The sequence below is a fragment of the Notechis scutatus genome, chromosome 1 (assembly GCF_049901735.1).
Source record: "Notechis scutatus isolate UNSWTSFEM ecotype Mainland chromosome 1, rNotScu1.2, whole genome shotgun sequence".
Lineage (NCBI taxonomy): Eukaryota > Metazoa > Chordata > Lepidosauria > Squamata > Elapidae > Notechis > Notechis scutatus.
Genome location: NC_142009.1, coordinates 194,488,159 through 194,776,516, shown reverse-complemented (window position 1 = coordinate 194,776,516; position 288,358 = coordinate 194,488,159). Strand labels below are relative to the sequence as shown.

The 288,358-nt window shown below is 39.0% G+C and overlaps 1 protein-coding gene and 1 pseudogene across 3 annotated transcripts; both read right to left on the bottom strand.

Annotated features, from left to right (window-relative positions):
• Positions 1-104,673: 104,673 nt before the first annotated feature.
• On the bottom strand, positions 104,674-241,787 carry FIGN (fidgetin, microtubule severing factor). 3 transcript variants are annotated; one of them, XM_087949829.1, is made up of 4 exons: positions 241,565-241,787; positions 240,417-240,616; positions 186,339-186,392; positions 104,674-113,873 (listed from the first exon to the last, which is right to left on the bottom strand). In XM_087949829.1, the coding sequence occupies exons 2-4, from the start codon at positions 240,439-240,441 to the stop codon at positions 111,625-111,627; spliced, it is 2,328 nt and encodes a 775-aa protein (XP_087805955.1). In that variant the 5' UTR covers positions 240,442-240,616; positions 241,565-241,787; the 3' UTR covers positions 104,674-111,624. The 3 variants fall into 3 exon arrangements, with proteins under 3 accessions (XP_087805955.1, XP_087805956.1, XP_087805957.1); XM_087949830.1 differs by lacking the exon at positions 186,339-186,392; XM_087949831.1 differs by lacking the exons at positions 186,339-186,392; positions 240,417-240,616; positions 241,565-241,787 and adding an exon at positions 121,102-121,162.
• On the bottom strand, positions 146,766-146,830 carry LOC113416526 (U6 spliceosomal RNA; annotated as a pseudogene).
• Positions 241,788-288,358: the final 46,571 nt, after the last annotated feature.

Genomic DNA, 288,358 nt, shown 5'->3' with positions numbered 1-288,358 from the left:
TACTGTTAAAACTTAATTAAATCTCAAAGGACATTGGTCTTCAACCCATATATGTTCTGTTTTTTTTTCTTTTTCTAAAAGAAGCTGTTGATATGTTCAGAATCCATTTAATTGTTATGTACACAAAAACATTCTGGTTTCTTCAATAATCCATTAGTTGAAAACTGAGAAAAAGAGAACAAAAATAATTCTCACAATATAAAACCAGAAAAAGAAAAGAAGAGACATCCCCTTTTGGGAGATAACTATTTATAGTTTTATGCTAATCTTTGGTGTAGCATTTGTGTTTCTTAGGCAATGTTCAACGGCATGTTAGTAAACATGGAAAGAATAGGGAAAGAATTCTGAGCACTTAAAAAAGAAAAACCTTAGAGTAATAGAATAATTTAAGACATACAATCTAATGGGATGATCTGCCTAACATTCCCAAAGATTACATCTATTAAAATGAATGAAATTTAAAAGTATTCAAGTTGAACTGGATTGTGACGAACCTCCTGCATTAATGTGATTCATCTTTTTCTTTCTTGATGTCTGTTACTCTAATAATTTCCCTTTGGAAGAGAAAAAAGAATGCCTTATGTTGTGAAAACCGATCTAATATTATATGAATGGTTTACATTCAATAAAACAGAGGTGAAGTTGTTTGTGGAACCAAAAAGATATTTTCATGCTGTTTGGCCAATGTGAGTTTCTCATTGCATTTATTGTATATGCCTTGCTCTAAATGCATCAGAATATAAGTTTAAAAAAAACCCATGAGGCATTTTTAGAGCAATGTATTATAAGAATTGTAATAATGATGGCTAATTGAAAAAATGATTCTCCTTTGCAATTCATTGATCGTGGTCAACCTTAACAAAATCAAACGCTTCTCTTCTTTCTTGCCAAAGGCAAACATAAAAAGCCTTCTTTGGAAATGCCTTTCTACATATTCACTTCTCATCTTCCTTTAATTAAATTGAAGGGTAGGTGATCACATATGATTATCTGTATAACTTTATTTATAGCACTTATCAATAGCACTCAGACTTATATACCGCTTTCATAGTGTTTTACAGACCTTTCTAAGCAGTTTACAGAGTCAGCATATTGCCCCCAGCAATCTGGGTCCTCGCTTTACTGACCTTGGAAGGATGGAAGGCTGAGTCAACTTTGAGCTGGTTCAAGATGAACTGCTGGCAGTCACAGAGTCAGCCTGCAATACCGCATTCTAACCATTGTGCCACCATGGTTTATGAATTGTGTTTCTTCAGATCTTTCCTAATGTAGATTATTTTTGCCTAATGGTACATCTAGCAAATGCAAAATGACCACCCTATTTCTCCCTCTTCCTCCCAAATCATTGAAGTGAACATGGGTATGTGTCTCTCTGTGTGTATCCAGAACGAGCAGAGAATGCAGCTAAGATAAACAGAATAATTTATCTGAAATAGATATGTTTCCTGATGACACCAAATGAACTGAAATTCCCATAGAAATGAAACTGTCTCAGAGCAGTCCGTGTTTGATATAACCTTACCCTGAGTTTATTACTGATCACATGCAAGTGTTACACATGAAACCAGAGTATCCTTGCAGTGACTTTGCAAGACGCTTGTAATTAATGGTGAGGGAGGATGAGTTGTGACCTGGTGGAATCTCTTCCCCCAGGTCTGAATCTATGATCTGGAGTTGTTTACTAGATGACTATTTTTGCAGGGCCCTGGGAAAAAAATCAGTCCAATCCAAGACCCTGCTAATTCTAGGAATCTTGGGATATGAGATGTCTACCATTTACCTTTCATTGTGGTGATCCTTGAGATTTGGAAAGGTTTCGAACACGGAAGCACCTAAAGTCTCTCTCATTCATTAACATCCCTGATTCTCTTGGCTGGGAATACCCAGTGAATAATAATGAAGCAGGAACAGACAGCTTATACCATCAGTTTTGAACATGTATGGCAACGGTGGGATTGAAAATTTTTTACTACTGGTTCTGTGGTTGTGGCTTGTGGGTATGGCATGGCTTGGTGGGCGTGGCAGGGGAAGGATACTGTAAAATCTCCAGTCCCTCCCCACCCCACTAACCTGTTTTCCAGCTCCATTCTCCTGTACAGAGCAACAAAAGAAGACCCAGGCGATCAGCTGGGACTCGGGAAGCAGAGAATAGATGGGGGCTGGGCCAGTCAGAGGTGGTATTTGTCAGTTTTCCAAACCACTCAAAATTTCTGCTACTGGTTCTCCAGAACTGGTCAGAACCTGCTGAATACCATCTCTGATGTGTGGTGTGGATTTCTGTAAATTTTCTGAGAAGGGAAAAAAACCATTTCATTGGTACTGATTGGATGAGGAGGCGGAATCATCTTGTATTTATTAACTGTTATATATTGTGAGATGCCTGCATTACCATGGAAAAGTTTGACTCTGTATGTGCCATACATTGTGTCACCCAAAATGCTGGCCAGCTTTCACGTCTGCAATTCAATATAATCAAAACAGCATCTTTTGATTTATGTCTATCATTAACACTTGCAACGAACACTTCACGTTGCCTTGTCCCCCCAGATGTCATTTTCTGCACTTCTATAATTTGCACAGTCTTTGTATCTCCCCCCCACCCCCCGGCTCCTCAGGTAACCACCCACGTGGCACAGCTGCATGCGGTCTTGAATAAAAGGTCTAATTTTATTTGGCCATCTTTCATTAACCATTTAAGTCAAGTCCTTTATGAAATAGGAAATGTGGAGCTGGGGCACATAAACACGACTTGCGAGCCGTTTTTTTTATATCTGAAGCAGTAGAATTTTCACTACTGATGAAAATACCAATAGACAAATGGAGGAAGAAGTAGCCCGTCAAAGATAAAACCATAGGATGACATTTATTAGTATTTGTCTGTCTAAGGATTTGGGGATCCCAGATGAATGTCATCTATGTCTTTATGACTTAAATGCATTTCTTTGCAATGAACAAACAAAAACTATTCAATTTTCTTTTGTTTGTTTTCATCTGTTTCCCTCTTTATATAAGAGTTATGACCTGGTTTATGACTGTCCCAATTTATGACCATAATTGGCAGGTTGAATTATGGTTATAAGATGAGGACTACTTGTAGGCTTTTTCAGAACAATGTCCATGGGATGAGGGCTGGGAGAGGAGCACAAATTGGTGTTTCTCTTCGTTTGGCTGCTCTTTTAAGTCTGTTCTAGTTCTTTTTCTTTAGTGAACCATTTAGTGTTCCATTTTTTTTTCTCCTGTGGAATTTCTACCAGCTCCGAAATGATTAAATTTACAGAGGCCTGTTTATAAAAAAAAGAACAAGGAAAAAAAAAGAGGGGCAACCCTTTGCCGCTGCCACTGCTTTGGATTATGGTTTCATAATGTGAATAGTTTATGTTAAAAGACCCGTGGCTCCATGTGAGCCTCTCCAGCTAAAGAGTCCTTTTGTGGAATTAACAGCTGGAAACGGAGCACCAAACTGAGTTAAAAGAAGTCTTAGCTTTTATTTTGCTTTTGTCCTTTTGAGGGCGAAGCACTCCATCGCAGGCCCAGTCTGAATTGTTATTAAGTTTATGAAATGAAGAGGGGGGGGAAATGGAATCTTCCAGGGCCGTCAAAGGCTAAGCAATCATATCTCCCCAAATTCTGGAGGGCACCTCTTGCAAGTAGATGGAGCAAGAAAGCGCAGTGGGTAGTTTAAGATCAAGTAAATTTCCTCTTTTGTGAATAATTGAGATCTGGAGTCTCTAGGCCTGGAATGGGCAGGAATAGGCAGGGTGGTGTCCTGCAGATTGGTTGGATAGCAACATATGATAATATCTCACAGGATGGTTGTGGCTTATGTGATATGTAGCACGGCACATCTGGAAAGCACAAAATTGTGTTTGCATGTGATAATTTAGCATATTAAACCTTGCAAAGCAATACTAAACAGTAAAGCCTTCATTTAATGGAGAAATGGGGGGAAAGAGATGTCCATTAAAATTAAATATCCATAAAATGTTGCATGGGATTTTTGTTGTTGTTGTTGTAGACCCTGCCCAGAATATATTTTGAATATTTGCTTTTGGGGGCTGGAATTGCACCGAAGCCACAGTGTTGAAATAAGGAGGATAAACCCAGCGGTGCAATTCAACCAGTGTAACAACCGGTTCGGTGAGCACATGCTTCACGCGGGCACTTCACGCACACATGCTCTACATTTGAAAAAGCAGGCATGATATTCCCCTCTGAAAAAAAAATCGGGGCCGGCCAAAAGAGACCCCCCACCGCCCGCCGCTCGCGCCGCCCGCCCGGGCTCTGCCCGGGCGATTCCCCCAAAAATCGGAATCCGATTTTAATCGGAATAATATCATGTCTGAAAAGCCCATTTTCAACTGAATTACTTACCTTCTGCTGCAGCCCCGGTGACTGAAACAGCTTAGGCATGGCAAACGGCTCTGCCACACGAATCAGCTGTGCTAAAAAACCAGGAAATAAAGCACAGGAAAGAGCAGGGGCAGGTGAGTGGGGCCAAACACTCACCAACTACCGGTTCGCCCGAACTGGTCCAAAACAGTAGAATCCCATCCCTGGATTAACCTTTCCCCACATCACAACTTAAGCTTTAAAGCCCCACATCACAACTTAAGCTTTAAATGTGTAATTTATGGCTGAGGGTCCCCAAAAACATTATCTTCTAGCATCCTTTCAGAAATTATTCTTTGTACATGTGTGAATGTCCAAAAAAATAACAAAATCAAGACAGTGGCCACAACCTCATGAATCCCTGCAGGGATTCCCTTAACAAGAGTTGCAAGGAAAGTCATAAAATGGGGAGGGGGGAATTCACTTAACCGATGTCTCACTTAGCAACAAAAGTTTGAGTTGGTCACAAGTCAAGGGCTACCTGCAAAGGCATGCATAGATGTAGTATAAACCAAGACATGCTTCCACAGGCAAAGCTATTCGCAAGTCTATATTTCCAGCTTCTTAGAAATACTTGCATCGGTTTGCTGTTCCTCTCTCTTTCTGTTTTTTAAAAAAGGAGATTCCTTATGATCGAGGTGCAGCTGTTAATAGGCTCTACCTCTCCAGTGACACGAGACTGAATTGTCCAGTGCCTCTTTATATGAACGGGGCTGATCGGTTTTGGCCTCCTTTTCATTACGTGTCTCATTCCCCTTCCACCACAATGCCACTTTCCTAGGATTTTCCTAGCATTTCCATCATTATCTAACTGCCAGCTGTCTTCAGCGCTTCGGAGGCTTTAAGCTCATTATTTTCTCTCTCTCTAGTCAACGGAAGAGGGATCCTTCAGCAACATACAGTAAGTCAACGTGAAGGGTTTGTGTGTGCGTGCGTGTGTGTTTCTCCACCTGCCTTCTCCGGCAAGCAATGTTCCTGCCCCCGCTGCAGTCGCTAACGAGCAGCAAATATGCACGTATCTAAAAACAACAAGTTTTATTCAAGTTAAAATAATAAAGTAACTCCTCACATGAATGTGTGCCTCGTGCCTCCGGTATTTTTCCGTGAAGGTAGCTGGGGCCGGCCTTTGATTGCAGAGCGAAGGCTAAACACAAAAGGCTGGTTTGGGATGAATCATTTCTTTTGTCTTCCCATTTCTTTTCTTTTTTTTCCCCATGTGCAGCTTAATCAACAGTGAAATGGGACTGAGGAAAGGAGAGTTCAAGAGACTGACTCGTGCAGTCTCTCTTTTTTTTTTTTATTTCCGGTCTGTTGATTGAACTTCAGCATGTTGGGACAAGCCTCCCAGTTGTGAAAAATGGCAGATACTGTGGATTTACAGGGAGGGGGAAAATCTGTTTGGCTGGAAGGCATATGCTGTTTGGCAATGGCTGATTTTATTATTTATTTTATTAAATAATACATTTGTATCCCGCCTTTATTGTTTCTGCAAATACCTCAAGGTTATTCAACACAATTTCCTCCTTCTATTTTCCCCACAACAACAATCCTGTGAGGTGGGTTGAGCTGGGCTGAGAAAGAATGATTAGCCCAAAGTCATTCTGCTAGCTTTCATGGCTAACGTGGGGCTTAAAACTCATAACCTCCTGCTTTCTAGCCTGGTGCCCTAACTGCTAGATAAAACTGACTCTCCTAATATGGATGGTTTTGCCTGTTCTAATTTGCTGTGTACTAATAGGAGCTGGACCAGTCTTCTTGGCCTGGATGTCGGCAAAATGATACAACAAACAGAGGCATCATTTCTCATTTCAGGAAAAAGCAAGGAAATGAATTTTTTGTCAATAGGGCATCATTCTTAGGAAGATTTAAATAGTTGCCTATGACAACTATAGACCTACTGTACTGTACTGGAGACTGTATTCCAGAAGGATGAAAAGAAATGTGCTCCAACTCAGGTGACTGAGTTACTTTTTAGTACGTTATATTATTTTAATGCCAGGCAAATTTAGTTACTGGCAAATATGAAACAGCCTTTTTTTCCACCGAAGCCATTTTTACTTTTCCAATACATGCATATAATTGTTTATCATGAAGGCCACTCTTGCCCTGTTCAAAAAGCATGCTGATTCTTCACCAAACTTGGTTGTTGGTTCCAGCAAACTAGGTTATTGAAGAGTCACCTGCAGAGTTTGAGAAGAGACTTCTTAGTCAGGCATATTATACTTTCCTTGGGTTAAACAAAGAAACACACCTTCCTCCAGGGGGAGGCTGCTGGGGGTTCGCAGGGGTTTGGGAGAGCCTCTAGCTAAGATTCTGCAGTTTGGAGAACCCCGAAATCCCATTCCTGGCTGGCCCCGCCCACCCCACCCCTTCCAGGAGTCCCACATGGCTCGTTTTGGATGTAGGTAAGTGCAGGGTGCGTGCGGAGGCTCAGAGAGGGTGGAAAACAGGCCTCCCAGAAGTTTGGGAAGGCCAGAAACAGGCCCGTTTCTGGCTTCCAGAGAGTCTTCGGAGCCCGAGGAGCCCGTTTTTGCCCTCCCAGAGGCTCAATGAAAGCCTCCGGAGCCCTGGGAGGGCAAAAATGCCCCCCCCCCCCCACTGTAGTGCAGGAGGCTGACTAGGCCATGCCCACCATGGCCACGCCCAGCCAACAACTGGGCAGAGAATCCATTGCTAAAAAATTTGAAGCCCATTCCTGCCTTCCTCCTCCTATTTTCCCCATAACAACCACCCTATCAGGTGAGGTTGGGTTAAGAGAGAGTCACTGGCCGAAAGTCACTCAGCTGGCTTTCATGGCTAAGGTGGGGCTTGAACTCAGTCTCCTGCTTTCTAGGTGGATATCTTAACTACTAGACCAAACTGGCTCTCCTAATATGAAAAGGAGCTATAACTCTCAAAATAGGATGAGACTTTAGGGCTTGAAATCTGATGAAATGTTGTATGTACATTTGAGTATGTACATTCGAGAATCACCCCTGAATAACCTCAATACCCAAACTCCATTTTGTCTGGCAGTATATAATAAATATGTCCTTAAAGAGCTTTGCTTTGCTTTCAACAGTCCTACTAACAGAATGGTGGGTGATGACAGGGCTATCTCAATTGCTTTTTGTCAGCTTTTGTGATGGCATGTAGTGAGGAGGTGAGTCCCCAGGAGGGAGAGGGTAAATTCCAGAGGAATAAGAGGCAACTCAGCCTAGATATCATGTGTGAGAGAAAGAGAATGAAGACAGCTCCTCCCTCAGACAATAGTTCCCAGAGTAAATTGTAGATGTGAATAGTAGACACCCCAGGCTAGCCAGATTTTTGTCTATGGTTATGGAATAATAAAGAACTCAGCTTGGAAGAATTGTCACATGTCATTCTTTGTTTTGTGCCTGACAGTTTTAAAGGTGCAAAGTTAAAGCTAGAAGAGATAGGATAGCAGTTGGAAGAATGGCTCCTAGGCCTGGCAAGACAGGTGCTTGTTCTGGAAAATGCTTTCAGTCAGACTAATCGACACTGGTTGTTCTCAAGCAAGAGAAGAGGATTTAGAGCACTCTTGTGAGTGCGTAAGGTGGCTAAGGCTGACACTGATTGGAAAGAATGGGGCCTTTTCAAAGCTGATGGCGGTTGGGATTTCATGTGTTGTGACTGTGTCAGTGAAACCAAATTAAGAAGACCAGCCTCCATCTTGAATGTTGGACCACTTTGGTGACACGTGTATTCAGAGGAATTCTTTCCTTCAGGAGAAATTTTGGCGAAGCAGTTTCATGAAGGGATTTCAGATCCAGGCGTGCAGTGGACTTCCCTGGAGAAAATGGGCTTTAGTAAAAACCTATGTCCAATTAAAGAAAGCCCTAGAAAAGCTACTTTGCATTAGCTGAAACACCTTAGGGTAGAAAAATATGGAACCTTTGTCAAGTTTGATAACGTACACCACCCAAGTCCCTCTATAAGATGGGTGGCTTAAAAATGTAATAATAAATAAATAAAAATATCTCTTCACCACGTAGTCCCTGACAGAGTTTCCTGATGTGAACTGCCCTCCCTACTACTTCCTTAGCTCTAGTCTTCACTGCTGTTGTAATGATGTTGTAGAACCAGAAACCTCTTATTTAACTCCATAGCAATAAAAATCCTACTTACTGAAATAGAGCTGAAGGAGACCCATGGCTCCCTCCCTCCCTCCCATCCCATGGCCTTGCTACCTCAGCAGGCCGTGTGACTGAAGATAAACATAGAAGTTTCACAGCTTGCTCCAGCACTTTGCCCAGAATAAAGAAACATCCTGTCATCTTGAGCAAGTTTCCTGTCCTGTCAGTGTAAATGTAATTGAAGCAACGACAGCATTTTTCGACTTTCCCCTTAATAGATAACAGCTCGGGCTTTTAATAAATGTGAACAAATGCTCTTTGGTTATTAAAGGCAGGGAAATGATTGAACTTATGACAACTAGTTAAGCTTGATGATTAAAGAAGGTGAACAAAAGACAAAAAGTTTACATCCCATAAGTTGTACAACCCCAGAGCTTCAGAGGGCATGAAATTGTTCCCTGTGGAAATTGAGAAGTAACATCTCCCCTTGGGGTTAAATGCTGCAAGTCTAGCCAGAAACATTTATGAATGATTTCCACTTATCTCCAATACATCAAGAATAAAGATAGTTGCTATATGGAAGATGGGTTGGTTGCCTATTCGCTTACGTTAGCACATCTTCTTCCCCCTTCCCCTGCCCCCATTATCTTTCAGGAAAGGGGTAAAGGCCAGTTATTTCATTCAAAGGTAATGCTTAAAAAGATGCATCAGGCGCCTTTTAACATATGCTCTGATCTTCAACTCACACTCATTACTGGGGAGTTGGAAGAAAAGCACTACCGTAAGTCTTTTGAGAGAATGATTCGCCTGCATTTCAGCCCACAGAAAATAACACCAGAGATAGAGATAATAAAAAAAAGGAAGGCACATATTAGGGTAATCATTAGTCAGAAATGAAAGAATTAAGGGCCTAAAATAGAAGAGATTCCATTTACACACATGATAGAATGCTCCCTTAGAGCTAATGGATGTTATGCCTTTAAAAAAAAAAACCCGAAACAACTGGTTTCTTTTTTTTTTTAAAGGCTGTCTTTTGGAACAACATAAATTCCAATACTACTCATTTTACTGAAAGATTGTTAAAATTGTGCTCTGTCAGTTACTCTTCTACTCTGTGAGTAGGAATAAGCCAATGAATAGGAATAATTTTTTCAGCTCTGGCATCTTTCATGAGAGTGTGTCAAATTAAATTAATAAGTATATCAACTTCACATATGACTGCACTTTTATGACCCAAAACTTTAGCAGGAGGCGAGAAGTTGCTTAAACCAAGACTGTTGATTAACCAGCCACCATCTTGGCCAGGCCCCTCATTTCCATCTAACCTGTCTGAACAATGGACCTACACACCAGCAGATTCTGACCAGCCTCTCATCAAACATCCCACATTGTATAGATGCATTCCTCTATCTATTTTGTGCTTCAAACAGCCCTCACTGTGAGTCTGACTGTTGATTAACAAGCCACCATCTTGGCCAGGTCCCTCTGAAAGCAGATAGTCTTCAGGAAGTGTTGGATAAGGCTTCAGGAAGTGATCAGTGTCCCAAATAATCCCTCTTTTCTCCGGCAGCTTGGAAAAAGGGAAAGAAAATGAAAAATAATAAACAACTTGATTATAAATCTCCACGGGCCTGAGTAATTTGACCAATCAGTAAAGAATGGGACTTCTTAATTATCCCTTAATGCCATTTTAACATGCTTCAAAGTATTCACATAGATAATAGCAGAATTTCAGACAGCTATACTTTCAACAGGTCCATTCTACACAAGACTTAGACTGGGGATCTAAATCTATCATCAGTGCCACTTCCCCGCAACCCCAGTCCCAAATTTAATTTAAAAGGTTGTATCCCAGAAATCCTGCTAAATTGAGATGTCTGCAAAAGGAAATGGAGATGAGAAGTGAAGGAAAAAAGCATGATATTTCCATAGAGTTTTCTTTCCCAAAAGCTTCCTGAATCTTTAAATCAGTCACAAATCTATCATCAGAGTGTGGTAGAACCTCCAGAGGGATTATTACAGAAAACCTGTAAATTTATTTTTTTTATTTATTTGATTTGCCAATTGTTTACAAGATAATAAGTATAAGTGTATACATAGTTGTGAATACATGAAATGGGTACATATAAGAAAAATAAAAGAAGAATAAGAGAAACAATAGGACAGGGACGGTAGCCACGTTGGTGCGCTTATGCACGCCCCCTACAGACCTCTTAGGAAAGGGGTGAGGTCAATAGTAGACAGTCTAAGGTTAAAGTTTTTGGGGTTTGGGAAGAAACTACAGAGTCGGGTAGAGTATTCCAGACATTGACCACTCTATTGCTGAAGTCGTATTTCCTGCAATCAAGTTTGGTGCGGTTAACTTTGAGTTTGTATCTATTGTGTGCTCTTGTGTTGTTATGGTTGAAGCTGAAGTATTCATTGACAGGTAGGACATTGCAATGTATGATTTTATATACCATGCTTAAATCAGACCGAAGGCGGCGTAATTCAAGGTTTTCTAGTTCTAGAATTTCAAGTCTGGTGGCATAAGGTATTCTACAACGAGTAGAGGAGTGGAGAACTCTTCTTGTGAAATATTTCTGGACTTTCTCAATTGTGCTAATATCAGATATGTAATGTGGGTTCCAGACTGATGAACTGTATTCGAGTATTGGTCTAGCAAATGTTTTGTATGCTCTGGTTAGTAGTGTGATATTACCAGAGAAAAACTACGTAGGATTAGGTTAACAACTCTTAATGCCTTTTTGGCTATGTAGTTGCAGTGGGCTCTAGCACTTAGATCATTAGAGGTGAGTATTCCAAGGTCCTTTACAGAGCTTGGGTCATCAACAAGATCTTGACTATTCAGCTTGTATTTTATTTTCTGATTTTTTTGCCAATATGTAAGACAGAGCATTTATTTGTTGAGATTTGAAGTTGCCATATGTTTGACCATTCTGATACATAGTCAAGATCTTTTTGTAGGGTAGCAGTATTGTCTGTGGTATTGAACAGCTTTACATCATCAGCGAAAAGAACGCATAATTGCTCTTAATATGATCACAGAGGTCATTTATGTAGAGTATGAAGAGAGTTGGTCCTAGAACACTGCCTTGGGGGACACCACTATTGACAGGTACAGAATTTGATAGGACGCTCCCAATTTTGACCATTTGTTGTCTGTTTGCCAGGAATGCTTCTATCCAGTTATTCAGTTGTCCAGAGATACCATAGGATTTTATTTTTAGGAGTAGTTTGTCGTGTACCACTGAATCAAAGGCTTTACAGAAGTCTATGTAGATTGCGTCTATTGCTTTGCCCTGGTCGAGTTGTGTCGTCCATATGTTTTTGCAGTGTAAGAGTTGCAGATTACAGGATAGTTTTTTTCTGAAACCAAATTGTTTATTGGAGAGTAGGTTGTTTGTCTCTAAGTGGAGGATGATGGATTGGTAAATAATTGATTCAGAGGGAACCTCAGCATTGTCCTGTTAGCATTTGTTATTTTCCATTATAGAAGTAGGCAAGTAGCTTCTGTCAGACTCACAGCAAGAGCTGTCTGGGGCATAAAATGCATAGATGTTTGTTGAAAGACTGGTCAGAGCCTGTTGATGTGTAGGTCCACTGTAAGGACAAGTAGATGGAAATAAGAGGCCTGACCAAGATGGTGGCTTTTGATCTTGTGGTCTTGGTGATACACAGAGTAATACAGCTGGACATCATTGATAAAGCTTCTGGTTCTGGACTCCTGACAATTTATAGAGGGGACATAGTTACCCTGTAGTTACCCTGTAGGGTCATAGTTACTGGGTCTAGGACAACTTGCTATAGTCAACTTGCCATGGCCAACTCACTATAAGATAACTCACCATGGCCAACTTGCCAAGAGTTACAGTAATGTCAAAGAAATGGTGGAACAGATTAATTAAAGAAAGGATGCCAAAGGGAGAGACAAAATCAAATGTGAATGACAAAAGTTAAAATATTTTTAAATTTATTTTAAATAATTAAATTGAATTGTTGAACAGTCCCATGGCAAGTTAGCCATGGTGACTTATCCCATGGCAAATTGGCCATAGCGAGTTAGCTGCATTAAGTGGTCCCATTCCAGTTTTACCTATAAGTTTGCATCGTTTGGTGGTCAGTGGGAATGATGCAATGTCAATCTTCTCAGATGCAAAGCACTGCTGTGACTTGGAAGAAGTCAACCCAAAGACTTGCCTTGTCTTTCAAAGTGGATGAGCAACCTGGAGTTTGGAAATGTCCACACCAGAGCAGAGAAACAATTGTGAGCAGGCATTCCATAGCACATGCAGGTGGGGAGAAGAAGAATATAGACCTAAAAGTGGGGGGGGGCAGATAGTGTTCTATATTTGAAACCTACTACAGAGGGAGTCATCAACCCCAATGTCCATAGTGTTTCAGAGCATCTCAGTCACTTGTTTTTGATAGTCAGCCCAATAGAGAAGTGGGAGATTGACTTGGTTGTTTCCGAGGTGTCCACATTGGATATGGGGAGGGTTTGCAAAAGACACAGAAGTTAAAACTTGCAGAAGAAACTAAAACGGCAGAAGATGCAGAAGACACTAAAACTTGTGTTTCAACGTCTTGTTTCATAGACAACGAAGTTCGGAACTTGCTCTTCAAGATATCAGGGAAAGAATTTTAAAGGCAAGCAAACAAGAACTGAAATCTCCTGGATACAAGGTCATGAGAGAATCTGAGCTGGAGAAGGCTTCAGTACAAGATGTTGAGAAGGCTAAAGAGTATTCAAAATGCCTCCTGCATTGAATGAGCAGAAAAAAAACTGATGATGTATTAACTGAGGATGTGATTATTGATGGATCTGAACCCTATAAATACGTATTTCCTGATTTAACATATGACATCCCACATCCTGAACAATCCATCGTAGTTCGAGAAACAAATATTAAACCCAGTGTAAAAAAGTGAACAATAAAAGAAAATCCTCTCCACTGAAGGAGAAATGCAAAAGAATGGGGGAAGTGAAAAGGTAAATAAAACGACACCATTCGCCCCTCTCCATAATCTTCACAAAAAGAACACCTCCAGAGATTTTTTTTTAAAGGCTCCTTTAATGAATAATAGCAGCAGCTCAATAGTAACATTACATGCTTTCATTTAATTTGTTTCTTTGTGTTATGTAAAGTGAAGCTCTTTTACATAACACAAGATGCTTTTACTTTTGTAAAGTGAAGTTCTCTGTCTTGATGTTTATTTCCTTGATGTTTATTTCCTCCTCTGTCGATGGAGAGACAATATTGTGTGGTGGCTTTGGATTTGTTTTTATTGTTAGATTACTGGCTGGTGGGATTTGTCCAGGATTTTGCTGTACTTAGGCCTTAATAGACTGGGATTCGGTTTATTGCTATATTACTTTATTAGTTATTAGTCAACGGGGCTGAGAGGACATTTGTGATTTGTCTCAATACACCATCACAAAGAGCCATTGCAGCAAGAAAACCAGCAGGGATCTTTTTTGTCAAAACAGTGTCACAAGAGACCTGTCTATTCCTTCTTGATATTTTAGCCCATTTCCCAGCTAATCATGTTCCCCCAAAGAAAACTTAACCAATCTATAAAACACATCAATACATAATAAAGTTTAAAGCCACAAGATGCAACAGGGGCATCTGCCACAGAAAGTTATAAGGACTACAAAACCATTAAAGCAGTTAAGAATAGTGGTTTCTTACATCCTCCCTCTGGAGATTCAGAGGCTGCATTCATGTGAAATCACTTCAAACAGGAAACACCCATTTCAAAAGCCATCCCTGTTAGGAAGACGAATTTCTGTGCACCTTAATGAATATATCATCCCCAGTGTTTCTCAGCCTTAGAAACTTTATGATATTTGGACTTCATCTCCCAGAATTCCCATGCTGGCTGGAGAATTCTGGGAGTTGAAGTCCAGGCATCCAGACATGAAGCTTGAGAAACAGTAATCACCCCCATCCACTAAATTGCTTCCTTTACAATGCAGAATAAAGGAGTGATCATTTGATATCCTACTTTCTATCTCTATTCTGCTGTTCTTATGTATATTAAAGTGTTAATGCTAGAACAACCCTCCTTTTGGAATTCTCCTTGCTAATTACTCAGAGTATTGGTTCCATTGAATCTGGACATTTTTCTGCCTTTTGGTAAATACAGATAGATAAAGAGATAATGTAAATTCTCCCCTGTTCATATCTCACTCCCTGCTTTTTGACTGTCTTTGTCCCATTTTTGCCAGTTAAGTGTATTTGATGTTTGCTGATGTTCATAAATAAATAACCATCTAAGTATATATTATTTTATCAGCTGATCTGAGTGACCTGTGTGTTTGCTTTGATCTGAATATAAGGACTGACTGAGAGTAAACTAAATTTGAAGTCACCCATAGTCAAGAAAATTGAAGGGTCTTGTCTGAGTAGTCTCTAGGAGTCAACACTGACTAGAAGGCATTAAAAAACAAACAAATCTGTAGATAACTATGAAAAAACATGATAATGCAGACAAATCTGCATTTGATTGCCAGGCGGATGTCCTTGCTTTTCCATACTCAATTCACACTCATCATTTCTATGCGATTTGATGCTTTATTTCTGGACTGCATTCATGCTTTGATCAATCTGCAATCCTAGGAGAGTGAATTCTGGCACGCGTTCAATCTTTTCACCATCAATTGTTATTTTGAAATTTCCATTCTTTGCAGTGGTCATGAACTTTGTCTTTTTTTGATGTTCAGGAAGAGGCCAAATTTCTTGCATTCTTCTTTAAACCCTTTGATCAGATGTTTCAGGCCTTCTTTGGGTTCTGACGGGAGAGTTGTGTCGTCAACATATTGAAGGTTGTCGATGTTCCTTCCTCCAATTTTTACTTTACCCCGATTTTTGATTCTTCATGTTCCTGATTCACTTCGGCATCCATGTGCTTCATGATTTATGTACAGTGATTGCACCAGCCTGACCAGATGTGTTGGCACCTGGAGGTCCTCTAGGGCTGTCTACAGCTTGTTATCATCAACATAATCGAAGGCTTTTTGAGTGGGTTTTTGAGGTAATTAATTCTTCCTTTCCTGGCCAGAACCATCCTCTTCAGTAGCACCTGCTTTAATTGCTGAGAATATTCCCCTCCCTTCGTTTTCTCTGCTCAATATGCATTTTGCAAAAATGATAAAGCAACATATAGATTTAACACCATAAATATTTTTTAGGTATATTGCCTGAACAATATGACAAAGGGGTCATATAATTAATATTACATGTGCTGACAGCAGCAAGAATTGTATTTGCGCAATATTGGAAAAATGAGGGATTTCCGACTGATGAAAGTAAAATTAAAAAAATATTAGACTGTGCGGAAATGGATAGGATATGGATATTAAAGATAAAGGAGAAAGAAGACACAGAATATTTTTTTAACATGGGGTTTGTTTTACAAATGGTTAGACAACAAAGGTAGAAATTAGAAGTTGGAAGAATGCTATTATTTACCAGTAAATATTGTTATTAGAACTGATATTATGTATAAGTAACTTGACTCAGATAATACACTATATATTAAGCATTCATGTGATAAAGGAAAAAAGGTATGAACATATTTTACAAAATGCATTTTGCAACCTCAATAGCTTAGTTGTAGTTGCACTCTTATGCGGCCTGATGGAATTGCTTTGAAAACTTAAAGACGGCTGCTCAAAAACCTAACTGCCTTTTTCTATCTTTTAACCGTCACCACTGAGAAGGGCGACACCCACCCACCCCCACCTGTGTCGTTTCTAGCCCATTTATTGGTTTACAGCTCAGAAGTCCTAACAAGGAGTGTCACAAATCCCCATGGTGTCATTGAATGCCTTTTGCATTAGGATCTCCAATTTAGCTGAAAAGATACATAAAAATCACATTCAGCCAGACGGCTCCCTACTGGCGATACATCTGAGAAGGCTCGGGAGCAGAAGGTCGGCACACAGCAACTTATGTTCACAAAAGGAGCTGGAGAACCACCTGTTTCAGATGTCAGAATGCAAAAGATTTTCCAAGACTTGGAGCTCTTGCCCTCCACACATCACTCTGAGGGGATCCGTTCTCCCCCCTGCCCAGTACCCTTCTTTTTCAAACGACAGGCACACATTCTGCTCAGAGGGAAGATTTCTCCACACAAACAGACAGAGGGAGGTTTGGAGAGGCACAGTATTGCTTCGACGGCCGTTATTCAAACCCCTTATTTATCCCAGGAGCCCTGCAGGACTTTGCAAGGAAATCCTATGCAATAAAAAAAAAAAAAGCAGCAAAGTAACAGCAGAATGCACATTTAAGTTCCCAATTATTAAGTGCCATCACATCCAGGTGCACAACAACTGTTTTGGGGATGAGGCATTTCCCTTGGCCTTTCCTTGGCATGCTGGAAGCTAGGCACCCAAAAGGACAAAACCTACATTTGATTTAATTTAATTTAAAATGACACGTTATTAACCAAATTCAGCGGATTTGATTACTTCCCATGCATATAATTATTTCCCTTCCCTGCGAAGCACTGAGAGGAGCTTCATGGCTTTCGAAAACCTAGGCAGAATCAGGCTTTGGAAGTTTATGAGGAAATGGCAGGACTCTAAGATAAGAATAAGACTGGGAAGTTGGAATACAGACCTAGAAGAAGGCAGTGAGCATCTAACTCCACGTATTGCTGCCAAGAAAATAAAATAAACCTATTTGTGAAATCAGCAGGAAGGATGCTTTGATGTCAATTGGTTGTGGGAAGGAAACCTGGAGATTTCAGGAACTTCCTATCCTCCTGGTGTCTCAGGATGGGCATCTTTGCATCACACCATTAAATAATAACCCAGTTCTACCATACCTTTTCCATTTCATTCACCTCCATTAGGTGAAAAAAACTGAGATTTGCAATTATCTAAAATGATTTAAATCAGTGTTCTTGACTTTTTTTTAAAGTGCTTCCAAAAGTCTGAGATGAAAGAAGACAATGATACCATGTCACAGGGCTTTATAATGTAAAGGGACAGGGTCTCAGTAGGGATTATTAAAGATGGCAGTGACCCGAGAGAATTAAGAAAACAAAATCACAAAAATACATCTCCTTCCCCCTTTGCTCTCTCTGTTGTTGTTTTTTCCACTATTGAAATAATTCAAACTTTGAGGAAGATAGAAATAACAGGCGTTATATTTCCCTCTTTCAATAAAATTGAAACCACGTTTTAAAACAATATTGATTAACTGCTAGGCCAAAATTCAAAGGTAGTAACTGAAGTCTAGCGGGTGGCCCTGAAACTGAAGGTTGCTCCATTATTTTAAATGGTAAGTTATTCTGAGAACCATTTCTGGGCTGAAATAATTTGTTAGATGAATTAATAAACAAGACACTTGCTTGGGCCTCCTCTGTCAAGGATGGGGTGACAAGACAGAGAGAGGGAAGGAGGGAGGGAGGGAGGGAGAGAGAGAGAGAGAGAGAGAGAGAGAGAGAGACTGATGACCTTTGGATGACTAAGCAATAATACAGCGGCAGATGAGATCTGAGCGCAAAGTGACAACTGCAGAGATTTGAAAGATATAATTTAATCAAAATAAACTCCATCACATTCGAAGGGGCACATGGCCATCCTAGAAATTCTGGGTTCATACACGTATGAGGGCCAATTGGACAGCAGATGGTCAGGAGAGAGATAATAAAAACATCAAACTACGTCTGTCTATCCCAGGTCCTAAATAAATCCAGTCTAAATATCTGTCTGACTGTGCAACTAGCAGCAGCAGCAACAACAACAACAACAACAACAACAACAACAACAGAATGAAAGACAACACCAGCTAAAGAATTGGAAGTTGTGATTCTATGTTGCTATGTATATAATAATAATAATAATAATAATAATAATAATAATAATAATAATAATAATATAAATTTATATTCCGTTCAACTCTCAGTGATTCCAGATCTTGAGGTGACAGAAGAAATTTACTAAAAGCAGCAATTCCCAGCATAATTCAGCAATGCTTAAGCCGGGCTCAGTTAAAGGAATTTTAGAAGTTGAAAATACAACAGGAAGCATCCTGTAGTGAAAATTGTTACAATCACATTGAGAAAGACATACAACTGCTTTGTCACAGGAAGTCACTTTTCTCCAGTTGTGTCAAGAGTTCTCCTGCTAAGGTAGTTAACTGTCTGAATGATTATTTATCAAAAAATATTATTTAAATATCAATGTTTATATAGTCCCAAATACCACCAAACAGCCCAAATTAGAAGAATCAGCAGATTGGGTTAAGAATTTTTTAGAGGTACAAAGGTTATATTAAATGGATAGGGGAAAGCTTGAAGCAGAAGTCAATACCATATCTATCACCACACACCAATAAAATTCTTGGAAAATTTATTTTATTTATCTTAAACAAAATACAAAGAAATTAAAAACATGTGAACGTGAAAACATGAAAAGAAGAACTTAATACAGTCTGAGTCTGGATCTTGTCTGTTTAGCATAAGGGGTTGCCAATGAGAACCAAAGATTACAATATTCAGATTTTAAAAGAAAATACCTTTGTTTGGTTCAGCATCATTACATAGGATTCAAAAAAGATTGTTTCAACAGATATCCTCCGAGGAGCTAAATTGTGGAGAACTGTTGGGGAGAAGCTTCCATTATGTTCGAATCCCCCTTTATATCTGAGAGCAGCCTTCACTTTTCCTGGTGTGCTAGTTGCTGGCTAGTTTTAAACAAGGTTTAGTACCCTTTCAGAAGACTAAGAAGGGAGAGGGATCAGGGATTATCAATCTCTGCTTTAAAATATCTTGACAGGTTCATGAAGGACCTGTGCCAGATGGTGGTAAGGAACCATAGCTTGCTGATCTTCCATTGGCAGCCCTATTTATGGTGATGCAATATCCATAACCAAACTCCCACGGTCAGGAGAAAGTTAGAGATTCCAACTCTATGGTAGCCCGTGAAAAGCTGCCTGACTGTGAGTAGGAAGGGAGTATGGAGCAGACTGAAACTTCAGTTGATAAATTCTATTGAAACTTCAATTGATAAGCTGCAATATTCGAGGGCACGCTAATTATTCTCAGAACAAAATGAAGCAGGAACTGGGGAGCAAAAGATGATCGTCTCATAGAAGATTGGCTGGTAGGAGATCCCTAAGGCAATGCAGTGTTCGAGGCACATAGAAATTTCCCCCTGAGAATTCCTCCCAAATATTGTATTCCTCAGATACTTCATCTTATTCGCAGAGCAGTATCAAAAGTTTAGCAATATGATTGCTATATGATTTCTGACTTGATTCAGAAAGTGATGCAATCATTCTTCAAATCACAGCATGCCTTCTCTCTCTCTCTCTCTCTCTGTCTGTCTCTGTCTGTCTGTCTGTCTGTCTGTCTGTCTGTCTGTCTCTCTCTCTCTCTCTCTCTCTCTCTCTCTCTCACACACACACCCACACACCCACACAAGCTTGTGGATCAAAAGTCCACTTATGAGGCATACCCAGGTGAATGTGGACATATAAAAAGATAAGTGTCTGTAACTGGATGGCCACTGGACCATTTCAAATTAGTTTTCAAAAGTGATCCCAAAAAGTCCAGTTGACTCTTGAAAAAGCACCTTTGGGACAACCATGACCTGGATGACTGAGAATCTCCATAGACGTTCAGAAATGATCCAACCAAAAGCAAAATGCAGTGGACTACAGCCAGAGGTCCCCAATTCTTTTTGCTTCTGGGTTGTTATTGTTTTATGTGGACTTGCAAAAGGGGCTTCTCTAGCTATAGGGAACCTTGCCAGCAGCATTCAACTCACAGGCTGAATATAAGCTTATGAGAAGATATAGGCATGCATAGAAGTCCTACATTCTTTAATTATGAAGATCTTTATGTATCCCAAAATCTCTTTTTCCTTGGCCATGATGATTGCATTATGGCAGGTTACTCTTGTGAATGAAGACTGCATTTACTTTTGCACATTGTCAGCCTTGAATTGTCACAACGTTTCATTACATTGCCATCTAAATCCCTCCCTTGCCATTTTTTCTTTCTATGTATTCACTGATAATAGATATAAATATCACTGACTGTACTGTTTAAATATCCATCTGTCTATCAATTAAAGATGCATGTAACTGTCAACTGAGACTATGTAATGATGTCATGGACTCCAATCTAGGCAAACATATTTGTGCATCGGCTAAAAAGCCTAAAATAACACTAATGGCTAATTATATATAATTAGATATTATCCAGATAGATAAGAACTAGAGCCCATATGCTTAAATGAGATCGTAACATAAAAGAGAATTATTTTATGTATCCAACAAGTCTGGATACTTTAGTTAGCTTGATTTGTTTTGCAAATTTAGATGCCACCCATTTGGAACAGCTCTGGGCCCAGTATGGTCTATACAGGAAGCAGAATGATGAAACATTGTACATTTGCCATGATATTACATGTGCGTGCATAGGGGGCGGAGCTTGCCATATGAGCACTGCAACATTGCTTTCCTCATTCCAAAGAAAGCCACAAGCCCCTGAGGACACCTATGTCTTGGTGATGTATGTACAAATACATACAGGTAATCCTCGAACCTCAACCATTTGTTTAGTAGACTGTTCAAAGTTACAGCAGCACTGAGCAGATTGACATTTGAAATTAGAGAACAGGATGATAAACAATTTTATAAAGTTTGGGATCTATTCTATCAATGGTTAGACAATAAAGTATAGTAACGAAATATGTAGACTTTTAGAAAATACTAAATATATAAAGACGTATTCTTTTCTTATTATATCTACAAAATGATTTTAGGATAGATTTGGGATGATAATATGAATTGTCACAAAACAAATTAAGTAAAATATGATTATTTCTTAAAGCATGAATGAATAAAAGTATAGTCAAATGATTGATTAATAATGATACCAATGTATTTAATATTGGATTGAAAATACGAGATCATATACAATGTAATTGTAATGGAAGAATACGAAATGGAAGAACAAAACAATTTGTAAACCAACTGGCACACTGTATGTATATATATGGAAGATGGCCTGATGTTTTTATGTTTTGTTTGTTTATGACCATGTGGTTCACTTAACAACTGCAGTGATTCGCTTAACAAGTATGGCCAAAAAGATCATAAAATCAGGCACCACTCCCTTAACAACAGCAGAGCAGCGGAGAGAACCAGTTTGGTCTCTGCTGCTCATCGCTTCTACTGGCTCGCTAGAACCGGCCGAACCGATCAAATACCACCACTGCCACCCATGATCTAGGACTTGCCACAAAAAAGGCAGCATTAAGTGTGTGTGTCTTTCTGTCTCTTTTGTGTCAGTGTGCATCCATGTATTTATATATATATATATATATATATATATATATATATATATATATATATATATATATATATATATATATATATATATATATTCTTAAGTTTTGCATGGTACTTACATGTATGGTGTTCGGCTTGGTTGGGTATTTTCCCATGTCATTGTAGTTCTTTTAAAGTTGTAGCAACGTTTCAGCAGAATCTCATCTGCCATCATCAGGCTTCTGTATTGTGTCCGTCTGTGGGTCTGACCATACATGTAAGTACCGCGAAAACTAACGTTGCTACAACTTTAAAAGAACTACAATGACGTGAAAATACCCAACCAAGCCGAACACCATATATATATATATATATATATATGGATCTTTGGTTATTCGGGTTTTCTCCCGCGTAAGATTGGAAGTATCTGAGCAACGTTTCGATGAAGTCTCATTCATCATCTTCAGGCTTCTGTCTTCAGCTCTGTGCTTCTCAGAGTGATCATCAGCCTGAAGATGATGAATGAGACTTCATCGAAACGTTGCCTAGATACTTCCAATCTACGCCGGGAGAAACCCGAATAACCAAAGATCCACATATAAACCTACTGCGAGAACCTCAGAAAACATATATATATATATATTTGTTTTCTTAAGTTTTCGCGGGTACTTACATGTATGGCATTCAGCTTTGTTCGGGTATTTTCCCACGTCATTGTAGTTGTTCTTTTAAAGTTGTAGCAACGTTTCAGCAGAATCTGATGATGGCAGAAACGTGGGAAAATACCCGAACAAAGCCGAATGCCATACATACATACATACATACATACATACATACATACATACATACATATTTATTTATTTATTTATTTGATTTGCCAATTGTTTACAAGATAATAAGTATAAGTGTATACATAGTTGTGAATACATGAAATGGGTACATATAAGAAAAATAAAAGAAGAATAAGAGAAACAATAGGACAGGGACGGTAGGCACGTTGGTGCGCTTTATGCACGCCCCCTACAGACCTCTTAGGAAAGGGGTGAGGTCAATAGTAGACAGTCTAAGGTTAAAGTTTTTGGGGTTTGGGGAGTAGTAGACAGTCTAAGGTTAAAGTTTTTGGGGTTTGGGGAAGAAACTACAGAGTCGGGTAGAGTATTCCAGACATTGACCACTCTATTGCTGAAGTCGTATTTCCTGCAATCAAGTTTGGTGCGGTTAACTGAGTTTGTATCTATTGTGTGCTCTTGTGTTGTTATGGTTGAAGCTGAAGTATTCATTGACAGGTAGGACATTGCAATGTATGATTTTATATACCATGCTTAAATCAGACCGAAGACGGCGTAATTCAAGGTTTTCTAGTTCTAGAATTTCAAGTCTGGTGGCATAAGGTATTCTACAACGAGTAGAGGAGTGGTGAACTCTTCTTGTGAAATATTTCTGGACTTTCTCAATTGTGCTAATATCAGATACGTAATGTGGGTTCCAGACTGATGAACTGTATTCGAGTATTGGTCTAGCAAATGTTTTGTATGCTCTGGTTAGTAGTGTGATATTACCAGAGAAAAAGCTACGTAGGATTAGGTTAACAACTCTTAATGCCTTTTTGGCTATGTAGTTGCAGTGGGCTCTAGCACTTAGATCATTAGAGGTGAGTATTCCAAGGTCCTTTACAGAGCTTGGGTCATCAACAAGATCTTGACTATTCAGCTTGTATTTTATTTTCTGATTTTTTTGCCAATATGTAAGACAGAGCATTTATTTGTTGAGATTTGAAGTTGCCATTTGTTTGACCATTCTGATACATAGTCAAGATCTTTTTGTAGGGTAGCAGTATTGTCTGTGGTATTGAACAGCTTTACATCATCAGCGAAAAGAAGCAATTGCTCTTGATATGATCACAGAGGTCATTTATGTAGAGTATGAAGAGAGTTGGTCCTAGAACACTGCCTTGGGGGACACCACTATTGACAGGTACAGAATTTGATAGGACGCTCCCAATTTTGACCATTTGTTGTCTGTTTGCCAGGAATGCTTCTATCCAGTTATTCAGTTGTCCAGAGATACCATAGGATTTTATTTTTTAGGAGTAGTTTGTCATGTACCACTGAATCAAAGGCTTTACAGAAGTCTATGTAGATTGCGTCTATTGCTTTGCCCTGGTCGAGTTGTGTCGTCCATATATATATATATATATATATATATATATATATATATAAAATGCTTTAGGTGCTTTTTAAAACACTTTGTCTAATTAGAGAAATACAGACTGTGACACTAAAGATTAAAAAAGAACGTCACCCTTTGCATGATATTAAAGTATTTTTATATATGAATAGTAAATATTTTGCACTCAAATTTACACCAACGTCTTTCCCAGGCATTGGCTCAGTAAAATAATACATTTTTATTTATTTTATTTTATTTTTAAAAAAACAAACTTTATTAATTTTACAGTTAAAATAAACAAACAACACATACACAAATGTAGAAAAGAAGAAAAGAAACAGAGATGAGAAGTAAAAGAGGAAAGACAGAAAAAGAAAAAAGAAGAGTAGGGAAAAAAACGAAAAGTGATTAAAAACAATTTCATCTTTGACAGTTTGTGGGTCATTATTTCTATCCTTATTTTATGCCATTAGAGAAATGCATAATGTAACACTAAAGGTTACAAAAAGGTCACCCTTTGCATGATATTAAAGTATTTTTATATATAAATAGTAAATATTTTGTTCTCAAATTTATGCCAACGTCTTTCCCAGGCATTGGCCCAGTAAAATAATATATATATGTATTTTTAAATAAAGGCTCTCTTCCTTTCCCCATTAATGTGGTGTGTATATAAATAAGCCAGGTTATCTTCTCCTTGTGCAAAATGCTTTATCTAACAGCTGCTCCCTGGTAGTTCACTACTCCACTTCTCTAAATTAGGACACTTTATCTTAAGGCTTCATAATCTTACGAGACTATAATTGGAAAGTTTATAAAAAAAAAGAAAAAGAAAAAAAGAGGGGGGAGGACAAGGGGAGGGGGCAGAAAAGCCCACCCTGCTTTTTAAATCTTGGCAGTTGAGATAGGAAGTGGGGGAATGAGAAAAGCTCCGGCAGAATTACCCCCAGTGCTGTGAGCCTGACTCGGCTTTGACAGCGCCGTTTAATATTTTGACAAGACAAAATATAAAGCAGCCTTTTATTCTGTAGAGACTACACTAGACACAAGCATGGAAGTGCTTGTGATCAATAAAGTTTGCGGTGGAGAATGATTTATTTACAGCAGGGTATTATGTAGAGAAAGAAGTGTGATATTTCCACCCGCTTTGACGGCATAATGGCCCCCTCTTCCAATCCTTTACATGGAAGGGTTAGATTGTCATGGCTGCTCAGGCAGTATTCAAAACGTTATCTGATCAGCCTTAAAGACTTCAGAACGAGACAGATGATTAGTTACCCTAAACGATCCTCATCATGCAGAAATTGATGATTTAATATAGTCAATGACAGACGATTCCATTTGTACTAGATAAAGTGTCTGCAGTTTGTATCAATCATAATAGAGTTATTATTGAGCATAAAAAGGAAAGCATGTTTAATATCATTAATTCCAGATATGTCGCTTTGCACATCTGGCATTCATCCACAGAGCAGAAGCACTCCAGGCGATTATTCCTGCTGGTGCGTTAGTGACTCCAGTGTTTTTCTGTAATTTCAAAATGTTTTTCAGCACCTCCAGCTAGGTGCAATAACAGTTTACAGATTACCTATGTCATCACATTTTGACAAACTTCTCAATCTGGGGTGACCTTCATCTTTAGCCATCTGCTTGCCTTTGTTTCTGCATCATCATCTTCTCTCTCTCCCTCTCTGTTTCTCCCTCCCTCCCTCCCTCCCTCCATTTGCTTTTTAAACTAAACCACCACCGTTTAAAGGTGTAGAAATTTATTCTGTTTTCTTCTGGGTCAGCCTTTCCAAACTGATATTCACTCTCCAGGTACAAGTGAAACTCGAAACATTAGAATATCGTGCAAAAGTTCATTTATTTCAGTAATGCAACTTAAAAGGTGAAACTAATGCAACTTAAAAGGTGAAACTAATATATGAGATAGACTCATTACATGCAAAGCAAGATAGTTCAAGCCATGATTTGTCATAATTGTGATGATTATGGCTTACAACTCATGAAAACCCCAAATCCACAATCTCAGAAAATTAGAATATTGTGAACAGGTTCAATATTCTAGGCTCAAAGTGTCCCACTCTAATCAGCTAATGAAGCCATAACACCTGCAAAGGGTTCCTGAGCCTTTAAATGGTCTCTCAGTCTGGTTCAGTAGGAATCACAATCATGGGAAAGACTGCTGACCTGACAGTTGTGCACAAAACCATCATTGACACCCTCCACAAGGAGGGAAAGCCTCAAAAGGTAATTGCAAAAAAAGCTGGATGTTCCCAAAGTGCTGAATCAAAGCACATTAATAGAAAGTTATGTGGAAGGGAAAAGTGTGGAAGAAAAAGGTGCACAAGCAGCAGGGATGACCGCAGCCTGGAGAGGATTGTCAGGAAAAGGCCATTCAAAAGTGTTGGGGACTTTCACAAGGAGTGGACTGAGGCTGGAGTTAGTGCATCAAGAGCCACCACACATAGACGGATCCTGGACATGGGCTTCAAATGTCATATTGCTCTTGTCAAGCCACTCCTGAACAACAAACAATGTCAGAAGCGTCTTACCTGGGCTAAACAAAAACAGAACTGGCCTGTTGCTCAGTGGTCCAAAGTCCTCTTTTCTGATGAGAGCAACTTTTGCATCTCATTTGGAAACCAAGGACCCAGAGTCTGGAGGAAGAATGAAGAGGCACACACTGCAAGATGCTTGAAGTCCAGTGTGAAGTTTCCACAGTCTGTGTTGATTTGGGGAGCCATGTCATCTGCTGGTGTTGGTCCACTGTCCTTCATTAAGTCCAAGGTCAACGCAGCCGTCTACCAGGAGATTTTGGAGCACTTCATGCTTCCTTCTGCAGACAAGCTTTATGGGGATGCTGACTTCATTTTCCAGCAGGACTTGGCACCTGCCCACACTGCCAAAAGCACCAAAACCTGGTTCAATGACCGTGGGATTACTGTGCTTGATTGGCCAGCAAACTCACCTGACCTGAACCCCATAGAGAATCTATGGGGCATTGCCAAGAGAAAGACGAGAGACATGAGACTGAAGAATGCAGAAGAGCTGAAGGCCGCTATTGAAGCATTGTCATCTTCCATAACTCCTCAGCAGTGCCACAGGCTGATAGCTTCCATGCCACGCTGCATTGAGGCAGTAATTGCTGCAAAAGGGGCCCAAACCAAGTACTGAGTGCATGCTTATACTTTTCAGAGGTCCGATATTGTTCTATGTACAATCCTTGTTTTATTGATTGCATGTAATATTCTAATTTTCTGAGATTGTGGATTTGGGGTTTTCATGAGCTGTAAGCCTTCATCACCACAATTATGACAAATCACGGCTTGAACTATCTTGCTTTGCATGTAATGAGTCTATCTCATATATTAGTTTCACCTTTTAAGTTACATTACTGAAATAAATGAACTTTTGCACAATATTCTAATTTTTTGAGTTTCACCTGTATGTCAGGATAGCAGCTTCCCAATTTTCCTGCCAAAGAGTAGCTTGGAATTCTGAAGATTTGTAGTCTCCACACATCTGGAGAACATCTGATTGATCAAGCTACAGTTTGGAACTAAGACTAACACTTCCTAAATCAATTTGGTTTTCCAGAGACTAAGCTGCAATTAAAATGCAGGAGCCTGGCTGATGTTCCAACATGATTGGTACATGTTGTCCTCTTGCCTACATGATTTTCAGCCCTCTTGTCAAATATGCCCTAACTGGGGCTTGAAAATGGTTGTTGGTGACCATAGATTGACTTCTTCTGAAAATGAACTTCTTTTTGATGGTTGACTTACACAGCTCACCAAACATCTGGGGCTTCTGGTAAACAAATAAGGACTTGGACAGTGCAAGGATGCTGGGGGGAAAAGCAATCAAGTTTTAAGCTAGCCTTAATGATTTTGAAATCAATTAATTTCACTCTAGAATCTGCTATCCTCCTCAAGAAAACGCAGACCTGAAAATCAAATGACAGTGTTAAGAACCTCAATCAAACCATCAATAAAAATCCATATAGATTTATGATTGGTGAAAGGCAGGCCAATTTTGTTCACTTCGTATGGCATCAAAGTCCTCCTTAAATAAAAAGGGTTCATTCAGTTTGGTTGCAACTATCTAGCAGTACACTGCTTTGAATTTAACTCGTTTGGTTTCCTTTATGTATTATCAGAATAAAGCAATATTCTAGGATATGGATAACTTCCTAGGAGTTAGATGGTACTGAGAGTAGTAGAAGCAGATGTCACCAGCAGATGTGACATCTATTGTTATCTCAGTGCCCAACCAAGTAGAAGGAAGGGAGAACCGTCCTGCTCACTGTCATTTCCTCTCTAACGGAAATCTTCCACTGAAACCAATGGATAGACATTTATCTGGATCACAGACCACTTAGTAGCATTGTAATGTTGGAAAATCAGGAACAAGCTGGACTCAAGGCTTGATTATTTATTTAATTATTTATTATGTTTGTCAGTCAGTCAGTTGGTCAATCTTTGGGGTCGTGGAACTTTTAGCATTGGAGAAAACCAAGAGCTTGGAAAGCAGCTCTAAGGGGAGACGTTTTTGAAAGCAGTTCTGATGTGAGATTTTTCTCTTCAGGGTCAGAGTGTTATTTTTATTCATTTATTATCCAATTTCAAGGCCACACAAATCCTTAACAACTCTGTGAAGCTAACAAATAAAAGGAAAATAGTAAACATAAAAAGAAATCATAGCTGACCGGAAATGTAATACCTCCAACCATAAAACCAAATTTAACTAGAGGGAACTCCACTATCACCCTGTCTTAAATCCCGGCAGAAGCTTCTTCTCTAATATTAGAATTCCAAATAAAAAAATAAAATAAAATAAGACAAACAACCCAATGTTCCCAGAGAAGCTTGTGATTTCAACCTAAGAGAAAGATTGTAGGTGACTGTTATCTCCACTAGACTAGAAACAGTCTACTTTTACTTTTCTTGTTCAATAAATCAATATGGTGTAGACCGGGGCATCAAATTCAAGGCCCACGGGCCAGATCTAGCCCTCAGGGTATTTAGATCTGGCCCATGAGGCCACCCTGGAAACAGTGAAGGACTGGCCCACGGTGCCTCTGCCAGTGAAAACGGCACTCATGAGGGCTACATATGGCCCTCCTGAGCTATGTTTTCACTGGCAGAGGGTTGCAGGAGGCTGTTGCAGCCGAAAACAGAGCTTGGGGGCTTATTTTGGCTGGCAGAGCTCTCGGGCCACTACAGGTACCCCCTGACATGAATGACATGAAGCCTACCCTGGCCACGCCCACCCCAGCCCCCCTGAGGTCAAACACAACCCTGATATGGCCCTCAATGAAATCAAGTTTGACACCCCTGGTGTAGAGATTAAGTTGTTCAAGTAGAACTGGGGAGCTTCAGGTTCAAGTGCCATGGATTTGGGGCCAGTTGTTATTTGTCAGCCAACCAATACCATAGGATTGCTATTGTAGGGGGAAATGATTGCAAGATCTATGTGATTCTATGAAGTTCCTTGACAGATTCTACTTCCACTTACCAACAACTATTTAAAAATCTCTTGGTTTTTTTGTGCACTTGTGGCTGAGGACCTAACTTTATTTACAATGACTTTAATGTGCTCATTTGTATATATTACAAGCCCTCACAATTGGAAATGTCCTGATCTCTTCAACACAGTCTCTGTGTTGCCACAGTTCTGTGAAATTAGTACACACAGCGAGCCCCTAGATCAGTACTGAGACTAACTCAGACGGGGTCAGAAAAGGGCAACAAGGATGACTACATCCTATCCTAGGAGAAGAGGTGGAAGGAAATGGGAAACCTGAGGGAGATATAATAATGCCGATCAAACAGCTGAACTTGTCTTTTGTCATCCCACAAGGAGACATGGAAGATGCTTCCAAAGGCAGATTCTGTCTACATATTAAGGAAGGTCTTCTAACCGTAAGACCTCTTTAAAGGATGCATTCAAGCAGAGGATGGCTAGCCATCTGGCAGTGATGGTGTAATTTAAATTCTGCATTGAGGAAAAGGCCTGGATAGTCCCTTCCAAACCTATGATTTTATGTGTCTTGTCCAATGAGTCGTAGAAAAACAACATCCAATGTATACATTTTAAAGCTGATCTTGCTCACCATGGCAATCACCTTGACCTATTATTTGCTTGTTCATTGATACAAGACTGATATTATCCAAGCACTTCTGAAGTCTCCATCACCATATTGATCAAAACCTAGTTTCAGCATTTCCTTTGATCATACAATACTGAGCGACAATACCTCAATGCTTTTATGTGAATCGTCTCACTTCGGTGCCCAGTTTCCAACATTTGCAGCAGGTTTATGATGTGCTTGGTATTTCTATTTAAAGAGAAAAATTGCATATTGTAAGCCTAGAGTACACAGTGCTCATGTTAGCACAGTCTGTGCATAAAACCTGAAATAAAGGCTACCTTCTGTGCACAGCACACAAAAGACAAGTAAGCATATAACTCAGCTCTAATACCATTTAACACACCGTGTGTAGCACAGTGATCAATCATTCCAATAACCCAAGTCCTCCAGGCAGCTGAAACTGCCAAAGCAAAGAAGCAGGTGACTGCTTCGTAGGTATCATTAAACTTTTTTTTAAAAAAACAAAGTTTTATTTGGGTTTTCACACACAAAATACAAGTAAAACATCTTTTTTGAAAATAGCATGGTCCCGGGTTATCACTTCTTCATACAGACACAAAACTCAATTTCATGCTCCTTTTTGTATTCTATTCCATATCTTATACTATTTTACATTTTCTATATAGTTTTTCCCCTCTTTTAATTTTCTCAGTTTTATTTTGATTATCTCATCTCAATTCAAATCATTATATTTATACTTTTGTCTGTTCTGTTTCAATTTCATATTATCTTTTCTCATTAAACAAATTTTCTCCTGTAGTTACTAATTGGAGTATGACACCTTTATATCTTTTAATTACATCCATTCAACTCTTATTTAAACTTCAATATATACCTTAAGTTTATGACCTTCAATATAATACATAATACATAACTTTCAATCGAATTCTGCTTGGCACATTCTTATAATACACACTACATTCTTTTTTTTAAAAAAAAGAAAGATTGTAAATATATGTAATTATAAACCCTCATTCCATTCCAGTTCAGTTCTATCATTAATAATCATTAAAACCATAACATCTTTAACACTTCTTTTCAATTAAATATCATACTTCCTTAAAAACACATATAATCTCCATAATTAATTTTTCCCTTATTTCTCTTCACATATGTTTTATAAATCATTAAATATACCTTTTGTTACATTTATTTATTGACAAGCATTCCACTGAATTACGATAGCTATTTTATCAGACATTTTAATCATATATTGTTTCATATTTTCTAAAATTATTTCTGCTTCTAATATAACCATACTATCTTATGTACCTTTGCGGAATCCCTTTTTCCATTAAGTTTTCACCCATTATCTCTAAGTAGACCCTGTTTCTCTATATTTTGCTTCTGTCCTTTATAACTTCTTTTCCTTTCTTCCTTCCCTCTCATCTTCTCCCTCCCCTTTTTACCCACTTGTCTCTCTCGTTCTAATTCTCTCTTCTGCATTTCCCTCTTCTGTTGCTTTCTGATTTTATACTTATTTTTCACTCTATTTTTTTTTTTTTTGGAGTTGTTTTTCCCAATCTTAAACTTTCCATTCTCTTTCTCCCCTTTCCTTTTTTCCCCCCATCTAAGATTACTTGTTCATTAAAGATGGCTTCTTCTTTGTCGCAATCTTCTTGTTCTGCAGGCATTTCTTGTTGTTTCTCATAATTCCAAATCTCCATTTCTAAAAACTGAAATACGAAGCCAAAAGAACCTCTCCCTTCTTGTGCATCTTCTTTGTACTTTTTAAGTTTTATTTTCAGTTCTTCTAAAAGTGGAGCCATTTTTAAAAGTTTTAAACAACCACCCGATTGATTTTAGTCATTCAAAACAATAACCAAGAATCCAGAAATCATCAAGTAATTGAGATAGTCCCGAGTTATATCTTCTTATTTCTTTTTCGACTTTCTCTTCCTGGGGTTTTTGTTGCGATATTTCAGTTAGAATGTATCTTTTGGAAGTCTTGTTGAGATTTTGCTGTAAGTTCTTTTTTAATTCCAGGCAGTCTCCTCCCTTCCAGATCCTGCACTTTTATTCTTCCTCTCTCCTTTCCTGTTTTCAAAAGCCTTTAATTATCCAGAAATCTTTATTATCCCTTTGACTTTTTATTTTCAGCATTAAATGCCTATTGATGTCAAAGTGGATTTTTTTTCCAATTTCTTGCTTAAGTCTCTTAGCTGTCAGTATAGGAAAAGGAGAAAACCAAATCTTTTCCCTTTTCTCTCTCCTTCGCAGCTTAAAAATCTTCTTAGGGAATAATGTTATTGTTTTTTAACAGTTTCAATTCCAGGGTACCTTATTTGTTGCTTTTGCTGTTTGACCCGGTCAACCAAAACTTTCTCTTCTTATCTTCCTCCTGCACATTCTTTTCTGGTTGAGTTCTTTGTGGTGGCCATTTCTGACCACCGCTGCAACCGCCTTCGGGAAAGGGAGTAATGGCCAGCTGGGGAGGAGAGATGCGGCTCTCCTCAACCCTGCTGGCAGTCTCCCCCCTCTTCGCCATCTCTATGGGGTGGCTTAGCCCTGAAACCAGCCGGCTCGGGGCGCTCCAGCGGCGAGCACGGATCGAAGCCTCGCAGAGACAACATTTTGGTCTGTCGCTGAAGAAGCTCAAACCGGAAGTCCAGGTATCATTAAACTTTTTAAGACAGATCATTTCTTTCTCTATATATGTGTATATATGTGTCCTCTATGTGTGTGTTTGAGTGTAATACTCCCCATCCCTACCCCACAAACAATAAACAATACCAAGGAAATTAACAATTCAAACATAGCAAGCATTTCTATCCATTTTAGACAACTTTAAGAGCCAATTAAATCAAATAAGCACAGTTTTAAATAGTGATTGCCTCTTTTGATATTCCTCCATATTCTCAGCTTGGAGGGGTGTCTGATTCTAGCATAAAAACATGGTTTTGAACCACACTGGCCAAGCATTTTTGAGAGTACAGTTCTTCACTACTGCCATCGTATAGATCTCATGGTTAATGCTGATCTATCTGTAGAGATGTCCTAAGCACTGCCTGGTCAAGTGTTGTTGGATGTGTCACGATTTGTGAGGCATGAAGACATGTGTATGCTCTCATTTGATCTCTGCCTAACTTGACTGACTGCATTAAGTAGGAAGATGATTGCTGGTTGGTACGGGGAAATATCTCTTAAAAGATATTTAAAAGGGGAAGTGGGTTCAAACTCTGAATAAGTACGGTCAGTGACAGACATTGCTTTGATAGGCAATGTACTTGAATTGATGATCAATCAAAGCCAGGCAATCTTGTATTATTCAGATCTGATTTTGTTCCTGGAACTGCTTGGAGTTCTCTGTGGAAATTTTGTCAGAAGAGATACAGAGTACCAACCCTATTGGTACTTCTTGATTTTTTAATCATCATAATGCCCTCCTTCTGAATAGATTTCAGTATGAACATTACAGCACTGCAATGTTTCTGCTCAAATATAGGAGGAGTTAGATACAAGTATTTTAAATAAAGGAATAAAGTAGGACATGGATGTTCTAACTCCTGAGTTAAAAATGGATTTTTTGTGTGACTTTGTAGTTAGCATTTTTGTTTCCTTTTAACCATAAAGTGACAATTGTCAGATATTTTACTACTGGGAATGCCTTGCTGCCAAACCCATATGCGGACTGTGGCATAAACTGGTTTTCCCTCCTGATTGTTTCATACCTAACAAATCAAAAATAACTGGTGAACAGTGAATCAAATGCAACCGCAGAGGCTCTTCTAAAGTAGACTGCAAAATCAAAAAGTGCAATTAAACCCATCATTTTAAAATTCACTTTCAGCAGGATTGAAAAACATATTGGTTTAACTTCTTTTCAACTTGATGAGAAAAGTTAATTAGACTAAATGCCTATGCACAAATGTCAGGTTCCTGTAAGAGTTTTTGCTGTTCATAATAACTGGTTCACTATTTGTTAGTGCCTGGTCTGTAAAGTTGGGATGATATCATCGAAATTAGTCATCATGCCAGAGTGGAAGATTCTGGTCAAAGTCCAGCCTTTGTCACAGAAGTTCATGGACTGACTGGACCAATTGGAGAGAGAGAGAGAGAGAGAGAGAGAGAGGAGGGAGGGAGGGAGGGAGGGAGGGAGGGAGGGAGAGAGAGAGAGAGAGAGAGAGGTCAAGCAGGGAGGAAGTAACAATGGACTTGCCTGAATCATGTCCTTCTTTTATTTTCAAATCTTGGCAGAGGCACCTGCTGTTTTTTTAATGCTTTTGTTGATCTGACTTTTCTTCTACTTGCTTTAAAATTCCCAGGTTGATTCCCCTCTCCCTCAGTTTGTATGTTGAATTAGAAGAGAATGGTGATACGTTATTATTTTTAAGTGCATTCTGCATTCTTGATAAAAAAATACATTGAAAAGGCTAGGCAAAGTGGCTGGAAAACCATTTCGCTGCATCCTGAGACCTTGATCCCTTAGGCAAAAAAGTTAAGTCTATGACTTCCTGGGCTTCATCCCAACTCCTTCATAATAGTTGGGAAATGTTTGAGGGTAAGAACAAGATGACGAGGCTGAGATGGGATGCTCATTTCTGGATTTAAGGCAAGGACATCATTTCATGATGTCACTGATGAAAGAGATGACTTCTGGGAACTCCAGAGAGGAGAATGTCTATGAAGATTCTCAGTCATCCAGATCATGGTTGTCCCAAATATGTTTTTTTTCCAAGACGATTCTGGTTTTTCTTTGAAGACATTTCGCTTCTTATCCATGAAGTTTCTTCAGCTCTGACTGGACTTCCCCACCACCCAGTCAGAGCTGAAGAAGTGGATGAGAAGCAAAATGTCTTCAAAGTCCAGTTGTGTTGTGAATCAATAAAAGTTATTAGCATAAATGCAAATCAGGGTTTGGAAACCTGCATACCTGATTGGCCCTTATACAACAACTAGGGATTGGTCCATAAGTAGTCCCTGATTGGCCACTATTTTGACACTTCTCATTGGTTATAAGTTTGAACTTATTGTACATGTCATTGGTTAATAAGGTAGCAGATAACCCTATAAAAGGGTTGCTGTTGCCCATAGCCTTGCTCTGTTCTGTTCTATTTACGATTATTAAAGAGTTGAAGTCACTGGTCAGATGTCTGGTCTCCATTATTTCCCAAACTTAACACTGGCGACGAAGGTGGGATGCGGAGACCGAAGAGCTGACTGAGTTACAGAGCAACCAACAGAGCACGTGGTCGAACACGCACCATCAACGGCAACATGGCCAGCGGTGCCGTACCACCCGCTCCATTCAACCCAGAAACCGAAGACTGGGAGGCATACATGGACCGGTTCCAGATGTTTCTGGAGACCAACAATTTGAAAGATGCAACAACCGGCAAAAAAAGAGCTATCTTTCTAACTCACTGCGGGCCTACTGTGTTTAAAATGGCAAAATCACTTGCCAAGCCAGCAGAGGTAAAAGAGATGGACTGGGACGTCCTCGAGCCTTTACTACGGGCTCACTACGCGCCCACCGTGCCAACCTTAGTCAGAAGACACGAATATTACCAGAGGGACCAACGGAAGGGTGAAAGCCTTGCCAATTACATCGCGGACCTCTGCAACCTTGGAGGCCTCTGCGGATTCGCCGACTTAGAAGAAGCCCTCCGGGACCGCCTGGTTCTGGGCCTAGAAGACGGCACGATCCAGAGCAAAATTATGGCTAAGGGGGACATCAGCCTCAACGATGCCCTTAAAGAAGCCTCGGCAGCGGAGGCGACCAAGAAGTCGGCAGCCCAAATGCGCCGCACCAACGCCCCGCTACGTAAACTCGCCAAGGATACCTCGCCTCGCTCAGAGAGACACCCGGTATCGACTCACCACGAAGACCTAGAATCCCCATCAGAAAGCGATGAGGAAGAGGTCAACCGACTCCGAACGGAACGAGACCAGTTCACACAACCCTCATTCCGACCATGTGCAGGATGTGGGGCGAATCACCATCCAGCTGCAAATTCCTCGACGCACTCTGCCGAAATTGCGGGAGACGAGGTCACATCGCAAAGGTTTGCAGAAGCAAACAAAACTCCAAACCCCAACAGGCCGAATGCCAATCTTCAGGATTCTTCAGCACACACCGAGAAAAACTGAACCACCAATGGGGAAACCACTCCTACAGAAACAAGCCGTCCACCACTTCCACCAGGCGTGAAGAAACCAGGCGGGAAGAGACCCACCAAACAATCACCATTGGCCACGCTACATCCCTTGATGCCGGGAAAATCCGAGTAAAGGTCGCCATCGAAAACAAACCTTGCGTGATGGAGGTAGACTCGGGATCTTCCCTCTCGATGGTGTCGTGGAAAACGCTCCAACAGCTCATTCCAACGATTCGCCGCCAAGACCTTAACCCTCAAAGGGTTATACTCAAAGACTATCAGGGCAACCGAGTTCCCGTCGTCGGGTCCCGCAGATTCCAGATCTCTTTCAAGGACCGTACCATCGCTCTGCCACTGACTGTCGTGGACCGCGACAAGCCTAGTCTTTTAGGCCTTCAATGGTTCAGGCCGCTTGGAATTACTGTAGCCGGAGTCCACCGAGCCGAGAGCAACGATTGGGAGGAGGCACTCGTGCAAGAATTCCAAGATGTTTTCGCGAACGGACTAGGCAAGTACAAGGGGACCCCGATCTCGTTTAACTTGAACCCTGAGATAGCACCCATCCGCCTTAAGCCACGTCGGGTGCCATTCGCCTTGAAGCCTAAAATCGACGAACAACTCAATAAGCTAATAGTGCAGGGCGTGCTGGAACCCACTGACCACGCCCGCTGGGAAACCCCTATAGTGACGCCTATCAAGCCTGATGGGTCACTGAGAATTTGCGGAGACTACCGGGCCACCTTAAACCACGCACTACAGCAAAGTGCATATCCAGTGCTGGTAGTGCAACACTTGCTCCATTCCCTGGGTGGCGGGAAAGTTTTTGCTAAACTAGATCTAGCCCAGGCGTATCAGCAATTGCCTGTAGATCCTACCACGGCAGAAGCGCAAACTATCGTAACGCATAGGGGCGCATTTAAATGCAACTGCTCCAGTTCGGGGTAAGCGTTGCCCCGGAATCTTTCAGAGTTTAATGGAAAGGTTGTTACAAGGGATCAGAGGGTCGTACCATATTTCGGACGATGTACTCATCGCCGCCCTAACAAAGACATCCTAGAAAAATGACTCAGAGAGGTTTTACGAAGATTCCAAAACGCAGGCCTCAGAGTTAAAAAAGATAAATGCCAGTTAGGTACCGAAAAAGTAGAATTTTTGGGATACCTCCTGGACAGCCAAGGAATCCATCCCAATCGAAGACAAATTAAGGGCGATTAAAAAGGCCCCTACTCCAAGGAACAAGGCAGACCTACAGGCGTTCCTTGGACTTATCAATTTCTATAATGTCTTTTTACCCCACAAAGCAACGGTAGCAGAACCATTGCATAGACTATTAGAAAAAAAGCAACGTGGGTTTGGGGACAACGGGAACAATGTGCTTTCCAACAAGTAAAGAAATTGCTAACTTCTTGATTCTGTACTTATGCAGTACAACGAGACTCTTCCGCTCACTATCACGTGTGACGCATCACCTTTTGGGGTTGGGGCAATTCTGGCCCACGTATTACCAAATGGAGCGGAAGCCCCCATCGTGTTTTTTTCGCGAACCCTAGCTAAAGCTGAAAGAAATTATAGTCAGCTGGACAAAGAAGCTTTAGCTATTGTGGCTGCAGTTAAAAGATTTCATGAATATGTTTATGGCCGTGCGTTTACGATAATTAAAAACTGTTTTGGCGGTATTGCATGAGGGACATCCGGGTATCGTGCGGATGAAAGCACTCGCATGCAGCTACGCTTGGTGGCCGGGAATCGACAAAAGAATCGAGGCCTGGGTCGCTACGTGTCAACGTTGCCAGGACGTCAGCAACGCCCCGCCTAAAGCAAGCCCAACCGAATGAGAAACTCCGAGGGGACCTTGGTCCCGTATTCATATTGACTTTGCGGGGCCTACCAAAGGACACACTTTCCTTATTACTGTCGACGCCTATTCAAACTGGCTCGAGATTCATCGAATGAATACAACTACAACGGACTCAGTCATCAATAAATTAAACAGACTATTTGCCACACACGGGTTTCCGGACGTGTTGGTCTCGGACAACGGCCCACAGTTTACTGCATTACCCTTTGAACAATATCTTGCTGATCGGGGCATCCGCCATGCGTTAACCTCGCCCGCGCACCCTGCGGCGAATGGACGTGCAGAAGCGATGGTACAATTTGTAAAAAAGACCCTTCACAAAATGGAATTTGGCAACATCGATGAGAAAATCAATTGAATTCTCTTGTTGCAGCACATCACGCCCCACAGCGTGACCAACAAAATGCCTGCTGAACTTCTTATGGGGCGGAAACTACGATCGCACCTTGACCGCTCCACCCGCATTCGCACCGGAAAAGCCCTTCGGCTCCAGCAGCAAATGCCGGGAATTTAAGGTAGGCGATTTAATCTTTGCCAAAAAATTTCCGGCGACCCGTTATGGATACCCGCAACCGTTACCCACCTTACCGGGCCTAGATCTTACCGCCTGCTAACGGACGATGGGAGGGTGTGGAAACGCCACATAGACCAACTCCGATCGAGATTACCACCCAGCACGCATGACTCCCGGGTTCACCAACTCAAGGGGAGGAAATATCGAGAAACTGACTTTGATATGACAAATAGCAGGCCAACGGAAACCCTACGGCCCAGCGAAACACCGGAACTTGAAGCAGGGAGGGAGTTGAATTTTTCAGGGAACTTTAATACGGGGGAAACCGACTGCAAACCCCCGAAGAAACACGGAGTAGCAGAGACAACCACAGTGGAAGCAGCACGGAATCACCGTGCAGCGAAACTGTAGTTAATAAAGATCATCCAAATGCTCCACCGGAACCAGACCTTAGACCAAACCAGGTGGAACCACGAAAATCATCCAGACAGACCAAATGGCCTGTCTATCTTGAGGATTTTATTACAGCCCCCCTCAAACGGAACCCAAGGGGGAGGGGTGTTGTGAATCAATAAAAGTTACTAGCATAAATGCAAATCAGGGTTTGGAAACCTGCATACCTGATTGGCCCTTATACAACAACTAGGGATTGGTCCATAAGTAGTCCCTGATTGGCCACTATTTTGACACTTCTCATTGGTTATAAGTTTGAACTTATTGCACATGTCATTGGTTAATAAGGTAGCAGATAACCCTATAAAAGGGTTGCTGTTGCCCATAGCCTTGCTCTGTTCTGTTTTATTTACGATTATTAAAGAGTTGAAGTCACTGGTCAGATGTCTGGTCTCCATTATTTCCCAAACTTAACAAGTTGCTTCTTAAAAAAGCATCTTTGGGACATCCAGACAGAAGAATCCATGTTGCACAGTCTTCTTTGTCAACATACCCACTCTATCCTTAGCCTCTTGCAGGGTAACAAAACAATGTGTCATTTTTGACTGTCAAGAGCTCCTCTTGAGATAAGCCAGGACATCCTCTTATCCATCCCCAGAGGATTTTATGCCTCTGTGTTTTTCTTCCTTATTCACTCTTCCATGTTTTGTTTGCCTCGTGTTTAATTCCTTTATTTTTTTTATGAACCTTGGGAGAATTAGAGGAACAAATTAGCCAACAGTATTCAACTGGCAAGAGAGAGAGCACTATATATCTTCAAGGTGAAACTCGAAAAATTAGAATATCGTGCAAAAGTTCATTTATTTCAGTAATGCAACTTAAAAGATGAAACTAATATATGAGATAGACTCATTACATGCAAAGCAAAATAGTTCAAGCCGTGATTTGTCATAATTGTGATGATTATGGCTTACAGCTCATGAAAACCCCAAATCCACAATCTCAGAAAATTAGAATATTGTGAACAGGTTCAATATTCTAGGCTCAAAGTGTCCCACTCTAATCAGCTAATGAAGCCATAACACCTGCAAAGGGTTCCTGAGCCTTTAAATGGTCTCTCAGTCTGGTTCAGTAGGAATCACAATCATGGGAAAGACTGCTGACCTGACAGTTGTGCAGAAAACTATCATTGACACCCTCCATAAGGAGGGAAAGCCTCAAAAGGTTATTGCAAAGGAAGTTGGATGTTCCCAAAGTGCTGAATCAAAGCACATTAATAGAAAGTTATGTGGAAGGGAAAAGTGTGGAAGAATAAGGTGCACAAGCAGCAGGGATGACCGCAGCCTGGAGTGGATTGTCAGGAAAAGGCCATTCAAAAGTGTTGGGGACTTTCACAAGGAGTGGACTGAGGCTGGAGTCAGTGCATCAAGAGCCACCACACACAGACAGATCCTGGACATGGGCTTCAAATGTCGTATTCCTCTTGTCAAGCCACTCTTGAACAACAAAAAACATCAGAAGCATCTTACCTGGGCTAAAGAAAACAGAATTGGTCTGTTGCTCAGTGGTCTAAAGTCCTCTTTTCTGATGAGAGCAACTTTTGCATCTCATTTGGAAACCAAGGACCCAGAGTCTGGAGGAAGAATGGAGAGGCACACACTGCAAGATGCTTGAACTCCAGTGTGAAATTTCCACAGTCTGTGTTGAGCCATGTCATGTGCTGGTGTTGGTCCACTGTCCTTCATTAAGTCCATGGTCAATGCAGCCGTCTACCAGGAGATTTTGGAGCACTTCATGCTTCCTTTGCAGTCGAGCTTTATGGGGATGCTGACTTCATTTTCCAGCAGGACTTGGCATCTGCCCACACTGCCAAAAGCACCAAAACCTGGTTCAATGACCGTGGGATTACTGTGCTTGATTGGCCAGCAAACTCACCTAAGCTGAACCCCATAAAGAATCTATGGGGCATTGCCAAGAGAAAGATGAGAGACATGAGACTGAAGAATGCAGAAGAGCTGAAGGCCGCTATTGAAACATTGTCATCTTCCATAACTCCTCAGCAATGCCACAGTCTGATAGCTCCCATGCCACGCCGCATTGAGGCAGTAATTGCTGCAAAAGGGGCCCAAACCAAGTACTGAGTGCATATGCATGCTTATACTTTTCAGAGGTCTGATATTGTTTTATGTACAATCCTTGTTTTATTGATTGCATGTAATATTCTAATTTTCTGAGATTGTGGATTTGGGGTTTTCATGAGCTGTAAGCCATAATCATTGCAATTATGACAAATCACGGCTTGCACTATCTTGCTTTGCATGTAATGAGTCTGTCTCATATATTAGGTTCACCTTTTAAGTTGCATTGCTGAAATAAATGAACTTTTGCACAATATTCTATTTTTTTGAGTTTCACCTGTATAGGGTTGGTGTTGTAGGGACCATAACATAAGCATGCTAAATGACCTTGAGCTTCTGAAATAGAGGTGAGATATAAATCTAACAAACAAAATCCACAAGGTTGTATTTATAGGATACCGTCTTGAGCAAAGAATTGCAGCAGAGTCAGCCTAAGAACAGAAAAGAACATTCGTAGTTTAGGATTGAGCTTCGGAGTCCTTAGTGCTGTCCAAACTTGGTTGTTGTCTTGCAGACATTTCATTACCACAGTAGGTAATGCCATCAGGCTAGAGCACTTCATGAAATATCTGCAAGAAAACAAGAAAACATCTGCAAGAAAACAAAATTCAGAGATCAGTCTAATAATGCACCTTCACTTTCTCAGGGAAAACAACAGTAGATCTGGCTGCAGCTTCATTGTCTGGGCCGCTTCTAGAATCTATTGATTGATTGATTGATTGATTGATTTTGATTTGATTTGATTTGATTTGTCAATCGCTTACAAGATAATAGATATAAGTATAAACATAGTTATGAATACATGAAATGGATACATATAAGAAAAATAAAAAGAAACAATAGGACAGGAAGGGTAGGCACATTGATGCACTTATGGATGCCCCCTACAGACCTCTTGGGAAAGGGGTGAGGTCAATAGTAGAAAGTCTAAGGTTAAAGTTTTTGGGGTTTGGGGAAGAAACCACAGAGTCAGGGAGAGTATTCCAGACATTGACCACTCTGTTGCTGAAGTCGTATTTCCTGCAATCAAGTTTGGTGTGGTTAACCTTGAGTTTGTATCTATTGTGTGCTCTTGTATTGTTATGGTTGAAGCTGACAGATAGGACATTGCAATGTATGATTTTATATACTATACTTAGATTGGACCGAAGGCAGCATAGTTCTAGATTTTCTAGGTCTAGAATTTCAAGTCTGATAGCATAAGGTATCTACTCTTTATTTCCCTTCTATTCTTATTTTGCTTGCTCTTCGTTTAGTGAATATTGGCAAGCTAAAAGCAGCTCCAGATGGAATTGGATGGCGTGCATGTGACTGGGGCTTAAACCTGTGAGAGAAAGTTCCCATTTGCCTGCATTCCCAACCTCATAAAAATACCCTTTGTTGAATCAGGGGTGCAATAAAATTAAGGAAACTAGAAGACATTTCCCTGAGCAGCTGCAGAGCATGACCCTCCAAGAGAGGATGTCTTAGTGATGCATCTTCATGCTGTGAAGAAAGCATATCAAATGTGTGAATCAACTGAAAGTAAAAGCTAAGTGCTGATACTTGCAAGTGCTATCATCTTTTACTTCAACGGTGAAGACAATTAGTTTATTAGGAATATAATATGATTCTTGATTTATTTTTTACCCAGTATAAAAATGACAATATAATGCAGATGTCACATTTCTAGAAATTTTGACATTGTAATCAATGGGTTTTTTTTTTTTTGTCTTTGATAATATATGTATGTGCTGAGTATGTGTTAGTACAATGCATAGGGTGAGACAAGGAACAAAATTTTTGCTTGCAAGGTAATCTGTAGCTTAGAAGAGGCTCTAGCTTGCATAAAATAACATATGCATGTTTCATACAGGGTAAAAATGGCAACGCTGACTAGTGTTTTCCATAGTTTAACAGTCATAGTAATAAGGTACAAATAAAGCTGAATATTCCTACCAATATCTCTTGTGTGTAATTTAAAAGTACATGAAACGTGTTCTATGAAAATCATGATAGGCAGCAGAGGTCATTATCTAAGGGCTCCCCTGGGGACAACCTTGGTATATAGTAGATTCCAATGTGGAATGTAAGAAGAATAAAAGAACGATGAAAGAAAGGAATGAAAGAATAGGCATTTGTATTTCGGTGATGCTAAGCAAAAGGGAGTCTTGACAGATTTAAATGAAGATGGTAGACTTACGTATACATTAGACTTAAGTCTTATGAAGTGGACTTCATGTATATATGTAGGGAAATAAAGTGAATGTTTAATTGTGAATAGAAAGGCTATGAATTCTTAAAACATAGATAGTTATGGGTGTGTATCAAACTAAAAATCAAAAGGTTGATGATAGTTGCCTATTAGCAGGGGTGGGCTTCAAAATTTTTAGCAAAGGGTTGTCTGTCCAGTTGACACTGGGTGGGCGTGGCCATGGTGGGTGTGGCCTAGTCAGCCTCCTGCACCACGGGCGGGGGGCGTTTTTGCCCTCCCTGGGCTCTGGAGGCTTTTCTCAAGCCTCTGGGAGGGTGAAAGCGGCCTCCCTGGGCTCCGGAGATTCCCTGGAAGCCAGAACAGGCCCATTTCCGGCCTTCTGGAACTTCTGGGAGGCCAGTTTTTCGCCCTCCCTGAGGCTCTGCATGCACCCTGCACTTATATGCATCCAAAACAGACCATGTGGGGACACCTGGGAGGGGCAGTGTGGGGTGGGCGGGGCCAGCCAGGCGTGGGATTTGGGGGTTCTCCGAACTGCACAGGATCTTAGCTAAGGGCTCTCCTGAACCCCTCCGAATCCCCAGCAGCCCACCCCTGCCTATTAGATTCTAGAGTACTGGGAAAGTGGAAGGACCAAGGATGGGTTTGGGGAAACATGAATACAACGATCTAGGGGAGAAAACAAATCTGCTGGCAATATAACTGAATGACCTGGATCAAGACAAGAGATATCTAGGAACAGTGATGATTGGGGAAGTATCTGCCTAAAAAGCAAACAAACAAGTAAACCCCTTTGTTTCAAAGATGTGATTTAGGCATCGGTCTATTCATGTGTACACAGAGCAAGGAATTAATGCAAATTGAAAATAATGACTGAGCTGATTGTTTATGATGAAGTGCTGAGAATTAATGAAGGATGCAAGGATGATGAGAGCTTATTGGCAGTATGAAGACTGCATTTTAGGGGGAAAAAACAGAAATGGACAAAAGAAGCAAGACTAAATGTGGCATCAAGAGGCAAGCATTAAGTATTGGATGGAGGAGTAATCTCACAAGATGTTATGGCATAAATAAAGAGAATGGAGGATCTGGTTGGAACATAGTGAGCACATAATGAACACACACAATACAGAGAGCAGCAGAATTATTTCTTATTTATGATAACAGGTAATATAATCAAAATGAGGAAATAAAGAAAGCTATCAATTAGAGGAAAGATACAAGTAAGAGAATGATTAGTGAAAGAAAATAATGAAAGAAAGAAAATGTTTGTTTATAATATAATACATAAATTGAGAGACAGATAGTGGCCAAGTACATAGTAAAAGAGATAATAAAAGAGGCAAATGCAGAACAATTTTAATGACAATAAAAATTGTTCTCAAAATGCAAAAAAGCCTCTGATGTAGTGAATGGAATTAAAAAGAAAAATGATGAAATTATTTGAGATGAAAGTAAACTGAGGGAACAATGGCTACAGTATGTTAGAAGTTTGCATTGGAAGGACTGTGATATACAAAAGAGTGGAACACAAATGCTATAAATGTTAGTATGCAAGAAAAATGATGAAAAAGAAGTCATAAATACTGTGAATATTGAAAAATGATATGGCTGACAGGAATAGAGAGGACACCTGGGAAAAATGTAAAATATGAAATTAGTTTGCTACATGACTTGATGTGTGAATTGTTTGGAAGAATACAATTATACAAGTATTCTTGTCTGTGCCAATGTTTCTCAACCTTGCCAACTTTTAAGATGTATGGACTTCAATTCCCAGAATTTCCCAGCTACTGTCCATGCATGAAGTTGCCAAGGTTGAGAAATACTGATATGGAGAAAGAACAATTGTATTCTTACAGCCAATGAGAAACACTACTCTATACAAAGAAGAAAGTAATCAGGGTAGATGAAAAAAACTACAAAAAGACTAGTTAAAGTGTGCCAGGGAAGATATTTTGCTGGCTTCTGATTTAAAAAGTGACAATGAGCAGATTCATGGCAGGCAGGGAATATGGAGACCACATGCTTACTCTCTGGCAGCTCCAGGTGTATCAATATGAGAAACAATTTTATCAAACATATGATAAAACAAACAAGTTTCAATTATGGAATTTTTTTTTTAAAAAAAACAGTGAAGTAGGACAAACAGAAAAAGAAAAAAAAATCAGTGTTAGTGCAATAAAAGTGATTAAAACAAATGTAACAGTTAAGAGAAAGAAACATAGCTTGAAATAATATTAATATAAAATTCATTCAAACTTATTATTAAATGTAGACTACATGAAAACTTAGACATTATTGTTGGAATAGAGTTGAACATTGATTAATGAATAATTTAAAAGTGGTATATGATGGATACAATACTTATCTAAGAATATATGAAATGCTGAGCATTGAGCAGAGAGTTAGGCAAGGATGCATGGGGACACTTTGAATGTTTAATTTATATGCATTTACATGTTTAAAAGTATAAGGATTTTATGGAGCTATATCGAGACAATGCCATATTGCTGGCTCAGAACCTGACTGATTTCTGGCAAATGTTGTATAATATGCAACAAGAACTGAAGTCTATCAAAGTTCAAGGTAGTTATATTTAACACAGAAAAGAAAGTTTGGCAAGTTGTACAAACATAATAAAAAATCTAGGGAACATATATATATATTCTTTACCCTCTTCTGTATGGAACTGGGTGAGAGAAATAGGCAAGTAAGTTGAATTCAGTGGGAATGGAAGGCTTAAGGAGTGTAGGTGGTCAAATAAGAAGGTCAAGAATGAGTCCGAACTGAAAATATCTGGACTGAATACAAAAGTGAATGACCAATAAGAAAGAAATATTTTGAGATACTACACTAGCACTAGACTTTTATATTATATTGGAAGATAGGGGATCTTTCTCATCTTCAGTTGTTCAAGCAGATGCATCCCTCTTTTTGGTATCATTAAGGAATAGTTTGGTAACTTTTGGATTGAACATTTGAACATAACGATGCAATTGTTATCAGGTGGCCCTTAAAGATGAATGTAGCATTTCCCCCTCCCCCCACTGATGACTGCTTTGGAGGCCCATTGCCTGGCTGCCTAGTCTGCTACCCCTTTGTTGTGGCCCACCATGGCTAGCGGAGCTGGCATCAGAGTTGGACATTGTGGAGGTTGAGGGGGAACATCAGTCAGTCCTGGAGGCTGAGGAAGGCTCAGATGAGGGCTCTTCATCAGAGGCAGAGATGGGGCCAGGAAGTGGTGGGTTTCAAAGTGGCTTAGCACCAGTTTGGTGGGCATGGCTTTGTAGGTGTGCTTTGCATGTGCACACACACTTTGCATGCATGCACACACCAAACACACACTTTGTGCACACACAGAGGCTTTCCTACTCACCTCCTGCACTCCTGTGTCTTCACTCTCCCTGTGTCTTCAACAGCTGACTCATGGCAATCTGCTGTGTCACGCAAAGCAGCTGCACTTCAAAAGCAGGAAATAAAGGTCAGTTAAGGGAGCCAGGGCAAGCGGGTGGGTCCAACAGTAGCTCGTCTGAGAGAATTAGTTTGGTCTCAGCTGATCTTTGGAGCTACTGGCTCAGCAGAACTGGGCCGAACTGGTAGCATCCCACCTCTGGGGCCAGGGCAGTCTGGCAGTTGTCAGCTGGAGCCGGTTCCCAGCCTGTGCATGTGCAGAGCTGCCAAAAGAAAAGAACAATTATGAACTAAGGGTCGATGTGGGAGTAAAGCCACAGGTGGATGGTGAATGGCCCTTCCCATAGGGATTAAAAGAGGAGCAAAGGGGGAGGGGGCATTTGCAGGAAACAATTCATTCATTGCAGCGGTGTGAAGATCTGTCTGTGCATCTCAGAGACTCTGTGCCGAGTCCTTCCTTGTCAGCACTGTGTTTGAAAATATTTACTTGGCAGCTCTCCAAGCTAGATTAGGTCTGTGCTCCTAATTACACCCTGGAAAGACTGTTTGCCAGGCCTTTGGGTGAAAGTAATGCAAGAAATTCACCATCATTTAATAAAGGGGTTTTTGCCAGGACAAAGTCTGCTTAGTGCTTTTTGGGGGAGCCTAGGTCAGAATTCCCTTCCCCATACCAAGAGTGCATAGTAGCAAATCTTCATTTAATCCTGAGAGTAAACCTTGGCATAGTTTACACCAGGGGTGTCAAACTCATGTTGTTACGGCAGCATCACGTGATGTATTGGGACTTTCCTCCCTTGACTAAACCAGGCATAGGCGTGGCCAGCACGTGACACACCATGGGCTGGGAGTTTGACAGCCCTGTCTTACACTACGGAACAAAATGTTATTAAAGTTAAGAGGAAGTCTCTCCTTGTTATAGTTTAAAGGGGGAGGGCTAAAAACCTTTTATTTTAGTTGGATGTGTTTTGTGATAATGAATCTAACTGTTACACTATTGAATATTAGATAGTGTAGAAACAGAAAATGGAGGCTGTAGCTTGTCAAGCTTTTAAAAATAAAATAAACAACGTGGGGGAATTCTTTGCTTGTAGTTTGTTTTTAGTTTTTGAGGTTTGTTAGTTTGGCAAAGTTATGAAACCAAACTGTCCTGCCATAGCAAGGGTCTCCCCAATATGTGGGATGCTGCAAGCAAACACAGTTGGTGGCACCGCAGCTACTACATTTTTGGCGCTTTAAAATATCTATTTTTATTTTCTCCCTTTTAATCTGGATGAAACGCAGCTGAAGCTGCTGCTATTTTTGATGTTATCTTGTTGTTTTATTTATTTATCCATTCCAGTTTTATATTGTAAGCTGTTCTGGGAATCTATTTACACTGAAGGCTGGGATGTTAACAGCTCAAATTAAATTACATTAAATTACACGAAATTGAAAGATACAGGCTGTCATCTGGGCAAACTAAAATTGGCCTGAAAGTGTTCCATGTTTGGGCTTAATGCTGAAGAAGAAGTGTTATTGATATTAATTGGAATTTGATCTCATTCAAATGTAAGATTTGATTTCTTTGAGTATTTCCCTTATGGATGATCAGTATTAACTGAGCTCTACAATTATTACAATGTAATTGCCCATTAAGGCTGCTTGAATGCCCTACACACTCTGAGCCTCGGGTGCCGTTGCTGGCTGAATTCATACTCTGCCACAACAGGGTTTGTTTTACCTAAGTGAAGCTGTTACAGTTTTTCAGTCATGGTTTTATGAACCAAGGCACGTTGGCTTGTCCAACAAGCCATGACTGAAGTAAATCAGTGCAAATTCAACACACAAGATCCTTGATGAAAAGCTATGCGATTTTGAGAAACCTGTAGGCCTCCAGATGTTTCTGCATCACAGTTCCCAGATGCCTTGGCCAGATTGGTCCATGGTCAGGAATACCAGCAATTGCAGCTAATCTACATCTGGAGGTCTTCTAGTTCTTTAGCATTTTCCTTCTAAGGTATTTTTTTTTTACATAAACCTAGAACCAACAACGTAATGAATGGACACAAATCCAAGGCCACATGTTTGTATTGGCAGTTTTAACCTTTTCCAAGATTAGCATTCAAAAAGCTGCTCACCCCTCTTTCTGGTACTGTTATAGACTGAATGAATGTTCATCTGAGGTCAAGCCCACATTTTATCCCGCTTATTTTACTTAGAGACTGCAGCTTGGAAACCTTGTGGCAGGTACAACAGCTTTCATCCTATTTATTTAATATTCTTGAAGTGTGAAATTTAAACACAAAAATAAATATTATGCTTCTGGAAACGTGTGCCATCCTTAGCTCTGTACAACATGAAGCGTACAGCTGGGTGTTTATTTTCATAGCAGCATACTGAGAGTTTCACAGAGGGTCTGCTTATTAATTCCCAGAGGTTGTAGATATCCACTTTGCAATTTCTTTCTTTCAAGGTGCTCCCTCTCTGTCTGTCTCTGTCTCTGTCTCTCTCTCTCTCTCTCTCTCTCTCACACACACACACACACACACACACACAAACACACAAACAATTTCTTTCTTTATAAAATGCTCAGTTGAAATTAATTTAGAATGAAGCTTTTTTCTTGTCTCCATCTAGGTAGTAACTGTTCTATATTAGCATTCTCCAAATACTGAATTCTGATTGGTCCACACGGACCGTAATCTGATTGGACAACTGAACGGCCATGATTGGCACGCTAAGAATCAATCGCGATTGGCCGAGCCGATCGCGGGAGATTCAAAGTGCTGTCATTGGCCGCCGAGCCACGAGCAATCCCTATATGAAGGGCTGCCGCGGCTCCAAGATCTTGTACTGGTCTTAACACTGAAATAAAGAGCTGAATGTACACTTGGTCTCGCGTCTCTGTGGGAACCGATCTACCCGATCTTACAGTAACTGCTAGGTAGCTCAAGAGTCTCTTGGTTGAAATTGAATGAATGAACGAACAAACAAACAAACGAACAAATAAACTCCCACAAAATGTCAAATCCAGGTAATGACTTTGAGCCAGTCACTCTCTCTCTCTCTTTCAATTATCACATCTTGTAGGATTGTTGCACTGGGGAAAACAGGAGATGGAAGGACTGCTAGGGATGTTCCCTACTTTGTGTCATTTATAAAAACAAATAGATAAAAATCTATGGATAAAAATCTAATAAATAAATACATTATGCAGGAGAGGTTGGAGATTAATGCAATTAACATCATCCTTCTATGAGATCTGAAGGGATTTGGTTGTAGACTGAAAAGCAGTGATCAAAAAATGTAGGGTCCAAGGATGGCATCTTGAGGAGGGAGTTGAACCCCTGCCTCTTTCAAGGCCAGCAAAACTATCCTCTCCTGCAAAGAAGCTTTAATCATTACTAGGACCCAATCACATGCCATCTTCCAAAAAGCCTTCACCAACTGGGGGAGCATGTGTCCAGATTACAAGTGGCAGAGTTCACTGCTGCAAAGACTCTGTCCACTTCCTCGGAATTCTGGATCTCTGGACATAAAGAGTTTTGCAGTTTATTTTCTGAGAAAGTCTTGTGTGAAATATGTGGGGGGAGGCATTTAAGTGTTGGTCATCATCTGTAAAGCCATGCATGTCATGGGTCCAGGCTATCTGAGAAATTGGCTCACCCTGATGGGATTACCCTGTCCCACCTATGCGGGCAGAAGGGGCATGGTGTGGACTCCCTCAGCCTGGGAATTTCAGCTGTCGGGGTCATATATTTTGAGTAAAGTGTTGGAACAATACTATGGAAATTCTCAATCATCCAGGTCATAGTTGTCCCAAAGGTGCTTTTTCAAGAGACAATGGGACTTGAACTGAAGAAGCTTCTTGAATGAGAAGCAAAAGGTCTTCAAGGAAAAACAAAGCCCAGTTGCCTCTTGAAAAAATAATACTATTTGCAGAATCTAATTACATTCTCCCCATAGAGTTTATTTGCATTATAAGTCAATAGATATGGGGAAATTTGCCTGATTTCAAGGACACATAAAGGTTAGAGGGGTACATACAAATATTTAATCCACAGACCTGTTATATAAAAAAAATGCAGTACATTTATGGCAACATTGGTTGAATAGGTTGTAAAAGGAAAAGAGGAAGCGTAGATTTGTGGCAAAAATTTAGTTTTGTACAAATACAACTATATTTTGGATCTATGCAGATTAAATAGAAAAAAGAATAGAGGCAACTTAAATCCATATATGTCAGATCTTTACAAAGAAAAAAAAAGGTTGCTTAAATTCTTTCTGCCTTAAGTTAGTCTTACTTCCTTTGATTTCCACAGATCTTTAAGAGGTGCGACAAAGTGTCTACTGCATTACCAGCAATCTGTATTCAAGGGTATCAAATTGGTGTAAATTTCATAGCACTGCACTGTGCTCCATTTAACCTGTGAAAAATTCAAGTGCAAATGAGGCAATTCATGAACAGAACCCTTGATGCAGAGACCGAGCTTTTGGGGGGGGGGGGTGAATTTAGCAGTTGGCCAAAGGTACAACACTGATGACCCTGGAATTGAAGGATTTGGATAATGGAATGAGCTCTTCATGCTCTCATGTAAAGCGATGGCCATGCATGTCAATTCAAACAGCGAAGGTGGCATCAAGTATATCTTAAAGTAGAGAGGGATAACTTTGGATAGACAAGAATCACCTTTAACACTGGAGAGAAGGCCCAAGTCTTGAAAACACATGTCTGTGGGAGTTTTGAGGATTTCCCTGCTTCACTTCTTATACTACAGAATTCATTTGCTTTCTACTGATTTCAGTAGAAAGTTTTCAGAAATCACTGTCTTCCAATCCAAGAGATTTATGTGGCTGGTCCTGGATCAATAGCAACAAGTTATCTACCCATGGCAGAGCCATCAAAAATGGCACAGGGCGAGCTTCCGGTTTGTCGGCCGCGAGCGGCAGGGATTTGCGGCTGCGCGATCCTGCTGCGCTAGCCGTTTTGGGGCTCCGACCCAGCCGGAGTGCGGAGCTAGGCTGCCCTGCAGGGGCAGCTGAAGGTAGGGGATCCGGAGAAGGGTTTGGGGTGCTGCAGACCCCTCCCTGGCCGGCAGAACCCCCTTTCCCAGGACGGTGCAGCGGCGGTCCGTAATGGCCGCCACAAAGAAGCTGGCAGCCGGGTAAGAATGCGCAGGAGGAAGTGGAGAAAGTGATTGAGAGGAGAAAGTTTTCTTGGCTCCTAGGACTCTAAGACATATTTAATAAAATTCCTGAATAGTATGACTTTCTGAATAATACCTGCCAGAAGAGGAAAAAAGCGGCTGCTGGAAGGTGCTGAAAGGATAGCTTTCCCTCTTTTCCTACGGAATAAATAACTGGATATTAAGAAACCTATTTTTTTAGGTGGAAATTGGATTTAAGCGATGAGTGGGAAGAGAGAGGATTAAAAAGAAAATATTTGTATGCTAAGATTTGTTGGAGCAGATGCCTTAAGGATTTGAAGACTAGAATATATTGTAACAAGACTTTAAACAGATTTGGACTTTCTTTCTCTTTGATTGATATCACCCCAGAAGGAGAAAGTGAGAACTCTGCCTTGGTTTGGACTGATTGATAACTTTGGGACTGTTTTATCTTTTTTATTTTCTTTTGAATATTCTGGTTGTTGTAAGAAGAAAGAAGGAGAAAAGAAAAGAAAAGATTTATAATGGCTCTTTCTGTTGAGGAACTGAGAAATGGTGTGGAAGAAGCTTTTCTTTTCTTAGAAATGGCGCTTACTAATTATCAACAAAAATTACAACAGATGAAGACAGCAGAGGAACAAGAAAGAAAGGAAGGAGCCATCTTTAATGAATCTCAGAATTTGATCCAGAAAAAGGAAGAGAGAAAGAAAAGAAAAGAAGAGAAAAGAAGAAAACTAAAGGATTTAAGGACTTAAGATCTAAAAAACATTTAAGAAAGGGAAAAATAAAGTGCAAAACCAATATGATGAGTGTAAACAAAGGGGAAAAGAAATACGACAGAGAAGGGAAGCCGGTAAGGCAGAGGCTAGAAGAAGGGGGTAGAAAGGTTTGTTGGGAAAAGAAAGAAAGGGAAAAGGTGGAGAAAAGCTACAACGTTTTGAAATTGAATGGAAAAAGGAATTTTTATGGATAATGGATAAAGTATAATTTTTTTAAAAAAAGATTTTGCAAGGTACATAAGATGAGATGGTAGTATTGCAATGGTTTAAGAGTTGATAAGAGATTAAAATGTTAAAATGTTTAAAAATGATTGGTATTAAAACTTAATAATAGGAGAGGTTTAGAATATTGTTTTAATTAAAGAGTTTAATAAAATTATGGTATTGATGTTATTATAAAATTTTTATTATAGTATTTCTTTTTAATATTTGGATTTATTCTCTAATTATGCATTTAATTGTGTTGGATGTATTAGTTAGATAGAATGTACCAAGCAAAATCTGATTGGGTATTAGATATTATTTTAAAGATTAATTTGATTAACTTAGGGGGAGATAGAAAGGCATCATACTCTGATTAATGATTTCAGGAGAAACTGATTTTCTTTTTTTTTTCATAAGGGATGAGACAAAGGGATGATAAAAATGGACAAAAGATACAAATATAATGATTTAAACTAAGATGATTAATTAAGGTAGAATTAAGAAGTGTGAAATATGTGGAGAAGTTAATATAGAAGGCTTAGAATGGTAAATAAAATAAGTAATGACATGTAAGATGAGCATGAATATAATTGAAGTCCATGAAGAGAGAGACACCTGGGTCCAAGTTACTTTCAAAAAGATATTTTTTTATGTTTTGTGTGTTGTGTGTATATGTCTTTTTGGGGGAGAATTGGTAAAAACTTGTAGAAATATAGAATGAGAATAATGGTAACTAAGTCAGAAAGAAACAGATGAAATAATAATAATGATATTGAATAAGAGTAAAGAGAAGTAAAGAAAAATGGCAGAGGGCATAGAAATATTTTATGCAACCCTATAGGAGTGGAAGTCAATAGTTCTGGCTAATGTAGGGTAACAGGATTGAACCCAGGGGTGGGATTCAAATTTTTTAACAGCCAGTTCTGTGGGCGTGGCTTAGTTGGTGGGCATGGCTTGGGGGTCATGTTATTGGCTGGGCGTGGCCAACTCAATATCACTCACATCGAGTCACGCATCTTCTCACCTGGGCTCTCATGACTGTGGGGATGCTGCAACAGTTGTAAGTGTGAAAAATGGTCATAAGTCACTTTTTTCAGTGCCATTGAATGGTCACTCCACACAAGCAAAGTACCAGCAAAGGAGGGGGGAAAAAACTCCAGAGACATTCCTGAGACAGGAAGTCTAGTCCTGCCAAGAATGTAATAAGGGTTAACGGAGAGGCAGTTTCTGTAAGCAACACCTGAATGTTTCCTTCCTGCCTTCCTTACAGGATTAGGCCAGTAATTTCTTCTAACAACCAGTTCTCCAAACTGCTTAGAATGTTAACAACCGGTTCTAGCGAATAGGTGCGAATTGGTAGAATCCCAACCCTGATTGAACCCCAGTTTGTTTTGAAATTTCTCTTTGGATCATGAGGCAAAACTAGAGATAAGTATAGACAGAACATGTCACACACACTGGATCCAGTTTGGAACTAATGGGGACACATTGTTCCCCAAATTATTCTAAGTGATAGACCTCCACATGGGAGACAAAGGGGCCAATGTATGAAATGCAAGTCATGATACAGACACTGTAACTTAGGTACACGTGTTCAGAGCTAAAACACCCAAGGCCAAGATGAGGTTTACATTGTGATATCTCTGTAGGTGTTATTTGTTGTTATGATGGGTGCTTGTGGGTTCGGATGTTGATGTTCGATGGAAGAGGGTTCTATGTGCATATCCAGTATCTCCGTGTATGCAATTCCCAAGAAATGTATTGCTTTCTGATTTGAAATGGGAATTTGTTTGATTAATATAACCTCTTGTAAACAACAAGAGACTTCAGTTACTAAACCAACAGACAGATTAACAAACAATGGAACCTGCAACCAACTGTGTAAAATAAGTCCATTGAAGGTTTCTAATCGTTGAGTCAGACATACCCTTTTTCATCCATCAACATCGTCACATAGATGTAGACATTGTTAGTTGTGAAGTCGTGTCCGACCCATCGTGACCCCATGGACAATGTTCCTCCAGGCCTTCCTGTCCTCTAACCATCCTCCAGAGTCAATTTAAGCTCACTCTGACTGCTTTAGTGACTCCATTCAGCCACCTCATTCTCTGCCCTCAATCGCAGAAGGAAATGACAACCCATTCCAGTATCTTTGCCACAAAAACCCCATGGACAGTACCAAAAGACATACTATACAGTTTCCCAAACACCATTCTATGGTTACATAACATGCTTTGTTCTCATTTGGCTATTTTTGGACTTTTCTTTTCTCTCCAGTTTATTACTGTTTTTTTTTTTTTTTGGCTTTTGCAAGAATTGCTATTGAACAAGAACTACGTTCATTTTTAATCTATAAAACAAAGACCAGTGACATAATTTGCCGTATATATTGTGTGTGTGTGTGTGTGCATGTGTGTGTGAGAGAAATTAAATATCAGCAGAGATTTAAAAGCATTTGTGATTTTAGCATTTCCAGCCAAGATCTTGTGATGTCACTGAAATCACACAAGATTGGACCTGGTTAGGAGATTTAGAATGACTGTGTACAGAAAAGAGTGGTACATGCTGGGTGACAATGGAAAAGGTGTCCTAGGTTGAAGATTATAGGTTGAGGATTATAGGATCAATAGGAGTAATGGAACTAAGACAGATACTAGTAAGAGGTGTTCTGTTTTTATTGCAGGAACCTTAGTGGTTACCCTAATGCCTCTTGGTACAGGTAGTCCTTGACTTACAACAGTTCATTTAGTGACTGAAGTTACAACGGCACTGAAAAAAGTGACTTATGACCGTTTTTCACACTTATCACACCCATCGCAGCATCCCCACAGTCACATGATCAAACTTCAACACTCGGCAAGTGGCTCATATTTATGATGGTTGCAGTGTCACGGGGTCACGGGGTCGCCTTTCAGCAACATAAATGTTGGGTTCCGTTGTGGTCGTAACTCGAGGAGTACTGTAATGTCAGATTGGATTGTACTTTTGCCACTATGTCGAACTTCCCCTTCTCAGTGATCACAGCCTTATGCATCTGGATCATTTTAGCTTTATATATATATATATATATATATATATATATATATATATATATATATATATATATATATATATATATATATATATATATATATATATATATATATGGTGTTCGGCTTGGTTCGGGTATTTTCCCACGTCATTGTAGTTCTTTTAAAGTTGTAGCAACGTTTCAGCAGAATCTCATCTGCCATCATCAGGCTTCTGTATTGTGTCCGTCTGTGAGTCAGACTTTTACAGTAGTTTCAGTTTTGAATTTGGGGCAGCCTATTGCTGTGTCAGAATGGTTTTTTCTTCATCCTGATTGGTTGGGAGTCTTGGTCTGTGTTTATTGGTGTCGGAGTTTGCTGTGTTCTGCTTGATTGGTGTCTCTAATATCTTCTGTCTGTTTTTTGGCTCTTTTGTATCTTGATTGGCTGGCAGCATTGTGTTGCTTTAATGGAGGCCTTTAGTGCAGCTTGGCTTCGGGTAAATGGACGGCTATCATTAGTTAGGAAGCTGGGTTTCATCTGGGTGCCTGGTTGGGGTGTGTTTGAGCTGGAGGTATCAGGGGGATCTGTTTGTGCCCAGGTGTTTGCCTGGCTTGTGGTGTGGAGATTTTTTTGTTTGTGAGTGCAGGCTTCCAAATGATTGACAGCCTGGTGGAATCATCTCTTCTGTTCATGCTTTCTGGTCTTTTTCAATCTCTATGGCTTCTCTGATGATTCTGTGATTAGGGTTTTCTATAGTGGCCAGGGTTTTGGTGCCATTGAAGTTGATGCTATGACCTGTGGCTTCCATGTGTTGGACTAGTGAGGAAGTGTGTTCCAGATTTTTGACTGCATTTTTGTGTTCATCCAGGCGGGTGCTTATTCTTCTATTGGTCTGTCCAATGTATGTGGCCGGGCATGATGCACAGGGGACTTCGTATATGCCTTGGTTTTCCAGGTCAATTTTATCTTTGGGGTTGCTAAGGATGGCTGCTATTTTTCTGTCTGTTTTGAAGGCAGTCCTGATGTGATGTCTGTGTAGTACCTTACTAATTTTGTCTGTAGTACCTCTTATGTAGGGCAGGACAGCTGTTCCACAGGTCTGTTCATCTTCTGGGTCTCTATTATGTTTCAGTGTGTTTTTGTGGATCAAGCTGGTGATTTTGCTTTTGTGGAAGCCGTTGGCTGTCAGTACTTTAGTCAGGTACTTTAGAATCATCAGAGAAGCCATAGAGATTGAAAAAAGACCAGAAAGCATGAACAGAAGAGATGATTCCACCAGGCTGTCAATCATTTGGAAGCCTGCACTCACAAACAAAAAATCTCCACACCACAAGCCAGGCAAACACCTGGGCACAAACAGATCCCCTGATACCTCCAGCTCAAACACACCCCAACCAGGCACCCAGATGAAACCCAGCTTCCTAACTAATGATAGCCGTCCATTTACCCGGGCCAAGCTGCACTAAAGGCCTCCATTAAAGCAACACAATGCTGCCAGCCAATCAAGATACAAAAAGAGCCAAAAACAGACAGAAGATATTAGAGACACCAATCAAGCAGAACACAGCAAACTCCGACACCAATAAACACAGACCAAGACTCCCAACCAATCAGGATGAAGAAAAACCATTCTGACACAGCAATAGGCTGCCCCAAATTCAAAACTGAAACTACTGTAAAAGTCTGACTCACAGACGGACACAATACAGAAGCCTGATGATGGCAGATGAGATTCTGCTGAAACGTTGCTACAACTTTAAAAGAACTACAATGACGTGGGAAAATACCCGAACCAAGCCGAACACCATACATGTAAGTACCCGAAACTTAGAAAACATATATATATATATATATATATATATATATATATATATATATATATATATATGGATCTTTGTTATTCGGGTTTTCTCCCCGTAGATTGGAAGTATCTAGGCAGCGTTTGATGAGTCTCATTCATCATCTTCAGGCTTCTGTCTTCAGCTCTGTGCTTCTCAGAGTGATCACTCTGAGAAGCACAGAGCTGAAGACAAGCCTGAAGATGATGAATGAGACTTCATCACGTTGCCTAGATACTTTCAATCTTGCGGGAGAAACCAAAACAAAGATCCACATACAAATACCCGAGAACCTCAGAAAACAATATATATATATATATATATATATATATATATATATATATATATATATATATATATATATATATATATATATATATAAAAGAGAGAGAGAGAGAGAGAGAGAGAGAGAGAGAGAGAGAGAGAGAGAGAGAGAGAGAGAGAGAGAGAGAATTTATGGTTACTCTCTTTTTAAAAAAATATACATAGATGAAATCTTCATTCCTTTCCCTTTGGGATCGGAATACATTGCTTTATAACTGTTTCTGGAAAGAGAAAGGGAACGAGTTAACAGAAAGAGAAAGAGAGAGAGAGAAAGAGAGAGAGAGAGAGAGAAGGATCATTTATGCTTACTCTCTTTTTAAAAATATATACATAGACGAAATCTTCATTCCTCTCTTTTTGGGATCGTAACACATTGCTTTATAACTGTTTCTGGAAAGAGAGAAGGAAAGAGTTAACAGAGAGAGAGAGAGAGAGAGAGGGTTAAGGGAGGCGGTTCAATATCAGTTGCCAGCTGCAAGAGCCAACTCAGGCTGCCTCCAGTCTGCAGCTCAAGACGGGCTGTTCTGCAGCATGTGCCATTTCCAAGCTGTGAAATAATCCTTGCCTTGCGTTTCATCCTTCCCTTTGGGTACCTGCTCCAGTGAATGACCCCCCATCTTGCTTTGTGCATCTGAGATTTAAAACTGGCTGCTAACTACGGTGCTTGCATTTCTGACCCTGACTGGTGGGAATTGAACCAAAGTCTCTCAAGTGCAGTAGGATCTAATTAAAATGCATCTTATTCTAAGAAAGACTCATTACCTTTTTTTTATATATTTATATAAGGAATGTCTGCCATAATGGTTAGTAACTAGGAATAAAAGTTTCCTTTTAGGAAGAAGAAAAAAAAAAATCCAATGGAGCTCATATTTAGATACAGATTTTTAGCCTTATAAAAATGTGCAACTGATGATTATATTGGGGAGCTTCTTCTAGCTCATGCAATTTGTTTCTTTTGTGGGTAGTCCTCCACTTACAAACACAACTGAGCCCCAAATTTCTATTGCTAAACGACACAGTTGCTAAGTGAGCTGTGCCCCACATTTTACAATCTTTCTTACCACAGTTGTTAAGTGAATCGCTGAAGCTGTTAAGTTAGTAACGGGGTTGTTAAGTGAATCTGGATTCCCCCCTTGACTTTGCTTGTCAGAAGGTGATCGCATGACCCTGGGATGCTGCAACTGTCATAAATATGGGTCAGTTGCCAAGCCTCCCAATTTGGATCATGTGACCGTGGGTGTCAACGATAAAACATTTTGTATACACGTTTTATAGTTGACAACAGAAAGAAGGGGGGGAGTTTCAAAGAGCAAGTGGCAGTGTGGAATCGAAAGTACATTCCATTCATATTTTCTTCAAAGACTGATTAGATGACTGAAGCTTCTGCCAAGAAAAATCTAATTGGAGAGCATGATTGATGACTTTTGGCTATGGACGTTTTTCATTGGATGATACACCCAGACGGGTGGGGGGAAAAGCAGGATCAAGGGTGACAGTGAATTACGTATCACAGAGTTGGCTACGCCCAGGTAAATGCCAGACGTAGAATGTTACCTTCAAATAAATCTTTTTTAGTTTTGGGAGTGTGGCTCGAGGCTCATGATTTAATTGGAGTAACTGCCAGAATCCTGATACAATGCTACAATGGGAGCAACAGGATGCTACAATGGTTGTGTGAAAAACAGTCATCAGTCACTCTTTTCAGTGGTGTAGTAACTTGGAACAGTCTAAATGAACTGTTGGGACCCTAGTGAAGAGCTGCAGTGACAAAGAACAGTAGATTTAATTAATGTTAATTATGTTAATTAATGAATATTTCTCTTCAGACCGACAAATCACTCTTAAGGATCTACAGAACCAAACCTTGGGGTCCGGATGGTTGGTTGATCTGAGATAAACTTGATCAAAGGGCCTCCATAGCAAATGTTTAAGATAGACTGGGAAATAAATAAATAAGAAATAAATAAATAAATAACTACAAGCTCTATTTGATCCAGTGTTCAGAGCTAGAATAGGCTGTTGAAGGTAAGCTTTGGAATAAATAGTTAATAAGGGGAAGAGGAAATATAATCGTCCTTGAACCAGTGGTGGGATTCAATTTTTTTTTACTACAGGTTCTGTGGGCATGGCTTGGTGGGAGTGGCAGGGGAAGGATGCTGTAAAATCTCCAGTCAGAAGTGGTATTTGCCGGTTCTCCGAACTACTCAAAATTTCTGCTACCGATTCTCCAGAACTAGTCAGAATCTGCTGAATGCTACCTCTGCCTTGAACCTAGCATCACTATAACCCACATTACGTATCTGATATTAACACAGTTGAGAAAGTCCAGAAATATTTCACAAGAAGAGTTATCCACTCCTCTACTCGTTGCAGAATACCTTATGCCACCAGACTTGAAATTCTAGACCTAGAAAACCTAGAACTACGCCGCCTTCGGTCCAATCTAAGTATAGTATATAAAATCATACATTGCAATGTCCTACCTGTCAATGAATACTTCAGCTTCAACCATAACAGTACAAGAGCACACAATAGATACAAACTCAAGGTAAACCGCACCAAACTTGATTGTAGGAAATATGACTTCAGCAACAGAGTGGCCAATGTCTGGAATATTCTACCTGACTCTGTGGTTTCTTCCCCAAACCCCAAAAACTTTAACCTTAGACTGTCAACTATTGACCTCACCCCTTTCTGTAGGGGGCGTGCATAAGTGCACAAACGTGCCTACCATCCCTGTCCTATTGTTTTTTGTTTTTTTTCTTATATGTATCCATTTCATGTATTCATAATTATGTTTATACTTATACCTATTATCTTGTAAGCGATTGACAAATCAAATAAATAAATAAAAATAAAATGTTCTCCTTGTCCTTCAGGAGAAGCCACAATGCAAAGAGGGCAAAATTGTATTAGTATACAATTCACATCATTTGCCATCCTATGCACACCATGTACCTTTTGGATATTTTCTGTACTTTTGGGATGCAAAGAGTTTTCCATAGTTACGAATGGAAAGTACCCACAAGACAAATTTCTGTGCTTCCAAGCAGGACACTCATCCTACTTCTCATATTCTTTTCCACAAGATGTAGTACAATGCACAATTCATTGGCTTCCTTGGCCAGTTAATATAGGAATGAGAGACCTGTATAAAGGTACAGTGTTATAAAATGTTGTTTTACAACTAACTTCCATTAAGTGAGTCATTTTTAAAAGTAAGGGTTCTCAGACATTGCTTGCATTGTGCATATGTCCAAATAAAAGATAACTTCATCTTAAATGTATCTACCTTTCAATGAAAACAAAAGACCAGCCTCTCCATAATTTATCAATTATTGATTAGAGTTGTAGTCTCAGGTGTAGAGCCACAAAGAGGATTTCCAATGTCTGGCAGATAAACATGTCAATTGTGACATTTCTAAAGTTCTGTTTATACATCTATAGATTAGGAAAAAATATTTTTGAACATGCTTTCTCTAGTTTTCTACCTGTACCTTTCAAAATATTGTTGCTATGGGTTACAGAATTGTCCAATTCAATAATAAAGGCTACGGCCACTTTGATAGAAAGGACTTACATGGTTCCTTTCAATGTAATTGTTCCTCCTTTCTTTTCCAATTCCGTATTTTGCTATCACTCAAGAAAGGAGCACATGCCTGAAGTAACATTGTTGAAAGAAAGGAGAATTGAGAGGACAAATACCTAAACCAGATACTTGAAAGCAAAGCAAAGCAAGGTTAAACTAGATTTGAGAAGATGGTTTATTTGTATTTATTTATTTATTTAGTCAAATGTTTACAATATAAAACAAATAAGAATAAACATAAGTATAAATACATGAAATAGGAACTAATAAACGGGGACAATAGGACAGGGACGGTAGGCATGATTTTGCGCTTATGCACGCCCCTTATAGACCTCTTAGGAATGGGGTGAGGTCAATAGAGGTTAGTTTGAGGGTAAAGGAGTGGGGGTTTGAGCAGGTGACAACAGAATCAGGTAATGAGTTCCAGACATTGACCACGCTGTTGCTGAAATCATACTCCTGCAGTAAAGTTTGGAGTGATTAACATTCAGTTTATATCTGTGGTGTGCTCTTGTGTTGTTGTAGTTAAAGCTGAAATATTCATTAACTGGTAAAACATTGTAACATATGATTTTATGTACTATGCTTAATCCAATCTTAGCTGGTGTATTAGTTGAATTAGACAATGTTTTTGAGGACCTTCTGGGTCAATCAGTCACCAATAACCAGCATGTTTACTGATTAGCAGGTGTGTACACATATTTTTCATTGGCTAATCGTCTCTGCTTAAAAATAAATTGTAAGACAGAACTTAGTTTAGCATTGGTCCATAATTCATGTTCATCATAGACAGAGACCCACATTTATACTTGTTAAAGTGTTAGCAATATATAGGTTATGTATTCTGCATGACTTTCCTTAGAAATCATTGTATACTGGAGAGACTATGCTTTCAGTCTGACTGAAATGCAAGGCTCAAGTCAAGACCAAATTCATAGAAAGAAACATACATATTATTAGATGCTGTATTGCTCCTCGGTTGTGACTGGGTCTTATGTTTAGATTTGTAAGGGAAAGCAATATATTGTTTTATATAATCCTTATATTATATATAAGAAGCCTCTGTGGCGCAGTGGTTAGAGTGAAGTACTGCAAGCTACTTCTGCTGATGGTCAGCTGCCTACAATTTGGCAGTTCAAATCCCACTGGGCTCAAGGGTTGACTCAGCCTTCCATCCTCTGAGGTTGGTAAAATGAGGACCCAGATTGTTGGGGGCAATAGGCTGACTTTGTAAACTGCTTAGAGAGGGCTGTAAAGCACTGTGAAGCGGTATACAAGTCTCAGTGCTATTGCTATATTGTACTCAAGCAAAGGAGGAATACTAACACCAGTTAGGGCTGTGCAATGCTTTGGATTCAATCCTGAAAAGATACTTTCATGCATTAGGTATGAATGTAATACTGTGTCTTTTCCAGGAATAAAGTAGCATTTGCAAAAGCGTATGAGAAGTTTTGCAAATTAGGAAAGACAAAGCAAATCAATGTTGTTGTTGTTTTGAGCCTGGAGGCAGAGTGAGGATGGAATTGCCACCAAAAATAATACAACCCATCTACAAGCTCTGTTTAGCCATAGTTTGGCGCATCAAACTCTACTTTGGTTACAAATAAATGTAGGCAGAGCCAGATATAAGCCAGTTCAGCTTTTCAAGTGGGCCAGTGTGATGTACTCTGATTGGTCCACAGTCAGCCTCACACTGACTTGAAGTAATCACATGAAGGTGTCCTTAGAACTTGTCAGCACATTGCCTGCTTCTGCAGGCATTTGTATACATATTGTATTTCATCAGCCCATTCATCCTCTCTGACCCATGCATGTCTAAGAGAAGATCTGTAGCAGTAAAATGATTGGAATCATTCCATCTCTGGTCCATGTTTCAAAATGCCATCAGAGAAGACAGAATTGCTTGCAAATTAACTGCCTGGCTTGCGATTAACGTAACTTTCAAACTACATTATTTTGAAGGTCAGCAGCATCCAAATGGTAACCCCATAAGTAGAGTAGGGAACGAAAAGTAAATTTAAAAAAAAAAAATGTTTAAAAAAGTGTAAGCAAAGAGAAGTGGGAAATTCCACCAGGAATTTCTTCCCAAATAGGTTCCTAAAAGGACTAAAGGAGGAAAGTGTTCCATTTGCTCTGCTGATGGAGGTGCCTTCCATTTCTGCAAATATAATTGCATTTTTAAAGAACTGTTTACTAAACTTAAAAACATGTTTAACCTCCTAGGTAAATAGGTAAATAAGAAAAGAACTTGCATGGCGCCAACTATCTCTTTAAGTAAATTACTCAGTTTGTCAAAAAGAACAGGAAAATGAAGCAATGACAGAACTGCAGGAAGTCCTTACTTAATGAGCACCCTGTTTGGTGATCCTATGAAGTTACAATGGCACTGAAAAGGGAGCTTTATACCTCATCTTTGTACTTCCCAGCTGCCTTCCAACAACCAGAATCAATGGAGAAGTCAACAGTAAATCACACGTCACAGGGTTACATGATATCTCATTTAATGATTCTATAGCTTAGTGATGGAGTTGCCAGTTCCAATTAAGGTCATTAAGTGAGGATTTCCTGTAACAGCATTTAAACTCTTGTGTCTGAATGAATCCCTTGCATATGGCCTTTAAATATAGGACAGAAGCTATATGACATTAGATGGAGCGCCAATGTAGTTCTTCTACTAGTTGGTATAAACCCATTTTTAAAAAGCCCATGGAGTTCTGCTAGACGTTTCTAAACCAATGACAAGGTTGTGTCGTTTGGTAGTGAAACCCAAAGGTGCTTTTTTCAAGAGGCAACTGGACTTTCTGTTTTTTCTTTGAAGGAGTATCAAGCAGTGGTGGTATGCTACTGGTTCAGACCAGTTCAGCTGAACCGGTAGTAAAAAAAAAAAAAAAAAAGGCTCCCACATCAGCTGAGAGGAGGGAAAAAAGCCTCACCTGAGAGGAGGAGAAGAGAAAAGCGCAGGATCGGCCCTCCCACTTGCCCTCTCCTTTATCCTCTCAGCTAATTGGCGCTGCAGGCCTCAGCTGGTGTAAGGAAAGCTGCATGCACCTTAGATGCACACGCACCCACATGTAATCGCCATACTGGTAGTGGAACAGATAGGATTCCACTACTGCTATCAAGAAGTATAAATCTTCCATTCCCCACCTCCAGCCAGAGCTGAAGAAGCTTCTTGGATAAGAAGAGAAACATCTGTAAACAAAAACAAAAACAAAAAAAAAACCCCAGAAAGTCCAGTTCCCTCTTGAAAAAAAAAGCACCTTTGGGTCATCCATGACCTGGATGACTGAGAATCTCCATAGACATTTGGTAGTGAAAGTGTTGAACACAGATCTAGGGTGAAATGCAAGTCCAATGTTAACCCTGGTTAGCTCAGAAGTTACTTTTAGCACTAGTGCCAGCACTAGCACTTAGACTTATATACCACTTCACAATGCTTTACAGCCCTCTCTAAGTGGTTTACAGAGTCAGCAAATTGCTCCCAACAATCTGGGTGCTCATTTTACCCACCTCGGAAGGATGGAAGGCTGAGTCAACCTTGAGTTGGTGAGACTCGAACTGCTGAACTCCTGGCAGCCGGCAGTAGGCAGAGGTAGCCTGCAGTACTGCATTCTAACCACTGAGCCACCACAACTTTTAGGTGATCGATACATCTTGGTCCAGCCTCACCTCATACTGCTGTTGAAGGAAGGTATGAATCTAGATTGTTGCTGATATTATTATTGATATTCTTATTTTGAAGGAGGATATATGCATATGTTTGTACAAATGAGACATACATGGTCCTGTGAGCCATATATCTGTATTAGTGAGTTTGTGTCAAAAGCTTTCATCTTAATACATTAAGCTGAGAACCCAGGGAAATCTGCTTGGATGTAGCTCAAACTATATAATTTTAGGATTCTGCTTACATATCTCAAGTTTCCAGTACTGGTTTTGGCTCAGTGAAAACAGCTGCTGACAAAAAAAAAAATATGCCTTAAAATATTTGTTGTGAGAGAAAATAAAGCAATTCTTCGTGCAACCCCAGTTTCAACACCCAAATAAAACACGCAGGTTTATATTTCTTAATTAAATCCAAGTTGGTACATTATTCCTTGGAAACGGGGAACTGTGGCTCAACAATTGTGCTAACTGACAATGTCAACTCCGTAGGAGATCAGATTATCCGTTAGCGAAGTAAAAGGGAAAGTTTCCTTGGAAAAAGGCCAGCTTCAGATGGGGGGGGGGAGTGTGTATGTGTGTGTGTTTAAAGCCTTGGAAGTTACTGTAGCAATAGAAAAGATTAATAATTTGCACATGTGAGATTCTTGGCAAGCAGGATGCAGCTGTAAAGAATTAGCCCCTCTTGAGAGATGTAAAAACACGGAGCAGCTGAGGAAAAAAAAAAAAGAGGATAGGTTAGTAGAAAGTGAGGCTGGGCTAGTACAGATGTCCTAGCAGAGAAAATATGTAAAGTGGGTTTGGGGATTAGAATGCAACTGAAGCATGAACTCAGCCTCAGTAATATCTCGGATGTGGATAAAAAGAACAACCAAGAGATGAAATAAACTGGCTGTGATTCAGCCTTCAGAACTGTAATGGTAAACATGTTCTATCTCAGCATTTCCTTAAAAAAGAAGGGCTCGGGCAGTGTGGCCTCCACTTAATATTAAACAGCAAAAGCTTTACTTTGGAGAGGCTACAAAATGGGCCCCTGCCCTTCTTGAATACTTACAGGGCACATCAAGTCATTCTGAACTTACAACCACAATTAGGATTAGAATTTTTGTTGCTAGACAAGATGGTTGTTAAGTGAGTTGTGCCTGATTTTATGACCTTTTGGGCATGATTATTAAATGAATCACTGCAGTTGTTCAGTAAATCTACCTTCCCCCGATGACTTTGCTTGGCAGAAGCAAATGGTGATCACATGACCCCAGGACATTCCAATTGTCATGAATACATGCCGGTTGTCTGAATTTTGATCATGTGACTGTGGAGAATGCTGTGGGGATTCTAAGTCTGAGGGCCCTGTTATACGTCACTTTTTTCGGTATCATTGTAATTTTGAACGGTCACTGAATGAAAAGTCAAGAACTACCTGTATTCACAGTTTGCTTTTATTGAACTCTTCACTCAGAGGGAAAAGTCCTCTGGTATATTTATGATTTATCATATGACTTGTCATATTTATGATTCAAGTTCCTGGCCATGATTAAAGAGCCAGTCTTGCCACAGCAGAATCTGTGGCATTTTGCTAAGCTAAATCCTGTGCATGTCGATGTAAAACTAAGCCCATTGCAAGAATAAGCTTTCTCAACAGGTTGACTGCTTTGTTTTTGTGTGTGTGTGTGTGTGTGTGTGTGAAGGGGGAGGAGAACTTATTGCTTTTTTTTCTTTCAGCACCCAGTGAGGGTGGATCCCACATGTTAAATTTAATTGACCCCTTTTTCCTCTTCTTTTGTACACTATTTTTCTTTCTTTCTTTGTTGTTGTTGTTGTTAGGTTCAATGTATACTTTTGTTTTTCTTCATTTTGTTTGTTTTACTGTTTTGTATTTTATTTTTTTACGATAAAACTATTCTTTTTTTTTTTAAGGGAGTGACCTTTGCATCTTGGGTTGACTTTTCTTCTTGAGGTAGAGATAGCCCTGTTCTCAAACAGATCCCAAATCCTTGTTCTCTCCTTGTAACACGCTATAAGAATTACAAGGAGGAACTCAGAAGAGTTCCTGATCTGGATTGTGCAAAAAAAAAATCAGCTCTCACTCACACACGGCAAGCTCTTTGCAGATCTCAAAGTTTAGGAATAAGAGAAGTCCTATCTAATATACTTGTGTGCGTTGTCATCATGCAAAAATTGAAGAGTAGTGTTTGAATACCAACATCAAACATACTGACATTATTATAACTCGGGATGGACACTTATGAGAAAAAGGTGTCCTCTTACCTTATTCAAGATTATTGCCTGACTAGAATTTAGCCTGAATTCTCATTGTACTGCCTGGGACTCCTGGCTACAGGACATACTTTTGCTCTGCATCCTCCCTACACCGGTCATTGCAATCAGGATAGCCTCTCAAATTTCCAAACATGTCCATTAGTTAAAAGTTTGGGAGATCCTAATTTATCTTCAAGAGCCAATTGAATGAAAGATTGAAACACACACATACACACATAACACACGGGCCTTGAAAATGTGTATATCAGAGAAGATGTCTTAAAAATGCCTCTCTAGGCATGTATACTTTCCTCTATTTGACATGACCCTGAAAGTCCTCTCTGATTCCATTGTGGCTCCAGAAGGGCCTAACAGAGGTGTAATAGATTTTCCTTTAATTAGAAATGAAAGGAATTTAGACACATTGTTGAGGAGTCAGCATATCCAATTAAAGTGGAAGGAAACATTTGGTGTTCCCTTGAGATGAAGTGCAGGGAAGATCATTTGTGATTATGTCAGTTTCCTCATCTGATTAAAAACTGTTGGCAAACATATTCCAGAAGAAGTCTTTCAGAAACATGTATAACTACAGCCCTAGAGAGCAAATTGTCTCTTGAAGACGTATAAGATTAAAAGTCTCATTTGAGTCAAATTTGATTTCTGGTGACTTCATCAACATGTCTATTTCAGGATTTGTTTGAGGACTTTTTTTTTTTTTTAAATCAACAATACAGCAGTGGCCGACTATTGCCTTATTCTAGGAACTCAGACTTATTATTCTAGGATTTCTCGCTAATCTTCCACCTACGCACTAGTCAGGTCTGACCCACTTTAGATTTTGAGGCCTGCTTGGTACTGCCAACTACCTGGGGAATCGAGAGAGAGAGAGATTAATCAGTTGAAAAGTCAGAGGCATTTCCAAAGACATTCTTTGCCAATATTTTATCTTTCTCCCATTCTGAGTGTGACATCGGCCTTTTTGTCCCCAATAGATCCTGCACTTTGCATTATTTCTTTGGAATGGCTTAACTGTCCTTGAATAAGCCTCCTTTGTGCCATTTTAGCCAAGTCATAATTGACCTGGAATCTTTTGCTGTACTTCCCCAGAGACAAGAGAGAGAGAGAAAACAAAAACCACCGTAGAGTATATTTGCTATATAATAATGGCGAGGCCTGCAACTTGTCTACTGCTGGAGGCATCTCTGAGAAGTTGTTATCGGTGCCTCCAATCTGATGGTGGCATGATGCAAATTGGCAAAAACAACTGGTTGGGTTATAGCTGTTGGAAATAGCCTACCTTCCACCTTCTTCATTCGTGATATTGTAGCAGTTTCGCAGAAACGTAAGACCACTCTAATATCTCCCCCACCTTCCTTTTCCTCCTTGTAGATTGAAGATATCCAGCTCCTACTGACCCAGCTCATACTTTTCGTTATAGAGCTTAGTTTCCAGACCCTGCTTGTCATTTTGATAGCCCTTTTCTGAACTACTCCAATTTGTCATGGTCCTTTTGCACTCTGGGACAGAGAGTTGGATGAGATAAATGAACACTAACCAAGGCAGAACATCACTTCCTGTGATACTCATATATTAATGCATCCAAAGATAGCATTTCCTGTTAAGCTGCTATATCTCTCCTTTGACTTGTAATAAACAATGATACTTTTGCACACAGTTTACTGCCAAATACAACTTCCCTAGACTTGTGCCTTACATTTTCCTGTACAGATGCAGATCTTTCTAATTTTCTATTAAATTCCATCCTAAGCATTTTAGTCCAATGCTCAAGTCTGTCTAGATCTTTGTGAATCTTCTCTCTTTCATCTAAAATATTAACTTTCTCTCCTAGTGTTGTATCACTTGGAAACTGTGATACAACTCTCTCATTTAAGTCATTGATAAAAATGTTGATACACAAATAGTGTTCAGGAGAAGACCACTACGCACACTCTTGATAATTCCTTCCAAGCTGAAGTGGAACCATTAAGGAACGTATTTGAGGAGTGATCAGTCAACCAAATGAGAATTAATCTAGCTCATATTTTAATCAATTTATGGAAGAGAATATCACATAGGTGTCCCCAACTTACAGCCAGTTGCTTAATGGCTGCTTGAAATTACAACAGGCCTGGAAAGATTGTTTTACAGTCTGCAAAGCACTTCTATTGTTTTTAAAATCTCCTGCTACCCCTCATTGTCATTTTGAGTACTTGGCAACCAGCTCACCTTTATTATTGGTTGCACCATCCCATGGTCATGTCACCATGATTTTCCAGCCATTTGGAAGAATGGATTTACATTCACAACCGCAGCATTTGCTTAATGACCTTGGATTCAATTAACAACTGCAGCAAAAAAATGTCATAAATTCGGGTCTGTCATGTGGGTGCCTTGACTTGTGACCATAATGATTTATGCCTGGAAATCTGGTCACAACTGTGATCGTAAGTTAAGACTACCTGTAAGCTACTCTGACAAAGATCAGATCAAGGTATCCTATATCTTTGGACTTCTCACAATCTACTAAGGTAGAAAGTCTATCATAGAAGGCAGTAAGAATAGCCTGGCACAAAGTCTTTGTGACAAACCCATGCTGATTCCTCTTAATACTAACATGCCTAAGTAGTCATGAACTGCTGAATAATAAACTATGTAAAGATTTTGCTCAGTATAGACAATACACTGGCAGGTCTGTAGATTCCTGAATTCTCCTTTTTCCCTTCTTTGAAGGTGGATATGATATATGCTCTTCTTCAGATCTCAACAGTCTTCTGGGTGTTCTCAACAATGATCAAGGAATGTCTCTACTATCACCTCTGCTACTTCTTTTAGTACCCCAGATTATAACCCATCTGTATTGGAGACTTGAATTAATTTAAGGTAACTTAGGTAAATTCTTGCTTCTCCTTGGCTATCCAAAATTGCTCTTCCCTCATTCCTTTCATGGCCTAGTTTAAATCAGCTAGGGTTCCATTTTACTTCTACGGGAGGAGAGACACAAAATAGGAGTTAAGAAGCTCTCCCTTCTCGTTATCCCCTTTTACTGGATCACCAATTTCTCCTCGCCATGGTTCAATAATTTCTTTGGCTTTGCTTTTATTTCTAACATACCAAAAGAGCTCTCCCTTTTATTATTTTTGATATCTCTCACAAGCCTCAGCTTATTCTGAGCTTCAGCTTTTCAGACCCAATTCCTCCGATTACGAAGACTATCTTCCATTCTTCTTTGGCTGAGCATTCTCTCCTTTTCCCATTTTCTGAACATCTAATTTTCTTTTCGGCCTTTTAGAAAACTCTACATGTGTCCATGCTGCTCTTTTTTAGATTTCTCCCATTTCCCCACCTTCTTGTAGGGATTGTTAATGACTGCACCTTCAGTAACTCATTTTATAGACATTCCCATTCTTCCTGGACACTTCACATAGTGGTTTTATAAGACACCACTATGCTATTCTATAGGATTATTTCCGAATGCATTGTAGCTATTGTTGTAGAATTCTACAAAACTCTCGTTGCCTGAATTTTTGGCAGCATGCCTAATATTACGGTCTCAGTCCTTGTTCTCATCTTATATTAACTCATGTCCTTGTGTCATCAATCCGACTAGTATTGCATCATGCTCCTGGTGAAAGCTCCAAAGAATCTTTCAAATGCTAGCCCTATGAAGAGAGTGATGAGCTGCAGACGATATTCCTCAGGGCTAAGTCACCTAGCCAAGTATTCCATTTGCTTTCTTTTCAATGAATGAATGGCAGCGGGCATCAGCAGAATGTGGGAATTTATTCGCTGAGTAGAATGGTGTTTAGGGTCATAGTCTTGTCTATGACGTGCAATTAGGATGTGTCTTTTGACACCGCCGTGATGAATATTCAAATGTGAACCAGTAACCACTGTGGAACAGATGGGCAAATTCCTCCTTATTCCACTGGTACAGTATAAAAAAACAGTTGTGTCTCCTTTGCATAGCTGAGCAAGAAACAAAAAAAGAATAATGTTGGCAACGCTTGCATGCAGTTAAACTCAGTATTTCTGCTTCAAAATATCCATTCGATGGCATTCAGAATGAAGGGTTCCTAGTTTTGTAATCATGAGTTGTTTCCTTAAGGGGGAAAATGAAGGGGGCTGGAGTAGATTGGAAGTGCTGTCAGTTTGATTGGCAGTTTTTTTAAAGGAGCAGATATTTGTAAATGGTATGCAAACATAAAATGCCCAACACTTTCAATCAAAGCAACATGAAAAGCATTGATGTTGTCTTAAAAAACAATGCCCCAGTTCAAAACAAGGACTTCCCTCCCCCATAGAAGACATTGGCCTTAAATGAGAAGTATTTAATGGGCTTGTATATTAGATTAGACAGATAAATAAACAGTTTTACGTGGTGCTTATAAGATTTGGATATTGAGATTACTTGTTGGAACCGTGCAGTACCTATTTTATTTTCTCCCTCCTGCTCAGTTGCTCTTCTTAAGACCCAAGAGAGGAAGATAGTTTTGTAAAAGCTCTCTCATATCCTTTCAGCTCTTGAGACAGATAATCATCATAAAGTCACTTTCTTCAGCAGACAAAAAAAAAAACCTGTCACAAAACTGACTCAGTCACTTGCATCTTTAAATGTATCATATTTATTTATAAAGAAGAGGGTTGGAGAGAGAGAAAAATACCTCTTACCAGGTAAGAAAGAAAAAAGGAAAGTACAAGAGGGATCAATTCATTCAAACTCTTGAATATTCCCCAAAGTTTTCTTATAAACTATAAAAATATACTTATATAGTTTAGAAAGCTATAATCAAGCTAACACAACACATTCAGTTCTTAAAATGTCACTCTGTACCATCCATAGCGCCTGATGCGGAATCTTGAAGATGGAGATTTCATTGTTTACTTATGTTCTACTTTTGTTATATACTTCTTCTTCTTTATTTGCTGGTATTTCCATGGAGGATTATTGCAAGGAATACAACCACTTAGCAACAGTAATGGGAACTCCATTGCTAAGTGATGTGGTTGTCAGGTCTGATGTCACACAATTGCTCTGACTTACAATGGAAGTTCCGGAAGTCCCAATTGGCCTTATTAGGCAAATCCTGCCTGATTGCCACATCTTGCAATCACGATTGTCTTTTGTGACTTCTTGCAAGGGCTTCCAAGAAGCTGTCCATGAAGGTTGCAAATGGTAATCATATGATCAATGGGATGCTGTAGTGTTGTAATTTCAAAGTAGTTGCCAAGCACCTCACTTGTGATTACATGATGGTTGAGAAGCTGTGATGGCCATAACTAAGAAGACGACCAGTTGTATGTCCCCTTTGTTCATTGCCATTGTAATTTCAAATGATCTCTGAATGAATGGATATTAAACAAAGACTACTTGTAGTTGCTACTTATTATAAAATAATACTACTATCATTCTTTTGCTTCCCAATATAGAATAATAAGAGTTGGAAGGGACCTTGGAGGTCTTCTAGTCCAACCTTTACTCAAATAGGAAACCCTATACTATTTCAGACAAATGACATAGGTATATACAGTTGTATAGGTAATATACACTGGTAATAATATATGCAGATAATGTTTACTCTCACCCTCTTTCCATCATGATTCTTTTTTTTTTAATTCTAACTACTTCTGCCAGAAGGAAGGAGAGAAATGTGTGTATTTCGGTGTGGGACAGAATGGATTGAAGAATTAATCTTGCAAAAGAAGTACTCAACTTTACTAAAGCCAATAATTTTATTTGGGTCCATAGAAATCAAAGAACTGAAGCAACAGCCACATGTACCTCTTTAGCAAAATTGCTTGTCATTTAGAAATACATTATTTCTAAGTTAATTCTGCCATTTATTTCCAAATCTTGTCACAAATGTGTAAATATTTCCTTCTCCTTGACATATATTTTGAAATGGAATCGGAAAACATTCATACCATGCAAAGGCACCTGATATCCAACTACAGAACTAGAAGGAAAGATGGAAAGGAGGAAAAAAATTGCAAAATAAGTATTTTTTTTAAAAAAAGAACCTGTCAATGAAAAATGCTAGACTTGCAAAAGTTTCCAGAGTGACATTTTAATTTCATTAAGTTGTGACTAAAATGAGTCTGGATTTGCAGCAAATACATTATGTAAATATTAACCACTTAAGCAGAAATTATCCAAATTTTGTGATCACACTAATGACTTCTTCCATGTAAGGGTCTTTTAAATATGTTTCTAAAATGCTAAGCAGAAAAAAGGTAACAAAATTAAGCCATTACAGCATGAGTGGAACTGAGCATAGGAAACAACTGAACCTAAAGTAGAGAAAGAACTTGGATGCAGAAATGTTCCTTCGTAAAAACAATATAACCAGCTATGATCTGACAGATAGAAGAACAACCTTTCCTCCTGCCAAGAGCCTCTGAGGTTTGCAAGAAGAGATGTGTAGCAGCCACAAGGATATTTGTACATGTGATAGAGTGAAAATGGATTTAGTGAGCTCAAAACTGTCTTGCTTTCAAAAGGACCTTGAGATAGTACTGTATCTGGAGCAGCCATTGGTATTTTTATCAAGCCCTTAATTCAAAGTACCTTTGTTTAAAAACATAGCTCAAGAAAAATAGGGGAGAGAGGGATAAAACCATCCCCCTTCACACCCATTATGGTTGCTGTAAGTTGGCAAACAAAAAAGTAATAGCATCACCTGTGGATTTCCCACCGATGTACAGAAAGGGCTTGCTCGTTTGACTCCCATGTGCACACTTCCTCAAAGCAAGTCCTATTTTATTCCTACATTAAGGTAAATTGAGAGGAGGTTGAGGGTTCGTGGACAAAAAGGCAAGTATTGTGGCCCTCCAATGGCTGGTGGAGCTGGCAACAGAATTGGACAATAGTGAGGAGGGTGGGGAGGAACCCGGGCCAGTCCTGGAGGCTGAGGAAGGCTCGGATAAGGGCTCTGCATCAGAGGCAGAGATGGGGCCAGGGCAGGCTGGCAGTCATCAGCTGCCTTTGGGCTCAGACAGCAGTGAGGCGGGGGAGCTTCTGGAACCGGTTCCCAGCCTGTGCATGTGCAGAGCTGCCAAAAGGAAGGCACAATTAAGAACTCAGGGTCGATGTGGGAGTAAGGCCACAGGTGGATGATGAATACCCCCTCCCATCAGAATTAAAAGAGGGAGGGGCTTTTGCAGGAAACAACTTGCTCATTCGTTCATTCCAGCCTCACGAAGATTTGTCTGTATAACCCAGCCCTTCCCTGTCAGCAATGAGTGTGGAATTTTACTGGGCAGTGTTCCAGGATTGATAAAGGTCTGAGCTAATTAGTATATCTTTGCAAGACTGTTTGCCAAGCTGTTGGCTGATTGTGAATGAAATAAATTCACATTAATGTAATAAAAGAAGTTTTGCTGGGACTCAGAATTGACTTCATGCTTTTGGGGGAAGCCTAAGACAGAACAGCAGGCCTCTTGGACTGTGGAACATTTTAGAAGGTCATATGGCATTTCAGGCAGCCATTTTTCTTCCATGTTTCCACCGAGGTGATTGTTTTATAGTATGTGTTTAATAGGGGTAGTTTGTCTTATTATGGCTTTCTCTTTTCTCCTGTATTTGTATTGTTTCTACTTTTTTTGTATGCTGCCTAGACTCTAGAGCAGGGGTAACCAACCTTTTGGACCACAGGGACCACCAAACTCATAATTTTAAATCCCACGGACCAGAGACCCTGGGAAAATCCACTGCTGACCACTGCTCTAGAGATCGGGATGGGTTCGGTTACAAAAATTGAGAACTTGGTTATAGAGTGGTTCACAAGCTATATAAGAAATAATAAATGAATGCATAAATGTATCTGGGCTTATTGTTCAGAATGCAAATGTTAGATGAGTCCACTTGAACTGACTTAAGTGGTACATGAGAATATGATGAGTTGGCCTTCTCTGGTTTAAGCTCCCTGCATCAAAAAGAAAGGAATGCATTAAACATTTGGACTCACTAAATGCCACACAAAGTATTTTTTCTATGTATTTCACAGATATCTGCTTTTGTATCAACTCAGACATCGAGGCAAACAAACAAACAATGAACTTTCAACTTGGAAAGCTAGAGTTCAGAAACAAAGCAGAGACTTATGCATAGCATAAACATAGCAGCAGTCTTATGCATCTACTTCAGACAAGGGATTTTTGCTAAAAAAAAGAGGCCATTTGGTTCATTAAGGGCGCAGTCTTACAAAAACTGGGGCTCCTAACCCACAATCAGAACTGGAACAGTTCATATGAGAACAGCATTATGAACTGAAACTAATTGTAACTCATATTACAGTTGGAGTAAAGGAGAACAAGATTCAAAGGCTTGCAAAGATCTGTACATTCATTTGAGAGAAGGAGATTTGAGCTATGTATTTATTGGCATACTTAATATCCTGAATATATGTGCGCAAGTAGAGGCAGTCCTCATTTAGTGACCACAGTTGGCCCCAGCAGTTCAGTATTAACTGAAACAGTCATTAAGCAAAACCATGTTTGTGCTTATGATCTTATGTCAGCTTTGCTTTGCTTTACAGCCCTGCAAAGGTTGTAAATGGAGGCATTGGTTGCAAAGTTACTTTTTCGTCAATGATTGCTAAACAAGGTGGTCACTAAACAAGGACTACCTGTAACAGCTGCAACCGAATGTAGTGCTTAGAAATCTAATCTATTTTATGCTAAATTATGAAGTGAGCAAGTAATCTTCCATAATCACACCAGGAAGCATCCTGGATCTGGCAGAACAATATGACTAATTGATTCCCTTGGTTATTTCAAACTTCTATATCAAGAGCCAGACAAAATGTGTGTGTCTATACCCACATATTTGAAAAACACTGAAGCATTATTCTTACAGATTTATAGCTTTCGTTCGAGCCACATAGCAAAGTAGAGCACTAGGCAGGGTTCCACTTTTTATTTTCAGCTAGAATAGATGTGTTAAATCAGGGGTCCCCAACCACCGGTCCGTGGAACAAGTCCTACCGGGCCGCTGGTTTGCTGGGCGCCGCCATCTTGTTTTGATGAAAAAGTGCTTCCGGTGAGCTTTTCCGGGTAGAAAGCTCACCGGAAGCACTTTTTCATCAAAACAAGATGGCAGCGCCCAGCTGATGCCGGTACCGGGCCGCGCCATAAAAAAGGTTGGGGATACCGGGCCGCGGCATAAAAAAGGTTGGGGATCACTGTGTTAAATTATCCATTCAGAGAGGCTGTCTGGTACTATATTGGCATTATTTAACTTTTTGTGCACGGGAATCCAAATTTGGAATTTCATATTACATAGTCAAAGCTGTGGCTTGCCAACCTTATGTAATCAGTGTCTATGGAGAGTCTCAGTCATCCAGGTCGGGGTTGTCCCCAAAGGTGCTTTTTCAAGAGTCAACTGGACTTTTTGTTTTTTCCTTGAAGATCTTTCACTTCTCATCCAAGAAGCTTCTTCAGTTCAGAACTGAAGGAGTTTCTTGGATGAGAAGCAAAACATCTTCAAGGAAAAACAAAGAAAGTCCAGTTGACTCTTGAAAAAGCACCTTTGGGGCTAACGTAGTCAGTGGCCTTTCTTAAGTTTATAAACAGGTTTTTATAGAGTTTCATATATTCTTTTGGCTCCTCCAGTCTTGTCTTCAACCTCACTTTCTATCCGTCCTTTAATCCCCCTTCTCTTCTGCTTATGGCTGTGTTGCCCAAGCTTAGTGAATCACAGAAGCATAGATATAAATAAGCAAGTGGGATTCCACATGATTTCTGATTTGAGTTCTGAAACCAAAGTGTTTGAACATGTGACCAAGATTCAAATAAAACATTGCTAATGCCACATTTTTCACTTGTAGCATGTTAATTATTCATGGTATTGAACTTGCAACCAAATCACTATAGCTTCCCTCTCTCCTCTTCTTCTTCTTGTGCCATATCCATCATCGGACATTGGCAATCATGTTGGTCTGTCCATAGATGTTAAAACACCTTGTTTAAAAAAAAAACAAATCTCAAAATATTTGGTCTCTTCCCTTTGTCCAGATTTGAAGATTTCTATGGCCTGTTGTGAAGTGCAGTGTAGTGGCAAGCAAACATTTCAATCCATTATTCTCCATCCAATATTTGTAATTCTGTTACCTTTCTAAAATCTGATTGAATTTTATGTGGTTCACAAAGGTACTTTTTCAGAAAGCAGCCAGATTTTCTTTGTTTTTTCTTGAAGACATTTAGCTTCTCATCCAAATTTAGAACTAAAGAAGCTTCTTGGATGAGAAGCAAAATATCTTTAAGGAAAAACAAAGGAAGTCCAATTGCCATTTGAAAAAGTATGTTTAGGGAAACGGTGACTTGGATAATTGAGAATCTCCATAGACATGCGGTCCATAACTTAATTTTTAGTACATCTCTATTTCCAAACTGAATAAGTTCTATGTAAGGAAACCTATTGCTTGGATGCAGCAGCATTTAATAGAACACATTCATTCAAAAGCATTGCTTCTGCAAGCCATGACAGGAAATCATTATACAACATGAATTACATTAAAATGAATCTTTCTTTAGTAGGACAATTTGCTTGCTTAATATGTTGATTTCCATGGATGAACACAAATGGATGGATTTTCTCATTTCCTAATAGCTGTTCCCTCCATAAACTATTGCCAGGGATATTTTTTTAAGGAAATGTATTCTTCTTTTATGGCTTTTACCCTATACATTTTTGCTGTTTCTTGGAGGTTTTAAATGAGGAGGGTGAAATACATTTATTTGCATTTAACCAAACCAATATCTTTAGTATCGTTTCTCCATTGTTATATTTTGCCCAGAGATATTCTTTTTAATACATCTTAACGGACTATAAACCTCAGGGGTATCTATCTCCTGCAATGTAATTAATTTTTATTGTATTGCAAACACTTCAGATTTGCTAACTTCTGTTTTCTGAAAAAGAGAGAAATGGAGAAAACATAATGCGCCTAATAATTAAGCAACTAAAATGGGAAAATAGTTCAAAATGTTTTAGAGTTGGAAGGAATGTACCTATTTTCCCTTTCATCAGATCAGCTTTAATAAATTAAAGTTTTTCCCTTTAAAAAAAGGGAAGGGGAAAAGCAACATTTAAAATGGTGAATGTTTAAAGATAGCTTGAAATACAAACTTGTATTCACTGTTAAATGCTTTTATATGTCTGAGAGAAGCAGACCAAATTCCACATTGTAACAGAAAAGTAGGTCCTTTCTGTGATCACAATGTCTTTTTAATATTCAGCCCAAAGGATTCAGAAAAAGATTACATTTACCATAATTAACATATATGTAAATGGAGATCATGGCTATGAATGATAAATTTTCATAGCAATTTAAACCTTGTTCAAATTAATCAACCATACAGACACTTGATTAATGAAAGGCAGCATCACTTTAAAATGCAACATGTTAATATATATTTCTGTTATCACTGATCAAAGAATCTTTAAACATAAACCAATTAAGCCCAGGGTTCAATCTACATTTTTACTGGTTTAATTCCTACATAATTATAACAGAATCTGGGAGTGGAGGGAGCATTTTACTCTATTTCATATTTATTCACTAAATTGACTTGTAAAGCAGAGACATGCAATGCCTTAATAAAATTTATTCTAAAAGTGTAGAATTGATACTGCCACCAAACTAACAGCTGAGAATTAAAGCAGCCTGCAGTTTTTGTGGCTTTCTTTTTTGCATTTTCAACTAAACTTTTTTTAGGGAAGGGGGGGCTACAGTTACCACACATTTGTTTACTATTTCTGAACCTTTAACAAGAACCCTGGATGAATAAATTAAGCAGAAGATCTTTCTGCATGCATAAGGTTATAAGGATTTATTTACTGCAGGGGCAGCAGAAAATAAAAATGTAGAATAAATACAGATTTAGGCTATCATATCTAGTAAATCAACAAAATGGAATGCCACTGTGATAAAAAAAAAGGGTGGGTGGGTGGGTGGGTTTGGAGAGAATGAACAAGAATTCCCTGTCTGCCAATACTGGTAGTAAGCAAAAAAGACAGTTTTGCACTAAGAATTCATTCCCTAAGGGATTCTCACAGGAATCTAGGAAAGTTCTTTTGTTCTTCTAAGAGTCAATAGAGTGGAAGGGATATTATGTTATGTCTTTCTTAAAGTTACTGGTAGATTCTCATCTTTTTATAGGGTAGGGAAAAAAACCACACCTGAGAGACAGGCTTCCCAAGAGTCAAGAATACACAACTTGTAGGCACAATTCCATGCATTTAGTGTAGTCCCCGTTCTAAAAAGAACACTATTGTTACCTAAGAGCTGAGAAGTGCTCCTTCTATTAAACCTATTGGATTCTGAAATGAGAATTCTATTCAGATGACATTCCTGCTGATAGGACTAGTTAAAAAGGGAATCAGCAGAAATTGCCCCATGTTTTCCATTCAATAGGAGCATCTATTAGATGAAGCATCTACACTGAGTAGAAGGATAAGTCCAAATTGTTGTACCGAATCACTTGGTTTTGGCCTCCGTACAATAATTATATAAATGTCCCTTAAACAATAATATAATGTTTTACATCTATTATTGCTGTTAAAACTTTGAATTAATATCAAAATGTCTTCAGTTTGAACTGGATATATTCATTAAAAAAAAACAAATGGAGGTAAGATTTATATAGCAGCCAATAAACAAAAGTTTATATATATGGATCTTCAAGTTAACAAGAAATACCTACCAGCGCATTAGGAGAACACGTGAAATAAAAAATATTTCTGTAGCCATATTGATTCTATTATTTCTTCTACATATGATCTCCACATATATTATATTATACACTAGTATAGGAAGGAAGTAAGTGTGCTGGAGTGTCATATATTACCATGCTGACGTGGGACCAATACAAGGTGAAGCTATTTTTCAACTTTGATTGAGCTATATTAGCAAAATATTAGCAAAAACATAAATGGCACTGAAGAATGTGAATTGGGAGGAACAGATGAGCAGATTGCATCCAGGTAGTTTTACATGAAATCCAACAACTTGTACTGATAGATGGTTGTTTTACTACCATATCAAGGTAAATATGTTCAAAGCTGTACAACTTTTATCAGTTAGCCAATATGATTACCCACCAGTCGTGAATATTTTTCTTCCTTTAGTCATAACTACAGAAAATCAAGCTCTGGTAACAACACATTTGGAGGCCGATGGAATATACCCCAACCTTTAGAACACAATTTCCTGATCCGGGTTATCTAGAGTCTAAACTGAACACTATTGATTAGCAAAAGGCAAAGGGTGGGTTAAGAGTCCAACAGAGTCTCTTTTAATGTTATTTCTGTCTTTTCCAATCCTAGTGTAGAAACCATAAGAGGCTCTTTCAGGGCTCCCCACATTTATGAAATCTTGTAGCCCATACCCTTACACGAACCAAATTCTTAGAGATGCAAATGTGCAGCTTCTGGCCTTCAGAAGGCAACTTTTTAGATGTTTCTGCTGAGGTTCAACTAGAGTAGAAAGATTCTAAATTTACCTCTTGGAGCAAATAGGAGCAAATCAGGAGTTGTCAATGTTCATAGTTTTCACTTGATTAAAATATAAGCCCCAAATAATATTTTTATTGTTGAACTCCTTGGCGATTGTCTTAACACCATTTATTCAGCTTTATGTCATCAGTTTAACTTTAAAGCTGCCAGAAGGCAAAAACAGTTAAGACAAAAGGGGCAACTCAGGAGTAAGGCTTAGAGGTGATTGGCCCTCCCATAATACATAAAGGAGGAGCAAAGAGACATGAACCTTTGCAGGAAGCAACTTTGTTCGTACTGGTCGGTTTGAAACCTGAAGCTCCATGTTGAATTCGTGCTCTGTTTGGCCTTGTACAACTAATTGGCAATTTAGTCATTGGCAGCATTTCAAGAAAGATAAAGGTGCATGCTTATCAGACTTATCCCGAAGGACTTTGTTAGACTTCTGTGGGACTATTTACAAACTGTTTGAGACTCATTACAGGCTGTGAATGACTATAATTCACAGCCGTTGAAATAAAATAAAAGGTTTTTGGGACTAACATATGTTTGTTAATGTCTCAGGTCAGAAGCTTCTTCCAGGGACATGAAAGTAGCCTCCAATTGGGCCTATCCCAGGTGATGATGATTTCACTGACTAATTCTTTCAACCTGTGTGATGTGTGATGTGATATGTTTTAACACTAGACAAAATATTTAATCATTGCAATATCATAACTTAAAAAGGTAAGTATCACATATTCTCCATATCTTAATGTGCTTAAAAAATAAACAATTATAGTTTCACATCCCTTTCCAAATATTTGCAAGTCTATTATTACTTGCCAGTTAAGGGACCAACTTTAAATAGAAAACTTGTTGAATCCATTATTATGAATGATTCCTACATGTACCTCATCTTCCTTCCTATCGCTCAAGATAAATAATCTAAAATTCCTTTCTTCAGTTTACCCACACCAAAAACCCTATGTAGAAAATTTGGCAGAAAAACAGTGACTGGCCTCAAATCAACCACTTCCATGGCTAAGAGTAGACTTGAAGCTGGATCTCCCTAGATCTGGTCCAATAAATTAACCACTATGTCATAATATACTCTCTATTAATACTTATAAATGTATCCCATAATTTGCAACTCTTATTAAGTATATACAGTAGATAGACCTCACTTATCTAGTGCCTTGAGCAGCAAGTATTTGAAATTATGATAGCAACAAAAAAGTAACTTTGTGACCAATACCCATATTTATGACTTTTACAGCATGTATTCACCTTTTCAGTCAGTTAACATGCATTGTCCTATGCCTCACCTCATTTCCCCCCCTCACAGAGGAGAGTTTGCCTAAGTAAGCTACCTCTTCTTGAGTTGCTTTTCTCCACCACACAATGCATCCCTAAAAACTGCAAGTGAACAAATTCAGTTCTAGCTGCTGCCTCTAACTGACAAGACTTTAATCTTTTTCACACCTTTGGATTTTGTTTGTCTCCTCAGTGGCTCTCAGCTGCAAGCATACTAGGCACAACTGGTGCTAGGCAGAGCTGGCACAATAGGGAATACACATCACTGCTTTCAATGTATATTCCCCATTGTGTGCTGGCTTATTCTCTTCTAATCCCTTTCTCTCCAATGAATGTAAATACAAATATTCATTCCCTTATCTCAGTGGAAAAGGAAAACTGAAGTAAAATCATAAGCAAAGTCACAATCATATTAACCAACCTACTACAAGACCCCACATACAAACCCCTAAAGACAGACCCCACCACCTACCTAGAAAAAATCACCAGATCCAAAATAAAAGCCTCCCCCATCAGTGAAGAAATCCAGCAAAGAATCATACCCAGAGAGAAATCATCCAGATGCCCTAAGCTTTATGGTCTCCCCAAGATACACAAAGAAGGAACCCCACTTAGACCAATAGTCAGTTCCATAGGCTCACCTCTACAAAACCTAGCCAAATTTCTCGCCAAACAACTACAGCCCTATGCAGAATCCATCAACTCACATGTCAGAAACTCATTCCAGTTCATCAAGATCATAAAGAAACAAAACTTACAACCCAGCGACCTACTAGTGAGCTTCAATGTCATATCCCTCTTCACCCAAGTGCCAATAAAAGAAGCCTTGACAGCCATCCAAAACAAATGCAACCCCACCAAGCACATCCTAGATCTGACCAACCACTGCCTATCCAATACATACTTCACCTACAACGGACAAAAATACAAACAAATAGAAGGAGCACCCATGGGATCACCCCTCTCACCTGTCATCGCAAACCTCTACATGGAACACTTTGAAACACAAGCTCTAGAAAAATATGATCACAAACCCAAACTCTGGCTCAGATACGTAGATGACACCTTCATAATCTGGCCACACGGGAAAGAAAAACTGAACAACTTCCTCACACACCTCAACAGCCTACACCCCAAAATACAATTCACCATGGAAACAGAAGCTAACAATCAACTTCCCTTCCTAGATGTCTTGGTATACAAAAATCCAATGGCTCCCTAGGACACACCATCTACCAGAAGAAAACACATACAAACCGCTATCTACACGCACTCTCACACCACCACCCAGCACAGATCAATTCCGTAGCTGAGACACTCATCTCCAGAACAAAATGCTTAGCCGACGAACAACACCTAAAAACCGAACTACACACTCTCACCAACGTACTAACAGCCAATGGATTCCAAAGAAAGAAGATTACCCACCTAATCCAAAAAGAAACCCCAACCAAAATCCAAGACAGAGAACAAGAGAATGGCAAAGCCCTCCTCCCATATATAAAAGGCACTACAGACAAAATCAGCAAGATCCTCCAAAAACACAACATTAAAACAGCATTCTGCACAAACAGAAAAATATCCACCATCCTAAGAAACCCTAAAGACAAAATCGAGTTAGAAAACCAAGGAGTATACGAAATCCCGTGCACCGCCTGCCCCACCACATACATTGGACAAACTAACAGAAGAATAAGTGCACGCATTGAAGAACATAAGAACTCAATCAAAAAGAAGAACCGACCTCTCTTCCCTGGTCCAACACCTCAAAGCCACAGGACATGAGATTGACTTTAAAAATACCAGAACTATCGCCAAAACCGAACACTTCAACAACAGAATAATCAGAGAAGCCATAGAGATAGAAAAACGCCCACACAGCATGAATAAAAGAGATGACACCTCCCGCCTACCAGCCATTTGGAAACCCGCCCTCATGAACAGACGAGTACCTAACATGAAGAATGACACCAGACCCACACCCACCAGGGCCACACGAGATGCCACCACCACACTTCCACGTAAAAAGCAGACTCACACCCACACAGAAGATGAGACACAACCATGGACCAGAAGCCGCACTGCAGCTGCATCACTACCCACTTCAAACCCCTCCGAGCCATACATGAAGCGAACTGACCCCCACCATGAAGATGCGGCACGACCACGAACTCGAAGCCAAACAGCAAGATCACAGCTCACCAGCTCAAATCCCCCAGCAACTAAGACTAACCTGAGCACAACCAAGCCCCCACCTGAACAGAACACACCTCCAGCCAATCAGAACACGGCCAACCCCAACCAATCAGAACACAGCCAAACCCCAACCAATGAGAACACACCCCCACCCAATCAGAACACAGCCAAGCCCCCACCCAATCAAGTCACACCCCACTAGCAGTTAAAAGGAAGAAGCAGCTGCAAGCTCACATCACTCTGAGAAGCACAGAGCGGAAGACACAAGCCTGAAGATGATGAATGAGACTTCATCGAAACGTTGCCTAGATACTTCCAATCTTATGGGAGAAAACCCGAATAACCAAAGATCCACATACAAATACCCACGAGAACCTCAGAAAATACACACACACACACACACACACACACACACATCATATCTTTCTCCTCTTATTTTCCCCCATAACAACCATGAAAGGTGGGTTGGGTTACCTGTGGGCCACTTGTACAGGCCAAAGGTGTACATACTAATAAATATGATGCTTAGGATTGGTGCTTTGCCTTTCAGCATCTAATTTTATTGAAAATCAGAACCATATATTTTCTTTACAAAAATAATTCAAACAGCAGATTCAGCAAAGAACCCGGCCGTGCCAAGATCAGTGTCCATGGAAGCACAAATGAAGTAAAATTCATACTGGGAATCACAGCATGAATTGCTATGTTATACCAATTTGCCATGCATAAAAGTAATCATTCTCATTTATTTTTTTTATGAAGGTTAAAATTGTGATGAAGAGGCAGCAACTCCTAAACCAATTGTAAAACAGAATATAAAAAGAAACACCAAACAAAATGCCAAACAGTGGCAAAAATTTGACAAACTGAATTTTCCTCCTAAAGAAAAAGCTGTAATATGTTACAGCTTCACAATCCATTTTAACTGTGTCTAATAAGGAACTACAGCTTTTAAGATCCATGGCTACTGTGAAACATCTTTTCTATTTGTAAGCAATTTAGATTTCTTTTAGGGGCTATATTTGATTCTTGATTGCCTGCCGGACAGGATTGTATTTAGCAGAAAGTTCTAGTATCCCTTGTAGAATCTGCAACTAAATGTATTTGTAATGAAACTTTTGAAACAGAAATATTGACAACTGCTTATACATGACCAATCTAGACAATGATTCTTATGGCATTGACAACTTGGCTTGACACACCCCAATGAAAACATACATGGTAATGATTCTCTCTGTATAAAAGAGAGATTCCCAAAATTATTTTTGACAAAATTGGGGATATATATCAATTTCTACGGTTTACACCTTAGTAAACACAAGCAGGAAAGGTGACTTAAGTTTATTTTCATGAGATGACTTGAAAAAATCTGCTAGGTTGCAATGTTTGGCAAGATGTCAGAAATGGTTTGTTCTTGCCTTTTTTCTTGGGACTGAGAGAGAGTGGCTGACCCAAGGTCACCCAGCTGCCTTCATGCCTAATGTGGGACTAGATTTCACTGACTCCTGATTTCTAGCCTGGTGGCTCAATCACTACCCCAAACTGATTCATTCTTATTGTGGTTATTGGACAGTCTAAAAATATATGAAATAAACACATTCTGCTTTTATCCAAGCAGCCCTGAAAAAGTTTGTTCTCTCCTAGCTCTATGATTGACTTGAAAAAGCATTGGAGAGTATCCAGTGATTTTCAAGTCCAATATAGTTCTTTGCCCTGTTTTGACTGCTCGCTGAAACAGAGGAATGTCATTTTGGGAAAGCAGCAAAAAAGAAGGGGGAAAAAATGGGCTGTAAATGTCCTGTGTGACTGACCTTGCTATAATCAGCATGGCTTTAAAAACCAAACATAACACATGCTTTTCAAAGTCCTGACATTTTTTGGGGAAGGGCGGTACTGTGATTTAATCTTGACTATCTCGAAGAACGGCTTTTGAACCTTTTGCAAATTTTACCACCTTTGTCCCCTGAAATTATCTTTCCTTTCAAAAAAAAAAAAAAAAGTACACTTGCTGACATGTTATCACATTGTTAGCAATTTACTCCAAACTGGTAAACTTTTAGCTATCTTATATTTCTGACTTTAGTCCTTAACTTTATTAAGCCAAGATTGGGAGTACATGTTTTAAAGTTTTCCTATACATTTACTACAAAGTTCTCTTTCAATAAAGCATGGGGATGCCATGTATGAATCTGTCCACAGAAGCAGAATAAATTTGAAGAAGAAGAAGAAGAAGAAGAAGAAGAAGAAGAAGAAGAAGAAGAAGAAGAAGAAGAAGAAGAAGAAGAAGAAGAAGAAGAAGAAGAAGAAGAAGAAGAAGAAGAAGAAGAAGAAGAAGAAGAGGAGGAGGAGGAGGAGGAGGAGGAGGAGGAGGAGGAGGAGGAGGAGGAGGAGGAGGAGGAGGAGGAGGAGGAGGAGGAGGAGGAGGGAGGAGGAGGAGGAGGAAAGTTTGGGCAATTTACTCTGGTCTTCTTTGATGAGTAAGAATGACTAATAATTCTTGAAAATAATGTGCTGACTCTCTTGATAGCAATCCAGTTGCTTGGCCATCAACTCTTCTTCGTTATGGGCTTTAGGGAGTCTATTCTAATATTTTTTTGCACACAGTTAACTTCATACATGAGAGGGAACCCAGAACCATGTCCATTGGTTTTATAACATTGGTCGGTCTGACAGACCAATGCTAGATTAAGACCAATGCTTAGATTAAGCAGAAATTGAAAGAACTTTGGACATTTTCATTGATTTCTTATTCAGATATGATGAACTCAGTCACTCTTACATTTGGAATACAGTGGTATCTTGGTACTCGGTATTAATTCATCTTGGGAGGTGTGATGGGTACTAAAAAGGACAAGTCCCAAACAAATCACATGACTTAGCATGTAACCCTTTGTATCAAACTTTCTGTCTGTCCCTTTTCCTGTCACCGACCATCCCAACACAACTGGCTTCCTGTCCACCCTCTGTAACTGCTTTTGCAATGACCTTCCCAGCATGGCTGACTTCCTGTCCATTCCCCACAGCCGTCTTCCTCTTCCTATAGCAATGCATTGAGTACTGAACAAAGGCTGGGTACTCGGATAACATTTTCACATCAAAAATGCATCACGTATCAAATTTGTCAAGTTTTGAAGCAGTCAACTATTGAGGTACCATTGAGGTAGTACTTCTGCTGACTGTGCCTCATCAAAAGGTCAGCTAAAATTACTATGGCTAAGGCCAGGGATTCCTAATCTTTTTGTCATCATATCTCTCTTTACCTCCCAAAATCCAAACACTCAAATGAACACAAATGAATGATGAAAACAAAATGAAATGTTGGGAAATGTGGGTGTATTGTAACTTTGTACATCTAAAAGGTTCTTCACACCTCCCCTGGTCTCTGTCTGCACCAAGGGAGAGGCGCCTCACAATTTGGGGCATCTTGCTGTGGGTGGAAGCCAACTTATAATCTACTGAGTCAAGCAGCTCTCAGGTATTCAAAACTTACGTTTGCAGGACCAGATTCACAGGATATGGCCACACTGAAGAAACTGGAGTCTCTGGATACACGAACAAAAGCTAGCCGTGTGAAGAAACCACCATCAATCTTCCTCAAGTGGAGAACACAGCACTGATAAGGCTGGGCCAGTGAAAGAAGCTGGGAAAGAATGTCTTGATTGGGAAAAAAATGATGAGGAAAATATCTGCAGAGCAGCCCCATTCACAACAAACTACAGGAATGCCAGAGGAGGACTTGGGACATCAACCAAATTTATGCTGTGGGCTTTGATACAACCTTGAAGCAGCACTAAGCTCTGTTCAACTCAGTCAACACAACTCAGCTAGAAGTGAGGGACCCCAAGCAACCAATTATGGAGGTGTTTTGATTTATTTGTTTTTATCCCACCTTATTATTTTTTACAAATAACTCAAGGAGGCAAACATCCCTCATGTTCCTTCCTTCTCCCATTTCCCCCATAACATCAATCCTGTTAGGTTGGTTGGGCTGAGAGAGAGACCCACTGACTTAAAGTCATCCCCACAAGTTTCATTCCTAGGGCAAGATTAGAACTCACAGTTTCTAGCCTGACACCTTAACAACTAGAACCAAACTCTCTTGCTCACTGTTCAAATTGTCTTGCCAGGGGCATCAGCCACTTCTTGTTCTCTGTGTGCCGGTTGATCTACCTTCGGCACTCAGTGAGCAGAAGTCACATGTCCTTCCTTGTCCCTAGCCCTTGGTAGGGAAGGAAGCTCATGCTCTGAAGAATCACCCTGGGTCAGAGTAAGAGCACTTGGCATCAGCAAGTCGATCAGGAGAGCAGATGCTGGCAAGCTGAGAAGCCTAAGTAGACAACATCAATAGGAGGTTGCAATTTTCATTGCCTTGCTGAACCCAAACTTTGCGGCCACGTGTAACGTGGATCAGGGAAAGAATCCGCCCACTGTGGCTAGACCATGCGTGTTTTCCCACTTCCATTTGATTAGCGTGTTCTTTTTTCTTTTCTTCAAATGCTAGGGGTGTTTTGCGCACTAACGGAACTCCAGTCCCCAGCAGTCTTGAATATAAAAGGCAAGTCTTCCCACTAATGAACAGTTTGTCTAGTGTTCTTAACCTTATCAGCGGCTCCTGAAGTGATAAAGGCTTAACTATTATGCACTGAAAGGTGTTGTTAATTCTCAATCTTCATGCAGGGAAAAGAGAGAAGGGGGGGGCGCTTTTTTTTTTTTGTCACATTGTACTCTACTGTTAAACTTTGCTGTCTGCTTACAGATTATCTTGCCTGTGCCATGGAGCAGACAGTGGAACCCGCTGGTGGATAAGCAGCAGGTGAAGCTTTCTCTAAGTCAGGACAAAAAGATGCCGATCGCTTCATAGAAAAAGGAGCATTTGAAAATTAATGAGACAGAACCGTCGCAGGACATTGGGTGGTTCAAGTGTGGGTGATGACGAAGCAGAGGGTTGGAAGATGTGGGGGGAGAATTAGAAGAATTCAGAAATGCTATACAAATTAAACAGGGAAGAAGAAGAAGAAGAAGAAAAGAAGAAAAAAAACCACACACCACAAGATAACATGACACAGTGAAGGGCTTCGTCTCCCTCACCCTGTTTGCCTCCCAAAGTGCTGAGTTTAGGCTGAGTCTTTGTCAGTCCTTTTGAATGAAGAATGTGGAGCTTGGCAGAGCTGTAAGAGAGACAATAAAAAGCTTGATCAGCTAATGCTTAAATATGGCTGAATGTTTGATGAGATGAAGATGTAATTTTGTCTTGCATTCCCCAAGGATCTGGATTAAATATGTCTACAGGGCCTAATCAAATAGCGAGCCACTGAACAACAGCCCCAACTGCATTTTTCATTCCGTGCATGCCGTTTGCCTTCTCCCTTCACTGCCCCCCCTCCCAACTTCTGTCCATTACTTATTCACTGGTTTGTCAGCACTGTGCATTATTAGCGCTTGAGAGATAAAACTTTAAGTGTTGCTCCCAATTAGCACAACAGTGACCATGCACCATGCTCTGTGCTTAATGCCTGCTCTCAGAGAGGAGCTGGTTGGAAGGTCTGAGGTGGAGGAGGAAAAAAAAAATGAAACAGCTTAAGCATTCATTTTGAGTGGAGAGACAGCTCCTATTAACATTTAACAGCATTTGTGCAACTTGGTGCGGAGGTTATGATGCAAATGAGGAGGAATTAAAAGTGGCCAGGGGTTTGTCATTGATGGATTGCAGTCTGGCGGTGTTCACACTTCTGCCGTGTCCATCAGAAGCGATTACTGTGTAATTAAACCTTATTTCTCGACTCTTCAGTGCATAATTACTTTGTGAATGTAACCATCATCGGGAAAAAAAAAAAAGAAGCTACCAGACCGCTTTAGCATTTAGTCTAGCAGTCATTTCCCCTTGCTTGTGTCAGATATAACCATCAGACAGTGCAAAAAGAACTGTCACTTTTAATAAGAGGCAAAAAATTAAATGAAACAGTATGCTTATTACAGGAAAATTAGGCGTTCAAGTGGTAGAGTCCTTTTCCTGTTATTTGCATAATTTATTCTCTTTTTGTCCCTCGCACCAGAAGCTTCAGGCAATTTTCCCTCCCATTTAAATAGATCGCACATTTAAGGCTACTTAAGGAAAATTATCACTTTGCATATTTTAATTGTTGTGAAGAAAGTGAATAGAAGAGGTCTGCAGCTTGGACTCCGGAGTGGGTCAGATGCTCAACCGTCTGATCCTGCAGCTCACCACTGTTCCACTAGAGATAACCCGACAGGTTCACAGCCATCCACTCGCATTTCATCAGCATGCAAATGGAGCTCCGAGCACTGTAAGAAGTGGGTCTTTGATATTTACAAACTAGCCGCTAATAACCAAAATGTAATTTGTTTGACATAACTTTAGATTCCCTTATCTGCCTGGCTTTAAAAAAGAGAGAGAGAGAGAGAGAGGAAACCTTGATAAGTCCTTTAGCATTACAAAATCTGAAGATATCATCCATTCAAACCGCAGTTTGCCCTATTAGGTCTGGCAGCATTGTGCTTAGGAAAATTGTATCGGCTACTGTTTTCCCTTTCCTTGCAGCAAGCCATCCCTTCCCTTCCATTTCAAATTCTTTTGTTTAATTTTCCCCTCCCACTTCCCCTCTTTAATCAAATGAAATGAAATTCAAATACGATTAAAGCGAGAAACTCTTTCCATTTACCTGTAGAAACATATCTCCCAGTTTGACGGCACCCACACCCACACACAAATCTGGGATATTTCAGGCATTAAAGAAGGATATAATACTGCAATTTGTTCCGTCATGTTTCTAGAAAATAATTGGGGGGGGGGAGGGCTGCAGGGAGGGAGAGATAGTCTTATATTATAGAACATTACGGAGCCGTAAACGGTCCAAGAATGGCACACATTTGGTTAATTATCAAGACAATGAAAAATTTAAAAGGAGATCCGATGAAAAACGCGATCATATGTTACACAAATTGCTATTACGTTTAATTAGATAGTATGGGGGAAAATGTTCCCCAAGGTCTCAATTTTTGTTATGCGTGATTTTTAAATTTCACCAAACCTTGTTATACACGATTTTAAAATTTTACCAAACCAGAACAACAACCACAGGCCAACAAAACCTGACCAACAAACTACTTTGCATTGCGATGCCTTGAAGCACGTCAAGAGGAGAATTTGAATAGCTCAGCATCACTTGGCTAAATTACAAATAATTATGTGCTGCCTTTTGCTGGTTTACCTTTGTCTGCAGTTTCTAAACACTAGACTGATTGGGCTCTTGATGTGCAGTACTCATGATGTGAGAAACTCAGGGCAACAGTTACGTCTTTACCGACTAAAATGCATCATCCATCAGCAAACTGAAAAGTCACAAAAGAATTATTTTAGTACCTGCAGAGCTACATTCCTTTCTTTATCTAATATATTTAAATCTATTTGTCATAGCTGTCTTTAGCAGCAGATAATAGCAATAGCACTTAGACTTATATACCGCTTTATAGTGCTTTACAGCCCTCTCAAAGCAGTTTACAGAGTCAGCATACTGACCCCAACAATCTGGGACCTCATTTGACCAAACTTGGAAGGATGGAAGGCTGAGTCAACCTTGAGCTGGTCAGGATCGAACTTCTGGCAGTGAGCAGTGAGTTAACCTGCAATGCTGCCTTCTAACCACTGCACCACCACAGCTGTAATCCTTGGCTTACAAACATTCCTATCATGAGTTCTGTCAGCTTCTTCTACCAATTGCATATTTCATTCTCTCTGCTACTTGTGTCATTTGGCCTTTAAGTTCACCAGATAGACTGAGAGCTAGAGACTTGTTCGAGGTCCCAAACTGAGATTCATAGAAAGAAGGCAGGGGTAGGATTCAATTTTTTTAACAACCGGTTCTGTGGGCGTGGCTTAGTTGGTAGGCATGGCTTGGTGGTCATGTGACTGGCTGGGTGTGGCCAACGCAATATCACTCACATCGAGGCATGCATCTCCTCGCCTGGCCTCTCATGACTGTGGGGATGCTGCAACAATTGTAAGTGTGAAAAATGGTCATAAGTCACTTTTTTCGGTGCCATTGTAACTTTGAATGGTCACTCCACACAAGCAAAGTACCAGCAAAAGAAGGAAAGAAAACTCCAGAAAAGTTCCAGAGACAGAAAGTCTAGTCCTGCCAAGAATGTAATAAGGGTTAACGGAGAGGCAGTTTCTGTAAGCAACACCAGAATGTTTCCTTCCTGCCTTCCTTACAGGATTAGGCCAGTAATTTCTTCTAACAACTGGTTCTCCAAACTGGTTAGAATGTTAACAACCGGTTCTAGCGAATAGGTGCATACCTGTAGAATCCCACCCCTGAAAGCAGCCATTGAGATTGAAGTTTCTCATGGCTTGATTCAGATAACAGTTGGCTTGAGGGAGCTGCATGCAGCTTCCCAAAGTTTGGATGCAGTTCCCAGAGACCTACCACTGCTGTGATCAAAATGTAATACTTAATAAGGCGGGAGAAAATTATTCAGTTTGACCCTGGAGAGTCATACATTATTTACACTGTTAGTTAAACTTAATTTGCTTTTAGCCAAAGAGCTTTGCAATGGAGTAAAAGCATTACCTATATTTAATTTTAATTAAATTAAATCAAATTTTAGGTTCCATTCTAGCCCTACCTTCTGCTTTTTCAACTGCGGTTCCTGGCACACCAGCCAAAAGCCAAGGATGGCCCCTCAGCCCAGAAAAAGGCATGCATCCCTGGTGCATTCACACTACTTTGAAGCTCCATGTTTCTCTTCCACTTAACCTGACATTGGTAGAGATTCCAGTTTTCATGAGTCACTTGAGACGAGACTGGAAATGGGCAGAGAATCATGACCTTATATTATAGGGCTGTTATGGCGAACCTATGGCATGCGTGCCAGAAGTGGCATGCAGAACCATTTCTGTTGGCATGCGAGAGGTTGCCCAAAAGAGGTCGCCCACTGCGCATGTGCGCATCCCTCCACCTGCCAGCTGATTGTCAGGTATCTGCCGGGCATGTGTAGGTGGGAGACACGTGGGCGGGAGACACACACACATACACAGGGGGCGGGGCATGCAGGGGGTCATGCGCTCATGTGCAGAGGTGTGAGGTATGTGGGGGGAGTTGCGTGTATGTGCAGAGGGGCAGGGCAATCATGTGCACATGCGCAGAGGCACGTGCTGCGCACACAGGTGTGTGCATGTGCAGGGGTGGGGGGTCACGCATGCGTTGCATCGTGGGTGCAGGTACATGCGCACATTTTCGGCACGCGATGTGGAAAAGGTTAGCCATCACTTTTATAGGGCCTCCTCAACCTTTCGGGCACCAAGGACCGATACCATACAGAGACGTTTTTCCATGGAGCGGAGGTGGCGTGGTTTTGTGTGTTGCCTACAATTCACAGATGAGATTTTGCTTGTTTGGGTGGACCGGTTTCTGGCATGTCATGGCCTTGTGTGGGTCCATGGACAGGGGGTTGGGGACCCTTTTTATATTAATTCCGATTCATTATTTCAAACTTGCATTTCTGACAATGGCAAGGGCTGAAACTCAGGCAGAAAGGGTGATTCAGAAGTTGTGATCAGGGGTGGGATTCTACAGGTTCGCACCTATTCACTAGAACCGGTTGTTAACATTCTAAGCAGTTTGGAGAACCGGTTGTTAGAAGAAATTACTGGCCTAATCCTGTAAGAAAGGCAGGAAGGAAACATTCTGGTGTTGCTTACAGAAACTGCCTTTCCGTTAACCCTTATTACATTCTTGGCAGGACTAGACTTTCTGTCTCTGGAACTTCTTTGGAGTTTTTTCCCCTCCTTTGCTGGTACTTTGCTTTTGTGGAGTGACCATTCAAAGTTACAAGGCACTGAAAAAAGTGACTTATGATCATTTTTCACACTTACGACTGTTGCAGCATCCCCACAGTCATGAGGCCAGGCGAGGAGATGCATGCCTCGATGTGAGTGATATTGAGTTGGCCACACCCAGCCAATAACATGACCACCAAGCCATGTCCACCCAGTCACATGACCACCAAGCAACGTCCACCACCTAAGCCACGCCCACAGAACCGGTTGTTAAAAATTTGAATCCCACCCCGATTGTGATCCTTTTGATCTGTGAATGATGGACCCCATCAACATGCACAGGCTGCAGCCTGAACACACACACATATACACACCCATCATGTTGCCCACTTAGGGATTTCTCTTCAGACTTCAGCTACCACTCTTTCTATTTCTCTGGCCTGGGGTTTCCTGTTGTTATGATCTGAGTCCATAATTTCTATTCTAGATTGCTTTCTGCTGTCTTTGGAATCCTTCTCAATTCTCCACCTGTGGGGAATGTGATAGTCCTCAACTTACAGCAATTCATTTAGTGATATGTCCATTTTTTTTCACACTTAGGACCATTGCAGCATCCCCCATGGTCACATGATCGAAATTCAGATGCTTGGCAACTGACTCGTATTTAGATTAGATTAGATTCAACTTTATTGTCATTGCCACAGGCAACGAAATGCAGTTAGCATCTAACCAGAAGTGCAAAACAACAATGAAGTATAAATATATATAAGCAGGTATACAAAAAAATGTAACTATATATGGATATACAGAATATCTATGAATATACAGAATATATGTCTATGGAAGGAATATATATGACTGTACAGAGTGTTTATAAACATACTGAATATAAGTATAATGCACAGAAAGTTTATACAAGATATGTTATATATTATCAGGGAAAGTATCAATGTGTGTGGGGGGATAGACAAGTTGAGGAGTTCAATAAGGAGACCGCTGTGTGGTAGAAGCTGTTCCTTAGCCTGCTGGTCTTAGCCTGCAGGCACCTGAACCTCTTCCCAGATGGAAGAAGGGTAAACAGTTTATGGGCTGGATGGGAGAATTCCTTAACGATTTATGATGGTGGCAGTCCCCTGGGGTCATGTGATCAGCTTCTGCGGCCTTCGGACAAGCAACGCCAACAGGGGAATCCAGATTCACTTAACAACTGCAGTGATTCGCTTAACAACAGTGGCAAGAAGGGTTGCAAAATGAGGCAAAATTCACTTCACAAACGTTCCACTTAGCAACCGAAATGTTGGTTCCAATTGTGGTCGCAAGTCGAGGACTACCTGTATGTTTTTCTGTTCCCAGCAGAGCAGAGAGCAGGAGCGGATGAGGAGGGGTTGCACAGTCTGAAGCTGGCAGAGAGCAGTGCGCAAAGGAAGCGGGGTGCCCTTATCTGACCTCCTCCTTAGCCTATAGCATGGACAATCAAACAGCAGAACAGGACCTAGGGCATCAATTTATCTTCTACAGACCGCTTACAGATTGCAAGATTTAAAGGAGATGCATGGGAAGAAAAACGGGTCTGGGATTGTATCACCATTGCTACCACAACTGTCCACATTTTCATGAAATTTAATTGCTTGCCACTGGCCTCTCGCCAGTACAGATATTCAGAGATACAGGAGTTGATCCAACATAAATATGGCTCCAAGACATTATAGCTGTGTTTATATATGCATAAAAAGAATCTAAAGAAACACAGCATCGATGCTAGCTTTTCCATTAAGGAACATTTCGCAATCTACTGTCCAAATATTTTGTAAGTGCTACCGCTTCCCATGACAGATAAACAGTGGATTGTGAAAATCCATAGACTTATAAAAAGATTTCAGGTAAATGGATCCCAATTCAAAATCAGAAACCTAGGTATTTATTTTTTAAAAAACATTTTTCCGAATAAATATAGTAATTGCCTTACTTGCACACGTCAATGGCCTCCTGCAACTCTCTGCCAGCGAAACCCGAGCTCCATTTTCGCTGGCAGAGGCACCCTTGGGCCAGGCCCTGGCTGTTTCCGGGGTGGCCCCGCGGGCCAGATCTAAGCACCCCATGGGCCAGATCTGGCTCGCAGGCCTTGAGTTTGACACCCCTGTGATAAAGCATGGCTGATGGAAGATGAAAACAAACTGGGAGAATGCGCTCGTCACCTTCCTGAATTTGTCTTGTGCCAATTCTATTAACAGCGGCATCCAGGTGCAAGACTCAGCATTCAGGATAGAGACATTTATTTTGGCATCCTTTTCTGATGACTCAAGGATTGATGGAATGCATATTGATATAACTGTGAGGACAAGTATATGAATAATTTAAAGGGTACAAAAGCAAATTTCTTCTGATTTTTAAAAATGACAAATGGTATCGGGCACACTTTGCTCAGTTCTGGTATATCCTCTTTTGTCAAATATTTGCATTTTTAATGAAATACACCGTTTTATTCCTTATTTCATAGTTCTTAATATCATATGGAATTTCTAATATTCATGTTGGTCGCTCTGTTATCAATTTCAGATCCCTCAGGGTAACCCCCACTTTGCTGTCAAATTCAGTATAATTTGTAAATATTGTAAGTAATATTTACACCCCCATTTATATCACACTTACCCATGAGCTCTAAGGGGGACACCATGCCCCTCCTCCTTTCTCTAGAATTTTTCTTGTATAATAGCTTGCCTTCTTTTATAGTTTACTACTGCTTGTATGTACACTAAGAATATCACAGTACATCTTTCATAGCAGTGGACGTAACAGTGTATTACAGATCAGAGCCGTGGTAAGATGGGGTGGCAAAATAAATCCCTGAGGAATTGTCACCTGTGACTTGTTTTCTCTCTAAAATTGGAGGAGTCAGTTCTAAAGTAGACAAGTTTATCCTATGATGATTCATCTCTTTATTAAGTGAGGCCAAGGATGTGAGATTTTCCAGACATCTCTAGTCAGAGATTTTGAATCTGCATAGACAATGCTTCTTTGACTGTGGTGAACCATCTAGCTTGCCACCTTCGAATCCAGACAGTGCCCCAATTGCACTTACCAGCGTATTATATCAAGCAGAAATTTAATCAGTGCTCCATCCCTGGGCTTGCCTTTCACATTCTCCTGCCTTGCAATCTTGTCCAGTTTTCACTGATGGTAACTGCAAATGGTTTCATTACTGGAGATGAAAAAATAACGGCAGAACTATAGAATCGAGTACAAACTCTCCTAGCTAGTTCTATAGAAGAAGAAGAAAAACACCAAGAGAAACAAGTGAGAATAATGAAGCAGTGCCAACCTCATTGGAAAACAATAGGAATGAATTTGCATGTTTTATGAAGACAAATATTAATTTTGATTGCCTCATTCTTCTCTGATCTAAATTAGGCTTCAGAATGCCAGGCAGTATATAGCTGCTGCCTCCCCCCTCTTATATTGGTCTTTGATTGTCATAAAGGTTTGATTTGAAATAACCACCATGCTTGTCGTAGTTCCTTTCTGTCCTCTATTGATGATGGGTCCACATCTGTGGCAAAGACGTGACATGATGTGTTTGCTGAATAAAGTTGCTGCTTTGAAGCAACCCTCAATGGAATTCGAGCTGCAATGGGATTTTCATCTCTTCTTGTGCATCCTCACAGGTTCCTCATATCTACCCCGACAGAGGTTGTGGGGCTGAGGAAGAAAAACACATTCTACCAGCAAATAACACTTTTAATAGCAGACTGATAAACATGCGCACAATCTTCTGTCTGGATCACCTAATTTCATCAGGTAAATGAAATAATTACATATAAAATTGGTGTGATGGTATGTCCCGCATATAGTTCCTTCACTAAAATTGACAAAATGGCTGTTTTAAAAGCTTAAAGGGTCAAATATTTTATTTCGGATAGGGAGGCAGATTTTGTATTTTGTTTTGTTTTTATATTTCCCTTACTACCTTTGTTTTTATAGGATTAAAGGGGAAAATTCCCAAAAAACTAGTACAGGTTTAAAAGAATATAAAAGTTAATACCTTTAAAAAAAAAAAAAAGCCCACACAAATTCAGTAAAATATGGGCAGATAAATCTAAAATATCATGACTAAAATTTTCCAGTATGTCATTAAGAATTTGCAATCAGACACTGTATACCCATTTTTTAAAAAAATAAAACATGTTTCTACTAAACTTCAAAGGTATATGATGAAATTATTAAAGAAAAAAAGAAGAGACAATAGCGATGATAAACTCTTATTACTATTGACTTACCTGCCACTTTTTAACATATTTCACCAACATACCACGCAAATATATCATGCAAAGTTTTTTATTATCCATAGAGCACATTCTAATCTCCTCTAAGCATTCTTAGCACATTCACGTCAAAGGTTGAGATGGTGTACGCATCAAAATTAGATCATATAGAGAAATAGTAATCTAGTTCTAATGTTAAAATGACTATGGGGTTCTCAGTCATCAGTGAAGAAGGAATTCACATTAGTTGAATTTCTAATGTTACTTCCATGGCAGTTGGAAATATAGGATGCTGAATGTACTTCCTATGACAGTTCTCAGAAAAGTTTATGATTGTATAAGCATCTTCCATGTAATCTTTCAGCCTGACTGAAGAACAGAAGAAGAAATATATTATCACTTTTAAATATAATATGGAAGAAGCTCTACGTTAGATGATCCATAAACAGAAACAGAGATGTGCCAAGGGCAGAGTGCTTTCAGCCATGCCCCCTTACTTCTCCCTTGTCTTTTGGACAAAGCTGGCAGACTTTTAACTCTCTGAACAAGTACCAGAAAGCTGTATTGATTTATCTTATTTATCTTGTCCGCTGAACTCAAGGTGGAAAATATACTCACAGGATTCCAACCAGTCTCCTATCCATGCATTGATCAAACTGAAAGTGACTTAGCTTCATCAAAGTTGCTATTGTCCCTTCAAACAATTGCTAAACAACATAGTTTCTCAGTAAGGATGGCAGTTTCTTCTTACCTGTCTTGTTTTTAAATTATTGCTTCTGGCAGATGCAAGGAAAAATAAAGTTGCAGCTATTTTGCACCTTTTCCCCCAGGGTGTGAATGACCCCTAATGAATAAAGAGTTTATCGGTTGCCATTCTTCTCATTACAATTAATTACAGAGCAATTGTAGAGGGTAATATTTCAGCCAAATTTCTCCTTCCAGAAATTTTACAATTCACAGCAAAAGTCTAGTAGTCTTCCATCTGTCCAATTCACATAAAGAAACAATAGATTGGCCTCCTTCCCTTGAAAACTATATTTATGGAATCTCAAAATAACTTTAACAAAAAGATCTTGATAAATAGTTGTTCTATCAGAGAAAAAGAAGAAATACTGGCAATAATGTTTAAGTTTCTCTGGAAGCATAGTAGAGAATACAGAAAAATTTACAGGATACAACAAAGCCAGTTTTTAAAGGTATATAGGACAGTTCTTATGAATGATACTTCACATACCTTTACACAAATATATTCAGTAATATGAACCAAGATGGCAAGCATGGGCAATACATAAAAATACATTTTTCCTTGTTTAAATGTATACTATTGTCATTTGTACCATGGACAATATAAAGAAAAATGCTTTATATAATAACACAAACGAGTCACTCCTTGAAGCAGTATTTCTAGATACCATCCTTCTGTTTCGTTCCAAAACCTAAGTGGAGAAGGAATTCACATTAGTTGTATTGACTCATTCTAGCTAAGTATAACATTGTTGAGGATATATACATGACAACTCTTGACTCTTAGTAGGAAAGTTATCACTTGTAATAGGATCAATGGTCACCACTGGGCTACTGTCCGTACTGCACCCAGTGTGGTGGTATATAATGAAGCGATGGTGGTAATAATGCAGAAAGTACCTTGTTATTCATACCGCAGGCCTTAATTTACATTGTCTTTATGCACCATTCTGTAGTTTAGGAATAGTGTAATTAACAGGGCAGTAAGTAACTAAGTTGCAGAAGCTGCGGGCAACAGCATCAGTTATAGCTTTGGAACTGACCTAGAATGGTCCCATTTTGCTTAGAATAACCTAGGGTTAATTTCCCTTGAAGAAACAAACCAATACAGTTCCTTATTACCTGAATAGAAAACAACCTTTCCTTCCATCCTGTTGGAACCTGAGGTGGTATTCAGCAGGTTCTGACCAGTGGTGGAATTCAATTTTTTTTACTACTGGTTCTGTAAGCGTGGCAGGGGAAGGATATTGTAAAATCTCTAGTTAGAGGTGATATTTGCCTGTTTTCCCAACTACTCAAAATTTCCACTACCGGTTCTCCAGAACTGGTCAGAACCAGAGGTGGTATTCAGCAGGTTCTGACCAGTTTGGAGAACTGGTAGCGGAAATTTTGAGTATTTCAGAGAACAGGCAAACACCACCCCTGACTGTGATTTTACAGTATCCTTCCCCTGACACGCCCACCAAGCCACGCTCACAGAACCGGTAGTAAAAAATTTTTTGAATCCCACTAGTTGGAACAGCAAGTTGAACATGAGATTCAAAGTCCTTGGAATTTCTTGAATGTCAGTTATCTCCTCTAGAACCAATAAAGATTTCTGGGATATCTCCTTATAAGCCCTTGCCCATTAATGACAAAGTAAAATGGCTTTGTGGAAGCAAAATCTGGGCACCTTTAAAATAACAATTGAATGAATAAAATTTCACTCACACACTCATTCAACATTGCAGATAGGCTCTGCCTCAGGATGAAATTGTCTTGGAAAATGGTAACTATTGCCACATTTAAACTTTTAGATGGCATCATATTTGACACCAGGTTTTTTTCAAGAAGGAAGACTAAAACTGATATGGTTGTCAGAGAAGAAACTGGCAATCTGGGGCCAAACTGTTAAGTCCTGGGCTAAAGGGAAAGTTGGCAAGGGATTCTGAACATTCTTTTAACAGTAAACTTGATATTGGGGAGTGCTGCATTACTTTAAATAGCTACATATTCTGCAGGACCGTAAATACCTCAAGTTTAAAACTATAACACGAACAAAACTATTTTGAAAGCATTTTAATTTGGTTTTCAAGTTTGGTTTAAATTTACTTCCTGAGATATTGAAAGAAGAAATAGATTCTCCTTTGTGAGTTAAAATTGCAATTTGGCACTAGCAAATTGGATCAGCAATTCTGAGTTAAACTAGCCAGAATTTTCCAGAATAAGGCCAGAAATGATTCAGCAGTCTTGAGATTTGCTTCCTGAAGAATTTGCTACTCTGCCCTTCTCAGAAATCAATCCATGGGTTTTCATTTATCTTCTAAAGTTCGACACCAAGATGTACTGAGATAGGAATTATTTGGATTTGCCTTAGATTTGGTTCCTTTTGATTAACTTTACAAGAAATACCACGTATTTTGAACCCGAATCCAGTTTCTCAGCAAGATTTTTTAGCACTGGTGGTTACAAGTGGAAGGAACTTCAAAATGTATTTCAGAATATGAGGTGGAGGGTGGCTTTTGATTTTGTTGAAAGATATGCAACCCACTGACTGCAGTTTTCAAATGCTCACCCACAAATACCAAAGCTAAGACAACGTATTAAGAAACAGCCAATGCTCCAAGTTCTTTCCTATGTAAACATTTCAGAGCAATATTTCTTTGCCACTAATTTTAAGTGCCTGCCTGCCCCAGAACATATACAAAAGGCTCTTGCTTCTTCAATGCAGGTGCATTCTTCAGCACAAACAAGCAAAACACCTGGTCTGTGGGTTCTACAAATTCTAAGCAGAGGCAATTTCTGGGAGCTAAATTCATTCCTGGATACAAAAGAAAGAACAGAGAGTTTCAATAATAGAACTTGTTTCTTTTTTTCCTCCTGTGGCAAAAGCGTAAGGGCTTTGCGTTGTCCTATTTTTATTGGGCTTACAAGAATAAGATTCTGCCTTCCAATATAATGGCAAATTAAGCTTTAGTTATTAGTAATTTATGTACTTGCACTAATGTATTTGCTGCCTTGTATCTGTGTTTACAAACTCTCCAACAAGAGAGCAACCCTCTCTCACCAAAGAGACGGGGGGGGGGGGGAGGTCCTTCCCAATCACAAAATACGGATTGCTAGTGGGTGGTGGTAGAGAAAACTTGCTCACTGATAGGTGCTACAGTCTGCAAAGTTCTCGTGTCGGCACGGTAACTGTGACTCTTACTGTCAGACAAGTGAAAAGAAAACCGCAGTCAGCAGCTATTCAGCAGCAAATCATTAATTAATTACATTTTAATGAACCTTAAGCCGCAACTGCAGGAGCCTTCAAAAGTTTATCAAAAATGAAGAATTGCCTTGTGTAAATCTGAAGTTGACTGGGAAAAAAAAACCCACACCTAAAGGTATGGGCCAATCTAGTGTAATTTCTAGGCATCCCCTACAACCTGGAATTTCAGCAATGCTGTTATTTGTTTTTGCTGCAAAACCTATGAAGATGGGAGCTTTTAACATCTGTTTGATTTTTTTTTTCCTTGGGAAAGCCAATATTTTTCCTCTGCTAATCTGCTAAGTATGTAGATGAAAAGCACGTGGAGGTGTGAGGAACGACTCCAGATGTTAAATGGCCTCTAAGCAGTGTAATTATTTACACTATAAAAACCTCATCCGAGAAGTTAGTGTAGAGTTTTTCCCTATAAAAACATGTTTTCCCTCTGTGTGTGTATATATGTGTGTGTACATGTGTATGTGAGAGAGAGACAGAGAGAGAGAGAGGGAGACAGAGAGGGACAGGGAAAGAGAGAGGAAAAAGACCCAAATAGATCCAATTCACAACTGGTTTGAATCCAGTGAACATAATCAGGCAATATATGGAGTATTTTTTTTCCTTGAACCCTCATAATGTAGGACTGGGAGTCTCTTTAGGTTTCCCATATACTCAGCACATCTTGTGTTGAATTACACAAGCTCTACATGACAGCAGTTGTAGAAGCTGAACTGAAAAAAAGCTTTCCTGAATCCTCTGAAGATTCCTTTGTGTGTCTTTGCAGAGAGAAAGATCATAAGTTTAACCCTAAGGAATAAGGATCAGGATGTTTATTATCTTTTCTGTGCCATTCACAATATTTGGGTTTGCAAAACACTTAACAATACTGGGGGGGTGGGGGGAATCTTTTGAATAGTTGCACTGAGGTGGATTTAAAATGTAGGCTGATTCAAAAGATAGCTTGGAAAATAAAAGATAAGGAAGGTAAATACAAAGAAAACCCTTAACTCTGCATGTTTTTTTTAACTCAGAATTCTTTTATTTGAGGTATGCTTGTTCTTTTTCGTATTCCATGATAGTAGCATAGCCATATACAACAAATTTTACAATAGAGAAAACTTTTCATAAAAAATATCTGCCTTGAACCACAACTTTTATTTTAATTCTTCAATGATTACTACTGAAACTAGTTATTCTATATGAAAACTTAATTTCCCTGTGGTAGCAAGTATTTATGAAAAGGAATATTCAGTAGGGACAGTTAGTTACAATACTGAGCACTGATTTTTTTTTTTTTAATATTACAGTGCTAACACCCAAGAAAATGAGATGCATGGATTACAATTGAAACTGTAACAATGAGGACAAAAAAGCATTTTCAGATCTCCAGGTTAATTGTACAGCAGCTTCCTACACACATATGATCAACCATATAATGATCCCATCAAAATAATAAAAAAAATTCCAAGCAGAAATGTCTCATTTACATTAATAATGTTCACAAATTATATGAATTCAGTTTGCAAGTGATGGATAATTTAAGCTTTCATCATCTAAAGCTTGTCATTTTCTCCCCAAGAGAAATGGATCATTTCACTTTTTTTTTAATGAGTGCAGTAATATCACATTTAGTTTCAAAAGATGCAAAATAATGCACAACAAAAACGATTTCAAATTTGATGAATGGAGAAACAAAAACAGTACAAGAAGAATTCAAAGAAACATATACTATAGAAGTCTTTCGTTGTGAGAGGTCAAAATCTGGTCAAACCCAACACATTGTTTCAATTTAAGCAAATAAAATCAATATGGCCAGGAAAGCAAAGTGCACCAAAATTTTAATTTAGTTGGGCTTTAACTGAAAGGGGAGGGGGACTGTCCCAGACAAGGAGTATTATTTGATGAGAAATATGGCATCCCACGCAGAAAACCAACAGAAATAATTCCCCCTACCTCTTAATCATTCCACCAGGCAATGGTACTTCTTCAAGGAACTGCAAAATAAAAGATCTGAGGCTACTTTATTTAATGGAACTTAAAGAACAGATTGTCAGGCATACCAAAAAAATAAAATAAAAAAAAATCAAATGCATTTCTGCATTAACATCTGTGAATGTTGTGGATTGTCATAGTTCATTTGCTTTTTGTAAAAAAAATCCACAATTTGCTGACAAGCAACTAAAAAAGTCCATGCATTGATTTGGGATATTTTACCCATTCAGTATTTTCTTACAAAAGGAAAAGCAAAACAAAAATGATAGAGAGAGAGAGAAATGTATTCTTCTCCTACAGTATTGTAATGCAAAGTTAGTGGAGACAAAGGGGAGGGGGAAATGATGCAAAAATAAATAATAAAATATAAAATACTTCATACAAAGTACTTCAAATGTGCCATCTGTGTACAATTACTTCCAAAAAACAAACATGTTTATAAAGCAGAATCAACAATAAAACTATTTGATTACAGAACACATGAGCACCTTCACTCTATGGATCCAGTCTTGTGCACATGGTTGCGCATGTCAGTAAATGGTAATGATCTTCAGACATGCCCAATTGTGTGCAGGATTGAAGCCCATATTTAAAAGTCCTTTGGGAAGTGCCTCTTTTTTTTATTTTTTTATTTTTGGTTTATGTTTAAACCTTGCACAGACTCTTACAAAATGCATTGTGTTTCATTTTAGTACACAGGAAGTGAGAAACTTACAGTCTTAACAGCGTGTGACACATTTCTTTTTACATCGCCGAAGATAAAAAATAATCCTTAAGTACTATCATTTGTTTTGAGTTTTAAGAGCCAAGTTGGACCGCATGTCAATTAACAGTAATAGATTGTAGCCAGATTGCCAATGCAAATAATAATAATAATTCTTGAGTCTAACTATGTTTTCTTTCTCCCAAATTAGGGTACATCCTACTAAAGAGGGATATTTCTAGAGCAAGCCCCAAAGTGGGACACTGATCAAGATTTGCACAGTGCATGATTTCCTTTAAGTTCCCTTAAGCAATCTTGTGTTACAAGAGTACAATTAAAAGTCCATCAGTATGCCAAGTCCCCTTGTATTATCTGCCCTGCCACACTCTGCTAATGCATCTTATCGTCCTGGTGAGTTAATACTATTCAGTGTAGTGACAGTCTTTCTGAGGTAGACTGTTCAAGTTCAAGGACACGTCTTTCTTACAAAATGCATGACATTCAAAAAAAGACAACAAATAAATACTACATGTACAATATGTAGTAATGAGGTAGAAATGGTTTCAAAGAACAATGTCTGAACACACACCCAAATGTGGTGGTGGGAATCTATGAAGACAAAACTACTTGGGACTGCATGTAAACCACAAGAACCATTTGGGGTGAGGAAAGATGTATACAAGCAAAGTTTTGGTTGGGAAATAATATCTCCTCCTCTTTGTGTGTCGTGAGACAATAAGGAATGACTACATTCCTAACCTTAGTGGAGAACAGAACCATTTTATAAATATTTAACATTCTATAGGACTGATTCATATACTCTCACAAAATTCAGCTGCAAGGCTGACCCACACTGCCGACATTTTATGTATCATTGAGACAGGGAGGTGAAATTTTTCTGCTTTCAGTCTAATTGTCTTTGACAATGGCGGTGCCTGGTGCTACACTTCTTGTGTTGCCTTTAAAAATAGGGGGAAGAATAGAAGCTTGTTCATTAAAGATGCAGTATCCCTGGTTCACAAAAAAACGTATCTGGCAAGTTCAAAATCGAATGTCAACCAAAGATCTTTGCAAAGGGGAAGGGTCAGTTCATGGACTGACTAGTCCCCAGGGCAGCAGCTTCTTTGGGTCTAGGAATATTACTAGCTCTCCATGTTTACCAATGTGCTTTGAGTATAAATCTGCAAATGATTTAAGGAAAAGAAAGCTCTCATCTTTTCCTTGAAAGAGAGAACGAAAATGGCTTCATATTATGTGTGTATGTCCACATAAAGATTATACAAAAACATGCATAACAAGATGAAAGGGTGTTGTTGATCTTTATGGCCATCTATCCCCCGTTATATCCTTGGAATTTTGGGTGAAATGAATGGGAGATGCACAAGAGACTCTTAGTCTCAGAGGTGCTTTTGCAAAGGGCAACTGGACTTTGTTTTTCCTGGAAGACGTTTCGCTTCTCATCCAAGAAGCTTCATCAGTTCTGGCAGGATGGTGACAGGAGAGGAATGGAGGGATCCTTCCATCCCCCTCACTATCCTGCCAGAACTGAGGAAGCTTCTTGGATGAGAAGTGAAACGCCTTCAAGGAAAAACAAAGACAGTCCAGTTGCCTTTTGAAAAAGAACCTTTGAGATAACCATGATCTGGTTGACTGAGAATCTCCATAGACAAGGGACTCTTAGGCAATCATATCAATAGAACTTGTGCGCATGATCTGCCTAAGGAAGAAAGCTTAAACCTTTAAGAGGTTAGGTATACAGGGATAGTTCCACCGAAACAAAATAGTCTTGCACAGATCTGTTTCTGCAAAATTTGCTCAATTCTTGCATGTATTTCTGAGGTTTCACTTTCTAAATGATGATTTATATTTTTAAATTAGAATGAAACATATTATGGAACTTATAACTGTTCCTCTACTCAAACATTTTCAGGCAGTAGAAACCTTTATTTGCAGCTTTTGACATGTAAACACATTACCATCTACCAACATCTGTTGGAATTAATTGGGGTTTTTACACTAGATTATCTCCTTTTGAAAATTGCCTAGCAAAGTATTATGCTAACCCATATAAAATGACCTTGTACTATTTTGCAGAGCATAGCCCCTGGACAGATGAGCTAGCTTTCCCAGATGGTGCTTTGCCTATGTGTTTTACTGGGAGGTTTTATTTCCTCCTTGATGGGTTTGAAATGCACAAGGAAAACCATTTTGCCCATCTATCTACATTTGAATAGAATACAAATTGACTAATACAGAAATATTTTGTAAAAAAAAAAAAAGTAAATAGCCCCAAACTGCCTTCACATTCCATTGATTAGCTCAGTCAGCAAACTTTTCACTACTATCCTTAATGGCCTCAATATTTTGGAGAAAAGCATGCTAGAAGTGAGGATTTCTTTATAAATATATAGAAAAAGTTATCGTGCCATTATTTCAGTTGGCAGTGATATAATTTGGTTGACAGAAACTAATCCCCTGCTTTTTCTTCTGTTATTACAATTGTTCTTGTCACCAGAGAAGAAAACTGGGAGAAGTGGGGAGGAGAGTGACAGAGAGACAATGAAGTCTCACCTAATGAAAAAAATTTCTCAAGTAGAAAAGGAAGCATCTGATACATGTTTATCTTCAATTATTCCTAGAATTTTCCAACAAATGATGAAGCCAAGTTGTATGCCTTGAATGATTACGTTTTGCAGTGAAAGGAGAATTGAGCTGATGGAATTTTAGCTATCATAAAGATGTAGGAGATCTGCCTCGTGTGGAATCTGGCCATGCAACCTCATTGTCTTATGCCCTGCTCAGGCAGAATCCTAAGTCCCAATCAAATGAAAACACGGCAGAACCGTTTTACATCTCCAGAATGCTAGTATATTTTGGCCATATCAAACTCCCTATCAAAAGCTAGTCTTCTCATGTATGGAACACCCACATAAAAGAAAGGAAATTCTTAGAAGGCGTTTTGATTGCAATGAAATGTGAATGGTCGCAATTCCATACAGGCCTAAATGTAGCAGCAGAAGAAACAAACGGCCTTATTTGCCTAAAAAGTGCAAAAAAAAAAATGGCTAAAAAAAAGGATAGTATTTGTAACTATGGGTTGAAGTAATGGGTTCTGAATAAACCAGACAAAATCTGACTGTTCTATTTAACAGGGAATCTCCATTGGCAGAGAGCCGAGAGTGGGATATAGCTTGCCTCAATTTTGTATGAGGGCAGTACAGTAAACCAAACTATTATTTTCATGTCAGGTAAAACATTACACCTCACTAGTTGTAGCTAATTACCATTTGGGAGAAAATGGCCTGATATTTTCAGCAGTGAATCCACAATATAAGATTCAAAGGATTTGGAAGAGGATGAACTCTTTGAAGTTTCTTAACCTCACAATTAAGTCTTTTATTTATGAAGCTCATTGGAAGAATAATTTGCTTTTTCCTCACATACACAGTGTAAAATGTGAGCTAAACTGAGCACCTCCCGATCCCAAAGCCAACTTAAACTGAAGTGCTACTGGGATTATTCTGTTGCTATATACCTGAACTGAATGTATTTGGCGTCACCTTAAAATTAGATCACGTTAGCGTTAAAGGAGGTATAAGACAGAGGTGATGCAATTGTAAATTTAGTTTTTCAAAGCATGTTTGAATATTTCAAATGGATGGCAACACAACAGCATAATGTGATATCTAAAAGTCAGAAGATTGGTCAGCAATATGTATCAGAAAGCCATCTGCAAGATCAATATGAATCTGGCGAAGGAGATTGTGGTTCTTCCCAAATGGAAAAGATACAATGGAAGAAATAGACGGGAGAGGAAAAAAAACAGAAAAAGAAAGACCTTTGCTAATTGAAAATGCAAAGCATTTATTAAGACTTATTTTACTATATCCTTAGTGAAAGGCACTGTTTTAACTTTTTAATGAACTCCTCTGCCTTTTAGAAGCAACCCAGAAGTTTAGAATGAACAAAAGGACTTCTAGAATGTGCATTTTGGTTTATTTGCTCAGTTTTTAGCAATGAAAATTAACATTTTAGCTGAAGAAACACCAAGTGTAATAATTGGGCAGTAGCTTTAAAGACAAAATAAGTAGGTGACTAATTGGTCTTTTTCTCATTAGAGCTCTTCAGTGCATTTATTTCATGGATTTGAAGGTACATTATTTAAAAGTAACATTAAATGCCAATAACTTCTAATTGTTCTGCTGCCGTTTCTTTAAAGTAAACAAAAGATTACATGGGGGGAAAAACAGAGAGAGGGAAAGAGAAAGGGAGGGAGGGGAGAGAGAGGGAGGGAGAGAGGTTGCTCTCTGCTTGCGTGGCTGCGAAGGTTTGAATTGCTCTACTGTTCGGCGACATTACAGCATCAGTCAGCTGTCATGAAAAGAATTGCTCATAAAAGCATTAAAGAATAAAAAAAGGGAGACAATGTGGAGCAGGGGCACAAATAGAATAAAATGCCACACATCCTATCTACCTTCTCTTTCCTGAAGGAAAACAGTCACCATTTGCCCTGGTCGGGTAAAGGGAGAAGAGGCAGAAGGATTCCCTTCCCAATCCTCTTTTCTTTTTCAAAGAAAGAAAAACTGCAATTCCACACACACACACTTACTTGGGAGAAAACCTCTCACCATACACAAAACTAGTTCTTTCCAAAGAAGCCTGTTTAGGATTATGTGTTAATAGGACCTTCAACAGCTCTGCACGCTAGTGATAATCTGGCTTGTCCTGTTTTTTATGTGCCTCTCTAAGAGAAATAAAACAAAATCTGAGGTAGAAATAAAATGTGTGGGCATTTTCCAGCCGGGCAAATTTCTAATGACCATGGAATGATCACATTAAAAACAAAACAAATGCATCAAGAAAACAGAAAGAGGCAACAACAGCACACATAAAACAAAGGGATAACTTTTCATTTGGTGGTGAAAATGCAAAGCAAAGAGGAAGAGAGATGCCATTTGAGGGTTCAATTTTGTCTTGTTTCTGTTTTGTTTTGTTTGATCGCTCTCTGCTGCATTGCTGTAAACAGCTCTGCAGCCCCTAAGCTCTCTGTGACCTACAAGGATTCTGTGCTAGTGATGCACTTGGACAATCAAGATGCCTATAACCCTAACTAAGATATAAAAGTTGTATCTTGTGGTGTAAGGTAATTTGCCTCTCAGAATCCTAATCAGATTTCGTCTCTGACTGTCCTAGATGATTCAAAAGGTGTGTGTGTGTGGGGGGGGGGGGTTTCTTTTATTGTCTGTGCGCTCTCTACTGACTTGTCACAAAATTGTCAAGGACTAAGGACTTCCACACATGACTGCCATGAAAATCACCTTGCTCCAATTTGATCCCCAATATTGGTTAAAAAGAAAGAAAGAAATGTTTCTTAAACACTGGGATACTCCTGTTGTATTTTCAAAATTTTAAAGATTATCGTTTTAGCATGCTTCAGCTTGCTCCTTAATACATTCAAAATATTTCTCGTTTTTTTTTCCCGACCGTTGAGGTAAACATACATATTTAAGATAAAGTAACATTGAAGCCTAGCCTATTAAATCTCAGCAGTACATAGTGCTTTCAACACATTCCTTTGAGGTACTGTACAAATCACAATCACTTTCCTGAGTTTTTTTTCTTTTTTTTTCCTTTTTTTGCAGACAGAACAATAAACAAAACAAACCGTGGAAATTAAAGTCCAGATTACCGTTACCCTGTTTTACCTGTTCTTAGTTTAATACTGCAGAACAGACAGGATTGAGGAATACTGTTGCTTTTAGACTAGCTATAATAGCGGGGAAGCAAAACTAAACCAATATCACACCTGGTTCTCTGTCACAACACAACTGTTCATGTCTTTAGTCCCATAACATTTTGAAGTTAAAGCTCTTTATATTAGCACATGCCACCAATGTAATTGTGAGGCAAACAAAAAGAAAGGAAAAAAAGGGGAAAAAATAAAGCACCACTTTAGGCACTTGAAAGCAACTAAATCTCAAAAACAGCAGAATGATTCAATACACAGGGTTCATGTCCTTCTAAAAAAAAAAAAAAAAATCAACCCCTCCATGATGAGAGTGTGTTGTCTAGTCTGAACGGAATGGAAGGGAACATCAACATCGTATCATCATCATCTGTGGCTTCGCAGATCGACAGCTCTCCTCGGATGCACTATTTCTTCAAGCCTAAACCTGGCTATTTTAGATGCAACGTGATCCTTTCCCCACCCCCAACCCCTGTACCCTTCCACAATTTCAACACGACTGAAAAAGGGGTTGCGTGCCCTAGGTAACAGGTTTGTGTGTACATATGTGTGTGCGCGCACCAACATTCATTACATTTTTTTGTTTTTTTTTTGTTTTGTTTCACTATTATTATTATTATTATTATTATTATTATTTTAAAAAAGAGAGAGACGGCTTGTCACTGACTGCAACCAAACATTTTGTTCCATTCGACGTATGTATCGAGCTCCTTTGGAGAGATGCTAGGCTGTATTTTGCAAAAAGCCTTGTCGAAGTCTTGATACGTAACAGGCCTCAACTGACTGGGCATAAGGGCCGAAAGGTCTGTGGCTGGCATGGCATGGAGAGGGCCCACAACAGCTTCCTGACACAAATGACCCACGTCGAGTCCAGAAAAGCCTTCTGTACGCTGGACTAGCAGTGCAACCTCCTTATCGCTGAGGCAGTAATTGTGCTGTGAAAGCAGCTGTACTATTATCTGGTGCCTGGCTGTGCTGTCAGGAAGTGGGATTAAAAGTCGTTTCATGAAGTACCTTCGAAGAGATTCGTCTATTTCTTCCGGTTTACTGGTAGCGCAGATGACTACTATTTGGTCCTCAGCGGAAGTGAGCACGGTGTCCAGCTGCATAAGGAACTCGGTTCTCATCCGACAAACTGGACTGTGCTCTTCACTCACTTGGGATGAAAGGAGCATATCAATGTCACTAACAAAAATCACCGAGGGCTGTCGGCACCTTGCCACCAGGAAGGAAGCGTGCACAATTTTTTCTCCTTCCCCCAACCACTTTGTGGCAAGAACAGAACCTGTGAGTTTGAAAAATGTGGCACCTAGTTGGGTAGCTATACATCTCCCCAGTAATGTTTTGCCTGTGCCCCGAGGTCCAAATAAGAGGATGCTCCGAGGTAGAGCAGTCAGCCCGTTAAATGCATCTGACCTCAATACTGGCCATAAAACCTCCTCTTTAATGACAGCCTTCACCAAATCTAGTCCAGCAATGTCATTCCAGTCCACTGGTGGTCCTTGGCTGATAATCTCATTGGTCACAAGGTCCATGAGGTGTGCATCAGTGTTCTTAAGTTGCTCGTCCACAGAGTGATTGGATGAGGTAGCTGCACGAAGTCCCGGGCCTTGCATTGGATGGGGAAGAAGCTGCCTGTGTTCTTCGCTGTGTTCGTTCATGACAGGAGAGCTATACTTCCCAAAGGGCTCGCTTGCTCTGGAACCAAGGGAATTTTTAGCAGAACTATAGGAAGGGGGCGTCAGAGCCCGACCGGACTGGTTAAATTTCCTTTGCTGCTCGGAAGCCATGATTTGTTTGGTTGACTTAAAGGCCAAGGAGGAGGATTCAACGCTTCGGTCAAAGCCATTCCCTCTGCTGGCATTGGAAATGCTGTTGTCGGGCATCCTGTACATGGGGCTTTGTGTAGATCTCTGTTGGCCATAGTTGTAATTTCCATAGCTGGAGTCCATTTCTCCTTGCCCTGCCATATAGAAAGCTTTCCTCTTGAGAGAAGTTGCTGAGCTATTGGTCAGGGCTGACGGTGCGATGGGCGTTAAGCCATGACTCTGGTAGGTGTAACCAGGTACTGTGGTGGGGGGCAGAGGAGTTGGGGCAGGGATACCTGAAGGCAGATAGGCTGAAGGAGGTGGTGCTCCACCAGGGCTGTAGCCAGCCCCAACAGCACTTTGAGGGGGATAACTTGCTGGCGGGTAGCTATAACTGGAAAGGTTAGATGTCCCATTGTAGCCTGGCACTAGGGATGGTGGCGGCGGTGGTGGAGGGGGTGGCTGTAAAAGCCCAGAGCTATGCAAAGGAGAGGGATGAGGTGAAGGAAGTGCAGGTGCTGGCTGGCCACTGTAACTTGTATGCAGGTACGATCCGTTATATCCTGTGGCATATTCCTGAGATGGGAGCCCTGAATGCAGACTAGGGACTGTATGACTTCCGCATGTACTACTTGAATAACTAGGTTCTGTCAGGTTGCTAGCCACCCCGGGGGAGCTCCCTATACTGGCAGAGACATCTGCCGGAGGGAGAGCAGTACTTACTCCAGCTTTGCTGGCGGTAATAACATCTGGGACACAGTTCATAGGATAAACACTCTCAGAGTTCAAAGAAGGCTGCCACGGCTCACTTTCACTTTTGCGACCATTCACCAGCCCTGATGGAGGCTCCACATAGTTACCCAGGATGGGACGTTCGGCTGGCCCTTCCAAAATTCCAGAATACTTTTCTGCATATTTCTTTAGCAGATTTGAGGCTGTGAGAGCAGAGATGTCATCGTTCGCCCAGGCATACTGATAGGTGCGCTGAAGATGGCCACGGTAAGCTTCTACCTTGTGGGCGGGAGAGCGGGTGGTCGAAGTGATGTCAAAGTGCTGCTCTGGCCACTGGGCATGTTCTGGCGTCCACTGCATCTTCAAGCCTGAGGGTTTAGGAGGGAGGAAAAGGCAAAATTAGCAATTAGATGAAAAAAAAAAGACAAGTGCAACTATATCTGTGTATCAACTCTCGATTTCTTCATTTATATCCAGAATTGCCAGGTTGAAATCAACAGATTACATGCAAATTATCTGTAAAAGAAGAAAAAAAAGCGCTTCCAGTTATTCATTTTCTAGAAGAAGAAAGAAGAAAGAAGGAGAAGGAGAAGATGAAGGAGGTGGTGGTGGTGGTGGTGGTGGTGGTGGTGGAGGAGGAGGAGGAGGAGGAGGAGGAGGAGAAGAAGAAGAAGAAGAAGAAGAAGAAGAAGAAGAAGAAGAAGAAGAAGAAGAAGAAGAAGAAGAGAGAAGGAGGAGGAGGAGGAGGAGGAGGAGGAGGAGGAGGAGGAGGAGGAGGAGGAGGAGGAGGAGGAGGAGGAGGAGGAGGAGGAGGAGGAGGAGGAGGAGGGGAGGGGGAGGGGAGGAGGAGGGAGGAGGAGGAGGAGGAGGGAGGAGGAAGGATACACCCACCCTTCTAATGTGTTGTGCTAACTTGGAAGGGGGAGAGAGAGAGAGTCAAAGAAATGATTTTATCCAGCTGGATTTGTTTTAAAGGGTTACTCATGGACCTTATTCCAATCTCAAACACCTGCTATTAGATAATCTGTTCTTCAATATCTAAAGCGTACCATCTTCCCTTATTGCACTTTTAAATTTTAATGGAGGAGGGGAAAAAAACAACAATCTTCCATAAGCTACAGCTGACAAATCACATCTAGGATACCTTTCTTATTTGGTACTGAATACCTAGTTAGCACAGTATAATGCTCTCTGTGCAGAACAATATGACACAGACATAGCAGGTCACTCCATAATCCAACTCTCATCTAAAGTGGTCCACGACAGTTTCAAATCTGCTTCGTGGAGTGCAGCAAAGCAATCTCCCAGGCAGCGCTCCATTGCTTTCATCACACAAAGCCTACAACTCGGTATGAATTACAACGGGCTGCTCTCTGCGTCAGAATCCTGTTGTTGAGGCTCTGGAAGGAAGCAGGCTGGGCGGGGTGGGGGTGGAAAGAGCAAAGCACACAACACTTGTCTATCTTCTTTCTCCTCCCATTCTTTTCCAATTCCCACCCCCCCCAAGCAATAGGGAATGGGGGGGGGCAGGAAGAAAGAGATGTAAGTGTAAGCCAGTTACTAAAAGTTTGGAGGGGGCGGCGGCAATGGGACAAAGTTTGGTCCTGTACCAGACAAGGGAGGCAGGGGGAAAAAATCCTTTATATCCCGTATGGGCGCATATATTCTTTTGAAAGCAGGCTTCAGAATTTCATTTTTTAATGTGTGTCATTTCACAGAAAAAAGTGGCAATAAAGTTTATCTTATCATCTTATCTTACCATCTATAAACTTGTTCAGCCTAATAGGCAGCACTAAAACAGCCTTCCTTCTTCCTTTCCTTTCCTTCTTTCTTTCTTTCTCTCCCTCCTTCCTTCCTTCCTTCCCCTATCTCATATTATTTAGAGCAGATGCTCAGATTAAAAAAGGTTTGCTATACATCAAACATGGATGGTAGAGTTTCTCTGATAACTTACTACTATCTTTCATTTAACAGCCTGTACTCTCTTCCTATTTTGGGCCTCTTCTTCTTTTTCTTCCTTTAGCTCTTCTTTGCCTGACTCCAGCATCTTGGCAGGACTATCTTAGCCCTGCTGAGCTAGACCGAACACAACATACAGTTTGGCAACAGAGTGGCATGTTTATTCCCTGCTGAATCCCTATTCCTTGTTTGCACATCCGCTGTACCAGACACAGGAAGTTAATTAGCAGCATGATGCTGTGCTAATTGTGTTAATTTACAAGGTTTTAGTCAAAAAGAATCATGCCAGGGCTGGCACTGCTGTCAGGCTTCCGGCTTAATGATTAAGAAATACTGAAAACAAGGTGGGAAGAATTGCAGTAATTACACTAATAATTAATAGAGCAACGGGATTAATTTGTAAATATATTTTATTGCAATAGCGCTGATATGAATTTGGATTATTTAAACTGGAGGCTGTTGACAAGCTTCAGGTATGCTTTCTCACTTAGTCCCAAGGATTTAATAACATAACTTAAGCCCAATACTAAAAGTTTTATATGAGATTATGAATCCTCAGCTTAGTTAAAAAAAGATGGGACTCAAGCAATATGTTTATCGGGTTCGTGAAAGCTATATTTTCACAATTTCAATTAACTGTAATTTATAGAAGCATCTAATTTCATTAAGAAATTATTGGCAGTTTCTTCACAATATTTCACATTATGTTGGAAACAGCAAGAAAAAAAATCACAAGCAGGGTATTTATTAAATAGTGGGAAAAATTAAAGAGACACTAATGCATTAACCTCATAGTTCTTTTTAACAAAAATCTTTCCTTTATGCTTACATCTTTGGAGTTTTAAGTTTTCAGAAATTATAAAACACAAAAGGCAGGAAATTCAAGCTTCTAGAATAGATTAAAGCTTCTCTTCTTTGATAAAAATAAGCACCATATACAAAATTTGGAAAGGGATTTATTTAACTGCAACCTTGCTGGCAAACCACTGGCATATATATTTTCCCTGAGAAAGTATTTTTAATTTTCATATGGGTGCTACTATTTTATAAAAGGAATCTGTTCTGACCTAGGCTTCACAAAATCACGAAACAGACTCCTTGTCTGACAAAACCCCTTTTTATTTGGCTAATAATTTCTATCATTCGTATCCAAAGTCCCGGTAAACAGACTTTCAAGGGTGATTTGCAGACACAGACTTTAGCAGCTTGGAGAGTTGCCGGGCACAACACTTGTACAAGGAAATACTTGGCAAGGTGTTTTTGGGAGTCACTATCTTAGATAAGCAGATATTCACACTAATTAATTTTTGCTCCTATTTATTCCCAATGGGAGGAGCCATTCACCTGTGCCTTTACTCCCAGAGTCAACCCTTGTTCCTTAATTCAACTCTTGTTCCACCCTTCTCCTGATAGCTCTGTGCATGCATACATCGGAAACAGTCTCTAGCTGTTCTTCTGCCCCACTGATCTCCAACTCCAAAGGCAGCTGATAACTGTTGGATGGCCCTGGCCCCATCTCTGCCTCCAACGCCGAGCACTCATCAGAGCCTTCCCCATATTGACTGGCCCATATTCCTCCCCAACCTCCTCACTGTTTGAGTCTGCTGCCAGCTCTGCTGGCCACAGGCGGGCCAAACATAATCTAAGTGATCAAAATTTGGTACTTTTTCCATTTATTTCAGAAACAAAGTGATGTGCCAGTTTGAAAAGGTAGTTATTCCCGACTTGCCCCCAACAATCTGGGTCCTCATTTTACAGACCTCGTAAGGATGGAAGGCTGAGTCAACCTTGAACTGGTTAGACTCAAACTGCCAAACTGCTGGCAGCCAGCAGAATTATCCTGGAATACTGCCTTCAAACCACCATGACTCCACAGTAGTTGTGGTGACACATGGTTTGATACCTTCCTATAGAACTTCCTGACAGAAAATAGATTTCATGGTTGTATCAGCCCAAACCATGGAACTGCTTGAAAGCTGGCATGAAATTTTGACTGCCTGCTTTCTATGAAACACAATGATACCTATCCACCCCACAAAGTTCCACTCTTGTTTCATCAGTTTATATATGTTGCTCTGAAAGACATCCAGGAGCTTTGGGGCAAACCTGAGATGAACAATATTTTAATGAACAATGGTTTCTGTGGGAGCTAACTGGGCTGAGCCTGAGGGAAGGGTCATATGCGTCTTAAATCAGGAATCCCTTCACACCTGCAAGAGTTCTAAGTCCAGCCCACCTTGAATTCCTTTCTATTCTTAACTCCCATGCATTTCCCTTAATGGTCACTTGGCCAGATTCTTGTACACAACTTAAGCTTGCAATAAATCTTTATACTCATTTGAACTGCCTGAATCTCCTGATTTCCTGGGCGCTTGACATTAATTTAAAGAATTCAAGGTGGACTGGACTTAGATTTCTTGTGGGCACGAAGGGACTCCTGACTTATGACACGTTTAACCCCTCCCCCTCGGGCTCAATCTGGTCATCTCCTACATACTGTGCCTTTTAAACTTTCCTTGAATCCCATTTTTACCCAACATTTTTTGGTGGTTGAGTCTTGAACACAGACTTAAGCTAAAGCAAAAGTGATGCAGAATACTATTATGCTGGGGCCTCTTATATTTTCTAGATTATTTTAATCCCATGCAATTGTAATGATTTTGACAGAACAACAACTTCTGGGAAAGTTCTTTGCTATCTTCTCCATCTTTCTTTTTTCCCCCCTCCTGACAATCAGCTGTAGATACGATCAGCTGTGCCAGGATTCCCCTTGCTAAGGCCCAGGAAGGCAAAAAATGGAGGGAGGAACTCAGCCTCCTCCTCCATTTTTTGCCTTCCAGAGCCCCAGAGGAGCCTTAGGGGAGCCAAAATGCCCCCCCCCCGAGGCTCCTCTGAGGCCAGGAAGCTCCCAAAACGGAGCTTGGAGGGGTGCTGTGCGCCCCTCCCATGCTCTGTTTCTTTTCTTCCTGAGCCTTAGAGGAGCCTTAGGGGAGCAAAAATGCCCCCCAGAGGCTCCTTTGAGGCTAGAAAGGTCCCAAAAAATGGGTGGGAGCTGCAAAAAAAGCCATGCCCACCCAGTCACATGGCCACACCCACCAAGCCACGCCCATAGAACTGGTAGTAAAAGTTTTTGAATCCCACCACTGATTTGAACGCAGAGGAAAATTATGGATACAGACTTAAAAATATAAATGTATATTATCACTTATTTAGCACTTTGCAATTTTTAAACTGTTCCACATTCAACACCTTGAAGTAATGTATAACACAGTTACTCCTATATACTGTATTTCAAGTAAAATCTGAATTCACAGCTCAGTCCCTAGATAACAAGGGTGGGTTAATGTAGTGTCTGTAAGGAATGCCCCTGTGTTTGTGGACATTTATCCTGGTGCTTATCTGCCACCTGTTCCCCACCTGATCTTTTCTTTTTTACATTAAAGCCTTATTTAAAAATAGTTTATTTTGAAGAATGCCTCTTAGGATGCACCTTATAAATCTGATGGGTTGCTGAAGTTGTGCTTTGTGACTGCCTACTCAAGACCACGTTAAGAAGTTGGCCAACACTCCGACATCCCAATGTTTTGTCAGCAGCCAAATTCCCCCTAATGCCTGTTCTGTGCAAGGCCCATGGCAGCCATTTGTAGTTGCACTTGTAATATACTTTAAAATTTTCAAGGGTGCGCACCAGGGCAAAAAACTTGGGGAATCTATGAAATGTCTTCTAACAGAAAAACTATGAGCATACACAAGCTGGGTGTTTGTAAGTGTGTGCAGACGTATGCTGTATCCATGTCTATAGCTATCTTGTATTCTTGCACAATTGACAAGACCCAGCTTGTTGTGCTCTTTGCGCACAATATAAATGGTAACTATTGACTTCAGTCTACAGTCTCTCTGATCACTCTGTTTCCTGTTATATAGGGCAGAAGATACTCTCCTTTCTTCTGTCTTAGGCTGTGTGAACGACATGCTAAACTCCTCGTCTTCTACCGCTGTATTCCCTGCATAAAGAATAGGGTAATTCAATAGGCTTTTTTGAATATTTTAATAGGGTAAGAATTAGAAGCACTTACTGGCATCACCCACACTCCAAAGCAGTCTGTGGCAACAATTTTAGTCATGTTAATGGAGCTTGATTGTATTTGATATTCTTTTACACACAGGCAAATACAAACTGAATGAAGATTAGAGGGTATACATGAGTGAGGGAAAAGTGGCACGCAAATATTAATGTAATGGCTAACTTGGTGTAAAACAGTCTATCTTTTTCTGCCTCTCTCTCATATACACATACACATATATAAATACACAATTTAAAATATGTATCTATTTTTTAAAAAATTGAGCCTTGAAAAACAAGTCGGGTTTTCATTGTATTCATCCTCTGGCATAAATGTTCACATGCATCAAAACTATTTATTTGGCATAATTACTAGATAGCCCATTGGTTTCAGATTGCTATCTGAGCTGTGGATTTACACTCTGCACAATAATTGAAAGTTTATTTATTGACGCACGTTAAGTACCAGTGCATTTAACAAAGGTTGTAAAAGGCAGCGTTTCAGAAGTTATAATATGAATTTAAGGGAAAGGGCCTGTTTTCCTAAACTAAAGTGTAAACTTTTCCTCTATTAGTTGTATTACTTAGCGGCATTTGAAAGTTAATGTTTAATTACAAAATCATTATCTGTTTTAAGTGGTTTTATTCCAGCATCGGCAGCTGCACCAAGGCTGGCAGATCAAAGATTAAAAAGAAGGAATATTGTGGGATAAAGCTGTTATGGTCTGAAAAAAGTTGGCAAGCTGCATAATTATTATAAAATAAGCAGTAATAGTAACTGTACTCTGCTCTCAAGCAATTTGTATTGAAATAGAGATCAGTGAGGCTAAATTTGTATCAGTATATTAATATTTGACCTCTGACATGGGTAATTTTATTAGTATATCTCTATTTGTGATAAAAGATAAAAACAACAAAAAAATGATACTAAAGACATAAATACTAAAGACAGGAAATATCCTCTCTAAGAATGAAGATATGAAAGAGTTCAGTTGTGAACACAGAAAACCCTCAATTCCTTTACAGATGATATCATTAGCATATGTAAATGGTTCTAGAAAAATCTTTCTTGTACAAATGAGGGTCCATTTTTATATTTTTGCTATTGTGCAAATTAAAATAATCAGAACTGCTTCAAATCAAGCGTTTTCTTTCCTTCCAGGTGTTTTCACCATTTCATTATCTATAATTTAAAAGGAAAAAAAAAGATGTCATTTCAGAATATTTTATGGAATTTGCACAAAATACCATATGTAGAGATATGCCAGAAACTTCATAAATGTGCCCTGTTCCCTGCTTTAAATTACCTCTAAACTTGTCAAGACTAAAGAAGATACATTTTAGAATTAATTTAGAATTTAGAAGTGCTCCATTCGGCAAATGCAGATGGACAGTATCTAACACGAAATAATGCAAACTGTTCAAAATTTAATGAATGTCTAAATAGGAAAGTAATCCAGAACCCAGTCCTCTTAATCAGAGAGAGAGAGAGAGAGAGAGCACCATATACTTTTTGTTTTCTTGTGTTTTAAATGGTTTAGTAGAAATTATCGTTGAGTTTCTTCTATAACCACCTTTGCTATTACTTGGTGCTTTTATTCCAACTTGTGTGATCAGAGGGATTAATTGCTTTTCAGATTAACCATTAAGCCAAATATATTAAGATTGGCCACTCCAGTAGCAAAAGAAAACAAAACAAAAAGACTTGCTTTTCCTGTAGAAAGAAGAAAATGGAGGAAGCATACAAAAGCCCAGAAAAGAGTTGAAAAATCTTGAACCCTTTCATGCTGAAGGCGTACTGCTTTCTTCCCCTTCTTCTCACGAACATTAGTTCGGTATGAATCGAGGCAAAAAGAAACAATTGTCTCTCCATCTGTGTTAATTTTATGTCCTTGCCATTGTACCATCAAAGAATTCAACATAACGTTCTGTTCATTTTAGGCTGTAAATAAGTGCTGTGCTAAATAGGGCTGGTCTACCGAATTAAAGGGCAAAGAGCTAAAGCTGTAAGTGAGACATGCATCCGATTATCCATTAGAAGCAGACTGATGGCAGCTTTGCCTGTGCATATTCCTTGCCAAAGCCACTGGCCTTGTCCCTTGCTCCCCACCATATGTACAAGTGCTCATTTCCAGTAATGCCCTTAAACAAAAATCAGTAATTGGAAATTTCACAACTAGTCACTTATCTGTCGTGTGCAAAACCAACATCTTTTGTAGGTGTTTTCTTCTTCCTTTTTGACATGTAAAAATTACCTTTTTTTTCGTTTTCTTTTTGCAAAAGTTACCCCCGTACTTTATTTACTTGGATATTTTTTTTCATTTTTAAAATAGAAAAGAAGCAGAGAAATAGAAGCAGTCACTCAGCAAGGACATACTGGCCCAAAGACACTTGATGCAATAGGGATCTTCACTCCCACAAATGACCACTTTACTGTGTATCTTCCTTCCATAAAATCTATCAAGCCACTAGATATAGAGAGGTAAAAGACAGCAGAGCAAACCATTAGATTTAAGTAATATAAAAGACAGGGGGAAAATCAACTGCATATATAATTGGAATTAGTTAATTCGCATTCATTTTAATTTGTATTAAATCCACATGAAATATGGGAATGGGGACTTTTTTATTTGTTCCCCCCTGCTACCATACATTAAAAGGAAAAAGAAATGTGATAAGAAAAAGTAAAAAAAAACATAAGGTCCATATGCGGCTGAAACAACCAACTCTGAATCCCGAGCCGTTCAGAATATCTTAAGTCAACCTCAGCCTCAACCTCAAATTCATATTTACTAAAAACAGAGTAGTATACATTGATTATTGCAACAGCATAGCCTTTGTTCTATTAGGCAGTTCTATTCTCCCCGTTTTTCAAGTGCTAGGAGCCATCCAGGACTAAACATTTAGAACATGGACTATAATAATTAGTTTGAAGTGATTGAATACAGACACCTGATACCACATCAGAGGTGAAACATCCATCAACTCAGATGAGATCCCAGTGCTCAAAGATGTCAAGTGCTCTCAAGTGTTTGGCTTCATTGAACTGAAGATACTCAATATCTTTAAGAATCAGATCCTTAATAGAGACCATTTTGATTTGCAGTTCTGCAATTTTAAAAAGACAGACTTACACAAGCCATCTCTGCACAAATATATTCATGTAGGAATACACATATATTTTATATAGCTATATAGATGTATATGAGAAACCGAAAATACACGTTCTTGTAATTTGTAAGCTTCATTTTAAGAATAAGGATGGATTAGATTTTATTATTTCAAAAGGCTAGAGTTAACACTCAAACTGCCTGTTAGAATAGCACAGCAGATAACAAAGGACTTTTGAGCATTAATGGGACCCATAAATGCCTCTTTTGGCACCTGCCAGACTGCCTTCTACTCCTGATTTTTAAAATAATTCAAGTGCTCTTAAGTGTTTGGCTTCTTCGAGCTGAAGATGCTCAAGGGCCAATCTAGCATTATTTTTATGTACATGAATGCATCTCAAATAATTCTAATGTAAGAACTGTTTTAATTGGATGCAGAATAGTACTTTATTTAAAACTCTTCCTACAAACTCAGGAAAAGGTAGTTGGAAAGACAGAAAGCATTCCCAGGCAATAAGGATAAGGATGGGCTTAAGAGAAGTAAGAGTGAGCCTTCTAATAAGGTGGAGCTTCATGGATGGCCATGAGTATTACAATGGCTTGTAAGTACCTGAACAAATGGTACCTTAAAGGCCATTTTCTTCTTTCAAATATCCTTGTGGTCATTGGCCTGAAAGAAACAAGAAGTCGGCTATGCTTTTAGGTTGGTCTTTGGCCAGCACCTATATGTGATCAATAATAACAGCTTAAAATGAACGTGAAATGTCAGCATATAGGGAGAAAAATAAATTATATTTAAATGGTTAATAACAACAAGACCAATCATGATGGTAAAGATGATGATGCAACTATTCTGTTAATGCAATTGTTCTGCTCATAGAAAAAATGAAAGGAGGATGCAAAAGTAGACAAAGTGGTTGTTTAAAAGCCCAAACTACTGCTCAAGCTACTGGATCGTCTTTGACAGATTTCTCTTTCCATTTTCTTATAGGTCCTTGATTACAGAAGAATTTGCATCATGGATATTGAGGAAATTAAAGCCTTACGTTCTCCATTACTAAATAGTTTAACTTCTATAACAACACAATGAATCTTTGGCAACTTATTAGAAGATCATGTCTAAACCTATAGATTCCTAACTTTAATATGGTTACACTATGCAATTATTCTTTTTAAATCACACCTCGTGACTCTCAATTACAGTCCCAGAAAATTACTCTTACTTCCATTCCCTCACCAGCAATATTCTCCTCATTTGGATGCTTTAGCATTTATGAAAGCATTTTGGCCTTAACTTATTTAGCAAGAACTGCTGAACTCTCATACTAGCAAAAATTGATATTGAAGTGAATGTTTAACATATCAACTAGGGAACGAGGCAACTAATTAGAAAACATATGAATTGTGCTACTGTTTTTGTTTATGATAAGGACAAAATCATTTAATAAAACCAACTTTTTTGATTGAAATTGATTACAAAAGGACCACTCAATTAGAATTCTCCATAGTGGTACCTCAAGTTCTCAACATCAAGTTCCCATCCAGATGTTTTCACCTCTGATTTATACAGTGGTTTGTTATCAGTGTTTACTGCATATAACATTGGGACTATTTCTTACTCCATTTACTAATAGGTTTAATTTCTTATTAAAAAAATCAAATAATATAATCTAGCCATATTTAAGCACTTTTGTTCCTGATGATTTGGGGGGAATATTAAAAATACGCTTAGCAATGTCACACTGAAGTCAACAGGACTCAGAAGAGCTTAATTTTGATCAAACATATTCAAAACTCAGATCAACATTAAGGAGCAAAGGATTTTAAAGATTAATATCAATTGAAGCCAAATTTTTTCCTTTTCGGATTGATAGATAAACAGAGAAAAAAAACCCCACGAAACACTATTACTGTGGCAAAATTATCATATGCGTAAAGATGGAATGATTCGACACTACCCACCATGGAGGAATGGTTGATAAAATTGATAGAACTCACTGAGATGACAAACTGGTTTAAAGAAAGGACAATGTTTACATTTATTAGTGACTTAAGGACTTTGTGCATAAAAATGATTTATGTTTTTGATGATTAGACAGGATAGACTGTAGAAAGAAGAGAATCATGATGTAAATTAGGAGAGGTTAAAATATACTTAAACTTAAAACTGCTGTGAAGGAGTATTGAAACCTACTTCTTCATATCTTTCTCTTTTTTTTCTATTTTCTTCTTCTACTGCATTTTAGCTTTTTCTGTTCTTTTTTTCTTTTGTGTTTTCTTTGTTCTAATTAATTTGTATTAGTTCTTATTATTGCTTTTAATATTATGTATATGAAAAAATCAACAGTTAGTGGAAATAGTTTTTTTTAAAAAAAAACCTCCTCTCCATAATTTAAATGAGGCCAAAGACAATTAAAAGATGTAACATATGCATTACAGACAAACTATTTTTTCAATATTCATTAAATAAAGCCCACAGTATATAAGAAACAATATGAAAAATGATTTATGGTATTCCATAGATAGTTCTGTTACATGCCTGTGTTTTCAGCCAAAATGGAAATTAGATTGAAATTCAATCATTTCCAGAAACTATTTCATTAATCTTGAGTTTTACTACTAATTCTTATTAATGACATTTGACTTCTGCCATGGTAAAGGTCAGTGTTTACTAGTCAATTATGTAAATAGGGATGAAATTTGGTAATGTGCCAGAGACACTTATAGTGCAATTTTGTATATGTCTGCTCAGATATAAGTCCTCAATGAATTCCAAAGCTTTCCCACTGATATGTGACTATGTCACTGCATATTTAGTTGCTTCTGCAGAATTATGTTCACAGAAAAAAAGCTTGAGCATTTTCACTTGTCTAGAAGAAAAAAATAATATTCAAGCAAAAAAAGTATGTTATATTGGTCCATAAGGAAAAAATATATATCTCAATCTAATTTCTAGTTTTATTTAACAAACTCTGAATACTGAACAGAACCACAGAGTAGTTATAGAATGGCGATCATTCTGTGGTTTTTCATTAACTTAAAAAAGAACTTTGCATAACTCTGTGTTTACAGATTTGTAGAAAATCCTTCAGCTTTCCAAAAGTATTTGTCCTACCCATACAAAGATTAAAGTGGTAGTCTCTGCCCTTCGTTCTGCTTTTTGTCTATTTGTTGATAAGGATCAACAATCTGTTCAGCTTCTAGTAATGTCAATTTTAGTACCTGCTAGGGACCAATGCATGTGTGAAAGCCCTTCGTGAAGTTTCTATATGGTGATCTCATTACTATCCCCTAGTCATCTATTTCTTAGGAGGCCAAGTTACTCTCTTTTATTACCATTCCACCAAAGCCTTCTATTTAATGAGAGAGAGAGAAAAAAACCCGAAGTTTCTTGGGCTTTTACTGGCAAGCAGATCTGCTGGTAGCAGATTGCTGAATAAGGCAGTGGTTTTTTTTCCCCCTTTTCTTAAGTCCTAGGAACTATTAACACTAGGTTAATCAGCAACATTTTCATTTTTTCCACACTGTGCTGCTTCAAGAATGCCCCCCTCCTTTTTCCCCCCAAAAAATTTAAAACACTGCAACAAGCAGATGAATACCAACTGCCTACTTTTAATCCTGAAGATTCAACATGCGGGAACACACACACAAAATGTACATTTGATAAGTTCAGGAGGGTTAATTCTAGAGGCTTCTCTGTACTGGTGTGTTCTCTTGAAGTACATGAAGGTAAAGAACAATCTGGAAAGTTTAAAATAAATGGTAGTCAATCGCTGAGTAACTGAGTTAGTATCACTGCGCAGATTTAGAGGCCAATATGCCACACACATCTGTAATAAAGCGTATATGTTTTCCTTTCACTTTTCCACTTCTAATGTTTCTACCTAGCCCATCAGGATATGCAGCTACTTCAGTTGGATAATATAACAGTTTATAATCTAATACTTTTGGGGAGAAAATCTTTTTCCTACAAATTGGAAAAGGGTTTGCAAAATGTTTGGGTTATTTACACATTTTGATATAATTTGGTAATTCATATATTAATTTTTAATGCAATTGTACAAAGCTGTTGCATTTCAGGCTTGGAGAGAAATATTCTATAGCCATGTCTGGGTGACATGGTGCATTAATTCAATGTCTTTCACTCCTAGGACCTGCGTATAATTTAGTTCAGCCTGAAGAAAATAACTTTGATCCAAGAGAGCTGTGGGGGAAAGAAAACTACATATGAAATGAGGTTTTCTGGGTTTAGGGTGGTTTCTTATATACAAGGTGATGTATGAAGATAAACTGCTTTGGCATGCTACTGATGTAGTATAGGATTAAGAGCATAATGGTTTTAATAGACTAAATACACATATACATAGTTTATTCTCTTTCCCATCATCCTACATATTGTACAAAACACACCTCTTCGTAGGTCACACACACACACACACTTTGTGAATAGAAGTATATTTTTGAAGTATTGTATAAAAATGCATGAATTATGAAATATAATTGTCAGAGTAATAAGTACAGTTAATCACACAGCACTCCCAAAGACAATGTTGCCTAAATTAATCTGATATAGCACTAATTTTTGTTAAATTAAAAGGGCAAGGGGAATCTTGAATTAGTTGTTTACAGATCCAGCCTTCTTTTCTTCCTACAATATATTGTCTCCTCTTTGTGACAAGAGATGAGTAAACAAATTGACACACTAGAACTTCGGGGTAAAATTAGCATTCCCTTTGCTGAAATCTTTCAACTATGCAGTCCATCAACATGTTTCCTTGCCTATTCTTCCAATGAAAGGTTTTGAAATAAAATAGTTTGAGGAAGGATTTTGAAACTGCTATCACAGTTCATGTACATTTTTTTTCGACCCATAAAATACACAAGACAAACTATTATAACCCAGTAAACTGTTAAAAGAAATGGAAAAGGCCTGGAGGAAGATAGCCATTGTTGAAACTTTCTGAAATTTCTAAGGGTATATGCGAATGAATGCATTCCATACATTCAGATATCACATATCATTGCCTTCATAATCTATTATTTACCATGAAACCCAAATTCATCCATTATATTGGCATATTAAAATATGTATATACTTGAGCACAAATATTTAAACTAGTACTACTTCCTTATCATCACTATTTCTATATTGCCCCAGTTCACAGAAACAACATGCATTTTACAATGAAACTGGAGGTTTAATTCAAGGAAGGAACAGCGTGGGTGATGTGGTGTTAATATGTAAGATTTTTTTAAGGGGTACAGAGCTGAGATACCGAGCACCCAAACAGTCTACCTGCTCTATCATTCCCAAAACTTTGTATTTATTTTTCCTTTCACCCGTTCTGCTTTCAAATCAACTAATTAAGATAATATCCACAATTATATATGCTTACCATAAAGTTGGACTTCTGCCAATGCAAACAGTAAAATGATTCAATTTAAACAGCACCCTTCAGTAAGTTCGGGAATCTCTTGAATTTAGTAGATAAAAAAAAATAGCAGCTGAATATTAATTTACCATGCAATAAATTGCCAAGTATTCTTTGGTGATATTGTACTCCATACTCCATATTTTCATGGTTGAGATTTCCCTCTCACTAAATGTAAACAGTATTTTAACTAGCCAATCCAAATTGTTTTGAGCCCTCATCAAAAAGGATGTTATGATGTTTGCTTGTTTTAAGCTATATGGCCTTTCATACAGCCTGGAATACATTTGATGAACCAATAGCTGGTCTTTCATGTACTTTCCTGACCTGTATCGCAGCAAATTCTAGAACATTAAATTCTCATTGTTTGCAATCAACCTCTAATCTTTAATAATGCTGGTTTCCATATTCACAGCTTTCAGCAGCTTTCACTACACAAAAGATACACACACACACACACACACACACACACACACACACACGGTATTCAACTTTGTTCGGGTATTTTCCCACGTCATTATAGTTGTGCTTTTAAAGTTGTAGCAACATTTCGGCAGAATCTCATCTGCCATCATCAGGCTTCTGTGGCAGATGAGATTCTGCCAAAACGTTGCTACAACTTTAAAAGCACAACTATAATGACGTGGGAAAATACCCGAACAAAGCTGAATACCATACATGTAAGTACCCGCGAAAACTTAAGAAAACACATATATAATCCAGAGATCTCAGACAGCCTTAAAACAAGAACTTCTATTACTTTACACATATTCATTAAAATCTTGCCAGTGCAACAACTAAACAGCAACAGTGACAGCTAAACACTTAAGGACTTAACCACATTCCCCACCCTTATTTTCCGTAATAATGTTCAAGGCATGATTTAATAGAGAGACAGTCATTAAATATAGTTAACACATTTTTACGCCCAAGCTAAACTTAGAAATGAATGAATATTTCCTTAAGCATCCTAACACAATCAGCTCGGGTAGTTTAAAACAATTTTGCAAGGGGGCTGATTTTAAAAGTTGAATGGTTCTATTTACCTTGACAAATCAGAAAACCTTAATAGCTAGGATAAAAAAAAAAGTCTGAGATGTAAAGTGTGCTAATTAACAAATGTATACATTTTAAATGCCATTTTGCAAAGAAAGCTCCTTTCAATTATTGCTATCTCTTAAAACAAAAAGCAGACAGTACATCAACATACATGTGTGTATATCTAGTAATGTATAATCATATCCATGTCTCAGAAAGCTTTAGCAGGTTTAAAGCCCAAAGAATTATGCCTCTGTCCCTTTTGTTTTCTATGTCAATCGGGCAGCTTCTTTCTATTCATTACTGAACTGTGGAAAGGAAACACAGAGGTACTGTTTTCCTTTTAAACCATGTAATGTCTTATACCCAGATTAAAAAAAAAAAGGGACCGGTTGCTTTTTTTTTTTTTGGCCTGGTAGACAAGCTGTCGTAATTGAAACGAAGTCTAATCAGTCTCATTACTGTTTTCAGCAATTTGCACCACCAAAGATGCTTATTAGGTAACAGTGTTTAATAAACCGCTCTTTAGAAAACTACCAATAATGAGCTCTTAACAGCCAATCTTTAGCAGGAATGTAATGTGAAAAGTGTTCCTAGCACTGAATAGATTTTCACATTTAGTAGTGTCATAATTAAGCTGGAGGAATTGGTGACTGCAGTGTTAGATTTATTGCAATCTAATATACAGTCCTTCAGCCTCCAAGACTACATTTGAGAATGCGATCCTTATATTTAACCAAAATTACAGTTAATATTTCCACAGCAGATTTTAAAAAGCATCTCAACCTTTCCTAATGCTCACTCAAAACATGATTTAGGAAAGAGGTTGAAATTACAGATGAGTTTCAAAAGGCAGGTTGTATATGTTAGACATGGAATTTAAAAAGTTATTATTTTAACATTTAGTCAACTCTGTTTAGCCTGAATTCCAAAGAAAATATGTATAATATAAAAATAATTTATCATAGATTGTTACATGTGTTTTTGCAAACTTTTGTGAGCAATTCCTTACATGTTATTAATTCTAATAGCAATTAATTCTAATAATAAGCACCATCCTATAGCCACCTTGGTAATACTTAAGTAACATGACTAGGTATATTAACTCATAAAAACCCAATAATTAGTGACATAGATTTTTAAATATCAAAAGCACCACAACGATTCAGCAAGTGCTGCATAGAAATAGTTATAAATCAACTTTTTTAAAAAAAGGATCAACATGTAAACTGATAATTTTTAAAAAGTGAAAGCATTCAAGACATTCAACCCATGCTTTCATTCTCACACTGTGAGAACATATATTTGTTCTAACATACCAGGTCCTCCTAAACTATAACCCAGAAATAGATTGATGACCGAATGTATTCTCAATCTGAAAAGCAATTTTTAAAAGATATTAATATTATTTAGTTTATCTTAAAATTATTTCAAACTGACAAAAATACTTAAAAAATAGATAAAGCTAAACTCAAGTTTTTATTAATGATACATGCCATATCCCACAAACAACTTACATGTGAACTGTAGAAACTGATCTTTAAGCAAGGGTAAGACATCCATAACTGTTATCAAAAACAATGAGAACAAAGCAAAGAGTGTGCTGTTCCTTTGTTATCTCAAGCAATATAAATTATTGCAAGATAGATTTTTATTAGTCATAGTGGGAAGTTGACAGGATAGTTAAAATATAGTTAATGACCTTTGGGGCAGTTTTGGTATGGGCCACAAAGGCAACCAAATTCTAAAACACCCCATTCTATCAATCTAAATAAAGTGTTCTTAAAGGTGTTGTCTGGGAATAACACAACAGAGTTAAACAAATAAATATTTTTCAAAGTCTCAGCTTTAATTTTTAATACAGTAAATATCAATAGATATAATTTGCATAACCAAAACTGTTGGGGTCCTCAGTCACTTTTAAGAATGGAAAGGGGTCCCGAGACTAAAATGTTTGAGGACCAATCATTTAAAGGAAAGAAGAGAACTTGAGAAGAGATAGTCTCCTATTCTACCCAACCTCTAAGCAGGTGATAGGTTCCTCTATGAGATGGCTCCATAGTGGTCCAATGAGGCCACTGGGAATTTTTTTATTTATTTAATGTTCTCTTGTATGCTAAATGTAACAAATGTCAGTTAAAAATAGGAAAGGTTGCTCCTAACAAATGATTAACATTGGTGAATAAAGTACAGATACTTACAATAGTTCATTTAGTGACTGAAATTACAATGGCACTGTAAAAAGGTGACTTATGACCACCTACAACCATTGCAGTTATCTGATCACTTTATGTGACCTTCTGACAAGCAAAGTCAAGCGGACAGCCAGATTCATCTCACAACTGTGTTAACTGCAGTGATTCACTTAACAATTGAGCCAAGAAAGGTCGTAAAATGAGGCAAAACTCACTTAACAAATGTCTCACTTAGCAACAGAAATTTTGGGCTCAATGATGGTCATAAGTCAAGGACTACCTGTAAAAGTAGAATCTCTCTCAAGCAGAGCTTGAATCTTGGACAGGTTCCTGGAATCCTAATGGAATGATGTGTCATTTCCTTCTCCTAGGATCCCAGTCTACTAGCCTGGGATTTATGATGATCTCATACCAAAAACTAATCAGATCCAATCCTGTTTGTTTGTTTGTTTACATTGGCCAAGTTTGGCTACATGTTGCAATCAGCTGTAATTAATAATTGTATGTCCTAAGCAGCGAATAAAACTTAATATTGATAATTTATGTAACCATTGCAGGATATACATTAAATATTGGGAGGAGAAATGGATGACAGTGCTTCAGACCATGGCGTAGCCTTAATTATAAACTTATTCCAGAAAATAGGGTGAATTGAACATGTATACATATGTCAATTAGCCTCTGTCCTGATATTGTTGGAAGAATTAAATAATGTGCTATACTGCTCAGGATATCTAAAGTATTATCAATGAAATAATTACAATAGTAAAGTAAGCCTACATCTTTGTATGTGTAACTATAAACATGCGACACACTTAATACCTATTATTAAGAAATATTAACAAATAAAATGAATATCAGATTTTCAATAAATTTTAACAAACAAATAACCATAAAAGGCCATCCTTTAGGAAATTGCAAGGCAATGTTTATCACAGTGGGTGAAATATTTTTTAAAAAAATTATATATTAGCTTATTTTTTTTATTAATCGACATTAAAACCACTGAAGGCATAAGGCTCTCCCCACTGAAGGAATTGAAGTTGGCTATAGGATTGCCTTAAACACCATCACATAATCTAGTTGATGGAACTTGCCTCTATATCTGTATTACAAGATCTTTCCCCCTTTCTTTCTATTTTATCACCTTGACTGCCCTCTATTACAAACTTGCAGCAAAGCAAAGAAATGAGATGAGAGAAAAAGAGAGAGAAGGGAGGGAGGGAAGGAGGGAGAGGGAGAGAAAGAGAGAAGGGCGGGAGGGAAGGAGAGGAAGAGGGAGGGAGGGAGAGAGAGAGAGAAGAAGAAATGGCTAAAAAATTGAGAAAAAACACTGAAGAATAGTTGTGTACTTTACATACATAATATAAAAATCACACAAGGATTACAAGATCTGATTTATAACAAACATTCATATACATCACGTGTGTGCATTCTGAGTCTGATTGTATTATACTTTATAGTGCTGTATAAAAATTGTAGAAGTTAACTGGGAAGAGATTTGGAGAAGTAGCAAGATATGGGAAAATGAAGACCAAGGTAGGCTTATATTTAATGTAGTACATCACTTTATCTCAAAAACGGTAATTCCCAGTTACATAATTAATATTCAAAAATGCTAATCAGCTTCAGATATATATTGAAGACTATCATTACTACAAGTGTGGTTAAATGTTTAATGCTTAATTGGCAAATTGGCCATATTGTTCAGATATCAGATTTTATGACATTACTGATATTTAATGTTATTACATTTTTATTATGCTGTTTTGCATCATTCGCTTTTATCTCCCTGAGAATGTCCCCAATAACATAGCATGCATCAAAGTGTCATCACACTACATACCGGCTTCACACTAATTTCAAATCTGCCTCATTTTGCAATTATATAATTCATGTCACCTACATATTGTCCTCATAATGCATGCAATGTCATTTATATTCTTGGTGATGGTCATGTATGAGAAGAACCATCCTCAGAACATAACAGAAGATTTCAGCTAATAAATATTACAAGTCACAAGAGTGAATACACTCTTGTCCATAGAAATTTATGGAAAGGAAAAATATCCAGCACATCTCAACTTGACAAACTGAATCAATGACCAGCTTCGGCAAATCTAGATGGCTGCTCATAGATTACTCTGAAACAAGGGTGAGAAATCTATGATCCGCAGAATACTAGTGAACTGTAATTCTAAATAGCTCAATAGGACTGGGCTACTGGACCAATGGTACTTTAATTAACATTAACAAAATGTTTGTTAGGGTGGTTTGTTTGTTTTTTTGTTCCATCCCAATTTCACTGAATATATATGAATTTATTTTATAATATTTTATTTCAATTAAAGAGATTGCTGCCAGTTATCTGCTTTGGTTATATTCAGATGACTCATTATAGCATAAATTGGAAATAATTTGGATAATTGATTAAAAAAAAACAAAGCACGTAAGATATCTCTATTTGTTGCCAGTCTAACATTTTTATGATGTACATCCTAGGAATTTATCATAAACAAAGACTTTGCTGTTTAATAAACATTTATACATGTTTAAGGTTACTATTTGTACAGATAAAAACATCCCTACAAAAATGACTGAAATAGGTAGCATCTCTTGACTGGACTGAAGAGAGATGTGTGTGGTATTACAAATAGTTGGAGGGCATGGGCTGATATTTAAAGATATAAGGTTGCAGCTAGGTAGCTTTGATGAGCTACTTTATGTTGAGGATAACTAGTTATGACATTTCTTTAAAAAGGTCTGAATTGCTGAGAAGTGCCCTAAACACATGGTTAAAAACTGCTACTTTGCACGACTGCCTTAAGAAAGACACTTTTAAGAGTCTTTTAAGTATCTTTTAATTTAATGTTTTTCAGTCATGCTAGAGTGCTTAAAAATATTTAAACAAGTAGCGTGCATGTTTTAGATCAACCACAAAGCATCCTGTTTAAAAACCCTAAGGTATAACTTGTTATTTTGGCGGTGATATAATAACTAACAAGGTTGTACTGCCTTACAAACTAAGCATTCTAGCTGAACAGAATTAACTTACAAATTACAACAATAAATTTCATTACAAGTTGGCCTTTATCTGGTGCTCTATTCAACAGATCGGGAGAGGAACATATGCCGTCCAAAACTCTCACATGAAATAGGAGATAAACCTGTATAACTTGTAAGTGAGCTCTTTCAAAAGATGCCTTCCCAAATGGTAGAAAGCTGGGTTGTCTTGAAGGGTCAATTTTGTGTTTGTCCATAATCAGAGGGCCTGTGGAGACCCTTGAGTGTTCAAAAGGACACAGTGCTTCAAGGCTTTGAGTAAGCTTGGTCAGGTGCTCCATTCAATCCTCCCTTCCTAGCAGTGTTGCACAGCCCTTGTACATTGATATACAATCTGCAAATGCCAAACTCCTGTTGAAACCAACCTGAGTCTTTTCAATGGAGCTTTGGTTGTCCTGCTTCATCCCCACCCAAATTCAAAACATTTATTGCCCTCACAGCACTTCAGACTAGGGCAGTTGACACTGTTTATTTTGAAATAGAACTCCATTAAAATCTGTGGAATGCTCTTTTCAAGTGAGTATTTTTGTCAGGGACTACTTTTTAAGCAGTTTGGGCTAAAACAAGTGGAACCTCCTTTGTGCCCAGAAATTTATGCTTTCTTTTACATGTTCTTCTTCATAAAAAGACCCCGTGTCAATTTTAAAACTTCTCACAACAAATCTGCCTAGATACTTATCTGTAACAAAGGGAATGGAAATGAAATAAAGAATAATTTTCTGTGTTGACTCCATGCATTTAAGATTTAATGGCAGCCTACGCCTTCTCAGTGATTCGCCTGGAGAAGAGATAATGTACGCGAAGAGGCACAAAGCTGTAGGTTTAGTCATGTCAAAACTTGATATGTGCCAAAATAGAGATCTGAGGTGTCAGCAACTGCAAAATAAGTGACAAGTGTTAAACTACTCAACAGAAGTAAATTTTGTAATTATTTACCTTTCTGTAGCTGTATCAGTGTGTGCTAATTTGTTGCATACACCCATAGTTAAAAGCATGCCAGACACTAAAATCAAATTTCTTTGCTCTCTGTAATTCAGGCACATGCTAATAGTGTCTTGTCATTCACTGAGAGAGTATGTTTGGCTGGGTGGTTGTATGTGGGGGATGAATAATAAAACTGAAGTGCCACAAAGTGCTATGCAAGTAAACAAAGCCCTGGCAGTAAGGGCACCAGCTTAATATGTTGGGAGCTCCAATGCCTAGCTGCTGCAAATGGACAACATTAATTCGAATCCTGGCACCGCTGGCCATGCTGAGATTTCTCTCTTCTCAATAGGGGTTTGCTCTTTAAAGTATTGCTCCCTGAAGGGAGTGCAAAACCAGAGAAAGGATTTCCAACAGCCCAGCACAGATGAATGGCTGTGTCAATGGTGAATATTGGTTAAGCTTTGAAATAGGGAATCCTGCAGTGGTCTCTCAGCTTCATTCCCCCACCGTGGACTTCAAATGTTGCAGCAGCCTTTAGGGGACAGGCCATAAATGAAAAAACATCAATAAACGGGTTTCATTAAAAAAAAAAGAAGAAGAAGAAATAATAATACGGGCATTTTTCTGACTCTGTACTTGGAGTATTTCCCTGGATAATTTGATAAGGGATGTTCATCTTAAGGGATGTCTAGGCATTCGTACATTTTACATGAGACTCAGTGGTTCTTACCTAGTCTCTGTGCTAATTAGTAATGAAACAATTTAATGTGCACCCCTCCTCTCTGGGGTGGTAACCACACAATCATTTTAGGCACATGGCTGTTTTTGCTACAATATCTCCTGTGACTTATTCATTTATTTTATTAGCTTGTCTGATATATATTATATAAAATAAAACAAGCAGGCAAGCAATGGCAATTTTCCTTTACAGTAGGTTGTTTAATCCAATGGCAAGATGATATAAATAAAATGTGCTTCCTTTTTGGCATATTTCATGGTTAGACTTCTTCCCGTTTTTCAATCAATCATTTGGTGGCACGATATAATTTCCTAATCATACTAATATTCATGCTTTTATCACTGTTAAACTAAGAGTGGACACAATTCACTAAAACAGAAGTCTAATTATTTCAATATGATGCAGTACAGCATTCTGAGAGGCAGTCTATTTTATGAGCTTTTCTCTGTTTTGAAACATTGATTTTACAAAAGTAAAAATAAATATACCATCATCCTCGTACACCTCCAAGTAAATAGAACTCGCTCTTTCCATTTTCAATAATGATAACATTTTGCCTGCTTTCATATCGAATTGGGAATTCTTCCAATTTGCATTCAGGTAATTAGGTAGATACTCAGAACAGGCATTTTAAGGATAAATGAAATAGAATCTGCTCAATCTCTAATGTGATGGACAACGAAGAGCTGATAAACTGGTTAGAAGGAGGAGGAGAGCTCACTTTCAAAGTTCATATAGTTAACTATATTTCAATATATTTTATTCCACTCGGTAATACTAAAATATGTAGAAGCTGTCTACATATTGTTGATGGGGGAAAAAATTCTCTTTCCCCGTTTCTATCACTTATTAATGCATACTGTGGGAACTTACACTGTGCCCATTCCTAATAGAATCTATGCATGCTAGGGACCATGCTAACCTTCTGCAGCAAAACAACGACTCTTTATTCTTTATATACTATATATATTCTGATACAATTTATCATCACGTTTGCTTCTGCAAATCAGAGTTAAATCTGCAGATTGAGTTTTTCTTCCCCCTCTTGGTGTGAAATACTAAGACTTTTCAACTTCTCTATAAAGCCAAGGTTTCTATAACAAATAATGAGCTAACGAGCAAATAATAGCAATAGCACTTAGACTTACATACTGTTTCACAGTGCTTTGCGGCCCTCTCTAAGTGGTTTACAGAGTCAGCACATTGCTCCCAGCCATCTGGGCCCTCATTTGACTGACCTTGGAAGAATGGAAGGCTGAGACAACCTTGAGCCTGGTGAGAATCAAACTACTGGCTGTGAGCAGAGTCAGCCTGCAATACTGCATTCTAACAACTGAGCCACCGTAGCTCTCTATTCAATAATTTTACAGGAAAATTTTAAGAATTGTTATGCATCTCTTTGTAAAAGATATAAATGGGTAACATTCCTTTGGCTAGAAATACTTTATTTTGGGGAAACACCAAGGATTATTGGACATTATAAAATAACACAACGATACAACAAATGGAAACTGGTTAAAAATCTGTGTGCCTCTTTTGGGTAGCGGTAATGGTGGGTTTTAGAAAGTGTACTTAAAATAGACCCTTTTCATATACATATGCAAAGCATTCTGAACGGTAGGTTCAGATAATCCATGCACACATCAAAATATAGGTGTTCTCTTCAGTCAGAGTTAGGGTTGGAAATTGTAGGCAAAAGCAAAGTCAATGGCAGCTTAGGAAAGGTTAAAAAAAAAAGTACTGGGAAAATCAGGCATGAATGGGCTGGCTGGGTATACCATCCCTGCATTCAAGCATGTACTGGTAGGTCTTGGAATCCTAGACAATCGCTTTAAAATGAGCCACCAATTTGATGCAGCCATCAAAAAAGCCAATGCAGTCTTAGGCTGCATTAATCGGGAGATAGCATGAAGATTATGTGAAGTGTTAGTATTACTTTATTGTGCCTTGGTAAGATTACACAAGGAACATTGCATCCAGTTTTGCTTGTCACAATAAAAGAAAGATGTTGAGACACTAGAAAGAGTGCAGAAAAGAGCAACAAGGTGATTAGGGGATTGGAGCAGGGGTGGGATGCAAATATTTTTACTACTGGTTCTGTGGGCATGGCTAGGTGAGAGTGGCTAGGTGGCCATGTGACTGGGTGGGCATGACTTCTTTTTTGTGCAGCACCCACCCTGCGCTCCATCTGTTGGCTCCTGGGCAAAGCAGTTAGGATAGCGAGGGGGATCTCAGCACAGCTGATCGTCGGAACAGCTGACTGTCGGGAGGAAAACACAAAAAAAGAAATACCGGTTCAGTTGAACCAGTAGATTTTTTTTACTACCGGTTTGGCCAAACTGTAGCATTTTTTACTACTGGTTCACCCGAACTGGGCCGAACCGGTAGAATAACACCACTGGATTGGATGCTAAAACATATGAAGAACAGTTGGAGGAATTGGGTATGTGTAGTTTAATGAAAAGAAGGAGTAACATGATAGCAGTGTTCCAATATCTCAGCAGTTGCTACAAAGAAGAGGAGGTCAATCTATTCTCCAAATCAGCTGAAGGTAGGAGAAGAAGCAATGGATGGAAACTAATCAAGAAGAGAACCAACTATTGTTGAGGTAATTCCCTGTTAGGAGAATGAGCGCATACAGGGAGACGTAGTGAGAGTAGTGAAGAATAATACACAAACAGTACACAGATACACTGTACAGTAAATGTAGGTTTTTACTTCCAATAAATGTTTAAGCATAGTCCAAGATAAGCAGTCCAAGTCATTCACAGATAAGGCAGTCAGTGTTCAGTTCAGGGATAATCCAAATATCAAAGTCCAGTATCAAAAAACAGTTCAGTAACAGACTTACATCAATGATCAGTAACAGTCATTAGGAGGAATGGCAATACTCTCCAAGAGAAGGAAACAGAGACTCACTCACACTCTCTTCTGAGATTAACACAACCCAGGTTTCTGGCTCCATCTTATGGCCATTTGCAGAACCACACCCAATTACAGTTTAGCATTCTCTTAAAGGCATAGTATTAAAATGTCTATCCTATTTTTTATATTTCCAACCCATATAACTGTTAGGTGACTTACATTCCTAACAACTATAAACTAAGGAGAAATTTCCTAACAGAACAATTAATCAGTGGAACGACTTGCTTCCAGTAGTTGTAGGTGCTCCATCACTGGAAGTTTTTAAGAAGAGATTGGACAACCATTTGTCTGAAATGTTATGGAGTTTCCTGCCTGAGCAGGGAGCTGGACTACATGACTTCCAAGCTTGCTTCCAACTCTGTTATTTTGGAGAAGATTGGTGGATGGGATGGCACACTGGCCATGTGGATGATGACCGAAACGGGTAAAGAGGCACTAATCTTGTTCTCTTTGTCTAGAAAAGCCCTGCTGGGAAGTGGCTGAAACTGAGAACCAAGATGCTCTAGCTTTCCCTCTGGCTGAACCTGCCTAGAAAAGTGAAACAAGGAAGCTACAGTAGAGATTTCGTACATAGTACAGGTTAGTGTTTCTCAACCTGACACTGCTGCAGAACCAAACACATTTTCTCTTTTAAGCACACTTCTATTTGTAAACAAATTTATTTGTAGGGGAGAAAAAAGCCTCCCAAAAAATCTATTTAAGTGGCCATTTTGGGATTTCTGGGCTGCAAAATATGGGTCTGTCGTTTTCATGGGATCTAAAAGTTGTCCACGCTGATTTAAATAGTTTAATGCCACCTTCCCAAATTTCCTTTTGCCACTCTAGCTAGAAATTACTATATGAGGTTAATTGTATAATATATCTACAGACTATTGAGTTGGGAAGAGCCGAGTTTGGAGAGGGTTATAACTTCATTTTATTGGCAAATGTTGTCTCAATGTGATTTCATACCAAAAATCCAAGGAGAATAAGGGACAGAATATTACAGAACAGCATATCTGAAGTAATATCTTGATACAATTCATGTAATTTTGAGATTAATTTGAAGATCTGCATGGGTTTTTTCCTTAGAAACCACCCTGGAAAGTAAGCATGATAGATTAAATGCTTACCAAAAAATGAAGTTTGTTTTTAACTATATTTGCAAAAATACGTGATTATCATCTTCATTATAGCAGGTATTTCATATCAGTAAGAGGTGCTTCATACAGACTCACAGCCCAGTTCTATCCTGGGAAGATTAAACTTGATTTAAAAGGATTTTGCTGTACTAACTTTAATCTTTCAGCACTTTGTTGCCTAATGTTGGGCCATACTAAATTCTGACAGAAAAAAAATCCCTTAATACTAAAATGTTGTATTCTTAATTCATATGTATGTCCAACTGGGAAGAATAGCCCTATTCTTCTAGCTGATTCCAAGGGGTGTCAAACTCAATTTCATTGAGGAGAGCGTCAGAATTGTGTTTAAACTCGGGGGGGGGGGGCATGTGTGGCCAAGGTGGGCGTGTCCAGTTCAACGTCACTCATCGAGGCTCCGTTTTTGGCTGTGACGGCCTCCTGCAACCCTCTGCCAGTGAAAACAGAGCTCAAGCTCCATTTTTGCTGGTAGAGGCACTGCAGGCCGGTTCTCCGCTATTTCCAGGGCCAGCCCATAGGCCAGATCTAAGCATCCCTGTAGGCCACATCCGGCACGTGGGCCTTGAGTTTGATACCCCTGATCTAACAGAACCAGGTTCAAACAGCTTAGCCTGGTATTAGTGACTGAACTTCATAACTTCTCCCATTAAAAAGATAGCTGTTACAAGTTTATAAAATAGAATGCAAACCACTGTGGTTGCAGATAGTTTCCTAATCTAGGTTTACTTATCTGAAGGATAAGTAAAAGAGGCAATTTATAGCATCAATCTTAAGAGAGGGCACAAAGAAACACCGAGGGATATCAAAAAATGTGTTCCAAAAACACATGTAGTTCAGGACCATATTCTTTGACTGCCTTTCATCAATTAACCTGGTCCTTTCCAAATATGTTGCAATTACAGTTTCATGCTTGTCAATTCAGCCCATCAGGAGATGCCAGACTGAAGTAGGGGAGGATTCAAGGCCAGACCAAGAATAATTCTTGGAAGATCTCTCCTTCTCTTCCCCTCACGGTGGATAGAAATAACAATGAAAGGCATCCTGCATTTATTTGAATGCAGAAGGATCTCCCTGACTCTTAAAACGCATGTTTTAAAACTAGATTAGGAAGATTCCGGCTGCAGCCACAATATTTTGGAGTTTGTTTTCCACATCTCTGGAAACTGTCCAGGTTAGGAAAGAGTGGTGCGAAATGTTCTCCTCTCCTTGCTTAGAGCACAGTTTGGGACAATTCAAATGAGTTGCTTACATGTGTTTCCTACTTCCTCTTCAAATAGCTTGACAGCCTCTGCTTAAGTGTCAAAAAACCTCAGTCATTAGCTGTAGCGGTGCACAGATGGAACAGTATTTGCTCTGCCATTGGCATTCAATTAGGATGATGCCAGCTCTAAACATTAAGCCAGTTAAACTATGCTTTAGGCAAAGCAAAGCCCATAATTAGAGCTTGTAAATTATCACTTGGAATCCTAATTTATCTGGGTGTAATATAAGGTACATATTAGGCATCTGTATGTGAATCTGTGCGTCCATACATGCACTTAAAATACACACATTCATATAGACAAGGAGCAGCAGTCGAGACATATTTCATGATAAGTGGCACAAAGGAATCCGAAATAGATATGCAAATTCAAACCCGGGGTTGTTGATTAGGGTTCAGGCTTAGAATTCAAAGACTTTAAAAAAAACCAACCAACTGGCTAGAAATTTTGTACAAACGAGCTGCTTTTATAGTAGTAAAGTGAATATTGTACAGCAAATGAGTGTTTGTGGGGGGGGCAGTTAAGGGTTGTAGTTTACTTCTCAAGCAGCAACATTGGAAATATTTAAAAAGCAGCAAATATTATCAGCAATAATGTTTATGTGGAAGACCAAATTCTATTTTGGGGGCCAAATAGCCCTGTCTAGCATACATTCCACGGAACTCAGGATCTAAGTTACTATAAATGAGTTACTGCAACAGTGTTTGATTAAAGAAAGGGACACAAAAAGGCCAAACAAACAGATTCAGTCCTGAGAAGGTAGAGATCAATCTCTTACACATGCAGCAGTCAGTCTATTCTCGACAGGGCTATACTCCCTCTTGAAGAGTGAATTTGCAATCTAGGGATGCTGACTGATCTGTTACTCGATCAGAACCTTGAGCGACTTCAGTGGCTGACAGCACATCTCATAAAAATTGTATATATATATATACCATATATATATCTGTTAAATATTTGACATATTTAAATAGCCACCCATCTAACTAAAGATTCTGGGTGGATAAAAGCAACAATCATAATTTATAGCATTAAAAATGGCATTAAAAGGAAAAAGCGAAAGTAGTCAAGGCTTCTAAAAATAATAATAATAAACCCTCACAAGAGCAATAATAGATCATTCTGCATCCACATCAGAGCTTCATTTGCACTCTGGCCCCAGTATCTAGAGCCAGGATGGCGAACCTATGGCTTGTGTGCCACAGGTGGCATGCAGAGCCATTTGTGGTGGCACGCAAGCTACAGGCAAAATTACCTTACTGCGCATGTGCGTACCTCACACCTGATTTTCGGCTGGTTTGAGGCCTTTTTCGACCTCCCAAAGGCTTGAGGAAGGCTTCTTCAGGCTTCTAACAAGCTTTGTAGGCCGAAATCTAGCCCCGTTTCATCACTTCCTGTTTTTCTGAAAAAAATGGAAGTGACGAAACGGGGCTAGATTTTGGCCTACAAAGCTTGTAGAAGCCTGAGGAAGCCTTCCACAAGTCTTTGGGAGGCCAAAAAAGGCTTCAAACAGGCTGAAAATCAGCTGTGAGGCACAGTGCAGGTAAGAGGGTGGGGGGCGCATTGCCTTCTGGGTGCTGGCATGCGAGCACAAGCTTACAAGCAAACGCACAATTTTTGGCACAGGAGCCCAAAAAGGTTAGCTACCACTGATCTAGAGAGATGGACAGGTGTTTACAGCTGGACAGAAGGCTAGCAGGACTGGGGCTGTCTGTACCTCAGAGGGGAGGCTGTTGTACAAAACAGGCATCCTGATAAGAAGACCTGCTTCTAAGGGACCCATTGAATGACACTGCTTCATTGATGAGACTCAGTGGTGGAATGAGCAATCATCAGGGAGAGGCAGTCCCACAAGTAATGTGGTCATATGCTGTGTAAAACATTAGAGGTGTTGAGGTACTACCTGCACTTCTCATGCTGCTTCATTCTGGATTAGCTGAAGCTTCAAAATACTCTTCAAGGGTAGCCCCACGTACAGCGTATTACAACAATGCGGGTGAAAAGTGGTTTAAGGCAGGAGTGTCGGTGAGCCAATGATCTAGGTATGTGTGCAACTGATACGCTGTGTGTAGGCTTTCCTAGCCTCAGCTGCCACTTGATCTTTGAAGAGACCACCTGAGTGCGCACCAACTCTGCCTGGAGGAGTGTTACCCTATTCACAATTAATGATGGAAAATAACTAGGTATGGAGAAGGGGCGTTGGTACTTACCTGACACGCCCTTTCTTTGTGAGCTGTGAAGAGCATCCATTGTTTGGGATGATGCTTCTGTCGCTCATTTGATAGGCTGGGCTTTAATTGAAAGGACGCTCCTCCTCCTCCACGGAACTCCTCCCTAGCGTCCCCAGTTTTGGCGAAGTCAAAGTGATGAAATATTTCTTCTCCTTCACACTTTCTAATACTTGGCCGGAATATCATCCCACCAGACGAATAAGGGTGGGGATGGATGCTCTTCACAGCCTACAGAGAAAGGGCGTGTCAGGTAAGTACCAACACCCCTTCTCCAGATGAGATGTTCAGAGCATCCATTGTTTGGGACATACCAAAGCTTGGCGTGTCCTATGGGAGGGCTTCCGTCTGGTTCGGATTCCCCTTTTTCTTGGTCCCTATGGACCCTTTGTAACACTCTCCTGTCAAAGGCAGCCTCCGTAGAGGCGAAGACTTCATTCTAATAGTTTCTAAATAAAAGGCGATGGTGAGGCCCATGTTGTCGCCTTGTAAATTTTCTCTATTGGCGCTTGTGGCCCATGTTGTCAACATTGCAGTGCTCCAGGTCGAATGAGCAGTGATGCCCCTGGGTACAGGAAAAGATTGTGTCTCATAGGACTTAGGAATTATGCTCTCAGCCACTTACTGGTCATTAAGGAAGAGGTCTTGCATCCAATGGTGGGTGGTTGAAAAGAAACGAAGAGAACCTTTGTTTCCTAACACACATCGTGTGGTTGAAATATATGCAGGAAGCTCACCTTACATCTAGATTGTGGCATTGTCGTGCCAGATTTTATGTCGGTTTCAGACAAACGTACGGGAGTATCAGTTCCTATGGTCTGTGGAAACCCAAATTTATCTATGGGTGAAAGATGGATCTGGACTAAGGACCACTTTGTCTGTGTGAAAAATACAGAGCTCCTGTCTAACTGACAAGGCTACTAGATCCAAGATGTAACTGGCCGATGTAATGGCAACCAAGAGAACCACCTGGTACGTTAGGAATGGAGACGCATGGTCTTCATGGGCTCAAAGGGAGTTTTTTTGAGTGCGGTAAGGACCTTGTTGAGGTCCCACGTGTGATATCAATGCACAAACTTGCATATGCGTGGGTGATGAGAGATGGACTGCAAGTCTCTCCTAGTGATGACTGATGCTAAGGCCTCCCCTTTGCCTGTTTATATGAACAAAATAATAATGAAATGTCATATAAATAACACTGCCGTCTAACAGGTGTTCCCCTGAGATGGACAGCCAGAGCCATCAGAACCTTCGTAAGAACCTTGGGCAGATGACAACCCAAAGGACAGTGCAATGTATTCAAAACGTTGAGTATTATAACAAAAACTAAGAGGTTTGCAATGTGAAGATCTAATTGGAATGTGGGGATGGGCCTCCATTAAGTCAATGGAGGGTAGAAAATTACCTCTTCTGAAGCTCAGAAGTATGGAGTTCAGTATACTCATCTTAAGCCTCCTATGAACTATGGACCATTTTAAAACTAAAATTGCCCCTGCTCATCCAGTGCCACAGGTCGGTTGCCTGGATCTCCAATAAATGAAGAATAGCTGTCTCCATCATGCTCCCTTTAACAGGATCCCCGGAGAGAGGGCAAGTAATAAAAAGGTTCCGGGGAGAGGATGGAAATTCTATAGCCAGGCCTAATCTCTAATCCAGGAAACAGAGGTAGAGGCATCCCATTTGTCCGTGAAAGGCTTGAGCCTTCCACCAATAGGGGCACAGTCGTGAGGCCTATGTTGTGCCTCGGAGACCTCTATTTCATGTTCCTCAAGAGATTCTTTTGGTCTGCCCTTCCCTTCAGTATCTATCTCCAGATCGGAAACTAACTTTTGGTGATTCATGCGCCCAGACAGTCCCTAGAGTCTGGAGAGAAAAAGTCCCTGGTAGAGGGAACAAAGGAACCCTCCAAAAAGCTAGGAAGGACTATTTTGGGGTCTATGAAAAGAGGGGAACTTATTTTCTGCTTCTGGTCTCTATCAGAGATAGGTCAGGGGCACCACCAACCTAATTATCTCCATATATTGGGGAGGAAGCAAGCTTCCATTAGTTGTGTGATATCTGCTTGCCAATGTCTGAGCCATAGCAGTAGGCAAGGAGTAACCTGGCTTGAGCCAGATGCCCTGGCTCGAGCAGATAATTTAATAGAGTTTTGTGGCGTCCTTGTGTGCCCTGATATTGGAATTTGAGATAATCTCCCTCAGATGGCGGAGCAACCTGAGAGACGATCTAGTAAAAAAAGGGGATGCGGCCGACTCCGCTCTTATGGCCCCCACATCAGATCGACATGCCCTACATGGAGACAACTCAACCCTGTATATCCTTTAACTTGAGAGCCTCTTCTGCTTCCGTTGGAATTGCAGAGGAGAATGATAATTGCCATTATTGTTTTATCTACTATCATGGTGATGAGAAATTTAGCAGAATCAGAAAACCAAATTAAAAATTTTCTATCATATCCTGTTAGAGAGGTATACGCCACTGAAGAGACCCCTTGTTTCTGGACGAGGTCCAAGAACCTCTGTGGGACAGTTATGATTTCCTCTTACATTATTGGTTGGGAGAAGATTAAATCGTCTGACCCCCCTTACAGTAACGATTGTAGGGGATGGAATATCAAGGCAGACAGTAGGGTGTTTTTTTTTTTTTTTTTGAAACAACAGAGACTTGAAAAAAGTCTGAGGGCGAAACAGACCTGAAGGTCGGTGGTCTGGCTTAATGCCTTCAATGTCTGACATGCTCCCTTTTTTTAGGGGATCCGCCTCTGACAGATTTTGGTCACTGTCGTGAGTAGACCCTTCCTCAACCTGTTCCATCTGGTCTCTAGTTCTCCCTCATCCTGTGCATCATGTGAATGTGTAACTGGATTATATAATACTCCCCTGAAGGAGGTACCTGCTGGTAATTAAGGTCCGTTCTGCCTAGTAACTAAATCGAGTGAGAATCGAGGTCAGATTGTGGAGGCTGCCTAGCCATCAACTTCTAATGCCTCTTCAAGTTGCCATGTCCCTCCAGGCCTTCAATTTGTCAGGGATATCCTCTGGGAGGAGGAATTCTTGCATGGTCCCACAACTGTCTGTCAGGCAAGTAGCGCTGCTGAAGGCCTGGGTTGAACCGGTCCCTCTGAGGCTTTCCTGGATGGCGTTGAGAGATCCAGGGATGGAGGCAAGGTGAAATATGGAACAGGGGCCATGCTAATCTTCTCTGTATCATTCCAATTTTAGTATATGTGCTGCTGAAGCGAGCACTCTGGAACTGGGACCAGTCTGGCTGGGGAAGAGGACTGAAACTTCTGTTCAACCTCCCTCATGCATTTTTTTGTTTGTTTTTTAAGATATGCTCATCTAATGCATTTTGGCGTCTCTTGGCATTCTTTGTTGCCTTAGAGGTCTCCCTAGGACGTTTTGACCTACTTTGAGTTGGTTTATTGTCCTCTGGGGGTATTTTTGGTTGCCCTTGAAGATTCTGACCTAAAGCGCACGAGGTGAGATATCTATATCTATATATCTATATGTGTATGAGATATTAATGGATTGTTGACTGGTTCAGAGGACTGATGTAAACAGAGGCAGGGAATCCTCTTGATATTTGCTCCCCCCCTTTGGGGGGGGAAATTCAATTTGTTATTATGTTATTATTCATAATAATATTGATATCATTAATATTATGTTATTATTGATAATATTTTTGTTATAGCTGTGCACAGCTACTAACATAAATTGTTGTGCTGTTACCAAATTCATAATTAGATGACTGAATATGGAATCAAATTGTGAAGCCAAATAGAGAACACCTTTCAGGACCTGTATTGCAATTGGGTGATCCTGCAGTCACTGGCCCTCAACAGCTTCCTGCCCAGGTGGACACGGGCCTTGGCGCTCGCTGTTACTGTGCTGCTAGATTCTGTGAGGGCTGCCAACTTAAAAAGAAAGCCCAATAGTCAACCTCAGAAAGAGGTCCATAATCGGCATAAATGTTCCCTGGACCCTCACGGAGATCCTTGTGAGGGGAAGTGGCCTCTCAACAGATAATGCCATGGAATTCTTATAAACAAAATGATGCCGGCGTTGTTTTAGTCGTCAAGATGTAGCATCAACCATCACCTCTTATTGTGAGCCGATGCAAATCTAACTAGAATTTGAGAATTTGAGCAGGAGAACTCTGAGTCCTGTGGCTCCACCCAATCAATAGCCCTTGCTTCTTCTATATACCTTGCGGAAGTATATCTGAAACTACAGAATCTCCTGTGGAGAGATACCTGAGAGTAAGGATGCTCTGTCCTGCTTAGTGACCGGAGTTATAGGGAATTCCAATCAGAAGGAGCGCTCTGTTGTTGGCCAGAGCAGTATACTGCACCCCTGCAGATACATTGGCGTATTGCTAATTCCATCCACAGTCTCATCTTTGCGGGGATCTTTTCCGGTAAGTCATCATCTTGACAGAATCTGGCCGCTGTTAGAGCAATGTGGCCACAGAGGCACTTCGAGTCACTTGTACTGATCTAGATGGGCTACCTGATCTTGTGCAGCTGCACTGCGTCTGGATTACACAGACAGATCCAGGGGTGGTTGCAGAGGGGAATTGGAGCCGAAGTAGGCCTGGAGGAGATGAGGTTTGAGAATTTTCTTCATCCTCCCACATGAACTTCATGTGTTTTTCTAGTACCTTATGGCGCTTGTTAGTGTCTTTTTCTGCTGCTTAGGAGGTACACTTAGAATGCTTCAATTTGTTTTGAGAATTTGACATGGCTCTTGAGCTACTGCCACTTGCCATTGTGACCGCTTATTAAATTTTACTGTTAATGAGGCTGAAATGTTGGGCAGTTGGCACGCCCAGGGGCCTGAACCAGCAATGACCAGGGAATCCTACAACAATGCTCCCCAGTTTTGTATAATCTTATGTAAGAATATTGAATTCTTATTCTTGTTCCTATTATTATTTTGTTATTAATATTATTATTTCCGAATTAGCCAAATTTGGAACACCTCATAGGCCTAGAAAGGAGGAATTGTTAAAATAAGGTATAGGCCTGCGACAGCTTTCTGCACAGACGGACATGGGCCTTGGTGCTCGCTGTGGTGCTGCTATTTAATTCTGTGAGGGCATAAGCCAACAGTTTCCTTCTTAATGAATAAGGGTCCTAAATAGAATAATTATATCTGAATATCTATCTCTATCTCTATCTCTATATCTATATCTATCTATCTATCTATCTATCTATCTATCTATCTATCTATCTATCTATCTATCTATCTATCTATCTATCTATCTATCTATCTATCTATCTATCTATCTATCTATCTATACACACATATGTATTAGGGTGATTTCCCTCAGGTTCCAGGAAGGAGACCCCTGCTTGGGGAAAGAAAAGCCTCTCACAGTTCCAGAAATAAAATGCAGATTACTACCGCATGGTTAGTGAGTCTGCAATGGCGCCAGCCGTTATCTCTTTAGGCGCGTAATGAGTTAAATTGGCTCAGCAGCACTTCAACACCTTGTGGGAAGTCGATATTGCAGAGTTTCCCCTTGAATAAAAAGGCGCGGTGGGGCAGATGGGCGCTGATGCCCCCACCCCAGACGGTGCTCCCAGGGGAGAGAAAGAAGCCTTGGACCCTTTTAAAATGGAGCCTCTCCCGTCGGGCGTGGGCGGCGGCGATCGTAGCGGCTCGGCTTGAAAAATTTGTAATGTGAGTTGTTAGCCATGCGGCTGAGGCGTTATCACCTCCGATTGTCCTGGTCCAGATCATTATCTGAAGGTATGGTGAGCTCCCTTGGCTCGAGTTATATACCGTAGGGAGCTGCTTGACTCATTGAAACTAAAAGCCTTAGAGGAGTTGTTAGAGGAGTATAAAAGCAAACCTTTTTGTTGTCTCTTTTTGAAGCCTTTGCTGTTCCGGCCAAGGGAAAGGAAATTAAGCTGCCTATATCCACGAAGGCTGAGCAAAAACTGGGGACGCTAGTGAGGAGTCCCGTGGAGGAGGAGGAGGAACGTCCTCTCAATTAAAGCCCAGCCTATCAAACGAGCAACAGAAGCATCATCCCAAACAATGGATGCTCTGAACAGTTCATCTGGAGAATGCTATAAGCCACACAGCCTCTCAGTCTTGTCTGGGTTGAGCTGAAAGGCAGTTCCTCCCCATACAGACCTGCACAGCCTCCAGGCAGTGGGAAAGCACCTCAGTGACATTCCTTGGATGGCCTGGGGCAGAGATATACAACTGTGTGTCATCAGCATACAGATGGCACTTATCTCTGGGTCAAAGGAAGACTTGGTCCAACAGTTTCATGTAGATATTAAATAACAAGGGAGAAAGAGTTGAGCCCAGGACATTCTGCAAAGAGGCAAGGACTGGAACTCTTTCCTCTATTAACAGCAACTGGAGTCAACCTTGGAGGAAGGAACAGAACCACTGAAGAAATGTACCTTTTTACTTCCCCCTCAATCCAGAAGGATGCTGTTATCAGTGGCATCAAAACCTTGTTCAGAGATAATGGAGAGCCCAGCTGCATATACCCATTCCCATATTCAGCCCACTAGAGATAATCCAAACAGATAATCAATCCCACTTGGATATAGGTAGTTCTTGACATACAACAGTTCATTTAGGACAGTGGTGGCTAACCTTTTTGGGCTCCTGTGCCGAAAAATGGGCCCGTTTCATCACTTCCGGTATTTGATGAAATGGGCCTGTTTTTCGGCCTCCAAAGGCTGCAGAGGCTTTCCTTGAGACTCTGGGAGGCCGAAAAAGGCCTTAAAAGGGCCAAAAATCAGCTGGGAGGTACGTGCATGCGCAGTGCAAGTAAGTTTGGCTGGGGCTCACGTGCCCACACAAATGACTCTGCGTGCCACCTGTGGCACGCAGGCCATAGGTTCGTCATCACGGACTTAGGACCTTTTGAACTTACAACAGACATTAGAAAAGGGACTTATAACAGTTTTTCACGCTTACGAGCATCCTCATGGTTATGTGATCAAAATTGAGATGCACTGGGCCATTGACTTATATTTATGACAATTGCAGTATCTTGGGGTCATGTGGTCAACTTTTGTGACCTTTTGACAAGCAAAGTAAATGGGGAAGCCAGATTCACTTAATAACCATGTCACTAACTTAACAACTGCAGTGGAAAGAAAGGTCATAAAATAGGGCAAAATTCATTTTGATTATTTGATCGTTTTACATCTGGTTTTTTCAGGTTAAGAGTCTTCCAGTTTGTTTCCAGATTCCATTTAGATTGTTATCTTTATTTAAGGTAGTTCTAAACAGTTTGGGATACCTGAAGAGATTGTCTTTTCATTTAAAGACTGAAATCCGAAAGATTGTGTCATCTGTCTAAGCCTTGATATCCTCTTGAATGAAACGAGAAAGCCAAATTTCCATTTAGTCCTCAGTTTTGGAACAGTCTTACCAAAGAGGTTTGTCTGATTCCAATCTTGTAGTTTTCAACACTGCAGAAAACCTTTCTTGTCCATCCAAACCCTTTTAAATACCTTGAATTTTTAATTTCAATTTCTTATTTGGGGTGTTCACTTATACAGAGTCTCCTCGCTTAATGACCTCTTATGGAGCAAAATTTAAGACTGGTCTTCAAAGTTCTGGCCATCACAGTGTTCCCATGGTCATGTGATTGCAATCGGGGGGCTCAGTGACCGGCTCAAAATTATGACATTACAACGGTCATGTGACCGCCATTTGGAAGTTTCACTGATGACTTCTGACAAGTGAAATCAATGGGGGAAGCCAGTAGGAGGTCACAAATGGTCACTGTGTGACACCATGCTTAATAGCAGAAGATTCGTTTAACATTGGCAATTGGAAGTGCTGGAACTGCCATCACTAAGTGGCCTAGTCAGCTACCTTTCTGACTGGCTATAATGCTTAATAATGGAAATTCGTTACCTGAGGACTACCTGTCTTATCACATTTTATATTACTTTGAACTTACTTGCTTTGTGTTCTATTTTGTATGTACTTATGTATCTCTTCCTCTCTCCCTGTCTCTCTCTCTCTCTCTGTGTATGTACACACACACACACACACACACACACACGGGTTTATGTATGTTTGCTTATTAATGTGGAGCAGCATGCAAATGTCATGATCGGGCAAAGAAAACACTGCTTAATTTGTTTTCACCCATATTTAAACACATCATTAGTATATGCATTAATGTCACTATTCTGCAAAAAAAATATTTTTCATGCTTGAAAATCATTCAGTAAACCATTCAAACTGCTGACTGACCAAAACAATAAGAGCCCTTCTTTATGGCATCTAGCCAGTCGATGTAGGAATACAATGAGACTGATTTTATTCAAAAAATTCAGTTTGAACAAGATCCTGTTCCCTAAAGCAATCCCCAATACTCCTTAAGAAGCTATAGGGGAAAAAAAATCAGATTACACTTAATCAAGTTGTGTTGATATTATGAGACTGTAACTTCTAAAAATAACTTGGTAAGTCAATTCAAGTAAACTTCAAATCAAGATCTCACCTTTGATATAGTCCAGTACTTGTGTGTTATGTAATTCAGCTTTCAAGTGATCAAACTGACATCGTTATATAAAAAAAAGGGCTTACACACAAAAAAACTTATGTACTTTCCATGGATTTCTGCCTCACAAGTTTATCCCATTCTATTATGTCTGGCATTTGTTAGAGCTATTACATTATGCTGCATTTTAGAATGCCTCAGGCTGGATAAAATGATAATAAATCATATGAATAAATATGCTCGCCAGCTACATTAATAAGAGTCGCAATGGGAAGGTAGATTTTGATATTATTCTTCCACTCCTAATGCAACATTCAAGAAGCAGACGTACAGTATCTAGTTAGATATCCTTGCAAATTTGAAAGGACAAAGGAAAAAAGCACATTATAATTTCTAGAATATTTCCGCCTCTTGAGTTGTTTTTAAAAACAGCCACATCCTGCCACAATGAAACATTTATTGTAACAAAATTGAGAGTTAGTTTGGAGTGATAGCTAATAATTTGCCTGAGGCTGGCCAGTAAGCATGCTCATGGATGTATAGGAATTGGAACCAATATCCAATATTCTTTTCTACTACCATCAAACTAAGTCCTTGCTAACATGTAACTACTGAAAGCCAGACATAATGACCAATATAACACCTAAACAATGCCTCAGGGAAAGCCCTTATTAAATAGCGATTGTGACACATAATCAGTAGGGTTCCAGGTAAAGCAGTATTCACAAAAACCTCAATTATTTAAAATAATATATACTTTGCACACATGCACATAACATTCCAGCTAAGTAACTTTTAAAAATTATCACAGATATCCATGTCTGTGGAGCAAAAAGAGGATCCTTATGCATGGACATAAGAAACTGAGTTTCTATGTTATTACTTCAAACACTGATAGCAGCTATATACATAATCAATGTCAATGTCTGGAATACTCTACCCGACTCTGTAGTTTCTTCCCCAAACCCCAAAAACTTTAACCTTAGACTGTCTACTATTGACCTCACCCCTTTCCTAAGAGGTCTGTAGGGGGCGTGCATAAGCGCACCAACGTGCCTACCGTCCCTGTCCTATTGTTTCTCCTATTCTTTTATTTTTCTTATATGTACCCATTTCATGTATTCACAACTATGTATACATTTATACTTATTATCTTGTAAACAATTGGCAAATCAAATAAATAAATAAATAAATAAATAAATAATCACAAATATACATTGAACACATTTCATCCATATTGATTGTCCCTGCAGAATTGTTTCTATAACATTATGATTTACTGATCTGTATAGACAGTTCATGTTTCAGTTCAGAATTCTTTTCTGCTGAAATATCATTGGTAATAAAATCTAAATAACATGGGGCCGAATTGAATCCCAGAGCTTTGATGGAGATGAAATCTTGAAGAACCTTCCAGTACTGAAAAATTTAAGATGTTAAATTAGTTAAAGGAAACTGTAGTTGCAGAAAAGTCTTTAAGCCATGCCAAGAGTAAAAGAAAAATCCACATATTGAGAAGAAAGGACCTTTTCTGATCATAATATTCAGGTGTCTAGAATTTTTTAAGTTTCTCACCTGAGTTTCTCTCACCTGCATATCTTGCAGTTGAGTCTCTCTTTTTTGAAAAGAAACAAACAAAACATATTGCTGCCTAAAACTGGGTTACGGTTACCATGAAGCACCTGACAATGCATGTAATAGGATTTGCAATCTTTTGCTTGTGACCCTCATTTTGATCTAGATCCACATAGGAGACACTGAAAGTTTTCTACTGTATATCCCAAATCTAGAAACTGAGAGAAGTTCTAACAGCTGGTAAGGAAGAAGGATAAACAAGATTGCTATAGTCACTTTCCCAGATCAGATTTGATTTTAGAAGGATGGTTACTAATAATGCTTGGAATTCAATTATAACACAGAAAGAGAGTCTAGGAAATGGCTACCTTATTTCTTCTGTATTTTTATCTTACACTGAACTCCACCACTGCCTTTGAGATGCAACTGCTGAAAACTACTTCCAATGCTATACAGGCATTCCTTGACTTATGACCACAATTGAGCCCAACATTTCTGTTGCTAAGTGACAGTTCTTAAGTGAGTTTTGCCCCATTATATCACCCTTCTTGCCACAGTTCTTAAGTGAATCACTGCAGTTGTTAAGCTAATTAACGTTAAGTGAATCTAGCTTCTCCATTGAGTTTGCTGGTCAGAAGGTCGCAAAAGGTGATTACATGACCCTGGGCGACTGCGACTGTCATAAATGTGAACCAGTTGCCAAGCAAACGAATTTTGATCACGTGACCACAGAGATGACACAACAACGGTCTTAAGTGTGAAAAACAGTAATAAGTCACTTTTTTTCACCCCTGTCGTAACTTTGAATGGTAACTAAACAAACTGTTGTAAGTCGAGGACTACCTGTAGCACAAAGCTTCTAAGATGCCACGTTTTTTCAAAATCAAAGATAAGCTGTTAATGTTATTACATTGCAGGTGATCCAAATTTGGGATGTGAACCTGGCATCAGAAGGAAGAAATAACGGAGATGGCGCAGAAGGTACAAGGGAAATGAATGGCAGAGCACGCATAACTAGACCGGAGAGAGCTGAGATAGCAATCCATATAGACTTCGACTATCAGGACTGCCATAGGCACCTCCTTCTGCTTTTCAACAGAAGTCCTCAGGCCAAAGAAATGAGACATGCTTCACCTCCCTAAATCCATCTCAGAAACACAACCTCATGATGCAGTAGGTAATTTCTGAAACCGCTTCATACTCTGAGTTTGCTGAGAGGTGCTTATTTTTTGTTTTTCCCTCCAGGCTGAGTGGCAAGGTAGCAGTGAAGCTAACAGGGGATTATGTTAATATGCAGAAAAGCATTCATAAAAAGTGAGTTTGGGGGATATGGCTTGGGGAAAGTGAAGTTTGAATGAGAAATAAAGGGTGTGTGTGTGTGTGTTGAGAAATGTGAACTATCTGCAGGTGCTGAAATGGTGCAAAGATGACCTAGGATCAGGCTTACTTTGCATTTCTAGGTGGCCAGGGGGTGCCACATTTGATTTCAGAGAGTTGACTTCTAGGCAGAAATTGACATCTGGGAACTCCTGATGGGTTTTCAGCTCAGATGGTATCCTGGATTCTGGTCCCAATAGTTATGTTAACTGCATTAAATGGGCCGTGCAAGAATATATTGACTGGATGGGATACAAGATATTCTTGAATGTGGGCGTTGTAGACTTAAGCCACATGATGAGGGCTTTTGTTCATGCTGTGTAAGTGGTCCTCATGTGCAACCAAGCTGACACTATATTCTCATCCTCAAGGAAATGAAAGTCTAGCTTAAAGCACCGACAGCCTCTCTCTACAGGCAAAGAAGAAAGCTAGGGCAACCTACTTCCAAAAATCTTTCTAAGACAACTGCAAGGACTAAGTCCACTCAGTCGCCAGTTAATCAAGAGTGACTTAAAAGCTAATAACAACATAGGTCCTTAATAACCATGGATATGGCTTATGTTTTTACATACAAAAAGGAATTGTGATGATGGGATTATAGAAAAAATAGTTTCATCAGCGCAAAGCATGGCAACACCATACTGTGTATGATAAACACTGGCTGAAGGCTAAGCTCAATCAGTTTTCCAACAGTCATGTTCTGAGACTATGTTTAAATACTAGGTCATTCATCAAGGTATGGTATCCTTTTGTCAACATAGGTTGGAATAAGGGCTTCCTTATTTTGTTTATTACAATTACAGAAGCTAGTTTATTACAATTATAATAACTTGCATACAGGTGAAACTTGAAAAATTAGAATATCGTGCAAAAGTTCATTTATTTCAGTAATGCAACTTAAAAGGTGAAACTAATATATGAGATAGACTCATTACATGCAAAGCAAGATAGTTCAAGCCGTGATTTGTCATAATTGTGATGATTATGGCTTACAACTCATGAAAACCCCAAATCCACAATCTCAGAAAATTAGAATATTGTGAAAAGGTTCAATATTCTAGGCTCAAAGTGTCCCAGTCTAATCAGCTAATGAAGCCATAACACCTGCAAAGGGTTCCTGAGCCTTTAAATGGTCTCTCAGTCTGGTTCAGTAGGAATCACAATCATGGGAAAGACTGCTGACCTGACAGTTGTGCACAAAACCATCATTGACACCCTCCATAAGGAGGGAAAGCCTCAAAAGGTAATTGCAAAAGAAGCTGGATGTTCCCAAAGTGCTGTATCAAAGCACATTAATAGAAAGTTATGTGGAAGGGGAAAGTGTGGAAGAAAAAGGTGCACAAGCAGCAGGGATGATCGCGGCCTGGAGAGGATTGTCAGGAAAAGGCCATTCAAAAGTGTTGGGGACTTTCACAAGGAGTGGACTGAGGCTGGAGTTAGTGTATCAAGAGCCACCACACATAGACATGGACATGGGACATGGGCTTCAAATGTCATATTCTTCTTGTCAAGCCACTCCTGAACAACAAACAACGTCAGAAGCGTCTTACCTGGGCTAAAGAAAAACAGAACTGGCCTGTTGCTCAGTGGTCCAAAGTCCTCTTTTCTGATGAGAGCAACTTTTGCATCTCATTTGGAAACCAAGGACCCAGAGTCTGGAGGAAGAATGAAGAGGCACACACTGCAAGATGCTTGAAGTCCAGTGTGAAATTTCCACAGTCTGTGTTGATTTGGGGAGCCATATCATCTGCTCGTGTTGGTCCACTGTGCTTCATTAAGTCCAGGGTCAACACAGCCGTCTACCAGGAGATTTTGGAGCACTTCATGCTTCCTTCCGCAGACGAGCTTTATGGGGAGGCTGACTTCATTTTCCAGCAGGACTTGGCACCTGCCCACACTGCCAAAAGCACCAAAACCTGGTTCAATGACCGTGGGGTTACTGTGCTTGATTGGCCAGCAAACTCACCTGACCTGAATCCCATAGAGAATCTATGGGGCATTGCCAAGAGAAAGATGAGAGACATGAGACCGAAAAATGCAGAAGAGCTGAAGGCCGCTATTGAAGCATCCTGATCTTCCATAACACCTCAGCAGTGCCACAGGCTGATAGCTTCCATGCCACGCTGCACTGAGGCAGTAATTGCTGTAAAAGGGGCCCAAACCAAGTACTGAGTACATATGCATGCTTATACTTTTCAGAGGTCCGATATTGTTCTATGTACAATCCTTGTTTTATTGATTGCATGTAATATTCTAATTTTCTGAGATTGTGGATTTGGGGTTTTCATGAGCTGTAAGCCATAATCATCACAATTATGACAAATCACGGCTTGAACTATCTTGCTTTGCATGTAATGAGTCTATCTCATATATTAGGTTCACCTTTTAAGTTGCATTGCTGAAATAAATGAACTTTTGCACGATATTCTACTTTTTTGAGTTTCACCTATATATCCACTAAACGTCACAAACATACTATATTCTTTGATTAAAAAGCAATCTATAAACACTAGCAAAATAAATCTCCAGCAAAATAGTCTACAAAAAAACAACAAAAAGGAAAAACTTAAGGAGTGCCAGCAATACCACAGATATACCGTATTTATCGGCGTATAACATGCACAGGCGTATAACACGCATCTTCATTTTAAGGGAAATTTCAGGAAAAAAAATTAAATTTCTAAATAAAAACTTTGAAGCAAAATAAGGGTAGCTCAGAACTTTTTTTATTAATATTATTACCACTTATAAGGTAAATCAGTGGTCCCCAACCTTTTTGTACCAGGGACCGGTTTCAAGCAGAAAATTTTTGCAAGGAGGGGGGAGAAGAGAAGAGAAGGAGGCTTCGCTCTCTCGCTGCTCCACCATCCAAGGAAGAAACTGCTTCAAAGAAGCAGGGAGCTTTTCCTGTCGCCGCAGCTATTCCGAGCGCCCGTTTCACCCCCACTCCCACCCGCGCGCGCTTCAATCCACAGTGTCCCATTCTGCCTGCCTGCCTGCCTGCCTTAGTTTCTGGTTGTTTGGGAGCAGCTTTGGCTGAGAATAATAACTATTCGCCTCTTTTACTCAGCCGAAGCTGTTCCGATTCAACCATTAACGAAGGCAGGCAGGCAGGCAGAACGAGCACTGCGGGCGGGCGGGCGGGCGGACGGGGTGGGGAGAAACGGGTGCTTCAGGGAAGCTGCGGCGACAGGAAAAGCCCCCGCTTCTTTGAAGCAGTTTCTTCCTGTGCTGGTGGAGGAGCGAGAGAGCGACTGAGAGAGCTGACCCAGAGAGAAGGACAGGCTTCGGTTGCTTCCTCCCTCCCCTTCTTTCATTTGTGTCCTTGATCCCGATCCCAGCAGCATTCACCGAAGGCTTCTTAACATTATATCGGCGTATAACACGCATACATCATTTGCCCCTATTTTCAGGGGAAAAAGTGCGTGTTATACGCCGATAAATACGATAAATAAATAAAGATACAAACTCAAGCCAGCCACATAACTAGTAAAAAGGTAAAACTCTGCATGAAACTTAAAAGGCACCAAAACAAACAAAATGTTTTAAAGGCTTCATTGAAAGTTCACTGAATTACCATATAACATGAGGAAGAAATTCCACAAATTTGGGAAGCTCCTATTTAGCACACAGCTCTATCCAGCTGTATTGTCATTTTTATTAAAGACAGTTCTGGCTATTGAAGCCCTAATAAATAATAATGCTCTGCTTTTCAAATGGAAAATAACATTTGCTAGAATGAGCGATCCTTCAGCTGTGCCAGGAAAAAGTGTCAGACTATACTTCTTGCTCCACCTCCAAACTTCCACTAGATATTTATTCAGAGAACCACATTTTCCTCTGATGAATTTGGGGAAAGATGCTGAACACTGAATATTGTAAAGGACATTTTTGACCAGAGGTAATATTCTGAAAAAAAATGTGAAGTAGCATTTGAAAAGACGCTTGCACACATGCATACCTGAGAGAAGGCAGTATCACTATTGCAATTTACTAATGTGAGTGAGGGATGGAGTGTATTAATGTTCTGGTGATACTTTAGCCCTAATCTCTGAATTGCTTCTCCCAGACTTTATTGTAGATGTTAGTATGGGGTACAAATTTTGACACTGAGTACTAACAAAGTAGAACCTATGGTGAAACTAAAATGGGAGTTACTCCTGAGCAATTTCCTTTATTATTGTTCACATAGAGAAATCTTTGCCAAATTAAAGCAACTATTCACCTTACTATAAATATATTTTGGGAATCACTGAGGAGGAGCCATTTTACCTCTCTTCCTTCTAACCAATCATTCCATACTTTGCTCTCTGAAATGCAACCCCTCCCTCCTGGGAATCCAGACTACATTCCATGAGAGATATCTACCTTCCTTCCAAGATTTTGCTGGCAAATTTCTTGGCCAAGAAGGGTGGGCGGCATTGCAAAAAGTTGTTAGCAGTCCTTAATTTCTCAAATAACTTGTTACAATTCCCAGGTTTTCCTAAGTTAAAAAAAAATATCCAAGATGAATGACAAGCCCTAATTTTGGCCTTATCCACATTAGCTTCCAACAAAATTGCTATCTAAGATGAAGTTAATATAAGTTATATTTATCTAGAAAATGTAGTGCAAATTGGTCAAAGTGACTTTTCTAGGTGCATTAATTGATTCCGTAAATCAATATGTAAAAGATTCTTTACATGAAAAAAAATCCACTGGTGGCACTCCTCTGATATAATAGTGATAGATATGAGTCTTTCACCATTAGTGTCACTACTGCTATGCCATAAAGTTGTGGATTTTTATACCTAGGATGGATAAACACTCATCATGAGCCTTCTACCAGCAGAACACTAGATTTTGATTGCTCCATTTCACTTGGTGCAATCCCTGGAAAACCAGACATGTAGTCTCTGGAAGAGTTAATGGGCTTTGTATAATATAATAGAACAACTCCTTTAAGTTACAGGGAAAAAAATCACATGATGTAAGAAACCACAAACTACTTCTGTTAAGAACTTTTTGCTTTTAGCTAAAAGAATGTCTTGTCTATGTGGCCTCTTTTGAACCAGCAATATAAACATTAACTAGATGACTTCAAACTAGTCCTTCTCTCTCAACCCAACTCACCTCACAGGATTGTTGTGGTGAGGAAAAATACATGGGGGAAGAATATTAATTATGTTTGCTTCCTTGAGCTATTTATAAAAATAATAAAGGTGGGATAAGAAATGAACAAACAAAAATAATAAGAGCAGAGTAGACAATAGGCTTAGAGTGAATGATTCTTCTCAAGAATGTGAAATATAGCTGTATACAAAGTCACCCTAACCAAACTTTTTAGCAATAAACAGGAAACAATCTAATATTGGTAATATATAGAATTCCCATCTGATTGACTGATGGCTAAATTCATACTTAAGTGTTTCATAAGTGAAAGACATTTCTAAATTTTGAATCCCAATCTTGAAAATAATTATCATTTTGCTTCTATGCAGAGAAAGCAGCTCTTCTCTGTATGAACTTTAAAACTGTGATAATGATCCAAATGGTTGCCTCTGTCCTTTAAGGACACTGGCAATTATTGTCATCATTCTTCGTGCTGGCAGTTCAAGTTGCTTAAAACTTTGATAATGATTACTTGACTGCATTTAAATGAAGGTCATTTATCCTTCCATTTCCTACTCATATAGGGTCTTTCCATTCAATGTGCCTCAAGGCCCCTTTCAAAATACACTAATCAGTATACAAAATTATATTGAAGCAAATAACCTTGTCACAAATGCCATTATGCAGGAAAAACTAAATAAAAAATAATAGCTTTCATCTCTGTATTTAAAATATATATATCTCGATTTAATGTCAAGCATTTCAAGAATGAAGGAATTGAAGCTAATGAATGGACATTTCACAGTCTATTTTAGGAGAAAAATATTACCAGATCAGAATGTTTGTTTGGCCAAAAAAATATTGGAGGCATTTGAGAAAGTACATCTGGTGGTGATATAATGCCAAAAATATAGCAATTGCAAGTGGCTTCTAACATCGTATCAAACTGAACAGCCAACTAGACTGATCAAGGAATCTCAAATAAAAATTTAGTTGAATATTTTAAAATTAGATTGTGACAGTGATGGAATCAGAATGAGAGTACAGCTTACTGCAAACTGTCATTATTTCATTCAATTGGCTTATCAAAAAAATATGGCGTTTCTTACCACAATTAAGAGCAGGTCACATATTTGACCAAATTCAATGCTGGCTCAGACAAATGCATTTACTTCTACTTCCACATTATGAAGATTTCATAAAAGATATATCCGGGCCCTCTGGTTCTGGGGATTTCCCAACTTTTGTCTTGGATGGGGTTGCATTTCTTCACTGAAGAGTGGTTTAAAATTTGGAAGCCATCTTGTACTTCCCATTTAGATTGGAGGGTGGAAGATGGTGGCACTTTGGAGTCTCCGGAGGCCAATGATTTTATTTTTTTTAACAAATAGTTTTTATTATAGCAAATTCTGGCATGAACTCACAGAATGATCCAAAAACATCAGCCTTAGAACCTATATTTAATAAGACATTATGTTCCGGTTTGCTTTTTAAGCATTATAGAATGTATGTGTCAGTATCTATGTCTGTTTAAATATTTATTCATATTCCCAAATGCAACAGGCAAAGATTTGGGGCTTTTAAAATATAAGGGAATTCATATTGTTCATTGGAAACACAATGTTTAAGTTTGTATTTAACGCGTCCTTTTGTAAGAACAGATTAAAGGTGAATAAATACTTTAAGAAAAAGAAACCTGACAAGTTAGCTGAGAACTTCAGTCACATAATTATTGTCTATCCAGGTCTAGCCACATCAAATTATCTCTAATTGTTAGGGGGATTCTTCATCATTACGGCCAAGTGCTACATTAAATATCATCAGTAACTTTTACCTATGTAATATAAAATAGTCCACAAATTAATTTCAGCTATTTGCTAAAATGGAAACTAAAAGTCTAAAGAAAAACAACATGGAGCCATGCAAAGCAAATATCTGGAAAGAGCAGAGAAGACTGAAAAGCTGAGTAAATAAAGGAGAAAAACAGATTATGTAATTAGATAATTAAAAAATTGTCTAACAATCGCTGGAACCTGAGAATGAGTTGGGAAGGTTTATCTTAAAATTACAGGTAGTTCTCAACTTAGAACAGTTTGTTTAGTGACTGTTTGAAGTTACAACAGGACTAAGAAAAGTGAGTTGTGATCGTTTTTCACACTTACGACCATTGTAGCATCCCCATGGTCATGTGATCAAAATTCAGACCCTTGGCAAGTGACTCATATTTATAACGGTTGCATTATCCCAAGTTCATGTAATCTCACCTTTGGTGACCTTCTGACAAGCAAAGTCAATGAGGAAGCCAGGCTCACTTAACAACCATTTTACCAACTTAACAACTGCAATGATTCATTTAACAGCTGTGGCAACAAAGGCCGTCAATAGGGCAAAAATCACTTAACAAATATCTTGCTTTTGTTTTGGGCTCAATTCTGATCATACCTGTATTTTCCAATAAAAAAAAATTATTTAAAGGAATTCTATAGCTTCCTATGCAACTCTGTCATTTTCCTAAAACAAAACTACAACATATATATTGACTCCATCTTGCTTTAGTCACATGACTAAAGGTGTTATAAATATACTTTTTTCATAAAACATATCCATTCCAGAAAATGGGTATTCTCGCTTTATATTTTAAAATAAGTTTTAGCAATCAATTAAAGACTATACACTTTACAAACTGATGCTGAACTTAGAAGTGGCTCCATTTAGAGCTGACAGTGTGGCCATTCAAATCACCAAATACAAACCCTGTATTCCATTTCCCTTTGAAACCATGAAATATGAGCAATTGTATTTTCTTTGCAATTTCAGAACAGATGCACTGAATTCTGGCAAGGGGGAAAGTTGACATGGGGCTCAGATTCCCCCCCACCCCACCCCTCACTGAGAGGAAAAGTGCTGTGAAGTCATTTGGAATATGAGCCACAGAAAATAGTATTTCCAGGAAGAGAGTGACCACTAACATTAACTGGTTCAAACTGTTTCAGTAATATGTCAAGTGTCTGGCCTGCTCCCCTGTCAAGATTTAGTCACCATTAACTCAGAATTAATTAGTTCCACTTTAACATGGAAGTTGAGTTTTTAGCTGGCAAAAAGTCAAATACGGGACCAGGCTACCAGTAATCCAAAGATTAGAGAAATTATCCTCCTCTGAAAAATTGCCTCAGTAGCACTAGGCCAGAGGAAGAGTGATGCACACCCCCTGCTACTTTTCTGTCCTTGGTGAATAAGGCTACAGGGCAACAAGAAAAGTGTATTTGTGCATGCCTGTTTGTGCATACGCTGGGGAGAAGCTGAGAAGCATAAATAAGAATAAATACGGTGCTAATAAATTAAAGTTTATCTCTAAACGTGTATCTCTGAAACCAAATCATAATGTGTACCTCTAAACTACAAACTTTTGCCAACTGTAGACATGATTCCTGTGTTGATTTTCCTGTCTATTTTTGAGGAAAAATGAGAAGTTCATTTCATAATTTACTTTTGCTAAAAAATAAAAAAAAAGATAAAAACGTACAGGAGTGAAAGCCCACTGGCACATTTTTTTTCCTTTTAATAGCATGCATTACATATAAATCTATACCTAAAATCCATACCGTAGTTAAGTTGCAAATTTGTTTGAAGCAGCTTTGCATAAGTGACATAATTAATGAGAACAGAAATGTAAATATCTGCATATGTACAGGGCAGGTGGGATTTGCTCCCTAAGTAAGAGAAGAGTGATGGTAAGAGTTAGAAAAAGGCGGGAAAAAAGCCTTCTCCTCGTCATTCTTTAAGAATTAAAAGTGAAAACCAAAAAAGACAGGAGGCTGTGCATCTGGTATGTTGCGTTCTGATATGAAAACATGCCAATACATTCTTCCAGCGGGTACAATCTTGTAGCAATGCTTGAAGAAAATAAAGCTAAGTGGCCCTACTTCAGCTAATAAGAGAGAATAGACATGTACAATCAAATATAATCCAATACCAGAGAGTATCCAGAGATGATCAAGAAAATAGGTTGTCAAAAGGAAGACAAAAAGGAAAGAGGACAAGAGTGACCAACAGAAGGTTTTCTGCGTTTCTCATAGTCAGAAACAGTTTCAGGCCCTCATAGAAATTGCTGGCTTTGAGCCTTTGTGGAAAGAAGTGACATTATGGACACAAAACAGGATGATGGGTCACTGAAAAACAGAGGTGATATAGTTTTACCTGGAAGAACTGGTGACTAACTAATGCAAGAAACTAAAGCAAATGCATGATGATAATTTTTATTGATTTCTGAAGCATTCTTATGAAGGCTCAAGGATGTGACAAAACAACAATAGCATATATACTTATATACCACATATACTTATATACCACAGTGCTTTACTGCCCTAAGTGGTTTACAGAGTCAGCATATTGCCCCCAGCAATCTGGGTTCTTATTTTACCAACCTTGGAAGGATGGATTACCAACCTTGAGCCAGTCAGGATTGAACTGCTGGCAGTCGGTAGAATTAGCCTGCAATACTGCCTTCTAACCACTGCACCAGCAGGGCTCTTAAAATCATGTCTAAAGCTTAGCAAGTCCACTGACAATTATCCTAGCTAGCTAGGACATGCAGAAACGAATTATATAGCAACAATATACAATTGTTTAACTTTAAAGATTTAGGAGGGAAGCCGTAGTAATTAAGAGTTCAAGTAATCTTCTCTTTCCTTTTTCCAGTCCACAGAAGATGACTGCAAATGGAAGGAGTAGATTGACTGCACAAATAGTGTTGATGAGTATCATTTGGTCTTATAGTATGAATTATCTCCATAATGAACATGAACTATTGGCATGTGGTGTATCTTACAAGAATTGGTAAAAATGCATTCAGCCAAAGTTTAGCATGTTTTCGTGTGTGTGTGTGTGTGTGTGTGTGTGTGTGTGTGTGTGTGTGTGTGTATACACACAAAGAAGAAAATCAGGAAATGTATTGCTCAAAATGAGTTGAAGCTAGAAATGAATGCCAACAACAAAAACAAAAGAGAATAAGAACGTTTAAAATGTAATGAAAAGAATAAGTGTGTGATCTACTTAAGGACAACAGCAATTAATAAAGAAAAGGAAAAGCTACTCAATCCCCTTTTTTGGTTCACCCCACAAAAATTGTATCAGTTCCACCAGGAAATTACGAAAGATCAGAATGAAGGATCAGAATTGAAGCAAGACTGACATATGTTGAGTAAAGCAAAAAGAGAAAATACAGTTTATATTTCCCGTTGGAAATAGGTCATTAGTGAAAAGCAATTCTGAGCTATAGCTTCAGGGATCCTGTTGGACATACATTGTCTGGACCTTTTTCAATTAGCTTTCAAGCTAGGTTACATTACGGAGACAGCACTGCTGGCACTTGTTGATGATCTGCGGTGGAGACCCTTGTGCTCCTGGATCTCTCAGAAACTTCCTATACTCATGATGGCGAACCTATGGCACGTGTGCTGGAAGTGGCACGCAGAGCCATTTCTGCTGGTACGTGAAAGGTCGCCCGGAACAGACCCACAGCGCATGTGCCCCCCTGCCAGCCAGCTGATTGTTGGGTATCTGCCACGCATTCGCGGGGGGAGACATGCGCACGGGAGATGCGTGCGCATGTGCAGGGGGCGGGATGCATGCAGGGGTGGTCACACGCACATGCACAGAGGCTTGTGGCACGGGGGTCACGTGCACATAGCATTATGGGTGCAGGCGTGCAGGCGCATGCACACACTCACACTTTTGGCATGCAATGAGAAAAAAGGTTAGCCATCACTGTTCTATGCTAATGGTAGCCTTTTGGACCAGTTGTGTGGTTTGGGGAGAGGGGCAAAATGGCAGATCTCTTTTCTTTGTGGCTAGTTTCAGTCACTGTTAATAGGGGGATGAGATCGACTCCATGGTCCAACACCTGTGAGGAATTATAGAGCTCAATGCCCTTTTGTTTAAACATCCATATGATACTGCTAGGTGGAACCCCGCTAGTTCAGGATCAGGAATCATCAGTATATTGATGATAACAAACCCGTTTATATATACTAGAGACAATATCTGATCTTCTCCTCATACTACTTGACTTCCATCAGACTGTCTCTGAGAAAAAGTGTCTCTTGGCAGAAAAGAAGTTGACTTGTTCTCTCCTTGTGTACATTGTGGTCTAGGAGAATAACCTTGGGAGACAGGAGGAAGAGACGAAAGAGAAGTGTTTTTAGATTGTAAGATTGGTATCAGCCCTTCAAGGTAATCCAGGCAAGAAGCACAAATTGTGAGTACTAACGCTACCTTTATTGTTAAGGTTATAGTAACAGAATCTTGCAAGTCTTAAACCGCTTTCCCGCTCCCTAACTTTTATTTCCTTCTGAGAAGCTTCCCACACCTTCTCTGGGATGAAATATTTTTGCACTACTGTTGTCAAGCCTGTTTTTTTTCCCTCCTGTCTTCCAAGGTTATTCTCACAAACCATTTCACCTTGCTTAAAGGACATTTGGAGATTCCTGTTGGCATGCTTGTCTCACAAATAAAGAATATTTCTTGCCATACAAATAAATGTAGATGAAACCTATCCTTTTTAACTACTTCATCTGTGTATGTCTGCATTTGTATTTGTTCACATATGCACTAATTAATTGCCCTTTCAGTTCAGGAAGATGTGGGGAATTCCATGGGTACTGAAACAAGCAGGAGGTCGAAACCCTTGCTTTGTCCAACAGCCTTAATGGTCAAGGATGTTGTAGAGCAGTATTCTGATGATGAATGTATTCCCAAATAGCAACCAGTAATAGTTAAAGGAACATCTACAATGAGAGGCAATAATTCTGCTGAAGGCAAACAAGTCTACACAGTATAACCTAACATAAAAAAAAAAAAGAAAAACCTTTGATATTCTGTGTACACCACTTCCCCCCCCCCCCCCCCCCCCCCCCCCACAAAAAAAAAAAAAAAAAAAAAAAAAACCCAAAATTTATTTTTTATAAAATATTAAATATTAATTATTAAAAAGAAAAAAAAAAAAAAAAAAATAAATTTTTTTTTTTTTTTTTTTTTTTATTAAAAAAAAAAAAAAAAAAAAAACAAAAAAAAAAAAAAAAAAATAAAAAAAAAAAAAAATATAAAAAAAAAAAAAAATAAAAAAATAAAAAAATTAAAAAAATAATTTTATCACCTCAATTTTTTAAATAAAATTAAAAAATATATATAAATTTTTTTTTTTTTTTTTTTTTTTTTTTTAATTTTTTTTTTTTTTTTTTTTTTTTTTATAAATTTTATTTGGTGTTTTTTTTTTAGGAGTGGATTTTTAGGGGAGGTATGTACATTAAGGTCACACTAAAAGAATGTGTGATGGCAAATGGTTTGGGAACATTTTGTCTACATTTTAAAAAATTCAGTGAGCTCCAAAATGTGGCCAAGTAATTTCTTCTGATCCTATTGCAAAGTCATTTGCTAGTTTCCAATGTTCTTCTTTAGGACATGTTCAACAATGTTCCCTAGACATTAAGGGAAGAACTATAGTTGATAGCAAAGTATTTCAGATTTAACTCTTGGCCACTCCAGGTAGGACTAGAAAAAACCTGGTCTGAAACTTTGGCAAACAGTTGCAGGTGAATGTGGAGAATATTGAACTAATTGAATAAAGATATAGAACTCTTTTCTTGACAAATCTCAGGAAGTTATCAAAATTGTAAACGTCTAGTGTTACAATCAATCAGTCAATCAATCAAATCCAGTACATTCTTCATACTGTTGCTTTGTGCCTCTATTACAGGATATTATATCAGACAACACAGCTGGCATAGAAGAAAAAGGTGTTCTGCAGATGCTCACAGAAGGCGTTGATTCTAGTAAAGTCCTTCCTGCTGGATACACGTTAAAGGAAATGCAACCTGAAGGATCATAAAGAGGACCAAATATTTTATGTTCACATCTGGTTTATTCTGGTAGCTGAGGCAACTTCTTCCAGATTAAATTTTACTCAGTCTGAAGATTTAGCAATTGTTTGATATACCTAAACATATTTCATTATATCAAAGTTTTTTAATTACACACACACACACACACACACACACACCTTTGGATATTTTAACAAAGCAAATGTCAATCAGCTTTGTGAAAACACAATATATGGAAGAGATAACGAAGGGTATTGCCCGTAATTGGTAGCACTCATTCTTCTACCATAAAGCATTGTTAAGCTTTTACAATATAGATATAGCAGAAAAATGAAGGCAGGTTTGAAAGTAGAAAGAGCAAAAGCAATCCTGCAGAGTTATTATTTTAAATTGCAAGGCCAAAGGCTCGAAGGGTAAAGGTTTTTGTGATCTGAACTCCTAATTTCAAATTGGGAAGGTGCAGCAACAGGTAAAAAATAAAATAAAAAGAGTATTTTGTGCTATGTGGAATTCTGAATAGAGGCTATAAGAAACTTTTTTTTTTTAACAACGGTTCCCCCAAAGCGAAAACACTGTTCAAGCTCATCCTATAGAAAATGGCAATCTGGAAAGTATAAGAAAATGACTACCCTGTTTCTCCAACAATACGGCCTCCCCCAATAGGAAGTCCCAGCATGTTTTACAGGCATGAAATGAAATTAAGCCCCTCCCCAAATTAAGGCCTGTATTAAAACATGCGGAATGGGGAAATGGTGGGGGCTTGCCGTTAGGAAGTACTTTTGTGGCACACCCGGATATGGTGCTGCCTGCGTTGACCCCAATACAAAGTGCCCACCAACGCCGAGGTCAACATCCAAGTCGTCGCCGCCCGCCCAAAGATGCAAGGGGGAATTAAGTCACCCGAAAAGACGGCCTAGCCATTTTTCGGGACTCAAAAAAAAATAACACCCGGCCTTATTATATGAGAAACACGGTAGATAAACTATTTATCAGGATTTTCTTCACATTGGCACTTGAAGAAAAATCCACCACGTAGAGGTGGCATACTTGACAGAAGACCTGGAAGATAGGGAAGCAGAATTGGGATCTCGCACTTTTCTTTTCGACATGAAAACAATTCTTCTGCCAAAAGAAGTGACATTGAATTCAGGCATGTCTAACTTAGCAAGGAGATCCTAATCTAAATTTCTAAATGTAACTTACTAGCTTCAGTTATTTGATATTTATGATATCATATTGGTATGTTAGAATAGTAAACTTTTTAATAGAGAATATTCTAGAGATTTTAAAATGTGTTGCACCTTTTTAATGATGTAAATTATTTTGTGGGACTTTTGCCTTGAAAAGGCTGCATAAGTAGGTATTCAGCAGGTTCTGACCAAGTCTGGAGAACTGCTAGGGGAAATTTTGAGTAGTTTGGAATACCACCTCTGACTGGCCCCACCCTCATCTATTTTCTGCTTCCCGAGTCCCAGCTGATCGGCTATAGTCTTCTTTTGTTGCCCTGCACAGGAGAACAGAGCTGGAAAGCAGGTTTGTGGGGTGGGGAGGGAATGGAGATTGTGCAGTGTCCTTCCCCTGCCACGCCCACAGAACCGGTAGTAATAAATTTTGAATCTCACCACTGATACACACACCACACACACACACACATCATTTTTCTAGTCCAAGATAGTGTTTAGGGACTGCTAATCACTGATAAAATATCTTCTTTGGATGCAGAAAAACCAAAATTCAATCCCTTTATTACAGGATTCTACTTTAATAGAAGAAAGAATGAAGTAATGGAGCAGGAGTTTTATTGGGAGATAAAGGATTAATGACAAACAGAATCTCACCTAATAGAAGGTGTATTCATGCATTTTTACAAAATATGAAGTATTGATGATTGTCTCAGTGTTACTTATTGAAAATTTTAAGCGATACCTTCATCCAGAATTGAATCTAATATTCAAAGCATACATTCAACACTCAAACGTGAGGTGCATAATATCACAGGACTGAGGAGAAGAACCAGTGTTCAAGACAGCTAAATTGTAAATGATGTTAAATGTGTGAACAGAAAATGTGAAGCTGTTAATAAAAAGAATGGACTGGTAACCGACTGATAGACAAGAAAGAATAGAGAGCTAGGCATATCTTCACCAACAGAATTCCTCAAAACGATAGATTTGAACACAGAGAGATCGAACTGTTATCATAATATCCTTTTTATATAGATAACAGCCCAATGATCAGTAGGCATGGACTGGTTCATACGATGGGCTCATATCATATTCCTCTAGATCAGAGTGTTCAACCTGTAGCCCACAAGTTACATGCAACCCTGGAAAACTGGTAATGCAGCCCCACAAGATAATAAAAATAATTATTGATGGTCCAATGGAGAATTTCTCTTCATTCAATACAGCCCAGGCAAGCCAAATTGTTGGACATGTATGTTTTAAATCAGCAGACCCCAACCTTTTGGACCGGTTCCCTGGAGAGGGGGGTTTCCACGGATGGAGGGGATGATTTCACATTTTGCCTTCTATCACATCATCCTGGTTCCTCGCAGGCCATGGATTGATGTCGGTCCATGACCTGGGGATTGGGGACCCCTGCTTTAGAGCCTCTGATCCGAAATAATTTATAATATAAGGCAACCACATAATTTAATGGCTGAAAACAACATAATTTAAAGGTTAAAAATTGAAAATGGATTATCTACATCAAATGTGAACTGCTACTCTCTTCAGATCCTGAGAATATGCTTGGAGGGAATGGTGGCATAGTAACATGGATGGATCAATGATATGACACTGTTGAAGGTAACCTGTTGTGTTCCTATTGCATTCTAATTATTGATCTGCTTACATTTTTATATACTTCATATAAATGATCTTTCAGGAAGACTGAGATAACTGGCTCATCTGAATGGGAACCATCCTAAATAAATTTCCATTCCCCGTAATAAGGAAAACTATTAAAATGTTAAAAGCATCTATTGACTTCAATTAATACAAAGAGTTTAAGATTCAATTCAGATATGTAACATCAACTTCTTGTTTGTCTAGGTCATGCAAACCTATGCAACCTATACACTTCAGTCTTTTCCAAATCAGAAGTAAAACTTTCTGAGAACAGAACTATGGAAAGAGTGTGCTTGCACAACATCAGAAGTGTCTTTGCACAAGTATGATTTACTCAATGCCACTTCAAGAACGCTCCACACCACAGGGAATGTGTAAAACAGGTCTTTAAAAATGCAGTTGTTGCCAAGGAAATGCTTCTAATTCCTAGCAAAGATACACATAGTTAGATTTTTGTTAGCTTTGTTTAGAATGTGGAAGATGGGCAAACAAATCAAGGGAGCTAAAAATAACAAATCAGGGGAGCTAAAAATATTGGCTTGCAAACAGACTCATTTCACTTTGGCCAAAAATAGCACCCACTTTTTTCAACAGCAAAGGAATCTGTGCTCCATAAAGAAACAGCACTGATAGTACTAGCCTTTTCCTCTAGGCATGCTGCAGTGCTCCCTTTTTCCCAGAGGTCCTAAAAATATGAACTGTGGTTCCTGTATAGCAGTCCAGAAAATAATTGATCATTTGCCAGTGTCCTGTTGGTGAGTTACGTACTCCTGGGACCCACTTTCAATTTCACACCATTTTGACTTTCTGGACAGTGTGGGTTAATTTCTGAGAGAAAATACGTTATATACTCCAGCTGCTGCAACAATTGTAGTTTTATGTACCTTGTGTACATGGCGTTTGTCTATGAAAATTACAGGAACAAAAGCCACTAGAAATGAGTTTGGGTTTCACTATAACAGGAAAAGACGAACAGCCCTGGGTTACTTTATGAAGGGAAGTCATCCTTTCATCCACCAGATGGAAATCACAACATTTTTCTGAACAGATCATTTTTGTTTTTTTAAAAAAATGGAAATGGGAGAAGAATGAGGAACCAAAACATTTTAAAACAGGTCCTCCATGTGAAGACCTCCAGATGTGTTCAGAAAAGGCTTGGCTTCAGAGTCTTACTTAACAGATTTTACAGAGCCTACTAGAGAAGGATAGTGAGTCTTCTAATTTTAGAGTGCATTTGAAATTCAAGGATAGGCAGTGCATTTATATTAACGCTTGTGGACCAAAAAATAATGCAGGAGAACCAAGACTTTCAGCTCTAGAAATGTCCTTAAGAAGATATTTTGTATCTGTGTATCAATGTGACCTCAAACAATTAAATATAAATCTTTATTCCTAACTGGAAAAGTGGTTTTTCTTTTCTTTTCTTTTCTTTTTTGCTATAGGTGTTTCCTAACTTTATGGAAGGTGATATTTACGATTTCAAAAAGGCTCAGACAGGGATGTGAGGCAGAGAGAATACACATCCTCATCTGATAATTTGGGGAAACCCAGAGGCACTCTCACAATTTGAAGGGAGGCAGGCAAGAATGAAAGGACTCTTCAGACAATCTATATGCGCACAATATGAGGCTTTCATTAACAAGGATATAGATTCAATAGAGAACAAGCTGAATAATCACAAAGACAGAGAAAAAAACCTGATCCAAGCATTAATAATACCATTAGTATTCATTGGAATAACATTGATTTTAATGAATTTATTTCACAGCATTGTTGCTGCCCTATGTACTTTTTAAACTTTTTCATTATAGGTTTAACAGTCATTAAAATACAGGCTTTAACTTTTCTTTTTGAAGAAAAAAAGCAAAGGGAAAACACTATGAGGAAAAAGATTAAGCATTTTATAATTATTTCAATTACAATGAAATCTGTTCTAGTAAAATTAACATAGCAAAGAAGCTTAACAAACAAGAAGCATATAGCTTTTAAAATTGAGTACTCTAAAATGCATTTTTTCATCCTTTTTCAGCAAATGTTAAACATTATTTACGTCAAAACTCTTATTTCACCTATGATAGCATTTTAAAAATAACAATTAGAAACATCATTTAACAATAACCGAAAAATAGAATCATCTGCTACAAAAATTGCCAGTACTACAATAAAAAAAGCTACAGTAACATACAGAATAGGCAAGCGATCTATACAAATAAATGCAATGTTATTGTGCTTGTATACTTTTTTTTTTCAAAGTTCAAATCATCTGTGAATAATACTGGTATTTTTCCTTAAAATAAGAATAACTTTACTCGAAACTAGGGTGGGAATCATTCTAGCTTTCCACATGCTTAAGAAATCTCAAAAGTGTCCAGGACCTGTCATTAGGGGGAACCAGATACTTAATATCATGTGGTGCCTAGAGGAAGGTAACAAAGAAAGAATCAGGGGTGTCAGCCAACCTCCTTTGCAATTAAAAAGAACAAAAGGAAGATAGAAAATTGCAATATTCTTTTCATTCAACTGAGCTGAAATAAAGTATTTCAGGATAAACACAGCATATTGATACCTTTTAAGAAAGTGGAAAGGTTAGGGTTTAAATAGCACCAACTTTCAACAGCATCAACACCCCCTTATGCTTCTAGATTTAGTGGTTTTGTGGATGGCTGAAACAATACTGGAAAAGTTGAGATCCTTCCTTCCTTCCTTCCTTCCTTCCTTCCTTCCTTCCTTCCTTCCTTCCTTCCTTCCTTCCTTCCTTCCTTCCTTCCTTCCTTCCTTCCTTCCTCCCTTCCTCCCTCCCTCCCTCTTCCTTCTCCCAGTCATGAAATAATTGGCTGGAAGCTTCCTTAACCTATTGATTGTGCTAAATTGTATTTTCCGGTTTTGTATAAACTGGTTGTGAGAACACTTCTTAAAATGGGGGACACTTCTTAAAAGCTAATTTAGTTTTAACGCTGGAATATTCATTAAATGTGCAATAAAGTCAACTGCATCTCTCCAGGACAGAGGTACTCAAGCACCTGTCTTGAATACCTCTGGTATTCAATCCCTGGAAAGACGAAAGCTGCATGGTCCTCTGAACCTGGGAAGCATCACTTCTGTCTCTTCTAGAAATTCAGATATTGGCCCCTTTTATTTTGTCCTTTGCTAGGGAAGAGGGAACATTCACAACGAGCCATTCTTGGCAGATGATTCCCTTAGGGGATGTCTGCAGCAATTCTATCTTAATGGGCAAACTTTGGCATTGAACCAACTTGGGGACACCACAGTAAGGCTACACTGTTCTAGACATAAAGGTAATTCCTTCTTACATTTCACCATTTGTTTTTGCCTCATGTCAGGCATGAAAGGGATGTAAAAGTACCCAGCGTTTTACACTTTAAAAAAAGAAAAAAGAGGACTTGGAATTACAGTATCACAAAGTTGCCTTATGAAAACCTATGCATCCTCCTTGGCTATATTTTTTACTTTCTATGAAAAGTGGCAAAAGAGGTTTCTCTGCATTTCAGAGTAAAATATATCCCAGTTGTTCTCACAGCAGGTGGCAGCAACAAGCCAATCAATGACTGATCTAAAGGACAGACAGAATCAGTTCTGATGGGAGAGGAGATGCCACCAGGAAATCCTATTCTATAGGCCCGATGGAGAAGTTAGAACCATTTTGGAAGACAGGCCTTTTCTAAGAAGATTACACAAAAGTATCCACACCAACACCAGGAGTCAACTCTTCTATTTGAGGAAGTCTTATCTTTGATTTCCAAGTTTCTTATTCTCATTAATTTATTAGCATCTTCAGTTTCAGGTTTATGTTCAGAAATACTAAACTTCTTTTTGAAAACAAAACACTTGATGCCTCTTCTGAACCAAGACCAGCTTCAGAAATAGTATACTCAACTCTTACTTGGTTAAATGCCACTTTTCTTTTCTGACCTTGCATTCAGATAAACAAAGAATGCACTCTTTTCCAGCTCTGGGAGTAAGGAAACAGCCTTTAAACCTTATATGAAGTGACAATTTGGTGTTATGTTCAAGAGCAGAAATGAGTATCTTTCTTCTTCTTTCAACACGCAGTGGAAATAAATTTGTCTACAAATTAGCCTGTATTATACATATATTCCAAACCATCGTGGGTTTTTTTTTTATTGAAATATTATTCAAGTTGCTGAATTCTATATATAATTGATCACCAACAAGTACTGGAGCAGGCAATATAGCAATCTGAATCTTTAGCAGCAAGTTAGTTTTAATGTTAAGTCTGATTTAACCATATGTTGATATAGCAAGGGGTACTCAAAATAATACAGTATAGAGCTATGACAGGTTTAACTACCAAAGTGCCCGTATCATATACACATAACCACGCGTGTTTTAAAGTCTGGAGAATTTTTGACCCTAAATCCGTTTTAAATATATAAACTACAAGTGCTGGGGCCAGGTATAAACATGCGATTCCTTTGCAGAGAAGATCTCCACCACTTATGCTTAGTTGAGAAAGAAAATCTAGAGAAGGGCCTAAGAATATGGCTATGGAGGATACACAGGTTTGCATAAGGTCAGATAACATTGTTTTGTAAGAACAAAACTGATCTCAGTTTTACAGCTGTCCCATAAAGTCTAGGACACAAGAAAGATCACTCCAGAGGTAAATTCAGTAAACTAATCCGTCTGTTTAGGCTTCACTGCGCTGCTGCAAAGTCATAGAAGCTTGTGCATCGAAGAAATTAACTTAGACAGTTGCTACCTTGGCTAGCAAACGTTCAGAAATGCCTGCCAAGTAAACTGAGGCCCCACCAAATCAAGTCAACAGCTTCCAGCTGCATCTCAGTAATTCTGAGGAAGTCCTTATCGTCAAGCTATTTCCTGGATGAGTCTCCAAAGCCTGTTGTTTCAGCGGAGCTGCTTCCCTCTGTCCCAGCCTAGTTTAAGGGTAGTAAAAACTGAATGTTCTGAATGTTCCCATTTTCTCTCTTCCTCCATTTTTTTTTTTTTTGTCCTTTTGTGTTGGGTCTTTTTTTCCCCCCTCCATTGTTATTAAAGTTTTCTTCCTGCCTAAAGAGCAGCATTTAAATGCTTTTCATAAAGACAGACTCGAAACTTTAAATGAATGTATTGTATGGACTGCACGATGGCACCAGGACAGATGGAGCTCGCGGATGTTAGGGGAATAGAAAAATGAGATAGAACTATTGGACAGCGGATGTCAGAGGATGCAACAGGAAAGAGAAATGGTGCAGACATGATCGCCACCGTTCTTGTTGGTCTCCACTCCACTTGTATGCTCTCTAAATACAATTTTTCAATGTGCAGTTTGTCAACAAACATGCTTGGAATGCTGTAGTGGTACCTGCTAGTCTTTAAATGAAGGGGGTATGCCATGCTAATAATACCTGAGTAACCATTATGAGATACTGGGAAGGGACACCTTCCTAAAGGTTGAATATATTATCTCAGTAGAATACAACAGCAGAGTTTACAGTGTTTCCTAAAAACACTGTAATTGGCTTTTCAAAGATCCTGGGAAAGTCCAGATAGAAAAGGTCAGCAGCAATGTATATTTGTACAATACTGAGGATGCATTATCTTCTCAGCTGGCATGGCATGGCATATAATTTTACACAACACGCTGTACCAGCATGCGGTAACTAAGAAAGACAGTGATCACAGCTCTCTGAAATCTCCAGATCTATCACTTGCCATCTCTGTAAATGGCCTCTGGATTCACATCAGTACACATTTATGCGAGTTAGTTAAACTTCCCAGCAATATACAGCAAATAATAAAGATACCTCAGACTGAAGATAAATAACAGTGCTGCATACACTTCAAAAATGATTGGAAGTACTGCTTCTGGCTCCAAACAAGTGCTTCCCATAAGAAGAAGAAGTGCTTCTGGCTTAATATCACCTCCCTGCTATTCTTTAAAGCAGCTTTTCTTTTTCCAGATGTCAACACAAGTCAGAAAAGTCACTGATTTAAGAGGCAGATTAAAACAGATTCCTTAAAGCAGTTGCAACTTTTTTTTTTCTTACTTGCATGCAACCTTAGGGGGAAAAATAAGAGCCGCTTTAAGAAATTGTATAGATTGTTTGTTATTTTTTTGAAACCCAATAGAATTTTGGCTCAGGATTCTGTGAACCTGTCGGTCTATAAATGCTACAACACTCCAATGATGGAACAGAATGGGATTAAGTTTGACCAGGGTGGCAGAATATCTTAATGGGCACTCTGCTCTGGGTTGTGGAAAAGAGGATGGAGAAAATTAAGTATGGAGCAGATGGCAGCCCTCCAAGTCACTGCCCAACTCTCTATCCCTCTATCTAGGGAAGCACAATACACTTTTTCCAGATTTTTTTTCTCTTCAGCCCACAACCAGATTCAGCTCATTTGCCAACTCACTCTTTCTTTCGTTGGCTTTTTCTACCATACTAAACAAATTCAATTTTATTCTGTTCAGGTTTTAGAGAGTTATCCTGCTGATTAATGGAAGTCCAAGACCTTTTATATAATGACTTCCAGCGTCCCATTGGTCTAGAACAGGAGTGTCAAACTCACGACATCACGGTGGGGTCATGTGACATATCAGGACTTTTTCCCCCTCCGCTAAACTGGGAGTGGGCGTGGCCAGCGCATGATGCATCCAGCCCATGGGCCGGGAGTTTGGCAGCCCAGTCTAGAAGGAGTAACAATAACACCAGTAAAAGAGAAGGCAGGGCCATAGGTTATTAACTGTGCATCACCAGAAGAATGGTTTGTGGAAAATCACCATGGAAAAAGACTTGAATTCAAAGGTAAGCTCACTGGCAGAAGAATGCACACCTTCTTTAGCATGTGGTCCAAGTTCAAAAAATGGCATTTTAGGTTAAAAGCAACAGAAAGCAAATGACAAGAAGGACCTTGAGAGTCCAAGACTTCAAAGAGATCTAGTTATTGTGTTGAATGGCCAAACTGTGGTCTGGCATGAGATGAGTTTTCTAAGCAAGTTGAACAGCAAGATAATAAGAGGAAAACAGAAAAGAGGTGGCACAAGCTATCAAACTTAGGTTTCAAAATTAGAACCAGATTAAATCAAACACCATTTTGAAATGGGATCTGATTCAAAATGGAACGAGACCTGATTTTATTAATCTTCAGACGATTATATCAAATCACTACATGTAAGTTCTTTTAGATCACAGTCATGTATAATATTCTTCCAAGGGATTTTTAAAAGACACAATAGTTGGGAGGCTCTGGAGATGATGGCCAATTTATCCCTGGATATAGCTACATATATGTACCACTTCTAGGAAGTGTGGGATGGCATGCGGAATGAATGCTAGTGCTTTAGGCAAGACAAAATCCCAATTTCATACAACTGCCTTACACAAAAAATGATACTTGTTTCAAAGCCATACTTTTATATTGTAGCAGACTAAGTATATTATCATTTCCTGAATGAATGCATTTCTGCTAAGATATGTAAAGTTAAAATAACTGGGATTTGATCATATCTCTTATGTCTCACCTGCCTCTACTGAAGAATTTCTAAAGCGCATCTTTTTCAGCAATACAATAGAAATAGGACTTAGACTCACAGTATATCACATTTTGTAAATATTTAAGTGTATCTTTTCATGTAAAAATACTGAAGAAATGACACTTGGCTACAATGTAGTGAGTATACAGCTTGTATAACAGTGTAAGTGTGCTGTCCCCTCAAAATAACGCAACACACAGCCATTAATGTCTAAACCACTGGCAACCAAAGTGAGTACACCCCTAAATGATAATGTCCAAATTGGGCCCAAAGTGTCAATATTTTGTGTGGCCACCATTATTTTCCAGCACTGCCTTAACTCTCTTGGGCATCAAGTTCACCAGAGCTTCACAGGTTGCCACCTTCTGTTTCAGGATGCCGCATAGATGCTCAACAGGGTTTAGGTATGGAGACATGCTTGGCCAGTCCATCACTTTACCCTCAGCTTCTTTAGCAAGGCAGTGGTGTTTGGGGTCGTTATCATGTTGGAATACTACCCTGCGGCCTAGTCTCCAAAGAGAAGGGATCATGCTCTGCTTCAGTATGTCACAGTACATGTTGGCATTCATGGTTCCCTCAATGAACTGTAGCTTCCCAGTGCTGGCCAGTTATACTGCCAATTTTCATGGAGCCCCAGACCATGACATTCCCACTTCCATGCTTGAGTGTAGGCAAGACACACTTGTCTTTGTACTCCACACCTGGTTGCCGCCACACACATTTGACACCATCTGAACCAAAGAAGTTTGATCTTATCGGACCACAGGACGTGGTTCCAGTCACATGACACCAGGGAGGGAAAATGGCTACTTGGGCCCCATTTGGACATTATCACGTAGGGGTGTACTCACTTTTGTTGCCAGCCATTTAGATACTAATGGCTGTGTGTTGTGTTATTTTGAGGGGACAGCACATTTACCCTGTATACTATCTACTTTACATTATAGCCAAGTGTAATTTCTTCAGTATTGTCACATGAAAAGATATACTTAAATATTTACAAAATGTGAGGGGGTGTACTCACTTCTGTGATACACTGCATATACTGCTTCACAGCCCTCTCTAAGTGATCTACACAGTCAGCATATTGCCCCCAACAATCTGGGTCTTCATTTTACTCGAAAGAATGGAAGGCTGAGTCAAGCTTGAGCTGGTGAGAATTGAATGCTGATACAATACCAGTATTACTGACAATGTGCTAGCAGCAGCTGTCCAAGTGCACCTCGAAATGGCAAGGATTAAACCTGCAAGCTGCTCCATGCATTGCATGTGTTTATTTTCATTCACTCCTGGGCTCTAATAAATACTGCCAAATTTCTATATATTTCTGAAAAGTGCACATGCACACACACACACACACACAGCTTGTCTTAATTTGAGAGAAAGACTCTCAAATTAATGGAATCCCAGACTGAAGTTGGACTTTGTAGCTAGCTGGCCGTTTCAATCTATTGGAGCTCTTTGCCCACAAGAGCAACAGTTCATGGTTTGCCTCATCCATTTGGCCTCGTAGAGCCAGCTCATCTGCAGCATTCCCGCTTCTCCGGTTCCTACACACGTAGCCTAGAGGAAATGTTGCTGATCATCAGCAAAACAGCGAAACTGCCTGTACATAAAATGTTAAGCTAGAGTAATTTCTCATAGCTGTAGTAAGGGCAAACTGACAGGATCTTTTCAAAAACAGTCTGTGCAAGGATGCTGGTGGACAGAATGCACTTTTTAAAAAAAAAAAAAAAGGATCTCCAGATAGGTGAAAGCTGTTATGCTTGAATGGATGTATGTGTATTTTGATAAAGACTAAATACAGTAGTCTCTCTTCCTAAATAAACATGTTAATCAGCAATTACATAAACAGAAAGGCCATGAAACAAAAGCCAGGCATTCTAAAATAGAACAGTGGTATGTTAATGTGGTATCTATTCATAATGCAGAATTGTTCCATCATCACAAATTATTATATTGACTGGCCAAACGCAGCTTGGTTTGATAGGGGTCAGGCAGAGGCTATCCAGTGGGAATCAGCAGCATTGCCTGGAATTCTAGACACGGTCCATTTGCTTTTTTGTCTCAGTGTTCAAATATAGAGAAATATAAGCTCTACAGGTAGTCCTCGGTTTACAACAGTCCATTTAGTGACCGTTTGAAGCACTGAAAAAAGCGACATGACTGTTTTTCACACTTATGACCAAAGCAGCATCCCCATGTTTTGCATGATCAAAATTCAAGATGCTTGGCAACTAGTTCATATTTATAGCCAATCACAGTGCCCCAGGATCAGGGGATCACCTTTTGCAACCTTCTGGCAAGCAAAATCAATGGGGAAGCCAGATTCACTTAACGGATACTAACTGCAGTGATACACTTAGCAACTGTGGCAAGAAAGGTCATAATATGAGGCAAAATTCACAGCAAATGTCTTGCTTAGCAACAGAAATTTTGAGTTCAATTGTGGTCATAAGTCAAGGATTATTTCCCCATAGGAAAAGAAGGGAAAAACCACATCAGATTCCAGAGAAGTGGACTCAGCAAGATTTGAGTCATGCTCCTTATAATTGGATTTGTTTTTTTTTTTTTTTAAGTATTTTGTGAAAAATATGCTAAAATTTGCCACAGCAAATAATCTTAACAGTGGAGAATTTCCTTGCAACATTCATTCAGATGATTTGAAAGGCTGGGAAGAAAGGGAAAGGCTCTAAGAAATCACCATGCCTCTTTTTTAAATGTACTCTAGGATGTTAAGAATGTATTTATTCAGTATCTAGTTTTTTGTGTGTGCTACAGACCAATTAGCTAATAGTCACCCAATTCCTCAGGAGATGAGATCAGACGGAATGTGATAAGAATTCATTTAGAAAATGTTCAACTTTCCCAAAATAAGAACTTCTGAAGATTTGCTAAAAGAATCCATGAAAGGTTCCTGAAAGAACCTCTGAAGATTTGCTGCAATTTGAGGCAAAACTTGTTAATAGCCAAATCTAATGGCACCCTCTCCATTTTGACAATTTTATTTTAATGTTCAACTTTCTTTTGGTCGTTCACTTTTAGCTTCTGATACAGAGGCCACATGTCTTTCATAGCACACAGAAATGGATTGGGGGGGGGGGGGAGGGGGCTAAACTTTTGGGGACATCCAAAACTGGAATGGGACATGAACCCACTTAAATGAAAATCTTTCCAAATAACCTGGTCAAGATCTGAGATTTGGATAACCATGCTAGGATTATTTCTAAAGAAATGGAATGTGGTTTCAAATAGTTGAAAACAACAGCTGTGATGCTTTGAGGGGAGGCAGTTTATTTGGGTGGGTGGGGGCTCTTCTTTTCTCTCCCTTTGTAAAATTACCACATCCTGCTGCCTCTGTCTATGTTCCCTATTAAGACTGTGCATTAAGATAATATACAGTTCCTTTATTTTCAGTCCAATGCCCAAAATATCCTAATACGCTCAAAGAAAATGGCAACAACAACAATAATAAACATCTGGATGTCTTTATTATTTGTTTCTCTGATCAGCTGGAAGGCATCAACCCCACAGCTTGGTGTCAGAAACAGACTGGACGAGGATTGCATGAAAAACAACCAGTCATTCACCTTTCTTTCCCTTTCTCTTTGTTTTTTTGTCTTCCTGGATACTGTTGTGAGAAAAGCAATTTGATGCATCAGGATGCTCCCTCCCCTCCTTCCTACATCCAGAAACTTGGTCCATTGTACAGTTCGGAACTCTTTGTTGTCTTTGGCTGGGCAGACAACCGTGGGTGCAAAATAGGGTTTTTGTGTAACGCTCAGCACTCTTTCCTCCACTTTGCACTCAGCTAATTAGCCTCTTTCCCTCATTTTGTCTTTGGGGGAAAAGACTTTCTACTGATACTAACAGGGGGGAAAAATGGGTCAAAAATGTGCTTATATTGTTGTGAACATCTGATCTTTCAGCTTTTTGCAAATAAAGAAAGTTTATGATGTTTGTCTTTAGCTGTTTCTATTGGAGCCCTTTTTAAAAAACAAACCAACAAAGGAGAAATTTGGAACAATATGCTCTGTTGGCACCATTGTGTATTTTTGCCAATTCACCATGATCTGTCATCTCTTTCTATCTACCCAAGGTTATATATTTATGTCAGAGGTGTCACAAGGGAGTTTAAAAAAAAGGCAAGGTATAAAGTCCAATATGCACGTGAAGTCCTACCCCCTTTTTACATGTGTACAACAAACTTTTAAAAAGTATGGGATTTTGATCACAGGGTTGTAGCCATCTTGACTTTTTTAAACCCCTTACTGTGGCTACCCCATGTCTTCCATTTGTCATTATAATTCTCACTAGTTAGGGTTAATGCTACAGTTCAGACGGGATATATAATCTCTTCTTTTCTTAATCAAAATCAAAATAAACAAAGCAATGAAAAACTGCAATGTTGGTTCCCGAATTAATATAGCTCATTGGCTTTTGATTTTCTTGAAACAGCTCTGGATAGTTTGGGTCACATATTCATTTTTTTAAAAAATACCTAGCCTGTCAGAGCATGTCCTTATATTGATTTAAGGATTAAAGAGATCAATTTTATTTGGTGAAAATATATTTTCTCATTCCAAATCTAAGACCAGAACACTATCCTCTTGATGTAATGACTTAAAGAAATGTACCGTGTTCAAAGGACACATAAGAAATAATTATTTTTTATTTTGGGATTGAGCCATGATATTTTGCATCATCAGGCAAGTGGCCACTTTTACTATTCTTCCAAGCACTGGGTTGTTTTGGCACTTGAGGCAGAAAATGCAGAAGAATGTCCTCTCTTCAGCAATAAAACGTAATAATGAAATATTAAATAATTAACTATGTATTATGACAATATACTGTTACCCCATTATAACTTAATAAGAAAATTGAATATTTACTAACTTAAAAAATAAAATATCTGAAAAATATTAAATTTCAATGCTTTATAAATTTGCATGTTATTGTAGTAAATTTAAAACTTAATAAATTGGCTATTTTAATTCATTCTTCAAAAACATTTTTGACAGTAAACTTTCTAGGAAAAATATGCTTGTTTTTCTATCTCACCTGACCTTCAATAAAACTTTTCACAGGCTATGATTCTAAGAGAAAGGTTATTAAAATCACTCACGATACCTGAAGGCAACAGGTATAAGACTTCACCAACTTTTTCTTGCATAATGCTGTAATTGCTACAGTTCTAGAATTCAGACTCATCATGTACCAAATCTTTTAACATTAACAGATTGTGGAGCCCCTTGACCTCAACTGGAATACTTAGATCCAAAAGATGTCAGTCAGAAAGTATTAAAACTGCAGGCGAGACAGAGTGTTTAACATAATGCTAGTCAGGATGACTTTAGCATCCACTGTATCACCCATTGAGTGCAATTAATTTGGGAAGTGAAAAACAATCACCGGTGCCATTCCAATCCCTACCACCAGGAAAATCATGGCATTAAACAGCCTTTCTGCTATTTTTTTCCGACCGAATATGGCTGTTGAGATTGTAAATAACCTACATGAATGGACCCTGCAGACACATTTTATCGTAAATTCATGCAGACAAATTTATATCGCAGTGCCATCACCAGAGTCCAATTGCAAATTAAGTTTTGATTGGCACTTAATTTCTAGACTTCAGATCCATTACTTGCCTACAATCTCACGCAGAAAGAGAAAGAGGATACCCTTTCATCCAGGGAAATGTGTAAGCCTACCCAAGGGTCACACTTCTCTTGGAATTTATTTTAGTGTGCTGATGCAGTTGTTATGTTTCAGAAATGTAGTGTGGAGTTGCTCAGAGTATAACACATGCCCCTTATTTCCAGGAGAGCCATTACACAGAGAGAAAGTCTTGAGGGATTGTGATACTATGCTACTAAGCATCATAACTGTAATAATTACTACAGTTGAATACAGACTGTAACCTCTATCAAGCAATGGAAACTTAGCTCTTCTTGGTAGGGGTCCATATTCACAGATTGCATCAAACCAAAGTGTGTTTTCTGGCATACTTATGGAACTACAGCTATTGTGGCATTACTTTAATAAACTATTAGGAACACAGGAAAACCCTGTCATTTCTGTTTTCCTAAGAACAAATCCACAAAATCCTTCCTTCCTTCATAAAGTTGTGACTTATCAATTTCAATCTTCCCACCTAACAGTGACCTCGCAGGACCACAATGCAACATTTATGTTCTACATTTGTAATGAATTTATGGACTTTCTTGCCACAATTGTTAAGTGAATCACTGCACTTGTTAAATTAATAACACCCTTGTTAAGTGCATCTGGTTTCCACATTGACTCGGCTTGTCAGAAGATTGCAAACGGTAATCACATGACCCTGGGACACTGCAACCGTAATAAATACATGCCAGTTGCCAAGCATCTGAATTTTGTTCATGTGACCATGGAGATACACTACAGTGGTCATAAATCTGAAAAACGATCGTAAGTCACTTTTTTCAATGCTGTTGTAGCTTTGAACTGTCACTAAATGAATTTTTGTAAGCCGAGGACTACCTGTACTTCTCCAAAACATGGCAGGGCTTATGCTGGGAGGCAAAATGACTAATTGTCAGGTGCAAAGAAGGTTGAAGATACTCAATACTACGGACATATCTAAGTCTTCCAGTCAACAATGGAAAGAACCGCCATCGAGGAATCTCCTACAGCAGAAGCCAAACCAATGTCTTATTCCATCAAGAAGCATTCACGGGCAAGTTATTACACATGCTAGTGCAAGCAGGATGGTAGGCTTGTGCACCAGATGTGCTGCATTGTAGCTCGCATTATTCCTAACAAGCTTGTTGAACCTGCTGACTGAAACTGATAAGGAATTGGGAGTTAACTATCTGGAGTAGGAAGGAAGATCTTCTAAGGAAGATTGCCACGATCACCAACTTAAGTTGACGGATGATTTATTCACTGGGAATGTGTGCTCTGAATTTGTGTCCAAATTTAGAACAACAGATAAAAACAATCAAACCAAGCCAATAGTCTGGTAGGAACTGCTCATGAGGTTTCCCTTGTTGGCTTTAGCAAATTATAACTTGCATGCATTAGAACACCCACCCATCCACCCAATGTTAATTACCCGCATTGGGCTTTCATGCATCCCAGCAGCAGTGGAAAACACAATACAACACAACCAAAAATAATTCATGTATGAAAAAAAAAAATTAATAGTGGAAGACATATTTCAGAAAAAGATGAATTTTGTAAATTTGCTCATAAATGACAGTCAGCCACTTCCTAATGAAAGTATGATATCCGTGCCCCCTATGTTAATCCCTATTGGATTAACATAGCTTCGATGATTTTTATATCATAAAATACATATTGCTATCTAAAAGCAACGCTATCCTCCTGGCAATATTTTCCTCCCAAGTACTTAATGTTTATACAATATTGTTCTGAGTAGGTTATGGGATTAGTAAAATGACTATTATAAATAATAATATCTTCCAAGGAGAAGCTAATATGCTAATGACAACTTAAGATGCCCACTGTGGCTCAAACTCTAATTGTTCCATCAGCTCTAAACCTAACCCAAACTCATTGCCCTGCTTCTCAGGCCAAAGAGGTATTCCCCAAATTCTTAAGAGGGAAATATCAGCTCTTCTCCTCCCACTCATGCAAGTATACATTTACACAATTGGTTACTCTTCTCTGTGATATTTATATTAGACCAAATTGGTCAATTCCGTATATATCTTAGGTGCCTCTTTGCAGGATTTCCTCCCCACCTAATATTCTTCTCTTTTCTGAAGTGACTTCCTGCTGTCTTTTCCCCTCCTGTAATATCCATGCCATATTTACCCAAAAGACCTTTTCACACTACATGAAACTGAGCAAATATATAAAAAAAAATGATATCATGAGAAAATGCACAGAAGCTCTGCATAATAACCACAATCCTAAGAATAGTGACAGTGATTGCAATGGGAGAGATATAAGTATGTACCTCTTTCGTTGCCCCATAACCCGCTCTGTAAGAGATAGATTTCTTCCAGAGTTGCTGAAAGGATAAGAGCACTGGTCAAGTTTACAGAAAATTGATTTCCAGCTTGCAAATAACAATGACAAGTTCATTCAAAAATTGCAGAGCTCATACTGGCTTTGGCTGAAGCTATACAAATGCATATGGATTTTCATATCTTTTTGCTGTAGTACAGATGTTTTGTGTGTGATCATTTTTACCACCCTTGGTTTCTTATTTCCAATTATATTGCTTTTATCCATGGAACTGGCACTAAGTTTTTTTTTTTAATAAAGATTTAATAGCAAACCCTATTGCTCCTTTGGTGAACGGTCTCCAGAAAGCCCATAAGTTAACTTGTTTTTAATGGTTCAAGAAAAAAAACACACACACACAACCATCTTTGCTATTAATTTTTCCATTGTAATCATTTGATATTAGAAGTGAAACAGTGCTTCATTCTGGTAATTTATATCCAATATGTATCAATGATAATCTAAGCATTCACGACACAGATGGAAAGCAAATATATTAAATAAATACTGAAAAATAATCTGGGTAATGTCAGCATGTGATAATAACCTAAAAAAATCACTGCAGAAAACAATTTAATTATTAAAATGAAGCCAAATCTACTGACAAGCTGTGTAATTTGCATTCAGATAACTTCTTTTAAAAACTCTTTATTTTTATTTATTGTGACTAGCTCTTTTTCTGCCGAAGGCATCTTTTCCATGGAAATTATTAATCTACTATTTCAATGAAGTACTATAGTGATACAGGCAGTCCTCGCTTACTGACCACTCATTCAGCAACCATTCAAAGATAAATCTTCACTGAACAATGACATTTACATCCTATTGTCAAAAATTGCAGTTGCCACAGCATCCTTCACACCTGACAATTGTAGCCAGAACTATGCCAGTGCCATAATATGGTGTCACACTTTATGAAATCATTTAGCAATGGAGCTGCCAGTCTCCACTGTAATCAGTAAGTGAGGACCTATCTATAGATAGAGTAGGATGGAACTCCTCTCTATGTTTTGTGATATATATATACTGAGTACTTACAGTTTCAGTATAACACTTACTACTATACATTGTAAATAAATGGGGAGAAAATAGGGAGTGGTAAGACCATCAGTAAATATTGAAATAAGAATGGCCATTCTTTTACTAGAATCTTAACCTAAAGAGCTTTTTACAAAGAAGAAATGCAAAGCTGTGTGGAAATTCAGTATGAACAGAACCATCCCGGTCTACCCAGTGCGAAGAGGCAAGATCAGGCCAGCATGGCTTTGGCCTTATCTACCCAATGCGAAGAGGAGTGATCAGGCCAGAATGGCTTCGGCCCAATCTACCCAGTGCGAAGAGGAAACATGACAGCAGTTTGGGAAGTGGCGTCATGCTGGCCATGCCCACCCAGTTGGCCATGCCTGCCTGGCCCCTGAAGGTCAATCACAGCCCTGATGTGGCCCTCAATGAAATTGAGTTTGACACCCTTGTTCTAGGCCAACATTTCTCGACCTTAGCAACTGGAAGACACATGGACTTCAAGAATTCTGGGAGTTAAAAGTCTACACCTCTTACAGTTGCCAAAGTTGAGAAACATTGTTCTATCTAGGCAATCGAATCAAGATCACAAAAGTCAAGTGAAAGCTCTCATTTTGGTCTCTGTAGGGGATACTTTGCATTCTGAGGTGCAAGCAGGAGTCTACACCTAGAACGCTTCTTCTGGCAGTCCCATTTCACTGGTGTTTGCATCCGACTGTTGCATCCCACTGTTGACCAGATTAGCTCATTGCAGATGGCTCCATCCTTTGGAGTGGGCTAATCAGGTTAGCCCCGCCTTTGAGGATGCCCGAATCTCAGAAAGTCCAAGTGCCCCTTTCAACTCAGACCTGTAGGTAGGACATGTTATCAGTTTGCGTTGCATCTGACTAGCTAAGTTATGATTGTATACTTGTACTCTGCAAGCAAAGGCAAAGGAATCCCACAGGTATAAACATTGAGAGAAGGCCATTTTTTCCCCACCCATTTGTTAATCAATTTCTGGCAGCCTGTTTCTACTCCCCATTTGTTTCTGGCTCAGGGAGTGGTGTAGTAGTCTAGAGGTGGAGCTCTCACCTCACAATCAGGAGGCTGTGAGTTTGATCCTAGGTAGAGGCAGATATTTCTCTCTCTGGGCACATTGAGAATATATCTGCTGAATAAACCCTCACATTGGCAAAAGGAAGGGCAACCGGCCATTAAAATGTTCTGCTAGCTCCATTCAGTTGCCCAGACTCTACCCCACAAGGGATTATGGAAAAGGAGGAGGAGGAAGAGAAAGAGGAGGAAGAGGAAGAAGAGGAGGAGGAAGAGGAAGAAGATTTGTTTCTGACTCAGCACCCATTCTGAATAGTTAAAGAGACTTACAATAAAATGGATTAGTCCTCTGATAAACAATATTTCATTTAGTAGTTTATTATATATAAAATTACGTAAACCAGCAAGAATTTATGGATCTAGTGTCATCCAGGCACTGCTACTTATTCCATGTATGGAGTGTAGCACAGGGTCAATTTTTCACAAAGCTATTGGAATCAATGGTAAGAAAGGACCTATTAGAATGTAAACGCTACTGAATCAGATATCTAGAACAAGATATAAACTACATTGTCTTGGTTGTGCACAGCCCAGGCAGCAGAACAGCATGAATTTATGCCAGAAAAGGCCAGCTGTCAAAAAATTGGCTAAATGTCCTTCTGTTTCAGACATTAGCTTATAAAGAAATTAAGGATTCAGTTAAACTAATTCACTTTTAGACGAGCTTGCCATCATAAGGCTGACAGTATTCCAGTAGCTCAATAGTCAGACACAGAGGCTGTCAATGATCCTGCAAGCAATTAACTTTCTTCCAGCTCCTCAAAACTGCATTATGTAGAAAGGGAGATGGAGTCTTACCCAGGCTTTTCAGGAAAATGCCAAAACACAGTGATGCCATGTGTCATACAGCTTTTATCCGATTGCCAAAAATGATAATGGGACAAATGGATGAGTGGCTGGGTGGGTAACTTAAACAGGTCAGGGCACAATCAGCCCAATAATTTTGCATTTTGTACCAACAGCAACAAAATACTCCATAGAGAGTCACTACGCTCAATTATACAAGACCTAACGAGGACTGATATGTAGAATGAGCTAATGTTTCATTTACTGGGTAAATAAAATGGGTAGTAAGAATAATGGATAGCTACTGCTTAAATTAGGCAAAAGCCTGTTAATATCTAAATTCACATGTATTTTTTTAAAAAATGGACATTTAGCACTACGGAGACTGGTATTTATTTTTTAATGAGCAAGATGACTTTGTGTCTGTCACAAGTTAAACCACTCTGATATGGAAGAGGTTGCGTTGATTTTCCCTAGTCTAAGTCCCACTACCTGTACAGGAGTCAATGGAACCAGATTACAGGTAGCTCTAGACTTATGATCATAATTGAGCAAAGGATGTATATTTCTAAGCAAGGTAGTTAAGTGAGTTGCAACTTTTTCTGCCATGGTTGTTAAGTAAATCACTGTAGCTATTTAGTGAATCTTGCGGTCGTAAAACGAATCCAGCCATTCCTATTCACTTTGCTTGCTGGAAGCTGGCTGGGAAGGTCACAAAGGGTGACCCTATGACCCTGGGACCCTGCAATTGACACAATGTCAATGTATATAATGTCTGCCAAGCAAGCAGATTTTGATCATGTGATCGCACTGGTCGTAAGTGTGAGGAACCGTTATATAAGTCACTTTTTTCAGTGCCACTGTAACTTCAAATGGTTGCCAAATGAATGGTTTTAAGACGGGAACTACTGGTAGCTAAACTTCTTTAAAAATATATTAAGCTGAAAAACGTTTTAGGTGATATAGTAGAGAAGCAACATTGATTGCACCTGTAGATTGCCACTGGAAGGACTACAATGGAGGTATAGCACACCTAGCGTGGCCTCATGTCTCCTGGTGGCTGTTAATACCACCAAGCATGGTATCCTTCTGGACTGGCTGCAAGGTTTAAGTTGCATGGTGTTGCAAATGCTTTTCTTCCTTCTCCAGGATCAGTTCTCATTGAAGGGAGAGATTTAGCCCAGAGTTCTATTCTTGCTCTGCTCTTATTTAACATTTACATGAAACTGCTGAGTGAGCTCATACTTCAATATCAGGTCAGGTATCGTGAATACACTCATGATACTTAGTTATGAATCTCCATCTTAGGCTGAGCCAGTGATGTTATCAATATTCTTTTCCAATATCCAGAGGAGAGGGCTGTTGGTTTTGGGGTCCCTTGGCTATGGAGACTCTCCACCTTTAACCCCGGACAAATGTACATTCCCTCAGACAAAACTGATGCACAATCTGAGGATCCTTTAGGACAGGGGTGTCAAACTCGATTTCACTGAGGGTTGCATCAGGGTTGTGTTTGACCTTGGGGGGCTGGAGTGGGTGTGGCTGGGGTGGGCGTGGTCAGCTTGATGTCACTCATGTTGGGGGCGCCTGTGGAGGCCTGAGCACTCTGCCAGTGAAAATGGCCTCCCAAGCTCCAGCTACGACGACCTCCTGCAACCTTCTGCCAGCCCTCCCAAACTTCATTTTCACTGGTAGAGGCACTATGGGATGGTCCTTCACTGTTTCCAGGGTGGCTCCTCAGGTCAGATCTAAGCACCCCACCAGCTGGATCCGTCCCCCGGGCCTTGAGTTTGACACCCCTGCTCTAGGACTCTTAGCATTTGCCACAATCCATACTGTGTCAACTATACCATTTCAGGATGTGAAAGCCCTAACTCATGCTTACTTTTCCTTAGTGATCTCATATGAACTTTACAACACATTCCCCAATCCCCAATCCCCAGGCCACAGCCTGATACTGGGCCGTAGCCTGTTCAGAACTGGGCCACGCAAGTGGTGGGTGAGTACATGTAACTCCAATTGCATGAATGGCTGGCACTCACGCTCATGAGTAAAGGTCCATTTGTGCAAGCAGCAGGTTGCCACTGACACAAATACAGCTTCACACATGGGCACGAGTGTCTGCCGCTTGTGCAAATGGAGCTGCATAGGGAAGCACTCACTTGCCATTCACGTGCAACAATTTCCTCTCCCTACCCGCTGCACTGGTCCACAAAGCTGGAAAGATTGGTGACTGTTGTATCAGAGGACCAGCCTTGAAAACCATCCAAAGCCGTATTAGGTTCAGAATGCAGTGTTGCAAACAGTTATGGGTGCACATTGGTACAGCCATGTAACAGTACTACTTTGTGAAGTATACTGAATCCTTATTAAGCTTCCAGATGCAATTCAAAGTGCTAGTTATCACCTATCACCAAAGCCCTGCATAGCACACAGCTGGGTTCTTTGCTAGACGGCCTGTCTCCAGGTATCTGCTTATTTCATTGGAACTAGCAGAATGGACACATTTTGGGATCCCTTCCATGAAATAATGACACCTAATGGGACCCAGGAACCTTGCCTCCTCTGTTACAGATTCTGCTGTATAAAATTGCATTCTACCCAAAGTTTAGATGGCCCTGAACCTGCCAGGTTCTTCCTCGAGGCATTAGACCAAAGCATGGGATGAACCTAGCCAGACTGAAAGTTCTTGAATGTAATATGCAAGGAGTAGCCTTAGTCGTTTCTTTCCCTCTCCCCCCGCCCCCCGGTTCTGGTGTTTATGGGATGTTGCTTTAGCTGCTTTGTTTTTGTGATTCTAACTAACCGTAAGCCACCCAGAGTCACTTTAAGGGTTGGAAGGCCCTAACTATAAACCAGTCCAATAAACAATAGAGGAAAAAACTCTACATCTTAGACCAATTCATCTTAGACCAATTGGATTTCAGTGGGTGCAGTCCTGAAAAGTCTGGGTGCTCAGGTTCAGTAGAATTCATTTCTGTTCCTTGACTTTATACACCCATGCACCTGGGCATACTTAAGAAAAGATCTCTTTAATAAAATAAGCTGAAAATCTATTATGGACAGAGAAACTCAAAAGCATGAACAGAAACTGTTATGTCAATGAAACAAATACCAGATCACTACATTTCTGTGGGTAGCCTCAAGTTCTTTTATTTACGGATGCATATTTTGGTGTGAGGGTAGGGAGGCAAGTAGTTGATGATAGTCCAGATGATATTTACATTGCACAAAGCTAATATTGTTTGCACAAAATAAGAATTATCTGCCCAGATTACCACTACCTTGTGGATTTTTACGCTCTTTGGGGACTGCACGTATGTTTTTATAAAGAGCATTCACGAAACTATATTAGAGGTGCCTGACGTCTATTAATGTTACCTTCTTTGACATCCAGTCAATGAAAGATAAAAGATAGCATTAACTTTTCACAGGGGAGCAAAATGAACATGTTAAAAGAAATGAGCAGATGATGTGCAGTGCAAGGTGACCCAGTCGACTTTAACAGAGTACCAAAATATAATCAAATAAAACCTATGATCTTTAGACTGGAAAAATGGTGAGCCAGGAAGGCAAACACAATTTTTAAATCTGCAAAGACCCACTGAAATAAATCATGCATACACAGTACATGCTGCTGAGTCTGCTACAACCACTTGATCCTTGCAAGGGCATCACTATGGAAAGGGTGAGCTTGAGTCAGGGTGAGCTCAGCTTTCCTCAGAACTCCCCAGACTACACAAAACACAGGAGTGTCAATGCAAACAATAGGATGCCTACAAAGTCAAGTTGCATCTCTCCATCCTCCTCCAACTGTTGCAGTCCTGATAGGCCAAAAAGCTAAACTAATGAACTACCACCATGGAGTGAGAAACGGTCCTCCTTTGGTTCAGTTTGACTGAACATTCTTGAGTTCGTTTGGCCCTTAGCTTGGTTTAACACAGATGCGGTGTTTTTCTGCCACAACAGCAAGATGTATTGCATTGTTTAAAATGAAACAAAATTATAAAGACAAAACGTGATCTGGAGAATGAAGACATCAGTAAACATGGCAGGATTGAGAATCAACTGAGTGTCCCAGGAAGAAGGTAAAGGGGAAGCGACAAGTTGTACATGACAAGCAATCTATAATATCTGCCATAGGGTAGCCTACGGGTGTCAAGTACCCCCAAAAAGGAAATCTTGATGCTAGCACAGGTAGTCCTCAACTTATGACCACAATGCAAGCCAAAATTTATGTTTTTAAGTGAGAAATTTGTTAAGTGAGTTTTGCCCCATTTTATGACTTTCCTTGCCACATTTGTTAAGTGAATCACTGCAGTTCTTAAATAAGTAACACTATTGTTAAGCGAATCTGGTTTCTCCATTGACTTTGCTTGTCCTATGACTCTGGGAGATCACATGACTCTGAGACACTGCAACCATCATGTTGTCAAGCATCCGGATGTAAATCACATGACCACCGGGATGCTGCAACAGTCATAAGTGTGAAAAATGGTCATAAGTCACTTTTTTCAGTGCCGTTGTAACTTACAAATGCTCATTAAATGAACTGTTGTAAGTCAAGGACTACCTGCACTGAAATATATGAAAGCCTACTTTGCTGTTTTGTGTGTTCCTTAGTTCAGGCAACAAATTGGCTTGGGTAAGAACTGCAAATCAACTGTTGAAATCAAAGAGTTGGAAGAGATCTCAAGCAACAACGAATCTTCCCCCACCCACCCCAAGCAGGAAATTCACTACTTACCGCGGGGGGAGGCCTCCAAACCTGGCAACTTTAAGACTTATGGACTTCAAATCCCAGAATTCCTCAGCCAGCCAGGCCCCTGACTTACTGCATCCCCATTAGGTAGCCACCTAGCTTCAGTTTTGAACCTCAAGGGACAAAGATCCCTTGACCTTCAGAGGCAATGGGCTGCTCTGTCAAAGCATCAGGACTGCTAGTCCTGTGGCTGCTGATCCAGGGGTTGCAAGCAGGAATGCACAGGCATGAGGACTGGAAGTGGAGATCCATATATTTTGAAACTAGCTACTTGTGAGGCCTGGACTTTCATCGGGTCCTCTATGGATTTACTGTAAACTACTAACTGCTTATGGTAGAAAATCCCAGAACTCCAGTTACCCCTTTTCAGTAATTCCTAGTATTGTCAAAGACTTGGAGTGGCATAATGAGATGGAGAGAATGGCATCCAGGAAAAGAGGGATACACGCCTCTTTCTTTTTACCCTCTTTCCAAGTGTTGCTGCTTTAGCTTTTAAACAAAGAAAGCAACAGGCAAAGCTCATTTGAAATTACAGAACTCTGCATATGGGTCAAAAACCATTGCCACACGGAAGCCAGCTTCTCAAAAAAGTACTCAAAGCTAGTATTTAAAATGGCTGCGTGCAAAGCGAACTGTATCTGTTATGAAGGGATTATCATTTCCATCAATTAGGTTTAAAGCAATATCACTTGGTCTAAGGATTATCTTTTCCAAAATCACAACATAGCTCATCTTCTTCTGAGTCAGCCAAACAGTATACTTGTCACTGTGTGACTCTCTCAGTTCTCCAATATCACTGCGTCTAGTTGCTAATATGTACTCATTTTTCACCTATCTGATTTCCACGCTGTTCTGTTTTGAGACTAATTTGCTTGGGAAGCAGCGATGCACAAACTAACAGCATGACAGTAGCCATAATAAAACGAATGAGGATGTATATTCCTACCTACACTACTAGACAAATGAAGTAACTCTATCTGTGCCATGCATTATTGTCCACTGTTTTAAAAGTGTATCTGTTTACCTATCCATACTGAATGCTACACTTGCACCCAGACTCTACCCTAGCGCTCTTCATCAGTTATAAGCACAGATTATAAATTTCTATAACTTCAGTATCCTTGGGGATGCTGACTGGGAATTCAGAGCATTGGAACCCAAATTCAAGTGGGCAACACCAGGTTAGGCAGACCAAGATAGATAACCTTGGTCATAAAAGAGAATGGTCTCTTTTTCTTAGCGCAGATTCCACCAAGAACTTCTCAAGGATCTTTGGAGGGAGGGGTCATGCCAGAAGTTACAGCATATGTTCACTGTACGAAATATTCAGAATCTGACAACTCCAGTTAAGATGATAAAGAAGCAGTTGATGCCTGAAAACTCCTTCTGAGATCCAGAAATCTACTGCCAATCGCAGAGGAAATAGTATAAACTGATAAAGACACGCTCTAATTCAGCTTTCCAAATTCCTCATCACTTCTGTGTAACACTTTGGCAGGAATAAGTAAGCAGAAAGTCATCAAGATTCTAATCAATCCACTGCTCTGGAAAGGGGAAATAAAACACCACATGACAACTTGAAGGTAAAGCAGCTAGTTAAGTGAAGGTTTGTGTGTGTAAAAGAATGCGAAGCTACAGAGCGACTAAAGAATGAAACACAGCGTTGAAATTGCACGCCAAAGATATCTCAAGACTGTGTTAAAGCTTCAAATACTTCTTAACCTCTTCAACCAAACTCAGGCTACCAAGAATATAAGTTAATAGACTGAAAATGTTATATTTGAAGGGAAAATCTGCATCTTTATAACAATAGAATAGTAATAAAATCCCAAAACAATTATCCGATTATTTTGCTTAAAGTAGACATAGTCTTTCATGCCTTAATTTTATGGTTTTTCTTTGCCTGCACTAAAAGCACCAACATAATTATGCCTTCCAAGGTTGAATAAGGTCCCTGAAAAGCTACTCAAGTTATTATTTGACTCTCTTTTTATTTCTAGAATTTAGGTTATATAGTTTCAGTGTTTTTTTTCTTTTTCTTTTTTAGTAAAATAAATGCATGGCTAGTTTTAGCATTTCTTATAATTGTGTAAAAAAAACAAGTTTGCTAATAAATGAAACATGGAAAACAAGGTTAAATGCATTAATCTCTAATTTGCATGTGCATTCAATGCAAAAATTTCTCATTTTGTTTAGTTTCAGCACATTAAAAAAACTTAGTTTATAATTCCAAAATAAGCCATAAAAACAAGGCATATTTTTTGTGATGAATATTATTTAAAGTATTTCTAAGTCACCTTTAAAAGAAAACTTTTTTAAGGTAGATTACATATGATAAAAGAATTAAAACATTATTAAAATCAGTATTAAAATAATCAGAGTAGAAGTGTTACACCGTCTTTTAACTGCTAAATTCCAGTTTTAACCAGATCCCCGGACAGAAGAATTCAGCAAAAACCTTAGGTAGCCAAATGGATCTTTTAGAGGATTTCTTAAAAAGATGACAATAATGTTGAAAATTGTTTGCTTTTTCTGTAACACACTGGCTTTTTTTTTTAAACCAATGCTTTTAAAGACTTTAAGCTTACACTCTAAGCTTTCCAATTTCAAATATATGCTAGTAGTTGTTTCAAGGCAGTTAATGATTTGGGAGATCTTCTAAAAATCAGTTAATTATATCCATCACATAATACACTATGAAAAAAAAATACAATCTATGGTTCATTCTTATTTTAACTTACAAAACTTGCCCAGCTACTTTTAATTTGCATTTTACAGTCCTGGAAATGTAATTCCAAAACATAATGTCCCAGTCAACATGGAGAAATCCAAATTAAGAACTCATTCCAATCTCTTTACTGTCATACAACTTTTTACCTAAAGCCTGTTATTATTGTGTTTCATGCATTTTCACTTAGACAGATATATTGGGGTCCTCCAAGGCAGTCTCTTCCTTGCCTTTCAAACCCCTCTTTATATAGCAATAGCACTTAGACTTATATACCGCTTCACAGTGCTTTGCAGTCCTCTCTAAGCAGTTTACAGAGTCAGCATATTGCTCCCAACAACCCAGGTCCTCGTTTTACTGACCTCGGAAGGATGGAAGGCTGAGTCAACTTTGAGCCAGTGAGAATCGAACTGCCCAACTGCTGGCAATCAGCAGTCAGCAGAAGTAGCCTGCAGTACTGCATTTTAACCACTGTGCCACCACAGCTCTTATAAATGAAGCGGGCCTTGGAAAACTTGGCGCCAAACACTTAAAGAACATCTTACAGTTATTAATGTCCCTTGAGATGATGCCGAAGATGCTGCAAATGATTGAAACTGGTGGAAAGCACGTGCTGCTGCCCAATGTGCTCTACACAGGACATGATGATGAAGATGAAGATGATGATGATTAGACCATAATCTGGATGAAGCACCACTGGCAAAAGAATAAGCGAGTACTAGTAGTCCTCGACTTAAGACTGCAATTGACCCTGAAATTATAGTCATAAATCATTAGTTTTAAATCAAAGCACCATGTGACCACATCTGATTTTTCAACATTTTGGCAGCAAATCAATTTTCCCCAATGGGCGTTTTTCGCTGGAAACCCAAAGTAAATACAGAAACCAGCAAAAAATCAGTCATATGACCACAACATACTACAATCAACCATAAAGGTGAGCTAGTTCCCAAGTGCCCAAAGTGCAATCACATGACTGCAGGGGAAGATTGCAGCTGTCATAATTCTGAAAACAGGATACAAATAGCTAGAGACAGCATTGTAATTTTGAATGGTCATTAAGCAACTGGTCATAAGTCGAAGAGTAGGGTCTCTACTTCCTGTCAGTGGAACTCAGAAATCTGCCTTCCCTCTAATAATTACAATCCAACTAAATGTGCTACAGATCATGATTTTGGGTACCATAGACTACTGATTTCAATTAGTACACCATTTAAAAAGTTACGTACATATTGCTTCTACAGATAAAAATGACAGAATATTAATGCCTTTTGGAAAAATTACAATGGAAATGTGTTATAACTGTAAATCGTTAAGTCCCCAATTTCAATTGCTAGGCTACATCTGCCTTTGAAAGTGATTGAGACAGATGTCAGCTGGCATTGCCAGATGTCTATTTTCTTTATGTCTCCAAGCAATCTAATATTACACTCTCTGATTAGTCAATGATAGGATAGAAACATTTGTATGAATTTATGCCAGCTATGGAAGAAGACAGAAGGAACTACTATAAGGGTACAAAACTCAAAATTAGATTGAAGGACCACATTCAATCCTGAATTATATTGGATTGAAGCAAAAATTTCCCCAGCAAGCCCTACTTAGCTGCTGTACAAATGATTTCCTTAAGTTATTATTTGGTGGCTTCAAATATTAACTTTTTTTCTAAGCATATGAAGATCAGCAGGAATCCCTTCAACCAATGGATTATCGTGTATGCAACAGTATCTCAGGTTGCTAGATATAACTTAAGCATCTGAAAATCTCTGCCGAGTATTCTGACGCCTAGAGAATTACATTTCCCTGTTGCAATGTATTTAATATGGAAATGTAGTGTTCTAACAGCCAGACACGTTTGAGGCAAATGAATTTTCAAACATTAATCAGGGTGAATAAAAACACCCAGCAGGCCAATAATCAAACAGCATTTCCAGGTCTTGACCAAAACCTTAAGCATGCAGCATTTAGTCACAGGATTGTATCCAGACTAAGTCAAGCACATCAATTGAAGCTCGGTAAGACTAAATTTAGTCACATTGATTTTAAAAGGTCTATTCTAAATACAACGATGAATCTGCCCTGCTGGTCTGTCACCATTTTATTGGCATCGACCCTGAGTCTCCAGATTGAACCTCACACACCCAATATATTAAGAAAGAATCCTGTCTGCATCTTAAAATCTATATCATCCAGGTCATGGTTGTCCCAAAGGTGATTTGTCAGAACTGGAAAAGCTTCTTGGATGAGAAGCGAAACATCTTCAAGGAAAAACAAAGGAAGTTCAGCTGCCATCTGGAAAAAAAAAAAACACTTTTGGGATGGCTGCATTTTAGTAATTTCTAGTGGTAAAACCCAGCTGTCCTTTCAGGCAAAATATCTGAACAAGGAACCAGTGACAATGTGTTTCTACTGAGGAAGTATGTTCTAGTGTCCCTGCACCATCTGGCACTCTCTTTAGCTAGCGCTTTTTGACCACAGTGATGATTTTACCAAAGTGGATGGAGATTGTTGCTGACCAACTCTCCCATTCAGTGTAGGATGGTGAGAAGCACATCAAGTGGAAAAAAATTGGGGGCTGCCTAACCCCCCTTTAGATACTGACCTAGGCAATTTTATCCACCAACTGCCTTTTCTCACTTTTTAAAGTACATTCTAGAAGATAGCTAATGCCTATTTCGGGGAAATTCTAAATTATCCTGAATTTCTGGCACTGAAAATATTAATGAGAAAAATAAATGTCCAATCCTTTACTGTAGGTTGCTCTTGACTCATGACCATTCATTTAATGACCATTCAAAGTTATGACTGAAAAACATCAGCTTAGACTGGTCCTCGCATTTGCAACTGTGGCAGCATCCCTGTGGTCATGTGATCAATATTCAGTTGCTTGGCAACCAGCATATATTTATGGCAGCTGCAATGTCCAGGTGATCATGTGATCACCATTCGCAACCTTCCCAGGGGGCTTCTGACAAGCGAACTGAAAGGGGAAAGCTGAATTCACTTAATGATCACAACAAAATGGTCGTCAAATTGGGAATGGCTCATTTAACAGCCACATTGCTTAGCAATGGAAGCTCTTGTCCAAATTATGGTCACAAGTCGAGGACTACTTGTAATGTATGATCTACCAAAGTGCCCAATTATTCAATAAACATACTAGCCCTTATACAGGTAGGCAATCTGTTAAGACCTATCTGGGTCTGTTGTCATAAGCAGACAAAAAAGACAAAATATATAGATGAAATACCTTCATTTTCCCAGCCACATGAATTAGATGTAAACTTGCATTAAAACAGCTGCATAAAAAGGTCAAATTGGACTTTTTTTACGCTTTTCTTAGTAATATAGTTACATGGCCAATACAATGATTTAAGACTATTATATTCTGAAAACTTTCTTTCTTCAAATACTGTATATGTAGGTTAGAGACTGAGAACAACAAGCTTGAATCTGAAATGCTTTTAATATAATCATTCAAACTTTCATTGATGTGTCAACAAAATTTATTGAAATGACTACAGGTAATTCTCAGCTTACAACAGTTTGCTTAGTGACCCTTCAAAGTTACAATGGCACTGAAAACAGCAACTTATGACCATTTTTCACACTCAGAACCGTTGCCAAATCCCCATGATCATGCAATCAAAACTGAGATACTTGGCGGTTGCAGTGTCCCAGGCTTATGTGATTCTCTTTTTGTGACATTCTGGCAAGCAAAGTCAATTGGGAAGCCAGACTCACTTAACAACCCTGTTACTAATTTAACAACTGTAGTTTCACTTAACAACTGTGGCAAGAAAAGCCACATGGGGCAAAACTCACTTAACAAATTTCTCCCTTCGCAATAGAAATTTTGGGCTCAATTGTGGTCATAAGTCGAGGACTACCTATAGTCCTAGTTCAGAAAATCAGCAGATCATAGTGAAAGACCACATATATTACACACTAATGATAACCCATTTTATATTCATGTTTTTACATATAAGCCACTCTGAATTCAGTGCTCTTGTAAGGAAAGATAAATACAACAAAAACCTCCATGCCGCAAAAGCCTGAAACTCTTAATGCATCCAATTTTTGCACTTGGTGATTGTTCAGATGGTATTACATCTTAATGGATTCCTTTTTAAAGAACTAGATTGTGATTAATTGCAGTGCATGATTATGTACATGAAAAGGATTGGTTTGAACCTTTGCCCTAACCATACACCAGTGTAAAAGGAAGTTATAAAAAGGTGATGATTTAATAGTTTTACTGAAATAAAACAGTGACATCTTAGTAGATGACAAACAATTCTATTTTTGGGTTAAATGAACAGCACTTTATTGCCTAGCATAAATGCAAGTCATGTGCCACAAATCAAACAAGTTTCTAAAGAGGAGAAAAGAACTTAATTCTTGACAATATTTTTCCTTTTCAATTCAGTTGAAAAGACTAACCTAGAACCAATCTAGACCATTACATGCAAATCCACCCCTTGTTCCCTTCTCATTTGATAGTCCACTAGACTATCTCAGAAAATTATTGGCAGTTTTAGTTTGGGACCAGGGGAGAGGTGGGTAAATTTAACCAGGGTTTAAAATGCATAGCCAAGGCTGCAAATGTATTACCATAAGGGCAATGAAATGAGATTAAAATCATGCTTGAGGAAATTCATAAAGTCACCAGTAGCTTTGCATAACTCCACCTCTTCTGGTTTTGTTAGAATAAAATAACAGTAAAGCAAAACATGCAGCATTTTCAACAGGGTTACTGGTCAAGCTCTCCTTTAAACAAAGAGAATATATTTGTGTAGCTTCAGCAATACAAATAATGACATGCTCTCCCAAGGAATATCAGCTCCACAGAGGCAGGGAGGGATAGTTGCTGGAAGGGATATAGGAATAATCAGGGACATGGATCCCAGGGAGAATGAGAGCCAATTGTGCTGGTGAAATCTGAAAGCTCAAAAGATGTGACTGTCAGATAAATGAGGCTAAGTGTTCAATGTATGATTTAGCTACATCACGCGTGGCATCATTTGCTAATTTAAAATAGGTTGCTAAAGAGTGTTCACAACAGGTTTTATGGAAGGGAAACGAGGAAGGGTTATGCTGTTGAAAAGAAGAAAGTGGATGGTAACTAGAAGTGAACTTTTCCAGAACTGAACCAATGAATTGTACTGGTTTGACTGACTGACTGATTTGAACTCCATTTTTCATAAAATATTTTAACAGATAAACACAGCACTTCTTCCTCCTATTTTTCCCCATAGAAGCTACACTAAGAAAAAGGCCAGGTTGAGAAAGTCACCCAGTGAGCTTCCATAGATGAAAGTGAACCCAAACATGAGGGTCCTTATTCCTAATATATAAACCATCTTATCTACTACACCACATTGGCTCTCGAGTAAAAAAAAAATAATAATCCTATGCTTTATTGCAGGAAGCAAATATGTTGCACTTTAAGTGGCCTTTAATTGATGAATTTCAGGACTCTACTAAAAAACAAACTAAACTAAATAAGTCTGAACTAACTGTCCTGATCTGGCATTCATGCACAAAACCCTTACATTTGTCTATAAATTGTAATGGTGTTTTGTACAACATTCTTATTGTACGAAACACAGTATCAGTATCACATGTAACAGTATCTATGTACTGCATGTCACACATAGGGGGGAAGTGGGCAGATTTTTTTTTTTTTTTAATATAATGGGATAAAAAGAGTTTCCCGGTTCTGACTGAGAAAATAAGACAAGAGAACTGCATCAGCAAGAGTGAAATATTGATACTATAAAAGCCTACAAATGGTTAGTGGCTCTAATCCAAAGTTTACATGTATTTGAACTGGTTTTGAAAAATTAGTGTTAAAATGTATAGAAGGGATAAAGAATCTACGGCTCCTGTTGACCTACAGCTCTTGCTGTAGGCCTCCCTGACTGACCTTGTTGAGACCCAGAGCATTATAAATCTCTCTCATCTCTCCCATACAGAAAACCTGAAGGCATTCAAGAAACAGATGTATTTATGGAGTTCATTATTTTGTTTTTAAAAAGATGTCCGTATTTGTTCAAAATATTTTAGTCATGGATGAATGAAATAGAAAATGCAGGACATGTTAAACCTACTGCATTTATTGAGAACCATTGGTACTGCTTTGCAAAGGACACATGTTCCAAGCCTCTTATGAGATGCATCTGAATTACGAAACATTATTGAGCCAAATACTCAGGTGATCTTTATTGGGGATTTTTTTTTTCCTTCCCTGAACCTTTCCTTCTTCCTTTGAGGATCCAATGGTCAGAATTTCCATGAATCTGATGAGCAGATATTACCGTATTTTTCACGCTATAAGATGCACCTAGGTTTAGAGGAGGAAAACAAGAAAAAAATATTCTGAAGACTGAGAAGACCACAGATAGGTGTCCTCTCATTTGCCAACTCGGCCTATTGACTCCTGCACTGCGGAAAAGAGACAGAAGAGGCAGGCAATGACAAAGACAGAAAAAGCAGGGTTCAGTACTGTAAAAGGACCCCGTCGCCGCAGCCTGACTGCTATTCACCAAAGGACTGGCTCTGTGATGCAATATTCGCTCCATAAGATGCACAGATATTTCCACCCATTTTTTTTGGGGGGGGGAGGTGTCTTATGGAGCAAAAAATAGGGTATATCAGGGAAACATATTAGTTAATCTTGTGGTAGATGCCCCAAGTGTAGGGAACAACTGCACGTCACTCAGCCACAGCCAATTTATGTACAAAAAGCAAATGTCTCTTTCTACAAATTGATCATTTTATAGGATAGACAAAGAAGAGAATTGTTGTTATTTAAACATATGTGGAATTGGAAAGCTGATTATTGCATCTTTTAGTTCTTTCTAGAAAATCACTTAGATATTTACCACAAATAAGACTACAGTACAACACAAAAGCAGTCAGGGTTGCATGCTGAAAAGGGAAAACATCATTAGATTCTGTTCCACACTTAAATTTCAGAGCTAGACAAAACTGTATTTGTCCCCATGGGCCCAACCTGGAGCGAACAGAAATGAGTACAGATGTAACTTTCTAGCCGTATTCTTACTTGTTTTAACACCTGAAGGTCAATGTAAGTTGGAAGGTGCTTCAATCAATGTTTACCCCATTTATCTAATACATACTGCAAAAGCAAATATATCCTTTTAAAATGGGATGGAGTTTATTGAAATCATCTGGACAGTCAGTTTGACCAAATGAAATATTCTTTAAGCTGCTTACTTCATTCTTCAATATCATGATACCGATGAGCTTTTTATTATATACACCCCAAATAATTTACCTTCCAAAAGTATAGCTCGTTTTTGTGAAAAACAAACACAAGAGGAAGGATTTGAAGCATTTGGAAGAGCTGCCTTCAAAAGCAGTGAAAATAAGTTGAATCTCACTGTTTTGCTGGCAGTAATAAGAAAACCAAATAATCAACCCAACGTCATCAAAATAATTTACCTGACATCATGGATGGTAAAGTCAGCTATGACCATCTCACAAATTATTATTTTGATCCAGTTGTTAAGAGAGAATTACAGCAAAACCTGCACTTTCCACAGCTATTAAAGCACTGACCCTAGAAGAGCATTCTTTTGTGCTGAACTTTTTTTATATCAGGGAGACTATTAATCAGGTGCCAGTTCTACCGATGTGCTTTATAGAGTTGACCCCTACCAGTGCCTTAATTACCAGGTATTAAATGCTAATTAGGATTCTCTGCATTAAAGTTTAATTTCTAAAAATAATAATAATGTAAAATCTAAAAAAGTATTGCATTCCTTTGTTGTTGCTACCACATGGATGCAAGGGGATGGAGCAATTTGCTATTGACAAGCAGGAAAGGAGCAGGTCATTTCACAAGGATAGTGTGGACAAAGGTGAACTGGGCAACTGATGAAAATCGGTGGTCAAGACGAAATAGCAATCTCTGAGAGAAAGAGTAATAAAGTTCCTGGAATGAAGCAATGCAGCTTTTAAAGTGAACTGTCATAAGTAGGAAATGGATTTCAGAGTAATTAAAACCAGAACTGAACTAACCATTAGTCTAAATATACTATGGTGCAGGATCCCAAAGAAGGGAGGAGAGGTTTCATATCATAGTACAAAGGCAGCAAGTGATCTTCCTAATAAGAGCAAACTAACAGATAGAATTAGCAGCAAAAGAAGACCACATCCATGCATTCATGAGACTGTATACTTCCTGCATCCATACACTGCAGCTTAGCATATGCCTGCAAATTAATGCATTAAACACTAACATTGGGAAGAACATTCCTAGCATTACTGAATTCTGCAACCAGGGGAACAAAACATGAAAGGGTCTGTAAAGCCATATATCAAATAGCCTTGCCAAACTTCATTTTTTTTTACTTTGGATGATATGGCCAGAGAAGCAAGGGGCTGGAAATAATTATGACCTGCCCCCAGTAGGTCATAACATACGGAGAATCCACATTTGTACAAAAGCAGCCCACCAAGATAGGGAACAGACCTCAACCTGCAGGAAGGGTATAGAATCCTTGTCTCAATCCCCTCTTAGTAATGGTTAAATGGGGCAAGAGAAAGACAAGATTTATTTTATTTATTTAAAAAAGGCTCTAAATAAATATATTTACATAGTAAAATCTTTTCAATCCAAGAAAAAGAAATAAAATCCCAGCCCTTTTTGTTCCTCATTAAAACAACACTTTCGAGGACTATATATTTATTATATATTTTTTCTTCTCTGACAAAAAAAAAAGGATCAGTAAGAATCCTACTCAGATTAAGTCAATCCATTTCAAAATGGGATGAGCAGTCGCCGAAAAGATTATAACCAGAGCTAACAGAACTATGAATCAGCAGCGGAAGAAACGGAATGCAGCAGCTAACATTACCCAGCCCCCAACACTCTCACACATCCTGCACAAATTATGTTAATTATATTAACTAAAATATGCAAATTAGCTGTGGCCCTTTACATTTCCCAAGGTGACTCTCCATGCTGAATACACTGCATATTTGATGCACTAAAGGATGCTGGTTGGATAGGCAACTATTTTTTATCTGCTGGAATGTACATAATTTTAACATTATTCCAAATACTTTGTTTTCTCAAATAAACTGCGTTCAAATAAAGTTGTTCATTTTAAAAAAGAAAAGAAACCTGAGGTAAGATTATAGCTAATTTCTCACATTTGGCATAAGGAATAAATGTCTAAATACAGGAGAGATACTCGGTGTATGTATATGTGTGTATTAATGTGCATACATGCACGTGTGGATGTGTGCACATGAGTGAAAAAAAGAATTCTTACTTCAATTCTTTTTCAAATATCTGAAGAGATACATTTTCACATTGTCTGAATTAAACCAAAGAAATCAGCTATGATTAAAAAATGCCACCAATTATAGCTATCGCTTGTGCAAAACTATCTTCTGAAAAGCACACTGTTGATTAATTAAGTCTGCAGTTCTGTACAGTCATAGGATCAATGAAACAAATAGCAATGAATTATATTCAGAATGTTAGCAAACATACACAATATTCTTAGTAATAGATAAATATTTGGAGATAGATTTTTAAAAGCCAAATTGAATTCATGCCTCACTATTCCAGAAACAAATATCATATTAGTTAAATATACAATCTTAATACTGGAAAATATTTTATGTCATAAATGGGCAGTTTTCCTCATTTTACATACTAAATGGCGACATATTTGTGAACGTATGACATATACATTCTGCCAGGGGAATTCAATAAAATATATAAAGTAGCCCAAATGATTACAATAGCATAAAATGGCCTATAGTTTGATCTTTTAAAAACAGCAACAAATGAACACAGAAACAGCAACGGATTAACAAAGGGAGAACTATCTGTAGAACATTTCCCTTCATGAAAACATTAGATGAGAGGGAAGGCCTGGAACTGCCATAAGATGGGAACTGGAGGACACAATATCAAATGCTGGAGGTTTTTTTTCCCCAGGTGAAATAAAAATATATTAAAAATAATACATACTTCCTAAAATTTCAAGGTCTAACAAAGTACTTTTGCAAAATGAAAATTTAAGAGTTATATTTTATAAATTCAAAAATTTCCCCCCACTGAAATTCCCCTTCTACAGTGTGATCAGAATAAAGATCTGTTCTATGCTGAATAACAGAGTTCTAACATCTTCATCATGTCATAGATAATTCTAAATTGTGCACGTTCAAGTACAATGAGCTAATATGCCAATAGATGATGCTGAAAGCAAGGCCAAACATTTGTAGATTGTTTAACTGTGAAAATACTCACAGAGGTGACTAAGCCTCAAAGGCTATGCTAGTGTAAAAAGTGTGTGTGTGTGTGTGTGTGTGTGTGTAGTGGGGGAGGAGGTAATACTGCAGCATGCAAGGATCTGTTCCCAGTTCTCCTTGCTTCAGGAAACAATGAAAGCAATCAAAATATATAGATGGCATTCCAACTCTGTTCAAATGCCAAAAGGTAAAAACACAAAACTCAGAGAAGTATGTGAATTTGAGCTGCGTGTCACAGCACAGGGTACTATGTTTGATGGCAGGACAATATTCTTATGGTCAACCCTCATCCTTTTGATCAGCTATAAAAGCTTGAGACAAGGCAGGAGCCAGACAGCTCCCATATGCTTTTTTTTAACAGGCTTGTGTCAAGCTTGATGTGCAATGTCAATTTTATTTTTCTTAAATAATGTGTTGTACTTGACAATACTAGAACCCCTATCCTATAACAGCCACATGGAATCGAAGGGCATTATAGTTGACCCATTAGTATCGGGGTTTAGATTTCATAACCCTGGTTGTTTTCATACAGGAATTGGCCAAGTTCATTAGAATTGTTACATGGAATTTTTTTAGACCAAGTTCAAAATATTCCATCCATATACCCCCCCCTTTTCTCTTTCATATCACACCCACAATAAAATAAGTTTTATAAATATTTTTTTTCTCTCCAAAGGATGTAACATTTCATTCTTATCTGTCTTCAGAGCAGGAAGGGAGTTGCCAAATTTCCTCAAAGAAAATTCAATTACCATGACTAGCGTACATTAGTCGTTTTTAGAATTCTGATTGAGTTTAATACTGTTTCATGTTGCATCAAAGTACAAAATCAATACCATTTGTCCAACATACAGGAAAAATTCAATCTATAAACTGCTCTTATTGAGTAATTAAACACCTATTATTGTCACGAGAAGGGAAAAATGAATTTGGTAAAATAAATTCTCACAAGAAAACATTGCAGTGATTAATACCTCCCCACGTATTAAATAAAAATGACTGCCTTTTGTACAGGTCTGCTAGCAGAAGAACCGAAATGAGAGAAGGAGTTGCCAATACCACAATAACAGGCTAACCTTGAATTGAACTCCTTTCCTCAAGAAATTAAATGCTATAGCAGGACGTTAAATCCCTCCACTTAGAGCTCATTTGTGTTCCTTGTAACCTGCAGTTCCTGAAGGGGGGAAAACTCATTATCTTCAAAAGAAGAATCCTTGTATAATTTCTTTACAAATGTGCATATTGTTTCTCCCAAAAAAGTATTTCACTTTAGAAGGATAAGAGTATTAACGGCATAAGCAAGCAGGAAGCATAAAAGGGAGAAAGAAAGACTTGCACATTATCTTACAGATGCCTTTTCTGCTTTCTGGACATTCAAATCCAGTTTGTACAGCATTTAGAAGGACATGGGATGTGAATAGGGGTTAAAGAAAATGTACCTTTATGGCAAAAATTTAATTTGGTCAGATTGATATGAAATACTGAGATCCCTTTGTTGGTATAGGCCTATATTCCAGACACATACAGCCCCTCCCTCAATATTTATCCCAATGCCTGCCTTTCTATCTCTATTTTTGTCTTCCCTTGCACTGATACGCTAGGAACAACTACAGTGCAAAAGATGAATGTAAGGATGCAACACTTGTAAAGGGTAACCCTATTTCACAAGTGTGATGCGACACAAAAAAAAGAGGGAGGGAGGGTGAAAGGCCGCTGAAGCAATAACTGCTCACTGAATTACCATTAAATGGTAAGATTTATAATCCAATGTACAGTAAGTGCATATCTAATGGCATTTGTCCTCTAAAGGAATATAAAGTAGATTTTCAAGCATGCTGATACACACACACACATACACACAGAGGCTAATAGTCATTCCTTGCTTCATTTTATTTCAAAACTTTGAGGGGAAAAAAGGTCACTACAACTATCAGAAATGTATATATATATGGACTGTTGTAAATAAGCTTATCTCCCACTGGAATTTTTTTAAAAAAACAATGGATTTCATAGGCAGGATTTAAAACCTAAATTAAGAGAATGATAAATATAGTCTACATGCTTGGGCTTGTGTTTTGCTTTCACATGTTTAGCGCTGATCCATTCTTCATGCAAAGTGAAAAGGCAGCTTTATGTTGTCAAGTTAAAATTTCTCGTTCAGAGGAATCATTAATAAAATGAGATATGATAGCATCCAGTATTTGTATATCACTATTCAAGCTCTGATTCACCCCAAACTCAAAATTGTGTTGTTTTGACAAAACAGTGTTAATCTTTATGATCAGAACTTTACATTTTTAATAATGTTTGCATTCATGAAATAATAGTGAAGTGGTATTCACCCTCACACATTTGGGGCTGCTTTCTGGTAACAAACAGCCTTTGCTACCATTCATATTACTGAGATAATATAAAGAGTCGATTTTGGAGACAACTGGCTGAGCATTTAATGCTGTGCAGCCCCTACTGATTTTAACATGGTATAGTTTTAAATGCACAAACTTACTGAAATGAACTACAAAGGATGACAGCAGAATCTCCTAAATTGTAGTTTTGGCAATCCCATTTGGGGTTTTTCAGATTCATGCTTCCTCCCTTCATCAGGTATCCCTAAATAAAAATGTGCTCCTAAAATTAAATGAAGAAAAAATATGTGGTTGTTATTGTTGTCATTTAAGGTGGGTCTTAGGGTTCCATAAACTCATTGTCAGAGTACAGGTAGTCCTCGACTTAGGACCACGATTGAGCCCAAAATTTATGTTTGCTAAGCAAGGTATTTGTTAACTGTGTTTCATCCCATTTTACGATCCAATTATGTTTTAGAACGCTTCAAAAATATTGCCTGCTTTGTACTCGGCTGAACAAAGTTCAGTAAAAAGTGAAACGCTGGCCATAGAAAAATAAGTGCTTGTGTTAACCAAGACTTTTGGGGCTGACAGCATACAGAAATGCCTAAACAAACAGGAGTATCTCTCCATTCTGAAGAAGAAGATGTGATCCCCCATTCACATTTACTGCTATGATGATTAGTTCAATTTTTATACAAATGTATTCTTAAGCTGTGGGTTCAACATGGAAAAGCCAGGATTTGAAGAATTTAAAAGAGAATTTAAAGACACATTTTCATTCTCTCTCTCCCTCCCTCCCTCCCTCCCTGACATAGAGAATATTACAGCAGGAAGGCCAGTTCTTTGCTATCTGATTAGTTTGTTTCAGAGGGGTGATAAAATTAATGGATTGGCTCAATTCGTGGACGATGCCTTATTGTGGGAAGCAGGCAAGTAGATTAAAGCAGGGTCTTAAAGGAAAAAGCAGCTTCACTGCAACAGGAGCTAATCGTCAGGTGATAGATACATTTAGCAAAACAAGAGGTATTTCTGGCATTACGTACCATCACAATGCTGAGGTTTTTCACCCTGCTGATTTCTCCAGGCAAGCTGATTTGCGAACAAAGTGGTCAGTTCAGCAGTCCCTCAGAATCTCGGTAGGTTCACTGCCAGCTGCTTTGCCAAGCAGAGAAGCACCATTTTCCAATCTGATTACACGGCTTCTTATTCCAGCAACCTTAAACCTTCATGGCAGTCATCATTCCCCCCCCATTTCTATAACAAAGCAAAAGAGCTGATAAGCTTACAGAATTTCATAATCAATGGTTGGCAGTCAGCCAACCAGCCAGCTTCATTCACAACATAAAACTCTTATAATGCAACAGTACAGAAAAGGAAAGGGGGAAAAAAGACATTTCAATGCCTCATGCTTCAGTGTGTTTACTCAAAAGTCAGTCCCTGTCAACAATACATTTATAATCAAAGCATCACATTTTCCAGACCTCCCAAAATGACGGGAAAATGGGGGAGATTGTCTTGGGGAGAGGGGGAAAGATATTGCATAATTTTAATTTAAAGAAATCGGCTAGTATCTTCTGTTTTTAAATATGTACACTCATTTCCCCAGTTCTATTTAACAGCAACAGACAGGAAATATTTATTCACATACAGTACATTAAGATTAGGTTATAACCTTTAAAATAATCAGTGTAGCTTCAAGAGCTGGCCCACACTGCCGTAAATGAAATTAAATAATTTACACTGAATTTGAAGAGGGAATAGTTAGCTTAAAATAGATGCATTTCTAGAAAGTGGTTTAAAAAGAGATTTAAAATTATTCAGTTTTTATTCTGTTATCTAGCTACCTTTTTAAAAAAAATGCCCACAGGAATTAAAATATTAGAAGATGTGTAATATGAAGCATTATTCCCTCACCCAACCCAAATGGAAAGACAATGAAGATGAGAAATTCCTTACAAAGATTATAAAATGTCATTAAAACAAATCATGAATCTGCATGATTTGTGATTAATGTTTTCTGCCAGTGATTGCAACTGATCTTTCATAGGTAGAGGAGCAAGACAAAAAGTAAACCAAGACAAAGTGAGGGCATTGCTGTAAGCAAAAATTAAACTGGCTTAAATGTTATCCCAAAAATCAACCAGAGTGAAATAGGAAAAGGGAGCAATACTTTTACTTAGCTTTTTTTAATGCATATTTAGTAGAATGGGAGGGGGGAAGGAATGCAGAATTTGGGAGAAGGGTTGATAGAGAATAATGAAATGTACAATTAAACTGGTGAAATGGGGCAGTGCTCTGGATCACCAGCATAATAATCCTCTGTATCTCAGAATCATCCCAGTTCTGCCTTGGGATGTGAACGTGCACAGTTATGGGGACATTCAGGAATTGGAGAATCTAAAATCAGGAGAGAAAGATGGATAATGACTGTCATATATTTTAAGCAGTAGACATGCTGCTGATTCAGAAATGGACACTGACAGACACCAATGTCTCAGGCCAGCTTATTCCTAGTGGAAGTTTTTTAGGGCACTGGTGCTGGCAGGTACATGCAGAAGTTGTGGGGAAATCGAATATATATATACATTTTATATTTCTCTGTATAGGTAACAACAAAGAAGATAACTTATACCACATATGTGTGAATGAACACAGAAGGGAACTGGGCATCTTTTAATTCTGATAGAGTTTGTGCTAAGTGTTCATTTGTAACGTGCGCTTACAGCCTTTCGCCTCAGACATTTAAGTCCGACATCCCAAGATACGTGCATATATTATGCACACATGTAATTTGCATATATGTAGTATCATGCATAAAATGATGGCCAATTTAAAATGCCATTCTCTAATTTATATGCAAATTTTACCCCTAATAAAATAAAAACATATTTTAAAAGCAGCTTATAATGCTAACACATTATTCCCATGAATGATTCTCAGTAAACTACATATGCTGACTCCAAGGCTCTTTTTTATTATTAAATGATTTATTGGTTGGAGAACAAACCCACTTAAACTACAGTGGTCCACATGAATCAGTAAATTTTCATCTTTCTAATTAAAATGTAAACAGTGTAATGAAGACATCAAGTTTTTAGGCAAATGTCTCTGGTGGTGCCACTTGGGGTATGGTAATTACTGGAGCAGATCTATGGATGCTCCTGAATCCTCTACAAGTCCAGATTAAAACCATTACTGCTAAACCTTTCTTTTGCACCAGGGAATTGTGTGCTCCAGCCTATTCCCAGTTTGCTTACACAGGCAAATGTGCACTCCTCACTTTTAACTGGTAAAGTACAGGGATGGGAGTTTACCATACTAATGACATCTGCGATGCTAAAAGAAGATTGCCATTACTTCGTGATTTCAACATGAAATTCATTTATAGATTTCAGCTGTTATGTTTATAAAATACATAGAATACATTCATCTTCATGTTCATTTTTATGTTTCTATTACAAAAGAAATCCAGTAAGAGGATTCTGTCCAAAACACATTAACAGGAATAGGTAATATTTAAAGAAACCTAGTCTTTTTAAAGGTTTTTAAAAAATATAATTACATTCTTTGATATATATTTTCAGAACATGATCCTGTGCCTAATTACATAAACACATTACAATGACTGGGGTTAATGCACAGATAGCTAGCTTCTATCTAGACCTTTTTTATTGTGATTATTAAATAGGTATTTTTTAAAGACAAAATATGAACTGCACAATCTGGCCTTCCTCTACAGGGCCCTCTTTGGATGCCTTGGACTAAAAAAACTCTTACAGTTTGCAGCCCTGCCAGCCTAGAGGATGGGTGTTGTAGTCTAATACACCTGGACAATGCCAGGTTAAGGAAAGCTTGATATAGGCACTCCTGTTTTAAACAGGCACCCATTTGGAATGCAACTGAAACTGCTTATATGTTTCTATTTCACGCTGTATTGGATATTTGTCAGAATTTATCTTAAGGCAAGGGTCCTCTCCTGTGTATATCCAAGGAATGCAAGCCTCATCTGCTCACAATTAGCAGACCTTGTCTAATGCAGCCGCTCTCTCTCCAGCCCCCACATACAGTACTGAACAAACAGAGCTTTGTAAAAAAAGAAAAGATTAAAAATAACCCTCTATGCATACCTATGTTTGCTGTTAAGCACTTAAATAGATGTCATGCCTATTTTGTTTATTCTATTCATGAAGCCATCTTTTTCTTCCCCACGGTATTGAATCAACCTAAAACTGCAGCCACTAAAGCCAAATACTGCACAAGGGGTTTAGCACATAGATAGGCAATTCAGACCCTAATTAGTATATCTATTTTTTGCATTAGTGCTAAAAAAAGAATGTCCGTTTTACTAACCTGGTTATGAAAATAAGTGGCATAACAAATGCATGTGTGGGGGGGAGAGAGATTTTACAGCATTCTCCATTAATCTGAATAAAGAATTCACTAAACCACAAAGTGTAAAATTCTCACAATGAAGAAAAAAAAACGTCTTAAATGTTTTATACAAGGATTTTTGCATGAAAAGTCTTTCTAACAATGAAAGATTCAGTTAGACAAATAGAATCCTGAATGGCAGCGTTTCATAGCATTGAGAGAAGTCTAAATACTTAATGATTTAAAACAAATTATGTTTCATTTAGCTAAATGTTAAATATGTTTTTTTTAAAATCCTGGTACTCTATTCTCCAGCAGTTGGCTTAAGATAATATGAGTATTTTGTATTTTCCATCTCCAAAGCCTAAATTAATCAGGTCTTTATTTTTGTTTTAATGCAGGCAATAAGTATTTGGAGTTCATTCAAGGTATTTCATTAGCAGCTTATTCATTGAACATAAACATTCCAGCCATCTCAAAGCTTTAACCTTTTGTGAAATGTGAATGAATACTTTAAACAAGGAGATTAATAAAAAAAAAGGATGTTCCAATTCCAGGCATGGCATGCTATGTATTTTGAAATTTGTCTATGCCAGATGCTGTCAGTCAGAACAAAAAACTGTCCAAGCAGACAATCTGTGTGTCTGAATGTTGATCATGTTGGAAAGTGGAAAAAAAAAGGAAAAGAGAAAAGGAAAAGGGGGGGGGGAATGTTTGTGTCAAGGATTCATGGTCCTTCATCTTTGCAGTAGAGCAAACACGTCTCTCAGTACAGCGACAGACAGCTGCTTCCACTTTCTAATGTGCCCTAACTTAGATCACTGAAAGAATTGTCAGCACTCAGAGAAACACACAAAGATAACACAGCCAGCTGCCAAGGGGGGAGAAAACCAGAACAGCTCAGAAGAAATGGGATTTGTTCCATTTGCATGATGCTGGCTCCCTTGGGCCCCTTTCTTTCAAATCCACAGCACAAAAGACAACACTTAACATATTTGCTTAAAGATGACAACCTCACGTTGATTTCATTTGGATGTAACACTGTCAGGATTACAGATATGAGAATATATTATACCTGAAACGGAGACTGACAAATGTATCCATCAGTAGAACTGTCGGATTCATCTGCTTATACAGCCATTTTGCCATCCCAAGGGGTCTATCTAAGTACAAACTTTGGAAGACTGAAGGTCTAATTTTATTACACCACATTTCAACCCACTAAACAATATTATTTCTAAAATAGATCATTTTTATTGGAAGTCTCCCTGATGAAACATCTAGTAGACACCAGAGAATTTATGGACCAGCAGGATACTTTCAACTCAACACACAGCCAATTTTAAGCAACTTACTTTCTGCGTTAGCAAAATGTAAGATCAAAAATGATCAGAATCACCTTCTGAGGAAAAAAAAAAGTTGAATTAAAACGTAACTACTTATATTAATATTGAAAACTCTAATCCATTCAGAACATTGCATTGAATTATTACAATGACAGTCCATTCACAAGCACATCAAGCAACAGCATCTTTGCTCCTTAAATGAATAAGTACCACTTTATTCCTGCATTTATCTCGCTAGTACCTAAACACTTCAGTGCTTTGTGGTAGCAGCATGAGAAGTGATAGGAGTGATAACTAATTACCACAGTCGCATATTTTGGGGGCTGCCAATAGTTAGATGGCTGCCTTTTCTGTTAAGGAATTTCTTCATTCATATCTTAGCCCTGTTCACAGAATTAAAACCAAAACAGACCATTCACAAAAGACATGGCTATGAAAATGCCGATGTCAACAGACATGTACATATTTCTGCAGTTTGGCTTTGTGTATCATTTTAAAGATAAACATGGCACAGACAGTTTCTGATCAAATTAAACAATTAGGCCCAGGTTTCACTCCATTGTTAATGCATTGCTTTAAGTAGGGTATATGCAGGCCCATTCTCCTGCCTCCCTCTCCTCCTTTCTCTTCCTCCTTTCCCTTCAACCCCTCCCACTACACAAAGTGACTAGGCATAATGAAATGCTGGCTGCAGGCCTTTGTCCAGAGGAACTCTAAACTGCTTGTTGCTATTTGCTAGCAGAGAAGAACAACTGCATCATAATTCACTAGATTGAGGACGTTTTGTAAAATGGAGTTAACTGCTGTACGTGGAATTTCAGGCTTGCAGTTGGTTACTAATCATTATCTTCAATTTGTTTGGTTTCGTGAAAAGAAAGGGAGAGAACGCAGGAGTAAAATATATGACAAGGTGGGGGAAAGGGTGAGTGTGTGCTGGATTAGAAGAAAGCAGCCCTGGAAATAGCCTCATAGAGAGAAGACTGCAACATGCACATGGATAGCCTTGTTCCTCCTCTCAGATTTCTAAAGAACACCCTGGTTGGAAATCTTCAGCCCTACAATCTGAGCCAACTGATATTTTTTTTTAAAAAGAGAGAATCCACTGTGCTTTATTTTGGAAAAGGGATGGCAAGGGCTCCAAACACAAAATCATCTCACTTCACATTTGCCAACGTTCAAGCCCAGCCCATTCTTTCTTCAAAGTGGAGCAATTGTCTGAGTAGAAAAAGAAAATAAAGCATTTAGAGACAAATGCATATAGACAGAAACTTGAACTGAGAATATGGGGAAAGCAAATATTGGAGCCTACAAACACCTGGAGTTTTAAAGGCAAGGTATAACTTAATCCAGAAGTGGCCACTTAATTATACAATTGATACAGACACCTCTTACTTCAACTAAAAAACGTTATTTTAAAAGAAAATGAAAAGGCAAAATGTCAGGAAGTGTGACTGTATTTCAATACCACTGCAGAATGGGGTGGGGTAGAAGAGAAATACCATCTTCTCTAACACTTCTCTAGAAAACAATGGGGGGATTTCTATTTCAAGGATAAACACTTAAAAATATCTAAATTCAAACCAAAGCACTATGCTACAAAAGGTGTGGTCATCAAACTATAATGTTTGAGAGCATCATTAAAGCATCCTTTGAACAGTTCCATGATTAAATCACTTCAATTTTTTTTACAATAAAGAAACACATTTAATAATGTTGTTCAAAAGGCATCAACAGAATTAATGCCCTTATAAGCATACTTATTAGCATTTCATTCTAGAGAGTCGATTCATTTGATTCTGCTGCCACATTATCGTAGCTGCCATCAGAAGTATTCAAACATGCCTTCCTTCTAAGCAGTATTAAGGAGGCTGTGAAGACCCTCTCTTGGTTTAAAAGCGCCTGCCCTTCTTCACAGCAAAAAAGCCTAAACGGAAAAGCTGTAACAAGCCATCTATTCAACAGGGTGGCTTAGAACGATTAAGGATTTGGACTTTTAGACAAGGGTAGTAGACACTGTCAATCATCCAGTGGGCAGAAGCTTAATTTCCTCACTGGATTATATTTCTGGATTTAATAATTAAAATATAGCCAAGGTAGTATACAATCTCATTAACTATCTGGTAGACCAAAAGAAAGTCCTTTTACAAGTCACCCCAAGATTCCCAAAAGGGCATGATTTGTGAGAAACATTCAGTGATAGCCCCCTCCAGCGAACACTTTATCTGTTGGTATGGGCTTAATTCCTGACCATCCTAGCTATAGATAACCTTACCTCTTCTAAAGAATTATTAGCAACAAGCACCCTTCGTGGCAAGGAATTTCACAAATTAATTGAAAACCATGTTTTGTTTCTCCTGAATATTGCTGAATCAAGAAAGATTATAAGAGACAAAAATGACATTTCCAAACAAGCATGCACACAACATATTCTTATGCCTGACACTCAATTTATATATTCTTCAAGTAGCATATAACAAGCCAAAAATGGGACTTCATTAACAACAAATCTCAAGTATTATTTAGTCTGAGACCTAAAGCTATGAGGAAAAAAATCATGCCAAGGAAAACCATTTTTATTTGTAACATCAGAGTAATGAACCATTATTTTGTGGTAACTTTGCCTTGTCTGTTGCACAATATCATTGCAATATTTATATTTTGAATTAATAATTTCAGATAATAACTTAATTCTTTCCAAGTCAGAAAATCATAAGAAAACAGTATGCAAGACAATTATTTTAATTATATATATGGAATTATGTATATATAGAGTCCAGAATCCAGATGGAAAAAATAATTGCAGTTCTCCATTTTAAAAAAACCACTCTCCAATATTATAACTTTACTTTCTTCTAGGCTCTCACTGGTCATTTGTACTCAGGTAAACACACAGGGATTTTCACATACAGCAATTTCCACAGCAACAAAATCTTCTTGTGTCTTAAGACTAACAATGTTCTATGGACTGAAGAAGTAGTAAATCCACTTTTCAAGAAGAATGAAGCACACTATATCTGACCCCACCCTCCCAAAGCTAAATACAGAGAAACAGCAGAAAAGCTTATGTTTGTCATTTAACTCCTCCTGTCCCAAAATTTTTTTTTTTTTGGAGGAGAGGGGGGGGGGAAAGGAGGCTTAAAGCTCAACTGTGAAAGTTTAACACATTTCCTTTGTCCAAACCAAGCCAATCATTAGCCTGCTCTGTAATTTCTAACAAGCCCACTGTGTAAAAAATAGTCTTCTCTGGAATACATTTTTCTCTGTAGCATTTCTGTTAGTCTTTCCATACAAAGTTTAGGCCAGTGAAAGAAACCAGGTAGTCCTTGCTTACCAACTGCTCATTCAGCGATTGTTCAAACTTACAACATTGCTAAAAAAAGAAGAGATATGACCAGGGGTGGGACTCAAATTTTTTAACAACTGGTTCTGTGGGCATGGCTTAGGTGGTGGGCGTGGCTTGGTGGTCATGCTATTGGCTGGGCATGGCCAACTCAACATCACTCACATCGAGGCACGCATCTCCTCGCCTGGCCTCTCATGACTGTGGGGATGTTGCAACAGTCGTAAGTGTGAAAAACGGTCATAAGTCACTTTTTTCAATGGTCACTCCACATAAGCAAAGTACCAGCAAAGGAGGGGAAAAAAACTCCAGAGAAGTTCCTGAGACAGGAAGTCTAGTCCTGCCAAGAATGTAATAAGGCTTAACGGAAAGGCAGTTTCTGTAAGCAACACCAGAATGTTTCCTTCCTGCCTTCCTTACAGGATTAGGCCAGTAATTTCTTCTAACAATTGGTTCTCTGAACTGCTTAGAATGTTAATAACAGCTTCTAGCGAATAGGTGCAAACTGGTAGAATCCCACCCCTGGATATGAAAGTTGCAGCCATTGTAGCATCGACGTGGTCACATGATCATTTCCCAGTGCTTGGCAACCATCACACATTTACAAGAGTTGCAGCATCCTGCAGTCACATGGTCGCTGTTTCACAGCCAATTTCTGACAAGCAAAATCAATGGGGAAGTCAGCAGGAAGTCACAAGCCATGATCTTTGGATATTATCTTAATGACCGCAGTCGGACCTGATGGTGTAAGCTGGGTGTGGTTATGTAATGTTTCATTTTACAACCACTAGTGACATAGTGGCTGATCCTAATTGCAATCGGTGAGAACCATGTGTAGTAGAAAGTATCTTATGTATAACAAGCTGCCTAGAGTTGCTTTGATAATGAATGGGTAGCATATAAATTTAATGAATAAATACTGTAAATACTTGCAATGTTCCCCTCTCCAACCAAATGTAACAAACATCACTGCTGACAAAACTCATTTGCTATATCATTCAAACAGTGACCTCTGCCCAATGTTTCTTTTCTCTCCAATTTCTTATAAGTCCCACCACACAATAAAGCTATTTAGTGTCTAAGCCACACCCTTCCTGAGAAGGCAAAAATATATATAGTTTTACATATTTACCTCCAGAAAACTAACATGTTTTGGGTCTATCTTTTCATTTTCCTTGTCCACCTTCTTCTAGACCTTCATTAATAGATCCATAATAGCCCATACAGTAGACGTGAAAATATACAGCTACTTGGAAATAAATAAACATGCCTTCTGAAAAAGTCTATCCCTGGATTATCATTCAAATAGAAATAAAAATAATGCCTACTGAGAGAAAGCACACTTGGGATGCTATACTAAAAATGCACACCCATGAACCATCAAGATTAAATTACAGTATCATTAAAAAGAGAATGTATCTTCAACACTTAACTGAAGTTTGCACAGAGAGGCTGCATATTTCAGCATGGAATAATTTCATGTTATTAAACTGACAAAGAAGTAGCCTAGAAAGGACTTGACTAGATTATATTATTTATAAACTTGTTGCAATTATGAAGCTTTCAATTTCAATCATAAACTAGCTGCAGGAAAGTAATTTTCCCTAATTCTCCACTAACAAACCAATCCATCCATCTGTTCTCACTTTGGCAGCAGCTGTTTACATGGATAAGATAACAGGCCTTCTCAGTGGCAGCCCCCACACTTTCAAACTTGTTCTCCCCAGAAGATTGTAATCCTCCCTCTCTGATGGTTTTTAGCAGACAACCGAATACTGTTTTATTCCACCCAGTTAGTTCATTTGAATGTTGCTTGTGTCCACTGGGGTTGACTGTTTTTTGTACATTTAGTCTTTGTAACTTGTCTAGACAAAGCATTGGAATGGGGCAAAATATCAGACTGACCAAAGCATCGCTATCATGCAAGCCCTGCCCTTTTTTCTGTGTGCACTGTAACACAAAAGGAGTGAGAAATCGCAGCACTACACTGCTTTAGTCATAGAATAGAATAGAATAGAATAGAATAGAATACTTTATTGGCCAAGTGTGATTGGACACACAAGGAATTTGTCTTGGTGTAAATACTCTCAGTATACATAGAAGAAAAGATACATTCATCAGGAGTCGAGAATCATAAGGTACATTCTACATCCACAGACTCTTAACTAGGATAGGTGAGCAATGGCACATTTATGACATGTGTATCAAAGGTGACACACCAAGTTGTTTTGGTTGATAAGTCAGCATTCACCAACACCCGACAACTATTCTTGAAAGCACACCCTGTTCTTGCACGATTTTCGAAGGCTGTGAAGACCATGGACTCTGGTGTGACTTCTGAAGTCTCCAAAAATCTTACAAGAACAGGGCATGCTTTCATGTAGTTTTCGGAGGCTGCAGGGAGCCACAAAAGAGCATTCTCCAAAGCTGCTTCAAGAATGAAGGCCTTTTGTGATCCAGAATAGTTCTGGGTACACCGCAGGGCCCTGTCACACCGTGAGGAATGGTGTGAGGCAGCCTTTTTGAGTGGCAGTGACGGCCCCAGGGCTGAAGTTGAGATAGGGACCTCTACTTTAGGCCCAGCCTTGGTGCTACCGCCAAGTACCACTCTTCAGGTTGGTCTAGATGTGGAGGAGAGATAAAAATGTTTCTCTTTTACTGAAGGGTGTGACACACCAGGAGAGTCAAGTTAGGCATTTTCTGAATTTTTGACACACTATGCCAAAATAGTTTACCATCACTGGAATAGGCTGTAAAACTGTAAAATTTAAAACTAAACCAAATTAACTAGTAACTGAAGATCAGTTCATACAAATATAACCTTGCCTCTCCTCCCCCCCTCCCCCCCCCCAAAAAAAAAGCCAGAGTAAAGGATAAGAATTTAAGCCTGAAGTAGTCTTGTTTAAAAACAGTTTCTACGGTTTCCTAGGAAGAATTTACCACCTACAGGCCTCATTTGAAAACTGCTACCTCATCAGTATTTTTAGGAAGGACCAAATGAAAGCAAACAAACCAGTTTTCTAAGGTAACAATTACTAAATGGCCATTTTAATGGTCTCAACAAAACAACATCGTTAAAGCCTCTTGTATATAAACATTTCTGATATGAACTATGTTTTGTTGTTCTATTGATATAGCTGCTCTGACCTATGTCATACCCACCCTTAAATGAAATAACCACATGTATAAATTGCATTTTTTTAAAAAAATCCAGAATTTAAAACTAAAGGGCGCAGGTGAAAAAAAATGTAAGACATTTACAAGAGCTAGATGAGCTGGGCAATTTTTTTTCAGCCCCAGGGTCATATGCAATGCTCACTGATGAATTGGCAGCCAAACACTTGCGCAGACGAGAAGAGAAACAAAAGCCTTACCAACAATCACAGGCCATCTAGGATTGTGAGAAAAGAAAACTTAAAGTCTCTCGTTTTCCCTCTGACTTACTTGTGCTGGTGCTGATTTTCTAAACAGTCCTATTTACTTCTAAAAGGTTTTGTTTTATTTATTTATTTTATTTACTAGCTCAATACCCGTGCTTCGCTATGAAATGATGTGGTCAGGCTTACTTCTTCAGAGGAAAATAAAGGGGGGGGGAATTCTGCCTCTGTCTACCAGCATCTATTGGTATTCACCTGGCCAGCGTCCTGTCAGTGTATGAGAGAGTTGAGGGCTGTTTGGAAACTGAAACAGTATTTGCTACATGAGCAAGGAGACAGCAAGGAGTCTGGGTGTGGCTTAGCTCAACGGTTCTGTACTAAAGCTGCTTGCTGCTGTGAAACTAAAAGTGAAAAACTCCTCTCCTCTGCTTGTGTTTTGCATTTGGAACAGATTTCTTTTCAGGTAGGTAGGGGGAGTAGAACTCCTTAGAATCAGAATGTGTTAATAATAATATATGAAATACTAACACTCTGATGGTCATTTCAAAAAATCCTTTCTTAGTGAGCACCTAGAAGCCAAGAGGAACATACAATGCCAAACTTCAAGTTTGTAGGCTTTACGATCCTGGAGATTTTGTGATGATGCATGAGTGGTATTTCGCTCTTATATATATATATATAGATTTATTCATTTAATTACGCTGTTTGCTGCCTATCTCGTCACAAAGCTACTCTAGTCCTACTCATGACTACAATATCCACCCAGCCTTAAATCTAGGATTGATTGATTGATTGACTGATTGATTAAATTTGTTTCCTGCCTATCTCACCGCAAATCAACTCTATTCCTACTCATGACCACAATATCCACTCAGCTCTAAAGCTAGGATTTTCCAGCTAGGATTTTGAAAACATTCAGAGCATTGCAGGAAGAGATCAATTCGCATAGCCAGCAGGGACGCCAATATTCATATGTTCAAAGGAGCAGGATGCCCTGGGTACCTGCCAAGGGCTCCAGATTTCCTGTGCCAGGCCTAGATGGGTCTTCATGTATTGCCCACATTTGGTGGCAGGAAAGTTTATCAAGGGAAGGTGTTCCATGACGAAGTGCTACAACTTTAAAAAAAATACAGGTAGTCCTCAACTTACGACTGCTTGCTTAGCGACCATTCCAACTTACAACCAACCCAATAAAGGGGACTTGCAACCTGGATTTGAAGTTACAATGATCAGACCCCTGTGCTGTCATATGACTGAACTTTGTGAGCTTGGTAATACAGCTGCATTTATGGCTGTTTGCTGTGTCTCATAGTCACATGACTGCATTTTACCATGCTTTTGCTGAAAACCAGCACTTTGTTTTCAGCAAAACCGTGTCCATTCGTTCACTTAATGACTGCAAAAAGGTCGCAAAATTGGGTTGGTCATGTGACTGACTCATTTACAACCATTATAACATACAACCATAATAGGCAGGTTCCGTTATGATTGTATGTCTTCCCTATCTGTATTTACCAATTTTACCTCATTTTTGGCAGTGGAACGAGCACCATTCAAGAATCACTTTACCATACCTTGAGAAGGCAATCTTTTGATTACATGGCCTGAAGCCATTTAGATATTTAAAAATTAAAAGAAAAAACCAACTCTTTAAATGAAAGGACACCATGGCCTAGTTAAAGCAAACTGCAATCAGTTCTTCACACAGCAGTTCACCCAGGTGATGGAGTCAATTATTCTCTCTCACCTAGCCTACCTCCCAGAATTATTGTGGGAAAGAAATAGAAAGAAGAAACCTAACATATACTATCATGATCTTCTGAGAGGCAGGATACACATCTAAAAAATAAATACAGGGGGTTTTGAAATAGAAGTTTGTTCAGCTGATGGAGTACAAGTAAATGTGAAGAAAAATATCCAGCTCTGGTCAATATTCTTGTGATCCTGTGTTGGATAAATGCCTGGTTTTGAACTGTTTTCAAGACCCTGCCATTTATTAACCCCTTATAGTAACCTACATCACTAGAGCATCACCAACCACAAGTATGTGTCGTATCTTATTTATAAATGATAGTTGGTCATACCTCTTTCTCTTGCCAGTATTCTTTCAATTATTAGATAACATCTATTTTATTTATTGATTCATTCATTCAAATGATCTCTAGTTATTCTGTTAGTCATCCTGTTCATCATACACAGCCATTTGCTCATGTCTCTATACCATGGAAACACACAGCCATTCAAAGCTATTTTGCAGAAAGGAGCAGTAAAAAAAACATAGACGGAGGGCTTCCCCACATGTCTGTCCATTGACTCAGAGGTGCATTGGTCTCTCCAGTCTATCTTTGGAAGTGTTTCTTCTTCAGCTGAAGCACTGATTCATGACCCATAGCGTGTCTATCAATTGGGAAGCAAGGAAGGGAAATTAGTTGGTGGCATGAGCTGGCTCTTTGCCTGGAGCTGCAATTTGACACATTAATCAGATTTTATTTTAATGTTTGCACCTGGAATTTAACACAGCATCAGGAAATCTGTATGGCTTGGAAGATAAGGTGATTTTTTTTTCCTCTATTGATTGTTAACCATTACAAAGAGAGATGCACACATATCTTCTTGTAAAGACTCTTCTCTTAATAAGACTCTTATTATGGCATATTACCAAAGACAAAGGGCTAGTTGACAACAGGAAAGTTGACGAGTGGTCCACAAACGGAAGCACGTTATTCTCCAAAGTATGTCTTTTTAGATGCTGATAAAATAAATAGAGCTGTGTTGTCCTGCTTTGCTGAAACCCTTTCTCTCTGCAAAACCGAACTATGACACAGGCTACCTTTCCGTTTCATTTAAGTCTGAAGTAAATTTATTTAATCACCAAACAAATCCTGACCTTACAGTGTTTATACTTCAGTCTTAGGTGTGACTATTACATTCAGTGGGGTCTACTCATAAATACAGATACACAGAATTACCTTTTTTTTTTTTTTAGTTTATCCTGCCCCATTTCAAAGACAATGTTGAAGGAGAGAGCTTGGAACACACATATCTGGTTACAGAGCTGTCAAAGTACAATAATGAATGTAATGCTACCCAATCTCGGTGAAGGCCAGTCACATTTAACAAATGCACAGAAGCTATGCCTACTGATCATAGATGAATTTTTTAGGCTTGGAGGCAACATACTGTTTAAAATGACTTGCTAGAAAAGCAAACAGCAGGAGAGCATTGTTGCTGTCAAACCCCAATTATGTGCATCCTAGGTTTGCTCTTTTACTAAACTAGATGAACATCAGTTATAAGGTTAGAACATATTTGTGGTGAATCACATGTCAGGACTACCTTAAGACAATGTTGTAAGATTAAAATGAAACATTTACCTAATTCTTTGGGAAACATATTTAAACCAAGACTCAGAGGGAAAAAAAATGTATGAAAGCATTGTAGTAGGTATTGCATTTTAATGGCAATAGAGCTACATAGCATTCATAACTAAGTTTTTTTTTTAAATGTCCATATAAATAATGTGAAATGTGGAGGTCCACGTTTGATCTCCCTTCTGTATAAAATACATATTCTCAAAATTTTCAAATATATGGTTTGAGAAATATACAGAACATAAGCTAAAAGTGTGTATATGCACATAAACATTTCCAAAAAAATAGTTCTGCAATTTGCACTATGCAAATGGTAGAGTTTAGTCTCTCAATCCAAAACCGTGTTAATACTGGAATAGGGCTTTGTTATCATTACAATGGCATTTTTCCACTTATTCTGAATTATTCAAAGTGCAGCCTTAGTACATTCTTTCAAATTAAATGACTCACTAGAAATGCTTGCTATATAAAACACTGATTGACCACCTACAAAACACCATTCTAGCTTCTGAGCTCCGATATCCCTCCTTTCAAAGGCTTGCAACAAAACATTAACTAATGTGGCTGTGCACATTTCAAAGGTAATTTGAAAAAAATAAGTGTTTTGGGCCCTCTGCCAGTTCAGCACTTCTCTGCTACTCATTAAGGTTTTTCAGACTATTGCTTGGAACCCACGGGTTCTGTGAGAACTTGATGGGGTGCCATTATAGATTTAAAGCAAAGAAAAAAAATGTTCATTCAGTCAATTTTCTTACACTAAAACTTTGCCTTTTGCTCAGAGGTTAAAAAACTAAATGAAACTAAACTAAGATTTTGTGGGCTGAAAATGTTTTAAAACTCCTTAAATTAAAAAAGCCATTTTTCCCAGGCTTCCGAATGAGGCTAAAAATGTTATGGCTACATTAAGATTCCCAAGAATTTCAATATATGAATTTCTTAAACCAGCCACAGTGTGTGTGTGTGTGTGTGTGTGTGTATACATATACATATTCATACACACACACACACACACACACACAATTTGCAGACTACATAGGCAGTCAGAAAAATGATGGGCTTCTTTAACTAATAGCAGAGAATTGCTGAAAATCTTCTGTGGTAAGTCTGAAGTACCTTTTTCAAACTTTTCTAAACAGCCCTAGCAACAAACCTTTTTGAATTTATCTTAAATACCATAAACTTACATGCATTTACAATGGGGATGGCTTAGGAAACTGCAGCCTTATGGGCACATGAGGCGTCTCAATTTGATTTCATGGAATCAGGAAGTAAAAGAGAAAGTGGACTAGAAAAATTAGAAAGATGGTCTATGGGCAATCCTCAACAGCATTTGGTTTAGTTATCACACACTGAGATCTTTGGTTCTGATCATAGAGCCACAACGCATGCAACAGAATGCCTTTGAAAAACATGGCCCAGGAAAGAATGGGGAGATATTTCACCCAAACTTAAGATGGAGCTGCTCTTCCCCAAAATGTCGTCTTACAAATGACCCTAGAATTGCTCAGCCTCAGGGAGGGAGCGTACTGAAGTCTCAGATGTTTTTTTAAAGGACCATTATTGGATTTTCTTTAATAGAGCTACAACTGATTGAAATGAGTTCTTCACATTTGGGCCTTTTAATTTTCTAGTTTACAGGTAGTCCTTTGACATATCCAAATTGGGACCAAAATTCCATCATAAGTCGATGTGGTCATAAAGCCAGTCATCATGTGACTAGATCTGATTTTACAATCATTTGTCCCATGGTCATTAAGAGAATCCGTTAAGTGAATTACATAGTCGTTAAGAGAATCCAGCTTCCCTGGTGGAATTTGCTTGTTGAAAGCAGGCTGGGAAGGTCACAAATTGTGATCACATGACTGCAAGATGCTGTAATCAATAAACATGAGCTTGTTGCCAAACACCCAAATTGCAATCACACGATTGTAGAGTAGAGCAACAGTCAAAACTTTGAGGATGGGTAAAATAACTTCCTTCAAAGCTGTTGTAACTTTGAACCGTTGTTAAACAAATGGTCATAAGTCAAGGACGAACTTGTCTTGTATAAACATAACAAAGTACAACGAGTACAGCAAAATTAAAGTAGCAATCAAGCGAAACAATTTTATGGTCATATGACATTTAATAGTGTCAAGAGTATATTCATGAACTGCAATAGAGCTTAGTAACGAAGTCAGCCAATGAATAGGCATGGCAACAGACCAGCCAACGGGAGCTGAATTGGAAAGGAAAACTAGAAGTAGCCAGGGTATGGCTCTAGTCTCTGCTCTGAGCTCTGAATTTGCAGCTTGTGTTTCGTTGGAAGAATCTACTATTGGTCTTGTGCATTTTACTCATTTTATTATGTATATAGAGAAGTGAATGGATCCTGCTGAATCAGTCATCTTGTGTGCTTTCTGGATTTGAATTTCTGCTGCAAAATCTAACAAATAGAACTTCTGAAAGCCAAAGAAATCCCATCTCTCAGTATACTACCGTAAATTCTAGGCACAATCACTGTTCCAAAGAAACACCTGGTCAAGTGGTCAAGCGACAATTTATACAAGTAGTCCTTGATTAATGATCATAATTGAGCCCAACATTTTTGTTGCTAACAAGACAGTTGTTAAGTGAGTCGTGTCTCATTTTACAACCTTCACTGCCCATTGGTTAAGTGAATCATTGTAGTTGTTAAGTTAGCAGCATGGCTATTAAGTGAATCTGGTTACCCCACTGCTTGTCAGAAGGTTGTCAAAAGGGGATCGCATGACCACAGGAGACTGCAACCCTGAGTCTGTTGCCAAGCATCTAAATTTTGATCATGTGACCGTGGGGATGCTGCAATGGTCATAAGTGTGAAAAACAGTCATAAGTCACTTTTTTCAGTGCTGTTGTAATAACTTCGAACGGTCACTAAATCAACTATTGTAAGTTGAGGACTGCCTGTACAGCTATAGCATATTGAATGAATTCATACATGTGTATGAACAAAAATCACAAATAATTCACGCCATTTATTAAATCTAGCAGAATGTGGAGGAAACAAAATAGAAAGATGAAGGGTTGGATACTGTATGCTGTATTTTTCAGGACATCCCCTGAAAAGATTAACTGAAAATCTCCAGTAACATTTCCATTAACATAAACAGGAATGAATTATAAGGATAATCCTAGCAATTAAAAAAAACTTATTTTTTTTCCAGAAAAAAAATAAGCTATAGTATATTATAAACTCAGCTCCATTATATACCAGGACAGTATATAATGTACACAATATTCTAAGATTTGATAAGGCCTAGATTGATTCTGAAGGATTCAGGTGACCTTTTCTTTAAAAGGAGTAATTTTTAGGCATTTTGGTCACATTGGTGTATAATAAACTTCCTCCCCATATTAAATTTAAAAACAAGCAACTGGCCCATAGCTTTGTTTTTGTTGCTTGTGATTTTCAAGCCTCTTATTTCAAATATGCTACACTTTAGTGCAAATGTCAGTAAGATAATAAAACAAAAGAGATTGAAATGTCCATTTGTTATATAGCAGTAGTTTAAAAACTGCTTGAAAATCTAGGTGTGTTGCCTCTCTGTATGAGGAAAGATTTAATCCCACATGCAGCAAGTATACAGAAGCCCAGATCCAACCATACTGCTAAACAAACTATATTCCTTCTTCCAATCTGTGCCTGAAGTGGAATGGTTTTATACTGGAGGCTGCATATGTCTGCCATAGCAAGCGGGGAGGGAGTTCAATATATAACTGGCCCAGTCTCCAAGGACTCAGCAAATCAGCCTTAAAATCAATAGCCAGCACATGATAACTCTAAACCTCTGCATATACACTTACAATTGCATACGAATTATAATAATCAAGTCACAAAAGTTACTAAACCACATGAGCCAACTACAGCTATAGTCCCAAAGGCATATTCATATTATCACTTCATCTTATCTTCACAACATCACTTTAAAATAGGTTGGTTAATTAGTTAGTTAGTTAGTTAGTTAGTTAGTTAGTTAGACAGACAGACAGACAGACAACTAGGCCAGAATCACCCAATGAAATAAGCGAAACAACATTCAAGCTGGAGTTTCATAGTCTTCGCCCGACTTGTTAATCATTCACATTCCTTCTGCATCACTAGTGTAGTATAAGAAGATTTTTTTAAAATATTTTTGCTTAAATCAACATTTCTACTATAAACACTCTCCAGATCTGTGGTACTGTAAACATGCGATGCCTAAGAAACTGTAGTCTAAGACATCCCGATGGGGGAATTCTGGTATAAATAGAAAAGGGGAAAAAATCTTTTCAAGTTATTATTTATGATTCTCCCTTAAAGCCAAAGTTCCACTTTCCATCAAGGAAGAAATGCTCCCAAATTCCTAATGCCCATTTTACCCTGTCAGATTTGGCAAAATGATTATTGTTTTAATAACAATCAAGAAATATTTGTACAACTGTAACACATTTTCTCTGTTTAAATGTTTGTAAAGATAATTAAAAAGTAAACCAGAAATTAGATTCAATTCCCATATGGCTACCCTTATGTTAGCTTTTCCCTCCACAAATCGGACTACTTAACATAGCATGATTACATGCATGTACTCATATGTATTATCCCAAATTGGGCAATGATTTTATTTTTCCTCACAGGACACTGTACATTTGAAACCATTATAAGTAAAAACATTGTTTTCATTTAAAACAAAAAACAGGAAGGAAAGCTTAACCATTCCACCTCATCTGATGTTAACTATATGTTAACATGAGGTTATTATGTATGTTTAGTATATGGTTAAAAATAATTGTTGTATTCCTTTCTCTAAGAGAAATCATTTTCCCCCAGTTGAATTTGTGCTGAGATGCACATTCAGCAAGACTTAGTGTCAGGTCCATTTGAAAAAAGGAAGTTTCAGAGAGCAAAGTAACATTATAAGAAGCAGCATACTCTACTTTCTGAGATAAAGAGGAAAACACCTCTGCCTTAAATTTATCCAGGCTTAATTCCCTCCCCTCCCCACCATGGAGCCAGAGTCGTAAAGGAGGAAAAAGTCATCTGAAATATATCCTACTCAGCTAAGAAAGGCAACTCTAGCCCCACCTATTTGGAATCTGGGCTGTTTTGTTTTCTTCCCAGTTCAGCTGTGCGTGGCAGGGAACACTATGCACATTAAATCAGCAAAGAAAAACACCATCCAGCTTTTCCATCTGTGGCTGCAATTGTAAAAGTCCTGCTTTAAAATAAATCACAATGAATTCCAGCAAATGTTACTAAGAAATAAAGATACACTGAGAGTGATACTGCAAAATGTGGGATGTACTCCAAGACACCAACTCCCAGACGAGTGGAAATAAGACAGTAGCTTAGCTCATAGCTTACAAAATACAGTATTATAGTTGGGACACACGTATGCAATCACCAAGGTTTCTTATTTGTAAATTTAATAGACAAATTAAGGAATCACATTTTGAAGTGTTTAGAACTGCAGGGAAAATAATATGTAAATACTTGCACATGCATTTAATTTACCATATAATTTAGCATTAAATATTTGCAAACTACAAAGCATTTCCCTCAAAGAAGAAAATAATTCTACTGCTCCTGTTTGTCGAGTGTACAACATATCAGTGCAGGTTTTTTACTTCAATTGCATTTTTCTTTGTATGTATGGCAGCTATTATTTAAAATATTAAGATGCCAAATTTGCAAATAATTGGAAATGATCAGGCCCATGTTTATAAACTGGCAAAAACACAGAAGCCAAATAATTGCTCTAGTCTGAAAAGCACCTATATTGCTGATTCAGAGGTTCTTAATTATTTAACTACTTTTTAAAATTTATTCTATTTATATACTAGATACTCTTGACAAAGCCATCTCCCCTAATTTTATTTGTGGGAGGCAAGAGAGGTGCAGATGATAGGAAAAGTTGCAAAACTGCAAACACACACCCTGGATTTCAACTTGCACCAATTGCATCTCATACATGCAGAACCAAAATGTCCTTAGAATGATGGCTCTATTCATTTTGCATACCCCTTAAAATAGGCAGAAATGGACAATGGGAACCTATGATGGTTTCAATTTATTGTAGGCTTATATTGCTGAGCATAACAAAGGGACACACAGAAATAGACAAGCCCAAAACTCACAGAAAAAAAATGAAAATACAAAAAGCATTTTCAAAGATCACTGCACAGACATAGGCCTGGACCTGTCCAGACTAAAGTCCTTTAAACTTCTGTGCAAAGAGTGATTTAATACAGTACATTTCTTCCTTCCACAATAAAAACATGTTGCAAGTATCAACACTGAAGCATTCACTCACTGACAGCAGCCTATACAACCCTTCTCCTATGAATAGCAGCACAGAGTTGCTGCTAGTTGGGACAGCAAAGATATGGGGAGGGGGTGGGAATTACTGTACTCTAATCTAGTGCTCCATGTGAGTCAATGGAGTATGGACTAAGACTATGGGGATTTCCACTGAAATCCTCATTCAGCAACTTTAGGGCACTTCCCATCTGGATTCTTTAAAACAGCAGCATTTTTAAAGAAATGATATTTTTAATAGCCATGTTTTTATACCTAAAAGAGAAATAATATCACCTGAAGGGAAAAAAACGTAATATTTCAACAGGAGTGTATGCCATGAACAAATCAAATGCAAAGGTCTAGAAAGAGTTCTAGAAATAGAACTGCATCCCACTATGTCTGTCACTGATGGAAAGCCATGAGCTACCAAGCAGATTTCTTAGAACTAGAGAAGGCCAGAGAAACATTTGGTGGTTGTGGAGGGGGAGAAATGAGAACACTCATTCAATGTTGGAGGCAGCTGGCTGTTGTTCGTTTTACTAGAATCCATTCAAGAAAATTAGCTAAAGCCTTGCAAAACTTCCTTTCGCCATTGAAAATAGCCCCAGCCTCTAGAAATGTTGCATTGCACAATACCCTTTAGTATAGTACATCTAGTAATACAAACTGGCCTCTAAGCCAAACTTGACCAACAAAGTCAGACTATCCTTTAGGGAAACATGGCCAACAAAAACAGCACACAGAAAAAGCTCCAGCCCATCAAAACAGCTCCAGCTTAAAACAACATCACTGACAAGTACTTTCCTTTCTATGGCTTCCTTTTATACTTATGAGATAATGAGCCAGTTAAATCTAAGCCATATGACAGCAAAGGAATTCAGGAGAAGTGAAGAAAAAGTAACAACAGCAGCATCAACCACAAAAGAAGGGGGTAGTTTACTTAGCATCAAACCTTGCACATCTCAGGGCATGGCATATCATTATTAAGAATTCAAAGTAACAGGGTTAAACAAAAGACTCCATGATGCTTCTTGTTATTTCATTTTTTCATCCATTTCTTCAAATCTAGATTTCCTTCTTTATGTTCAGTTCACTTTTTCCAGGGTAATCCCATAGTATGATAAATTACCTCCCGGGCTAAAGCAAAAAGGTTATTATGTTAGTGGCAAGGCAGGTTTAAATCTCCACAAATCTTTTGGTGGGAAAAGACAAAATATTTCCAATGTAATGTCCATATTTATGCGCTGCCCTGTTAAACACACCACCTTTTGTGACTAATTTCCTAATCCAGACTTTCTAGCTGGCTTTTAACTGAACTATAGCATTGTGTCACTCGGTGTCTTTTCTCCCTATAACAAGGGACATTATGTCCCCATACAGTTGCTCCGTTTTCTTCCGGCTCTGTTGCTGCATCTTTAAAATTGACTTGCTGGGGAAAGAAAGCAAGTTTCCAAGAAGTAGGAAACCTGTTTGAAAAATTAATCTATAAAGATTTTCCTGCTGGATTTCTGTACCATTCTAGCTGCTCAAGGAGAAGGGGAGGCCAAAGAATTAGGTGAACATTATAACCGTCATTCAAATACATGCTTACTCAGAAGTTGCTGCTACTTGAATTCAGTAAGATTTCTTCAGGTCTAATCAGACACAGGATAGATAGCAACTTTTTTGAACTAAAGGTGCAATCCATTATTACTCCACCGAAAACAATAGGGCTTGCTGCTGAATAAACCCAGGACAAAGAAAAATACTGTATTTGTTTTGGACAGATATAATAATGCCTGAAGCAGAGTAGTGGAATATAACAACCTTCCTTGCATGCACCCCCTCTCTGTTATTATGAGAAACTGATTTATTTCTTTCAGCTACTTGCTAAGTATCTCACTTCGGCTGTTGCAGGTGCGTATGGTACAGGTATATTCATCCATTAAGCCCATTGTCAAGGAAAGTTTGTTTCTAAAGCTCTTTATATAGAATAAGATTCGCAAATGCCAACAAGAATACATTTAAACTAGGATCATTTCTTCTACCTTCTTAGAAACAATTCTGTAAGTATCTGAGTGCTCAAACACATGAAAGAACCAGGTTGCCTCTTTTGATATCTCTCTCCTCCATGGAGCCTTTCTTGTCGGAAGGCAGAAATTTCTTTTGAAAATAAATGGCATCCCTTCCAATGTGCTCAGATTATTTCCTGAGTGCCTGAGTTATCCCTCAAAAAGGTTGCTTGGTATTTAATTCACTTCAACTATCACAATATTTTAGAGAGCAAACCTTATTTCTGCAGCGCCAACTTTATGAGTTTCTCTGTAGCAAAAGGCAATTCCATTGGTGAGAACTGGGGTGGGGAAGAGAGAAATGAAATAATGGCCAGAAAATAGGAACAGCACTACACTTTCTTCACATCAATAAGCATACGTGTGATTGCATGGTAGAGTACACAAAAGGACTCACAGGTGTCAGTATTGGTAGAAAAAAATAAGGTTTACAGCAGTGTGTTTCTAGACCATTTTTTCCAAAAATGCAATTACTAAACTCAACAGCCTGTGCCCTCAAGTAAGCAAATTTTCAGATAACCGCAGCCTTGTACCTATATTTCCAGCTGGCCTTTAAAGATTCGTTCAAATTGTTCCAGAACAATTTCAAATAACAAAAGCAACTGCAGAAATGTGAAATTCTGATCTGAATCATTACTGAATCATTTTTATATTAAGGTTTCTTTAAAGCAAAGCAAAAAGATGCATGGACAACCCGCATAGGCTCACGCTTGTCATGGGCCTATAAGGGTTGCAAGCTTGCACAAGGTTAGGTGTTTTAAAGATAATTAAATTTAGATTTAACCATATCGAGAAATGTAGGCTTCATCTTTAAAGTCTAAATTAAATATTTTTTGAAAATGTTCATCGTACACACAAATACAGGAACAGGAAAAATGTTGCTTAATACTGTGTAATATTTAATAGAAAAATAACCTTAATCTAGCATCTTTGAAAACAGTTTCAGCAAACATGCTATTTCGAACAGTTAACATAAACTGATTGAAGTATACTAAATAAGAAACTAAATTATATTGTTCAAACAAGCCATTGCTCAATCTGCAGTTTGGACCGCAGGTAGACAAACACAGATAGACTTCATATAAATCACTGAAGGAAGCCACGTCGTGTGTGTTTATGCACACAAACTCACTGAAGTAATAGACCGTCCAAAGACCACACAAGAGATAGTCTATGACCAATAAGTCATTTCTCTGCTGAGGGAAATGTATTGTGTCTTTTTGTAAGAATACTTTTACAATACTGGATTCACATTATATGAATCTCTCTACCATGGCACCTGAATGTGCTGCATTAGCTTCAGTAAAGCTATGCATATGACCTGATTATTTAACAAAAAGAATGATAAACAGCAGTGACCGATTATTTGGGAAGCCCTGTATTAAAACTGCTTTCAACAAAAAATATAAAACACTATTATTATTCCTACATTTCAAAGTTTCCATTTTAAACACAATTTATCCTCAAAAGAAAACATGAAACATATGGCTGGAACTATGAATGATATCGCTGGAGCAAATACCTTGTTCTCAAATGCCTTGCAAAAGCAAGTTGTTATGAGGAGGCAGAGAAATTTGGCTCACATTATAACAAGAACAACTGTTATGCTAGTGCTGTTTTTCTAGTTGTGCTGTTGTATTTTCTACAAATATCTATTAATATTTTATTGGAGAAACCAAACTCAGTTGCTTTGGGGAAAGGTTTTTTTACTCTCCTTGATTAAATCAACAGGTATTTAGACTTTTACCGTTGTACTCTAGAATCGTTCACTTCTTCTGCTAGACTGATAGCTCCAGGTTTTTAATTTAGCCTAGGTTTTTAATTTAATTTAAGCTTTGTGGTCATGAAAGATTATGATACTCCCAGCATGGAATAATATATCTATTACGCATTTGCCTCGTATTATAGAGTCAAGTTTTATCCTTTCTTTTCTTCCCTCTCTTTGTGATAAACAAATTAGGTGTTTGTTTATATTTAGCAGTAATATTAAAGCACATAATTCAGTTCTTATGCAGAAATTGTAATCTGAGTATTTGTCATCAGGTACACGTATTTACATACATCCACACATCTTTTAATGTATAGTCTAATGATATATGGAAATCTATAAACTAGAATGGAGCTTACATGTGTAAACTGTCTCTTATATTTAGTGCTTTTATTCTTTTTAATAATGATGCTAATCCAATATTTTAGGAGTAAACTCATTTTAACTAAAATAAACTAATTTCTGATTAGACAGATAGAACATTGCACTCTTAATTAAATGCAGGGATCGCCCTGTCTGCTTAGATCTAAAAAATCCACGAAACTATATTCCATGTAAGATTTATTGTAAGAGAAACACAGAATCGCACTTCACCACCAAAAAAACGTAAAACTTAACAATAGTAATTGTACAAAGTGTTTTAGAGCTCAAAAAGAGGAAAGAAAATATAGCATTAAAAAAGGAAAAACATCTCATATATTCAACAAGAAATTAAGTCACACTGAATCCAGGCTTGCTTACTTTCAGGGAAGATACCACTATCATGGCTAAAATATTTGATTATCAGAGCATAATTATTAATTGGTAAGGGGAAAACATTTGATAGACCTCTTTAGCCTTTTAAAAAGGCAATTGGTCTTACTACATGCAAATTACTGTTTTGCTTTCTTTCAGAATAAAGGAAATATTAACTGAAGAGCAATCAACAGATTCAAAGTTACTCTGGCATCACTAACTTCCACTGATTTGTGCAGCTTCTGGTTCACAAAAGAAGAAGGGGGAAAAGAAAGAGAAAGCTGGCTACTCCAAATTAAATGTTATTATTTGTTTCTATTGCATTGCTTATTAATGATTGGGGATAGCTAGCAAATACGCTGGTGCCCCATGAAATGGTTCATTGTGCCTGTTGACAGCAAAAATGCTCCATTACTTCACAAAATGCCCAGATAACACATTTTCTCCCATTAAAATCATTATGAAATTCCAGTTAATTAAAAAAAAGCATGTCAATACATCTATCGCTATTTTGAAGATACTTAAAACGCAAAGAAAATGTTGTCTTTTGTTTGTTTTCAGGTCTTGTTATTTTGTAATAAGGATGCATTTTAATTGCATTATTAATTGAAGGCAAAGCAACATATTTATCTGATGTAGTAACACTAGATTAGACAAGTGGATTAAAAACAACTTGCAAGAGAGTTTCCTACGTACAGCTATCATGCTGATTTTGTATCATTAAAATGGCTCCTAAACAAGCAGATTAGCTGATTAATTGATGATTAAGACTGCAGGAAGATCAGTCATTACATGGAGAAACTCCTTGCATGCACACACAGAGCTAACTAATTGACAGCTACACATGAATTGGAACAACCAGCCTCCGAAAGCATTATTGTAAAAGTAGATACAAATGCTTGCCGCAGCCTCCCTATTTCCCCCCCCCCCACCTCTCAATCCCACATACCCCTCCCCAACATGTTTTATACACAAGTGTTAAACTGCTTCTTTAAGTTCAAGTTGGGCTGTCTAGAATCTGCATGGTTACACATGTGTGCTTGTGGATGGGTGGAAGAAGATACTTCCAAGCAGTAGGACTACATATAACAGTCAGCATATATAAAGATAACCTTGCTGCTTCTCCATGAAGTTCATAGAATATATACCCTGTCATAGATTGAGCTTTCATACCAAATGTCTGCTCTTTGAAAGAACTTGGAGAAAAGTTCCTTGGTTGTATTGATCTGATGACTGAGAGTTCACAGCTACCGTTTTTTACGTCCTGCTAGGTCTGCCTGAACAGTCCTGAAGCCATTGCTTATTATCCAGAGGTAAACACCAATTTGTCTGCTGTAAAACTGACACAAATCCCACTCTTATTCCAATAGAGCTCTATTGTCATATAATCGCTTTGGTGGAGGGTGGAGAAGGGGGAGGATTGATGTCCCTCCACATAAGATTACACAACAGTCATTTTTTGTCAAGAGAGATCATACAATAAATTTTCCTATTGCACTGCCTATGAACCAGACATGATTCACTAATAGATATCAATATTGAAACTTCCTATTAGGATTTGTACAACTCAACAATGGAGTTTACAACAGTCCTTATTTCGCAGTTACCAAAACAAAAGGGTAAAGGAAAGTCTCTCAAATTAATCTATTTCAAGGAACTTTTCAAAAGATTTTTTTTTTGTCTTGCAAAGAAAACTGACAACTTTTCTGGAAGTTCACTTCCCATATAGTTGTGAAAATAATGTTATGTCCAGAGTTATAGCAATAACGAAGGGATTCCTGATCTGAATAATCTATAATGAAGTTTCCTACCTATAGTAATAATTCCCTTGTGCATTTGTCAATGAGATATTATACAAAGGTGTCTTTAACAGGCTGCCTGATTTGGTACAAAGCAGTGACAACATTTCCTGGCAAGCTCAACTGACTAGAGAAGATTTATCAGAAGTCAGAAATATTCTATCTAAACCTTGCCATCCCCACCTGGAAAGCTACTTAAAGATGATTACTGATTACAGATTACTAAAAAAAAATAGAAAAAAAACCCAATCCACGCCATTAACAAATTGAAATAACAGATGCAATAAAATTTTACTCTAAAAATATAATGGGAGGGATAGTAAATGCATCTTTAACTTAAGAAGCTCAAAATCACAACTGTAAGAAGAGGATGTGCTAGTTGTTTTTTAAGGGGGGGAATATCCGATTTACTACAGCTTTTCCTGCACTTGGATACATTTTTTTTAAGCCAAGAAAGGGGGAACATTTTAAGGCAGCTGTCCCAACTTTTCCCCCCCACAATATATTGTGACAAGTGGCTGTTTGATAGATGTTCTCCTTGATAAATGACTTGTTCAAAAGAGACACAGTAGCTTTCATTTCCTGACCAGAACACACTTTTAATTTGCACCAGCAGAATTGCTGGAGTGTGACTGGCTCCCGATTCTGGATGTTTTTGCCTCTGACAGGCCCCCACTCCTCCACGAAACAAAAATAAGCATGAGGCACATCTGCAGACAATGATCACCGCCATACATTTGGTTGAGTTGTTATAAACGAGATGCAGAAGAGATTACATTTGTTAGCTCTCCTGGACTCTCTTCTCCCCACCCCAGGATGGGTGCAATTTCTCAACCACTCTGCAAGTTAAGCTATTCAACTAGGAAACTGAGAAGCAGGGATGTGGATGGGGTGAAAAGCATGCACATTCGGGGGGGAGTACACGTGCCGTACAATATATACAAAACTGGGGAGTCCAGGCATGATTACTACCTATTACTCTGTTAGAATCATCTTCCTCATCCTCCTTCTCCAGGAACTGCATTTAAACAGTGGCAACGATTCACCCCATCCAATTTCAGCTCTCAGTATACTATCCAATTCCCGATTTAAAATTTATAAATGTAATACCCTCATCACAAGCAGCAGGTCCAATCTGCTGTGAATATATATTACAGCTTTAACATCACAGAGGGAAATCTCCCATCTGGCAATCACATTCTCTCCAACAGCTCTAGGAAAGGGGGGGGGGGATGTATGAGAGAGAGAGAGAGAGAGAGAAAGCTGTGTCTTTCTGCTCTCCCCTCTCTCACTCCCCTCTCATTTAAAATGAGCCAGGGTTGATTATTTGCATCTAAAATAAACCCTGCTGTATTGATCATCTCAAAGTCAACAAGTTCCAAATGATAGATAGATAGATAGATAGATAGATAGATAGATAGATAGATAGATAGATAGATAGATAGATAGATACTTTCCATGGTGATAGCAATTCTGTTTACTCTATTGGAAATATACAGAAACCTTCAGCATCCGCTTATGGACACAGCCGACTAGGCAACTACTTCTGATCTGGATACAGGTTTGTGCCGTTATGAAAAATCAATGGCCAACTCTGTCCATGCTCCAGCCAATAGCCCGACCGATGCCCTTGCTTTTCTAACCTAATCCTTATTTGTTTCTATTTTAAAAGCAGATACATTCTTGGCCTTTCCCCCTTGGCACAAATTCTCAAACTTATAAACAAAATACTAATCTGCTGATATGGTTTCCTGGGCTTCTACCAATGGCCTTGTGTACATTGCACTGGACAGGTCTATTCCAATTCTCCCTGTTTCATCAGGCATGCCTACCATGACCCTTAAAAATAATAGAATATCTCCTCTTAGAATAATTGTTCAAGTCTCCTGTAACATCTGATGGTTGTTCCATTTGCACAGCACAGCAAATGACAAGCCGCCAGATGGAAAACAGGATGGAAAATATACAGGCCGTTATTAAACTGGAAGACTGAAAGGGGGGGGGGATGTTTGCAGGAAACAGAGGCATTTATTAGAAGACCCCTAGAAAGGATTTTATTATCCTCATCTAAAACCCAGTGGAAAAAAAATGGAAAAGGGGGAAGACCTCAATTGAAAAAATAATAATAACTGCACTTGAAAAATAAACAGGAAACCATAGCGGTATAGGAAGGCTTAGCTCTGTGCGTGGTCTCTCCTCCCTCCTCCTTTTACAGTGAGCAAGTTGACTAATTTACATCCTATTTGAGTGTACATGGTGCCCTGCTAGTAACATGTAACTTTAGCTTTATGACAGAACAAAAGTAACAGTCTGTTAAAAGCAGAAAATTAGAAATAAAATAAGGCAGAGCACACCCACATATCCACACACGTCTTATTTATACATCTAAAGCTTTATCGTTAACCTTGTTACAGGGATCTTCAGCGACATGCAGAGTCCTCACAAATGTTCATCATGCTCTTTTAAAAACAAAAGGAACACTGTCCATAGTACAACAACAACAACAAAAGTAAGAGATTCCCAAACAGACCTACCATAAACACTGGTGCTACTGATCATTTCTTGCTGGCAGCACAAAAAAGCTGAATTGGAATTTTTTTTTTCTTTTGCTCCTCTCCTTCTTCTCACAAGCAGGAATTCCAAAGCTTGCTTTTCATGAATGCCACTTTTCCTCTCCGCTATCAAATGTCACTTGCCTTGAAACCTCGGCCTTTTCGTCAGGTATTCATTTAACCTACATGCATATAATTAAGAGGGAAAGCAACATCAACAAAAAGGGAATCTCAGATCAGAGGAGAAGAAAGAAAAAGGGGGGGGAGAGACAGAAAGAGAGAGAGAGAGACAGAAAAAGAGAGAGAGACAGAGAGAGAGAGAGAGAGAGAGAGAGAGAGCACATGACCAGCAATACAAGTCCATGTCAATTTCACTCACTCCCATTGAAACTAACAAGAGCTCCAGGGAAGATAGTAATAGGATCAGTGGCTTGTATATACCAGTAAATTATACATCTTCCTCTCAGTTCCAAGCCAACAATACGCCCACCGTGCCATGCCCCCCCCCCCCCAATGATGAGGTGCTTAAAATTTCCCTGCATCAGCTTCTCAGATACATTCACACACACCCCTCACCCTTAACTTTCCCTATCCTTATTTGCACGGATTTGCTTAAAAGTTAGTTGCTCCAATGGCACTTAAGCCGCCACACGCAACCGCTTCGCCTAGAACTTGAAAAATAAATTGAGTCGTTTCACACACACCCCGCGCCCCTCCACCTTTAAGTGAAAGTGGCTTAATTAAGAGGGGGGAGCGCAATCGATCTCTCAATCCCGAATTCTTATCCTTTCTCTCTGCACTATTGTTAGCAACGATCAGGGGGAAAAGAAAAGCCCTACGTTGCGATGGTATCGCTTTACTCTCCACACCGCGCTTTAAAACAAGGGAGAAGAGAAGTCGGGGGGGATTGGGGGCAGACGAGAGAATAAACCCAGATTTGGCGATTTGCGATGTATCTGTAAAAGCACGCGTTTTTTTAATATTATTATTATTATTATAAAGCTCGGGGAATTTAGAGCATCCGCGCGCCCGCTCGGGATACGTTGAAAATTGTATTAAAAATTTAAAGCGAACGGGCGGAGGAAAAGAAGGAGGGAGAGAAAGGGAAAACGAGTCAGAGAAGGGCTTACCTGGAGGGTCGGGCACAATCGATTCTTACGGCGCGCTGATGAATTGGGGCTCGGGTTAAAGCGAAGACGCCTCCGATTTGAAATCATTCCAAGTTTTTGAAGGGAAGACTGACCGCAGCCTCTGCCATGTTGGAATTTCAAACCCAAAACAGCTGCTTTGCAAAGAGCCACCATGCCAGCAGCTGAACGCCTGCGCAGAGCGCCGCCGAGCCAAATTCAAATCACTTTCACACTAAAGAGCCAAAGATCAGTTTGCAAAAAAAAAAAAGGAGGAGGAGGAGGAGGAGGAGGAGGGGGTTGGAGAAAGGATTTTTTTTTTTTATTTATTTATATATATATATATATATATATATATATATATATATATATATATATATATATATATATATATATATATATATATATATATATATATATATATATATATATTCCTTCCTATATATTTTATATATTTATATATATATATATAAATATATGTTTTCTTAAGTTTTATATATAAATATATATATATATATATATATATATATATATATATATATATATATATATATATATATATATATATATATATATATATATATATATATAAATATATATATATATATATATATAAAAGAGATAGATAGAGAGGGACGCACCAGATTCAGGAGCAAAAGAGGCTCTCAATGGCCGCGCTGCCGCTGTTGCCGCCGCGCCGCCACCGCCGCCGCGCAAGGCCCCTGGCTGCACAGGTCAGGTTACATGGTAGGGGCTGTCGCTTGCAAGGAAACATGCAAACACCGCCTGGAGGTGGCCGGGAGGTCATGGTAGAGCAGCCAGGAAGCTCGCTCTCCCCTTCTGCGGTTCCAAGAGGGCAACCGGCAACTGAGGGAGTCGGGATTCCCCGCTCCCAGCTTCGCCACCGGCTCCTGCAGAGACGGAGAGATTTGGCGGAGCTCTGCCGCCGGGGTAGCTCCATATCCCCAGTCCCATCCCTCCCCCCACACAACCCACCTCCCGCGCCTGAGTAGCACAAGCGGCGGCGAGCCAGCGAGCGCCTCTGGCTTCCCCTCCCCTCCCCCTTCAACCCCTCTGCGAGAAGCGGGAGCGGCGGCGGCGGCGGCGCCTTCGCTCCAGCCCCTACCGCGTCTCGGAAGCACGGACTGCTCTGCGCATCCCCGCTCTTCTCCTGGACTCACTTCGAGAGACTTTGGGAGGCCGGGAGGAGCCGTAGAACCGGGACGGCAAGAAGCGGGCGGGGGGGGCGCAAAAAGAGCGCGAGCGCGAACTTGAGAGAGAAAGAGAGAGAGGGGCTCGCGGGCAACCCGAGCCCGGGACCTGCCCGCCGGTGGGCGCGGGAGGAAAGTCACACGGTCTCCACTCCTTTTCCACGGGGAGGATGGGGGTGTGGGGGCAGGTGGGGGGAATGTCTTTCGATCCAGGTAAGGGAACGTGCGGAGAAGGGGATGGCAAACCTGGACGCGGGCTAGCGAGCAATAGGGAGGACTAGGCGAAGTGTGAATAAAATGCATGCGAGTCGCTTGCTTTTCTCGGCTACGTTTCATTTGCGCGCGCCATGGATATATATGTATATTTTCTTGACTTTTTAACGCCGCCATCCTAAACGCAAGCCTACCCCCTCTTTTATATGTAAAAAGAAAAAAAGAAAGCCTGTTCCCCCTCTAAACATTAAAAAAAAAAAAAAAAAAAGTTGACCTCTTCCCTTAGAACCAAGCCTTAAGAATTCGCCACGGCTTTATTTTGGGCGAGATGCCTACATCTCCCCCTTGTCAAACTCTGAGGGCCTCTCTTTTAAACGACCCTTTTTAGAACTTGCTACAGATTTCCTTGGGGGAGGCTCTGGTGGCATCTAAAGATTAGCATTAATTAGGGCTTGCGCTTTCGAGGGATTTCATCTGATCCACCAATTATCCTAATTTACAGGTGTATATAGTTAATTGTTACTCTCTCTATTTCATTTCCCTTCCGATCTCACTGTTTGCATTGCCCATCCCAAGCCGCATATGTATAACTTGACCTGCAACTCGGGATAACATTTCAGGCATGTGAGGAATTCGGGTACACAAAAGATTATGCCACAATATAAATCGTTTAGTCTTCCAGATATCTGTAAGATAGACCTCCCTGATCCATAGATCCATAGATCATCTCCAGCACATGAAACCACTTGGAAGAACTCAGTATGTGAGAAGGTGAAGCCCAAACACATTTACCAAATAGCAGGTCCCATTCTGTGCTTTAAGTGCCTCTTAGTAAATATCTGTGAGTTTATGGTGTGAGTCTGCCCTCCTCAAAAGGGTTGTTTAGAAGTAAATCATTTTAGTAGAACAAGCATCTCCAGAAACATCCAAAGCTTTGGGCTGTACCTCAATGTTACCTACTGGTTGAAGGTGCACATCACAAAAGCCGCTGATTCTTCTAACAATGTCTTGTTGAATAAAACCACACTAGGTATAGACAATATGCTCATCCTTCAGCTATGGTTTGCAAACACAAAACTAAACAAATATTTAGGTATAATGTGTGAACCTGACAATTATGCCCTTAGTATGGATCACTATTCCTGTCTATAAAATGGGGTCTATCTTTGAGTCAAATAATATTCTCTTATCTTGTATAAATAAGTATTAACCTACAGATTGAGCGATGGGATGAATATTTGTTAACATTAGAATGGCAATCTTCACATTGTTCACTTCCATAGAATTGGAAACATTCCCAGCAGCTTTAAGCATTAAGTGTTTGGGAACAACTAACTATTCTGCCACAAGTTTGTTAGAGTAATATGATTTGATGCGACATCCTTTGCAATGCAGGCAATGATTCATAGCCTCACGAATAGCTGCCACTGTAATCTACTGTATTTTGAGGTGTAAAGATACATTAATGTTTTTGACAGATTTAAAAATCTGAGCAATTAATGCAGTAGATTAATAATTGCTTTCCAAATGTTTCAAATGCTAATTCCCATAAGCATAGCTGGCAAGAAAGGTTCTAGGGAATTGTAGTTGTTATTTCTGAAGGCATTGGATTGCTTACTTCATTGTTTCTCCGAGCTAGGCAATTTCAGATGTGTGTTGCTGAGATCAGGTATCTGAAATCTACACTTCTTGGAGTTACCAAGCTTCAAGGGCAGTGGTCTCAACTACTTGTGATTTTAAAATAAGCTTGCTGGCAAATTCTATCAATGTTTATTAAACAGAAGAACCCTTTCTCTGAAATTTTCAGTGAAATTTTCTCCCAGATGTATAACCTGGGACTTGTCACACACACACTTACTGGATAAACTCATTGATAGTGAAAGTAATAGTGAAAGGGTCTGGATTGACCTCTGTGTCAATAAACTTGATCCTTTCCAGAAGCTTCATTTTCATTGCAACTTCTCAATATAAATATCCAGTTCATCTTGGTTTTTAGCATAAAAGTATAAAATATTATTGAAAGGTTCTGTTTGAATGACACTGAACCACAACTAGTCAATCATGTTTTAATTTAAGTGTATTCTGTTTGGCTTAAAGAACAAACAGATCTGGGCTACAAATATATATAAGGCCAATAGATGGCAGTAAATCATTTTTAGAGTTTTTTTCTGAATCTCTGGAGCCTTCTAGTGGGTATGCAGAGCTTCACAGCCTGGATCAGCTCTATCCGCTTCCCTCCATCTAAAAATGACTACTTTCCAGCACTTGGACATTAAAGTAAGCTTAGATGATACAATATCAATGGAAAATGTTTTAAAACCTTCTTGCTAGTCATCTGCATATTGAGATGTAAAGTAGTGAAACTCCAGTGAACTTTATCAAAAGTTGCACACCCAAAATGGAGTAACTTTACTTGCTCAACCTAATGCCCCAGCAACTCCCAGCATGCAGATCTCAACATACATGCCCAGAGTTACTTTAGTTCTTATGCCCAAAGTGGTTTACCAGATTTGTTGCACAGAGCATTGATTTGCCTAGATAAAAAATGTAATATCTTGAGTTGGAAAAAAAAAAGTGGAGGAGAATTAGTACAGTGACTCTATAAAAAGATATTTTAATTATGGAGAAGGTGTGTTTAAATTGCACACACAATCCACACAGTATTCAGTTCTATCTGCATAATCATCTTTAAAACATTGTTTTTTTTAATTAAACTTGAAAAGACTATGCTGCCTGAAAATACATTTCTGGAAAATGTCTTTTATCAGCTATAATCAGGTTTTCAAGTTTTGGTACTGATAAATGATTTTAAATACTTCTAGTGCCTTTTAGAGAGCTCTGTTGTGCCTCTAAGGCAGTCATTCTCAACCTGGCACCTTCTTGAAATCTTGGGAATACATTTCCCATGCTTTCTGGGGATTCTGGAAGATGACGATCCAGCACTTCTAGAAAGCACTAGAACAGGAAGCCTGTTCTAGAAGGATAATGATCCTAGCCCAGGAATTCTGAAGACCTTGCTACTTACCTCAGAACACTCCATGTATGCTGACTCCGTAGGAACTCAAGTGTTGTAACTTCTGAAGTACAGATCACATTCTAGGAGAGACATCAGGTGGGAAGATGGAATTTAGCGGCTGGAATGAATGTTTCATTGCCCGGAGTCTACAGAATTCATATATCAGCTCCTCTTCCTTTGGACCCTAATTTTGGAAGTGGTCATCATCAAGGAGGATGGCTTCACGGTTACATATCCCATGATGTTTGCTCATATTCATAGTCATTGGGACAGATGACTGGAGAAAGTCCCATTCAATTCTGTCATTTCATTTATGAAATGCCTTCAGTGAGGTTTTGCCTGATGTCAACTTGGAAATGAGTTGGAATCCCACAAAGATCTTTTCATTCATTCAGTTATTTCAGGGTGGAATTCTGAGTATAGAATCTTGCAACATTGTTCAACCTGTGAATTTTGTTTTCTTAATCCTGTGGGAGTTACATGGTATTAATTTAGTGCTTGCCAAATTGGGAAATTTTCAATAGACAAGACTCCTCCAGATGCTGCTTCTAACAATTACCCATGCCAAATGAATCTGTAAGGTACTTCACTGAGGTAAATCAAAGCCACTTTACATAATTATGCCTGTAAGTTCTGGATGCTTTTTCGAATACCTTTACATATGCTGGACCTCTTGACTGGGGAATTTTGGAGACTGTAGCCTAAAGTCATCAAGAAATCAGCAGCTAGAGAAGGCTGAGAACAGCAAGCACAGCCTCTTAACTATCTGAGCACTTTTCTCCATCAATTCTGCTGGGCAGTTATCCAGTGCTCTGCCACTGAATATGGTGCACCAATATACTATAGTAGCTGGATACCCATGCTTCGTGATGACACTAAGTGATTGGGCTATGCAGAAGAAATCCGGTTCACAATCTGTTGGCTCAGTGGTGGTCGGTGATTGAAATACATAAGGGAATATCGCTCCCGCCGCCTTGAGTCCCGAAGCAGTTCCATAGGTGGAATGCGTAGACATTTTGGTGAGGTACCGACGTTTAGTACTGTAAGGAGCCCCAGACCGCTCCTGAGCTCTCCAGCACCCTCTAATGTTCTGCTGTGGAAAAGATGGCTATTACACCAATATACCTTAGTGTGATGCAAAGACCAAGGGTCCTCTCAAGGAGACCGTGCCTGCTGTTGACTTTTACAGCTACATGATAATGGAGCATGATGGCAAAGAATGCTACCTACTGCTGTTCCGCAACCTTGTGAAACAACTAGCAGTTGGAACAGAGTTCTTTTCAGGTGGGGAGGGGGAGTAGAACTCCTTAGCACCAGAGTGTATTAATTACTATATGAAGAAATAGTAACAATCTGATGGTCATTTTTGAAAAATCCTTTCTTAGTGAGCACCTAGAAGCCAAAAGAAACATATGTGCCAAATTTCAAGTTTGTAGGCTTTACAGTTCTGGAGATTTTGTGATGAGTGAGTGGTACTAGGCTTATATATATGTATAGATTTGCAATTATAATGCTGTTATTTTTTTTATACGGATGACATTTTAGTTTATTATAGATTATTAAGTTTATTATAGCTCTTATATGGTGGCACATTGGTTAGAATGCAATATTGCAGGATGATTCTGCTGACTGTCAATAGTTCAATCCTGATGGGGCTCAAGGTTGACTCAAGCTTCCATCCTTCCAAGGTTCTATCCTTCCAATCCACCAGATTATTGGGGGCAATATGTTGACTCTGTAAACTGCTTAGAAAGGGCTGTAAAGCACTATGAAGTGTTATATAAGTCTAAGTGCTATTGCTATTGCTATAGATCAGGGGTGTCAAATTTGTGTCATCGTGGCATCACATGACGTGTCACGGCTTTTTCCCCATTTACTAAACTGGGAGTGGGCATGGCCAGCTTGTGAAGCATCCGGCCTGTGAGCCGTAAGTTTGACAGCCCTGCTATAGAGTAATGTCTGGGTTGATGGCGCCTATAGTAAAGGCATAAAATGTATCCATTTCTTTCCTCTCCATCCTCCATAGGATCCACCTTCCTGGTGTGAAGAGTACTTTCGTTCTGTCAGATGATACACCTGAAGGACAGATATAAAGAAGCTCTAAAGGTTACTAATCTCTATGTGCTTTACTGTGCAGGAAGAGCAGAAGGACATGTCTACAGACTATTAGCTATTTCCATACCATGTTGACCTATATTGAACCTTAAACATACCTAAGATCGTTCTGACGCTGTATGATATAATTCAAAGCTGTTCACTTTTGCACTGACATGCTGTTTATCAGAATGAAATTCTGCCAATGTAGCAATAATGTTTTTCATTAATTGAAGGCATGTGGCCACCATAAAATGAACACTGTTATATCTAAAAGTTAATGCAGGGCAGTGGCTACACTTTGAAGTAATCCACAACACTTCTTACTTCAACTCACCAAATATGTGCCAAATTTAAGTTGCAATACCTCAGTGTCTTTACTTGAGTAACTTGGGGAAATCAGTATTGGCTATCTTAAAAGTGCCATACAGTATAACTTTAACAGTCTAATTGAATGCATATTTGCTTAGAAGTAAGTCAAGTAAATTTATGTCTAGGGGCTCTGTTGTATGCTACCCAGAACCACTCTTAATTAGGTGAGCAGCTATATAAATTTTATAAATAAATAAGGCCTGTTCGTATTATGTAATGTGGCCCAGATTGCATTATGATCAATTTTCCCCTTTAATTTTATATGTAAGGTATAAACACGTCCCTTCCTGATTTATAGTAAAATATAACAAAGGACAGTAAAGCAAGAACTACACAGAGGAAAAGTAATTGTTCAACACAATTCCTTTCTGCGCTAATTCCCTAAATGGGAGGTATCACTTAGCAATCTTGCACATTGCCAATACAATACGTTCTGCAATAAATTTCATAAAATTACAATTTATTTTAAAGCTCGTCATTTGTAATTCTATTTTCATAAGATGATTTGATGCATGAGTCTTTTCATTTCAAAGGCCTGCTAATCATCTTCACAAAAGAATTTATTCAGGTCCTTGACCTTCACCTGATATAACTACATCATATTATCAGAATTAAAGATGTTTTAAGTGATGATCAATTTTATCAAGGGGAGCGGAAGGGAGTCAAAGACACAAACTATGAACTCCAAATTTAGTGATGATTTCAGCCTCATTGCAACAAACGTTGATAGGACATAATAGAAATGTGCAACGTTTGAAGGGAATGTTTTGATTTGAAGGAGATTCAGTCAAATTGCACGTTCAAATTGATTTCAGATGTTTGATCACATAAAGTGCTTTCAAATCATTTCAGACTTATTCAAAGTCTGAAATGATGGACTTCCTGGTGCTCTCTGACTTGGCAGAGTCTGAGACATTGTAGCTTTCATTTAATATACAGGCTAAATTGAACAAGATTGACCAGCATGATGAACTCCATGGCACTGACATATATAGCTGGCCAAATACTTTTATCACCTCTGGAAATCTTGCCTATTGCAACAGGTATTTGTGTGACATTCTCCTGCAAGAATTTGTTTAGGAAGGTTCAGATAGGAGAGAGGAAATACGACTTCAGCAATAGAGTGGTCAATGTCTGGAATACTCTACCCGACTCTGTAGTTTCTTCCCCAAACCCCAAAAACTTTAACCTTAGACTGTCTACTATTGACCTCACCCCTTTCCTAAGAGGTCTGTAGGGGGCGTGCATAAGCGCACCAACGTGCCTACCGTCCCTGTCCTATTGTTTCTCTTATTCTTCTTTTATTTTTCTTATATGTACCCATTTCATGTATTCACAACTATGTATACACTTATACTTATTATCTTGTAAACAATTGGCAAATCAAATAAATAAATAAATAGAATAAAATATCGGATTCACTCTTTCTTTACCTTCAAATTCATCATACCATTTGTTTAATCCATAGCATAGTTCCTATTAGTCTTGGTATCTTGCCTGTCTCAGGTCTTCAACAATCTCTCTCCCTCCCTCCGTCCCTCTCCCTCCCTCCCTCCGTCCCTCTCCCTCCCTCTCTTACACACACACACACACACACACACACACACACTTCTTTATATCACTTGTCTGCTGTGTCTGATACTGAGCATGTCTTCTTCATGCATGAGTCCGAGGTCTAATGAAATAATCGGCTTTTCTTTATATAGTATTATGCATGCCGTAACAACCCATGTGCTATTACTACTCTAAAAAATTGCTCAGGCAGAATAGAAAACCCATTTCTTAAAAAAGGTGGTTTATCTATAAGCTGTGCTGCCAAATTAAGAAATAAAAGTTGTCAGAAGGTGATATTACTATCTATTCACAACACATTGTTATTATTATACATCCAAAACTGTGAAATCAGTAGAATCGAATCAAATAGAATAGAATAGAATAGAATAATAGAATAGAATAGAATAGAATAGAATAGAATAGAATAGAATAGAATAGAATAGAATAGAATAGAATAGAATAGAATACTTAATTTGGCCATGTGTGATTAGACACCCAAAGAATTTGGCTCCAGTGCATAAGCTCTCAATGTACATGCAAAACAACAGAGTAATAATCACAATCATAATAATGAAATCATAGGTGCTAGGTATGATTAATGTGAAATCATAGTTGCCAGTTCTTTAGATGGTATTGGCCTTCATATGCATCAAGTTCTTCCCAAGAACCTAGGATATTGTGATGTATTGGCTGTCAACTCATGAAGCTTCCCTAACCTGCTCCTGAGTTGCCATAGGCAGTGGGATGGGAAATTACACCTCGCAGCTGCACCAAGGAATTTACTCCTCAGTCATAACAAGACACAGTCTAGCCGATCAAGTCAAGGCCATCTCCACGGAGACCAGCAATGGCTGGAGGAAGTGACTTCTACAATCCGCGAAATTACCTTGTTGGGGAATGTGACTGGTGACACACTTTGAGGGGAGGGGGAAACCAGGTCATAGGAAAGGCGCAAAGTGGGTGAAGTCAGAGCTGGCAGTTTCTGCTTTGGTTCAGAACAACTTCTTCATGGGGTGTTTATTGGACAAGACAAATATTGCTGTGCTTTCTGTTCTGCATCCCTGTTATCTCCGCCTTCAAGAAAAGTGCAAGAGGAATAGAGTCAGATAAAGTGTGTTGCAGGGAAACTCTTGAAGCCATGTCTTCTATAGGGTAATGTTCTTCATAGCAGGGTTCCCCAATCCACCAGACCACAGACTGGTACCAGTCCGTGGCCTGTTAGGAACTGGGCCACGCAAGCGAGTGAAGCTTCATCTGCACATGCACAGAATCTAGGTTGTGCGGGAAACCATCCCTGCCCGCACTGCCCACGGTCCATGGAACATTTGTGTTCAACAAAACCGGACCCCGGTACCAGAAAAGTTCAGGGATCCCACTGCTTTATAGGCTCTACAATCTCTGCTCTTTTGTAATTAGACACAAAAAATATGGTACCATTTGTACATTGCCAGAAAGAACAGTAATTGAAAACCAGAGGTTAGTTAATTCTGTGGGGCAGACTTACAGGAAATGAATATTTTAATTGGGGACATTTTTGGTATTGTTTTACAATATCTTTTCCCCAGAGGTCAGAGGAGAAAAAGAACGCGACAAAAAAGCTTTTATTTATTAAAAGTTTAATAAGTAGCTTAATAAATATGTATTTATAACTATCTTAAGTCATTCGAGGAAGATGGGTGGTTAAGAAATATGAAATATAAATCAATAAAATTTAGCTTGAAATGGGGCAAAGGTATATAACTAATGGTTACTCTATAAAGAATGCCCCCCCCCCCTCATTGCATGTTATTGATGAGTTTGCGTTGGTTCAGATTTTGAAATGATGCAGTATTTAAATACCGTAATTCCAAAAGTCATAATTCATCACAAATGCTAAGTTTTGGTGGGTGGCGTCTGATGTAACTTTGCTTTATAAGGCATATTGGCCTATCTCTGCCTTCTGAAGATCTGTTTCTAAAGGCAGAGGTTTCTTCAGAATAGAAAGGAATATGGATAAAGTCCTATCATAATGATAAGGATGCAGCCTATTAATTTCACTGGGTTTAAGCAGATTTAACTCTTCGCTGGATCCTGGACAAAGAGTGCCTTAAACAAAAGTAAAGATCATCTCATCAGAAATTATAGAGCGGTTCTAAATAAAATATTCTAGCAAAAATACATCAACTGGTTAGTATTTTGTGCATAAAGGGGTTTTTCGGAGCATACTTTTTAATTCCATTGAATTTGCATCTTACTGTGGGGTCTGTTGATGTTTGGGATTAATGTGCAAGTTATTAATCTCTCCAGCCCTGGATTTAAAATTAAACAAAGCAATAATTAGTTTGTTCCCATCATTTTGCTATCCAGAGGGAAATATAGGTCATAAAACTCAAGAATCCATTAAAATTATTCTTTCTTTTCTTTCTTTCTTTCTTTCTTTCTTTCTTTCTTTCTTTCTTTCTTTCTTTCTTTCTTTCTTTCTTTCTTTCCCTTTTCCCTTCCCCCCCTTTTTTCCTTTCTTATTATGAGAAAGAGATATATCAATGCAGAAATTCCAAAATGAGTGATAGCTGGGTAGAATATATAGTGCTCACCTGTTCCAGTTTTCTTTTTTCTTTTTACAAATCCAGTTTGTTTCTGTTATTAACTATTAGTTCTTTTCCAGGACACTATAAATCTTAAAATAGTTTAAATCCCATCCCCATCAATGTTACGTGTTAGGAGATGTGAGAAAATAAAAATACTTTCTGAGCATTTTATATCTTATCCTTACATGTACAGTCAATAAACAACAACAACAATAATTTAAAGGAGAAAGCGGCACCATATACAAATCTCACTTTGAAAACATTCTGGAATTGCAGTGGTGCCATCAGTCTTTGATTCTGAGGGAAGAATCCAGATCTGTATTCCATAGGTGGATTACTTCTTTGAGAAGAAGTAATATGTATTGTCACCATAAAGGTCCTGTCCTTAAGTCAGGAGTCTAACATTGAATAGGATTGCTCCTCCTTTTTTGTGACTCAATTTAGTTCGTAGTTGAACTCAAGTACAAGTCAGTTACTTTATGTTCATATTTCTACAGATAGGCTTTTTTTTATTTATAGACATAATGTGCTTTACGAAGCTTCCTTGCCAATAAAAGACAGTAGGGTTGAAATGACGGGTTCTTAGTACTCTTTGAGCTTGATTATTTTCTTGCAGACATTTCATTACCCAAACTAGGTAACATCAACAATGCTACTAAGGAGTAGGGTTTGCTCTCGGTTTATATTTTAGTGACTTGCCTAGTGGTTGTTTTCTTTCAGACATACAAGAAAGCAACCACTAGGCTCAGAAAACACCAAGAAGCTTCTTTGGAAGGAAACTGATGATCAACCTCTAGAGTTGCTTGTACAACAAGGATTTCATATCATTTTTAATTTTTTTTATCAGATTTGACATTTGCCCATTTGTATATCCTTTTCTGTTGTTTATAAAATACTAGCTGGATACCCGTGCTTCACTATGAAACTATATGATTGGGCTTAGTTTTTGTGGAGGAAAATAAGGGGGGGAAATTCTGCCTCTGCCTACCAGCATCCATTGGTATTCATCTGGCTAGCGTCCTGTTTGGAAACTGAAACAGTATTTGCTGTGTGAACAAGAAGGAGACAGCAAGGAGCCTGGGGGTGGCTTAGCTCAACTCTGTACTAAAGCTGCTTGGTGCTGTGAAACTAAAAGTGAAAAAGAAACTCTTCTCCTCTGCTTGTGTTTTGCATTTGGAACATATTTCTTCTTAGGTGGGGAGGGGAAGTAGAACTCCTTAGCATCAGAATGTGTTAATAATAATATATGAAATACTAATGTTCTCATGGTCATTTCGAAAAATCCTTTCTAAGTGAGCACCTAGAAGCCAAGAGGAACATGCGTGCCAAATTTCAAGTTTGTAGGCTTTACAGTTCTGGAGATTTTGTGATGATGTGTGAGTACTACAGTATTTCACTTTTATATACATAGATTTTGGGGTACAACAATCCCAGTAAGTTACAAAAGTTAGGAAAAAGGATTCATGAGATCTCCCCTTTTTTTCATCCTACCACTAAGTTACTCACTGATGTAAAATTCAGTACCTGAGGGTACTCAAAACCACATTAGAATGTTGTAACACTGATCAATTCATTATTTATATACCTCACTGCACTGATAGCTAAAAATCTTAAGAAGAAACCTAGGGAATTGAAAAGAAGGACAAGACAATAAATAAGATAGGTGGACAAGATCAGGGAGATAGTTAGAGATTACTATTGGGGAAAGATTCAGACAATAAGCCATTTGCTCATATGGTTCTCAGCAGTTGGACCTGACTACCAAATGCAGAATTAAAAAACAAAATGCATTGTTCTTGAGTACTGTTGCAACTGAATGGTTGATAAATGTATATGAAATTGGTTCCTATCTTACAAGCTTTGAGGCTATGGAAGCCCAGGCTAGAAGTTGATAGAATACATGCCCCCTCCCTTGCTGTTCTTACCTCTAAAGGAAAAAAAATCACTGCAGCAGGTACTGATACTCATATATTGCAGTCCTCATTATGATTCAAATATAGGAGTAGTTTCTGGATTCTAACCTCCCTCTTCTTCCTCCTCCCCCCTCCAAAAAGAGAGGTTGAATTCTGATAATGAAACCTTGAAAGCGCAGTTAAGGAGTTTAGGAGCGCACTGAAAGCCCAGGACTTGGTATTTAAAGCTGCTGCCCAGATAGATGATTGCTGGCAGTTTTAATAATTCAAGCTGAGAAAGTAGCCTTGTCAATCCCCTGTGCCTGATTTCCAGGTAAACTGGCAAGATTAGGTATTCATCTGTTATCAAAACTGGCTATATTTTCTTACTTAAAGTGTAGCACTGCACACCATCTCCAATGAGCAAAATATATCTATTTCGGATTGCCTCACTTAAATAAAGAACGCTGCATAATAATACCTTATATCTCTGGCTACTACACTATATACTACTACTCAAATACATATTTACTGTTATGAATCAATAAAGTAACTAGCATAAAATGCAAAGTAGGGTTTGAAGGCCTGCACACCTGATTGGTCCTCAAACAACGAACAGGGATTGGTCAGGATGAGGCCACTCCTTATTGGTTATTATTTGAACTTATCCCAAAGGTTATTGGTTAATAGGGTAGCAGCCAACCCTATAAAAGGGTTACTGCTGCCCATAGAGTTGCTCTGTTCTATTCCTATTCCTGTTATTATTAAAGAGTTGAAGTCACTGGTCAGATGTCTGGTCTCCTTATTCTTCAAACATAACACTGGCGACGAGGATGGGATGCGGAGACCGAAGAGCTGACTGATCTACAGAGCAACCAACAGAGCACGTGGTCGAACACGCACTATCAACGGCAATCATGGCCAGCGGTGCCGTACCACCCGCTCCATTCAACCCAGAAACCGAAGACTGGGAGTCATACATGGATAGGTTCCAAATGTTTTTGGAGACCAACAACTTGAAAGATGCAACGGCCAGCAAAAAAAGAGCTGTTTTTCTAACCCACTGCGGGCCTACTGTGTTTAAAATGGCGAAGTCACTTGCCAAGCCAGCCGAAGTAAAAGCAATGGACTGGGATGTCCTCGAGCCTTTGCTACGGGCCCACTACGCGCCCACCGTGCCAACATTAGTCAGAAGGCACGAATTTTACCAGAGAGGCCAGCGGAAGGGCGAAAGCCTTGCCAACTACGTCGCAGACCTTTGAAACCTTGGAGGCCTCTGCGAATTCTCCAACTTAGAAGAAGCCCTCCGGGACCGCCTAGTTCTGGGTTTAGAGGATTGCACAATGCAGAGCAAAATCATGGCTAAGGGGGACATCAGCCTTACCGATGCCCTTAAAGAAGCCTCGGCAGCGGAAGCAACTAAGAAGTCAGCAGCACAAATGCACCGTACCAGCGCACCGCTACGCCTACTCGCCGATGATACCTCGCCTCGCCCAGAGAGACACCCGGTATCGACTCACCACGAAGACCTAGAATCCCCATCAGAAAGTGACGAGGAAGAGGTCAACCGACTCCGAACTGAACGAGACCAGTTCACACAACGCTCAAATCGACCTTGCGCAGGATGTGGAGCGAGTCACCCACGATCCAGCTGCAAATTCCTTGACGCACTCTGCCACGTTTGCGGGAAAAGAGGTCACATCGCAAAGGTTTGCAGAAGCAAACAAGCCTCCAACTCCAAACCCCGACAGGCCGAATGCCAGTCTTCAGGATTCCTCGGTACACACCGAGACAAACTGAACCACCAATGGGGAAACCACTCCTACAGAAACAACCCGTCCACCACTAACCCCAGGCGCGAAGAAACCAGACGGGAAGAAACCCACCAAACAATCACCATAGGCCACGCTACATCCTTAGACGCCGGAAAAATCCGGGTGAAGGTCGCGATCGAAAACAAACCTTGTGTGATGGAGGTAGACTCAGGATCATCCCTCTCAATGGTATCTTGGAAGACGCTCCAGCAGCTTATTCCAACAATTCGCCGCCAAGACCTCAACCCTCAAAGGGTTATACTCAAAGATTACCAGGGTAATCGAATCCCCGTCGTCGGGTCCCGCCAATTCCAGGTCTCTTTCAAGGACCGCACCGTCGCACTGCCACTGACTGTTGTTGACCGTGACCGGCCTAGCCTTTTAGGCCTACAATGGTTCGGGCCGCTCGGGATCACCGTAGCCGGAGTTCACCGGGCCGAGAGCAACGATTGGGAGGAGGCCCTCGTGCAAGAATTCCGAGACATCTTCGCAAGCGGACTAGGCAAGTACAAGGGGACCCCGATATCATTTAATTTGAACCCTGAGGTAGCACCCATCCGCCTTAAGCCGCGTCGGGTTCCGTTCGCCCTGAAACCTAAAATCGACGAACAACTCGATAAACTAATAGTACAGGGCGTGCTGGAACCCACCGACCACGCCCGGTGGGAAACTCCAATAGTTACACCTATCAAGCCTGATGGGTCACTGAGAATTTGCGGAGACTATCGGGCCACCCTTAACCACGAACTTCAGCAAAGTGCATATCCAGTGCCAGTAGTGCAGCACCTGCTCCATTCCTTGGGGGGCGGAAAAATTTTCGCTAAATTAGATCTAGCGCAGGCATATCAGCAATTGCCTGTAGACCCTGCCACCGCCGAAGCGCAAACTATCGTCACCCATAGGCGTGCGTTTAAATGCAACCGACTCCAGTTCGGGGTGAGCATCGCTCCCGGGATCTTTCAGAGCTTAATGGAGAGACTGTTGCAAGGAATAAGAGGGGTCGTACCGTATTTCGACGATGTACTCATCGCCGCCCCTAACAGAGACATTCTAGAAAAACGACTCCGAATGGTCTTACAAAGATTCCAAGACGCCGGCCTCAAAGTCAAAAGAAATATATGCCACTTATGCACGGAAAGGGTAGAGTTTCTGGGATACCTCCTGGACAGCCAAGGGATCCATCCCACTGAGGACAAATTGAAGGCAATTAAGAGGGCCCCCACTCCAAGGAACAAGGCAGATCTTCAGGCGTTCCTTGGACTTATCAATTTCTATAACGTATTTCTACCAAATAAAGCAACGGTAGCTGAACCACTGCATAGACTTTTAGACAAAAAAGCAACGTGGGTTTGGAGGCAACGGGAACAAAACGCCTTCCAGCAAGTTAAAAAACTGCTAACTTCTGATTCTGTACTTATGCAGTACAACGAAACTCTGCCATTGACTATTACTTGCGACGCCTCGCCGTTTGGCGTTGGAGCAATCCTGGCCCACGTATTGCCAAATGGAGCAGAAGCTCCCGTTGCATTTTTCTCACGAACTCTAGCTAAAGCTGAAAGGAAATATAGTCAGCTGGATAAAGAAGCTTTAGCTATTGTGGCTGCAGTCAAAAGATTCCATGAATATGTGTATGGGCGGGCATTTACAATAATTACTGATCATAAACCACTATTGGGGATTATTGCGGGAAATAAACCAACCCCGTATATATTGTCCCCCAGAATGACTCGTTGGTCTGAATTCTTGGCGGCGTACAACTACACCTTGCAACACCGCCCAGGAAAAGCAATTCTCCACGCTGATGCATTAAGCAGAGCACCACTCCCAGAATCGGTTGAAGATCCAGCACCGACCATTACAACGCTACAAATTGAGGCCCTGCACGCGCCGCCATTGACTGCGAGGGACATTGCCCTCGAAACAAAACGAGATCCGGTCCTGCAACACATCCTATGCTGGGTTGAGCGTGGGTGGCCAACAGAACAACTATCACCAGAATGGGCGCCCTTTAAAGCCCGCCAAACTGAACTATTTTCCCAAAAGGGCTGCATCTTGTGGGGAGATAGAGTTATAATTCCGAACAAACTGCAACGAACTGTGTTAGCGGTATTACACGACGGACATCCGGGCATAGTGCGGATGAAAGCACTCGCACAAAGCTATGCCTGGTGGCCGGGAATCGACAAGAAAATCGAGGCCTGGGTCGCTACTTGTCAACGTTGCCAAGACGTCAGTAATGCCCCACCTAAAGCAAGCCCAACCGAATGGGAAACCCCAAGGGGACCATGGTCCCGTATTCACATTGACTTTGCGGGGCCTACAAGGGGACACACCTTCCTTATTACAGTTGACGCCTACTCGAATTGGCTCGAGATCCATCGGATGAATACAACTACAACGGACTCAGTTATCAGCAGATTAAATAGACTATTTGCCACACATGGGTTCCCGGACGTTTTGGTCTCGCACAACGGCCCACAGTTCACTGCATTACACTTTGAACAGTATCTTGCTGATCGGGGCATCCGCCATGCGCTGACCTCGCCTGCGCACCCTGCGGCAAACGGACGTGCAGAATGCATGGTACAGTTTGTAAAAAAAAAGCTCCACAAAATGGAATTCGGCGACATCGATGAAAAAATCAATCGAATTTTATTGTTGCAGCATATTATGCCCCACAGCGTCACCAACAAAACGCCCGCCGAACTTCTCATGGGGCGGAAACTACGATCGCACCTTGACCAGCTCCACCCCGCATACGCACCCGAAAAGCCTTTCAGCTCCAGCAGCAAATGCCGGGAATTTAAGGTAGGCGATTTAATCTTTGCAAAAAACTTTTCCGGCGACCCTTTGTGGGTACCTGCAACCGTCACCCACCTCACAGGGCCCAGATCTTACCGCCTACTAACAGAAGATGGGAGGGTGTGGAAACTCCACGTAGACCAACTCCGTTCGAGATTACCACCCAGCGGCCATGGATCCCCGGGTTCCCAAACTGAGGGGGGAGGAAATATCGAGGAAATTGACTTCGATATGACGGATTGCAGGCCAACGGATACCTTTCGGCCCAGGGAAGGACCGGCAAATGAAACGGGGAGGGAGTTGATTTCTCCAGGGGACTTGAACTTGGGGGAATCCGAACTGCAAAACCCCGAAGAACCATTAGTTAGTAGAAACAACCTCAACGAAAACAGCACGGAAGCACCGTGCAGCGAAACGGAACAAAATAGAGACTATCCAAACGCTCCACCGGAACCGGACTTTGGGCAAAACCCGGTGGAGCCACGGAAATCATCTAGACAGACCAAACGGCCTGTCTACCTTGAGGATTTTGTTACAGCTCCCCTCAAACGGAGCCCAAGGGGGAGGGGTGTTATGAATCAATAAAGTAACTAGCATAAAATGCAAAGTAGGGTTTGAAGGCCTGCACACCTGATTGGTCCTCAAACAACGAACAGGGATTGGTCAGGATGAGGCCACTCCTTATTGGTTATTATTTGAACTTATCCCAAAGGTTATTGGTTAATAGGGTAGCAGCCAACCCTATAAAAGGGTTACTGCTGCCCATAGAGTTGCTCTGTTCTATTCCTATTCCTGTTATTATTAAAGAGTTGAAGTCACTGGTCAGATGTCTGGTCTCCTTATTCTTCAAACATAACATTTACAAAGAGGAAGGAAGAAGAGGTAGAGAATGTAGGAGAATATAGATTCATTGTTACTGGTGGTATGTGGATATATATGTGTGTACACACACACACACACACACACACACACACATATATATATATATATATATATATATACACACACACACACACACACACACACACACGCCTTTAAAGCTGGGCTTTTTTGGTAATAAACGCCACTGATACAAAGTTGCTAATGATAATTATAGAAGTGATGCTGATTTAGTCATTTCAAGAAAGCCATAGAGGCATAATTAGTGTCTGAATGGCCTCAATATTGCATTATTAGGAGGCGAGGGTGAAACTTGAAATGGGAACATCAAGGCTGATAGAAGAGAAAACATGAAATACATACATAATTCATTCTGAGATATTATGATAAAGGTTTATAACCAGAAACAATAATTTGCAGAAAGCATTTCATGTATTGAGCTGAAGGCTGCAGTCAATTGGTCAACCTGTTTAAGATCAAACAGCATTCTCCACTATTCTCAGTGGTATCTTTGTAATAAAGTAACAGCAAACAGACAATGTTTGCTTCTGGTCAGTTTTAAAGAATGCTCAGTTTATCAGTCAAGACTTTAATCGCAAGCTTCATAGAGTACAAAAAGAACATTGATCCTACTGTGTTGTCCTCTAGGCCACAAGACATTTTTACATTCACTTGTCACAAGGAAAAGAAAGAATATAATACTCTGAGTACAACTAATATCACAATTATTCTTCATGTCTTTCCCCATATCTCTACAATATCCCTCCCCTTCCTTCCTTCCTTCCTTCCTTCCTTCCTTCCTTCCTTCCTTCCTTCCTTCCTTCCTTCCTTCCTTCCTTCCTTCCTTCCAAAAAAAGAAAGAGAGACAGAAAAAAAGAGAAAAGAGAAGGAAAGAAAAAGAAAGAAAGAAAAAGAGAGTAGGGAGGGAGGGAGGGAGTTATCTAAGCCATTCCCATTGTTAATACAAATACTATATATACTATATATACTATATACTATATATTTCTTCTGCAGCCATTGTGGTATAGCTTCTAGAAGCCTTGAGCCTGGCACATTTTCAATAGTATCTAGAGGTCAACCAACCACGTATGACCTGCCTCAGTGTGCTTTGAAATCAGCCAAGATATTTTTCCTCCCTTCTTCAGAAACGTTAGAAAGTAGCACAGCTGACTTCTGATCCAAACCTTTATAAGCCATAAGTTCTTAAAAATGAGAATCTTGACTTATGCTATATAAATGATGCAATCCATTATTACCTTGGCAATAAATAGTCTCATTTTACTGCAGTGTATATCCAAATGAGGACTATGAATTACTCATTTCTGGATGAAATTTTCCCTTAAATGAAGCACCAAGTTAGATATGAAGCATTTTATCTTGAAAACCAGTTTGTTGTGGAGGCTAAAATATTGGACTAAAAACCAGAAACCATTAATTCCAATCTTTCCTTGGACATAGACACTGGTTGGATAAGTTATGGCCAGTCACTCCATCTTTTTTAAAACAATTTATTTATATATTTTCATATTACCTACATAGGTGCTTAGTGAACAGCGTATTGTCTGGATCATTTTATTTATATATAGTAATATTTTTCCCACTCCTAATTTCTACCCCTACTATTCAACCATTTGTGAAATAAGTCTCACGTTCAAAAATACTCTGTCTTCTTTTTATTATATTTTTAGTGTCCATTTCTGCATAGTCTAATTTTTTTAAAATTACATCTTCTTCTGTAGGTGTTTCCTCATTTTTCCAGTTCTGTGCAAATACAATTCTTGCTGCTGTCAAAACAATCATTCACTCCATCTTAACCCCACCATCTCACATGGTGCTTGTGTGGAAAAATAGAGGTGAGAGCCCATGTCCCATCTAGAAGGATGACTGGACACCTTGGAAAGATTAAAATTGAAAGGTGGTGGACTCCCTTGCAAGCACATTAAAACTGCTAAGCTTTCTAAGCCACTCATAAAATAGAGTTAAAATTATTATTATTTCTGATTTCCTCCCAGAGTACATTTGTTTTCCGAGCATTTCCTACAGCCAAATTAAAAAGCACCTCCAGAGAGCTAAATTGAAATGGCCAGAAACATCTATATTTTGAGATGAGGGATATCTGCATCTGCATGTAATTGGCTTGGACTTCTCCTCCCAAAAGTAAATATTTTATTCTTTGTTTGTTTATCCAGTTTACATGGTTGCCCATAGATGATGAATTATTAGCTCATGTAATGTTGTAGAATAGCGATATGTCTCAGTCTGCCCTTAGAACTCGAATATAACTATAACCAGGAAATAATCAGAGTGCAATGTTTGATTCAGATTTATGAAAAGAATGTCTACCCAATTATACATTTCAGAAAGCACAGATCAAAAGATGTTGCGGTTACAAGCATTGGAATAAGTACAGGAATTGTCATAATCATTATTGTCTGAAACAAAAATCTCAGGGGAACTTTCTTCATCAGCATTCTTTAACTTCACGGAAGGTTCACAAGAGATTTTAGGGTCCATATACTGTCGGTGTGCCCTCCAAGAAAGAGATGGAAACTGGCAGGGAAGGAGTTCAGGAGGAATAGTTTGGGCTAGTATGAGGGCCCTTCAATCTTGCTATCTATTGCTTGAAGCATGTTGCTCATCCTGCCCCAAATAACTCTTGTCTCCCCTTCCCATTTCTATCTCCAAGGTCATTTATTCATGCATGCAGATCCCTTTTTGATAGCATCATCACTATCTGGCACCATGTAGGCCAATATTTAGGTCTTTATGTTTCTTATATCAATCGAACAACTTCACTTTATGTGTTAGAACTTAGCTACATACGGAGAAACAGTGACAAAATGTCTCTCAAGCCCAGACAATTATCATTTATTTTAAAAAAATTTTTTTGGTGGCAATGGATATTCTTCAAAATAAGATGAGAGCTCAAAGGTATTGCGTGATTATTTTCTAACTCTTCTGAGAAGCTATGATCTGCCTTACTCTCAGAAGCAGCCTAAAAGAAATATGTCAAATTTGAGGATAACAGCCATTCCCTCATGCAAATTTTATACTCAGTATCAAGCAGATGTGATCTCTAGTAATGAAATCTATGTGTATAAGGCTTAATTTGATTGTACCTATCTCTGGAGGATCTTGAGATGAGGGAAAAATATCAAACTTGGAGCACAGTCTGCATTTTGCAAGCCATCCTTATAAACTTATATATGCTTGGCAACTGTCTCCTATTTTAAACTGCAACATTGCCTGGTGCCTACGTGGGCATAATGCCACTGTAACAGATGGGCATTAGTATAATTCTGCCAGAGTACTGGGACATATTTTAGGGGTCCAGAAACCCATTAATACCTGCAAGGAATACAGCATTTATGATTAAAGAGCTCTGATGTTCCCTTCTAAAACATATCAAATATCAAATAGTGTTGGCCTTAGGATGCAAGAATTCTTTGAATTCAGAGATAGAACTTGGAAAACGGTGGTTGTTATTATTGTCAATGTTTACTTCTCAGCTCTCAGGCTGAATCTCACTAGTCTCATTCATGTCTCTACAACCGGAGGTTTCACGACCACATCCGGGCCTCCAAAGCCTGGCTGCAGCACCTAGAGCTTTTACACATGTTGCTGTCAAAGAGATTAATTGTTTTAATGTGACAGAAGGTGACAATCATTAATAATCAGCAGAGTAATTAGACTGAACGTATGTACTTTTCAATTAACTCTTTCCTGATTTTGTCATCACTCCATCCAAAAGCAAAGAATGAGTCCAGCCTCCGGTCTAATTAAGGGCCATTTCCAAGATACCACAAAGTTGAATACATTTCAGGTTATATTTCATGCCCACTTACTTTGGAACTTATCCAATCTCAATGAATTTATCCTTGAGCACACAGGTATGCATCATGCAAGCAATGTAGCATCCTCACAGGATTCCATCAAAATTTTGGTTACACATGAGACATATAGAATCATATCAGTATAGGTCAGGGGTCTCCAAATTTGACAACTTTAAGACCTGTGGACTTCAACTGGCTGGCTGAGGAATTCTTGGAACTGAAGTCCGCAAGTCATAAAACTGCCAGGTTTGGAGATCCCTCATGTAGGTCCATATGTTGGATGTTCAAATCTTTTACCTGAACAGACAAATTTCTTCCATTCGTGGAAGAGGCTGTGATCTAGAAGAAGCTTCTGTTGAAAAGCCTTCCCCAAGCAACTGTGTCTTCCAGATCTGCTAAACTTCAACTTCACTAAGTATCTGAGGGCATCATATGTTATACAGAATGAGAGGAGGTCATCTTATGGATTTTTTTCTAAGATCACCCTATCTAAAATAGATTTTTAGGGATGTAAAGAACAGCAGAAGGAAGAAATTGGCAAAAATTACTTCACTGTTGCCAACAGGGGAGCTAAATTTCTATAGATGGAATGCAATTTAAGACCCAAATCCTATGTAAGTTTATTGCTTTCTGTCCCAAATTGAGATTAGGCAAATGTTTGCTATTTGTCGACTCTGTGGTTTACTTGGCCAAATTTACAGAACTTGCTGTTTGCAAAGTCATTACTGCTATTTCCCATTTCTATTGTAATTCCCATCTCTAGAATTTGCATGAATGGCTCTTCAGTCATAGATGCTGTATTCCCCTTAGGCTGAGGCATTTTAAGGGCTGAGGTTTCTGTCAAAATGATGCAAGCAGCAATGCACTCTTGCAAGGACAACTTTGCCCCTTTTGTTCATGCATGTGACATGACAACACAGATACAAAAGAGGTGGAGCCTGTGCCACAAAGGCGTGCTGATGCTTTCATCCTGCGCCCGCTCTCAACAACCCCAGCAGAGGTGTTTTGTTGGCAGCTATCCAGATCAGCAACATAAGATGTGACTGCAAACTACTGGGCTATCCCAAAGGGAATTCCTTCCGTCTTAGCATTGTGAAAAATTCATAGTCTTCAAATGGCAGGATTTTATGGTGGCTTTCCAGGCTCATTGATTATTATTGTTGGGTGGGGGGCGCAGAGAGTCAGGGGTTCCATCTTGAAACAAGTAGCAGCAGCATTCCTTGCTCTAAATAGATCAGAAGGAAAATGAATTATCCTAATACCTAATTGCATTTTGAGAATGGACAAAGAAAGAAATGAGACAGATAAAAGGAGACAAGTCAGTCACGATGAAAGCTAAGTTTAATGTTACGTGACAGTGTGTATTTTTCTCCACATGTTTTCATGTGGATGGTTAGATTTTTAGTACAAAAAATATACTTACCTTCCCTCTATACAATGCAAAGAGAGATGCAACATTCAGCATCCAGGGTTGTCTATACTCATTTCTGGGTTTCCAGCATGGGATTGAGGCATAATATAAAAAAGCCTTTTGCAATTCCTTGTTGTTCTGCCGTTGTCGTAAGAAGACCCCATCATTTTTCCCTTCAGTAGAAAAAAATCCATAGTTGATACGGGTAGACATCTAATGCATTTATCTGTTTATGGAGAAAGGCTAGATTCATGATTCACCATCCTGTATGATGATTGGAGATGTTTCCATCATATGGCAAAGTGAAGTGGATACTTCTGATAATGGATACTAACAGTCAAGGAATGGAGACAAAATGTTGGGAAAAAAGCTGGGTAGGCTCCTTGACCTGCCTTCACCCTTAAAAAAAATTGTTCTAGTGCCAGAATCCTCCTAAGATTCAAGTAATTTAGCCTTGTCCCAACTGAATGAGGTTCTTGGATGAGAAGTGAAACAACTTTAAGAACAAACAAAGCCCAGTTGCCTTTTGAAAAAGCACCTTTGGGACCTCCATGACCTGGATGACTGAGAATCACCACAGACATTTAATCTGGCTCTGCTGATTGGAAAGGGTGAGAGGTTCATCTGGGATTTCTTGGCTTCCAGCTTGATATTCTCCCATCTGACAATGGCAATGACAAACAATCGAAAGACTTGTACACTGAACTATCCAGAAAGTTGGCTATCCCTTCCATGACATATGCATACTGTTCACCTTTATTTCCAATCTACATTTACTTATTAATATTTAACATGCTCACTGAGTGTTGCTTGGCTACCTCAACTGACCAGTATGGATTGTTTTATCCCATTTTGAGAGAGGCCATGTCACATTTTGGCACACAGTACCACTTGGGAAAACAAATCCGTGGCCTTCAATAGATGACTCATGACGTGCCCCATAAACAAGGGGGACATGTGTGCCAAGTAGTTCCTTTCCCTGTTGTTCATCTCTGTGTGCCACATTGAATCTTGACTCTTTTCTTCCAGGTTTATTAAGCATGATGACTTTTGCTGGTTTCCATGATCTGAGGCTGAGTTTTAATGCAGTGGCTGCTGATATCATAAAGACATGGAAAAATTTCTTGTTCTTCCATAATAGAGGTGATCATTCCATGACTTGCAAATTGTTATGTTCTGTGCATGAGAATACTATGGACTCCCACACACAGAGAGATCTTCAGAAAAACTACTTCAGCAGTTCCTCCTTGCAAGGAAAAAGAAAGAACTATCATTTCCACCCGACACTTGATCCTTAAATCAAGGAAGGGGCATTTTGAGGTCTAAAGTAGGTTTGACAAATTAGCCTTAGCTTGCTATTATTATTATATATATTTTTTTGGGGGGGGGGTCACATAGCTTAATGAAGATCCTGTATAGCAGGGGTGTCAAACTCAAGGCCCGCAGGCTGAATCAAACTCAAGGCCTGCAGGCCGAATCTTGGCCCACGGGATACTTAGATCTGGCCCGTGGGGCCAGCCTGGAAACAGTGAAGGATCAGCCCATGGTGCTTCTTCCAGTGAAAATGGAGCTTGGGAGGGCCACGCTTGGTCCTCCTGAGCTCCATTTTCAAGCGTGATGGCCTCCTGCATGCAGCTCCCCAAACTCCATTTTCACTGGCAGAGGGCTGCAGGAGGCAGTCATAGCAGAAAATGGAATTTGAGCTGGCCACGTCCCCTGGCCACGCCCCCCCTCCCAAGATAAAACACAACCCTGATGCAGCCCTCAATGAAATCAAGTTTCACATACAAGATTCTGGGTGGGGTGAGGGAAGAATAATTTGAATATGGCTTATAAGCTACCCAGAATTCCTCTCGATACTGAAATGGACAACATATAAATGTAATAAATAAACTCATGGTCTCATTTGACTCTCAGATAGTAATTCTATCCAATAAGTTTTTAATTGACTATTGATTCTAAAATTGAACAAACATTGTGAATTTCTGGGGATTGAGAGATGGGATCTTATGAATGTGTGTTTATGCCTGTTTGGGAACAAAAAAAAAAAGGAGGGGGAAAAGATTTTCTAAGCCATGGGATATTTCTATATAAGATGCATAATCCTGAATGTGCAATTTTGTAAACTACCTCTATTGTTTTAGAGGTTGATCTAGCCCTTCCGTAACTCCCTTGCAGCTTTATTGACATACTTTTTTTTTTCTATCTTGTGTAAGAGTTTTAAATCCAGTGATAAGTCATTTAAGCTTTCTTTAGAGAGAATTCACAATGCTGCTTCCAGGCACCTGGCAGTGATTGGAGCCATATATATGTATATATAGCTTTCAGCTAGTACACTGCAGCTACTCATAAATGCATTTGCCTTGGAGGCATGAAATCAGAGTAGTTATTTGTATTACACAGAAATGACCATGGCTACAGAAGAATTTACATAATAAATACACCTGCCTTCCATACACCATATGCAACTCTTTAAATGTGTATGGGCTATGGAGGGCAGAAGGCACAAACATGCAGAAATAGATGTGGATTTCTAGCCAACCTGAACAATTTATTCAAATTATTCTGCTCCCCACCGCACCCCTTCAAGCTACTCTGATATCCATTCCTTGCAATGTATTTGGAAATAATCCACAGCCTGTAACACTTGAATGGTGTCTAAATTTATGAACGAGAAATTGCTAACAAATAAAAATAATATTAAAATAAAATAAAATAAAATCCACACCCCCAAACCCATGTGCTCATTCCAGACTTTAAATTGTTCTCCGATTTCAAAGAGACTGAAATCTGGCAATTGCTCGTCCCTTTGGTGCATATGCTAAACAGTTCGGGGGAGGGGGGAGTTTGTTTTGTTTTTTAAAGCTACAAAACAAAATCATAAAGTACCACAACAGCACAAGATAGTTTTTAAATGATCCTGACATCCCATATGCTTTTACTTTCTCCTTTGATATAACCACTCACCCTTTTAACAGCAAAAGTCCCCTCAGGATATCATAATGTGAAAGCAAATGGAAAACAGAAAGGTGTTTAAAATGTGCCCAGTTTATCTGGACATTAAGAGATTATGTGTCAGTCAATTCTGGTAACTGAGCCTTCTTTCTGATATTTATATGAAGGCCACTGCATTAAAGGTTCTCCTGCTTAATTCTAGACTTCCCTTCTGGGTCAAGGATACTCTGCCTTGGTGGTCTATGATAATTCACCACCGCCAACTCACTGCTGTCAACTTATCATGGCCAACTTGCCATGAGACAACTTGCCATGGCCAACTCACTGGGCGGACAAAAGTTACACTAATATTGAAAAAACAGTGGAATAGAATCATTAAAGAAAGGATGCCAAAAGGGGAACAAAATAAAACGTAAATGACATTTTAAAATTATTTTAAATAATTAAATTGAATTGTCGAATTGTCCCGCAGTGAGTTGTCCTGGGGTGAGCTGTCCCATTCTGCTGCCTCTCCCCTTCCGAAACCTGAACAATGTTGGTACAGTTAAGTGGTGGGATTCAATTTTTTTTACTACCGGTTCTGTGGGCGTGGCTTGGTGGGCATGGCAGGGGAAGGATACTGTAAAATCTCCAGTCAGAGGTGGTATTTGTTGGTTTCGCGAACTATTCAAAATTTTTGCTATCTGTTCTCCAGAACTGGTCAGAACCTGCTGAATACCCACCTCTGGTACAGTTCCTCCATGTGGACTCTGCCCAGAGTGATTTTGAACACAGTATGGATTGAATGTGTACTGAGCAGCAGTACCTATGGAGCTTCTCAATCATCCTGGTCATGGTTGTCCCAAAGGTGCTTTTTCAAGAGGCAACTGGTCTTTCTGGTTTCTCTTTGAAGATGTTTTACTTCTCATTCAAGAAGCTTCTTCGGTTCTTTTAGAAAGTGGTTGAGGCCACAGAGAAATTTATCTGTGTCGTCAGGATCACCTGAGTGGTGCAAATGGATGTGGACCGTGGAACCTTTTTGGAACTGTTGAAAGGACTGTGTTGTACATGCAGATTGATGATGTTGTATCCCTCCCCCTCTGCTGAGAGAGGGCTGTAAAATTTTGACATAGATGGCCTCTTTGACTCCCTATTTCAAACCAGCAGTCCTCTCTGTCCAAACTTTGCTGTCTTCAAAAGAGTTGCCTTTATCTTTTAAATGCAGATGGGATCTTGAATCTTGTTCTGATGGTTTTGTTCCCTTATGTTGGGCCATACATTTATGAAATAGTTGTTTTGTATTCCCAGTGTACAGATCTGTACATGGCTCACTGCATATACCACGTTGTTCAGTTTGTGTCTGGGGGTTTTATCATGGGCTGGACAAGCTTCTACCTTAGTGTATTTGAAGTGTGCACGTATGTTGTGTTGGCTGAAGATCCTCCTGAGCTTTGCTGATATTTCTGCAACGTATTTTGTACGAAGGCCAACCCATAACCCATCCAACCCATAACTTCATAGGGCTCAGCAAAACACCCTGAGTAGAGTTAAATACTAAGTATTCTTAAAGAAGGGCTGGGATGAATGTCATGCTCAGTGCCCAACTTTTCTTTATCCTTAGACTCATGCATTAGCTTTAGGAGAAGGAAACCATTTAAAGCACTCCCTGCGTGATAGGTGGTGGCAGCAGAAGATATTAGCAGCAACCCATATATATTAAGGCTAATTTCTTGGCACAGTCATTCCCATGATTATAAGATATCCAATCCAAGCTTGTTGCTGAGTGATCTTTTTCAACCTAGCCACCAAAAATATTTGCTAAACGAACTGAGTGACAGTACCGTACAAAGAGGAAAAGAATAACAATAATAGAATTGGGAAATTAATTGTTCTGTTAGGATCCTCACATCTATTTTTTAAATCTAATTATCCCTTCCTATTGTCTCCACAATGCTCATCCCTCTTATTTGAGAAACCATTCCTTTTATTTCCAACAATCTCACCTCAATGACATGAAGCAGTGGTCACAGTTCCAGAACTAGAGACATTTTTCTTTGCAATAGAATCTTAGGAACCAAAGGAATTGTGTTTCACTGGAAGATTTTTTTTAAGAGGTTGTATTTCTGGAACTGAATCTTCCGGTTGATAGAATAAAAAAAATTAAACTTCATTGCTTATATTGACCAGGGAGCTTTCACGTTGTCAGTTAGATCTCTTTATGTCAATTTAAAGGCCTCTTGTGCTGAAAGAAAGCTTCTCCATATTTCTGATTTATCACAAGCTTCTTTCAAATAACATACTTGAACCGACAGCCTCAATCTCAGGAGCAAGTTTCTGTTAATTAACATTCCCTAGAAGGTACATTGAAACTCAGTCTGCCTGATGGGAATTGAATTAAGTCCACGAGATGGGTAAAAAAGGAAAACTGGCTTCACACATCGCACTAAGCCAGAGTTGTTCAGTGCTGTTTTAACTTTAACAACAATCACTAAACAAACTGGTGTGAGTCAAGGACTACCTGTGCTAGATTTTTTAATGGACAACATCTTCTTTCTTCTGAGCTCAATACTTTTGGTAATGTTCAATGTAATATATTCTCCTGTTCTAAATAATAGAGACCTTAGATATGTTTTCATCTTGCCCCAATCCAAGCTTTTAAAATTATTATTATTTCTGTTCCTCTCCAGAATGCAAGCCAAAACATGTACACACAAGTTTTCCAGGTATTTCATACAGCCAATTAAAAAAAAAAAGTACCTTCAGAGAACTAAAATAAATGGCCCAAAACATCTATTTTAGAGATCAGGAATATCTGTGTATGCATGGAATTATCCAAATAGTATGTATTGTACTGTACTGTACTGTATTGTATTGTATTGTATTGTTTATTTATTTATCCAATTTATATGGTCAATAGAGTCAATGAGTGACCCTAAGTGGAGAACAGAATTAAAATAAAAGCAATATTTTATTAGATCATATAATGTTATAAAATACTGATATGTCTCAGACTGCCCTAAAAGACTTGGATATAATTATAACCAGGAAATAATCAGGCTGCAAGGCTTATTCTATCATTCTTGTCTTATCTGGGATGTCTTAAGTCAACAAGAGAAAGCAACGTTCCTTTGGGAAGATGTGGTGCCATTATACCTTTGTGTCTGAGAGTGACTGACTACAAAAGTGCAAATCCTATGTAATGCACACATTATTGTGAAAGTATGGCAAGGGTTTCTGATTTTTAATTTAATTTTCTGTGTCGTCTTGCCGTAGGAAGAGAGAGGAAAAAGCTGGGCCTTGAGAATACAAGCAATGTAAGGATGTAAGGAATTAAGCCAAACCAGAAAGACAGAATGATCACATAAAAAGACTGTACTATCTTACATCAATCTATGGAAATATCTCATAAATCAGTCAAAACCTCCCCACTGCCTACTATTTAGTTTTGGATTAGGCAATTGGGGCTCTGACAATTGTAGAGTGTAGATGATGCAAAAAAAGGACGTTAAAATTTTATGGGATCACTTGTTGGAGCAAAAATATGTATATTTTTGAATAGCACCAAACTTTATGATCATTTAATGTAAGATACTGATTTATTTCAAAGTTGATATGATCAAACATTAAACTTAGCCTGTGAAATAATATCTTCTGGACAAATTTTCAATCATTAAACTGCCAGTTTGTTAGTTGATGCATGAGGATGGCACCAAAGTAAAATTACCATTCAACGATGCCAAATTACTAAATTGAACTGACTCTAGAGGCCTCCGTACTCTACTGGTGTAGCAAGATTTTTTTTTAACTACCTGTCTAGTACAGAGTAGTTTTCACATATGCAGATCAGACAAGATGCTTTAGAACAGGGTGTCAAACTCAATGCCCGAGGGCTGGATCTGGCTCACGTGCTTAAATCCAGCCCATGGGGCCGGACTGGAAATATCAAGGGACTGGTCCGCGGTGTGTCTGGCAGTTAAAACGGGCCACATGCAGTCCCCCGCATCTCGTTTTCACCCTCCATGGCCTCCTGCAGCACTCTGCCTGTCAAAACTGGGGCAAAAAACAAGCCAAAGGAGGTATAAAAACCAGCTGAAAAACCGGCAGAGTGCTGCTGGGGGCCGTGGAGGGTGAAAACGAGGTGCAGGGGGAGGCCACATGTGCACTGTTTTGGGCAGCAGGGTGCTACAGGAGGCATCCGTCCAGCCCCCTACCACCATCACCCCCTCCCCCTGCCGGCCTGCAGAGGAGAACTACAATGCTGATCCGGCCCTCAAAGAAATCCACTTTGACACCCTTGCTTTAGAATACTCCAACATGAATTTAAAATTCACTGTCACAAGTTTTAAACTGAAAATATCTGTCCTGAATTTGACTTGGTTCACAAGTTACACTGTTAGTGTGTCATGGGTTATAAAACTTGATTTATGGATTATGAATGATATGAGAAGCCAGCTGCCTATGTCAAGGAATTCAATTAATTCTGTACTTATTTAACAAACTATTGAGGAGCTAAATTTGCCTCAGATATGCTCTATAAGAACTGCATTTCCCAGAATTCAATTCTAGAATTCAACTTCCTGCATATCTAAATGGTACCACTTTGGATAAAGCTGATATGAAAGAATTAGTTGCTGTGGTTTTAGTAAAGCCTCAGACCTGTTCTTTGCCAACAGAGAAGACCTACAGAGAATAAGATAATAAAAGTTCTCTGCAAGTGGGCCTCTCCTATGGAGGCATGGAGGGTGATGGCCTATTTCTCAAATTTGTGTGTATTTTTTCCTCTCATTTCAAAACCGAGGGAAAGGAATCTGCCCTTTATATCAAGCATCAGGGGAACACAATGACTTAAGATGCTGGCTCAGTTTTCTCTTGGTTTCAAATAAAGAACCAAACAATGCATTAAGACGTTGGATGATGAGTGAGGAAAAGAAAAAAAAATCTCCTTGCTGTGAAGATACGGCTAGTTTGTTAGGGTCTGTCAAGGCCAGAAAGGAATTTCTTAAAGTTTTATATTGTCAGTGGCATGCAGAGTAACAAGACTAGCCATACTATATGAATATGTTGCTTGCTATGACGAGTCATTTTAAACACTGGAGTGCCAAGTCGTCTATTCAACTCAAGACCAAGTTTTCTTTCTTATTTCTTCAGCATAGAGTATGGCACACTTGCACTACTTCTGAGTATCTTTTCCACATTCTTAATTTAATCCCTTTTTCCCTTAAGATTTCCTAAGAAGGAGAAGAACACTGAAAGCCACCCTTCTTACAAGGCACACCATAACATTATGCTCAGCTTTTATTCTCCCACTGTCAACATTTTAAGAATGCCTCACTCACTTATGTTTAGTATTCTGTGGATTAAGTTCTCGGAAACCTGCTGGCATTGTGTAATATCTGAGTTAATGTACAAGTGTATACCTAGCTAGGTGGCAGCATCTAGCCAAACTTGGGTGATCTCCAAAAAGAAAGAGGGTCGGACCTGGTTTGCACTTGGATGTGGAATCATCAAGAAGTCCAAGAATCACAGAACAAAAAAGCTATTTAAAAAACCCAGTGAGAAGACAATGGAAAACTATAGAGGCATTCTTAGAATACATCATTTTCATCAAAATGACAAAGGTAGCCTTGTGCCTTTCCAATAAACCTATATCTCTTTTTTTAAAAAAATTTTTATTGGTTTTTAAAAACAAACATAAACAAACAAAACATAAAAACATCAAGCTGTCTTCCATAGTTGTACATACAGTGTGCCAATTGGTTTACAAATTGTTTTGTGCTTCCATTTCGCAGTCTTCAATTACAATTACATTACATATAATCTCATATTGTCAATCAAAAATTAAATACCTTAGTATCATTATTAATCAATCATTCGACTATAATTTTATTCATTCATGTTTTACAAGATAACCATAATTTACTTAATTTATTTTATAACAGTTCATGTTATCACCCCAAATCTATCCTAAAATCATTTTGTAGTTATAATAAGAAAGTACATCTTTATATATTTATTATTTTCTAGAAATCTACATATTTCATTACTGTACTTTGTTATCTAACCATTGATAGAAAAGATCCCAAATTTTATAAAATTGTTTATCCTCTTGTTCTCTAATTTCAAATGTCAATCTACTCATTTCAGCACATTCCAATATTTTCTTAATGATTTCCTCCTGTGATGGTATTTTCTCATTTTTTCAGTTTTTAGCAAATACAATCCTAGCAGCTGTTAATACATTTACAATCAGGTATTTCAAGTCTTTACTATATATTTCTGGTAAAATTCCCAATAAAAATATCTCTGGTTTCAAATCTTTATGTTTTTTCGTCATTTTTTCCAACCACATGTGGATTTTAGTCCAGTATTTTTTAGCATCCGCACAAGTCCACCACCTATGGTAAAATGAGCCAGGTGTCTGATGATATTTCCAACATTTTTCGGATTTATTCTTGAACATTCTTGCTATTCTTGTCAGGGGGAAATGCCACCTGTAAAACATCTTATACAAATTTTCTTTATATGCTGTTGACATTGTCATTTTATAATTTTGAGACCACAATTTTTGCCATTTCTCTAAATCGATCCCATATCCAAAATTCTTCCCCCAAGCAATCATAGTTTCTTTAACTTGTTCTTCTAGTTTAATTTCTAATAAATATCCATACAATTTTTTAATCACCTTTTCATCAGTACCTGTCAAAATCTTATCTAAGTCAGTCAATTTATCATAGAAACCTTCTGTTTTGGAATCTTTATCATACCTTGAATGTATTTGCGCATATGAAAACCAATTCACCTTTATACCTTGTTCCTCTATTTTTGCATAGATTTAAGTTTCCCCTTTTCATTCAGTATTTCACCCTATCTAACGGTTTGTTCCTTTTTGTATATTATAGGATACGAGAATGCTTCAATAGTCAATAACCAGACTGGAATTTTCAAATAACATTGTCTTTTAACCTTCTCCCAGTTTAACCACAGAGACTCCCGTATATAATGTCTTCTAAAATACCCCTGTGTTTTAGTTCCTTTGTACCATAAAAAAGCATGCCTCCCCAACAACAGATCATGTCCTTCTAATGTCAACAATCTAGCATTTCTTAGTGTTATCCATTCCTTAACCCACACCAGATTTGTAGCTTGGTAGTACAATTCCCAATTAGGCAAACCAAATCCTCCTCTAATTCTAGCATCTTGCAAAAGTTTTAACTTTATTCTCGCTTTCTTACCTTGCCATATATATTTTAACACAATTTTATTTAAATCTTCAAAATAATCTTTTCCAAGCCTAATTGGAATTGTTTGAAACAAATATAAAATTCTGGGTAATATATTCATCTTGATTGTTGAGATTCTCCCTGTTAGTGAGAATTGTAAGTTTTCCCATTTCGCCAATCTAGCACTAAAACCTATATCTCTTTTGTAGGCAAACTTCCTTTGGAAAACCACTCTTATATTGTTGATAAAAATATATATCACATACCTGAATATTTTCAAGAAGTGACCACAAATCCCACCCACTTAGCAGTTCAAAAGCATGCAAATGCGAGTAGATTAATAGGCACCACTTTGGTGGGAAGGTAATAGCATTCCATGTGCCTTTGGAAAATAATCTAGATCAATAGGCACCACTTTGGTGGGAAGGTAATAGTATTCCATGTGCCTTTGGCATATAATCATGTTGGCCACATGACCATGAAAAAATGTCTTGGGGACACTGCTGACTCCCTTGGCCAAAAAACAGAGATGAGTACCACCTCCTAGAGTCGGACACAGCTGGACAGGGTTACCTTTACCACAAATCAAAATCATTGAGCATATTTGGAAATTTATAATTTCAGTACTCCTACAAATATTCTGAAGTATAATGAACAGACCCTACACCTGTGGGAATATATTAGGAGGAAGAGAAGAAGAAGAAGAAGAAGAAGAAGAAGAAGAAGAAGAAGAAGAAGAAGAAGAAGAAGAAGAAGAAGAAGAAGAAGAAGAAGAAGAAGAAGAAGAAGAAGAAGAAGAAGAAGAAGAGGAGGAGGAGGAGGAGGAGAGGAGGAGGAGGAGGAGGGAGGAGGAGGAGGAGGAGGAGGAGGAGGAGGAGGAGGAGGGAGGAGGAGGAGGAAGAAGAAGAAGAAGAAGAAGAAGAGAAGAAGAAGAAGAGGGAGAAGAGGAAGAGAGGAGGAGGAGGAGGAGGAGGAGGAGGAGGAGGAGGAAGAGGAAAGAGAGAAGAAGAAGAAGAAGAAGAAGAAGAGAAGAAGAAGAAGAAGAAGAAGAAGAAGAAGAAGAAAGAAGAGGAGGAGGAGGAGAGAGGAGGAGGAGGAGGAGGAGGAGGAGGAGGAGGAGGAGGAGGAGGAGGAGGAGGAGGAGGAGGAGGAGGAGGAGGGAGGAGGAGGAGGAGGAGGAGGAGGAGGAGGAGTGTTGGGTTTTAGAGATGCCCAATACTCTGAAGGGCTACTTTTCACTTTGATGGTCCCAATGATCCCATATACTTTATTTAGCCAGGTGAGAGAAAAAAGACAGGCCCTTTGTCTGAACTCTCTCTGACTATTTCTCTTAGTTAATCAAAAGCTAGCCGTTCATTTTTTTGCCCCCAGAGGGGAATCTGCTGAGCTAAACTTGTGCAATGAGTTTAACCCACTTCAGCAGTTCTTGTTAGATGACTCCCAGGGTTGGAAGGGACCTTTGGAGGATGCCAAGCATCCTCTCAATCCCCAAACAATGCCGCTGTTTACTGGCATTATTCCATCCACGTTTATCAGAGATGTTACAAATTGGTGACCTTTTTAAAAGAAAAACGGACAGTAAGGCATTTCTTTCACAGCAACTATATTCATACCTGCCATCTACCGCAGTCAGTCAAACTAAATAAAACACCAAAAACTCCAGGCTAGAAATGAGCTATTTGTGGATTTCATGACTATGCTCCCTTTGAGATCAGATATTGGAACGTGAGATATCTTTGCTACTAGTAGGTTTCCAACTGGTGTTGATGATGGCCGAAAAGAACCTGTATCTTTTTTTTTTTTTTTTTTTTTTTGTAGTGGTGGGATTAGGATGAGAGGTTCCAGGCACTAAAACAGTTTGCTATTTTGGTTTTCCAGAAAACCATAGTGCAAATGCACAGAATAATTCTCCTTTGAGGGTTAGACACTTTATCCCATGTCTTTATATTTGCCTGTATGGCCCAGAATTATCCATTCTTATTTATATCTCTCTGCAGCTAAAAGTGCATAATCTGCAGCTTTTCAAAGACTTTGGTGTAGATTCTCAAAGACCCTCCTAACCCAAGTTGCCACTAAATGGATTTTTTTTTTTAATATGGCAGAAGAGGAAACTGGTTAAATAGAATGGGAGCAATCATTTGAACTGTGATCATTTATTAATTGTATTTCATTTCATTAAATGAACATCCCCCCCTTTCTCCCCCCTCATTGGTTTGCTCACTTTTTAGAGTTTGGCCTTCAACAAGCCAATCAACAGATAGGCGTGTCCCTTGGACAAAAAAAACCCTTTGTGTTTAACTATTAAAAGTTTAAAAAAGAAATTAATATATGTATACATTTCAGTATGGATAAAAAAAACTGCTCAAAGCCTGCTGAATGTTTACTCATTCCCTGAAAACAACAGTGGTTCACCCATCCTAATTGGGGGTAAAAGTAAAACCTTAGAGTCCCAAAGATGCTTTTTCAAGGGGCAACTGGACTTTCTGATTTTTCTTTGAAGACATTTGGCTCCTCATCCAAGAAGCTTCTTGAAAAAAACACCTTTGGGACAACCATGACCTGGATGACTGAGAATCTCCATATACATAATTTTTTCCAACAAATAGTGGTTGCTTCAGGAAATTAAGTATAAAGTGCATTCCTTTTGAAAAAGAGAGAAAAGGCTGTTCATTTCTTTATCTGTATTATATATAGCTATATCCAGTTCATGTTCATCCAGAAGTCACACCAATCTGTATCAACAATATTGAGCTAGATGGACCAAGGGCCTCACTTGAGATAAGGCCATGTCTTACATTCCTATTTGGTGCTCCAGAGAAATACTGTGTCACTTGTGAAACCAGCCCAGGTCTGAAGTCTTAGACAACTTCATCTGGAATGATATCAGAATTATGTTCCTTAGAAATTGAGAGGACTGTCAAATAAGGACAATTTTGGCTGAGGTTCAACAGACATGAAATTGACTCTTTATTTGAGATGCTGACCCTTTATTTGAGATGCTGATTTAGGGAGCGTCTTTAAAAGATCAACCTTTAGATCTGTTTTTTCAAAAGTAAGTCCCAAGGAATTCAATAACACTTACTCCCTGGTAAAGCATGCAGTTATAGATAGAGAAATCAGCTTTCAAAACATCTTAAGCCATGCTTACTTAGAAAGAAGCCTTATTTGAGCCCAGGGAGATTTAGTATCAGAGAAATAGCCATGGCTTGTCCTAAGTGCATTTTTTCTTCGAAATAAGCCCCACTGTATTCAGTGAGGCACATGGCCAGCTGTATTTATGCAGCCTTGCAGCTTCCAAAACCACTCTGTTATTCCAATTTGCAATAGGGGAGACTTCACTCCTTGTTCAACACTGCTTTTGCTGCTTTTTAAAAAAGAAATATTTTGCAGCCGGCTGGAGGGAGGCATTCCTCATGCTGCAAATGTCCCCAGGAAGCATGTGAGCTGAGTAACAATACAGGCACAATGCATTGTGTCACCTAGCAATATATCATGGTGTAAAACAAGATTAATGACATCAGCCATGGATAGGGAACAGGATTTGCACTAATATGAGAAATGTAATCATTGGAAGGCATGGGAAGGAAAAGGCTAGAGCAAAATCCAGGGTCATAAGCCAGTGAGAGGAAAAGAGACAACTTCAAAAGTGCATGTGAATTCTCTGCCAAGATATTCATCACTTTGCAAACTAGCAAAAACAATAGAAAACCTGCTAGGTACTTTTGTAGACTTCAGGGATAAGGGACTTTCAGGGATCCACCCAAGCATTGCAGCATTTATTTTCTTTCTTTCCCTTTAAACCCCCAATTGGTTAAGTGGTATCTATAGCTGAGTTCATGCTGTTTACCAAGGCTTCTGCACTGACAAATGGCAGGCTGCTACAAGCCATGCAGGCTATGCTGATGCCACAAGTTGGCCCAGAGTAACCAAATGTCAACTGAGCACACACCAGTTTGGGGTGTATTTGGCTAATTTCCAACCCAAAAAAATTCCCACAGCAATACACTGATTTTCTCAATGAGTGCCATACTCATTTAATGACCACCACATGAATTTAATGATTGTGATGTTTGGTTAACAGCTGTTGCAAAAAAAAAAGTGGTAAAATTGGGTCCTCTTACATGGATGCCTCACTTACTACTCTCCTGACTTATGATGGAAATTCCAGACTCATTATGGCCCATAAATTGAAGACTACCTATATATAAACTGGATATTGACTCCAATAATGTGAGTCCTAACTAAGGACTTAAGAATCATGGAGGTATCATTAAAATATATGCCAATCATTTATAAAACGTGTGCCAATCTTTTGCAAAATTAGCATGTTTAAATCTAGTTAAATGTGAAACTTCTATATATCTGGTAAATTCATTTGGAAATTATAATTGATATATTTTTTCCTCCATAATCTTTCAACCACAATTAGTGAATCATAATATTTTGTTCTTGTCTCCCTTTAAATATATGTGTGTGTGTGTGTGTGTGTGTGTGTGTATGTGTGTGTGTGTGTGTATTTGTTCGGGTATTTTCCCACGTCATTATAGTTGTGCTTTGAAAGTTGTAGCAACGTTTTGGCAGAATCTCATCTGCCATCATCAGGCTTCTGTATTGTGTTCGTCTGTGAGTCAGGCTTTCACAGCCGTTTCTGTTTTAAATTTAGTGCTAGCCTACTGCTGTGCCAGAATGTTTTTTTCTTCATCCTGATTGGTTGGGAGTCTTGGACTGTGTTTACTGGTCTTGGAGTTTGCTGTGTTCTGCTTGATTGGTGTTTCTAATATCTTCTGTCTGTTTTGTAGCATTTTTTTATTTTGATTGGCTGGCAACATTGTGTTTCCTCTATTGGAGGCTTTTAGTGCGGCTTGGCTTCGGGTAAACGGATGGCTATCATTTATTAGGAAGCTAGGTTTCATCTGGGTGCCTGGTTGGGGTGTGTTTGAGCTGGAGGTATCGAGGGGGGGGTCTTTTTGTGCCCAGGTGTTTGCTTGGCTTGTGGTGTGGAGATTTTTTGTTTGTGAGTGCAGGCTTCCAGATAATTGACAGTCTGGTGGAGTCATCTCTTCTATTCATGCTTTCAGGTCTTTTTTCAATCTCTATGGCTTCTCTGATAATTCTGTGGCTGGGGTTTTCTATAGCGGCTAGGGTTTTGGTGCCATTGAAGTTGATGCTATGACCTGTGGCTTTCATGTGTTGGACTAGTGAGGAAGTGTGTTCCAGCTTTTTTACTGCATTTTTGTGTTCATCCAGGTGGGTACTTATTCTTCTATTGGTCTGTCCAATGTATGTGGCAGGGCATGATGCGCTGGGGACTTCATATATGCCTTGGTTTTCCAGGTCAGTTTTATCTTTGGGGTTTCTTAGGATGGCTGCTATTTTTCTGTCTGTTTTGAAGGCAGTCTTGATGTGATGCCTGTGTAGTATCTTACTGATTTTGTCTGTAGTACCTCTTATGTAGGGCAGGACAGCTGTTCCATAGGTCTGTTCATCTTCTAGGTCTCCATTATGTCTGAGTGTATTTTTGTGGATCAGGCCTGTGATTTGGCTTTTGTGGAAGCCGTTGGCTGTCAGTACTTTGGTCAGGGTGCATAGTTCAGTCTTTATGTGTGTCTTGTCTGCAAGGCATTTGGTTCTGGCAATTAGTATTTTGGCCACAGAGTTTATCTGTGCTGGGTGGTGGTGGGATTGGGCGTTGAGGTAGCGGTTGGTATGTGTTTTCTTCTGGTATATGGTGTGTCCTAGTGTGCCATCTGTTTTTTTGTAGATTAGTACATCTAGGAATGGTAATCACAGACGAACACAATACACAAGCCTGATGATGGCAGATGAGATTCTGCCGAAATGTTGCTACAGCTTTAAAAGCCCAACTATAATGACGTGGGAAAACACCCGAACAAAGCTGAATACCATACATATAAATACCCGCGAAAACTTAAGAAAACACACACATATATAGATAGATAGATAGATAGATAGATAGATAGATAGATAGATATAAAACTGTTTCCAAGTTCTGCAATATCAATGGAACACAGTTTTGCAATTCTGTCACACACTGCTGATACAATTTTGCCACAGTCATTAATGAGATGATCTACAGCTTCATCCTTAATTAGTCCGATGGTGATGATAATGATGACAATGTTTGAATTACTTCGCCTAATATTGTTACATGTTTGTTTCTCATAACAATTCTTTAAAGAGAGATAAGAAATAAGCAGTCATACATACAACATTGCACATAATCTCTCAAATTTCTAATCCTCAAATTAACTTACATGAAATAAACAAGTGTTGCAAACCTGGAATTAATGATCTTCAGTACCAAATTCAATTGATGATATTGATTCCTATTTATGATGATAAAAATTAACTTCTCATTTTTTCCCTTGCTCCTTATTTTGTTTAGCTTTGTTACCACAACTGTATAATCCCTTATTTTCATATAGACATACAATATTTCTGTTGTTTACATTATTAGGTGAATTATACATCTCAATCGTATTTGGACACCAGCCATTGCAAAACATCCACAGATGTTATTTGGAAAAACAAATTGAATGTGTATTCTTCATGCAGCTGTAATACGGAAATTGTTGACTGCAAAATACTCAACCCTGATAGATAGGATCACTGCCTGACACAAAATTAGTGTGCTTAAGGGCTCAACATATAACTGTGTTTTTGAGCTCTGCCATACTATAACCGATTCAGTTTGAGAAGCAAGTGCTAACCAATGGCACTTTCAAATGCATTTTATATGCCATTAATACATCTCTCCAACCTGGAGCTCCAGGAAAAACCAGTGGAGGATGATAGGGAATAACTTTTGCAAATCAGAGGCTTTGCAGAACATCTGGAGAAAGAACAGGTCTGTGGGAGTGGATACCTGTGTTTCCACCAATTTCTCCACCACGAGAACAAGCTGGGAGCACAGAGTTCATAGCAAGAAAAACCTACTGGCACATGCATATCAATCATGCTTGAAGCACAAGTGGCTGGGGAAGACCTCACTTTTTCTCCAAGAGCTTAAAGAACAGACCATTGGAAAGCTTGATGCACACCAGCAAAGACTCACTGTCATCACTGGGCACAACCTCTACCTAAACAAACCAATCCAAAGTTCTTACCTGAGGCACAAACAACTAGGCTCAAATTATCATATTTTGGGTACATTATGCAAAGATCCATCTCCTTTGAGAAGCCGTAATGCTGGAAAAGGTAGAAGGAAAGAGAAAAATAGGATGGCCAGTAGCAATAGCAATAGCACTAAGACTTATATACCACTTTGCAGTGCTTTACAGCCCTCTCTAAGAGGTTAAATCAACCTATTGCCCCCAACAATCTGGACCCTCATTTTACTGACCTTGGAAGGATTGGAAGGCTGAGTTAACCTTGAGCCTGGTGGGATTTGAACTGCCAAATTGCAGGCAGTCAGCAGTCCCTCAGTACTGCACTCTAACCACTGTGCCACTGCAGCTCATAAGTAGTGGCTCAGTAGCAAGATGCCCAAATAATAGTAGTGATGGGTACACCACTGAGAGGCATGAAGAATCAGGTTGGGGACAGATCATCCTGAAAAGAGTCTATGTGATTTTTAAGAATCTACACCAATCTGATGGCATATAATCAGCCAATCAATCAATCCATTCAATTAATCTGAAGAAAATATCTGATCAGCCTACAGTGAAGGAATTGATCTGTCCCATGAAACTCAGTTCCATCTGCCCACAGTTGTTCAATTTAATGCTCATTGTTAACATGCACGCGCGCGCGCGCGCACACACACACACCACTCTTTTCAGTCTAATCAGAGTCAAAGGGATTTAAAATTGCAATACTAGCCACGGACAAGTTGTCTTCAATGTCCATTCAGGGACTGAACGTTTTAAGGCTCTGAGATCAGGGGAGGGCCGACAGCTTGGCACACTAAGTGTATTACAGCAGCAATTTAAATAGTTTTATATTTATATTCAGCAATAGCTACATCAAGATTCAACTCTCTCCATCCCTAACAAAGGAACTGAGGAGAAATAAAAAACACATTCACTTAGACGGCAGTACTTAAACGTTACAAAATTGGGAATAATGGTATTGAGTGAAATATACACTTTTGTCCCTGCTGGATCTGGTCTTGGAAGTTTAAATACAGTAGAGATAAGTTGCCATATAAAAACAGTCTGTAAGTTAGATAATGGCCACATAACTAATAATATAATGAAGCAAATTTGGTTATCAGAAGTGGTTGATGTTCAAGATTGAATTGTTGCTTTCTTTGGGCTATGGATATATTCCAACCCTTGTACACAAGCTTGTTGATTCTTTTTGTGCTGAATCTAAATGTGATTCCTAAATGGGAGGCATGTCAAGTGGAGTTTCATTTAATAGAAAGTCTCAGGGGAAGGAAACTCCTTTAATTCTAAACCAGTCAATGCTTATTATTTGCTCACTTTCATTTAATAAACAAGGGCCCAATTACTAGGAAAGGTAATTGCTTGCAAGTCCCATTGAAATTAATGGGATGTCAATAAATCATAACTAGCTTGAATACTGATTTCACACTGAGTTCCACTGAGGGAGCTCCAGAGAAGCAAGCAAACACCACTTCAGTGCTTACTCCAGTTGAAAGTTCTTCATTAGACAAAGTCAAGGTGGATGGATGGAGGAATCCATAGGAGATTAAATAATGAAATTCATTATTATTATGTTTTTAATTTTTTCCCTTCCAAATACTATATTATTTGTGTGCATTTAAGGACAGCTTATGTTTGTTTCAGTGTGTTTTTCTGCCTATGTATGCATATGCCTGCCTGCCTACGTACCTATCATCTATCTATCTATCTATCTATCTATCTATCTATCTATCTATCTATCTATCTATCTATCTATCTATCTATCTATCATCTTTTTAAATATTAGCCTTTTCCCCCTTTTCATTCATTTGTGTCCACTTCTCAGAGGTTGACTGGACAAGTTCCTGCAGTTTCTTGACAAGGTTTTCCAGAAATGGTTTTCCACTGCCTCCTTCCTAGGACTGAAAGAAAACGAGTGGCCACAAAGCCAACTGGCTTTGTATCTAAGATAGAACTAGAACTCACGGTCTCCTGGTTTCTAATCTGTTGCCTTAACCACTACACCAAACTGGCTCTAAACTATCTCAATAGTTAAAGCATGTCTTTATTTATTTATTAAATTTATCTGCTGCCCATCTTGCCACAAGGAGATATCATGTATGCTAACACCTTTAAATACAGAATACAATTCTGAATTTCTGTTTTAATATGTGTTACACTTACAGAAACATCACCAATGTTGCATTTATAGTGTGATTTCTAAACCCTGTTTTCTCTTCTTTCCATAAATATAACAGAAGAGAATATTTACTTTCATCCTGTGGGGCCTAAAGTAATGTCTAGAACTGAGAAGAGACCTGTAGCTCTCCAAATGTTGTTAGATTCCAATTCCCATCAGCCTCAGTAATATGACCAAAATAAGAATAAGTTTGGGAACTAGATATGTTAATGTTCAAAGGAACCCATATATATATAGAAGAACCACTGAATTCAGCTTGAAGGGATAATGCCATTGTACAGGCTATTCATTAAGGGGGTTGTTATATCTAGATGGGGGTCAGGCATATCCTATTGTTCTAGACATATATTGTATGGGGAAAAATAAAGTTCATGACTTACTTCCTGACCAGAGATCCATGATAACAAAGAATAGAGTGCTATCTATCATGGGCCATTCAGGGACTTCTCCCAGGCTCTGATTGAACACAGAATGTTCTATTATATGGGCATTGGGTCCAATTCAGCAGGCTCTTACCTATTGAATGAAGTTAGTAGGTCTACCAACGGTCAGTAGGTTTACCAGTTATTAAGGATAGTCTGCTCAAAGTAAAAATCATGCTATGGAAGGTGTTTTTTCAAGAGACAAAGTGTTGGTATCTGAGCAACTGTTTCCTTTCATAGAAAGGAAGGGACCTTGGAGGTCATCTAGTCCAACCCCCTGCTCAAGCAGGAGCAAATATTAGCCTCTACCTGGGATCAAACTCACAGCCTCCTGATTGTGAGGCAAGAGCTCCACCTCTAGGCCACCTCACCTTTTTTCCTTCTACTGGGGGGGTTCCTCCAATTGGTAATTTGTGTGGTCACCTTGTCTGTTTTTCTGATAATTTCACATAAAATGGATGAAATTTGTTATTTTATTCAATCTGGCTGAAATAGAGATGCATTGGAGTTTAATATCCTGTCCTCCTTCTCCCCCGCTCCCTCCTTCTCTCCTTTTTTATTATCAAAACAAATTGATTTGCTTGTTGCTCGAGGCTGTCTGATAATTTGTTCATTGTTTCGGTCTCTGCATGCCACTGAATCTACTTACCCATGGGCATAAGGCATGAAGTAATCCAGGCTACAGAGGACTTCTTCAATTAAGCAAGTGAGATTTGGAAACTGAGTGACACTACTCTGAAACTATGTCAGTAACAGTTTCACAAAACAGAGATTTAAAAGGCAAAAAAAGAATCCCAGGAGTCATACAGCGTAGTGTTAGCATGATTACCAATTGCCTCATTGTTCCACTTCTGAAACTTATGTGCCATTGCTAAGATACAAAGAAGGAATCAATGGCATGCTAATGTATTATAATTCATGCAGGTGTGATGTGCTAATAACTTCCATTCTATCAAGCTAGGCAACAGGTCTGTTTCTGCTTCATAGCCAGGTTGTCCTCTCTGGCCAGCTTGTGAACAGCTGCTATTCTGTCTATGCTACAGATATTAATAAGGTGTACGGTGCTTGCTTTTAAAACTTGAATGGTTTGGGATCTGAATACTTAAAGGACATCCCTTTAGGATGTCAGGATTCTGGGAGTTACTCCAATTAAATCATGAGCCTCAAGCTACACTCCCAAAACTAAAAAGGATTTATTTGAAGTTAACATTCTACGTTGGGCATTAACCTGGGCGTAGCCAACTCTGAGATACGTAATTCACTGTCACCCTTGATCCTGTTTCCCCCCCACATCCCTCTGGGTGTATCATCCAACAAAAAAGGTCCAAAGCCAAGAGTCATCAATCATGCTCTCCAATTAGATTTTTGCTTGGCAGAAAACTTCAGTCATCTAATCAGTCTTTGAAGAAAATATGAATGGAATGTACTTTCGATTCCATACTGCTGCCTGCTCTTTGAAACTCCCCCCCCTTCTTTCTGTTGTCAACTATAAAGCGTGTATACAAAATGTTTTATGAGTTGACACTTGCATGAACTAAGGTGCCCTGGGTTGCCCGCAGAGAAAGGGCCTTCTTAAGAGTGTCTGTGGAGATTCTCAGTCATCCAGGTCATAATTGTCTCACAGGTTTTTTTTTTTCTTCAAAAGGCAAGTGGGCTGTTTTTCTTTGAGGAAGGAGAAGAAAACTTTTTGTTTCTCATCCAAGAAGCTTCATCATCAGAACCGATGAAGCTTCTTGGATGAGAAGTGAAATGTTTTCTTCTCCTTCCTCAAAGAAAAAACAGCCCAGATTTCCTTTTGAAGAAAAAAGCACCTTTGAGGCCTTCTTAGGAGTGATATCATCCTTCTTTGAATCCCAATCAAACTCATCTATTGCCAAAGCAATTACTCTTTTTCCCATGTATTAAATATCTCCAATTTTAGCTGCTTCTTACTATTGTTTATTTTTATAAATTGAACTTCATCCTGATTTTATGACAATGTCAAATGCGTGAAGGAACTGCTGAAAGATGCTCTATAAATTCCTGAAATGAAACGAATTGCTTTTTCTTCTCATTTTATTGAACACAGTTATGTTCGAATGTTGAATGTTCATTCATTTTTTTTTTTAAAAAAAATAAATTTTATTAATACATCTTTATTTTAAGGGCAGTAGAAAATAGCCAGATTTAACAAAGGAGCCCAAAGAAAGTTGAAACCAATAATTGTAGAACCACATCTCCTTCTGCTATGCTGGGATTACAGCTACTATTATTCCCAATCATGTTGACAAAGATATGATGGGAATTGTAACTGGAGGGCTGCAGATTGGAGAAAATAGCACCGCTTGAGGTAGATTAACAGTGAAACTAGACATTCTAGAAACTCAGTGAAAATAAATAGGGGCTCAAATTAAAAATATAAATTAATTCCACGTGCACTCAGGTAAAAAGGCCTTATGATTGTAGATCTGCTTTATTAGAGCCTGCACTCATGAAGAAAGCTCTTCTCATGTTCAGACTAAGATGTTTCTGAGTTTCTGACATTATTTGTTGATCGGGGACTGAAGATGAGGCAGTATGTAAACACCAAGTCACATCATCAGACGTTCCTTGGGGAGGGTGAGAGAGAGGGAGGGAGAACATAATTATATAAATATGTATATATCATATACTTCTCCATCAAAACAAGAACATCAAGTTATATCCCCAAGTGATATAATTATTTTTAGATCTCACCACTGAAATTGTGTCTCTTAGGGAAAGAGATGATAATTACCAGAGAAATCTGAAAAATAACTTTTAAGTGCTGTTCCCTCCCTTCCTCTGTCCATTTCCTAGCGGACTGCCAAAGTTCACAGGGCCACAATGTAAATCTGAATGTCCCTAATTCCTTAAAACATTCCAGTGAGTTTGCTGCTCTTAAATAACAGTTTGCTGCCAACCAAGGTTGAAAAATGGATATTCAGAATTTTACTAGGCAGTATGGAAACTCCAAAAGGAGTTTCACACTGAGACATAGAAGAAAGAAGTGGATAGAATAAACAGAAAGAGTTCTTTCAGAAATGATGATGACGACGACAACGGGTGTTTTGTGAATTTGTTCTGATAATTTTGGTTGGGCTAGGACTCTTGTTTTGTTTTGTGAGGCAATTTTGACATCGTGAAAAGAATGTCAGGTTGCAAGTTCTGTTTTCCCTTCAAGATACATTTGGGAGAAAATCGATAATATCTCCAATGGCAGCTGGGGGAAAAAAATAGATGCTTGTTAATTGCAA

Coding starts and splice junctions, on each gene's coding strand:
- FIGN (XM_087949829.1), bottom strand. CDS start 240,441: ATGATCAGTAGCACCAGTGTTTATG. Junction 186,393..240,416: donor CAGTAGCACCAGTGTTTATG/GTAGGTCTGTTT, acceptor TTATCCTTTCAG/CAACTCTGGAAGAAATCTAT. Junction 113,874..186,338: donor GTTATGGGGCAACGAAAGAG/GTACATACTTAT, acceptor CTAAACCCTCAG/GCTTGAAGATGCAGTGGACG.